The sequence below is a fragment of the Podarcis muralis genome, chromosome 2, assembly GCF_964188315.1.
Source record: "Podarcis muralis chromosome 2, rPodMur119.hap1.1, whole genome shotgun sequence".
In the NCBI taxonomy this organism is placed as follows: Eukaryota; Metazoa; Chordata; class Lepidosauria; order Squamata; family Lacertidae; genus Podarcis; species Podarcis muralis.
The window spans coordinates 34208559-34484859 of record NC_135656.1 but is presented as its reverse complement, the minus strand read 5'-3'; the positions used below and the strand labels follow the sequence as shown (position 1 = coordinate 34484859).

Sequence of the window (276301 nt, the reverse complement as noted above, 5' to 3'; positions counted from 1 at the left end):
CTATGTGGCCGCTACCCTGCGAGGTGATGCTGATACACTCAATTTCTGATCAGCCGTAGCAGCCCGAGCGCACTAACACTTTGGAGGCTCGGCCGGGGCGCGTCCGGCATCTATACCACTACGCGCGCATGCGCCCTGGGCGGATCATTGGCTCCTCCCAGCGTCTCCCGCCCCTCAGCCTCTTCCTGAGCCTCTGGTTCGCCCTGTTACGGAGGTTGGCGCTTGCGCTTTTTCTTTCGGCGGGGGTTACTTCTCGTTCCCTCGCGCGTAGTAGTAGTAGCCTCGCGAGAGCGGCTCGTGAGGGCAGTAGCGGAAGCTCTCCCGGACACTCCTACTGAGGAGGAAGAAGGCTTCGCAGGGGGGAAGAAGAGGGGGCCGCTCGGAGCGGAACCCTGGCGGGCTTGCGGTGAGTTGGAGCTCCGGGGCGAGGGCGGAGGGAGAGACAGGGAAGAGCCCCAACAAGACACCGGAGCCGCCCTGGAGCCTCTGCCTTGAGGCTGACAAGGCGGGCGGGCGGCCCCTTTCCCCTCTTGTTCCGCCCCTGCCTGTCAAGGGGGCCCTGGCGCGCATTCTTGCCAGCCTACCACTTGCAGGGGGGGGGGGAGGGAAGAGTTTGGTGCGCGCCCCTTAAGATTCTAAGAAAAATAACTCGAGCTGAGGGAGGCGGGCGAATGAATCCTTTCCCCCCCTTAGCCCAGTAATGATTCACTTGCCAAGGGGGCCAAGGTTCCCCTCCCCAGTCAATGACTCTATTTTGAGGAGTGGGCATCCGAAAGGGGGCATTTTGCTGAATTCATTGTTTCTTGTGTTGGTTTTTTGCTGCGGATGATGTTAATAACGTGCACCTTATACAAAAACGGAAGTTGCAATAAATGCTTAAGCTTATCTTTAGAGTGATAAGTGTAAGCATTGACTTAAATGGGATTCTGATTCCTGAAGCCCGACCTGTTTTCCCGAACAGGTGTGCATTAGGATTGCTGTGTTATGTTGGGAAACAGCTTTTGGGCAAAAAGAAATAAAATGGTGCCATGCATTTAAATCCACAGATATTACTAGCAAATACTGATTTGACATTATTGCCCATGCATATGTTTTGCAGATGTCTGATAGTGTGAAAGAGAACAGATAGTTATTCACTAACTATGACTAAATTATATATTCTGTTACTGGCACAAGGAGGAAATGAACCATAGTTTTTGCTGCTGAAGATTTCACAGAACTTCCCCAAATAGTAATGATGACAGGCTGGTTCCTTAGAAAAAGCTGATTGACTTTACCACGTCTTGAGACCAGTTCTCTCTGTAGCAGTTTCTAGGATATGGTAGATAGTATAAGCAGTATAAGTAATTTTTCAACTGTTCAGAGTGCTCCATGCATACAAATGCTGAAAATGAATACAGAGCCAGCTTCTTCCGTGAAACAAAACTGGCACTTATTTGATAAATCACGACAGCTGTCACTTTTAGCATCTGAAGCCTGTGTGGGACAAACATGTTATTAATATGAGGGTGCTCTACTAACCCCAGGACACGGGTGGCGCTGTGAACCACAGAGCCTAGGACTTGCCGATCAGAAGGTCTGCAGTTTGAATCCTCCCCCCCATGGGGTGAGCTCCCGTTACTCGGTCCCTGCTCCTGCCAACCTAGAAGTTCGAAAGCACGTCAAAGTGCAAGTAGATAAATAGGTACCGCTCCGGCGGGAAGGTAAACAGCGTTTCCGTGCGCTGCTCTGGTTTGCCAGAAGCAGCTTAGTCATGCTGGCCACATGACCCGGAAGCTGTACGCTGGCTCCTTCGGCCAATAAAGCGAGATGAGCGCCGCAACCCCAGAGTCGGTCACGACTGGACCTAATGGTCAGGGGTCCCTTTACCTTTACCTACTAACCCCATATTTAACCACTTGCCTGGTCACTGTAACCATTTAGGAATTTCATTTAGGCAACTGAGCAGACTACCAGAAGGTCTTTCCTCCTCCCTTTCAAACAAGCTGCCGATGAAGCCGTGAAGCACTTCATCCTTCCTCCAGCAACCCACTGTTTTGCAAGTAGGAGATGAAGTTACCTCCTACACTTGTAACATGGAAGCAAATAAGGTGGGTGGTGGAGGGAAGGAGCATCCTTTTCCTATGCTGCCAGCCTGCTGGGTTTCTGCAGTTGGCAATGGGCAGGTGAACCTCCTGTGCATCTAACATAATGGGTTGGTAGCAGAACAATTTGTCTTCCCAACCACCGCGTTTTGGACACACAGGCAGATGTTTTGCCTCCTGTGTCTCAAGTACAGAAATGAAGTGTGATGGTGGCAACCACCCAATTTGCTTATTCATTTATTTTTCTTTAACAAAATTTATATACCACTTACTCAAACTAAATACTTCTAAGCAGTTTACAAAAGACAATCTAAAATATTAATTAAAAATACCAATAAAGCCCAACATTAAGAACAAGTTACATAATGAAAAGAGAAAACAAATTCCATAATTTAAAAACTTGACTTCAAAGCTTGGCTTTAAGGTAGATGAACTGGATGGGACTTCACCTCCTGCACATCTAGTGCAGAAACACAGCAGGCTGGTGGAGAAGGGATGCCTGTCCTGTTCATTCAGCACAAAAATCAAGCAGACTGGCAACGGGGCCATCCCTTCACTGCTAGTTCACTATGCTTCTGGGCTGACCACAGAAGAGGCAAAGCATCTTCCAGCACACTTAAGCATAGAAACAAGGCCAGCCAGCAGAGGTGGCCTTTCTTCCTCTTTCAGCCTGCTACATTTCTACCCTGCAAACAATTTTTATTTGCCATATGAGGGGCTGGGAAAAGAATTACAGAGTGCTACGTCCATTCTGCACCATCCCCTTGTATGAGTTAAAAGTAGGGGAACAAAAAAAAAAAATCAGGCTAGTAACTTTGGGGGCTGTACTATTCTATGATCCCTGTGGGCATGTCCCTTTACCTTTTTAGGGATGGAGAAGGGGTTATGCTTGCCCCAGTACTACTGTAGCTCTACATTTCATCTAGCCCCTTCCACCTCTAAATAAATACATTTACTACCCATCTATATATGAAGTGATGCTGGCTTATGAATGGGAAGTTAGCTTTATAAAAAATTACTTGTTCCAAGTGAGTGGCTAATAACTAAGACCATTTTGGGGAGGAGGTATTTCAGGATAATGTCCTCTTCATTCCCCAATTTTAATATACAGAGTATAGTGGCTTTTCCAGCTTTGCATTAATGAAATACTTGAGCAAAATTTTATGAGGTGATCTGTTAATTTTTGTTACATATATTGTTCTTGTGGTGTCTTAATCAGTTATTGTTATTTTAAAATGTCATCATTTCAGTCCTAAGTGAATAAAACCAAAGAGTGACAGGTGTGAATACAAGTGTGACTTTACTTGCTGCAGCAACTTTGTGGATTTCTGTCATGTATTTAAAGTTGCCACAATAGCCACACTCATAGTTTGGTTTTTCTAGTATTGCTGCAATAGTTGTCCTGTTGGGTGCAGTGTTAATGTTAAATACTGTATGCAGTGTTAATTGTAAATGTCTATCTGAAATTAAGAGTGAGATCCCCCCCCCCGACTACTTTCTTCATTTTTTTCTTAGTTGCTGTAACATAGTTCTTGCAAGTCAACTCTTCCTCTAAGTATGCTGCTGTTCTTTCCTTATTGCTATGTATAGTAAGTATAAAACAGCTAGGATTAATTTGGATTGCTGTTTTGCAGGACAACCCCATTGAATTTAAGCATTTTGACTTAAGTGGCTTGGGCTGCTGTTGTGTTACTGCTTGTAGGACAGTCATCAACAATTTTGTTTTCAGTTTGGACTCTGATTGTCTTGTATAGATATTTTTCAAGCATTATGCTACGTGCATAATTAACCAATGCGTTCAACTTCCCTGAATGAAGCTGCTTGATGGCCAGTGGCAACCACATATTTCTGGCAATCTCCCTGGCTCAAGTGCCCGGAAAAACTCATTTTCTTCCCCAGGTTCTCTGTGTACCACAAAAGCACAAGAGTGGTCTTGCCATGTTGTGCAAGAAAGATCCTTCCCTCCTTCCAAGTTATTTGTCATGCATAGATTAACTGGTGGAGTGGAGGTGGAGGAAAGGAGTCAGAATTTCATTTCACAGTATGTTTTGGAGACATTCAGAGGGAATAAGTGTACAATAAGAAGTTGGAGAGGGAGATCAGTGACCACCACATATAATATATGGCTGCGCAGGCCAGACAAGATTTGTGGACAGGTGACTTTCAAGGGTCTTTGCTTTTTTTCATTTATGGGGGGCACAAATTTTGGCTTGGCTTTCTGCCCAGACATTTATTTGCATTTACCAGTGGTCTCATCCCTAGTATCCTCTGCCTTGCACTGAAGGACTGGGAAAGTGGTGGGGGTCTTCTTTCATTTATAGAGGATGCAGAGAAGGTAACAAGCAGTGAGAGTTTCTTCAGTTCATTTTAAGGTATTTCTGCTGTTTCTTGCTTGAAAACTGCATTGGAAATTAGTCCTCCAGAGTAGGAATCTGTGTGGACTGGTGTCAGATTTACTGCTCACCAGAGGGTTGAGGGCACCTTCCCCTGCAATCTGGTGCATGGATTTGTAGACAACTGGTAATATAGAAGAGTTGCAAATGATTTTCCTGTAAGAATGTGCTTGCATGGATTGTATAGGTTTTAAACTCCAATTCAGTGTTGGAGGTTTGCAAAACAAGGTGGTTCTTTTTCATATCCTTTTCCTATCTGGTGTGTGTATAAACAGTGCTGGTGATTCATGCATTCAGTTAAGATTTATTGAAATAAATGAGGCTTGGGTTATAATCCCAAGCATGCTTTTTCAAGAAAATTCATGGGGCTTGCTTACAAATAAATGTGACTGGGATTATAGTTTGATGTGGGTTAGATCCAGACTTAATCATCCATTGAAATCAAGTTAAATCAATCACTAAGTTCAATTTATTTCAGTGGGTATACACTAAATATTACTAAGTCTGGATCCAACCCAGCATGTGTGAGATGGCACTTAATATGTGTTTTAAGAAATACATGATTTTGAGAGTCTATATGTGTATTGTATTGGAATGTCATGATTCAGGGGATTATTGTTTCTTATGGTTGCCTTGTTTGGTTTTAGTTTAGTTGGGCAAGAGTCAAATGTTAATGCAGTTGGATTCATTGCTAAATATGAATGTGCAACTATTGGGGGGAAAACAATACTGCTTTAATTATTGGAAGAAGTAGTGTGGCTTCTTCATGGTGTTCTTTAGCAGGAGCACACTTAGTGATCACTTGGGGTTTTTTTCATTTAAGGACACTTGACATCAAGAAACTGGTGTTCATATTCAGCTGAAAGTAGTGTGCCTTTGTTCAGAGCAAACATGGAAAGAATTGGGCTGCACTGGCTTTAATCAGTCATTACTTTTATAGAATATGCGCCTGTTTAAAGAGTGTTTCCTACACAGCAGTTCTGTTTCTCCAAAGCTTAGTATATAAGTGTTAAGTCGTGGGTTGACATAGCAGCCGGCACAGCGATCTCTTCAAGTAGCTCTTTATTATGGTAAGCTGGAATAGAACTGACAGTGAACAGCTCAGCCGGCCTGTATTTATAGGCAGCCGGCTGTCACATTGTAACCACAACAGCCCAGAGTTCCCGCCTAAAATAACTGCCGCGGACCTGAGTGAAAACTATCTACAGACCTGAGTGAAAACTATATACAGTATCCCCCTGTTGGCCCAGGGTGAAACTACACTACATAACACCCCTCCCCACCGAGATAAGGCGTTAGTTACAATCGTAATGGTTTCCTTATATACAGCACTACGCGTAATGGTTCAATTAGGCACAAAAGCATATCGGTTACATTTCCCATACTTAGACCAACAGTGATACCTGTCCAACAACATAGTCCTTTAAATGAGTTGGGCGCTTGGAAACTCTGCCAGACCGCCGGGGACTGGTAGCCAAGTCCGGAGGGCCACACAGTTCTCGCTGAGGCTGTGGTGCGACCCTAGGTGGCGTTGGAACCAACTCCCCTGGATCCGCTGCTGTGAGTGGAGCCTCCGCAAGTGGAGTGGTCTGAGTCTGTTCTGAGACGGCTTGGTTCGGCTCCACGCTGGCAGTTTGCGAGGGAGGTGTAGGTGGAGCCTCGCCATCTGTACGTGTCTCTTCTGGAGCCGCAAACGCAGTTGGGGGCACCTCGGTAGTGTCCAAGTCCCCAACCCTGCGCCTAAGTTGGTCTATGTGCCGTCGCCACAAGCGCCCGTCTTCGAGTGCCACCTGGTACGAGCGAGGTCCAGTGACTCCCACTACTGTGGCTGGCACCCAAGGGATGTCCCCCACATAGTTCCGGGCAAAGACCTGGTTTCCTGGGACAAATGACCGTGGTGCGTTGGCACAGCCTGGGGGTTCAGCCACGGCAAAGTCTGGGTGTAGCCGGTCGAGCGGTGACCTGAGGCGGCGGCCCATAAGCAGTTCCGCAGGACTCCTCCCTGTGGCCGCATGAGGGGTGATGTGTTGCGCGAACAAGTATTCGGCGACCCGCTCATGCCAGTCTCCCCGGTCCAGGCGCGCCAGTGCCTCTTTTGTCGAGCGCACCATTCTTTCCGCTTGCCCGTTGCTGGATGGATGAAAGGGTGCCGTTAGGGCATGGCGGATGCCCAGTCCCAAAAGATACCGCTCAAACGTGCCTGATGTGAACTGCGGTCCGTTGTCAGAGACAAGGACATCAGGACACCCATGCGTTGCAAACAGGCCTCGCAGCACCCGGATGACAGCTTCGGTAGTGGTGGAGGGCATCAGGGCGACCTCCAGCCATTTGGAATAGGCGTCCACCACTACCATAAAGGTCCGGCCGTGAAAGGGGCCAGCCAGATCGATGTGCACCCTCGACCAGGGTGTCTTTGGCGTCTCCCACGTGTATCCCTTAGCTGCCGGTGGTGCAGGCCTCGACTCCTGGCACGCTTGACAGGCGGACACCCAGGCAGTGATGGCATCGTCCATATTAGGCCACCAGACGTAACACCGAGCCAACGCCTTCATTTTGACCATTCCCGGGTGGCCAACGTGCAGAGCCTCCAGGACGCGCTGACGGAGTCCCTGGGGAATCACGACGCGGTCTCCCCACAGCAGACAGCCGCGATGAGCTGAGAGTTCATGTTGTCTGGTTGCGAAGGGCTGGAACTCCGATGCAAAGGGCCCTTGTGGCCACCCCCTCCACACCCAGTTGAGCACCCGGCTGATGGTGCGATCCTGGGCAGATGCGGAGGCCACAGTGGCAGCCGACACAGGCGCTGCCGGAAGATCCTCAATCAGAAGGAGCGATGAAGCTGGAGCCGGGTCTTCCACAAATGCTGGAAGAGGGCAACGGCTGAGGGCGTCGGCATGGCCCATCGATTTCCCCGGGCGGTGGATGAGCCGGTAGTGGTAGGCAGCCAGGAAAACAGTCCATCGCAGCATGCGTGGTGAGAGGACCGGTGGAGTTGGACGATCACCGGCGAGGAGGCCCAGGAGTGGCTTGTGGTCAGTGATGAGGTCAAAAGTCCTGCCATAGAGGTATTCATGAAACCTCTTCACTCCAGCCACAAGTGCCAATGCCTCCTTGTCGAGCTGGCTGTAATTCCGTTCCGTCGGAGATAGTGTCCTGGAAAAGTAGGCGAGCGGTGCTTCTCTTCCATCTGGAAAACGGTGACTAAGGACAGCCCCGATGCCAAAAGGTGAGGCGTCGCAGGCAAGGACCAGCGGCCTGGATTCACTGTACTGTACCAGCACACTGTCCGAAGAAAGGAGAGCCTTGACCGCGTTGAAGGCCGCCGTCTCCCGATGACCCCAGGCCCAAGGCGTCTTAGTGCTAAGGAGTCGGTGAAGAGGCTCAGCCACTGTGGCTTTGTGGGGCAGGAACATGTTATAAAAGTTCAGCAGCCCCAGGAACGCCTGCAACTCCGTTTTGTTCTTTGGAGTGGGGGCCTGCTGGATAGCGCGGATCTTGGATGTGGTTGGATGAAGACCGGAGGCATCGATAAGATAGCCCAGGAACTCTACCTGTGGAACGGCGATCTGGCACTTCTCCCTTTTTACCTTGAGCCCGGCCTCCTGGAACCTGGTCAGCACGGCACGGAGGCGCTCGAACAGCTGCTGGTGTGAGTCTGCAGACACCAAGACGTCATCAAAATATGGTACCACGCCCGGAAGCCCTTGCAGGAGACGCTCCATAAGGCCTTGGAAGATGCCAGGAGCCACACTCACCCCGAACTGCAACCGGCGGCAACGGAATGCCCCCCGGTGGGTGACGATCGTCTGGGCTTCAGCAGTGGCATCATCGACTGGCAGTTGTTGATAGGCTTGGGCAAGGTCCAGCTTAGCGAAGACCTTACCCTCACCCAGGGAATGCAGCAGGTGTTGAACAACAGGAACCGGATAAGCGTGCTGCTGAAGTGCCTTGTTGATCGTGCACTTGTAGTCAGCGCAGATTCTCACCGACCCATCTGGCTTGACAGGCGTGACGATGGGGGTTTCCCACTTTGCGTGGTCAACCGGCTCCAAAACTCCTTGGGCGATCAGTTTGTCCAGTTGTTCGTCCACCTTAGCCTTGAGAGCAAAGGGAACCCGGCGTGGCTTTAGCTTGATGGGGGCGACTTGTGGATCCAGGCTAAAGGAGATGGGCGTACCTGTATATTGGCCCAAGGTGCCGTCAAAAACCTCGGCAAAGTCTTTGACCAGACCCTCAGTCTCTGCGTTAGAGATGCAGTTGATGCCGGTGACTTCCAGGCCGAGGGCATCAAACCAGTCTAGCCCTAGGAGGCTTGGCCGCTGACCTTCGACCACCACCAACCGGAGCAGGCCCGAAAAATCCTTGAAGGCGATCCGGAACCGGCCAACGCCTACCACGGGAACGTCGTTTCCCTGGTAGTCTCTCAGGTGTACGCGGTGAGAGTCGAGTTGCCTTTTGGACACTCTGGGTACCAGTCTTTTGATGGTGCTCCATGACACGATGGACAGGGCAGACCCGGTGTCGATCTCCATGTCACATGGAGCTCCTTCAATGAGCACCGTGACGTTCAGCTTGCGTCTCGTAGGCGAGTCGGTTTGGCCAATCGTGGTTCCAGACGGGCAGCGGCAGTTGGTGAGAGCGAAACAACTTTCCTTGGCAGACTGGAGTGAAGACTTGGACTTGCGAGTCGATGAAGGGGGGGTGTCAGACGGAGCCGATCGGCAGACCTTAGCGATGTGGCCCCTTCTGGAACACCTCCTACAGATGGCGTCTCTGAATCGACACTTGGCACGGGAATGGTTGCCTCCGCAGCCAGCACATTCCGGTTGGCCCTTGGACTTCTGTTGGAACTTCCTGCGCTCCCGCTTTGTCTGGTGCACATCATCGTCTTCACTGGAGGATGCCTCCTCACTGCTGGCCTCTTCATGATGCACCGGAACGGGCTCCCTAGCAAGACGCAGGCTGCTGGACTTGCGGATCTCCTGAGCGGAGCGTTCAGCAGCTTCTGAGGCCACAGCCTCCTCAATGGCTTTCTGTAGCGTGAGGTCTGGCTTGGCTAGGAGACGCCGTTGCAGATGGATGTCCCGGACCCCGCAGACGATTCGATCCATCAGGGCATCGTCTAAGTCTCGGAACTCACAGTGCATTGCAGCCTGTCGCAGGGCGGTGGTGTAGTTGTTGATTGACTCCCCCTCTGCCTGGTTCCTGTGGTAGAACGCATGGCGGGCAGCAATCTTGGACGGCTTTGGTGCGTAGTGGTTGCGGAGCTTCTCTTGGATCGTGTCCCATGGTGATGCCTGGACTGCTTCAGGCGCAACCAACGCTCGGGCCGTCTCAAACACCTCAGGCCCACAGAGGCTGAGGAATAGGCCCCGCTTCCGATCCTGTGATACTGCTGTCAGTTCGTTGGCTTGGAGGTAGCAGTCGAACCGAGCGAGGTAGGAGTCCCATGATTCAGAGGCTGGCGCAAACGGCGGTAGAGGCACAAGTGAAGCCATGATTCCGATGCCGGCGTGAAGGGCGATGGATGGAACACAGTGCTCTAGCCAGAACAGTCAGCTCTGAACTGGTTCTGCCCAGTGATTTCGCTCAGTGATTTCGCTCTGTGATTCAGCTCAGTGATTCAGCTCAGTTCAGAGGCTGGCCGCATCTGGCTGTGCTCTGATGTCCATCTATCCCACCTTCGTCGCCAGTGTTAAGTCGTGGGTTGACATAGCAGCCGGCACAGCGATCTCTTCAAGTAGCTCTTTATTATGGTAAGCTGGAATAGAACTGACAGTGAACAGCTCAGCCGGCCTGTATTTATAGGCAGCCGGCTGTCACATTGTAACCACAACAGCCCAGAGTTCCCGCCTAAAATAACTGCCGCGGACCTGAGTGAAAACTATCTACAGACCTGAGTGAAAACTATATACAGTATCCCCCTGTTGGCCCAGGGTGAAACTACACTACATAACAATAAGGATGAATGACTTGCGACTCTGCTGTGAAATCAGAAGCAAAAACTATTTTCTCTTTCAACAGCCAGCAGGGGCACGATATAGCTGATAGCGAGATAGGGACAGATTACCGTATCTTCCCCTCATTGTAGATGAAACTTTCCTGAACCCTTTCGACTCGTATTTTACTAGTTAATAAAAGTTTCAGCCCGACGCTAAGTTTACTCGGAAATAGGTTTTAAAATTCGGGTGGAGGGAGGGAACTTAAGTATTCATGGAACGCTACATTCCAAAAGAAATCGGGGGGAAACCAGCCATGAATAATACCATAGGAAGTGTCGTGTGTGAGAGTGTCGTTCGTGTGTGTGTGTGTGTGTTAACCCTCACTGCAAAACCAAGTGGATAGTTGACCAGTACTTGGGAGTTCCTCCCGAACAGGGGAAACCCACATTACTGGGTGACTTACACGTTTCTCCTCGTAAGTAATCGGATAGGGGAATCCTCCTGATCTTTGACTTCGGGGTGGGGTGGGGGTTGTCGGATTTTTTCGGGTAATAGGCGCTTGCTCCTTGCAAGGAGGAGCGCCGTCCTCCGTGCTGCCTGCGGTAAGGCATAGAAGCCAGGCTTTGTGTGATGCACGCCTCGCCTTCAAGGAACAGGACGAGCGCTCAGCAGCAAGCAGCAGGAGCCGCTCTAGGGCTCTGAGGAAGGCTGGCTTGGCTTGGCTAGGGGGCGTGAGGGGGCCGGTCTTTTTTTCTCTCTCTCTCTCCCTCCCCCACTTGTGCTTTTTTAATTATTTAATTTGCTTCGCCGGCTGGGAGTGCGGGGCGGGGAGTCCTTTTCCGGGCTCTGCTATTGGCCGCAGCGAATGCCACTCGGTCCTTCCTGGCAGCCCTCGGTGTGCCGAGCGAGCGAGGCTGCAGAAAGAGGAAGCGGCAAAGCGGAGTTGAGCTGAGAAGAGGAGGGAGAGGGAGGCTCAGGGCGCGGCCCCTGTCATTGATCCGGGCTACTTCCCTCAATGCTCCCGTCTCTTCCTCCCTTCCTAGGGCGGATTGGCCCTCGCTGACTCCCCCTGCCTATGCGAAAGACGGAGCCAGAAGTTGAGCAGGAAGGGCAGCGCGGACGAGAGGGAAAGCTGGACCGGGAGCCCCCGGAGAAGCTTCAGGGAGAACTCCGTTCCTATCCGCCTTCATCATCATTGCTGTCCACGAGCATGGAAGCCGTCGCCAAATACGATTTCAAAGCCACCGCAGACGATGAGCTCAGCTTCAAACGGGGGGATATCCTTAAGGTAAGTGATGCACAAAGGAGCAGAGATTGCCCTCTTGAGGCTTTCCCTGATATGAGTCTCTCCGCCCCCCCCCCCCGCCCCGAAGCTCTATCGCATAATGGACAGCACTCTTTTATCTCTTCCCACACCCTTCTAAATTTGTCTGCTCTGTTCTGCTCATAGAGAGGCATTTTTTTTTTTATGGCACAGCTGTTCTAACGTTGTAAATGGAGTGTAACTTGGTTTATGATTGTATATGTTCCTGCCTAGTCTTCAGTTATTCCCTTGCCATATTTAAACCCCCATTTCCCTCTTCTAGGTTTGCTGGTGGGTGTCAAATATCTAAAAAGATTGTTTTGTCATGAGTTAGTACTGTTTAAAAAGCTTGCTCTGATTCTACCTTGTATACCTCGAGTCTGCATAGATATATTTTACCTTACGCAGTTCACGGTACTCTAGTTTCATTATTTATTTATTTGGATGGGTGCACACATATGTACATACTACACCTGCCAGCTGAAGGTAAAGCAGGCTGCAATCTATGAGATCTTATACCACAGTAATCTGTTTTAAGGTACCACAGGATTCTTTTGCTACAACAGAGTAACTGAGCTATCCTGTAGAGTTCTGTATGTCACCGTTTGGTCTGAACTCTTGGTTTGGAATTACAGGGTCTGAGAAGACTTAGACGTCTTAAAAATCAATAGTAATGGTTCTCAGAACCAGTTCTTATGTTCATTTTATTTAAAAGTAAAGATTTTGTTACCTTGGCATTGGGTTACATTGGATTATATTGGCTTCGTCTGGGACGTTTCAGTTGAAAAACTAGGTGGATTTAGATTATGGTATGTTTGACCTTTGTATGGCATGTAGTCCACAGTTGTTGTTATTATTACTATTATTAGTTGCTGCCCTTCACCCTAAGGTCCCAGGATGGACAATCACATAAATAAAATGGTTCCAAAAATGCACATTTCAAGTGTCAAAAGCTAGGGTAAAGAGATATGTCTTCAGCATTTGTATAATGAAGATGCAGGCACACCTCTGTGGAAATGTTCCACAACTTCAGCAATGCCATAGAACATGCTGTCTCCTGGGCCACCATCCCCCTGAGTTTCTGAGCACTGTGGAGCAATGGAGCCTCCTCTGTTGATTTTAACACCCAAGGGGGTCTGTGGGGAAGGAGGGCATCAATGGGTGTATAGTGAAGGCAAGCAGGAGTGATTGTGTCAGTTACTCTACACATCTCACCATCCCGCAGTGAGCCAAGAGCCTTGACAGGAGCATCAGCCATGCCAGCTTGAAAATCCCCCAAAGCATTCAGAAATCAGATTCCATCAGTCTCCAAACGTGGACCAACTCAATGGGTCTCTTGCACTTTTCAGGGTAGAGTAGCTACATACAGCCCAAACCTCACCAGGGATTGGTCTGTCCATGACAACAGACTCACAGCAAGCCCTTCTATCAATCGAGTATTACCAGTCCTCTCTTGGGCAAAGACCAGGTGAAAGGTGTTCCCAGTTATATGCTGGACCATTGATGTTCTGAGACAGCCCCATGTTTGCCATGGAGGCAATGAAGTGCTGAGCTAGTCCATTCAGCCTCGGCATAAATATTGAAGCTCCCCAACACCACCATGAAGGAGTCCTCCAGCACCACATCTGAAATTACCTTGGTCAGGGAGGTTGTAGAGCAATGAGGTGGATGGTACAATAGCAACACACCCATTCTCTTTCCCTCCCTCCCTGGTCCTGCACCAGAAACATTTTCTTCAACCCAAACATGATGTGGATTGGTTTCCTGGTGAGCGAGATGGAATTTTATGACACAGCTGGACTAACATAGGGCCACCCAGCCCATCCATCCGGGTCTCAGTTGTACATATCAACTCTGCCCCTGCACCAACATCAAATGGATGATAGATGTTTTATTCTAGATAGACCTGGCATGTAGCAATGACAACACCAAACTGGGGTGGGGGATGACTGGCACCCCCCAATTCTGAAATACAGCAGGCAAATGTAATAACACAGGAAGACCCTAATCCTTCTGTAAAGGCTTATAGATAACAGAATAGCAGTACATAATTTTGTAGGAACCTGACAAAAGTCGTATTTATTTAAATAATTTAGAAATATTTACACCCGGCCTTTCTGTCTATCAGACCTCCACAGCAGCTGCTGAGAAGTAAAAATGAATGCACTGTAAGAATATATTTAGATGCAAGGGTGACTGAGGAAGGCATTGGGGGACAATGTAAAAAGCCCACTGTTCCAGCTTTTATTAAATTGCTCTACCAAATAAATTAACATTGGCTAAATATTAGGAATACAGTCATTTGATGCTGTGCTTGAAGGACAAGACATGAGGTTGGACACAGACAGAATAAGTCAAGCTGGCTTGTCACTTGCCTTCACTTACCTCTTGTTCACAGGCTTTTTGTCTTCTTGGCAGGGTGAATAATAAATATTGGTATTTTGAATATTTCAGCCATGAATTATGTTCATAATTTTCTTGCCTTTCTTACCAATGAAATACAAAAACTTTATTTAATTTAAACAAATTTTTAAGTGGGACGCGGGTGGTGCAGTGGTCTAAACCACTGAGCCTCTTGGGCTTGTTGATCAGAAGGTCGGCGGTTCAAATCCCTGCGACGGGGTGAGCTCCCGTTGCTGTGTCCCAGCTCCTACCAACCTAGCAGTTTGAAAACACGCCACAAAGTGCAAGTAGATAAATAGGTACCGCTCCGGCGGGAAGGTAAACAGCGTTTCCATGTGCTGCTCTGGTTTCGGTGTTCCGTTGCGACGGAAGCGGCTTAGTCATGCTGGCCAAATGACCCGGAAAAACTCTGCGGACAAATACCGGCTCCCTCGGCATGTAAAGCCATATGAGCGTCACAACCCCGGAGTCGTCTGCAACTGGACTTAACTGTCAGGGGTCCTTTACCTTTTTAATTTTTAAGTTAAAAGCTTTACAAATTCTAAATGTTACTAACCTGATTCATCATATTCCTTTGAAATGTGCGCTATGATGACTAATATACATTATTACGTTTTTGGAGGAAATGGAACAAAATGGTAGAAAAATAGGCATTGTGTTGAAGAGTAAGATTCTTTTCAGGTTTCACGTTAATGTGATTTTTGCTTCTGTATTGGGTACCATGGTAAAGTTGCTTAGCTGAAGACAATGCATTGAAGTCTCACAATTTCATTGCTTGACTGCATCTATTTCATTCTGCTGTGAATATGAATTTGGCCTCTGCTGCATGGAATGTGAAAATAAGCATTATGTGGATCCAAGAGCTGGTGTAGTGAGTAGTGGTAGACTTGGATTAAGATGACCTAAGTTAAAATCCTGACTCAGCCATGGCTTGGCCTCACAATAACCTAAGTAGGTTCGGCTCGGATATAACAACTTGGTTAAAAGCCAGGGCTTTATGACCAAGCAAGTACTGCAATCTCTCATTTTAAGCTAAACCCCACTGGCACACGAGAGAGAAATATTTTAAGCATTGCTTATTTGCTGTTTTTAACATACCAGGCCCAGAAAGTGTAATAAAACAGAGACTATTAGCAGTACTAAGAGAAAGTTTTCAGTATTTACTCCTGCATAATGAAAATCATTTTGATGCTATATTTACCGGTAAGTGAAAGCTACTAATGCTTTACAGCACATTTGCTAAGCTATGTAGCTGTGCTAAAAAAAATGGACATCAACCTGTGTAATGCAGCCAAAGAGTTTGCATCCTACATTCACTGCCTCTTGCAAGAAATGGCTGTTGAAGTAGAACAATTTAGCCTTATTGATTCGTGTGAAAACTGTGAAATAATACCTCAGTAAAGACTTTCCTGTTTCAGGTTGGTTGAAAATTCAGTCAAGAGTTCTGGATCCTGACAAGTAGTCATCTGTGTAGTGATCATAATTACACTCCCACCGCCCCAAAATCAATTCTCTTGTTCTTAAGCATGCCCTTGCAGTCTGCTGAGAACAGTAAGATGTTTTACAATTCCTTAGAGAGTACATCTGGAGGAAGGAGATTTTAGATTGTGAGGGTATGTGGTGTGAGTTATACTACACCTGGTCATTAACATATTCCTCCTTTGCAAATTTTGCTCTTTATGCCTTGCAACTTAAGTCTGAAGATGGAAATTGCAAAGAGGAATAAATAGAGACAGTATTAGAAACTGGGATATAAAAGCTAGGAGCCAAATAGCTTATGGGACCTGGGTTGTGGGTGCCAAAACAGAATGTCTAGTCGCCATGGGGGGGGGGCCCTCACCAACACTTTTTATTTATTATTTTGATAAGCATGAACTAATATGCTATTCACATAAGTGACACATTGTTAATATCACATTTTAAGCAGAAATTTTTAATGCATGTTTAATTTGGTGTTTACAATAAATATATTAGTACCGTACTTCAGTTTCGAAGACACTCTACTCTTTAATCTTAAACTCCTTAACATATTGTCTATCTTTAACATATACCTTAAGGCTTCAAAGCACATACATTTCTGTAATCCTTGAGTGTCAGCCAGGCACAAAAAATGGCACCCAGACTTTTTGAGGTGCTTGCAAATGGAGAATCTTTTGGCACAAAATGGGCCTGGTGCCTTGCTAATTTTGAACCCTGAATAGAGAATAGTATAAATGAATACATTATTTTATTTATTTTAAGAGTTATACTCTGCTTTTTGATGAAATTCATGAAGCTGTTTACAGTGTTTTGAAATACAAATTCTAGGTTTGCATTAAAAAATAAATAAATTCATTCTTCATTTGGCCACACAGGAAAAGTGAATACATGCTACTTCTGTGTATTTGACTGTCTTAGATAAATTATTATAATTACCAGTGAATTTATAATTGGTGTCTGATAAAACAGAACAATGGCATTCTTAAATTGCTACATTCAGAAATGGTGGTTCTCTATTTTACTAAAAACGAATTGTTCTTTCATGTTCTTGGAGGGAGAAGGAAGGTCTATGGTACTGCTGTGCTATGTTGTATGAGTCCAGTCTGATTTTCAGGAGATAACTTGTCTTATGATGTCATATTCCCATTACTGCAACATACTCTTGTATTCTGAACTTGATTGAATAGCATTTGAACTACATCCATTAGCTGCTTGTGCATTAGTAACCTTATGGCAGTGTTCCAAAAGTGAATGAAGATATTTAACCTTTGACTCAAAACTGTGTAAACCAGTTCAGTACTGGCTTGTAACGTGTGTGTGTGTGTGTGTGTGTGTGTGTGTGTTAGAATGTTTTGTTTCTCTCTTAGAAAGTAGGCAGGATTTGTACAGTTTCGTTGGGAAGGTCTGTTGTACTGTCCCATGTTGTCTGGCAAGGAAATCAGAATTTTCTTCTTTGCTTAACAGATGGCAGTGATACTTATTTATCGCTTGTTTAGGCAGCATGCTCTGTGTTTTCTCCAAACTGCATTAAGCTGTAAATGTCCTTGTTCATAACTTTAAAAAAAATTTCCTGCCTCTCCTACAGTCAGAATAGTTCACAGTAACTAAACCTCAAAAAAATCACTCTTATAAAAAAACAATCCAATCTGCAGCAGTTTCAAATACAGATTCCCCACACATCAGTTTCCAAATGCTTTCCTGAAGGGAAATCTCTCCTCAAAGCCATCAGCGATGTTCTTGGCTCTGCCAGCCTTCCTATAATACTGCAGCAGCCACTGACAAAGCTCTGTGTCATGCAGAGGTTTTTCTGACCTCTCACAAAGACAGTCTAGAAAGCAATATATTAACTGATGATGAGACATGTAAGAGGTGAGAAAGGGATGTGGATTGTGGGAGACACACAAAAATCTCAAATTCTAAACCAGCACCTTGCATTGAGCCCAACAGGTTAGTAATCAGCGCACTTCCCACATTATTGGTTGAATATGCTCCCATCTCCCTGCAATATAAGGAAGTGAGTCAAAGTTTTATAGAGCATTTGAAGCTTCTGAGTCATCTTTAAGGCACCTAAAGCAAAGTACATTCACTACTACTATCTGAGATGACACCATGATATCCTAAGACGGGACACAAACTCCTGCTAGAGGTACCAATTGAATTTGCCCTTCACTGTTGCTGCCACTAATGCCTCCTTGCCTAGTCCTGGAAAAATAGGAGCAAATCTATGCTGCAAGTGTGCTCCGATACACCAGTAACCATCCACTAGACCAGGGGTGGGGAACCTCTGACCTGCGGGCCAAACTTGGCCTGCAACACCATTTTGAGAAGGCTGTGCCCACCTGCCAAATACCTGATGCCATACATGACTTTAGATGTGGGCCAGCTTAGGGCAGGGCTTCAAAGGGACAACCGGGAGCTTAAAGTGGGCTTCCTTTGCTGTCACAAGGAGTTCTCTCAGCTAATGGGCAGTCGGAGCACACTTCACTCAAAGAGGGGGAAGTGGTTTCCATTCAATGGAAGCTATTCCCTCCCAGTGCTGCTCTTCTCAAGCCTCTCCGAGCTATTCTTTTAAACTTCAGAAATTGGGAGTTTAAAGGAGTAGCACAGGGAGACTGGAAAGTGATCCCATCTACCTGTCAAATTTGTGCAGGGGAGGGAAGGGGGTTAGTGGTTTGTGGAGGCTTTTTTTTTTTTTTGTTCTTGTTATGTATTTTGTGTTTATATCTTGCATTTTTATGTTGTGAACCACCCTGAGATCATTTGACGAATGGCCGCATACAAAATTAATTAATTAATTTGCCCTGCAGAAAGAGATTTCCCCACTCTGCACTAGATACAGATAAACATATCCCTTCCATAGCTTCCAGCTCATTTCCTGTGTAGATCTTAGAAGTTGCTATATTTCATAAAGAATATTTGTTGTACTTCCTCTTATAGGAGCCGAAATTCAAGTGCCTGTGGATTGCACCTTTATCAATGCTGTTACAGCTATTTTATAATTTGAATGAGGGGTATTTTTCATTATACATTTAGGGTTCTCTCCTTACCCTGGGGTTCCTGCCTGCTGTAATTGGGTTTGCTCTATATCTGTGTTCTCTATAAGGTTACAAGATGCTATTCCTGAGAAACTGTAATATATTTCTGGCAGATTTTTGTCCTTTTGGTCTCTGTGCCAGCTGGCAACTTTCCAAGTGGAAAGTGTGCTGATACTTTTGGTGTGGCATATGGTGTAGGAAGAGAGAATGAACATGCTGATTCCATCGGCTGATAAGGGCACGAGTCTATCCCCATCTCCCCTCTTTTAAATACGGTATGCCATCATGCAGTAATATGAGAGAACACTCGTAATATGAACAGGCATCTAAATAACGCACCACATTTTCACTACCCTACAAAATAACAATACTGTAGTGATAAAATTATGGAGAGTAATTAGAAAATTGCTGATGTGGAGGAGTTGAAGGTTTATGATCATCTACCATGACAGCTGATGAAAGCTGGACAATGATTGTCAAAAGATATTTAGGAATATGTGTTGTTGGAGACTTCTTGCAAGTGACACTGTTCAATTAACTGCTGGAGACTCCATTCCTTTGCACTGTGTTTTAGTGAGTATAAGTCAATTCCTTGTGGGCTGAAGAGAAACTAGATGCAATTGTGCCATATTGGCCCCTTGGTTGATTTAATTGAGTCCTTAAGGCTTCTTACTCTTCTGTACTGATGTGAGCTAATCTTTTAAACTTTACAGTCAAATGGTGTTCACGTGACAGTTTTTCCACTAAGTTTGTTCTCCTTCCCTTTAGATTAGACGTCAAATAGAACTGTCTTGTTTCCAAAGAGCTGATGCTGATGCTGCATTTTCAGTTCCTGCTTAAAAGCATTTCTGAAGCTTCTTTTAGGGTTACATATTTGTGTGATGTGAGATGGATGTGATGAGCAAAGGGCAGTAGGGCTTCCCATCTATCAAACTTCTCCCACCCCTTCCACAATATGACCTCCATTAGTTGCTGCAGATTCATGTTTAGATTAGCAGCCAATTACACCCATTCTAACAGATTACATTCATTAAGGCAAAACTAATGTGTTTTCCATGTTGCAGACTTACATCCTTCCATTGATGAGTGATGTTGGGTGAATCCTGCCCAGTGTTTTTAGGATTTATCAGTCTTCAATACCAGAATAGCAAAATATTTTACGATGGTCTTCATCTCAAAAATGTACTATAGATGTAAGAATGAAATTTGAGTTGGATTTTTTTTTAGCCGGACACGCACACTTGTGTATTGGTTTTTCCTTAAATATCTTCATGACAGTTAGAGAAAGCATTTTAAGTATCTTCCTTGGAATAGGACTCCTGCATCAGTAAAATATAGCTTCTTAAAATTTAATGAATACCAAAAAAAGCAAAGATAAATAATATTCAGTCCACAATTCAGCTAAACCCCTGAAAAGAACATTTGAACAAGGCAAAAAATCTGAAAAAGACTTCCTAAGTGGAGAGCAAGACTTGGATTTAGTGTTTTTGAGATTCAGGTATAAAGCAATCTTACAGGAGAAGGTTTCTGTTCATAGCGCCCTTGGAAAATAGTTTTTTTTGTGACTTTATTGGTCAACAACTATATTAGTCCTTAAGGTCTATAACTGAAAACAAAAAGATTATATTTGGCTTCAGCTGGACAAACTAGCACCTAATCTACTCTATACCTTAAAGACAGGAATGTTAGGTAGGAGTAATGTGAGGTGCATTCTTGGCTATGATCAAAGGTTAGCCTTAACAATTCAGGATGCACAGCAATGTGTATGCATAGTTCAAATGGCAATTGATATGAAATTCTTTGGCTTAAAGTGCCACAAATTCACTCTGTCCACTGACAGTCACCAGTAGGAACAGAGAAGATACAAAGGGCACGCTAACCTGCATTTCTCACCCTCCCCTCCAAACTTACTAGGCACCTTCGCTCTTTGTGTCAGAAGACTAGGTTATACAATCAGTAGAATTAAGTGGCAAAGTGCTCTCTTAAGTCCTACTTTAGACTTGACAGCAGAATCCCATGTTTGTAGACTCCCCTTTGTAAATTTCCTTCATCTAGGGAAGAAAGCAGGGTGGATTCAACCAGAGCTTCGTTGCTACTCACACTTGGGGTGGGGGAAGCTTGAAGAGCTATGTCTCCTCCTCTGTGTGGGAAAGTAGCTGAGTCCTTTGGATTGGAGACTACAAACAGGTGCCTGATTAAGTTTCCTGATCTGCCAGTTACATATCCCCATGTTAAGTTATCATTTGAATGATGGATTATGATAAATGGGAGTTTGAATGCCAAGTGGTTGGGGAGTATTTAAACAATAAGGGTGTTCTGTATAACAAGTAAAGGCGTGCTTTCAGATGCCTCTCTAGGATCTGCATCTCTATCTCCCAACCCACTGGGCTCCTCAGCAGGATGAAAGAGCCTGTGGGTGCCCAGCTACTGCTCCCTCAGACCACTGGGACCCTTCTCGTGATCATCCTTCTCCAGCTTTCCTGTCTCCTCTCATTCCTTCTCTACATTCAACCACCCTTTCCAGAATGTATTTGCCAGACTCCTGACAGACAGGATCAGGCAGGCCAAAGTAAAATCAGCACAAGGCTGCACTCATCTGGGATGAGCCTGGAAAACATTCATACCTGGTGTGGGGAAACTTGACTGCATCCCCTTCTGGGCAACTTTCCGGCAGCCCCATGCCATTGCTGAGCAGGGCCAGAGCCAAAAGCGGGCAGAACAGTTAATGTGAATTTTACCTTTTGTGCATTAAGCTGGTTTCTTCTCATTTGCACATTACTCTTGATCCTCCATCTAGGCAAGCAAGAAGCATTGTCACAATTCCAAGGACATGTTTCAGCCAGACTTGAGGAGGGTGCAAAGCAATATTGGTGTGGGATGTGGCTTAAAAAGATATGGAGAGCTGTGGCCAGGTAAAGAAGCCTGGAGGGCCACATTTGGCCCCCATCCCAGAAGTTCCGTATTCCTTCTTCATACAGAGACCATTTTATCCAAGTGCAAAATTATTGTGTGTGGTGTTTTGATGATGTAGGCAAAGCATTTGTATGTTGGAGCTCCTGTGGTGGTCTTGCAAGCCATAACTTTGTATTGGTAAATGCAAGTTACTGCTGAAGTTCACCAAGAAAGACACCATGACTTTGTATTCCTCTGAATTTAATGTTATAAGCGAGTAGAAGTTCCCCCTTCTGTGAACCTAATCGTTGCGTAGTCTCACTTTAGTTTTTCTTTTTCTTCATTACATTCCTTTTTTAGAATGGGAACTTCCAGAGACTGGGTGCTTTGCATGCTTGCTGTGTTGCTTCAGAGATCAAAGTAACTTGGTGCACATACTTTAACCTACATCTCCGTTCTGTAGGGGTCTTTGCTCTTTTATTTCCTTGGCTGCTCTGCAGCTAGCATTATCTGAAAAGAGAGTGAACAGTGGCATTTGTAAACATAAGGATAAAGTCAGTCATTTGCAGTTTCTCCACATACCTAGAAACATGAGCAGTTTAGCTCAGAGAACATTTTTGTGTGATTGAATAAATTATTTAAACAGGAACAATATGCTTCATGAGCAAAGCTTCATGAAATTGCACAGGGGCCTAAGAACTGAAACTACATTTCTGGCCTGCAGCTAAGTTTATTCATTTGCATGTATATAATAAAGTAAGCTGACTCATAAAATGTCTGTAAAATACTGGCGCTCATCTTCAGGGCGCTTGACCCTGACACTTGACTAGCAGTGACTGAACTACTTTGATATGCTCTGAAGTACTATAAAATAAAACAGGTGTTTCCAAACAATTGACAGTATATTTAAAATGCTATCATTGCATCAGTGCTTCCATCGGCCCTTAAAATGTACAGTATCTTCATGGACAAACTGCAGTATGTATTTATACTATGGCAACAACTAAAGCAATTTTAGAAAACTATTTCTTTCAATCCAATTATGCTACAGTTGTACTGTTAGTATTACACACTTCTTGATTAAAATTATGAATTCAGTTTCAGTGGGAGTCCAGCTTGATACTTTCATCATTTGCACTAGAATGTTACTAGTTTGAGTGTGATGTGTGTATAGAAACTTGCTCATCAGGTATTTTTCTTGGGGGCAGGGAAGGTTACTCTTGGGTTATATAGGAGCCAACAGATCTCAGTAATTATAGTGGATGATTTGGGTGTCTGATTGAGATCTGAACCAATCAGATCTCATTTGTCTTGATAGCAGGACCTAAATTCAGCAATGCCAATTTAATTTGATGTTATTATGTTCAGTTTTCAAAAGCAAAAAGTTCAGTTGCTGAACACTGGTTTCTTTTTTAAAGGGTGTTCTGTAAGAATTCCCAATTAACTTTCCCTCTGAGTAATAACACGACAGAGGAATTACTCAGTTCAGCGTGCTCAAAATAGATAACTATATCTGAACAGCTTGATTAGACTCTCAAATTAGTTTTAGTTTCAAAGCATATCAGGAATGAATCAAGTAGAACTGTCTTCATAGGAAACCTGTTCTCTTTAGTGATAACCATAGCTCAGAGTTAGATTTGACCTGTGTGCATGCAGAAAAGTAACTGCGGTCTATCAGTCCTCCAGGTGGTGATAATGAAATGGAGAAAATCAAACAAACCAGATTATATTTTTAAGGCCGGAGTAGGTATTTTAGCACAGATGTGGAGAACCTTTGGCCCTCCAGATGTTGCTGAGTTTACAGCTCCCCTCATCCCTGGCCATTCACCCAAAGGTAGGTTGCTATTATCACTCACCTTTATTGAGTTGGAACTGGAGTAGCGACATCTGAACTAGCTGTACCAGTTCATTGTGCTTCTTTGAACATGACCACCTTTAAGTGTAACAGTGTGTAGGAAAACTACAAATGGCATATCATGCCTGATGCTGCAAGCAAAAGTGGTCATTCCTTAGTTATTTCTTTGCCTTCTTTCTGCTCCCCTCCCCACTGGAATCACGGAGGAAGGAAGTCCGTATATGGATGAGCCATGTAATCTATCAATATTTTTTTTGCTTTTTTGCATCTTGTAGCATGACCATTAAAAACAGCTACACTACACCTAGTACTTCATTGTCCAGCACTACTTAAGATGGAATCGAGTCCAAATGCAAACACACAAGCCCTACTGTTCTGCTCCAGGCACAAACAGAATTTCTATACTATATCTTCTGTGTACTTCTCCGTGTTCCTCTCTAGCCTCTGGTGCCTCGTGGCTCATAGTGCTAAGTCACAAAACTTTGATCCATGTATTTGAAACACTGAATACTAACCAGTCTCTTGTTGCTCTTCATTAAAGCACAAATAGACTTCATGCAGTCTCCAAGAATGTATGTGTAGACTTGGGTTTTAAAAGATATTCTTAAACATTTATCTTCTTCAAAAAATACCACAGTGTAGATAGGTTAAGGCTTATGATGATATAGCAAAAAGCCACTGAATCCATTATGTATTCTCCCAATGGTAAGTTTATAAATTAAGATTTCTGCCCCCCCCCCCCATGTATTACAGTTTCCCATGAGAAGGTAAAGATTATAAGATAATTCTGTCTTTCCTCTTACACGTCAGACTCAATATGTGCAGGAAAATGTGTCCTGCTTGGTTCTGTAGTGCAGAACTAAACAGGCTTTGTTTCCTTTGGACTACTTTTAAAAGGCTGTTTTGCCAGCAAGATCTTGTCCTGTTAAAATGCATATGCTGTTGAAAAATCAGCACATTTGTGTACAAAATGGATCAGAAAGCCTCAGGCTTCTGCCACCCCTTCCCCCTCCCAGTCTCCACACATTAGGACTTACCTGCGTTATATAGATCATTCTTAAAACCTGAAAAATCTCTATAAATTTACTGCTGGAGGTGGAATACTAGTAGACTAGATAGACTAGTGGTCTGACATCACTAGCATATTTTAAATATGGGAAGCTGGTGTTAAATGCCTTGCTTACCTAAAGGTTTTGTTTTTTGCATAAAGCTAACTGTTACAGAAAAGAATTGGTGATTAAGCGCTTGAAATGAAGCTGTATTAGAGTAACTGGCTTCCAGACAGCTGTTTGACGCTCTGTTAATTGAATAGCTGTACTTCTAATGAGGCTTTATGGTTATATATTAGCAGTGTTGTGATAAACCAGCTGGGCCCAACTGGTGTCTTGTCATAATGCCAAATATAAATGCCTTTTTTAACACTTTCAGAGATGGTGATATCACTTCATTACAAAGCTACAGTGATATGAAACAAATGCTTGCTCTTAAAAACCTTGGGAGAGCTTTTTAGGTATATCTGCTCCTTTACACTAGGTTAGACAGAATGTTGGCTTCGTGGTAGTGGGATGGTTAAAAGCAAGCATCCAGTTGTTGCTTAAATTGGCAGTAGAAGCCATTGTTCATTAATTACTTTTCCATATTACACATGGTTAAGTTAATGCTGTTCTGTCCATATATTTTTTCATGGTTTCCTGATCAAGACCGAGGGATAGCTCAGTCAGTAGAGCATGAGACTCTTAATCTCAGGGTTGCGGGTTTGAGCCCCACATTGGGCAAAAGATTCCTGCATTGCAGGGGGTTGGTCTGGATGACCCTCATGGTCCCTTCCAATTCTATGATTCTAAAGTAGTGGGGACCATGAGATTTATACACCAGCAGGTGGGGAGAGTATGCGTATCAAGGAGCATTTAGGGCATGGGTAGGCAAACTAAGGCCCGGGGGCTGGATCTGGCCCAATCGCCTTCTAAATCCGGCCTGCGGATGGTCCGGGAATCAGCGTGTTTTTACATGAGTAGAATGTGCCCTTTTATTTAAAATGCATCTCTGAGTTATTTGTGGGGTATAGGAATTTGTTCATTCCCTCCCCCCCATATAGTCCGCCCCCCCCCCACAAAGTCTGAGGGACAGTGGACTGGCCCCCTGCTGAAAAAGTTTGCTGACCCTAATTTAGAGTCTTGGAATTGAGAAAATGCATCTCTTCGGCCATTCATGTGAGCTACAGTCTGTAGACAATAGATTTGCCACTAATTACCTAGAATATTTACCGGTACTTTGTTGGGCTGCTACTGTGAACCTACCTTGACCTTTGCATGAAAATATGAGTGAAGGAATTTTTTGGTCTCCTGATTTGAATGTTCCACCAAGGAGAGTGAAATATCCTATTGCTGCATAGATGTTGCATCTATGTCTCCAAGAACTTTCAAAACTTGGCTATTTGATGTTTTATACAGAAATAAAAAAGATAGCAGTAAAGAATGGCAATAAACGATCACTGTGTACTTGTGGGTATGGAGGAGACTGAAGGGGGTGGAGGAGGCAGGGTATAGGGTACAAGATTCAGTTGGTTCCCCAAAATAGTTAGGTATTCATTATTTACACAAACAAGTCTGTGTAGGGGGCCCATATAGCATTGACTTTTCCATCCTTTTTCTACTTACCAAAAAGGCACTTCCTTGTAGGTGGCGAGTTGCATCATGTCCCAATGTACAATTGGGGGAGATGATCTCTCCTTCCAGAACAGAAGTTTAAGCATTTGACCACCATCAGTGCCCACAGCAAGCAGTCACACCCCTCTGACAGGTTCCAGAGGGTTGGTACCTAATTCATCGAAATATCAGGGATGTGTCTAAGACTATATTCTGCAAGAATTTTCTTGATCCTATGTATGATTGAATAGTCTGTGCCTTGTCATTTTTATTATGTATTTAGAGCCTGTGTTACTATATCATTCATTTGAGAGCATTCTCCTATATTTTTGGAATTTGAAGGTTTAGCAAAATAGTAGGTTCTCTAAAGTTTTATGGGACATGACAGCATATATGACATGTATGCATGTATGACAGCTAATACCTTATGTATTAGCTCTTGTCTGCAATTAATTTCATTGTTGCCCTAACACTGAGAGAGTGCGGCTTTTTAATTTTAGATCTTTACCGCACCCTCTTACATTATGCTTCCTTGTGTTATTTACTCTTCTAGCTTGTGTCATGGAAACAGTATCTCTTGGAGGTTATTTTACTTAGCCTCACAAAGTCAGTGGTGATGATGATTGGTTCAGTAAATAGCTATGTGCTTTTAATGTAGGCTCAGTGTGTGGGTATGTTGCATATGAATATGAACTTCCTGATAGGCTATTTGTCTACCTTTTTATTCCATTGCTTGTTACAGTGAAAGAGGAACTCAATGTGCAGGAAACTTTGGGTCAGAAGCTTCTGCTGTATTTAGTATTCTTTTTTAAAAAAAACAGGCAAACATTAAAACATAAATAAAGCTGTAAAGTAAAGAAATAGTCACTCAGTAAGTAAACAGGCAAGTGAAGTGTACCTTAACAATAACATGCCAGTACAAATAAAAACCCAGAGAAAGGAAAACAAGACTAGAGTGGGCTTTATTAAAATAAATGCCATATTAATTGTTAATCATCTTAATGCTAAATCTTATAGAAAAGGGGTTGCTGTCTAACTCAATCAACCCATACTTGTTGTTCGAAAAAATCTGAAATTTCCCTTCTTGTTCAAATCTATTAATCTTTTGTATCCCTTCTCTTACCTATAGGGTCAAAGTAATCTTACTTAGTGTTGCAAGTTCCCATATTGTAATATGTCACTGTTTTAGATCCAGTGTTTTTTGTTTCTAGTATTTAGCGTACGACACTCTTGTACTTGAAAATTTACATTGCCAGTGGATTTACTGCTTCATCTCTGTCTGGGACAGTTTTGGTGACGTGAAAAATGAAGATGTTATGCAGGAAAGTAGCTTTTGACTAACTAGATCATGTGCTAATCTTTGCCTCTTTCAGTCATGTTTCTGATTAGACACAAGTCAGGGTACTATAGTAGATAAAGTGCTGTTTTTAGACAGGGAATATTTGCATTTTAATTCACATTCAGTCATGAATCTTGCTGACCTGCTTTGGGTGAGCCTCTTGTCATTCAGTTTCGCCTACTTCAAATGCGGGTGGTGCTGTGGTCTAAACCACTGAGCCTTTTGGGCTTGCCGATCGGAAGGTTGGCAGTGTGAATCCTGCGACGGGGTGAGCTCCCTTTGCTCTGTCCCAGCTCCTGCCAACCTAGCAGTTCGAAAACACCCCAGTGCAAGTAGAGAAATAGGTACCACTATGGTGGGAAGGAAAATAGCATTTCCATGCGCTCTGGTTTCCGTCATGTCCCATTGCTCCAGAAGTGGTTTAGTCATGCTGGCCACATGACCTGGAAAGCTGTCTGTGGACAAATGCCAGTTCCCTCGGCCTGAAAGCAAGATGAGCGCCTCAACCCCATAGTCACCATTGACTGGACTTAACCATCCAGGGGTCCTTTACCTTTACCTTTTACTTCAAATAGTGGTTGTAGGAGTCAAATAAGATAAAATAGGCACTTCCTGGAGATTCATTGAAGGAGGGTTGCAAAAGTGTCCCGATTATACAAAATAGTTACCCAGAAAATCTCTGACATTTCACCAGTGCTAAACCTTGACTTTTAAATCTATTTAAAAATCTTACCTGACAATGCATCTTAATATAAAGGTAAAGGGACCCCTGACCATTAGGTCCAGTCACGGACGACTCTGGGGTTGCGGCGCTCATCTGACTTTACTGGCCGAGGAAGCCGGCGTACAGCTTCTGGTTCATGTGGCCAGCATAACTAAGCCGCTTCTGGCGAACCAGAGCAGCGCACGGAAACACCGTTTACCTTCCCGCCGGAGCGGTCCCTATTTATCTACTTGCACTTTGATGTGCTTTCGAACTGTTAAGTTGGCAGGAGCAGGGACCAAGCAATGGAAGCTCACCCCGTCCCAGGGATTCGAACCACTGACCTTCTGATCGGCAAGCCCTAGGCTCTGTGGTTTAACCCACAGCGCCACCCACGTCCCCATCTTAATATAATGAATGCTAATTATATGCACACCATGCCCTGAACAAGGAAAGGATTCAAGCTGGACTTCTGGTTATGTAATGGGACATTACTTTCAACTCCTTGGAGCAGATTTTGGAGTGCTACATGGGAGAAGAAATAAAAATGGAAGTCCCATAGTGTGGGCAGAAGTGCATTGCAGCAGGTAGTAAAAGGAAGAGCAGCTACATTATTATTATTTTTTAATGACAAACAGAACAGTGGAGACTTACATTGAAAAGAAGCACTGCCACTTCGCTCTGGTAGTGGTTGCTTTATTTATTAATTTAAACATTTTATGCCCCCATTCAATCTAACAGAATTACCAGGACAGCTCACAACGGTCATAAAAAATCTACCAAGATTGAGAGAGAAGGTAAAACAGCAAAAAGTAAACTATAAGCAGAGTGGTGTGGGAGAGCAGTAGCAGTAGACTCAAACTAGCTGGAAAGCCTGGGTTGGGTAAAAGAGTGCTGAAAGGGCAACTAATTTGGTATCAGGCAATCTTCTGGCCATCATTTCACATGTACATGTTGTTAGCATCCATCTGTCTCAAGAGACAATAGGGTGAAGTCAAACTGCTGTGTTAGCTCCTGGGCATTGTTTATGGAGATCCTGGGCTGCAAAGATGACAAGGCACCCTTTCGGCCTCACTGATGTGGTCCAAGGGGAACCAGAGCAATGCCAACTTGGCTGCAGGATTTGTTGGAAGGAGGACACATGCAGGGTGCCATCCAACCATCTTAGGGACTCTGCTCCAGATTTGTGTAAGGTTTACTACTTAGCCTTTTCTTCTCCCAACGATATCCCACAAGGCAGTGACGGTTTAGGACCAGAGCTTTCCTTCTCCCAGATGGGCTACCCTCTTAGGTTGGCAAGACCCATTTGCCTCTCACTGCCCTCCTCAGCAGGTGCAGAAACCGCCTTCTTGACCATTGGACCCATTACTGGTCTTAGCCTGTCTTCACATGCCAGGGAAGTCTCAACAAAATGTATAACTATCATACCATGTAACTCAAATTATCAGTGCTAGAGTGCAGATGTAAACAGCACTTTGCACAGGACTGAGAAAGAAGTATATGGCCATTTATATGAGCATCTTGTGAATTAGCCTTATGAGTAACTTATTCAAAGTATAAAGGTCAACTTTCCTGTCAACATTGGAATACTAACTTAAAGTTTCCAGGCTTTTTCCCTCATGGAAAACAAAATATTTCACTGTGCCATCTTAGCAAGCTACATAAGCAATTTGGTTGTGTCTCTCCACTCCCAATTTCTTTCTTTATACCACCATAAATGTTCTAAAAGAAACACAAAACACGCTAGAGTGGTGCCTCGCAAGACGAAATTAATTCGTTCCGCGAGTTTTGCCGTCTTGCGATTTTTTTCGTCTTGCAAAGCACGGTGTCGGAAAAGTTTTGGAAAAGCTTCAAAAATCACCAAAGTCTTCAAAAACCTCAAAAAAGGCTACCACACCGCGTGCTATGAGTTGCTCCTCGAAGTCAAGTCGCAACTGTATTAACGGTGTTAAGAAAAAGGAAACAAACTTGCAAGACATTTCCGTCTTGTGAAGCAAGCCCATAGGGAAAATCATCTTGCAAAGCAGCTCAAAAAACAAAAAACCCTTTCGTCTTGCGAGTTTTCCATCTTGCGAGGTACCACTGTAGAGTGCTTGCAGGTGGGAAGCGGAGTGTGGTTTCTAATGATGGCCCTTTATCCTAATACCTGCAAATACCAGGAATGGCAGCAGAATCTTACATCTGACTGCTATTTGGGATAGAGGTATAGAAAACCCGGGCAAGCTGAAATCTTTTATAGAACCCTGTTTTTTATGGTCCAGAAACTTTTATTTCAGCTTCATTTAATGGAAAATGTCTCTTAATGACTATGTTAAGATAGACCACTGTAATAGCCTTGATGCATATTTTAAATTAATAATTTGTACTATGCATTTCAGTCACTTGAAAGACTTATTAATATACAGCTACATCTTCAAAGCTGTTGACAATATGAAGATATATTTTGGCTACTGGCTAGGCAAGTAGTAAGCTAGGGTAAGGACATTAGTTATGCTAAAATATCAACAGTATTTCCCCCTTTAGCTTTTGAGTTGGCAGCGTGAGATTAATTAAGCACTTCTCACTTGGGGCTGCCTTCCTCATGCTGTTTGTTGATAAATGTTCAGTTAATTTATGCTTAATTTAGATCCTCAGCTTTTCTTCACACTCATTAACTTGCAAGATTAATTTTTAAAAGCATAAAATCTGGAGATCAGCTTGGTGTTCAGAACTAGATACTGAGGATATGAATCACATCAGTATTTTTTACTATTCCCTGTATTATGGGGGTGTGGTAAAAGACAGGCGTCTTTCTGACTTTTAAGGCCTGCTACAGATAAACCGGTAAGTGGACTAGAAATTATGGCATACAGTGCTGAACATGGGTTTAAGTGGAAATTTACGAGTAAGCGGAGGAGCTTGGGAACAGCAGAATGTGCATTGTTACACTTTTTTCTATGATTTTCTTAGCTGCTTTGTATGTCTCAACTTGAAGAGGAAAATGTGGGTTATATGTTTTACTTTTTTTTAAAAAAGTGACATGATCTCATAGCCTGATTCTAGCTGCACACCAGTTGGTAGTACAGCTGCACTGAGTTTAAGAGTAAATCGATGTGTGTGATTTCAGAATGAGAGATTTTAAAAAATATGTTTAAAAGCTGCTATTGCCTATACATTTATTCTCTTATTAGGAGTGCTTACTGTTTTAGAGTCTTCGTGATAGTTTTCTAGAGCAAGCACCTCTGTAGTCCATAAGCAATAGCATAATGTTGCATATAGCTTTCCATACCCTGTGATTAAAAAAGAAAATAACCAACAGGCTCGTTCTGTTATACATAATCTAGGACATTCGTAACCCTCTCCCTGGTGCAAATAGTTATGGACAACACATTCACTTGCATTGATCTCTTACTACGTGTCTCTCCCTTCCTTTCTTCCTTTCCAAAATGAATTTTGATTATAGGCTTCTTAGGACACAGGCCTGCCTTTTGCTTAGATTAATTCTGTAGTGCAATGTTTATACTGATGGCACCTTATCAAAATAGTTCCATTTCTCAATAATGCTAATCTTGCTTGGTAAAGGCACATGCTTTATTTTTGCTCGTTCCCTTCAGGAAACATTCATTTATTTCAAACACTTGAAAATGCATAATTACTGCTCCCTTCATTAGCACACCAGAATTCTGTATGCTGAGTTGATACTTGACCTAGAACACAAAAATGTTTAGCTAGGGTTTCTGTTTTAAAATCATCCTTGGAGGCTTGTGAGTAGCAATATATAGGGCCATATTCAACTGCCCATTCTGCATACACAGAGAGGGGAGGGGAGATTTTTCCATTGGGCAAGCAGAAATCCTAGTGCTGACAGAACAATCTCCTTAGTGCTACATTGAACTGCACTACATTGAACCGCACTGTTGATCTGCAGGGTTAGTAACCTGCCAATTCATATTGTACTAGTTTGTTATTTGGCAGTTGTATCCATCTTTGAATACGAAAGTTGCTTTAATAATCCAGTTTCTCTGCCAAAGCAGCACTATAGAAGTAAAGGAAAAACATGGGCTACCTCACTTAGAGCATTACAGCATTTCCATAACTAAGGAGGGAAAAACACTAACCTTGGGAAATGATTGAGTTGAAAGAGCTGGAAAAAGTTTTGGAATAGCATAAGAAAAGCATGTTGGTGTTTCTTTGTGTTGGCCCTAATAAAATATGGGCAGCCGTTAAAGCCTACACAGGTTAGGCTTGACAGTGAGCGCCCGTTTTGTGCTTGTACACACAGGGCATTTTTATTTATTGCAGAAGTACTTTGCAGAGCAGATGTGTATATAACGGGTTGGCTGGAGATGGTCTTTTGATCAAATGTTGATAACAAATAGAGTGGAATGAGTGAAGATGTACCCAACCCAGTAAAGGTTACTGTGGCATATATTAATTCAACCCTGAAAACATAAGTTATTGCATAATTCGTGTAAAATTCATGATGGGCACTTTCAAGACCAATGTGAAGGACAGGTTTCTGGGCAGCGCCTTATGATTTAAGGGAAAGCTAGAGAGAGGAGGACACAACTAAGATCAGAAAATAACTCTTCCTTGAATCATTATAATCCTGCTCCTCACAAGGCCCGAAAGGTGTCTTTAAAAAAACTTCTCAGTAGTATTAGAAGCTTCTGCGCCATGTAGTAATACAAATCTGTTGGACAACTTTGGAATAAATTCCCATTATAGTGAAATTGGGAATGCACCTATAATATGGGCAAAATAGACAGTGAATCTTAACTATTATCGTGTCAAACTTGATTGCGCTAGTTGTTAAATTCTTTCTGTAGCTTGAGTTATTGCAGCCCAGACATAAGTCATCAGAGAGCTACTTTTGAGGCATTCGTGCTTCAGGCAGTTCCTGTGAGCTGCCATGCACCAGCTAGGAATGTCGTGTTAGTAAAAAATCTGGGTTGCTTTTTGGCATTAGCACATGTATAACAAGACTTCTCTTTGAAACATTCATAACATATGAATAAAAATTCATAACATTTGAAGAATGCTAAATTATTTCTTACCAACTTTGGAAGGAAAAGCACTGTGGTATACCAGAATGATAGAAGGTTCATAAATATATGCTTTTTTAAAAAGTAGGGTTAAAAAAAAAATCCTATACGAGGAAAGTTTCTTGGCTTGACACTGTTCCAAGAGTGTAAGAAATCACGCCAGCAACTTGGTCAACTTTCTATCTCTATAACTTCTCTTGCAATGTGTGAAAAGTTTCTATATGAGCTTTTATAAAGTTTGACTGGCTGTCATGCTTCTCACCTTATATAAAATCATAATAGAACGAAGGCAAGTTATAAAGTGGATTGCACAGCACAGATGCCCAACATAAAATTAAGATGGTTGCCCAGAAAATGGTCTGAACACACACAGGACTGCTGCAGGACTGACACTTTAAGCTTCCTGGTTGGGGAACCACATGGGAACCATATACAAGGTGCTCTCGGGTGCTTAGAGGAAGAGTTTGGTAAATTTGCTTAGAACTGTAAATCTAGATGTCTGCATTTGTTCTTAGGCAGTTCCTTTGCAGCCTGGCCATGTCTGGAGCTGTTAAAGCACCATTTCCTTTTCTCACTCCCACTCTCTTCTTCCCACACCTGTGTGCTTTTTATCCTGCAGCCTTTTGATGGATCATATCCCAAATAGCATTTCTAAATAAATGGAAACTGAGTCTTGCGTTTTCCTCTTGGTAAGGCCAGTTCTGCTTGTCAGATGGTTCTCATTGTAAAAGCGCTGCTGGCACTGAGAGGGGCTTATTCTGATTTTCCATAACCACCCCCCAAAACACTTTCCCAGTCCTGAATGCCTTTCATAATGCAGCCTCCCCATGGCAGCTATTTAAAACTACCTTCAAGTGTCAGCTGTTCCATGTCCCCTGTATTGGCCTGCAGCATGACAGAGCTTCACAGTGGGAGCCTCGCTGCATTTTATGTTAGTACATCAGAAGTAGTTTGCCGCATCAAGCAATTTCCACACAGGAGTCCTCAGTGACTCTGAATAGAAGGAGGTGGTCCTTAAAAGTAAGTAGAACTGTAAGTTCTAGGAAGCTGGATAGCATGGACATAAAGACGCAATGATAAAATTGTAATAAAGAAACTCCTGTGAGGGGGCATACAAAATCATATTACTTGTGACCATCCTTTTAATCAACTGATGTACCATAATGGTTGTAGAGATAATATGAACAAGGGCTTTGTGGGCAAAGAAGGAGTCTTGTGATAGAAATTGCTTGCTCTGGACATAGCTGTTTACTATAAATCTCTTTAAGTTGTATCCTTGTTTCTGTCATACTTTTGGAACAATTTATTCAGCTACCCATCATCCTTCCTTCCATTTCTTGAGAGAATTAAAAAAATCTTACTGTGTCCATCTTATTGTCCATTATAGATATAAAGCGCCTCTGCATGTTATGATGACCCACAAATCTCAAAACAGAATGCAGCCTGTCCTTGGCTGAAAATGGGCTAGTGCTGCTGTTGACCTACATTTCACATGCATTTTAATAGAGAAAGCTGTCGCTGGCTGCTTTGAAAGCCTCCTTTGCTGCTGTGTTGTGGATAGCCATCAGTCCTATTTGTTTAAGCCCTTGAGCAAGAAATGAACTTCTCCGATTTGTTTACATCCCCAGTTAATTGTTGGCTTGGTGTTGTCCATGTGGTGGAAGAGGTAGCTAGGGAAGGTCAGAGAAAAAGTGAAGAAGCTGAGATGCAGCAATGCAGTTAACAGGCTAAAGCATTGATGGGCTTTAGCAATAATTATTTCAAAATACAGTAATGAACTTTGATTAGAAGTGGATATGCAAATTCTACACTTTGGTAAAGTGGGTATATGTAATCTTCTCTTGTGGTCTGATTTGCTTCTATATGCATGGTCCTTTAATATGATTTTATAGCATCTAATATTAGGATTCATATTTAGATTGAGTGAACTACAGTTCTGAGTTTACTACTGGGTTGCAAAATGATGGCAATATAATTTTAATGTAGTTTAAGACAACTTTTCTTAGGAGTAACTTTGAAGAAAATAGAAACAATATTACACCACTTACTTTGCTATGGGGCAACAAAATCAACACACACAAAAACAGAGCAAAAAAATAATAATCAAATGTTTTCTCCAACCAAGTCCTACTAAGAGTAGGCCCATGTAAATAGATAGGCCCAAGTTAATCACTGATATTTGTGTGACAAGTCAATTAGTAAACAATTAATGTGGCTTTAAAATGAAAATTAATGTTCATCAGAACACAGATAGCATTGCTCTTTTAAACTAAGAAAAAGCTTAGTTTATATTTTGTCTCCAAAGAATAGAAGACTGAAAAGATTTCTTTTCTTAGTGCTGGAGCATAGGCAGGTAGTTAATTTTGTGTGCCACAGACTTTTATACCTGCAACATAAGTGAGATCCTACTTTATACGGCTATATGTAGAAATCTCATTGCAGCTGCTCTTCATGTAATAAAATGGGAAGAGACAAAACTTACACATGGTGAGTATCTTGGCCGTCTGTAGTGATCCAGTTGTGCAGGTGGATTTGCAATAAAATTGAGGCCTTCGTCTGTCCGTTTGGAAAAGTAACAGATTAATCACATTCATGAATTCTTCATTGTTTGGCTTTGCACCTGTACAGTTAACACTGTTTTTCAGCTGTTTGTTAAATAAACAATGCCAAACATAGTTCAGCCATCTTTTCACTACATATAAAAACTCCATGCCCCCTTTCCTCCCCCCCCCCCATTCTCTGTCCTCTTGTTCAGCTACAGTATAGCAAACCTCTGAAAAAAAAGGATTTACATAAAGCAGTGTTTAGACTCCTTTCCTTGAGCTGCAATTCCATGGCATACTTGATCTTTGTTGATGACCATATGGCATGATTTTGTGCTTGGATGCAAGCTTAGGGTTGGGTGTATCAGCCAGTCACTTGTAATGAATACCACTTCTGCTTGATTTCCGGAAGGAAAGTCTGCATTGAAATATATGATATGATATTCGGCCAAGAAGAAATGTAGATTTCTGTTGTATAAACATTGTAAGATTTATCAGTGTTAGTGGGTCCTCCTAGTTTAATGTCAGACAATGCACGCTGTTGCAGATTGCCTTTTTGACCAAGGAGCTGGCAAAACATGTTTACTTGCTTTTGCAGGTCGGGGGGGGGGGGGGCGGTAAACATTGAAAAGCTGCTTATTCTCGGAAATTGGCCTGTTATCCCTGTCAAGCTTCTCCGGTTGTCTTGGAATGGAGTGATTAGGCAAGACCCCAGCTGTATATGTGTGAGGTAGATTATGGTAATCGTATTATTCTCATCTCATTCCGTTAAGTGTTCTAGGTTTAGAGAGAACTCCCTGCTTTAACCCCTTCTGTGAAAATAGTGATAGCTGGAAACAGCAAAATTAGGGTACGCTTGCTTTTTCACAATACAGACTGGTAAGCCAGTCTCCCTTTTTCGGTAAGCTCATTTTTACTGAATATACGTCCTTTGTAAGTTGTGTTAGCTAAAAGAAATCTAACAGTTAATATGGACAAACCTCGTATTGAGCGATGTTAGATATCTGTTGGAATATTCTGTTAATGCAGTTCCAATGGAGCATTTTATATCGCTTTCCAAATCATAAGACTTCTAAATCATAAGCCAAAATGTTTGAGCTCAAGTATGTGTCCTGATTTTTGAAGAGTAGGGAGGAAGCTTGAGCATAGTCTTTTTATTACTGGTTTCGGCCCAGTATACCTGAAGGAGCGTCTCCACCTCCATCATTCAGCCCGGACACAGAGGTCCACTTCTAAGGGTCTTCTGGTTGGTTCCCTCACTGCAAGAAGTAAAGTGACAGGGAGCCAGGCAGAGGCCTTCGCAGCAGTGGCACCCTCTCTGTGGAATGTCCTCTCATCAGGGAAATAAAGAATTACACAACTTTTAGAAGACCTCTGAAGGCAGTCCTGTTCAGGGAAGTTTTAAATGGCTGACATTTTATTATTTTTTATATTTTGCCAGTAGCCGCCCAGAGTTGCTGGGCAAACCCAGCCAGATGGGCAGGGTATAAACAATAAAAATATTATCATTAGTATTATTAGTTTGTCAAATATACAAATTTTTAGATTGTCCTAAGTTTGTAAAACACAGTATTTTGACTGAGCCCTTATAAAGCAGGGTAGGTGAACTTTTTTTCAGCCTGAGGACCGCATTGAAAGTTGACCACTCCAATGAGGGCCTTATGCCCTCTGTCACAAAAAGAGCTCCCTGCTTCCCACCATTGCAGTGGTGTGATGAAGGACACTGTATTTTGCAGATCTTTTGGTGAAGAGTAAAAGGCAGCATTTCCACTCCTCTCCATTGCAGTGTTGCAGTAGGGAGGAAGATACTTCCTTCTTCCTTTCCTTGCAAATGTGTTCATTCCCTTTTTGTGCACTAGCACATCAGCACACAACAGGAAGAAGAGGAGCTTTTTGCAAGGTCAGGAAGAGATGCCTTTCAGAAGGTATCAGTCGGTTTGGTGGTCCGTTTAAAATGGCTTGGTGAGTTTGCTCGTGCTTGTGGGTTTGCCACCCTTGTCTTAAAAAAAAAATAGATCAAAGGAGAAAACAGTAGCATCAGTAGTTTTTTCCGCATGCATGTCTTTGAAGCGTTACATGTATGTCATTTTCATGACCAAAGAGTTGTTTACTTCACACAGTTTTGTTTCACAGTTAAAACTAGGTCAGCAATATAGTCCCATGCCTCTTGAGCAATGGCTCTTTAGAGCCATGTTTGAGGGTTTACAGAAGCTGCATTTAGTGGCAAAGCATGAATTGTCTTTGGTAGTTGCTTGGTGACATTAAGGGGAAATGGGTGGAAAGAGGCAGGGATATAGAAAGAACACATAAATTAGTCGATGGATAAACAAGCTCTTCACGTGGTTGTGCAAAGAAGATTATCATCAATGTCATCTGAAAGACTATTCAGATCAAAGTCGCTTATATTGGCATGACCAATTTCAAAAGTTGTGCCAAAGCATATGGAAAAGACAAATGCCTTAGAGCAGGGGTGGGGAACCTCTGGCCTGTGGGCCTAATTAGTCCTGGCCCGGGTCCCAGAATATGTGACACTAGGTGTGGGGCAGAACACAGCTCCAAAAGAGCCAAACAAGCACCTTTTGAAGCTTCGTTCTCAACTGATTAGCATTGACAGCACACCTTCTTCATAGAGGTTCACTGATCCGCAGTTACAGCTCGCCCCTTTGAAGGTGCCACATGATGTCAGTTAATGTATCTCTTTACTCTTTTCTACATGTGTCCACTAAATACAGCTTCTATAAATCCTCAACCATGGTGCTCCCCGCCCCAATTAAAGTTGACCCATACTGGTGGGGAAGGCAAGTATCAGCCGTTGGCCAGATCCAGTTTCCAACCCCACCTAAGAGTTCTGAAGGTGCCGAGAAGGTAGATAGAGATACATTAGTCCCATTATCACATTCTTAGATATTTGATCAGTGTCAGTTCCTGATTTGGTTACAGGAAGCTGAGTGTGGTAATGGTATCTTTGTTTTAAGTACACAGTGTTTTTGCTGAGAATTCTCAACCTCATTAATGTTGACCAGAAGTGGTAATCCCCCTAATGCAATACTATGATAGTAATTCTAGTAGGAAGCGAAGGAGGAGAAGGCATTCAGACTACCAAACTTGGAAATGGTGGGAATGACTTTTAAGAATTTGTGTACTGAGTTTAAAACAAACGTTTAAGAACTTTAAAGATAATAGAAACTGATGAGCTTCTTAATACCTGTATTTATCCTTAAGTTCTAGTGAGGTCCCTCAGTAATGCATGGCTAACACTTATACTGCGTAGAAAGCATAAGAGAAGCATGTTCAAATGACTGCAGGGCCGGGGGTCCACATCACCTTGGTTTATGAAGGGACTGAGCCATTCTACATTATAATGAATTTATGTGGTCTGTAACTCAGCTGCCTGGGGGGAAAGCACCAGCTTTGTACATCCCAGCTGCAGACTTCTTAAGTTTCTAGCAACCAAACAATTGACAATCACAGCAGCCTGGCATGTTCGTTTATTTTCCCAGCAGGAACTTAGGAAGAGCAGCAGGAAGAGATTGAGGTGAACAAGAAGATGTGCCAGGCCAGTCACCCAGGTGAAAAGGAAAGGGGCTAACACTTCTACTTTAAACCTCGCACTCTGACACTTGGAATGCTTTTAGCAGATACCAATGTAAGCACAAGTTAGGTTTCGATTAAATTTAGACCAGCTCTGGCCTAATTTCGTGTCATGAGAAAGTTCTTGAGGTTTTTACAAAATAGACTGGAAGCTTGTGCACACATTTGAGGTTGATGTAAACAAAAAGGGAGGCTGTTGGGTTTTTAATACAGTGGTACCTCGGGTTACAGACGCTTCAGGTTACAGGTGCTTCAGGTTATAGACTCTGCTAACCCAGAAATAGTACCTCGGGTTAAGAACTTTGCTTCAGGATGAGAACAGAAATCGTGCTCCGGCGGCGTGGCAGCAGCAGGAGGCCCCATTAGCTAAAGCGGTGCTTCAGGTTAAGAACAGTTTCAGGTTAAGAACAGACCTCCAGAACGAATTAAGTTCTTAACCCAAGGTACCACTGTATAAGTAGCGGCCGTTTGCTGCTAAATGGTGCTCAGAGGTGGGAGGAAACAGGAATATACCAGGATATAACACGTACAATTTGAAGAGTAAGGAAAAACTACCCATGGTAAATAACTCAAAAATATAGTATGTACTTACTAAGCTGTAACGTAGTTGCAAGTTTGGGCCCTGAGCAGACATTCAGAATTGGAAATGGGGAGCTGCTGTATATATATTACTAGGATGTACCTAAGTATGGACTGATATGTATGTTCCCTGAATAAATGCTCTATTCCTCAGTTTCACTGTTAAATGTAGATTGAGCTGCAAATAAGGAAGGATGTTCAGTCTTCTGTTTCCTTGATAACATCCTGAGTGCTGTAGCTAGTTAGAAGGGGCTGGTGCTCTCAGACTGCTCACTGCACTCGCAGTAAACGCAGCTCTTTGTCTCTTAGAATGTTCTGCTTCCTCTTTTTAAGAATTTTTTTTTCTTTTGGGGTGGAAGCTCATGGGGGTTAGCATGCATCTATGATGAGGGCTGAGCTGCTTAAAAGAACGACTGGCTACACTAAAAGATTAATAAAGTGGCACATGTGAGTGAAAGGAGCAGACAGAAATGAAACAGTGAATGGCTTTTTGGTTTGGTTTGTAATATCCAGGACAATGCATGACTCTAAAGAGAAGCAGTCAGAAGCTAAATGACTGGTTCTTATTTTCCCCAAGGGGTAATAGCTAAATATTTAATTGTAAATTTATTTTCTGTTACTATCCCCTAATACATTCTCAAGTTCTGTAGTGTAAGCAAGGATATTCTGTGCATTTCAGCTTTTTGTCTAGCTTAGTCCCAACAAACCATTTACTCTGAAGTAGAGAAACGACAGACAGAATATAGTGTACACCTGTCAGAGCTGCCTCAGGTCCCAGCTCACAGAGGACCAACGCCAGTCCGTTGTTATATAAAATAGTCTTTATTGAAGTTCAGTTTCTCTTTTACAGCCACGGCACGCAGCTCTACGTCTTAAACCCTAGACCGCCGAAGCTCCGTCTGAGTCTCCTCCCCCCAGACACCAGTTTAAGACCCTAGCCTTGCTCCACCTCTTCCTCTGCTCCCTCCTCCTCTGGGTCCGCTTGTCCGCCGAGGTCCTGCCCTTCCTAGACTCTTCTGACGCTGAGTCCCCTGAGTCTTCCCCCTCCCTCCGGCAAGCTTTAGGACCTGGTTCCCAATCCGGGCTTTCTGCTGTCCCGCACGCCTGTACATTTGAACTTGGCGCGCGCGCCCAGCCTGCCACCTTCCTTCTGACCGTTATACTGCTCCTGTCGCTGCTTCCCTCTTCGGGGATGCTAGCTGGGTCTGACTCCTCCCTGTTTGCCGGAAGAGACGCTGACTCTGACCTATGGGGCTCTTCCCCCCCACTACGCTCTGGTGGGGAAGCTGGTCCTGATTTCCAGCTACTGCTTTGGGAGTCTCCGCTGGCCCCCTGCTTCTGGTGTGTCCCCCCCTGGGACCCCCCTTGCCCTGGCCATCGGCGCCCCCTTCTGGGAATCTTCTGATTCACTGGAGAGGCTTATGGAATCTCTCGGGTCACTGTCATTCTGCCCTCCGCTGCCCTCAGATTCCTCCCCTTCGCTCTCCATTTCCTCTCGCCTCTGCTCCTGAGCCCCTGACAACACCATTTAACGTTATTGTGATGTTTCAGAGGCAGCTTTGAGATTCCCTAAATATTTTCAGCGTTGGTAATATTTCCGCGCAGGTTGTCTTCCATGTAGGAAAAATATTATATGTTCACACCCGTCTGTCTCAGGAGACAATAGAGGAGTGCTTCTTTGGAGGCGAAGTCAAACCATTTGTTGAAAGGTTATAGTGCCTGCTATGGCTGTAGAGACCAATAGGGGAGCAACATGTTTTGTTGCAGCTGGAGCAGATGAAGGCATTCAGTTGTGCTGCTGCAGATGCACCATGGCATTTCTTATCTCTGTGCTCCTCCCAGCAGTCAGTCCTCTTCTGGTTGTTGCTATGGATGCACAACCTGTCTGTCTCCAGGCGCTGTGGTGGTCTGCAAGGGGTTCCCACACGGCGGGGATTGGGGTTGATATTGCCAGCCTTCATGTTCACACATGAGCAACACTACATAATCAAAGCCTTTGGACCTAAAATTAACAGAATTAGTGTGTTTTTGATGCTGTCTGAATGATAACACATTTAATCAGATGATCTCACTGTGGTGAACCTGGGCAATGCAGAAAATCTATTATGCTTTGGAGGTTTTGGTGGTCTTTGCAGCAAAAAGGTTGATTTGAAGAACAAGCCACCACTTGGTTATGCAGGAACAGGGGAAGAGTGCCCCCAGAACCCTTTAGTAGGGTGCACCAGCACAGTGCTTGTTTACATGAAACCATAGTTAATTTAAAACTGTGATTTAATGTGGTGTGGAAATTGGGCCATTGTCTAGTTTGGCCTGAGAATCGCTTGTGATTTTTCAAGCTATTGCAGAAAAAGCTGTCTTTTCTGTTTCCATGGAGACAGCTGGGCGTGAATTGATAAGAGTTCTCTTATCAAACTAGGAATCTGACAGGCTGCAGTCCAGAACTCCCTTACTATTACAGTGGTACCCCGCAAGACGAATGCCTCGCAAGACGGAAAACCCGCAAGACGAAAGGGTTTTCTGTTTTGGAGGCGCTTCGCAAGACGAATTTCCCTATGGGCTTGCATCGCAAGACGAAAGCCCATAGGGAAATGCTGGCGGTCGGGAGCAAAGACTTTCGCCCACAGCCGGCCTTCAGAAGAGGACCTCTTCTGAAGGCCGGCGGGGGGCAAAAGTCTTTGCTCCCCCCCGCCTGCCTTCCCCCCGCCTGCCGGGGGCGATCTTAAAATGTTGGCGGGCGGGAGCGAAGCGTTCGCTGCCGACCCCCAGCATTTTAAAATCTCCAAGGGACAGCAGAGAAGTCTCTGTCCCGGGGAGGTTTTAAAATGCTGGGGGTCGGCAGCGCTTCGCTCCCGACCCCCAGCATTTTAAAACGCTGTTCCGAAGGGGGGGGGGGACACCTGCCCCAGCCGCCCCACTTCGGAAAGCTGTTCCGAAGCGGGGAGGGGGGGCGGGGACATCTGCCCCAGCCGCCCCACTTCGGAAAGCTGTTCCGAAGTGGGGAGGGGGGGCGGGGACACCTGCCCCAGCCGCCCCACTTCGGAAAGCTGTTCCGAAGTGGGGAGGGGGGGCGGGGACATCTGCCCCAGCCGCCCCACTTCGGAAAGCTGTTCCGAAGCGGGGCGGGGGCGGGAACACCTTCTGAAGGCGGGCGGGGGGCGAAAGTCTTTGTCCCCCCTGCCTGCCTTCCCAGGGGCTTTCAAATCGCCTCGGACAGCGGAGAAGTCCTCCGCTGTCCCGGGGTTTTTTAAAATGCTGGGGGTGGGAAGAAAAGCCCTTGTTCCCCCCCCCCCCCCCAGCCTTCAGAAGAGGTCCGGGGACAGACTGTCCCCGGACCTGGTCTGAAGGCGGTTTCCCTAGGAACGCATTAATTGATTTTCAATGCATTCCTATGGGAAACCGTGCATCGCAAGACGAAAAAACCGCAAGACGAAGAGACTTGCGGAACGAATTAATTTCGTCTTGCGAGGCACCACTGTACTGTAATAGGAGGCTAGATACAGACTTAAGGCCATTGCATAGCAGTCTTGGTTCATGTGTAGCTGCTAAAAATATCCTTCCTCTCAAGCACAAATGTTCTAGCATAAAAGAAACAGTTGCTTTACTTCCCATCAATTTGGTTAGATTAATTACTGACTTGGCTTTCAGCTCTGCAGGAATTTTCACTTCACGTCTAGTGTCTACAAAGAGAAGTTCTCTTCCTAGTTTGGCTTCCAGATTTCTGCTGATGGAGTGCATTTTTATATAGGGAAGCTTTATTGTGTTTTATATCTCTGTGTGAGAAATGGTATAGAGTGTGGCATGTGTGGACACAAGTGTTTGCTATACCATGTAAATATTAACAGGAGGTCTGAAATCATTAATAAATTACTGCAATCAGCTAAACTTACCAGATTTAAAATGAGCATATTAAGCGGACTTTAGAGTTGTGCCCTGTGAAGTTGTGTTTAGTGTTTATGTCTTAATTGTTTACTATCTGTGTTCATTGCTACTCTTATTATGTGACTGTTCAATTAAAAAGGCCCTCTTTAAATTTTCATAGAAATATACAGTATTGTGTTTCTTATTCCATAGAAGCAAATTAGTTAATAAACAAAGCATCTTAATTGGATGTCACTATCCCTTCAGTTGGAGTACATCAATTTGGGAAGAGCTTGTCACATGTCTAGAGACAAGGTTGGACTACTCTGGCTTCATGGGGGTGAGATGAGGGCCACAAATGTGTGTGGAGTTCTGCTTCATCTGCAGAAACATCCATGTTCCTTTTTGGATGATACAGACCCCCAATGAAAGGCAGAAGTGTGAGCTGCTTTAAGACTTGAAAGAGCTCTTAAGACAATCTTAATAGGAGAAGGGGATCAAATACAAAGCTGATTGAAGGGTAAATTTAAAAAGAAACCAGTTATAGGATTTCAGATTTGAAGTACACAGTACAATTCAACAATGACTGTAATAGGCTATAAAATAGCTTTATGTAGATCATGTGATGGATTTTTAAAGGTAATAGAGCTTAGCATTGCATGGAGCTGACATACCAGTGCCTGGTCCTCCTCGGAGACAAAATACATGCTCTCTATAACACAATTAATTCCATATTTCATAGTGAGTGTCAGAATATGCCTTGACTTTGAAATGTCTACAGAATGTAGTTTGACTTGGTCTAATTTACTTTTCAGCTACTGGAGTAGGGTAAGAGTGCTTTGAAACTATCTGGCTTTTCATAAAGTAGGCTTAAATCAGAGTATATCAACATCATGCTATCCTGAAATGTAAATTTGTGTTTCTTTAATCCCCTCTCCCCCAGGTTTTGAACGAAGAATGTGATCAAAATTGGTACAAGGCGGAACTCAATGGCAAAGATGGCTTCATTCCCAAAAATTATATTGAAATGAAACCACATCCGTAAGTAAAGTACCATGACTTCTGTGTGTGACATTATGCTTAGGGCCAAATTCTGGCCAAGCTCACTTGCAGTTCTGGTAGTTGTCAATGCAGGAAGGATATCTCTGGAAAACTTTTTCATTCCCATGAGAGCCATCAATCCTCTGACCATATTTTGGATGGCAGGGATGCCATCAATGCAGGGGTTGTAGTGCTGATTGTTGACATTGGCAGCAACAAAGTGGATCATGTGAACTGTGTTCCCACTCAGTACACTCACTGTGAGTCTTGCAAAATCAACAGTAAAGCCCAGGTTGTTGGCTTTTGTTGCAGTTTGAACTAGACAGGCTTCACCCAACATAACATTTGATTCTGCTGTAGTAATGGTCAGGCTTTAACTGTTCAAAAGGAAACCTTTGCAAATGGTACACACTTCATTAGTGTAAAATTATTTCCTGTCTGTTTTTCCCTTCACCAAAAAGACTCTTTTTCTTGGTGAACTTACTAAAAATCTTTGTATATTCTATACTAGATGTGTGGTCCTTACTAGTCAGTATTTCCTGTAAAATATTACCGCTGACAGCTTATTAAATGTTTAGTTCTTTCTTTCCATTGATAGCAGGCAATCGTTCACTATATTAAGTACTACATGGTCTCAATACTGAGGATATGTAATGAAGACAAGTTCCTGTTCACTAAGTTGTGTATACACATTCTGTTGCCAGCAGCACAAAGCCTGTGCTGAAAAACTTACACAGTATTCTTTGTAAAATCTCAGCCCTGAAACCCTTTCACTAAACAATAGTTCCAATTGAAATCTAATTTTGAAACCCACCTTTGCCATTCATTCTCGGGTTTTGCTGCTTATAGTTTTCCAGTTTTTCTCCATCTCAACAAATACTTCTAATTCTTCTAGTCATCCTTTCCATGCAGACCTTTCCATTCATTTCTACTTTCTCACTTACTGCCTTCTTGAAGAGAGATAACATAAGCAAAAACCTGTCCTAAAGAGCTTACAATCTAAACAGGGGCAAGGTTAATAGGAGAGGACTTTGTGCAAATCTAGTCATAGTTACTTAGGCTTAATTTCAATATAGGGTCATTCTAAGGCTGCCAGCCAATTAAAGAATTTTACTCTATTACTCATTACTGTTTCAAGCAGTTAATTGGTTGGATTTGAACTCTTTTATGTTTTCCAAAACTTCAGTACAGGTGTCTCTTTGAGACACTGAATGATATTTCACAAATGTAGGAAGCAAACAAGCAAGAATAAATCTTGGCTACAACTTGTGGTTGGTGAGCAGAGAGCTTAACCATGAGTCCCAGTTTGGACAACATGTTTCACCAAACCTTGGCTTAGCTCAGCATTGGGCATCAATAAAAAGAACTGGAAAAGAGTGAAGCGACTGCAAGCTCCTCTCTAGGAATTCACATGGTCACATAGTTTTGCTAACTAACAAGACTTTAGGGTCATATTCTAAGGCCCTTTTCACTGCTGGTGCTCCAGTTGTAGAATGCCTTTTCTGTAAAGGCTCACTGGGCACCTTTTTGGTATTCCTATTGGCACTAGGTGAAGACCTTATTTGCCCTCGCTTTTCATCTTAAAATATTTGAGTGTTTTATTTTTGGGTTGGTTTTTTTAAAAAAAAAACTTGTTTTAACGTCATTCATTTTATCTTGGGACTCAGCTACACAGCTACAAATAAAACGTTTTAAATATGTTGTAAAGTGCATTATACAAATGTGTCACTAGGTAGCGACAGTTTAAAAAAAACATTTTCACTGTGTTTTTTTATATGTGTGTAGATTCCACCTTGGTGTTAAGCTGTTGCTGGATTTATTCTGTTTTGGAAGTTGTGTTTCCCCCCCTTATGGTTATCTATAATAATTGCCTCTTGATATTTTTAAGGACTACAGATCCCCAACACCTTCCTTACCTCAGGATAGCTCTGGTTATCAGGAGGAATGGCCTTTAGGCATTACAAGTTGGCAAAGAGAGTTGCCCTGTTAAAAGAAGTTGAACACATTACACAATCAGTGCAGGTTACTTTGTCCATTAGTAAACAGCAATGTTTGGTTTTGAATTGGTTGACTGCTGTAATAAGGAAGCATGCTTCAATTACATTCTATTGATACGTTTCACATGTGAATGTGAAACATATTGAGCTCTCAATAACATGGCTCCATGGTGACTGGCTGCAAACGTTTTCAGAGGCCGAAATTGTGGTTGCTGAGTTTCTGAGGCAGAAACCCAGGGCAACGTGTACATGCAAAGGGAGAAATGAAACCTTGCGAAGACACTGGCCGTGAACTGCAGACCTGCAAGTGCACCTCGGCTTTGGTTTTCTTGTAGACGTTGCTAACAGTTTGGGATGTAGTTTTCTGACCAAACCCGACAATGCAGCCAGTCTAGAATGCATGCAGCGATCTGCAGATAATGTAAACTTACAGATCATGCTTCTTTTGTCTGAATCACTACTGTGCTTACAGAAAAGTTCTGTCTAGTTCTGGAATAATAAGCCATATAATGCAGCCCCAATATAAAACCAAGGTCGGTTTTGTGGCAATTCCAGTACTATATCTGACATATGAAAGTGGAATCAGAAGATGAACAGATGCAGCTCTCATGACATGAGGCCGGGAATCAATCCACCAGCCTTGTGTGTTTCCCATTGCTTCCAGAGCCAGATTTTTCTAACTACTAAGAAGTATCAGTGACAAGTATTTAAGTTATTGACAGATCTTGCAATGGAAAGCACAGAGAGGCATTAATGCAACATTTGTAAAGTGCTTTCTAGTGTTTGAGGCACTTAACGTGCACTATCTAGTAATCCTTACAATTCTGTAAAGTCAGTATTATCCCCCATATTGCATTTGGGGGTAGAGGACTGAGGCTGAGAAAGAGGCTTGCCTAAATCCAAGTCATGACTTCATGACATAGGCAAACATTTCTGATTTCAAACTTCCTTACTTGTAGCAGAGTCTCCTTTAGCCACTATACCATATTGTCTCTAAGTGTTTGAGATGGGTTTGTGTGATCTACCTTCCAAAATGGTTTGCAATGTGAATAGTCCTAAAGGCACTTGTAAACTTAAACTGTGTTCCCCCAAATGCCATTAATCATGGGGCTTATATTCAGTATATGCAAAACAAAGCTTTCCTAGGTAGCAACTATAGCTGGCACCCATAAAGCAGAGTTGCAAAATGATGCAAAATCCTATCTGCCCTAATAGTCACTATTCTAGCTTTGCTAAAAGTAGAATGTTTGTGGTTTATTTTAATGGGAATGCTTGCTGTCGGGAATCTGAAGTAAAGAAATTAAATCACTACAAATAATTTTAAAGGATGGAAGAAGTTCCCTAAGAATCTATAACTTGTTAATCCTGAATCTCATTGTTTCAGCCAAATTCTCTTGCCTCTCTTCCTATAGTGGTTAAAAGCCTTGGAAATGGCAAAACTTGCTAAATCAAGAGATGTTGAGGAAATTGACTTTTTTAAAAAATGAAGTGGTATCTATTACTTACTGGAACTTGATGTATTTATGTAATCTCCAGTTTTATATCACTCCAATCTTAAAAATTACTTTTTAAAAACATTATTTAAGCGTAGCCTCGTGGAACAGTTCAATTGATTATACCTGTCAGATTACTTCCCAGCTATGAACATATCCAAACTTGCCTTTTTGGAGTTTGAATTATGCTTAATTTTCATCTGTGTTTGCACAGGTGGTTTTTTGGGAAGATCCCCCGAGCAAAAGCTGAGGAGATGTTGGGCAAACAGAGACATGATGGTGCCTTCCTCATAAGAGAGAGTGAGAGTGCTCCTGGGGACTTTTCTCTCTCCGTCAAGTAAGTGTTGCATTATAGTTGGTTGATAAACACGTTCTGCACTTAAACTGCAGGTGAAATAAGCCTATTTGAATTATTCTTATTTCTGCCATAAAATATAGTCCTTGTTTCCCTGACTACAAAACTTGGAAATGTTGGTGCAGTAACTTGATATATGGGGACGCTTATTGGTTGTCCTGCTTTCTCTTCTCTTCTCTTTTCTCTTCTCTTCTCTTCTCTTCTCTTCTCTTCTCTTCTCTTCTCTCCCTCCACCCCTGACCATCTTGTTTTTTAGTGCTTTCCTTCTCGAACCTCAGGCATTTTGCAATTAGGGCTGGTAAAGTTGTAAAATGCTTTTCAAATATATAGAATCCTTCATAATACCCTAGGGAAATCACTGTTAACTCCAGGATTCTACACTTTTTAAGGGTCTTTGTGTTCATTGATTTATCACCCGAATCTCTCATCTCTGAAGGTATCCTTCAGCAACTTGCATGTTTCCAAATAAGGTGCTGTTTCCACCTTGGCTCTAATCGCCTTTTGTAAATAGGTTCTGTTGTTTCCTTTAAATCAAATAAAAATAATTATTAAACTCTAGCTACATGAATTGATACTGTACAAATAGAAAACCACATGTACCTTGCTGAGTCCTTCTGCATAGCTTTGCCCTTCCAAACGCTACCATGCAATCTACCAGATAGTCTCATATTGTAAGGGGAGAGGCATTCTTGACTATCCAAGTATGTAGAAGTTTGGTGCTTTTGTTCTAGACTCTGTGAATAGTCCTCAAGTGTTTCTTTCAGTCATCTTCTCCTGCATTGTAATAGATCAGCTTTGGTACAAATGAAAACCTGTTGGGAATATCAAACCAAGATATTAATAGAATGTTCATTCTAATAGTTTATTATACCTTTACTATAAAACCAGCATATGTATTTATTAGCAGTGGTAATCAGTGACACATGCTGACTTCTCATAGCACAGTACTGCCACCTATCGTTCAAGAATCACTGAAATCCATATTTGCCTAGAACCAACAAGAGGTCCTGTTAGCTTAGAGAGAGAGAGAAAATACTCAGTGCCTGCCTCGCTGGCATGGATTAACATTGTGCCTCACTTCATGTCAAAGGAAAGTGGCTAACTCACCTAATTATCTGAAGCCTCAGATGTCATTCCCATTGACTATTAGGGTGAAAGCAAGAAACGCCTTTAACCTGTAGTTAATATTGAGCAGAATTATTTGCAAGCATAGTGGCCACCTCTGAGGGCAATAAAGCCTGCCAAATTTCAGGCACAGCTGCAAGGCTTTCTATGTGAAATGCCTTTAAAGTGTGACATTTATGTTAAGGGTTTGATATGCTTGTGTTTGGATGAACATAATATGCAATGTAGAAATGCCCCCAGATACGTTCCCTGCAAAATTTCAGAAGGATAGATGCAGGGGTTAGGGAGTTACAAATGAAAAACAATATTTAACGTCTTTTTTAAAAAAAATCTGCTCAGTTTGCACCAAGGCCACAGAAAGTGCAAAGTTTATTATGTTCTTTTGGTATCCTATATCAAAAGGACATAGATTGGAAATAAGAGGAGAGTCCTGGTAAAGCCATTCCCTGCTTGAAGCTAGAACTGTCACTTACAGGCACCCTTCCTCTCCTGCCTCCTCTCCTATTCTCTGCCTGGAGTTTACCATTTATGGAAGTCTTAAGCGAGGTTATTAAGAACCCTCCTAAGATTCCAGAGCCTTGGAGCTAGCCTGCTTCACCTTGGGCCACCTCTGATCCAGTCTGTCTTGGGATTCTGAAGAAGTCCAAATATCTCCAAAGAACTGAGTCCTTTCCTTGGACTCATGCCTTGTCTGAGACTAATGCTCGACTGTTAGCCTGTGTACGTGCAAATGTTTGCTTTAGCAACAGCAGACAATAGTACCTGCCATGCATTGGCATACACATTAGAAGAATAAATAAAAGCCTGGACATGTTCTTCTCTTTCTATTTAGATTTGGAAATGATGTGCAGCACTTCAAGGTGCTTCGAGATGGGGCTGGCAAGTATTTCCTCTGGGTGGTAAAGTTCAATTCTCTGAATGAGTTGGTAGACTATCACAGATCGACCTCTGTCTCCAGGAATCAGCAGATATTTCTTCGAGACATTGAGCAGGTGCCTCAGGTAAAGGAGCATGAGTGGAGTTCTGCCTCATTTCCATCTTCAAATGTTCTATATTATTCAATAATAACCTTACGCCAATCTGTGTTTTAGGGGATTTTACAGTTTGGAGTATAAGCACAATTCTAATACCTGCTATATATTTTTGAGCATTCTTTGTCCACTGTGTATTTAGCCACCTCTTAAGATATTGTAAGCAAATTTTGCACGATGGTTCCTGAGATCAAGGAGCAAGTTTTCATCTCTTTTGGGATACAAATGGGCACCATTCTGAATCAAGATGGCAGACTCCACTTTTCAAAACTGCACTGATACTTTGGTTTCTTAGAATTCCTGAGCAAGGCCGGATATGAAGCTGCCGGTTTATAATATTTGTTACTACAGTGCCTTTCTTTCGTGGCTAAGGATACCACACTTAGAAAATGTACAAGCCTCCCTTTGTTATAAGGCTTCCAGGCTGTTGTGCATATTACACACACGCACACAGAAACTTGATTTTAAAAATAATTAGCAGCAACAACACAGTCAATACTGTCAAGCAGAAGACTGAAATAAAAAGATCCATGTGGTGGTGGGTTGCCCCATGTGGGTTGTCCCATCCCACACGATTGCCTATGGCCTCCTGCCACGGTAGAGGCTACAGTAGTGAGAACTGGGCAGAGAATTTCCTTATGTGAGGCTTCATTTTGCTCCCATTAAGCACTGGTTGCAATTCAGTTTGCTCAAATGTTTGGATGAATAAAAGAAAAAACAACCACCACCACCAATTATCAAAAGTTGACACAAGGTGAACTTCCTGGGGGAGGCTGTTCCAAATAGGCGGTTCTGCAGCCAATAAGGTGGTATCGCTACCCACCTAACTTTGAATGGTAGGAAGCAAAGTTGCATCTCTGAAGGTGAACACAGGATATGGGCAATCTCACGTGGAAGTAGAAGGTTGTCCTTCAGATAACCAGCTCTCAAGTCATTTAGGGCTTTAAACAGCCAGTGTTTGGAACTGTTTATAGTTTGCTCTGGATACTACTGAGATCTACTGTTTGCAGTCTCTGAAAAGTTCGCAAAGGCAGCCTCTCATACAGTGCTTTGCAGTAATCCAATAGGGTACCCTCCAAACATTGAACTGCAACTCTCACCAATCCATTGGTCAAATATAACGGGGGTTGTATTTCACATTGGCTACTCCTGCAGGAGTCTAATCTCAAGCTTGCCAGTACATGGGTAACACTACTAGCTAGAACCTCGGCCAGTGAAGGTTCACAGCTAGTCCATTAAGCTTAACTCGTGAAAGGCACTGCATGCCACAGACTTTTCTTGGTCCTCCAGTGATAATGCAGATTTAGCAACACCTGCCAAACTGTTTACCTGATTCTTTAGTGAGTAGTGTACCCTTTCAATGCAGGTTCATTGGTACGCAAAAAACTCAAGAAAAACAAAACAGTTTTTGCATTAACGTAAGTGTATATTAATTTTATGTGGTGTACTCTATTTTTAAAAATCAGTAGAAGCCAAATTGGTAGCTTTACCCAAGGGGTGAGCAACTGCTTCTAGGCAGGACCGGATCCAGAACTGGCTCACCATTAGCAGAGAATGAAAATTGGAGATGTGTGGAGCAATTAATAACTCACCCTTCTTTTCTTTGGTCTGCAGCAACCCACATATGTTCAGGCTCTCTTTGATTTTGACCCTCAAGAGGAAGGTGAGCTGGGCTTTCGCCGTGGAGACTTTATCCGGGTCCTTGACAATTCTGATCCCAACTGGTGGAAGGGAGCCTGCCACGACCAAACAGGCATGTTTCCACGCAACTACGTGACCCCAGTGAACCGGAACATCTAGAGCAAATTATTAAAGATTATTTAAGGAAACAGGAGAAGCAGTACACATTCAGAATCTAAGTGCAGCCAGTGATCTCCAGTCATCAGGCCATAAATCTGAGTCACCTCTCTGCCGGAGAGGGAACACTTTATTCCCCCCACTCAGTATGGAACTTTGTGGGGAGGGGACAGGAGAAGGGTCCAACTTGCGCGCCAAAACTTACCTTTTAAATTAAATAGATATTAACAGATTTCTTCGGTTACTTCCGGGTGGCCCCTTTCGTTCGCTTGTCCTTTCTCCCCCAACGCTGACACACCAGTTCATCAGTGCATGAAGTTTTAATGCTATATGAAGTCCATGCCATGCCACTCAAGGAAGATAAGAGGGAGAAGCTCTGCTGGTGTTTGCTACTTATGCAAACGGCCTTCATGAAGGGACCGAGAAAGGAACCAAATCCACTACCCAGTTTAAAAGCAAAACACACACATGCCATATGCCAACTTTACTTTTGCCTTCAGTATTTTGCCTGGGTAAGATAGGGTCTTAATTCCGCCTACATACCCTTCCATCTGAAAACCCAGCTGCTTCAGAGCAAAGGGAAGAAGGTGAGGCCTTTACCACCACAGGTTGCAGGCTGTCGTGACAAATTCTCTGCTACAGCTAGATCATGCTCTCATTAACCATGACAGCTTTTAAAATTTGTTTAAGTGTGTGGTTGAGCACATTCTTCTATTTTTCCATTAGTGCCTTTCCCTCATTTCCTTATTCTTTTTTAAGTTAAAAGGACAGTCCAGAGCTTTCAGATTCCCCCCCCCCGCTTTTATGTAAATATTTAAGGGGTTGAATGGGAGGGATGTAGCTTTATTATTAAATACGAAGCCTTCCATAAACCAGATGGAGCTTTAAAATGTGTATAAGCACCTGATATTCTTTATTACCAGGTGGGGAAAGACATAAAAGTGTTCTACAAGAGGCAGGGCTAGGACCTGCAGCCAGGGGCCCTTGAGAGAAAAGAGAGATTGCACCATTATGAAGAATGTGGCATGTTGTATGACACTGCCATGTGGTGGAGACTGAATATTCTGGGATGTCCTGTGAAACTGTCATTTCCCGCAAAAAAATATTACAGGGAGGCATCAAGAAATTGTGCTTAATTACACATTGGGTGCTTTCCAAGTACATAATTAAAGATGATGCTTAGTGATAAGCAGTTCAGTTCCCCTTTATAAACACACATGCTATATATATATATATGAGAGAGACTGGGTCTCGATTAGAGTCGTTGACTTGTTCTCGAAAAGAGGAATCTGGTATCTTCATGCTTCAGATTTTCCCTGTCTCCACATGCCAGTGTTACATAGTTGGAGGAGTTGTGTTTCTTCCAACTTACAGCAGGCTGTTGGGGGTTGTATTTCAATCTTGCGCCCCCAGATAAGATTCACTAAAGCCATTCATAGCTTTATGAATGGACTTGGACAGGGAAGAGCAACCTGCAGAGCTCTTTGTGCCAATACACACCTTATTTCCTTTTGCTGAGCCACATGGCTGAAACTTTCATCCCAACAACAGATCCCAAAGCTACCACAGATATCTTCTTTTCCGCCCAAATGGGGAAAATTCCTGTGTTGGCAGGTGCCTTTTTATACTAAGTGTTACAAGTGTGTTATTCCTGAGATGGACTCTGCCTTACACTTCCATTTCTCCCAGCAGATGAAAGAAAAAGCTACCCTGTAGCGTATTGATTTCTCACCCATTCCTTGCTAGCTGACTTTTTCTTTCCCTCTCCCCCATACTTTCTTCTTTCTGAAATGATTGGAAAAGGAATCTATGGCATTCTACACTTGGACCATTTGATTGTTTTCTTATTTTGGAATCGGTGTATATCATGCAGCCTTGCAGACATAATGTCTTGTGTGTATATATATATTAAAAAAAAATCAGTGTTTAAATAAAAAAGGCCTATGTACTTAAACCTTTAACTCAGCAGCAGCATTTGGTAGTTAGTAATTAACTGTGAATAATAAATATACAACAAATTCTTCACTTGAATATCAGTGTCTTTTCTGTTCATTTAATGAACCATCAGCTAGTTTAGGGCTGCAGTTCTCCTAACCTCCTCTACTCCTGCAGGTAAGTAGGGTTAGGATTGCACCCTGAAAAAGTGATCCACGGAAGGTTCTGCATCCAAAATCTCACCTGTTCAGCATAGATTTCTGTTACACTAGAGGTCAAAGGTTGGCGGCAGCTAAAAGCTCAATATCCGCCACAAACGAAACATATAAAATAACACAATACTTCCCTTCAACCATACAGTACGGACCTTAAATCTCACATCACTTACTGAAGAAACAGTCACATGTAACACTTTCAGACTGTATCCTGGGCTGATACAGTGGTGCCTCGCAAGACGAAAAGAATCCGTTCCGCGATTCTCTTCGTCTAGCAGTTTTTTCGTCTTGCGAAGCAACCCTATTAGCGGCTAAACGGATTAGCGGTTTAGCGGCTTAGCGGCTATTAAAGGATTAGCAGCTAAGCTGCTAAAAGGCTATTAGCGACTTAACGGCTTTGAAAAAGGGGGGGAAAGCGAGAGAAAAAACGCAAGACTAGCAAGACGTTTCGTCTTGCAAAGCAAGGCCATAGGGAAAATCGTCTTGCGAAGCAGCTCAGAAACGGAAAACCCTTTCGTCTAGCGGTTTTTCCGTCTTGCGAGGCATTCGTCTTGCGGGGCACCACTGTATGTCATAATGGATGGGAAGGTATTAAAGAGGTTGAGGTGAGATTCTTCAGACTATGATAGGGCACTGGGGAAGGGAGAAGGATGCTGTATCCTAGACATGCAGGTTGCAGAGCCTATGTGTATTCTGTTTATAATGGTTTCAGCTGGTGGCCACCACAAACCCTCCCACTCCAAATGTGCCCGCACACTTTCTGACTCACCATCTGGTGCAATTTTTTTAATGCTATATTCAGCCAAATATTTTAACATTAATGTTTAGTTCAATATTTACTGTAGAAAATCTGCCAGAGAAACCCTGACAGCCAAGACTGCCCCTGGACTGGGCCAAGCTGAAAGAACTCAGAATTTGACAATGCGCCATTTGAAACTTCCCATAGGCTAAAAGCAAACCAGATCATCTCCTACATATTCACGTGAACTTCTGACTCTAACATTGGTAACAAAATAATACGTAAAACACTTATCTTGTAAGGCCATGGTTTTTGGACTCGTGTTGGTCCTTAGGCACTTGGTACTGCAGTCTTCTAGCTCTCATTTGGAACAGCTACTCTGTCAAAGGCCGATTCTGGAATTCCCTTAGTGTTTGCATAACTTGGGTACATAAGCTGGGAGGGCTGCTTTTGGAAAGAGGGCACTTGGCAGCTCTGCTGTCTGCATGGAGTTGATCCATTTTATCAGAACCCAAGACCATCCCGCCTAAGGGCTGGTCCACACTTCTGCTTGTCTGAGCGGTTTTCTGCTTGTCCTGTACTTTCTAGGCATGGGGTTGAGCGTTTTTCTATTTCCCCTGGAGAAACCCGTTCTTGGTGCTGAATCGGAGCAAATGTCGATCCATGGAAAACCTTAAAAGATTGGGTTTTCCCAGGGAAACGCAGCCAGACAAGCAGAAGTCTGGATGTCCCACAAAGAGCCATGTTGGGGAGAAAGTGTACAATGTCGGTATTGCCTGCTTGTAGGTCTTCAAAGTACAACACAGTATTATGTTCTATCCCACTGCCTGGGGCTGGTTTTTCCCTGTAAATTTCATGACCATGGGTTAAAACTTCTTTGGCAGGATGTTATGGGTCTTAAATCATTTTTGCACTTTTTTGTTTGGAGACTTTTCACACATTTTGCTGACTGTAAAAAATCCTGATAGCAGTGTTCTGCCCCGGTGGCTTTTCTTTTCTTGTTTGTATGATACTTCCATTAGTTATTTCATTATAGTGTGGATCTGCATCGTCTCAAACTAGGCATAAAGTGTATGAGTTACAGCCTGGGCTACTTAAGCTGGTGTTGCAAAACTGAGTTTGGAATGTTTATTTTTAGAAGTATTCTGATTTAGGCTGCAATCTTAACCCCACTTACCTGAGCGTAGGTGCCATTGAATTCAACGAGACCTACTTCTGAGTAGATACAATTAGTATTGTACTTCAGTCTTTAAAAAACAAAAAAACTTCAGGAAATTTTGCAGGGGACATTTGACCCAAAGCCAGCAGAGCTATTGACCACCTAAGTTCACTAAGGTGGAAGAAGATCTCAGATGAAGAGAGAAAAATAGTCTGACCACATTTTTCCTGTCTCTTCCCCCCGCCCCCGCCTATTACTGATGTAATCTTTGCCTCTGTTCCGTTCGTAAATGGTGCTCAATTTTGCATTCAAAACTCCTTTTTGAGGCAAATGCAATTTCTCTAGATGTCACATTCTATCCAAGCTTTTATTTAAGAAAGAAAATCTGCATACTTGCCTGCTGTGCTGATTGCTGGCAAACCATCAGCCATCAGAAGACATATGGCTCAAATTTTAAATCTTGGCTGTTGGTTAGCCTCCGCTTCAAAAGCTCTAAATTTAGCCAACGAGTAACCACAGCAACAAACTTGCTATATATCCTTATCCAGTATTAAAACACACAGGTTCCTTCACAGAGTGCTAACCTTTCCTGCGTGGGCTATGCATTTAAAATGCAATTTGATGCCTGTTTAGATACTGTGTTTAAGAAATAATCTCTGGGAATAAGACCTTCCTCATTTCGCAGTTCAAAATTGCTGACACTCCATTTTAGTTCCTTTTTATACTTTTCCATATGCAGTCTCCCCACCCACATCATTTACTGTATCTAGGGACATGTCTATCTAGCGAGCTCTGGGAAAATATGACATTGGCATATAGAAAACTGATAAAACTAGGAGGTAAAAAATCCTGCTGCTGTTCAGCAGGGACCTCAACTAACTACTGCATCACGAATTTTTAAACACAAAGTTGATGTTTTTCACAATGCACAAGCCACTGAAAATGGGAGAGGATGTACATTAGAGCAGAGATAGGGGGATTTGTCCTCATGCCACTATCACCACTGGCCATGCTGGTTGGGGTTGAGGATTAGGGGAAAGGACTACAATACCACTCGGCATAACTACTGAACAAATTAAAACCTTTGCATTTTATCTTTTTGTCTCCATTTAGAGAAGGGATTGGTACTTTCAAATTGCTCTCCTTGATGGATATTTGCCTCTAAAGCAGCAACCACTGCATAAACAAAATTGTAAACCAACTTTATAAGTAGTATAAATACTTCACCAAATTACAGATTAATAGGGATGCTAAGTAATTTTTGTGTGGGTGGGTGCTGCAAGTGACGCTTATAAAACAGGCAAACATTTTCAGTTAAAATGCATGAAATCTGTTGGCTGCCTAAGGTCCAAAATTCATGTGACAATAAATTGATGGGTCACCGTACTGAGTAATTTTGGATTTGTTGATTGCCATACTAAAAGGATTAGGGACTCAGCTATATTTGTCACAATAATACGTTTTGAATGTGTTATAATACCAGAGAGCACCAGAGAGCAAAAATGAGTTTATATGGATTTTTACGTAGGCTTTTTTTTTCTTTTGTTGTAACAATTTAATTTCTGACTTATAGCGTTTTTAACTTGTGTCTAGATCCACCCTAAAAATCTTCCACAGGAACTTGCCTATTAAGGTCTTTGGAAGCCCTTCTCGAGGTGCTCCTGCCTTCTAAGGCTAGGTGGGTGGCTAAAAAAGATGCTGCAGTCTCAGCAGTGGCACCTGAGTTGTGGAACTTCTGAGGCATGGGACAGACCACACCTTACCTTTAAAGCACTCTTTCTGTGTGACACAAGGGTGGTCACACTAGAGAATGGATGATGCAGCATCTCATGGATGGATAACTTGCGGCCTTTCTAAAGTTGTTGGGACCTCAGCTGCCCTCATCTCTGATCACTGGCTCTGCTGGCTGGAGCTAAACATGCAGATGACCACAGGAGTCCTATTTCTGTATAAGGCTGTGTGTGTAGACACTGGCGGAGGAACGGGATGGGGTGGGGGAACGCACCGTCCCCAGCACCATTGGGGAGGGGGATACCATCACGGGCGCCCCCCGGACATGCGCAATGCACCCCCACTATGCTGGGCACCATGCCCCTGCAGGCGGCGTGCCATGCCCCAGGACGCACATCACACCCCCAGGACGACGTGCCACGCCCCCGGGACACACACCACACCCCCCCCAGCGGCATGCCAGCCACGCCCCCGCCTGCTCTCCACCCCAGGTGCTGGAGCATGCAGTTTCACCACTGTCTGTAGAGCAGCAGTTCCCAACTATGCTCTGGGGAGCACTTGGTGAGAGCCAGTGTGGTGTAGTGGTTAAGAGCGATAGACTCGTAATCTGGAGAACTGGGTTCGCGTCTCCGCTCCTCCACATGCAGCTGCTGGGTGACCTTGGGCTAGTCACACTTCTCTGAAGTCTCTCAGCCTCACTCACCTCACAGAGTGTTTGTTGTGGGGGAGGAGGGGAAAGGAGAATGTTAGCCGCTTTGAGCCTCCTTCGGGTAGTGTTAAAGCGGCATATCAAATCCAAACTCCTCCTCTTCTTCTTCTTGGTGCTCCACAAAGCATCTCCAAGTGCTCCACGGAGAGATAGCAAATAAAAAGAATTAAATATGTGCCTTTGGCATAAGGGCGACGATTGTGCTCCATGATGAATTTCTCTCCTGAAAAGTGCTCCATGACTCAAAATGTTTGGGAACTGCTAGCGTAGAAGATAATTTTCATTTGCATAATTCTTCATACAAAGCGGTAAGAATATAGAGCTCCACAAGAGAACAGGTAGTAGTACCGTTTGGCATAGTATAACTACCAAACCATCACTACTTATGTCATAACATTGGTGAGCAGGATGGATTTTGTTTCACCACATGTTTTGAGTGATTGCACACCCCCCCTTTTGTGGAAGCAATAACTTTTTAATGATGTCACTTTGGTCCACACAGAAGAGTACATGTAAAATGATACAGGTGAGATTTAGGAGTTGGTCTTGTGAAAGGTAATCTGCGGCCTGCCTTAATCTTACATAAATGTACGGTCTGCTTTAAGCTTTTTCTTTATCGTTAGTTCAAATGCTACTGCCTCTTTAAGGAGGTGGTAAGTTCAAGGGTAGGGACGCGGGTGGCGCTGTGGGTAAAACCTCAGCGCCTAGGACTTGCCGATCGCATGGTCGGCGGTTTGAATCCCCGCGGCGGGGTGCGCTCCTGTCGTTCGGTCCCAGCGCCTGCCAACCTAGCAGTTCGAAAGCACCCCCGGGTGCAAGTAGATAAATAGGGACCGCTTACCAGCGGGAAGGTAAACGGCGTTCCGTGTGCTGCGCTGGCTCGTCAGATACAGCTTTGTCACGCTGGCCACGTGACCCGGAAGTGTCTGCAGACAGCGCTGGCTCCCGGCCTCTAGAGTGAGATGGGCGCACAACCCTAGAGTCTGGCAAGACTGGCCCGTACGGGCAGGGGTACCTTTACCTTTAAGTTCAAGGGCAGGCTTTTTTGGGGTGCGGGATTGAGAATGAGTTATAGGAGTATTGGGTCATGTTTTAGGCCTCTGTTAAAGCACAGTAATAGTTCTGCAAGAAACTAGAAGTTGATTTTTCATATTTTGCTTGACGGGAGTGTAACAGTTCTCCCCAAGTGCAGGCTTGGAGTTAGGGATAGGCAACTTGAGATGTCAGGTTCAGCAGGTGCCTAGGTACCGTAAGCTACCCACTCATAGAATCATAGGCTCATAGACTTGTAGAGTTGGAAGGGACCCTGGCTGGGAGTCATCTAGTCCAATCCCCTGCAATGCAGGAATTTCAACAAACGGTCCCCCATGCAATTTGAAACCACACCAGACCGTGCTTAGCTTTGCAAATGTGCTAGCAGCAACAAATATTACCACTAATTAACACGCACCACGGCACAAAATAATGCAGTTTATTATGTGCCATTTATGTCACACCTACAAATTATGCCTCTGAATTTATGGAATGGTGTACGAATCCTGTATTTGGATGCCATCTTTAGAATTATTTAAAAAGTTGAAAAAAAAAAAATCGGTTTGGGGTGCCCCAGTATTAAACTGTTTAAAAATATGCAATGAACCGATTTGGAACAGGCTGTCAACCACATACTTTATTTATGTGAAAGGAACGTAAAAGCATTTCTTTTTTGTTTCCAAGGAAACTCCAGCCCGGTGCTCTGTGAATTCTAATAAATATACATGGCCAGAATAAATAACTTTGCACCTCCCCCCTCCCCTCCCCCCCATGCACGTATGTTTCCTTTACGTGCCTCTCCTTCCGCAGAGGGCTCCTATTCTAACACATCCTTGGCACATTTCAGATCCGTCTGCCTTTATAACAGGCCGATATATATATCTCCTTTCCTGAGCTTCCTCGCAGCTAAATTCCACCGCCCCGCCCCTTTCTTCTCTCTTTACAGTAAAAAGAAGCCGCTTCAGAGCATGCGGACTACATTTCCCAGAAGACCGAGCGGCTGCCACGTTCCTCGCGAGGGCAGCGTGAGGCCGGCTTTCCAACGCCGCCGGGCATGTGGGCGGAGCGAGCTTGTGCCGCCGCCCGGCCTTGTCACTTGGGCGGTAGTCGCCCTCCTTTGCTGCCGGGAGAAGCGCGTTGAGGAGGAGCTGCGGGCGCGAGCCTACGGGAGGGAGCCGCGACCCAAGGCAGGTGGCGGGGGGGGGGGTCCTACTGTGGGGCAGGGGAGGTGGGCGGCGCTAAAAGAATTAAGACACCGCCAATTGGTTCCCGCCACTCAAACTCCCCCCTTCAGGCCATGTCCTCTGGATGGCCCTTCAGCGGCGCTGCCTAGGTACTCTGCACATGCTCAGGCGGCGCTTCCTCCTGCACGATGGGATCTCTGCGCCGCCTTCCCATAGTCAAAGCCACGCCCGAGGCGGCTTACAACACGGAAAAGCACACAATTGTAGCAGAAGTAGTAGCGCACGATAAATGAAACGTCAAAAAGTACAAAGCCAAATTAAAACAACAGCGCCGCCCCTCGAATTTTGAGGGGGGTTTTTGTGTGGTGGTGGCAGTAGGGTCGCTTCAGGAATTGCAGATTTTCGGAGAGGCTCTCTTAAGGGAACCAGTGTGGTACAGTGGTTAAGAGTGTCGGATTTTTCGACTAAAAAATTAAAACACCTATACTGTTAATATACCAGTTGTAGCATGCCCAAAGCTTTGAGCATGGGATAGGCACCTGAGAAAAGCTAACTACAACTTTGAAACAGTCTGATTTGACTAGTATTGGAGCCATTGACTCTGTAACTAACCCATTTTATAAAGCAGTGTATGATTAGAAATGGAATATTTCTGTCCCCACTTCACAGTTTTTGAGGGATGTATATGAAAATACCTAAGGCCAGTTAGAGGAGACAATTCTGGAATAGGTTCTCTCAGTGTAAGGCAGCTTTGTATCTTCAAGAAAAGTTTCCTAAAAATGCACTGCCCTGCTGTCTGTTTGCTAGACTGTTCTGGATTGATCGTTTGTTTTTGCAGTGTAAATAATTATCTTCACATTCATTTTACAGTGTTGGAAAAATAAAATCCTATATTGGAACCAGAGTTTTCAATAGAAAAACATTAAGAAAGATGCATTGGGGTTATGACGGTCAATATTTTATTGTAGTAGCATTTTTGTATTTTCTCATCTGAAAAGCAGTAAACAAATATATATATTTAAATCACCAGTGTCCGCTAGCGTGAATGGATATTGAAGCTGCCTGTGGACCCTAGAGGGATGGTTGGCTATGACCCAGATTCCGAGTGTGCATCTCTTACAACCGTGGACATAGCAACAGCAGGATCTGCATCTGGGTTTGTCACTCGGGCAATGATCAGCCCCTTTGACGTCCTAAAGATTCGTTTTCAGGTACAGTTCACATAACAGTTACTGTGTTGCTACAATGAACAAACAAAAAGTTAAGCCATCAACCATGCCCATTGTATTCTCTATCAGTAAGCTGTATAGTTAGGAAGCTACAGTCATACCTCGGGTTAAATGTGCTTCAGGTGAGTGTTTTCAGGTTATGCTCCGCGTTACTTTTGGGTTTCGCCGCTCGCACATGCGCAGGCGCTCAAAATGACGTCATGTGCATGCACGGAAGCGGCGAATCACAACCCGCGCACAGGCAGACGTGGGTTGTGTTCGCTTCAGGATGCAAACAGGGCTCCGGAACGGATCCCGTTAACATCCAGAGGTACCACTGTATTCCTTTATGAGTCAACTTTCATGCAATTTTGCTCACACACTGTGAGGGACCAAGTCCCTCAGCCGTTGTAGCCAAAGATCTAGCGAACGCATTTATCTGTGCTGGCTGAAACCAGCTCTGGTACAGCTCTTTCTAGGCAGTCTCATAATAAGTGTTCTTAAATTGGACAGCCAGTTAAGTAAACTCATTCTCCAAGTCTCAATCCTTTATGTAGCTAAAAGCGCCATCAGTGCACAAGACAGAGGTATGAACAGACTTGAGAGGGACCCCAGCATTTGCATGAATACAAACATCTTTAAAAACCCCTAAAGAGGGCATGAAAAGAAAAGCAGACAGTGAGGACAGAGCACAATCATTGTGGCCACAGAACACTAGCTGGGACATTGAATAGCAGCATAGTGCAATCTTTTGTTATAGGCCCCACTTGTTTAACAGGCTTGTGTTACATGCAATTAGCATGCAAACACCTCAGAAGATGAAGTTAATTATCATGCCATTTGATTTTCGTAAGCCCTCTCTGCTTTAGAGATGTTGTGTGAAAACTGGTAATATACTCTTGACAGTTAGAATTATGAGAGCAGTACATGGCCTGGAAAGAGTTGAGAGAAGCACCCTAATTATTTAAACCAGGGATATGGAACCTGTAGTCCTCTGACTCTCAGCATATCTGACCATTCGCTAAGCTGGCTGGGACGATGTTCAACAACATGTGGAAAGCCACAGGTTTCATATCCCGAATTTAAACCATGAAGCAATTTACAGCGTATACATTAAAACTGAAAGCCAACTATGCCTGTCTTCTTTCAGCTTCAGATAGAGACATTTTCTGCCAGAAACCCCCAGGCTAAGTATCATGGCCTCTGGCAGGCTGTTTGCAAGATTTTCCAGGAAGAAAGGCTACCAGCTTTTTGGAAGGGCCATGTCCCTGCTCAGCTCCTCTCAGTTACCTATGGAGCTGTCCAGGTAAGAATTAGGAAATGTTTGGGATTAACTCTCTACCCTGAGTGTTTCATCTTTTCTAGAGACTTCCTCAGCAAATCTGTTTGTTATAGCTGCCTTTCCTTTATTTGCCCTCAATTACTAGTTTCACTTTTCTAAGGGCCAGTAATAGTAGTAGTAGTAACAACAACAACAACAACAACATCAACATTGTAATTTATAATAATAATAATATATTTATTGTCATTACCCCCTCTCAGGGACAACGAAATTATAAACTGCCCATCTGGGCATAACAAAGACTTCACGTTTTTGTCATCTGGACTCTTCCTGTGCTTTCTGACCATGTGCAAAGTACTTATGATGTTATTGTGTGGAAGGAATAATAAGGATCAGTTAATCCAAAACCCTTACACTCTCAGGGAGGCATCCATTCCAACTCCTTGCAGTTCCCTCCCCCCAAAGCCTCTCTTGCAGTTTGCGAAACCCTCTGTCTGATTTTTTTCATTGCAACTGCTAGTCTAATAAGTCCTCACTCCCTTCTTCTGTGTGGCGAGGTACAGAAGCCCCAGGCCTTTTATGAAGGTTTCCTGACAACCAGGAGAGGCTTTTCAGGAGGTAACAGTGAGGAGGAGGGATGGTGAAATATATATTGCATGAACTTTGCATTGGAAATGACCCTTTTCATCCAATGACTGCAAGTTGGTTTGTCATCCTGACCGTACTGTTGCTACGATCTTTCCATCCTTCTCTCTGATGACTGTAGTATAAATAGAGGACAAATAGATGGGTTTTAGTAACGTTTTGTTAGCATGCAGATCGACTTGCTGTAGGACACTAGTGTTCCTCAGTACTATACGATAGTAAAGGTGCGCAAACAGTGGTGCAGCTAGATGATTTAGCATCTGGACTGAATGGTCTTATAGTTCCTTCCCACCTTTAGGTGATAATGTATATTACGCTGAGCTTCTTTCATCCCTCCCCACTATCTCCCCAGAAAAACGTGTGGTGCAACCTGAGCCTTTGCATATTTGCTCAGAATTAAATCCTTTTGTGTTCAATAATCTTATTCCAAAGTAAGTGTGTGGATAAGCTTACACCCAATCTTTCACCCTGAGCTTTCACAGACATAAAGATAAGGGGGATGACAGTTTAGAGAGAAACAAAAAATGGGCAAAGCCAGGAAGGTGAAAGTTTGTCTCCCTACCCACCACTTACGATTCCATGCTTTACATAACTGCTGTATCTCCACTATGTTAGAGAGAGAGAGAGAGGAACCCAACTGTTTCCCAAATAAAAAATAGACAATGCTGCCAAATAAAATAAAAAAAGACTGAACATGTTCAGAGTTTCATGTTGTAAGCTCAATTATTCATAATGGCACCATCATAACTACAGAATTAGAACATGCTTTGCTTGTTTGGTCCTGATACTGAAAACCCCTGCAGTATGGAGAGTGCAGTCTGGACCACCTTCCAACTCTGCCTCAGCCCTGCTTAGGTCAGTTGTACAACTTCACTGAAAATTGCCAGACTAGAATTAATAGAGAATTCAGGGACACCGTAGGTGGTGGTCTTGGGAATTGAGAAAAGACAGACAACACAATTGCAGTGATACCATCCAGGAAACCTAACATCCAGCCATAGCAGTTGAGCTGAAACCTGATGGCAATGATACACAAGACATGATGGTCCAGTACTAGTAACTTCCCATTCAGCTGCTTATGCTGCTACTGCCACCTCCTCACAAGGGGTGCAGCTGAAGTGGTATGAGACAGAATGCCTCTTCTTATTTACTTGTATTAAAAATAGATAATTTCTTTTACAAATGTTACTGTGATGTGTGTGGCTGGGCTGCAGTGGAGATTTTAGGTGATAGGTTTCATTCTCACTGTGGGTGGCAACCATATTTCTTACCTAAACTGATGGTGTTCATCTCTTGTTTTTCTTTCTATGCAAGTTTGTAAGCTTTGAGTTTCTGACGAAGTTGGTGCACCAGGGCACATCTTATGATGCCAGAGGCTTCACTGTGCAGTTTTTCTGCGGCGGCCTGTCTGCTTCTGCTGCCACTGTGGCGGTTCAGCCCCTGGACACACTGCGTACCCGCTTGGCTGCCCAAGGTGAGCCAAAGGTAAGAAATGGGTGAGAAGCTTTCCCCCTGCCAAATCTGTCTCCTCTGTCTGCTGTGTGCATCCTTTCCTAGTTGGTTCTGCTCCCACCAATTTAGGTGATGGTCATTTGGTGATCTTGGAAGCACATGGCGGTTTCTTTATTTAATTACAGGATTGAGAATGAGCAGCCACAGGCCATAGGCCCTTGGGCTCCCTTCCACTCCTTTCCCCATGCACAAGAGGAGATGGGAAGCTTCTGCATTTGCTATTTTGTTTGAATGTAGCCAACTATGGTTTGCACAAACCATTAGGAAGAATATAGTGGTACCTTGGTTTACAACCATAATCTGTTCCGGAGGTCCGTTTGTAAACCAAAACAGGTTGTAACCCAAGGCGCACTTTCGCCAATGGGGCCTCCCCAAAAAATTTGTTCGTAATAAAAAAATAATAAGTTGTGATCCAAAAAAAGGTTGCAAGCCGGGACATGCACTTCTGGGTTTGACGTGTTTGTAATCCAAAACGTATGCAAACCAAGACACATGCAAACCAAGGTACCACTGTATAGCCAATTTACCAAGTGGTAAAGATTTTCTACCACACAGTTCCTTAGTCATAGATATTAATGAAAACATTGTGTGAATTATTATTTTTCTGCCCCACATGCTTGTATATAGTAAAGGTTGGGGGCTTTATCAAATGGTAAGATTTCCCCACATCTACCAATTGTGGAGTTAGTAATTGATGCTTCCCCTCCCCCAACACAAATCTAAATTTTGGGCCCAGGGTCTTCCCTTCTGTCTCCAGAAAAATGATGGTTTTGAATTCAGAACAATCGGTAATTTGCAGAAATATGCTCAATTAGCATGACACGCCTTCACGCAGCGCATAGTTAATAGAACTTGCCCCCACAGGAGGCTGTGTTGGCCACCAATTAGGTTAGCTTTGAAAGAATACCAGTTGCCAGAAACTGGAGAGGAGGAGATTGTCCTTGAGCTTGGACTCTCCCTGTGGGCTTCCCAAAGGTATGTGGTTGGTGAAAACAGGATTTTTTATCTAGGTGGGCCATAGGCCTGGTTGGGTAGGCTCGTCTTATGATAAATAATTCTGTCTTACCCTTTATAGAGTTTAGGTCTTAGAGGAGCAAGGTTTAGTATGCCGCTTGCAAGATCATGGCAAGTGGGTAAGGTAGGAAAATTTGACTGGACATTTTAAGGTGGAATTTGATTGGTATGAAAAGTATGTGCAGAAGCTCCACTCCATAAACTCTGGAGCTTTTTGTGAGCGTTACTGAAGCCTGACTTACACACTGATGCATGTAGAGCAATAAATATCATAGGCCTCTGTTAATGGGGCACACAAGGAAACATACTCACCCATCAATTGTTTTAGATTTACAGGAACTTCCGCCATGCTGTAGCATGTGTGTACCAGCAAGAAGGGCTGTTGAGTTTTTATAAGGGGCTCAGCCCTACTCTCATTGCCATTGTCCCTTATGCTGGCTTCCAGTTTTCCTTCTATAGTCTCCTGAAGAAACTGTATGACTGGATCGTTCCAAGTGAAGAAATGAAAACAGGTTAGTCCTGGGGGTTGGAAAAGTGTTGGGGGGGGAATTGTCTGTGCTCCTGTGTAACACCCCCACCCACCCTAGTTTTTTATTTTAAATAACTTTTTATTAGGCTTTATAAACAAGGATCATATAAATAATACATGATACAAATAAATAGACCAAGTCTTCTACTGTCATTTGAATATCAGAAAAATAGTGCGCTAAATTTGCAGTAATATCGACAACATCTGGTTCCTTCTTAGTGGTCAGTGCTTTTGGTTCATGAATCCCACCCACTTCAGTTGATGCAGTCTGTCACTAAGTTGTACATAGTTGTGCTTGGAAAGTTGCTCCAAGGGCTCCAGCTGTTAGTTTTTCTTGTAAATCACTGCTTAGTAAAAGTGCTCTATGGATAACTAATCGTAATAACACTGGAAGCCTTTAACTAATTCCTGTCTTAAGCTACCGATCAGTTCTGAAACACATCCCTCAACTCCAGACTTCTCTTTTTCAGGTAATATTAAAAACTTTGTCTGCGGCAGCTGTGCTGGCGTCCTCAGCAAAACCCTCACTTATCCTTTTGACCTGTTCAAGAAAAGACTGCAGGTAGCTGGCTTTGAGCAAGCCCGGGCAGCATTTGGGCAGGTGAGAGACGTTTCAAATTGCAGGGATCTTTCTGCCTCCCTTTTTTGTGTGTGTACCTAACGTAGCCCACAATTTATGTAAACCAGGTGGATAAATTGAAAGTAAAATCTGAAACAACCTAGTCTTAAACTATAAAAGGATAACTTTATAACAGCATTGTGTGACGTAAGGGCAGTGTGGCACTAAAATTAAGAATCCCACTGCTTATTTGGAGCTGTGTGATGGAGGAACAAAATGGGTTCATTGGAGATGCTACTGGAAAACTGGTCTTATCCTCATTGACCAGAGAACTATGTGACCAATTACACAATCAGTATATTTGTTACTTTTAAAATACTAATGTGCACACATTGAATTGATCCTGGAAACAAACTGGCAACCAGTTTTAAAACAGGGGTTGTATGTGATCTAAAGGGAATTTGATCTAAGTGCTGTATTTTGGACCAATTGTAGTTCCTGGGCCGTTTTCAAGGGCAGTCTTGAATCTTTTCAGGATTCAGCCTCAAATTTTTTGGCCCACATCCAGCCCATCTTCCTTCAAGCACAGGCTTAGCAGCTCATCAAGCCTCTCTTGATTCAGATGGAGCAGAGAGATGGAGCTGCGTGTCATTTTCATATCATGGATAACTTTACTCCAGATCTCTTTGCAACAGCTTCCAGAAATTTCACATATATATATTCCGTTCACAATCAGTTCGTGGTTTGACATCCTAATCCATTAGCTGATGGTTTCTGCAAACCACTGTTTCCAATAATAGTACAAAACGGGAAGTTGAGTTCTGCTACAAACTGCACAAGGTTTCTTAACGGGCTGGATTTGTGCCATCCCTCACTCCATTCTCTTTCCCCCCCAGGTGCGGACGTACAGTGGCTTAGTGGACTGTGCCCAACAAATTGCACGGGATGAAGGAGCCAGAGGATTCTTCAAGGGCCTCTCGCCAAGCTTGCTGAAGGCTGCGTTTGCAACGGGCTTCACCTTTTTCTGGTATGAGATCTTCTGCAGTTTCCTGCGTGCCGTGAAGTACCCCAATGGCCCCAAAAAGCAGGAAGGCTGATATAAGAGCTCCTGTCTGCGGAGCCTGAAACATTAATCTGTCGGCCACACTGTCATATGTGGGGAGCGAGGTGTGGAATGTGGATTGTGGGGGGTGTTTGCAGAGTGGCAACGTTTGTCTCTTTGCCAAAGCCCAGAAAGCACCTTACTACTATGTTTGGCCCAAATGAAAGGAGATTGCCTTCTGCAGCTTCTACCAAGGACATTGTGGGCCTCTCTTTTCTCTCTGGAGCACTTCCTGTCATGCCTCCCATGAGCACTTCTTGTCTTGCCTTCTATGGAACAGGCATTAACACTGGGAGGAAGCTTACAGATATTGCTATTGAGGCCCTCCCATCTTAGCTAAGTTCAATGGGGAATGTTCTTTACCCACCGGCAAATCTCCCTCTGCTTTCCCCCCATCTTCTCATGACTGGGGCTGCTCTAACTGCTTTGAATCAAACCCTGACTTGACCTGCTCACATCCACCTTAACTCTCCGGGGACACAGTTGCCAGCCCAGCTTCTCCAGCATTGACATTTTGTGGTGTTTACCTTAAACCGGAGCAGCTGCCTGTTAGACAGCGGGCTGCACTGGTGGTTCAGAATAGGCAGCAGAACTGCCGGGGGGCGGGGTGCTGCTCCATTAGGACCAATGAGACTCTGCCCCCACAAACTTCAGCTTAATCTCAGTGGCAGTGCCTGTCAGCTTCCTCCTCTTTGTAGGGAGGATAATAGGGAATTAACTAGAACTAGCTGGCTCTTCCTCTCATTGGTTCTGGCTCCACCTGCTGGTCTGTCAGTCCCAATGGGCACCAGCCAGCACTGGAAGCAGCTGCAGCTTATCATCAGTCCTTGTTTGTCCTTGCCTCTTGTGGGTGGTCTTAGAGGGCATCATGGTGTTTTATCAAGGACGGAGCAAATTCTATAATAAATAAAAAAGCAGTGGGGTCCAAACAAAGGGAGGCCTGCAGAAGAGTGGATAACCACCTGCTCCCTTCCTGCCTTCTGTGCCAGTTCTATTGATGCTTGTGTGTCCCATATAAGCACTTTTTTTTAAATCACCTGCCCAAAATTGCTAATGTGGCCAGTATAGTTTTGCAATAGGCCCACAAAAAAGGTGCCAACATTTTCCTTTTTATATAGTCTTGACTTCTGCACTCCTACCTTAACGCACACGTACTGAACTGAAAACTGGGGGAAGTTTCTTTCTGAACATAGCCCAAGTCTTTTAGTTTTGAATACTAATGAAGAAAATGCCTTGTGATACTGATACTTAATCAATATTTTGATAACTGCTCCAAAATAAGTTTATCCCCTGGCAGATCATCTCAGGCACAGGTTTCCAGCACAAGTGAAATAGCTACTTATCTGCAATAAACTGACTCCAGTATAATATTTAGCAAACAAAGAGCTAAACTAAACTACCATTTCTCCAACTGAATTTGCCCAGTCTTCTAAATGAAGAAACCTGCAAGGAAAACCAGTCTGCAAACATGTCTGTGCAATGCTATACATGCAGACTTGGAAGCAGGTCCCTCTAAGTTAAATTAGACTTAAATGTGTTTAGGATTGCAGCCTTCAAATATGTCCAGAGTATTGGGGTGCTGAAGACTGGATCTATGTTCTTAAAGGAAAGACTCCATTTGCTCATCCATCTGTAGTTTTATTGGTCTGCTGGCAGTTGTGCTGTGCTCTTCATTAAATATAGAGTAGCATTTTGGCATATAGAGTAGTTTTAAAGATCTGTTCCAATAAACTGGGTGCACTCATGCCAATTCTTTTTGCTTGCTGGAGAAGAAGGCAGTTTTCCTAATTTCAGTGTGGTAATAAGCTTTAAAAAAATAGGCACCTTTCTGTAACAAGACACTGTATCAGATGGCTAACCTGTACGTCACAACTCTCATCGCCCCTAATTATCAGCTCTGCTGACTGGTAATGAGGAACATGCACTACAGCATGTCTCAGCAGTTTGGGGAACAGAGAGAGAAATGTCTTTGCAGCCTTACAAATCAAGGAGCTGTCTGGGCTGGGATCCAATGAAAACCACCCAGCTCTTGCATCAGACAGAGTTCCCACCCTAGGTTCTCCTCCCACAGTGTGGGCGCCACTGTGTGGGCCACACCCGTTCAGCCACACCACTGACTTGGACAGGACAGTGGGTGGAGATGTACTCATGTTTCCATCTGTTGCTACACAAGACAGATGTGAGACCTCTCATATTAAGCAGATTCTTATACAATCTTCAGAGCTAAGGGGTCTTATTTCAGAGGCCATGGGATCATTTGTGCTGGATCAGTAAAGCCGTAGCCATATCACCCAGGAACAGAAAAATCAGAAATGTTCATTCTGGTCACTTTCTGCTTTTTTGCCTGTTAAGAAAGGATTCTTCCTCATACATGTTTTGGAACAGTCCATGCTCTGTTTACTGTGTATTGCTGGAAGAGAATTTGACTGTACAAACCCTTGAGTTACATACACCAAGAATGAAGCTTGTCTGTACTTCCTGAAATGTTTACACTGGGAAGGGGAACAGCTGCCCGCGCACCCTCCTTTCAAAGAACTGTTTAGCAAGTTGATTCAGGATCCTTTATAACATTCACTTTGGGCAGAATGGCATGTTTGTGGGTCCTGAACATACATTGCTAATGTGTGAAGGTGCATTTGCAGAGGAGCATCAGAGGCAGAAGGTAGGAGATGCCTAACTGGAAATCAGGCAGGCAGGAAGAGATATGGCCTCATGAGAATGAATTGGTCGTGGGAAGCTGATGCCACCACCAGCACTTACTCACTGGTTGTCACATGCAATTGCCCCCACAACCCTGTATGTTGGCTTATCAACATGAATTCAGCAATGTATAGTTTCACCCTCACTGTGACATTGGATGTAAGTGAAGAAGCCAGCCAAAATTGCAGTTGTTTTTGCCTTTAGAAGGTGGTATTTATTGTAATGTTAAGGGGAAGTTGCGCGTTCAGGTGCACAGACTCCTGAATATGGCAATAGTATGCACACCCCCACTTTCTGTGCTCAGGTTGTGCCTGTCACTCTGCATTAGAGGTTTTCACAACTGACCACAGAGTGCTTTTTCTGTAATATCCAAAGTTACTCTCATTTATAGTTCTGATGTGGCAAAAGCAGCCCAGTGTGTATCTCTAGGGTTTATGAATAAGATGGTTCTACCTTGAAGTAATCCTGCTGCTCGTTTTCCAAACCTCTTTTGACTATATAGGCTAATTTTAATCTTGTGCCTTATCCCACCACCATGTCAATATGCACTTTACAAAGCTAAGCCTTGAAGTCCAGTGGTTCACTGAACGTCATAGGTAGCATTAGGAGCTCAGCACTCCCTCCCCCTCGAATGGGGGGGGGTAGTTGAAAGTGGTGACATGAGCACCTGTACTGTTGAGAACTCTACTGAAGTATCTAATGCATTCAAGGCCCTATACTGATTTCTAGTAGAGGATATGATATTGAGCTGCAAGTCTAGGATTGTACATCTCAAGATGCTTGCAGAAAGCACTTTGTTTGTGTATACAGATGCACAAAAAACAAATGTTTCAGGATCAATTATTGAGGATTTTTAGAGTTTTTTTTCCAACTCATGTTGTTGCATCAAGGCTTAATTTATTACAGCATTTGTATTCTTCATATATAAGCATATATATTTTTCAATGTGGAGGGCTAAGGATTTGCATATGCCTCAGATTTTCACCCTGTGTGAAAGATGTACTGCTCTTGGAAGAAAGATAATAAATATATTTGACATAAATCTGTCCTACTTTTTGTGTGTGACACCTATCAATCATGTCTTGTCTTAAAAAATCTGGCGGAGAAGCGCCTTGCAAGCATTTTTTTCCTTCTTCTGCACACAAACAGTGACCTGGGAAGGACTGGGCCACAGGTGTTCTGAAGGTGAAACCAGACGTATACACATCCTAAAGTCTCTTGCAAGCAGCATAATCAATATGTGTTGTGCTTTGGGAATCTCTTGCTAAATACAGGGGGTGGGATTCAACTAACTAGCCCCACTATTGGAAGCCTGTGCAAGGACTTGCACTAGTGCTGCAGGGCTCCTCCACCCCTGCTCACACCCCTGAAATTGGCTCTGGCCTGTGGCTGAGACCCAAGAATAGCATGAGGGGCGAAGAGGACGGGGTGGGGTGGTTCATTCTGACTGGCAAAGCACTGCACCAAATTCATCCTAAAGTGTGTATGATATGAAGTATTTTGGCAGTTCAGAATTAGGATGTAGATTGGACGTTGACCAGAAAAACAGCCTGGCCTGCTTCTGGTCTTTTAATAGCAGCTTGATGCAGAAATCAGCAGATGAAACTCTTCACAGCATTGAGACAAATGTTCTCACTGACTAAGCTCTGTGCATCAGGCTGCTGTTAAAAGCACACACAGAAGCAGGGAATGGTTGGAAAGTTGGCACCTCCAGACGGAGATGAAAACAATAGCACTAGCTGGCTGTTAATTAGCTGGATTCCAGCGGAAATGGAACATAGCCTGTATATCATGTGCCAATATTTGATTCGCTTCAAAGTTCACAGCTGAATTCACAAGAGGGTGCTGTTGTCACACAAGAAGGAGCAACACTATGCTCATTTTGTCTTGCAAAGCTGTGGTATCTTAATTAGATCAGCATAAGCTGGGTCAGTCCAAGAGGCATGAAGGACTATTAAAACAACAGATGGCTGACCTAATTGGTGCAGACAATACTACTGGGTGATTTATCCCACGCATCAAAAAGTAGGCCTAAGTACTGTCCAGGAAGGCAGGATTAATGCTGTTTTCACGTCAAGTGTTTTGCTCCAGGGAAGGGTGTCAATGGAATTAAGCTGGAAGTGTTCTAAACAGAATGCTGTCTATTAGAGGTAAGGTGACTAATGCATTGTATGGATGTGGCTAAGGGATGGAGGACCCTGCCTTCTTTGGCCACGTATACCACAGGGATTCAAAGTAAGTACCTGCTGCTGAAGTTAAGGTTGGGGTAAAATGCTGCTGTTTCACAAAGGTAAGTGTGAGCATACCATCTTTCAACTGTTTTATCCATTTTGAGCAGGGATGGGGAATACTCCCAATGTTCTTGGGTTCTAACTCCTATAATCCCAGCCAGCATGACCGATAATTGGGGGGGTTGTTAGTCTAACAGCATGGGAAGACCGAGCACCACAGATTCTTCATCCCCAATTCTGAGCATAAGAAGCTTCCTTGTGTTGGGTCACAGTATTAGTTTATGTGGCCTAGGAGTGGCAGGGATCATTTTCATCCCCTAGCTGTAACCTGCTGCACATGCTGTTCCACTGTGCTACTGCTGTATCCATCCTACCCTTCTCCAGTGTTTCATCTTCAAAAGCAACATCATTGTCTCTGGATATAGGAATTTTGATGTCCAGTTGCTCCCTAGAGTTACCAGTGCCCTAGTCTTGTGTATGCATTACTGCTTACTCTTGTGTGCTCCCACCACAGGTGTTTGAAACTGAGTACACATTATGTTTGCGGGTGGCGCTGTGGGTAAAAGCCTCAGCGCCTAGGGCTTGCCGATCGAAAGGTCGGCGGTTCGAATCCCCGCAGCGGGGTGCGCTCCCGTTGCTCGGTCCCAGCGCCTGCCAACCTAGCAGTTCGAAAGCACCCCCAGGTGCAAGTAGATAAATAGGGACCACTTACTGGCGGGAAGGTAAACGGCGTTTCCGTGTGCTGCGCTGGCTCGCCAGATGCAGCTTTGTCACGCTGGCCACGTGACCCGGAAGTGTCTCCGGACAGCGCTGGCCCCTGGCCTCTTAAGTGAGATGGGCGCACAACCCCAGAGTCTGTCAAGACTGGCCCGTACGGGCAGGGGTACCTTTACCTTTACCTTTTTACACATTATGTTGCACACAATCCATAGGTATTCTGTGGTTTCCTGAGAAATACTCCTGTTTCAATCACTTTCCCTCAAAGCAGGTTCCGTCATATTTGAAAAGGCATGGAAGGCATGGTTAAGCTGAGGTGTGTACCTTTGGGAGAGCAGTTGCACATGCACAGATGACAGCTTTGTTGAATAGGAGTTTGGTGCAGGGGAACAAGCAGACCAGGACCTGGGAGACCATGGTTCAAATCTCTACTCATCCATAAAGTTCACTGGGTAACCGTGGGTCAGTCACTGCCTCTCAGCCTAACCTACCTCACAGGGTTGTTGTGGGGATTAAATGAAGGGGGGAGAACCATGTACACCACCTTATGCTCCTTGGAGAAAAGGTGGGATATAAATTCAATAAATGAATAAATAATGCTCACTGATAGCTTGACATACGTACATTAGCTCAGCTGTGGTTCCTGCATTGCAGTGGAGTGGATCAGATGACTCTTCAGGTCCCTTCCAACTCTACAATTCTGTGATTAACTATGTGATCAGCGGAATATGCCCATTAACACCACACTTTTGGTATTGATCTGTCAATATTGCTTTGTACCCTGAATGAAGAGGGATTAGGACTGCACTTGCCGGTTCTGTACCCCATGCTAATTGTATTTTAATATTCTGTTGGAAGCCGCCCAGAGTATGTATGTATGTATAAGTAAGTAAGTAAGTAAGTAAGTAAGTAAGTAAGTAAGTAAGTAAGTAAGTAAATAAATAATTCCCAGCGGTCATGCCTCTTTAGCAGCTGAACAAGCATATGAACAGGTCTTGTGCCTGCACTGCTGTAGATACACATCCATAGTGGGTCTTCTGAGCAATCCTATAACCCAGAGATTTTCAACCTTTTTGAGTCCACCGCTCCCTTGACCGACTATGTTCTTTTTGCGGCACCCCTGTGGGGCTCAGGAGCCCAGTTATGTCACCCCTAGCCGGCAGCCCCTCACCCCTTTTCAAACACTCTCCCTTGTGGAGTGTTTCCTCAGCCTCCTCTCCTCTCCCCTCTCCTTGGGAGTCTTCTGGGCAGCCGCCCCTGGTCTCTGAGCAACCCCACCCCAATGAGAGGTTCCTCCTTATACTGCCCCAGAGGGGTCTGGGAAGAGGATGCCCAATGGAGACTGGCCAAAGGTGAATGTAAGGCTACCATCTTACCCACCTTGGAAGGCAACGGGCACCGTTGGGCCTGCATGGCAGAAAGGCTCCTCTTTGGTGCCAGGCTCTCGGATCACAGTCAGGCCTTGCACACAGCAAGAACAAGAAAGGCCTGTCTGCCCAGCCTCCCACTTGTCTGTCCATTCCCAACAGCAAGGGCTGGCAAACTGGCTGGCTGGGTTCCTCGCCCGCCTCAGCTCCTGGCAACCAGCACCCCATGGCCAGCACCAGAGGCACCATTCGCCTGCAGAGCTTGTAGCCAGGGCTTCTGCAACAAACAGCTGTGCAAGCCTTTGGGAGGCAAAAACCTGAGAGGGCATCAGAGAACGGAAGGAAGGAAAGAGGGACAGAGGCCAGTGTTGCCCTGTGCCCCCCCCCCGACCATCATTCAAGGCACCCCAGGGTGCCATGGCACACTGGTTGAAAGCTACTGCTTTATCCTAATGCTTGACTATTGGGGGATGTGGCCATTAGGCCCACTTGCATTTTGGGGTGTGCCTAGCAGCTGCAGCCCTCCCCTTATTAGGATATTTTCTAATATCCAGACAAGATTCGCTTCCTTGCGTTCTGCTCATCCATTCAAGTCCTGGCAGAAAGCCTGTATAAAGCCTTGACTGGAACACCTACAATTAAGCAGAGCCAAACACCTCTGTGTAAAAGGAGCCCCCACCCAGGGGACATTGCTGCTGGAAATTGTTGCTTTGTTATCATTGTTATTTATTAAATTTGTATACCGCCCTTCATCCGTAGATCTCAGGGCGGTTCACAGCATAAAAATACAAGATAAAAACACAAAATGCATAACAAGCTCCTCGCTTCCAAAAGGCGGGAACAATAGAGAAGCGCCTGGGGAGGGCTTCAATATTCAGGCATATTCACAGGGGGGCTGCTTAAAACCAAATACGTTTGGCGCGCGCGCGCGTGTGCGCGCGTGTGTGTGCAGGGCCAGTGACACTGTCAGACCGATGTGTGGTTCGTGAGGTGCAATAGGCAAATGGCTCTGCCCTCTCTGAGCCACCATTTCATTTCTGTGTCTGGCTCCGTCCCTCACACCTGCTTTGCACCTGCTTGGCGGGCTTCTCAGGTTCCATGTGAAACGACAAATACAACACGGCATGTAAACGAACTGTGAAACTGAAAGTTGAAAGGACATGTCCTTTCCCCAGTTTATTTGTTAATGCAGGAAAATCTTTATTAAAAAAAAAACTAATTAAAAAAACAAAACGCCTCACCACCCAGGCAGGAAGATTCCCTCCAAGCCCTGCTCAGAACCTTCCAGCAGGTGGCGCTGCCTCCGCCGCCTCCCGATCACAAACTCTCCTCCCGCTTGGCTCAGCCTGCTAGGAAATGACCTAAGAGGAAACCCTCCGGGTTTGCAAGCAATGGAAAGAATTCGTCTTCCAGGAGTCTCCGCCTGACACCAAAAGCGGGTGAAAAGTAAGGGAGAGCAGCAGCAGCTGGGCGATTTTTTAAAAGAAAATTATTATTGTTTTTATTTTGCTGGTGGCGGGTCGATTTCGTGCAGGATGCCCATCCTGCATTTGCACTCCATGCTTGAGTTGCTGCCTTTCCTGCTCCTGCTGCTGTTCTTCATGGCTGTGGGCTTTTTCCTGATCTACCTCCACCGACCCGAACCAGAAACCAAAAAGAATTAGGGTGAGGGGGGGCTGACTAGCTGGCTGGGCTGGGCTGGGCGGGCTGCTGTTCCCTCGTAAAGATGCACCTCACTCCAGTCCTGAAAGTGGAGGCATAAAAAAACCCCAAACAAAGCAGGTTGGTGACATTTGAAAATCTCTCTTCCTTGTTAGTTTCAGAAAGAAACGCCTGCTTCTTAACGGGCGTGGAGCATTTTCTCTCCCATCTGCCTTCCTGACTTGGGCTTTCTGGACTTTACAAGCGATCCTTCTCTGTGCAAGTTCAGATGCTTATTCTTATTCTGTTTATATCCCACTTTTCCTCCAGGGAGCTCAAAGTGGCGTACATAGGTTTCCTCTCCCAATTTCCATTTTATTCTCACACAACCCCTATGAGATAGGTTAGGCTGAAAGGTAGTTGTGGCACATAGACAACTCTGTCTTCAGCAGCTTGTGCCCAAAATATGTCTCCTTCCCGTCTGGTTTACATCTTTGGCCCCTGTAAAACCTGTGCACACAGTTGGGCTGTGCATGTAACTCTTCCAGCAACGCAGAAGGGAATGTGACCTGGCATGCCCATGCTCGCCCGTCTAATCTTAGCAATCCTTTCAGCATATTGTCAGAACATCCCCATGACTCATAAAGGAGTTTTTGGCCAGCTGTAGTATGAACGAGCCCGTTCTGACTTATGTATGCCTTTGGAAGGGATCATGGTTTGAATCTCCTTGTCATTTTTTTTTTAATACATCCCATTGAAATTACCACAACTGACAAAAATGGCAAGGCCAAACAACAACAATCTAATCTGTAATCTCTGTAATCCAGGATAACTGCCTGCCAGACCTTTGCTGAGATAATGTCTACAAAGGTGCCTTATACTGAGTCAGATCATTATACTACCTCTCCCAGCATGGTCAGTTTCAATCTTCTCCAATGTGGTGCCTTCCAGGTGTTTTGGACTACAACTCAGCCCCAGTTAGCATTGCAGTTAGCATACAGGAAGCATGGGAGTTGTAGTTTAAATCATCTGGAGGGAATGACTTTGAGAAAGGCTGGTATGATAATATATCCTAGTCCTTGCTCGGTATGATCTCCCCCCCCCCTTTTTTTTTTTTTGCTGGAAATTTATTCCTGGGCTTTGTCACTGAACTAGGGGGCCTTGTGGCCAAATCAGCACCTATGCAAACTCAGCAGAGGATTGTGAGGTACTGATTTACTTATATTTTGACAGGAGTCCCCTTTGCACATGGTTGATGGCAAGTTGTCATGCACAGAAATCATTAACCTTGCAGCACTGATAATGTTTATCTTCTGCATGTCATAACTGCCATGAACTAAGCACAGATGTTTGTGTGGCAGATCTGGTATGTGCAGAAACACGAGTATTATGGGAGTAGTCTGGAACCCAAGCATGGTTTAACAACAGTATAGAAATAGAAATTTAGTAGTAGTAGTAGTAGTAGTAGTAGTAGTAGTAGTAGTAGTAGTTGCTATCCCCCACTTGGTCTCTCATACCGTGACTTTACATTTCAGGAGTACCCATATCTGTAGCCAGGTCACATCTAAAGTGCATTCTGACATTATACACTAGCAGCTGACTATCAGAAAAGAGAACAAAAACTATAGTTCACAAAAGCAACCTTTATATGTGAACATTGTCACAGCGAAGCTGTACTGATCCCCTTCTGTGAATTATAAAGTTGAAACATGTTCCCGGAGCCGAAGGGGTGAATTTGCAGGATTTAGTCCCACTGAAGTTATGTGAGTAAATGTACACAGGGATTTTGTTCAAGAAGTCACTTGCAGGCATATCAAAGGAACTGGCTCTGAATTACTGTATGTATGCCAAAGGTACGAATCCTTTCGTTGTCATTTAGTCGGAAAGGTGTGCCTGCACTATGCTGATAACATTACTATAGCTATTTCAAAGTCTGGGGCTGCCTTTGTCCCTGGTGGTCTCTGAGCCTGAGAATGCCTTTTGCCAGATTGGGTGACTGCGCCAGTTGTGACCCTACCTTGAGGGAGGAATCTGTGCTCTGTTAACCTTCAGATTAGACTGCTGCAGTGTGATATGCATTCTGATACTTACTGCTAGATGGCTAACTGGGACCAGGGCCAGTTTTAATCACATCATGCTGGTGCTTCATCGATTAGCACAAGCTCCCTGTCCATTTACAGCTCAATTCAGAGTGTTCATTTTGACATTTAAAGTCCTTCCCAGCTTGAAGGACCACCTGCCTCCACATGTGCCTACAGATAATGCAACAGAGGGCATTATTTGGATGCCCCCTGGCATTGGGGGTACAGCCAACGGCTATTGGGGAGAAGACATTAGTGATGGTGCCCAGGTTATGGAAAGCTCCCTCCCAATGGAGGCAGTTGGAGGATGGATGGCTAACAGATTGAGGTTGAATCCTGACAAGACAGAAGTACTGTTTTGGGGGGACAGGGGGCAGGCAAGTGTGGGGGACTTCCTGGTTCTGAATGGGGTAACTGTGCCCCTGAGGGAGCAGGTGTGCAGCCTGGGAGTCAATTGGACTCACAGCTGTCCATGGAGGCCCAGGTCAATTCTGTGTCCAGGGCAGCTGTCTACCAGCTCCATCTGGTACGCAGGCTGATGATAACAACAACAATTTATTTTTTATATCTGGCTGGGTTTCCTACCTGCCTGCGGACTGTCTCACCAGAGTGGTGCATGCTCTGGTTATCTCCCGCTTGGACTACTGCAACACACTCTACATAGGGCTACTACAATGAATCCAGAATGCGGCAGCTAGACTGGTGACTGGGAGCGGCCACTGAGACCATATTACACCGGTTCTGAAAGACCTACATTGGCTCCCAGTACGTTTCCGAGCACAATTCAAAGTGTTTAAAGTCCTAAATGGCCTTGGCCCAGTATACCTGAAGGAGCGTTTCCACCCCCATCGTTCATCCCGGACACTGAGGTCCAGCTCCGAGGGCCTTCTGGTAGTTCCCTCACTACGAGATGTGAGATGCCCTCCCATCAGATGTCAAGGAAATAAACAACTATCTGACTTGTAGAAGACATACGAAGGCAGTCCTGTTTAGGGAAGTTTTTAATGTCTGGTTTTATTGTATTTTTTATATTTTGTTGGAAGCCACCTAGAGTGGCTGGGGAAACCCAGCCAGATGGGCGGGGTAGAAATTAATTCTTCTTCTTCTTCTTCTTTCCTCATATCTGCTTTAATCTGCTTTATCTTTTTTTAGAGGCTTTTATTTCTTCTTTTTGTTTCTACTGTTTGTATCATGTGATGAGTGGTTTTTATTGCTTTATTATGTTGTTGCTGTTGTTTACTTTGTAAGCCACCCTGGGAATTTTTTTTTTGAAGAGCAGGATTAAATGCTACTATCACTACTACTACTAAAATAATATAGCAACACCAACCAGAAAGCCCTTGATCCTATCTGATATCAGCAGTTCAGGTTGGGTCTTGTTAGTATTGTATGGAAAACTGTATGAAAATAGGCTTGCGAGAGCCAGTGTGGGGAAGTGATTAGATCAGCCTTTCTCAACCTCTTGGGTCCCCAGACGTTGTTGGACTACAATGCCCATCATCCCTAGCTAGCGGAACCAGTGGTCAGGGATGATGGGAGCTGTAGTTAAACAACATCTGGGGACCCAAAGTTGAGAAAGACTGGGTAAAATGTCAGACTAGGACCTGGGAGGGCAGGATTCAAATCTCCACTTGATCACCAAAACTTTGGGCTGGTCGCTACCTCTCAGACCAACCTACCTCCCAGAGTTACTGTGGGATTAATTGAAGAGGGAGACAACCATGTATGCCTTGAGCTCCTGGAAGAAAATGTGGCAGACATATGGAATAAACAAATATCCATAAATGTACACAGCTGTTATTAAATTATAGAAAATATGCATAACAAATGCTTTTAAAAAATTCTGCTCATTTGTCATATCATCATGAATGTTTTGCAAGAGCAGGCCTTTGGGACATGCTTAATCTTGTCCCTAACACTTACTAACTAACCTGTATGTGTTCCTCTCTACTAAAATAGTTTCACTGATCCTGTTGTGCTTTGTGCATGGGCAATCCCCATCAGAAGGGGTGAGTGACAGATGAGCTTGAATACTGAGAACAAGGAGGAGTTATGAGATAAGAGTTGCAGAGGACTAGCCACTTGAAGTAAAGCCAAAGACCTTTGGAGTGACAGAAACTAACTGGGAACCCAGTGGGAAAGGAGCACAGTTGTCTCCTCTTCTGCATTCCCACCCCACATCCTTTTGCATAGATCCCAGAGTGCTATATGTTTTCGCTGGAAGCATCCCTTGTTTTGTCACCTCACTTTTCCCCGATTGCAGTGAAAACACATGTCACAGCTGCGGAATTCTGATGAGTGAGCAATGATGCGTTTGGCCTGTTGTCTATTCAGTATTCAGGGGGCGAGGTGGCAGTTAAATTTGGTTTGGCACTGAACAGGGTGGGCAGGTAAGCCTGGATTTTTTGGCCAAAAACAAAGGCGTTCCCTCCTTAAAACTTAAGTGGGTGAAATAGTAAAAAAATTCCCAACACCCTTGTAGATAGAACAGAGATAATGTGGGGGGTGAGGCAGGGAAGCAGAAGTACCATCCTTGTCTGAGGAGATTTTAACAACTTTTTCTTTGTTATGAGGAATGTAGTTTCATTTCAGGAACTCCAGTGTAACTGGCAGTTCCATTTTCCTGTTCAGCGGAGAATGAGAGCATCTGAAAAGCCATGGCTAATACCGTCTCCTTCCCTTTCCAGGATAATCAGTACCTGATCGCTTCTCTCCCCGCAGTTGCCACTAACTCAGCTGCTCCCCTGATCTGTCGCCACTGAAGGAGGGAAAGAGATGGGGGACTCAGGCAAAGAAGAATATAAAATACACACGTTTGATACAGAGATTCAGCAGCTACTCAAAACAGCCCTCAAAGGTCAGTATCTCTCCCTTTTCTCCCTCCCTGTTTTTCCCCCGTCCCCCCTCCCCATTGCCATGAATCAAGCATAATTCACTGCTAGATTTGGAGCTGTTTGGGCCTATCAACATTGTGAAGGGTTGTGTGTGCTCTGATATGAATTGCCCATTCCTTAAAATCTTCTTCAGGCTTAGAAAAGGTTTGGAAAGGGGAGCTAAAATGATCAAGGGGATGGTGCGACTCCCCCTATGAGACACGTTTGAAGCATCTGGGACTTTTTAAATGAATAAGGGGGGACAACAATGAAAGACAAGTGAGAGGAGACATGATAAAATTATGCACTATATTGAGAAAGTGTATAGAGAAGTTATTCTCCCCCTCTCATAGCACTAGAACTCTGTACAGTGGTACCTCAGGTTACATGTGCTTCAGGTTACATACGCTTCAGGTTACAGACTCTGCTAACCCAGAAATAGTACCTCAGGTTAAGAACTTTGCTTCAGGATGAGAACAGAAATCATGCAGAGGCGGCGCAGCAGCAGCAGCGGGAGGACCCATTAGATAAAGTGGTGCTTCAGGTTAAGAACAGTTTTGGGTTAAGAACGAACCTCTGGAATGAATTAAGTACTTAACCCGAGGTACCACTGCATGTCCATTTAATATCTAGTCTTCAAACAGATAGTGCTGATAATAATAGATTTAAACGTTTGGGTAGATAATGTTTCCTGCTGCACTCTTGACTACAGGTGAGTTCAGGTAGATTTTTAACGTAAGCTACGAAGTGCTATACTCTGATAAGGCATGTGCATGGCTGTCCCAATTCAGCCTGCAGCAGAGAAAGCAAAAGAAGCAGCTGAACTGATATATGTAAGATTCTACTATTGAGGCAGCCCATCGTCCTTAGATGGCTCCTGACTTGCAGTGCTATAGAGCAGCCTTCTCCAACTTCTGTTGCTTCTCACCACCATCCCTGACCTTTGGCTATGCAAGGTGGGACGAGTGGGAGCCATATTTCAACAACAGCTGGAGGACACCTTTTTGCCTACCTGTGAGGTCACGGTTTCTTCCAAAGTATCCTAGGAATGTAATATAATGAGAATGCTGAAAATACTTCATTAGAATGACTAAGCTCATTTATGGAACTACGGCTCCTGATGTTTGCTTTGTTGGGATCAGTGGCAGTTTAGGCAGTTTGAAACTGGATGAAATTTGTGGGGGCAGATATGACACAGCTCAGGCATATCACTCACCTCTTGGCCTTGGATTTCTCCTGCCTTTAAAACGGAATAGCAGATCACTCTTCCTTCCAGGAGATTTGTGATGCAGAAAGGTTTGGAAACACCACCATTCCTACAGAGACAGTTTTGATCCATAAATAAAATATCCAGCAAAAAAGAAGGAACCCAGTGGTTATTGTACAATTTTAAACATACAGAATGATGCAAAGGTATGCTTGTTTTGAGGCAGCACTGATAGCGTTACACTTCTTCTACAGACCCCAGCAGTGTAGATCTGGAGAAGGTTGCCAACGTAATTGTGGACCAGTCCCTCAAAGACTCTGTGTTCAGCAAAGAGGCCGGGCGCATCTGCTACACCATCATCCAGGTGGGAGAATGAGCATGCCATGTTTTGGAAACTGGTAGTTTTCACAGCACAGCTGTTCACCATATGCAACTATTCTGGAAATTTTATTTGCATATAAATAACATACTATTCATATACGCTGTTTTATTTAAAAGTATTTCTAAACAATATTTTTTTAAAAAAATATATCTAAGCCATGTATAAGAAACAAATAAAAATAACCAAAATAAAACAATGCGATAAAAACCGAAATCCAGATATAAGGATCCATTCTTACAGAGCAGTGAAAGCATGCATGAGAAGATACATCTTTACTAGACATCTGAAGCAAATAATTGATGATGCTTCATATATGGCAGAGGGAAGGTATTCAAAAACGTTGGAGCAGCAGTAGAAATTCACCCTTTTGGGATCACCCCCAGTGATACTTTGTAGGGTGTGGTGCCATTGGTAAAATTTCCATATGATCTAAGTGGTCTTGCAAGGGGAGGCCAACATTGCTGCAAGTGATTTAAAAAATGCATCTCACCATCTCTTAGTCAGTTTTTGTTTAGATGTCCCTGCCCTCTCTTTTGCTTTTCTTGTTTTGTTATCTCCAGCATGGTTGGTGCAAGGATGAGACGTAGGTGGGTGAGATCAGAGGGAAGCGACATTACTGCATCATTATTGATTTTTTGTTAAAGCAAGAACTCAACATGAAATAATATTTTTTACAAGTCCAGAGGGCTGGGGAGTTTTCCCAAGAAAACATAGTGAAGAGGCTGCGGGAAAACTTGTGCGTGTGTGTGCGTGCGTGCATGTGTGTATATACACACACATACATAAACATATATATGTGTGTATATATATATGTATATATATATATACAGTGGTGCCTCGCAAGATGAAATTAATCCGTTCCGCGAGTCTCTTCGTCTTGCGGTTTTTTCGTCTTGCGAAGCACGCCTATTAGCGGCTTAGCGACTATTAACGGCTTAGCGGCTTTAAGAAAAAGGAAACAAACTCGCAAGACGTTTCGTCTTGCGAAGCAAGCCCATAGGGAAATTCGTCTTGCGGAACGACTCAAAAAACGGAAAACCCTTTCGTCTAGCGAGTTTTTCGTCTTGCGAGGCATTCGTCTTGCGGGGCACCACTGTATGTATATATCTGTTAGGGATATACAAAAGGAGCCTGTAGGTTGCATAAAAGCCATTCTAGATGTGCATGCTGTTCACTTTGGCTCTACCACCAGCCATGCTTCCTTTCCTGCAGATGGAGCTTGGTTTGGCCTGCCCTGCTGAATATTTTGGGTGCCCAGCCCAGCCGTGAGAGGGCAAGAAGGTGAATCTATCCCTTCAACTCCAGACCAGACGTGGTGAGCAAAACTCCCATTAGTGACCTGACTCGGTTTTGCCTCCCCTCTGAACTTTTTTGCACCTATAGGCTCCTGCTTCATCGTGCCATAACTTTTTCTGCACGGTGGTGTGTTTTGAAGCATGAGAGGAAGAGAAAGAGAAAGAGAAAGAGAGAGATAAGCCCAGACAGCCTGCTGCCACAGCTGAGATTGCACACAGCATCCTTCTGGCGCTTCACCTCTTTGCCTTTGTCGCAGGCGGAGAGCAAACAGGTGGGCCAGAGTGTCTTTCGGCGGGGGCTCCTCAACCGACTTCAGCAGGAGTATAAAGACCGGGATGAACTGCGAGCCCGTTCCCTCCAGGCCTGGATCTGCTATGTCACTTTTATCTGTAACATCTTTGACTACCTGAGGGTAAGACCAAACTTCAGAACTGGTGTACAGTCATACCTCGGGTTACAGATGCTTCAGGTTGCGTTTTTTCAGGTTACAGGCGCACCGAAACCTGGAATACCGGAATGGGTTACTTCCAGGTTTCGACGGTCGCGCATGCGCAGAAGTGCTAAATTGCGCTTTACGCATGCACAGAAGCATCAAATAGCAACCGTGCATGCGCAGATGCGCCGCTGCGGTTTGCAAACGTGCATCCCACACGGATCACGTTCGCAACCCAAGCATCCACTGTATTATCCAGACCTGGGGCTAGTTCATGCGCTGCTCTCATAATGAGGGAATGTGGTTGTGTTTAGGGTTGTTTTTTGTTTTTGTTTTAATGCTGCCATTCAATCCAGCAAGATTGAAAAAAGCAGCATAAAACATTGAACGGAATTAAATGTGCATCTAAAATACTTGGGGGAAGTAAAAAGGCATTTGCCTGGCACCCAAAGGACGTTAAGGTGAGTGCCTGGCAACCTCTGTGGGAAAAGCATTCCACATCTGGGGCACTCACCTGAAATGGGGCTGCCACAGGAGGCCTTAATTCAAATGAGTGCAACTGGGTGTTCTTTGCATTTGTCACTTGTACAAAAATTCTTTTTGCAGTCCGAAAGGTTCATGGTCTAGATGTAGCAGCAGGACAGCTTTAAGAAGCAGCCTGCCATGGGGGTCCTTGCAGTTTGGTCCTTCTTGTTATAATAATTTTAATAATAATAATTTATTATTTCTACCCCACCCATCTGGCTGGGTTTCCCCAGCCACTCTGGGCGGTTTTCAACAGAACATAAAAAAAAACTGAATAAAACTTCAAACATTTAAAACTTCCCTAAACAGAGTTGCCTTCAGATGTCTTCTAAAAGTCGGATAGTTGTTTATTTCCTTGACATCTGATGGGATGTCAAGGAATCATGCACCTGATGCAAAAAGGCTCTAGGCTGTGTATTTGTGACAGTTTTTTTAAGGTGCCAGAGATGCTCTTGCTTGTTCTTGTTTCAAGAGACTTAGTACGCACAGCTACCTTCCTGGGATTTTTAAGACACACACACAGGGAGGGGCTCTCTAACAATTCCACAGTGATTCTGAGCGATAGTTGACAAGTGCACCCTGCCTATTTCACAGGTCAATAACATGCCCATGATGGCACTGGTGAACCCAGTTTACGACTGCCTGTTCCGACTGGCGCAGCCAGAGAGCCTGCGGAAAGAGGAAGAGGTGAGTACAGTCATACCTCGGGTTAAATATGCTTCGAGTTGAGCGCGTTCGAGTTGCGCTCCTCGGCAACCCGGAAGTAACGGAGTGCGTTACTTTCGGGTTTCACCGCTTGCACATGCGCAGACGTCATGCGCAGAAGCGATGAAAAGCGATGCACACTTGCGCGCGCAGATGTACCGTCGCTAGTTACATTTACCTCTAGATTCAAACGGGGCTCCGGAACGGATCCCGTTCGTATCTAGAGGTACCACTGTATTCTCAGGGCACAGTGGGGACAAAAGCAGGTTGCTGTCCTGTGAGAACGCACCTGGGAAAGAGGATTGGAAGGTGGACAACTTTTAGGCCAGGGGTGGGAATCTTTCTTAAGCCTGGAGCAATGAATGCAAATTTTCCCTTTGTATAGTAGGCTAGTTTCTACACACATCCACCCAGTGCTTTTTTCTGGGGGGACGCCTACCCCTAAACATTTTGTGAATCTTTGTACTTTTGTCCATTTACTGAATATATTTTCCCCGATTTGAACGATAAAATGGTGATTTCCTTGAGTCAAAGTGAGAGTACCCCTAAAGGTGTATTTTTTTTAAGGAAAAAAATACTGCATCCACCCAACCATCATTTTATTTGCATGCTGCCTCTCCATAATTAAAACCATGCTCAAGGCATCTTGCAGCACGAAAACAATAGTTAATTACAAATATAACAAAAGTAGTCATAAAAAGGTAAAGGTACCTCTGCCCGTACGGGCCAGTCTTGACAGACTCTAGGGTTGTGCGCCCATCTCACTCTATAGGCCGGGGGGCAGCGCTGTCCGCAGACACTTCCGGGTCACATGGCCAGCGTGACATGGCTGCTCTGGCAAGCCAGAGCCGCACACGGAAACGCTGTTTACCTTCCCGCTAGTAAGCGGTCCCTATTTATCTACTTGCACCTGGGGGTGCTTTCGAACTGCTAGGTTGGCAGGCGCTGGGACCAAGCAACAGGAGCGCACCCCGCCACGGGGATTCGAACCGCCGACCAAGTGATCGGCAAGTCCTAGGCGCTGAGGTTTTACCCACAGCGCCACCCGCGTCCCAAAGTAGTCATAGACAAGAAATAAAAGCACATCCAAAGAACACAACCAAAATGCAGTAAATCACAAAAAATGCAGCCCAAGGTTCGGTTTAGCAGACTACTTTATTTTTTCCCTTCTCTTCTGATTTAGTGCCAGGATGCCAACATGAGACATTTCTGTGCAGCACCCCCCACCCACCCAACCACCCCGATTCTTAACAGAAGCGTTTTCATTTCCTTCCATTAAGGTGGACTGTCTGGTGTTGCAGCTACACCGCATTGGTGAACAACTTGAGAAGATGAACACGCAGAGGATGGATGAGCTTTTTTCCCTCCTGCGAGACGGTTTCCTCCTGCAGGAGGGCCTTACCTCCCTTTCCCAGCTACTCTTGCTTGAGATCATTGAGTTCCGGGCTGCCGACTGGAAAATGACAGATGCAGCCCAGAAGTACTATTACAGTGAGGTCGCAGATTGAGCAGCCAGTTGCTCACCCTGGCTCATGCTGCCCAAAGCCAGAGTTTGAATTTCCACTCTGAACCTTTGCACCAGTAAACTTCACATAACAACAACAAAGCTGCAATTATTTTTAATACTTCCCTCCCCTCCACCCAAACCCTAGCACTTTTTGTATATAGAATGTATAACTTGCTCCCTCGATAGATCTTTTGCGCTGGCTGAAATTGGGGAGCTGGGAGAGGAGAAAAGGGTCGCATTCTGCCACCGCCGCTCCCATCGTGTTGCACTAAATAGGAACCTGTATTAATCACTGCCGCAAGCTGGACTGACATTTGACACAGGGTAGTTCTCTACGAGAAGCTTACTTGTATATGCTAATTTTAATGTATTCAGCCTTAAAACAAAAAAGGCTATGGTTTAAAACCAGCCTGGTGATAACATTATTTACTCCAAAAGCACAGTAAGCCTAAGAATCTGTCTCCCTCTGCAGCATGTGGCAGTTTGTTATTTTATGCTCTGTTCCATAGCTGTTCTGTTTGCCCTTTGGTTGAGAAGGTGATTCTGTAATCAAAGCCCAAGCGTGGCATTTCAATTTCCTGAGTTGTAAACCCATTTTGGATGCTTTCAGGAGCCTCGTTTGCTCTCTGTTTACATGCACTCACTATGAGGCACGAGGGGTATCAGAAACTTTACCACTGTTCTGAAATCAAAGAAAGGTGGCTCGTTCAGGTACTAGTTCTATTAACAACCTACAACAGAGAATTTCTCTTTTTTTGTCCTACTCCTTGGTTTTTTTTAAAAGGCAGATTTTTCACTTCTAGCATGCACGCAGGGGTGGAAATACTTTTGTGACAGATTAGTATTAAAAACAGTATGCATTGTTCTCACAAACAATGGTGCAATTTGAAAAATGGGGGCTGCTTTATTCCCTTTCCTTTGTCATAGGAAAATAATACACCTGGAAGCGACAATTCTAGGTGTATAACACCAATTTCATTGATAGGTGCTTCAGAACTGGACTGCTTTAAAATGCTCCCTGATGCAGTTAGACTACCCCTCCCTGAACACACAAAGTAGCATGGCAGGGCAAGCCTGGAACTCTTCTCTTTTGCCATGCTAGCATTGCAAAAGCAAGGTGTTTTTTGAAGAAGAGCATTCAGTCATGTCACCCCCAACCGGGAGTCTGAAATAAGACAACCCCAGGAGGCCTTTGCTGGGTTGATTGCGTCTCACTTAGCGTGGAAGTATATGCTATCAGAATCAAGGGGCCTTATTTCCAAGAAAATATATTTAGGATTGGGAGAGGGGCAGTCTTTCTCTCTGCTTACTGGCTGCATAATAACAGCCCTGTTAAATTTGCTTAGGGTTTTAGATTCTTAAAGAGGCTATGTAATACTACAACCCAGGGTTACCCAAAGAAGCTAAAGGGTAGGAGAGGCAGGACAGACAAAACGAAGGCTTCCTTCACACAGTACATAAATTATGGAGTTCCCTACGCAAAGATGTGCCAACCTGGATGTATTTAAGGAGGGATTAGACTCATTCATGATAAAGCTGTCAGTGGTTACTAGCCATGATGGCTATTTATTGCCTCTGAATACCAATTGCAGAGGAATACAAGAGGGGAGAGTGCTATCGTGATCCATTTCCTGCTTATGGGCTTTGCATAGGCAGCCAATTGGCCGCACATGGGAACAGAATTCTGGACTGGATAGGATTGTGATCTGATCCAACAGGGCTCTTATTATGTACACAATGTTCTCCTGAGGTCAGGAGACAAATTCATGACTTTGGTGTGGCTTATTCACAAGAGTATTGTAAAGATTGGTGCCCAGTTATTGGCTCCATGTGTGCTGCTTAATAATTTTGAAACAGCATGCCAGGGTCCAAACCCTGACACTTAACCAGCACTTTCTTTTCTAACCGGATGCTTTCATGAGTATATTGATTCTTCCGTAGCTGCAGGAGAAGGATGCTCAACTGCTTTCTTACCTGCAGCCCCCCAATATGCTCTTACTCCTTTCTTCCCAACTGCTGGCCAGCTCAGGTGTAGCTAACAGCTAAAGGCAGTGCCTTCTCCCTGCAGGAGGTGTGAAGCCAACACTGTTCGAAAGCCTCACTCCACAGCAGAATTATTCCCTTGGGAACATGTAGCTAGAAACTGATTTTGTAACTTTTATACAACAGCGACTTTGAACAACAGTATTGTACATTTGTTAAGATTGGTTCTCTTTGGAACTTTTAAAAATAAACATTTTACACTTCTGCATATAGTCTCTCATTGCCATTCATCAAACAGAAAGCTGTTTAATAGTAGAGTTATAAATAATCACTTGTCTAGTTGCTTATGGCAAACAAGAATTGTCTCTAGGTGACCTGGCAGAGGTTTTTATCAAAGTTGGTTCTTTCACTTTCTTTTTTCTAGGTCAGAATATGTATTATGGAGTCAGGGGAGCTAGTAAAAAAAAAGGGGGGGGAGATAACTTTTGTGAATTTATTTGCAAGGATGCTTTATGATGTATACAGAGGCTGTTCTTTGGAAATGGCTTCCTCCAAGGGCTGTTCTCTCATGTATGTTCCTTATTTGATGACTGCAACATCAAATGATGGCTCACATAATTCTATGGGCCATCTTAGGTAAGATACTGCAAATAAAACTTTTAAGCATGTGATGAATAGGCATGTGTGAATCAAGCCAAAGGAAAGCTATTCATACCACATATTGAAGTTAAGCACACTTTAAGTGAGATCAATTTTAAGCTAGTTGTTCATTCATTCTCACATGCCAGTGTCAACTAACCAATGGCCCAAAGGCACTGTAGAGAAAGACCATTCACGAGACATACAAGACCAGGATGTCGTTTCAATCTTTTACAACTTAATTTTCAGCCTGGTTCTACTTCAGCATGCTGCCAAAAGCCATTGCTGAGGAGTACAGAATTGTAACCTCTTTTACAATCCCCCTGAAGACTGCTTTGATGCTAACTAGGTCATTCTGTATTGTGAACAAAACCCTCTGTCTCAAAAGAGACTAGAGAAACCAAGATGCATATACACAGGACTCAGTACTGACAAAGTCACCTGAAAATGGAGTAAACAGGATTTTTAATTTATGCAAGTCAGAAAAATGAGGCATTTTATTTCGGCTAAGATTTTCTCCAGGTCGTTTCTTTTTTCAAAGGGCCAGTTGAGAAACCGGATTATCGCCCTTCCAGGCTGGTGCTATGCAAAGGAAGGCATATGGGATATATTTCCCTTCCTTGTCTTGTAGCAAAGTCTCAGACCTCACATGTTGCAGCTGCCATTCTCTACCACCACCGGTAGTGAGCAAAGGCTCGGTTAGACTCTGCTATCTTGTGCAACTCATGCTTTTTCTTTATGATAGGTCCTTCATTGCTGAAGGCAGCCAGAAGCTCTTCGGAAAGCTTTTGGTGCATAAATGTCCGCCTGTGTTTGTTTTCCCTGCATTCCCTGAGCAGCCACTTCATGGCTAAAAAGCGTCGGCGGTTGTCTGACAAAGGGGTTGGGACCTGCAAGAGGCAAAAACAAACAAACCCCATCAGAGATTAACATAACTTTATATTGAATTTACCGTATTTTTCGCTCTATAACACGCACCCGACCATAACACGCACGTAGTTTTTAGAGGAGGAAAATCCATAGGCATGCCACCCGTAGGCATTCCCTCCATAACACGCAAAGACATTTCCCCTTACTTTCTAGGAGGAAAAAAGTGAGTGTTATGGTGCAAAAAATACGGTATACTGTTTTTATCCTGTATTCTGTTCTGCGAGCCGCCCTGAGATCTTATGAAAATCTAAAATAAATAGAATTTATTTAGCACAGAATTAGGAGCACTTAAGTACCCTGAATATGTTTATTTGACTTGCAAAACTTTTGGATATTTTTAGATAACAATTTCAGCAGGAAAATCAAGGCTGCCAAGCTGGCGAGCAAAAGTTGCAAAACAAGAAATGGTTTGAAGGCACTCAGTGGGGCTGGCCTACCTAAGGCACTTTGCTGCCTGAGGCAGTGCAGCAAAAGGTTCCCTCCCCACAAAATCAAATTATATAGTACCCCAGGCCAACCAAGTTATTGTGGCACTTGAGGCAGAAAATCCTGCAAGCACCTTCCCTGCTCCTAGCGTTAATAAATAAAATAGCTAACAATTGTCCTTTCATAACACAGCAAGTGAGCTGCTAGAGGTGGCCACTCCACTCTGCTTCTTGGTTTCTGTCCCTATCTTGTACCCTCTGGTTGCAGAACCCATTTCCAATATTTTTTCAGCAACCTTTTAAGCTTTTCAAACTAAAACCTGATGTTCTCAAGAAGTTTCAAGTTCACGTATAGGCAGGATATTACAGGTCGCTGGAGATCACATAATACAAGTTTCAAAGCGATTCAAAAGAAAAATACCAAGGGGCTGATTATGCTATAGAATGTTCCTATCAAAATAAATGAAACCAGCACAAGTAATAAAGTTTATATTGTTTCACTGCCAACTGCAACAGAGCAAAGTCCGAAACTGAGGCTACATGGGTGGAAGTTGAAGTCCCTGGAACTGTGGACTGCTATGGATACTTAATGATAGCAATGGTTCTACTTTGGGGAAAAGATAAGCCAACAAGCCAGGGCTGCTTTAGATTAGGCATGAGGAACCTTTTTGCCCTCCAGATGTTGCTGAACTACAACTTCTGTCAACCCCAACAAGCATAGCCTATCATGAGGAATAGAACATCTGGAGGCCGAAGGGTCATCTCGCCTGCACTAGATCATTAGTTTCTTGCTTACCTGGTAGTTTTTGCCTCCTTTCTGGACAGTCATCAGCCCAATGACAGGCTGGCAGTTGCTCAGTGCCTGGTGGAAGATAGTGTATGGATTGCACTCAATGTTTTCTTTTTCCTTCTCTTCCGCTTTATGGTACTTCTCAAGTTGCTTCCTCTTGATTGCTTCTAAAGTCTTAATTGAGGAAAAAAACCACTTAAAAATAAAGCCCCCGTCCTCTCCTGTGAAAAACTCCATTAGCAATAATATTGACACAACCACAGCATGTTACCCTTGCATGTGGCACCCAAGCCCTTGAGGGCTTTTTCAGTCAAGAGTTCAATTTATAAATATATAAAATTCCTTCATGACTACTGGAAATCTGGCCCAGACACTCTCAAGCCTCAGAGCCACTAGCAGACATTTTCTGCAATTTAAAAAAAAAAATGTTATAACTAACCCAAGGGCCCTTAAAGAAAGCTGAAAGTTCCTGGTCTAGACTGAATTTAAGGCTGAAAGACAAATTTCACAATAATTACACACCTACAGCACTTCCCCTTTCCATAAGGAATGACAGATGTTACATATAATCTGCGATACTGCAAGATTTGTCATTCTGTTTGCAAGGCCTCTAACAGGAGGGAGATTCAAGAGCTGTGGAGATGCTGAAAACGAGAACAAGGATGAAAGGACTAAGGAATATGGCCTTTAAATAAATATATATGGCCTTTAAAATGGGAATACTCTTTGTCACATTGACATTAATGTGGGGGTGGAGTGGGGGGAAAGTAGCAGAAACCTGAGAAGTTAACTTACCTGATTTATGATGTTTCGGGCCAAAATTTTATTTCCTCCCTTCATCATCATGCTAGTGAATTTGCTGTAATGAGAAAACAAATGGCATTCCTGTTATCAGCACCACAGCATAAGATCCCTGCAATGAAACTCTGCCATTACACTGATCAAGCATTCCAACATTTATGGAGTTTTGGGGGGAAAGTATCAGTTTCTCATTACTGTATATGCCTTCGATCCACCTGGCACATTCCTAGAGAGGAAAGATCAAGAGATCGGTGGCAGTTTGCTGCTTCTGCCACTGAGTGCTGTTGCACAATATCCTTACTTTTGCATCACAACAGGGCATCGTGCAGGCATGTGGCTGCTGATGGGTGGCAGCAGCACCCAATTCAGAAACAGATAGTGACATTTGGAATGGGAGGTTCTTCAGCCCAGCACATCTATGTTTCTACTTCCCCACAGTGCCCTCTGGTAAAGGTGCCAAATCTTTCTTCCCCACATGGTGGTACTTGGTGATGAAAGCAAACCAGTACAAATAGCCTATAGCCCTAACTGGCAAAGAAAGTAAGAACCGTCAAAGTCAGAACACAGTTCAGATTTAGCATCCTGTGTCCAACAGCAGCCAGCAGGAGTATTCTAGACTGGTCTAATTTATAATAAATCACTACACATTAAGCCCCAGTACTTTAGGACATTTTGATGCTGTACTCCCTGGCTATTTCAACTATCCAATATACTTTGGCCAACTACATTATGAAATCAATGAGATTTCTTTGCTAAGAGATAGACATAGGCAAAAAGACGAGATTCAATCAAGTATGGCAGCATTCAGACCTGATCAGTGGATCATAGAATACAGAGCTGGTGACATTGGAAGCGGTGGCTTTTATAGGTCTGACTTTTTTGAGTTCCAGTTTGGCTTTTTCCTCATCTGATATTTGTTCTGGAAGTTTATGATACACTTCTTTGTTCACTTCTGGTTCAAGATAAACGGGACTGTATCGGCTCCATCTGACTTGAGTCAGCCTACAAAGGATGTGAAAAGCAGAAAAAGAATGTTACATGAATATTTTCAATCTGAAGAAGTGAAACTATTCTGGATGCAAATCCTATTCCCATATCCAATTCTGTAACCCAAATCCATTGGGCTTAGATACACCTGCTTCTACATAGGATCAGACAGTTCAGTTTCATATTCATTGTCAGGATAGCTAGAATGTAGTTACAAGCAGCTTTTTTCAACCCATTCTATGAACGTTTTTGACAGATTAAACTCCATGTCACAATGCTAGTATGGAGTAAGAGGATGATAGTTCTCATTGGACATTTCACACTGATCTGACATATCTTAAGTGAGTATTACACTAAGGAAATTATACAGTTTTTTGTTTTTGTTTTGTTCGTTGGTGGCATCCTGGGCTAAGCAGAATTCTAGGCCCTGACAAAATGAGAAATTTCCTTCCCACTCTACAGTTCTATGATTCAGGTTTGTGCTAGTCAATGTTGTTGGCTTGCATAATGTGCCCCAGATACTCCAGTCCAAAAGACCCTACAGTGCTCGCCCATATCCCAACATCTATCACGTTAGTATGCAGATGTGGATAACGTACAAAATTATTCCCTTTCTTTCCTAAAGAGGGACACGGCAGGTCCACCAAAAACAACTCTTCTGATAGCAAGTCACATAAACATGCCAATTGAAAATATAGAAGTCAACTTTGGGAGGGCTGTTTTCACAAAGAAAACTCAACAGTATCGTGAATTAACAGTTCTATATAAAACAGAGCTATATAGAAAACAAAACCTAAATAATAAATTATTACTATTATTATTATTTGAATTTATATACCACCCTATACCCAGAGGTCTCAGGCCAGTTCACAGAAAAGATCAACATAAAAAACACTATATATATATATACAACCCAATAACATCCCTCCAAAAAAGCCACATTTTAAAAGGACATAGAGTGTCAATACATGCACATATTCTCTTGGCTTCTATAAGCTTTTCTTTCAAATGAGATTTCTTGTTCTCTTAGGAGGCGTGGACCGTAAACACGGATGTACTTTTAACGGGCATGCTATCTACCGTTCTACTGTGCCGCTCCGTATTGCAGTTGATTCTCTCAACTAGAGATATTTGCTAGACAAATCTCTCCCCAATACTGCGACTCATTGGAGGCGCAGCAAGGATAACCCAGGATGCTCTAGTCTAGGGAGTGATATCAGGGTGCGAGCTCAGTTCTCAGATATGAGCATCTGCATCCCACAAGATCCAAATCCTCCCAGCCGCTCTGCCGGAACCTCTCCCACCCCGTCGGTCCCCCGTTTTCTTACCCGGGCAACCAGACCTTCCAGGAGCCGCACAGCCGCTGCCTCGCTGCCCCGAGCTTCTCCACCATGGACGCAGCCATTTTGCTTCTCTCCCCAGGACCCCACCTAGGGCTGTCCAAAGCTACTGCCTGAAAAAAAGGTCGCTTTGCTTTCTTGCAGTTGCACACCGGTCAGGCTTCTTGCAAAGCAGCTTTTTGCAAGAAAAAGACAGGCAGAAAGCCACGCTGTTGCTATTTCCTTAACGTTGCGCAAGCGTTATTCGGTTTCTCTTCAGGCGGCGTAAACAGGCTGCCCCTTGCCCGCGCAAAGGCTCGGAAACTGATCTCACTGTATAGTTCACTGTGCAAAACCAATGCCGACCCCGCTAAATTCAACGTATTGCTAGTCTAAAGAAACGAAGACTGTGCAGGCAGTGCGACAGGCGTGAGAAACAGGAATTTTGTGCTCCGGTGCCATTGATGGGCTGTCCTAAAAGGCTGCATCTTGTTGCAGAATATTGCAGCTCTGCAGAGCAATGGGAATTCTTTATACTGCATTTGAAATAAGAGAGTTCTGACATGGAGATTTTTTTGGGAGGGGGAATGTTCCCACCTATTTTTGAAAGCTCTTTTGAGGAGGTGACCCGAAAAGTCGGAACGGGGAGGAAACAACAACAAGGGTCACGATGACTGAACAATAGCAATGATTTATTAAGCTGATGGGTGTTTTTAAATCGAGCCGATCTCCTGCTCAGTAAAATAACAACGAGAGCCTGATCATTAGCCCTTGCAGGAGGAGGTGGAGGCGCTGATCCTCTCCTCTCCTTCCCCCGCAGGGGCCGGGCCCGGCCGGGCTGTGGCGTCGCCGGAGCGCGGGGCGGAGTCTCCAGGCCGGCCGGCAACATGGCGGAGGCGGAAGGGGAAAGCCTGGAGTCCTGGCTGAGTGAGTAACCCGCGTCCTCTCCCCTTCCGCCGAGCAAGGGGGGTGGGGGGGGGGACGGACGCCGGTAGCACGGCCCTCCCCTCCTCCCCCCGGGGCCGGGAAAGCAAGCCATGGGGCGCAGGAGAGAGCCCCACCCGGAGCCCCGGGGTGTGGGGAATGGTGGGGTGTGAGGGATGCTTGGATCTCCTTAGAGGCAATGACACCCCAAAGGGAAGGTCTGGAGGTAGATGGGGAGAAGGAAAGAGGGGGACGGTGGTGGGGCAGAGATGTAGGGTATTTTGGGGGGGGGGGAGAAACACCTGGGGCAGAGGATGTAGGGCTAAAGCCAGAAGGGCCAGACGCAAAGGGCGTCTTCTGTGCCCCTAACTATCTGAGAGGGGAAATAGGATGGTGCAGCTTTTCTTGACATATTGGTCCGGCCAACATTTCGTTTTCTACACAGTTATTAGAGGTCAAAGAAGCCCCTGATGGTCATGGCTGTGTTGGTCCGCCCTACCTGTGGCTGTCACCTGCCTCTGTCCAAATCTGTGCCTCTTACCTTTTTGCCCACCCACTCCGTCCTGGCTATAGATTTGTGCCCAGTGCTTCCAATTCCCATTGCCCGCTTTATGCCAGGAGTGGGAAACCTGTGGGCCTCCAGATGTTGTTGGGCACCCAGTTCCCATCAGCAGCCTCAAGCAGCATAGCTAATAGTGAAGGATGTTGGGGCCCATAAATTGACAATATCTGAATGGCCGTAGGTTGCCCTACCCCTCTCTTGTGCCCATAGAATAGCTTATGACGAGAGGTTCTCTTGACTTCATAATATTGGGCATTTAATGATTCAGGGACTGGAAATCCATATGTTGCTCTGCTTTCCTTACTCCTCCAGGTTCCATTTAAGGTGACTCTACTTCTCTGTTGTCTGTGTCTGTCTGTGCATCGCTTTATACAGTGTACATGTTGTTGATATTATTCGACAGCTTTGTGGTCTTTTGAGAAGACCATACAGATTCCTCATGCCTGTTCAACCTTGCCTCTGCCTTTGCAAGGCTTCTTTATCAAGTTAGTACTCCATTTTTAGGAAATCATAACCCAAGCAGTATACTGCTAGCTATGAACCTGGTAGGGCCTAGTTCAAATTTTACCTCAGCCATGAACTTAGCTAGGTGTCTTTAGGCTAGCCATTATCTCTCAGACTTAGTACTGTGTCTGTAATATGGGAATAACAGCGCTTGACTACCTTAAAGGGCTGTTGCAAGAATGACTCAGATGTTTGTGACACTCAATGAAAATTGGAAATGCGCTATATTCATTAGCAATGTTTGCTCCCTGATCATTTGTGGGAGTCCAGTCTATGGCTGTATCACTTCTATCTAATACTTCTTCTCCACCCTAACATTAAAATATTTCATAACTGGTAATTAGTTATACAGCAGTAGCCATTTCCTGTGTGTAAATGGGACACTTAATGTATTCCTTTTGTAGCATCCAGGGTGTCTTGTAATGTGCTCTGGTTACAAGCTATGTCAGCTAGGTGTCTTTTTATTCATTTACTGCTTTTATAGCCCACCTTCCTTTCAAGAAGCTCAGGGCTGCATACGTGATTCTCTCCTATCCTCTTTTTTCCCTACAGCAACCTGTGAGGTAGGTCAGGCTGAGAGACAATGACTGACCAAAGGATACTCAGTGAATTTCAGCAGCCCCTGCACCACACTAGCTTTGACTGCCTCATGTACCTGAAGACAATGCTATATATTTCTGTTTGTAAAGGTCCTTTATTGTATAGGGCTATCTCCCAGTTCCTAAAATAGTTCTTGCAGTACATTGCTGTTATTATCAATTTCCATTGTTTCTGAACATGCCCGGGTGATTCCCCCCCCCCCCCCGCGATTTAGGGTTTTTTTGAGGGGGGGAATTGCCATTTACTGAAAGAAATGTAGCCACCCCCTTTGTACGTGTTCTTTCCATCCACTCAGCTGATGCTTCTCCTTGCAGCTGTGCCTGTCTCTGCCTGAACTCTTCCATCTTACTCACTTCCTGGTCATTTCCTCCTTTCAAATTCTACAGCTCCTAAGCTCCCCCAGGGAAAAAAATGCACCAAAGAAAGTTATCCCCCCCCCCCCAGCTTGTTTCTGCATGGAGTTGGGTGCTAGGTCTTGCTTTTTGACCCCTGCAAATAAAAAAGCTCCGTCTCCAATATGGATCCAGAAAAACAACAACATGTGCACTTGAATGAGCAGTGCACTCAAACCGAGACATCTAAGCAGAAACCCAGAGCTGCAATTGCAGTGGACACAGACAGCCTGAAGTCTAGCCCTATTAACCAGTGATTCATTTCTTTTTCCTTTTTCTAAAAGAAAGGTTGTGAAATGGGTGCATTCTACTAAGTAACTGGTTCCCTTAGCTATAAAGAGCACTTCTCTATCCTTCTCTCATTTTCCTGCTTGTTTCCATTTCCTCTCTCTAAGTAAACTGTATTCTGACATATTCTTCAGTCTGTACCAAAATTACGGTATTCCTCAATTAATGTTTTATGTGGAAGGAAACAAATGTTTTTCAAGTTAAAAGACATAAGAACATTCCTGCAGGATCAGTCCTGCACAAGGACTTCCGCTAATGCACAGAGGCCCTTTCATACTTTACTTCAGGGTTGGCTGTTACAGGTGACCTCTTCAATGCTCCTTTGTTAAAGTGATGTTGCTATGCTGGACAGGGGGGCATAGAACAGGGATGACGAACATGCTTCCTTCCAGAAGTTATAGAATCATGGACTTGGAAGGGAACACTAGGGTCATCTAGTCCAACCCCCTGCAATGCAGGGATCTTTTGTCATTGGACTCTACTTCCCATTGGCCCCAACTTGCATGGCCAAAGGTCAGGGATGATGGAAGTTGGAGTCAAATAACATATGGAGGGCCACACATCCCCTCCCACCTCCGTCACAGGAGGTGCACGGCAGAAGTGCAGTGCCATTTGCTGGATCATTATCTGATAAATGAGAACCCAAGTCTCGAGTTTCAAAGAACCCCTCTTAAGAATTATTATTTGCAGGTCAAAAGTGGATATTCTGTTTTTTACCAACAGAAGTGGGATGATTTAAGATAAAAAATGAACTGTATTGCCATTTTCTTTTTACCTTTAAGATTACCAATCTCACTGGGTGACCTCAGTCTCGCTGTTTCTCAGCCTAACCTCCCTCGCAGGGTTGGTGTGAGGATAAAATAGAAAATGGGGAGCACTGAAACATGTGTGCCACCCTGAGCTCTTTGGAGGAACAGATACAAATGAGATATATTGTAAATATAATCATTGAATCACAGAGGTCGTTCTATGGAAGAGCCTGTGAAATCACCAATATCTTTTGAACTACTTCTTATAGACTGGGGGTGGAAAGCCATTTGTTCAGCACATTGGGGACCACACTGTGAGCTGGAGGTCTGTCAATGCTTTGCCTGATTTTATTTATATGGTATAGCATGAATATGTTAAGATACTGGGCTGTGCCCTAGTGAGCAGGTAGCTCTTCCTTTTTGAAGCTTATTTTGAAAGACCTAAAAGGTAAAGGTAAAGGTACCCCTGCCCGTACAGGCCAGTCTTGCCAGACTCAGGGGTTGTGCGCCCATCTCACTCAACAGGCCGGGGGCCAGCGCTGTCCGGAGACACTTCCGGGTCACGTGGCCAGCGTGACATCGCTGCTCTGGCGAGCCAGAGCCGCACACGGAAACGCCGTTTACCTTCCCGCTAGAAAGCGGTCCCTATTTATCTACTTGCACTTTGACGTGCTTTCGAACTGCTAGGTTGGCAGGCGCTGGGACCGAGCAACGGGAGCGCACCCCGCCGCGGGGATTCGAACCGCCGACCTTTCGATTGGCAAGTCCTAGATGCTGAGGCTTTTACCCACAAGTATTCCTAATTATTAGGATGGTGTTATAGATATTCTTGAGGCCGAGGATTTTATTTGTATTGTAAATACTTTCCTGCTACTGAATACATTTGTGGTACATTCAGTATTTACTGAATCACTTTCCTGCTACGAAAACAATTCTGCCCAATTTAATAAAATGATGTTTATGTATGTAGTAAGGATTTGCAGTGACACATCTCCTCTTCTTTTTATTAACCCCATGGGCAGTTAGTCACTGAATATATCCCCATATTTATGAAGGAAATGTTTAAGTGAAAGGACAGAGCAGAATTCCCGATTCCAGGCTGCTGAAAGTTTAGCTTATATTGCATTTGAAACTAAGCAATATAAATATACTCGGGGGAGTATATAAATATATTCTGGGGAGACGCTGTGAAGACGTAGGTCCTGAACAAAGACAGGAAATAATTACAAAAAAGTTGGGAAGCAGATCATGTTTTCCCAGTCACAGCAGAGAGGATTCATCCATGCCATGAATTATTATTATTATTATTATTATTATTATTATTATTATTATTATTTGCCTTCAAATGAGACTTCAAAGTGTCAACACAGTGAGAAGCCATGTCAGCAACCTGATACTTCTATCCCGATGTTGCAGTTGGACAGGTGATGACCCAGCAACAAATTATCCCCTCTTATTTGGGAGGTAACATAATAGGATGGTCTTTGCCTGAGCTCCCATTCCTGCCAAAAAGCAATGGTTGAACCTGGAATACAGTACTCAGTTGCTCCACACAACCATCTTCTTTTGCTTTTGTATTCTCTGCTGTTCCTGTAGCTGAGTCATCTCCACTAGGTAGTGTCTCTAAATGTGGCATGCAAACTGTGAGACAGGTTCCCCCAGAACTCCGAGTTGGGGCAGGGACATAAAGACCATGTGGGTGTAATGTAACAAATCTACAGAGGATAGAAATATATGAGGCTGCTTACTAGCAAAGATTCCCTGTTTCCTGAAGTTTGTGTTTGAATGGGTAGCCATCCTTGGTTTTATAGGGAATATACAATGTTTTGGTTTAGGGGAGTGGAAATAAGTTTTATGAGCAGTGCTGTGTTGATCTGCTACAAGATGTGATCCAGATATTTTGACACCAAATATCCTGGGGTTGCACTGTGGCAGAATTATTTATTTGTTAATTACGAAGTACCATCCTCTAGGTTGCTGGTGCTCTAGCCCTAGAATGGAACATGTCAAGTTCGGTCTCTTGAGATGAAGCCTGCTGTGTACTTATTATTTTGACTGTGGCAGGGTAAAACTTTTTCCATTTGGGGACTACTATAGTAAGAAAGTGAGGCTCTCTCTTTTCTCAAATGTTAAAACATTATATTCCTACAATATTTGCACATACAGCGGTACCTCGGGTTACATACGCTTCAGGTTACAGACTCCGCTAACCCAGAAATAGTACCTCGGGTTAAGAACTTCGCTTCAGGATGCGAACAGAAATCATGCTTTGGAGGCGCGGCAGCAGCAGGAGGCCCCATTAGCTAAAGTGGTGCTTCAGGTTAAGAACAGTTTCAGGTTAAGAACAGACCTCCGGAACGAATTAAGTACTTAACCCGAGGTACCACTGTATAGGCATCTAACAGCCATGAGGCCCAAATGTTTTTGGATGTACAGTACATGATTTTTGTATACACACAGAACCCCTGGAATTGAACCCCCGCATAAGATACAGTTGTACTATACAGAAAATTTCCCTCAGAGGTCTTGCTTTTTTGTGTACATGTGGGAGAGAAAGCCTAGGGTTTGTGGTCTGATCCCTCAAGGTGCTGCTTGTGTTCGTAAGACTGACTATTTATGAATCCTTTAGACAGATTAGAGCCTTGACTGTGAAGGGTTCCCAAATGTGCCCTCTTGCTTTGTAAATGTAAAAGATGTTAGTGGACCATGGGGATCCCAATAAAAGAAAACGGCATGTAAGAATGAAGTCAAGCGCTCCTCTGCGCTTGCATTTGCAGGCCTAGTGAAGATGTCCCAAACAATTTGGTTCATTGTACTCCTTGTTCTTTGTTCTTACTAGTTAATCATCTTCGGCTTGTGTATGCTGCCTTTGTGCCGACACATATGGCGCTGCCCTAGAATGAACAGTATTTCTTTCTCTCACATTTTGCCCTGGTCAGTTTTGCTATAGAAATTAGGTTAAACCGGGTATCTCTGTGGAAGGTAGCACAGTGCAAAGTCTCTGAGCGGAATGATCTGGAGCAGATGAAACATGAAATGCAAATCTGTCGTGATACCTTGCGTGTTCTGCAATCTGCTGCTTTCAGAGCTGGGGGAAAGGAGGGGAAAAACATCTGAGAAGCAGGGCTTAGTGTGATCAATGGTGGCTCTTGCTTCCAATGAGAAATGTGAAAGCCTTTGATGAATACAACACTATTTACTACAACGGTACCCACTACAAAGCAAGAGTGCAAACCGGTGGAGGCTGATCCATTAGGGAGAATGGGGCACTACCCCACCCATATCAAGATGCCCTTGGCCAACTCCCACCTGCCTGCCTTCTTATTTACAGATGTGGCCCAAGCTGTCAGCTTCCTCCTCCTTAGTAGTCTCAGTGTTGCCCTTGTAGAACTTAGCAGGGTGGAGAATGGGGGCAAGACCAGAATTATTTGGCTCTATCATTGGCTTTTGTGGGGAAAGGGGGGTTGACAAGGCACTTGGAAGGAGCGGAGAGTCAATATATGGGAAGGAAGGAAGTAGCCAGAAAGAGGGGAATAAACTAAGAGATGGCACATGTGCAGTGCATTACAATTCCTAAACAACAGGCAGAAAACCCACTGGGAAGAATTCAACAGTGTTTCAGCTTGCTGGATGGAACAATTACTCCTCTATTCCCCGCACACTGGTTTTTTTTTTGGGGGGGGGATTCTACCCACACTGACCCCCCGGATGTGAGAAGGGGAGAAAGTCCTGTGCAAACAAAAGTTATTGTGCAGGGTTTCTGCTGACAGGACTCATTTCCAGGTGATTTCGGGGGGAGTTGGGGACCCGCTATTCTGGGGCGCATTCTCAATTCAGGCAAGGCAACAGTGCCCCATGCAAACTGAGTGTGTGAAATGCTCTCCAAACCTCAGCAACATGAGCAACTGCCGTAGCAGATATACAGTACGGGTGTTTCTTGGCAGATGAGCTCATGTGGAAAGGGTTCTTTGAAGACAGAAAATGTGAGCACCACTGTGAATATTCAGGTCCCAGGTGTTGAATATGTCCCACACTGAAATGTCAGAGGTATGTTCATAGGTGAGATCTCTGCAAAATACTTTAAAGTAACTTGCTTCAAAAACCCTTCTAAGCAGAAAAAGACATGCAGAAGCTAACATTGCTTTAATTCTCTTCTCTCAGGTGTCAAGTGAAATCTTTTATTTCTTGTGGAAAGAACTTTCCATAGGCAATGGAAGGTGTGGATGTGCTCTAGTCGGAACTACCATGTACCCTTCTGAGTGTGAAGTGCAATGCTCTTGAAATTCCATTGGAATCAGTGGGAGAAAAGTATCTCACTTTGCTTAGATTGCACCCTTGATAAGTATACAGTTACAGACTATGCCTTTGATCCCTGGAATGTTACAGTTTGTGTCAGATGCTTTTAGGTTTTTAATGACTTCCTTGCTCAGTCTGTGTTTCAGCGGAGCAAAACTGAATGCGGATTTGCCAGCTCGTTATGTGATAAATTGGCAAAACTTGGAGCAAAATGGCAAATAGGGGAACGATGCGTGGCTGTTTACTTCGCTTTCTAGAACTGAGCTTTGTAATACGTTCTTCACACTATTTTTCTGCCGGTTTCATAACTTGTAGCATTTGATACTCAAATTTTGACTGATCGGACGTGTGCTGAAGTCAAGGAGTGTGCAGTTCCTCAGCAGGAGAGGTTTTAATTTCTCAGAGTGAATGAGAAGAAGGTGGCAGAGTGTACTAATTTTCAAGCGCTACCCTGTCCTGAGGAAACAAGACGCCTTTTGTGTGCATCTTGGATTAACAAGCTTGTGTTTCTATTCACCAGATAAAGCCACCAATCCTCTGAATAGGCAAGAAGACTGGGAGTACATCATTGGCTTCTGCGATCAGATCAACAAAGAACTTGAAGGGTGTGTGTCCAGAATTCAAACCGCATTGCAAGGTTTTGTAGAAGTAATTTTAAATAACCTTGGGTGCTTTGATGCTTAATGTAATGTGTTAATTTAATGTGAAAGTGTTATATAGGGACAGGCAGCTGAGATTTTATGTAGACAATTTTGTTCCACAGGAGGGCCCCTCCTAAAATCTGGAAGTTTTAAAGGTGTTTTTTTTTTCCAGGGTATGCTTGCAGATAAAATGTTGGAAAGTGTGAATGCAGCTTATGTATTTAAGCTGCAAAAGTGAAGCCTATGTCATTTGAATCACATAGTTTTTCACCTGTTTACCCCTGCCTCTGTTTCCTATCCCTGCCCTCGTTGTTTCCTTTGTGTCGATTTCTAGATTGTAATCTTCTTGAGGTATGAACCATTCTGTCCTCTCCTTCTTTGTAAAGCATCATCTACACAGACAGCACAACTAACTAACTAATTAAATAAGCAAGTAAATAAATAAATTAGTAAAAAAATGAATGATTTCAGTCCACAGATAGCCGTGAGATTGCTGGCTCATAAAATCCAGTCACCACAGGAATGGGAAGCAGTCCAGGCCTTGACTGTAAGTGTTCTTTAACTCTGTTTTTAAAATTCTGCCCACTGTCTGTGTGTTCAGACAGCATAATTTCAACCAGTGTGACATCCAGTTGTAAGGGCCAACTAGCACAATGACAATTCTAATTATCTTCCCTGTACAGTCGTACCTCGGAAGTCAAACAGCTTACGAGTTGAACATTTTGGCTCCCGAACGCCGCAAACCCAGAAGTGAGTGTTCCGGTTTGTGAATGATCTTTGGAACCCAAATGTCTGACACGGGTTCTGCAGCTTCTGATTAGCTGCAGGAACCTCCTGCAGCCAATCAGAAGCCGCGCCTTGGTTTCCGAATGTTTTGGAAGTCAAACGGACTTCTGGAACGGATTTTGTTCGACTGAGGTACGACTGTACAATGTTTCTGTAAAAAGCAGTCAGGTTCTGTTTAAGTGCACAGTCCAATATTTAAGTAACCAGAAGAAAATCACCAGGGGACTTGGGTTGGTTTCCTGGGGAGTCTTGCCTTATGCCAAGCACAGGTAATGTTTGAAGGTTTCGTAGGTAACCTGTGACTAATTTAGGGATCTCTATTCAGATAGGTCCATCTTGAAACCTAGATTTGTCTTGTGTGTATATGTGCATTTTACTTGATTGCAGGTGCTGGAAGCTTGCATGAAGAACTGTGGGCAAAGATTTCACAACGAAGTAGGGAAGTTTCGTTTTTTAAATGAGTTAATTAAAGTTGTGTCTCCCAAGGTTAGTATGGTTTGCTTTTTCTACACTTGTTTATATGTCTCATTTGCTTAAATCCATAAAACATGTTGTGCATCAGATTCTACTGGAATCAGCTGAGCTGTCAGTAAATAAATAACATTCGCACACTTCAGAATGTTCCTCACTTTCTCTAGACCATTTATTTCAGTAGCTGGGGGACAATGTCCAACATGTTTAAATAGACATGCGTGTTGTACAGAGAAGAATTAACCCCAAAATAGTTCAAATTAACAAAAAACGTTGGGTTACAAATCTGTGCTGTCTGATCTAGGAGTAATTCACGTTTAACTCTGTGATACTTCTGAGCAGACATGAATCAGCCACATTCAGATACTGATAAACACCTAAGTCTGTTTTGAATGGATGTAAATAAAATAAAAATGTATGCTTTTTCATCTCAAAGCCCTCACATTCCCTGAAGAGATTCTTGGAAAGCATTTTTGATGTACTTTTTATTATTACTTTATTTATGATTTTCAATTCTATACATTTCAATAATTTTACAATAATTTTAACATTTTGAAACTCAACTTCCTTCCCCCTCCTTCTGTGGTTCCTTAAATTTATTCTGCATATCCAAATTAACTTAATTTGCTCATTTATTCATCTTCTTTAAATATATACTCTTATAAAACGTCAGGTTATTACAATAATCCTGCCACTGTTCTTACCTGCTTACAGTTTATTTGTAAATATTCAATAAACCATTTCCATCCTTTTATAAAAAAATTTGTTATCTTGAGTTCTTATTTTTCTGGTAAGTTTTGCCATTTCTGCATATCCCATAAGTTTTTTGTAGCCATTCTTCTTTTGCTGGGACTGCATTTTTTGGTGTACTTAACAGCACCTTCAACTGACTGACAAACAAACCAACAATCATTTCTGACTGAGACTGTGGCTATGTACACACTAACCTGTTCGTAGCACAAGTAGTGCAGTTTTTCTCAGTCTGGAATCGTGCTTGTCCTCAACATCCCTGCCTTGCTGGGACAGCCTACATCCATTTTCATTTCTTTTTAAATGGACACAGTCAAACTTGCAAAATCAAGATGTACGGTATTTTCAGATCAAGACCCAATTTCTCAAGAAGAGGTTTTCAGGGGCAAAAAATATGCAGCAGTTCCAAATCATGTTTGGACTACATAGAAAAAACAAGTACTCAGTCTTCATGGACTCTAGAGTAAAATATTATATGTACACAGCCTGTATCTCTCAGACAAGACACAGAAACTGTTTTTGAAGTATTGTTTGCCCCACAACTCACATACCTAATGGTTCAAAGTATGTTCTTTTATGTGAGGACAAAGAAACCAACATCTTTCACCTTCTTGGCTATTCTTGCAGTACCTGGGAGACAGAGTGTCAGAGAAGGTCAAAAGCAAAATAATTGAGCTGCTGTACAGTTGGACGGTGGCTCTGCCAGACGAGTCCAAAATCAAAGACGCCTACTACATGTTGAAAAGACAAGGTGGGAAACAATTTTCTTCTTCAGCCTTTCATATACTCCTTAAGCTGCTGTTCAACAGCACTTTATAATTTTGTGACCTCAGAGGTAGTAGCTTCTGCACACCTAGACAGTGAACCAGTTTGATCAAGAGTCATGCTGTCTTATCCCTCCGGTTGCAGAATCTTAGCTGAGCTGTAGGGTTCAGTGCTGTGATGATTATGGCCCTGGCTGCCTATTTTATTACCATTGATTTCCAACCCATACACCAGCTGCTTATTTCTTTGTCCCTCACTCCTAATGCTTCGTTTGAGGTCCCATGATAATCAGGAAGTGTCAGGCAAGTAAGAGAACCCAGGGCAAGCTCACACGCTCAAGGGCACAAACATGGGCTTACAAGATCATGAGAGGGAGCAAGTCTTAAAGACATCCCAAAGTGAATTACAGGAGTTCAGCTGCAGACAGAAAAGCCCATCATAGCCTGTCTGCAGGTGAGCTGCATACTGGCAGTCAGTAGGAACGAGGCTCGGAACATCGTCTGGTTCTTGTCTGTTAATTGTATACGGCACTGTAGCCTTTTACTTTTATCTGAGATGGCAGTGCACTAAGAGCACCATTTGCAGGTAGCAGACCCTAGTTCAATGCATTAAGATGGCTTTAATAGGATAGAGCTTGCTGGTTTTTGTGCGTGCAGGCAACTGGCAGTGAACAAGCAAGCCCAGAGAGCTTTCCTGTAAAGAGTGACAATGTTTTTCTTCCTTTCTGCATCCAGGCATTGTGCTGTCTGACCCGGTAATTCCTGCAGAGAGTACCCTAATTCCCTCCCCTCCAGCTCGTCCCAAAAACCCTGTGTTTGATGATGAAGAGAAATCCAAGGTAAAGCTAACTGCAAAAATTAGCACTGTAATTCTTAGAACTTGGCAACAGCTGAGGCATCTTCTAGCGCTTGACAAAGGATAGCAAATATAAAGATCTAAACCACCACCGCCTCTCAATCTAGTTTGCTATAGTTTTTTTAAAAATGTCCAAGGTTCAAATGTTTTGAGTAGTTCCTATTTCTCACGAGTGTTGTAGCATGACAACTTAACTTTTTGGAAGTTTTCACAAATGCTTTTGTATCTTACAAAATGTGTTTAACTCCTTGTTGCCTCTTGTTGAGGGCGGAGGAGACTCGCCTCTTCTGCATGTAGAGTAGCAGTGAATCTCTCAGGAATACTCGCCTGACTTTAGCCAGCCATGAGCCTAGGGGTCGCTTCCAACTCTATGATTAGCTTCATTTAAATTTCTCTTTACTGTTTGCTGAAAGAGAGAGGGCAAGAACATGTTATGGTCTTTAAACTATGAAAAAAAATGAAGCAGAAATGAAGTCTGGGAAAGCCCTGCATGGCTTCACTGAAGAAAATGTAAGACATGTTGTGTATGTATGTGAACAGGAGAGGATGATGAAGTTTGCAAAATAATAATAATAATAATAATAATAATAATAATAATAATAATAATAAAGGTATTTGTACAGCACTTTCCCTAAGGACTTAAGAGCTCTACTTTCATTTTCCCTGTCATCCATACAACACTCCTATAAGTAAACCAGTCTTATTATCCCCATTTGCAGATGAGAGAGAGAGAGGAGTTAAACTAATTTAAGGCTGGGAATTTAAAAATCTTTTAACTAGTTTGGACTAGTTTTAGAAAGATGCAATTTAGGATTTAGTAATGTGCATGCTTAATTGGTGGCTGTTTGGTTAATATTCTTTTTCCATTTATATACTGCTCTTATATTCCATTGACACATTTTCAAACTCTAGTTATTGCTGAGTTTATATAGTTTTATCATTCCTATGCTTTGATTTAAATAGATCTTTCCAATTTATTTTATGTTTGGTCTGACTCCAGTCCCTTTCTGATTACCATTGCCACCTCACTGGAGCGAAACTTAAGAACTTATACTCTCAGTTAGTGACTCACCTAGAGCACTCAGTGAGTTTAGGCCTGAAGAGGGATTTCCAAGTCACGGCTCATGCTCTTGAACATGGTGCAGATTCCAGCACTTCTGTACATTGAGGGTCTTCTCCAGCGCTGTTGTTTGGCTATTGCAACAGACTTTCTGCTTGCACAGTGGAACTTTTCCCTCTTCTGCTCTCCCCTGCAGCTCCCCACAGACCCTCACCCTCCAGAGCAGACTTTGAGGATGTGTGGGGAGAGGAAGGGGAAGTCCCATTGCGTGAATAGAACTCTGCATGCACAGGATTGGACACAACCCAGAAGGACTATTGCTGTAGACTGCTGCTGTCTCGAGAGAGGATGGAGTAGAAGTGGGTGTCATCCCTAGCTGTAGTTGTCATAGAATGCCTCTGGACCAACCATGCTGAGGTTGGGGCAGACCAGTATAACCCAACATTGGCTCCCACCAACCCCGGTCCTGATTCTGAAGTAGCTGGTGATGAACTTCCCCTATTGGAGCACTGAAACCACTAGCCTGAGCAAATTCATATGATGTACGTTCCAGTAGCATCCACGTTTCCTACTTCTGTTGTAATGTGTTCATGATCAGAGTGCCAAAGGTTGGGTGCTTCAAAGACAAATCAAAACTTGGTTAACGCAAGCATAAGGTATCAGTTCCTCTACTGAGAATCTGCAAAACCAGGAAAAGTTCTGTCACTCCTAAAACACTTTTCCTAAAAGTTTTTTTTCCCTTTTTGCAGCTTTTAGCTAAACTGTTAAAAAGCAAAAATCCAGATGATTTGCAAGAGGCAAACAAGCTTATTAAATCTATGGTGAAAGAGGTGAGACTGAGCACTTAATCAACATATCTGTAGGGGTGATCATTGTTTGGGGCTTGTTTTGTCATTTTAAGTATTTTTAGAATATTTGAGCCATACCATTGGGCTGCTATAATGTCAGAAGACCTGAATATCTGTGCTGTCTGTAAACAATGCTCTGGTTTCCTTCCTGAGCGAAACCCAAGTTCTTACCCAGGTTTGATGCTGCAATTAGAGTTTGCATAGTAAACTAAGAAAAGCTGCTCAGTGATTTATAGCCCCACTTTGCCTGGTATTCCTTGGGGTTACTGATAGCTGCCGATGCCCTAGTCCTTTTCCTACTCATCCTCCCAGTCACAGCCCTACGCTGTGCAGAACTAAGTGTGCTTCCGTCCATTGAAATTGGTGGGCTTAGGCATGCCTAACTCAGCTGTGCTTAGGATGGGGTTTGGGGTACAAGTTGCAAGGACAGACGTTCCTTTTCCCTCTAGTGCCATAGGCTGTCCTTGTTGGGTATGACATTCCTGTCTCTGATTTCCTCTGATCTTACATTGGCCTTTTGCATTTCCCCCCCAAAGAAAAGCATGAAAGTTGCTTTGAAAATAGGCAAGCAGCATTTCTGAAAGGCTTAGGGAGCAGAAGGGGCGAGGAGTTGTCTGGTTGTTCAGGGTTAACAGGCCCTTCTTGCGGAGACCAGATGCAAAGAAGGACAAGAGCACCTGTGCCTTTAATGGCTGCCTGGAAGAGAGAATGTGGGCAAGTGTACCTTTTCTCAGTCTTGCAAAGTGAGTTGCACCTGCCAAAACTCCCCTCTTCTAGGCAACGATTCCGGTTACAAGAGCTTTGTTCTCCTGCTCGTTTGGTCATCCTCGCTTCATTTCCCATGGCTTCCTGTTTCTCCCCATGATCTATGTATCCCTTTCCCCCTCTAGTTCAATATATAATTTGCTCCTACCATTTTACCTATTTTTTTGCAAACATACCTAGGAGTAAATCCCACTGAATAAAGGAGTGGGGTGGGGTGGGGGTCTTGTTACTATGGATTGAGAGTTGCCTGTTTTGCAAATGTATCCCCAGAAGTCAAAACTTCAGGACTATTTTGATAGCAGAAGGTAGGGGCTCTGTAGACAGAATTCTGTAACCACTGGTGATAAGTAACCAGACTTCTGGATTCTTCAGGCCAATTTGTCCTGGACAGTAGCGGAAGAACAAAGGAAAGACTTATATTACCTCTTTTGCTTTAAAATTTGAAGGATGAGGCACGCATACAGAAAGTCACAAAGCGCATGCACACGTTGGAGGAGGTGAACAACAATGTAAAGCTGTTGAATGAGATGTTGGTTCACTACAGCAAAGAAGACTCTTCGGAGGCTGACAAAGAGCTGATGAAGGTGAGTGTGAGTTCTCTGCTGGTAAAACCTTGAGTGCTTGTTACCCTCTGCTTTTCTTTTGACTTCCATCTCCCAACATGAAGGAATTTTATAGCCCAGCTTCCCCTGCAAAAATAGGTGCAGGCATCTGTCGCCCCAGTTTCTTCTGGGGAGGAAAAAACTTAAACACAAAGCAGAGTTTCCAAACAATAGACCAGAAGCAATTGTACTTCATCCAGCAGAGATTCACTTCTACTGAAGGCAAATGAGCATAATGGTCACAAATCCAGTATATTCAGGGTTGGCACAGTCCATAAAAATCGAGTTGCAGCACTTACAATAAAATTTACAAAAATGTATCATAAGACTAAACCTTAACACTATAGCATACAGAAGAGGACACCAGAACAAAGGAGAGAGAAAGAGAAAGTAAAACCCAGGCTCCTTCTGGCTTATATTTATAGTCAACAAGATCTTAATTGGAAAAGATAAAAGAACCAGTTCAAGCCAGCTGTACTCAGCTTCTCTATAACCTGAACAATCCTGAAGCTTCTTTCATACAGAGAAGCTTCCAGAAACCTCTTGAATGAACTAGAATAAGAAAGATCTCTACACATCAGATCAATACTTTCTGCACTAAGAAATGCAAACTGACAGCATCACTCAGCTAAGGAGAAGGCAATCGAGGAAAACAAACAAAACTTTTAATGATTACTGGTTATTTTCAAGATATTTCCAGGTATACAACATTGGGGTACGTTAATTACATTAAAAACAACAACCCAAAATGCATAACTGTAACAATACAGTGCACATCTATCACCAGCATGAAAGAGGAATAGCCAGAGGCAGTCGTTTACACTCGGGTAACACCAACTGCTCCTCAGGCACCAGAAGCAATTCAGGAGAAAAGGTGTCTTAGTAATAATGCCAATTAGAAGTTCTTCTGAGTGAGCGGTGTCTGCACAGCACCTCTGACCCACTACATAAGTTTAAAAGTGTTGGCAAATATATCTCTCTTGCTTTCACCCTTTATGACTCAATGTCTCTGCATCAATTTTTCTGTTAGCACAAGTGTCCACATCTTGGACCACCAATGTTGTATCGAAATCTTGTGCCAAGCCTTTGCAGTGGTGATGCCTTGGGCTTTTGTGCATAAGTAAATGAGGTTACCGCTCCGGCGGGAAGGTAAACGGCATTTCCGTGCGCTGCTCTGGTTCGCCAGAAGCGGCTTAGTCATGCTGGCCACATGACCTGGAAGCTGTACGCAGGCTCCCTCGGCCAATAAAGCGAGATGAGCGCCGCAACCCCAGAGTCGGTCACGACTGGACCTGATGGTCAGGGGTACCTTTACCTTTCCCTTTAAATGAGGTTTCAGTACAAAGGCTTGCACATGTCCATTTTGACTCATTGGCTCCTATCTCTCACCTTATCCCCACCCTTCCCCAGGAGCTCTATGACAGATGTGAAACCAAGAGGCGGACGTTATTCAAACTGGCCAGCGAGACAGAGGATAATGACAGCACTCTGGGTAAAACAATAAGTTTTTCTTTGCAGGACCGGAGGTAAACTGGGACATGCTTTTGCCTTAATAGGTGGTTAAAAACCTGGATATTACCTATAATGTCAGCTGAAAAGAATATATAATCCATATAGGTAAGTCAGTAGTGTTGCTTAGAATATCAGATATATATCATAGGAAGCTGCCTTATACAGAGTAAGACCACTGGTCCATCTATATCAATATTGTCTACACTGGCTGGCAGCAGCTTCTCAAAGTTTCAGGCAGGAGTTTCTCTCTGACGTACCTGGAGATGCCGGGAATTGAACCGGATATCTGCTGCATGGAAAGCCAGGGCTGTGCCACAGAGCTATGGCCCTCCCCCAACCACCAAATCTTCCTTTGTGTACATAAATCCTAAATATTCATAGCAGAAATTGATGTGGCGAAAGCCAGAGAAGCATATAACTGCAGCACCTACAAAGGCAGTGCTGTTAGGGGTGGGTGGATTTCTTTGTCGTGGAAATGAATTAAATCAAATGAGCTGGTCCCGTTCCTAGCCTGAGAAAGCATTGCTGAAGATGAAGTTATTTACATTGGTAGTTTACTGTTTGTGTCTCTGTTACAGGCGACATCCTGCAGGCTAGTGACAACTTATCACGCGTAATAAATTCCTATAAAAGAATTATTGAGGGGCAAGTCGTCAATGGTGAAGTGGATATTCCTGGGCTGCCTCCAACAGATGGTGAGTCATATTTTTCAGGAGCAACACCGGCCCTTCTATGAAATATCATGTTTCCCAGCTTTTGTATATTCTTAAAATTATATGTCACTTACAATACATAAGTACTTCCTAATCCCTTGTTCTAAATTGTTAAGTCTTTTTACAAATAACAACTCTTCCTTTCTAGATTGCTGCTCACCGTAATCAAATCCCAAGGTGAAGAATTTAGCAGAGACTTTTAGCCCCAGTTCAATGGCAACACAATTGTCTTTAAGCCTCCAAAAAGGATGCTGGTGTCTTCTTACAACTATCTGATCATTCTATTTTAGACAAGACAGGGCTATCCTAGAGAAATGGCAATTCTAAGATGATTCAGTCTGCTTATATGATACATACAGTGTGCTTTGAAGCAGTGGGTGGGGGTGGAATCAGGATATCTCAGCATGGATATGTTTTGCTCCTTCAAGATCCATCTGTACAGGGCCAGCTGCAATGAAAGTGGTTTTTCATAGGGAAGCTCCACAGGTCTGCTTCTGAGATTAACACTGACACATATACATATACCCAGAAATGATTTATGGGTATAGATAAAATGTTTTCTATGTACCTATATATATATGCAGTGTCTGAAGAGGCCTCTATGCAAAAGAAAAAGTGTATGCAAAACTGGCACCAGAAAGGGCACATATTCAGAGGGGAGAGGGAGAACATTTCAGCTTCCGAGGACCTTCTGTTCATGATTGTTAAGTGGCCTTTCTTAAACAAAGGATTCCAGAGTAAAACCATTGACTTACAACAGGGGCAGGGAGCTGGATCCTGACTTCCACCCTCTGCAGGCCAACTTTGACAGGTGGGCACGGTTGCCCAGCTGTCAGTCACCTGACATCATTATGATGCCAGCTGATCAGCCGTTAACAGCAAGCCCCTTTGAAGTTCATTTGCAGGCTTGTTTGGATTCAAACTGCACCTGCAAACAGACAAAGCCACTTCAAAAACATTCTGTCCATGAAAGTGCACCTTCAAAGGGGCTCGCTGAAAGAGGGGCCCCCAGCTGCACTAAATCCCCATTGAAGATTCATGAAATGCTATCCTGAGTTATAGGTGCGTGTATAAACATATGGGGGTTTTGCAGGGGTCTGAAGGAACAGTGTTGTCAGAAGGAAATTAAATGCAGAAAGCTACAGGTGATGCTAAGTTGGTGTTTAGTTGTTGGTAACAGACATTGATTAGCTGAGAGGTTCTAAGAGGGAGCATCTTTGCATTCCTGATCAGGTTTCCAGGAAGACAAAGACTGAGAGTAAACGCTCACATGGGAATCTGAGCCAGGTAAAAGCTGCCTCCTTTCTAATGGGGATCATTGTTTGGCTCCAGCTGAAAAATAAGCCCCATCTCTGATGTCAGCAATCTCTTAACCAGAAAATTGCCAAGAGCCTCCCTAACTACTCTGAACTTACATTACAAAAGGCCTGGCCAGTTCAGACCAGTCAGGCCATTGTTTAGAAGGGCTTAAGTGGAGCATATATGTATTCAGAGACATTGCAGGAGAATAGCTCACCATTTAGGGTTAACTGCAGGGGGTAAGAATCCCAGGTGGCCCTGTTGATCTACATCAAAATATGGGGGTTTATGGCAGCATTGTTAATTATCAATCAATAATTTTCTTTAAGATTAGAGAGAGAAGAAATTGCCCAGGAAACGGCCAAGAGTTCTCAGTTCATACTATCAATGGAAAGAGCTGAATGCGGCCAAAAGTCTGTTTTCAACGTCTTAATGAAATTAGGGGAAGTCTATTTCTTTTTTTACACAGAGAGGCATACTTTAATAAAGTCTGAGAGTGTTTCTCCTACTTCCATGTCCCTCCCCTTCCTTTGTTGTCTCTTTAGTGTCCTTTTTATAAAAAAATAATAATATTGTAACCTGCTTTGGATAGAGTCCTGGACTAACCATCCAGGTGAACTTTACCTACATAAAGAACTCATAATACATTCTGCCCTAGTACAGCAGTTTCTCAGAAATGAAACCTGGCCCCTTGGGTGAGATGGCCACTCAACACAATGAGGCTTCTAGCTTCTCCTCCCTCTGCCTCAAATATCTACTCTGGAGAGCAGGAATCTGACATCCCATTGTACAAGTAGGTTTCTGTTAAGGAAGGAGTTGGACATCACTGGGTGTTGTCCGTTGTGTCTACTTGAACACTGTGTGAGGGTGCCAGTCAAGAAATTTGGGCAAAAGTGGTCGCTTTTTAGGACCTGGGTATCTTGAGGATAATGGTGTGCACACTCATGGAAGCTTGAGGGACCGTCAGTTCATGTTCGAAGGTTTACTACAGGAGGCATAGCCTGGAGAATTTGAAAACCGATGCTATTCTCAGCAGCATCTAGGCATTTGCACCACCACTGCCCTCCTTGATTTGGATATGTTATATTGTTATATTGTTTGTATGCATCCGTTGCCCTATTTTATGTTCTCTCCTCATCACTGTAGGAAGTGATTCTTCCGTTAACATCAGTACACTCATTGACTTGGCGGAACTGGACATTTCTAGTACGCCTCCGCCACCACCGATTCCCCCAACGACGTTGACACCAGCACCGACATTAACTCCAGCTCCAGCCTCGTCAGAAATCCCCATCCTACCACCTCCCCCTCAGACCATCGGTCACTCCCGGAGTCGTTCGTCGAGCCAGGCAGAAGCCACTTCTGCTCTCTTGACGAGCTCGGCCAATTCCATCTCTTTGCTTGATGAGGAACTGCTATGCTTAGGTAAGGCAGGTGAGGTTTGGGTGCACTGGCTGTGGAAGGTTTCTGGCTTCTCTTCAGATCATACAAATCTTTCGCCTTTTCCTAAGGGCTTCGGTGGGAGGCACTGCTAAGTAGCTGCTGCACACAGGTTTGCCGGTATTTTTGCTGAGTGTCTGTTGTTCAGAAAACGCCCCCCGCCACACCTCCCCAGAAAGAAATAAAAAAAGTCCCTCCACTTGAATTTACTGGACTGGGTTATCACTGAGAGCTACAGAGAGTGGCATGTCCATAATAAATTATAATAATTTTTTATTTATACCCCGCCCTTCCCGGTTCAAAAACCGGGCTCAGGGCAGCTAACAACAAATTTAAAATACTTAATTGTAAAAGCAGCATAAAATACAGTATAAAAACATGAATAACAATAAAAGTCAAAGTTCAGAAATCAATTTAAGGGAAATCCATCTAATAAACATTAGATAATCACCAGATTATCTAACCTTACCTGTTCTGGAGATACCACTGAACAGGAGGAAGAGCACCATCTGAGAAGTTGCAGAAGTTGGACACCCCTCCATCGTGCCTCACACCCCTCCTTACAGCAGCCAGCTGCTATTGGTGAAGCCGCCAGAAGGGAAAGCAAGAACATCCAGAGATTTAGCTCTAGTATGTTCAGGAAGGTCCGTATAGTTAAAGCCATGGTTTTCCCAGTAGTAATGTATGGAAGTGAGAGCTGGACCATAAAGAAGGCTGATCACTGAAGAATTGATGCTTTTGAATTATGGTGCTGGAGGAGACTCTTGAGAGTCCCATGGACTGCAAGAAGATCAAACCTATCCATTCTTAAGGAAATCAGCCCTGAGTGCTCACTGGAAGGACAGATCGTGAAGCTGAGGCTCCAGTACTTTGGCCACTTCATGAGAAGAGAAGACTCCCTGGAAAAGACCCTGATGCTGGGAAAGATGGAGGGCACAAGGAGAAGGGGGCGACAGAGGACGAGATGGTTGGATAGTGTTCTCGAAGCTACCAGCATGAGTTTGACCAAACTGCGGGAGGCAGTGGAAGACAGAAGTGCCTGGCGTGCTCTGGTCCATGGGGTCACGAAGAGTCGGTCACGACTAAACGACTAAACAACAACAACAACAACAACAAATGTTCAGGAAGCAGAGTATAAGCCTAATTATCTTTTGAATGCCGCCTTGGGAGGGCTTTGCCTTGAAAGGAGGCATGTTAAGTACCAAGCAGTGCTTTCCCCCCTAGAAAAAAATAGGTGCCGGTCCTCACCATGAAGTTGTTACAGTAAATGCCACAACAAAGAGGTGCTGGTACTGTGTACCCTTGAGTAACTCCTTTAAAAAACCGCTGGAACTATGAATGAATGAATGAATGAATGAATGAATGAATGAATATAGAATGCAGAGCTTGCTTACCGCTGGCTTGTTACATAATAAAATCAATCTGCCTTACAGTCAGAATGGAGCAAAGTTCAGAAGTGACTATCTGGAGGGTGGATTTGCACTCAGGTGGATCTTTCCCATCTCAATCCGTTGTATAGTTTAATGTTGGTTCAGCTGGGATTGTTCCCTTATTTACACATTTTGCTTGCCTATTCCTTTTGTTCCCTAAAATGTCGTTTTGTGCTTAGGCCTGAATGACCCGGCTCCCACTGCAGCAAAAGAAGCTCCCGAGAGCAGCCAATGGAACATGTTCCAGGTACTTTGCACTTTGTCAGTGTGAATAATTTTGCACTCCCAAGATGTTATCCTTTTTTGATGCTCTGTGAGCCAGAGGATTGGTAATGCATGTTAATCTGTCCCGGGCTGAACATTGCTTTCATTTTCTAGCTTGTAATATCATGAGGGGATGTACTGTACCAATAAAGACAAGCCTGCCTTTCCCAGTGGGAGAAATTAGCTTCCCTCTTTCTCCCAACACACACCTTCAACAGCTTTTCTTAGACTGAAATGAGGTGGTGCCTTTTGTGATCTGGCCTTAAGTTCTCACTCCCTTTTAGGGCATGCCACCCCCCACCCGCCAACTTTCATTATTATGCTTGCATTATACCAGTTATGCTAATACCTTATTGCCTTCACCAGCTATCATTTCCCAAAAGCCTTTCAATTTTTTACACGTCCACCACAGATGGAGGAACAACCCTTCTATCTGCTTACATTTCCAGCATTTACTTCACACATTTTTATATGTCTCGGCCACATTTTTGTTGACTTTCTGATTTTAAATTGTGTTTTTTTCTTCTTCCTGAATTAACAGTCATTGTGTGTCTGCTAAATAGTAAAATACAGCAAGTGAGAATAACAACAGGAGGAAAGTTAAACATTTATCAGTGTGTTGCAAAGCACTGTTTTTGACTTGTTTCCTCCGTTGCAGAATGAACCAGTCGATCTGGACTTCTTGAACCCAAAACCAGCTTCCGTTGCCTGTAACTCACCTCTTCTCCCTGCCCTGTCACAGCCCACGGGTAGAACGTCAGCCTCTCTTGCCTCCACATTCACAGCCCCGCAGCCTGCCCCTACCTCAGCCCCTTTCATATTCTCTGCTGCGGCACCATTGGGACCGTCCAGTGCAATGTCAGGTGCCCCTGGGTACCTGGGCTCTGCTATGGGAAGTGGTGATCTGCACAACATGGATCCCATAGGACATCTGGACGAGAGCAAAGGGTGAGGTTTTCTCCTCCTTTCTGCTTGGAAATAATTGCTGCTATGAATCAGATTTTCCTCCCTGGCTCTTAGGTGGGACTTCAGTTTCCATCGGCAAGTATGGCCAGTGGTCAGGGATGATGGGACCTGTAATCTTAACATGGGAAGAGTTGCAGATTCTCCGCCTTTGCCGTACATCAAGGGCAGATTGAATGAAGGGATGCTTCTGCCCCAGGGCAGAAGATTTGGACACCTCTTCTACCTCAGGAGCAGGGAACTGTATCTGGCCAATTGGCCAGATCACTATTTCCTCCCACACCCCAGGGCTGCCCACCTCTCGGTCACCTGAGATCACAATGACTTTGCCTTTCGCATGCCGTGTTTGAAATGCAGCCATGCCAGCAAAGGCACAGTCCACAAACCGCAACTGATGAGCTGATGGCTGGGTCTTGCAAGGCAAAGAAGTGAGAGGCCCGATAGCCATGTGGGTAACTTTGCACAGGGCTTTGCTATCGATTGACCGGTGGGGCCAGCAAACACTTTTTGACTGAGCCAAGTACCTGCCCCACATGGACATCCTTTGTGGCATCTCACTGCCATGCTGCTGGAGATTTTACTTAGAGGGGTTTTGGCAGGCAGGTACTCTGCCTCCCCATGTTAATGCAGAACGCATTCATTTCTTCATTCAGCCCCATCAATCTGCAGGCCACAGAACCAGGCAGTGGTGGGCAACACTGGCTTTTCAAAGGACAATTGCTATTTGTAGGAGGGAGCAGTTACACATGCTCACTCCAAGTGCTTTATACAGAGCAGACGGGGGGTGGGGGGTGGTAGGTGCAGACTAGGTACCAGAGACATTCAATATGTTTCTTTGCATTCATTTTCTTTTTTAACCTGCATTTGTTTTCCGCTCCATTCCAGACCTTCAGCTCAAGCAAACCTAGGCACCTCTGTGTTCCCTGGTGGAGTTGCATTGCCCGCTGCTGCTGCTGCTGCTGCACCTCTTACATCCGCTTCAGGGCTGCCCATTGCAGCTCCAGGAGTCCCTCCACTTCCATATCCAGGCAGCTGCCCTGTCGGGTCAGGAAGCCCCCTCTTCCAGCCAGCCTCCTTCCAGCAGCAAGGAAGTCCTCTGAAAGGACCCGAGATCTCCTTGGGCAACGTTCACGTCCCACTGGAGTCCATTAAACCAAGTAGGCATCACAAATATTTTTTATTGCTTACTTCTCATACTGGATTGCATGTTTCAGTTCATTTAGTTCATGCCCTTTTAAAATCTGGGGTTTTTTGGGGGGGGGTTATTGGGGTCTTGTTTTTATTTTGATTGTATAGTTAGTGGTTTTGTGTTTTGGTCTTGTTCTGTGAGCTGCCCTAAGGCCACCAGGTATAAGGCGGAATATAAATTCAATCAATCAATCAATCAATCAATCAATCAATCAATCAATCAAAGCCTCCTTATTTTCATAATTTGGAGAGTTAGGAATAATTTTTTTACAAACCCAAGCTATTGTCCTGAAGTCTTTTAGGAGTGTAGGGGGGGGGGGTTTGGGAACTCTGCACGGCTCCATTCCACTCCCTATTAGGCCCCCTCCCTCAAGCTTTTAGTGTGACAACGATCTTATGGTTGAAAGGAAAAGCTTTGAAAACTGCTAGCCAGTATTTGCTTCAAGCAGGGATGGGGAGCCTGTAAGCCTCCAGCTGTGTTGGTCTCACCTGCTACATCTTCTTCACATTTGCCTCAAATTGCTTCCTATCTTCTAGTGGTACTAGCAGGATGTGTGGGTTAGACTACAGTGCAATATCCCAGGTTTCCTGCCAGAATACAATCCAGGCTGGAACAAGGATCACATCTAAGGAAGGTGTATAATTAACATTTCAAGAACACTGGTGTATCTGGAGCGGACTTATTTCTCTCTGGGGCAAAATCTGCCCAAACAGAAATATATGAAAGTCAGGAGGTTTTTGCACCTACTTTTAGGGACCATCTCATAATCATCCACTTTAGAGATGACGCTTTTGTTCAGAATAGAGGCTTTGCAGATTATCTTAACGCAGCTCCCAGCATTCCAAGCATAGCCCAGTGCCCTCCCAGGATTTCACTTGTATTGTTGTGTCACGTAAGCACCTTCTCCCCCTTGCAGGCAGCGCTCTTCCAGTGACGGCTTATGACAAGAACGGTTTGCGCATCCTCCTGCATTTTGCCAAGGAGTGCCCCCCTGGGCGGCCCGATGTGCTGGTAGTGGTGGTTTCGATGTTAAACACAGCGCCCCTTCCCATCAAGAACATTGTGCTACAAGCAGCAGTGCCAAAGGTACCAAGATGGCCGTTCTCAAGCACCAATAGGGGAAGAGACCAGCATCCTCTTGTTGCTGGAGAAAAGAGCTTCTCATCCAGGCAAATCCTGCTCGGTCAGGCGGTTGGGACCAGACTTACTTTCCAGCTGATTCTATGGAGAAGCATATTTTATCTGCTGCAACATTACAGGGTAGTTGTTGCAAGCTACTGTCTTAGGCCTCGGCCCTAAGCATCTTTGGGTGGAATTAAATCCCACCAAATCCATGGGGCTTGCATTCATGTAGTGAGTTTAGAATTAAGGTGTCAGTTAGTGTCTCCATCCGGTTAAGTCCACTAGACAAATATTTGCTTTTATGGTTTAGTCAGTGCTTGGTAAACACGCCCGCTTCCCTTAATATATTTGTGTTCAGTGATGCAACGTGACTATTATTTCTGCACAAACCACCGCTCTCTTAAGATTTTCTCCTTTGCTTTTTAATCCGCAGTCCATGAAAGTGAAGTTGCAGCCACCTTCGGGGACAGAGCTAGCTCCATTCAATCCCATCCAGCCACCAGCTGCTATCACCCAGGTCATGTTGCTGGCAAATCCAAGGAAGGTGAGAAGACTTGCATTCACAATTTCTCCACCTTTTCTTACAGAAGGGATATTGCCATATTCTACACAATTAGACCATTTAGATCAAATGTTCTGTTTCTGCTCATGGTCGTCTTGAGCAGAGTTGAGAGTGATCTTGCAGTAGACGGACCCCTTTGCTCTGATATCCATGTTCCAAGGGAGTTAAAATTTGAGTCCCAAGTGACAACAGGGAATGGGGAAGCCTACATACCCTTTGTGCTCTTCTGGTGAGCTACCATAATCATCTGGCCAACTGCTGGTGGAAGATAAAAGTGCTGTTTTCTAGAATCTAGGATGTTACTGATCTGAAAGGAGGAATTCAACATCATACTAAGGTTTCTCAGGCAAAGCATTTCAGTCTGCCAGGCAGGCAGTTCTCCTCTTCCCCTTTCTGGGGGTTCCCCCCTTGCCAATTTTGGGGAATGTTGGGTGTGCAGGAGAAGGGGGGCATGGTCCCATTGCACAAGCAGAAGTCACTATTCATTTGTGACTCTCAAAGGGGGAAAGACTGGTGCACATCTTACATCTTCCTTGAAATAGCTGTGTTGCACAGTCCATATTCTGAGAATTAGAGCTACGGCTCTACTTGTAAGATGGAGAGTTACATACAGTGGTACCTCGTCTAGCGTCCGCCTCATCGAGTGCCCGTTCTGTCGAACGTCTGCGGCAAACCTGTAAGTACCGGAACGGGTTACTTCTGGGTTCTCCGCTCGCATATGCGCAAAAGTGCTAAATCGCACAATGCGCAGAAGCATAAACCACTCTGTGCGCAGACGTGGCACTTTGTCAAGCGTCCTTTTCGGCCAGCAACCGGGGCTCCGGAACGGATCCCGGTCGCAAAATGAGGTACTACTGTATCTCTCTCTACAATTCTGTATTATACTGTTGTATCAGCAGATTTCTTTTCTGCCTACTGCCACACTTAGGGAATATGAAAGGATGTTCAATGCTTGCTTTTCTTCTGCCTAATACGTTTTTCAGCTTTACAACTTTGGACAGAACTGGATATAGGAATTGTGGATTATTCTCTTTCCAGCAATTCGTTGCCCCGGTTCGTAAAGTATCAGACAAACTAATGCTCAGCCCTGCTAGTGCACAGATAACGTCGTGGCACGCGCCAACCTCGTTCCAGGCTCCTCCGTCTTTCTACTCTGTATTCTTGACTGCAGCTTTATGTTGTTTCCTTCTTCCTTGCAGGAGAAGGTGAGGCTGAGGTACCGACTGACTTTCGCGTTAGGAGACCAGCCCAGCACAGAAGTGGGGGAGGTGGATCAGTTCCCCCCGGTTGAGCAGTGGGGAAACCTATGACCCAGAGGCACCCCAAAGGGACTGGAACGAATGTGAAATGGAAAGGGCGCAAGTGGTATCCGGCAGCGATATTGAGCTTTGTTTAAAATGTCCTGTCCACTCCACTTGTAGCTTTAGCCCAGAATGTTTCCTGCACTCTGGGGTGAAGCAGTCGGGGGCATGAACACAGAGCATGAACTTGTGGAGGAAGCCACAAGTAGAGGCCTGGATGGTTTCTTTACTTTGGCCAATCCGGTTCTATCTTCCACTTTGCTAAACTTGAAATCTGATCATTCTGGTGAGCTTCGTAAGCAGAAACGGAGCACTCTTCCCTCAGTGTTGGCCAGATGTCTACAAAGGGCTATGATGCCTTCGTAAGTTTCTTTGGGGCAGAGCCCTAACGGATGTTCCTGTGCTCGGTTTTTTGTTTTGTTTTTTACCTCCTTGGTGCCAGAACTTAGGACCACCTGCAGGCTTGCTGGGTAATAAACACAAGCTCCACAAGGGCAGGTTTCTGCCATGACCTGACACTCCCGTCTTCTTTTGTAAGGCAACATCTACCCCAAAAGCCAGCACAGCTCATACAGGTGAACAACAAGCTGTATTATTTTATACATGCCACATGTGAGCGTAAAAACACATAGCTCTCAATCTGCTGCCTTTGATTTTATACTTCCAGCTGACTCTGCAATGTGCGCTTTCTAGGCAGCTGCTACATTTTGGACGCACATGGCTCTACAGTCAGTTTTCCCTCAGCATTCAACAACTGTATTCCATTGGGGAGGGGGTAAAAACTATGAGAGAGTCACAAAGGCACAGTTTGTCCATTGGTCAAGTGGGGAGCTTGGGGAGAAAGCGAGGGCATCCACTCTTGGTGCATCTGTCGATCAGGGTCAAAGGTAGGAAATGATGCAGCTAAGACCTTGATTCTTCTTTCAAAGGCAGTATTAGTAGTTAGGAATTATACAATGTACATAGAGCTATAGGGAAACACCAGACCTACAGATAAGGGGAAACAGAAGCCATGACAATGCATGTGCTGAGTTGATTATATTGTATTTTATTCATTCCAAATATTAAGTGGTTAAGTGCAATTGTCTCCAGGAGGAGATCCCTGTGTTGAGTCAGTCGGACTAATAGTCCAACATATGGCACGTAAGCCATAAAGTGAATATCACTGCTTTGGGTCTAGTAGTCACTTCCTCTGATCTACTACAATTATTTTTGATCTGAAATATCCTTTCAAAAAAACAGTTGTCCTGAACTAATCATTTTGCTTGGTTATGAAGAAAAAAGGCTGTTTAGAAAAAAATTTTAAACTCAAGTAGGCTAAGAATTGCTAGGTGTAATTTTAAGTACTTCTTGCCACTCTGATCTGAAGGTGGAAATCTGGCTTAAGCTGAATTAATTACATTTCTTAAAAGCTCAACCAGTCTTACAAACAGCCGTTCTAATTTTCTGGACACCTTGTACTTAACACGGAAGAGATTTAACGGCGACCTGGAACAATTGTCTCCTACAAAGGCTTGGGGTACTCACTGGGCTAAGGATTTATAGGCAGTGCAACCTAATCTGTTGCAGCATAAAGAGCTTCAGCAGTTATTGGGAGGGTTCAGACTTGTGTACAGACCTGGAACTGTCCAGAAAGGGAAAAGACATGGTCCATATGAACAAAAGGAGAGACTTGGGAGGAAAGCGTCCGCTATGTTTAGCGGCTGAGAACAGGGCGGCATTTCTTCTGCCTCTTGATCTGGTCCTCTCCCGTATTTCAGTCTCTCTGCTGTCACGTTTTTGCTTAGCAAGTTTGCCCAGCTGCCATAGCATATCTGTAGAGAGCAGGTTTCACTGCTATAGCTTGCCTATGAGCAAGTCTCTCTCTCACTGAGGAAACCAGGGGGGAGGGGGGAAGCACAAGTGCTTTCTCAATGTCAGCAGTGCTGCCATACCCATGCTGTCCAAGCCCAGTAGCAAGATCCCGTCGTCTCACTGTGTGGAAATGTACTGTTAGAAGCTTCAGAAGTTATTTATGAATGTTACTTGTTCATAGGCTGAAGTTGCAGCTTCCTACCAAACACGCAAAAGACTGTAAATATGTCTCGGAAGTACTTGTTTTTCTGCACGTTCAATAAAATTGCTTTCTCTACTCTGCTTCACCTGCCTTGCTGCCAGTTAATACTGTAGGGTGTTCCCCCCCACCTCCTAGGACTCAACCGCATAGTATTGTTTCTCTTAAGAACAATAGAATAAAACCAGATCCTTCAACAAAGCAGAAGCATCCTGTGATTAAATAGTGCTCAGAGTTCAGGTTGGCTGCTACTTAGGAGATGGGGGCTTGGATGAAAGTTGTGTGGTTTATTTTAAAAGCTGAGCTGCACAGCTTCATTCAGTGGAATGAGGGGAAAGCAAGGACGCCGAAAATTTTCTGTGCCTGCAAATTAGAATTACAAGCTGCTTCTTGGGTAAGAAAAGTTTTAAATAATTTTTGTTCCGCGATTCTGCATGAATGGAGAGTTGGGTTGGTTTTAGATTATCAAATGGACTAGATCTAGATGTTGATTATTAGGTCACTTTAGGAGGTTACTTACCTTAAGTAATCTTAAGTTGTTGAAGTCTAGGAGAGCAGAAAGCTCAATTTCCATTGAATTCACTGGAGAAAGGAATTTGCTCTTCCACTGCTTTATGTTACAAAAGGCAATTTTAAAAAGAAAAGTGCAAAAGATGACATTTATTCCTAGAAAAAACAGCCATGATATGTACAGTAAGTAATTGACGCAAAGTTTGTGAGCCGCTCCAATAAAGTGATCTCATGATTCTTCCAATGTGCCTTCTTTGACAATGGCTCGTGCAAGGTTTCGTGCTAGACCAATTCTCAGCATTTCCACCTTCATGGTCTCAGCATCATCCTCCTGCAAACACAAAGAATCTGAGGAGGTCACCAAATTGGACAGCATTTAATGAGGCCAAACCCTGCCTTTATCTGCCCCACACTTCATGTCAGGTGTAAGGCAGATTTGTGTGGTGGTCCGAAATAGGCCAGAGGTTCCCCATCCCTGAAATATGCTAATCTACTGTCATTTAAACTGATATTTTGTATGTGAGCTGCAATTTACACATTACTAAGCATTCTTTTGTCAGCTTATTTTATGGCTGTTGGGAAAGAAAGCGCTTCCTGTTAGTTTGCATTCAATACGTGGAAGCATCTTTCAAGGGGCTATGACTACAGTCACAGAAAATAGGATTGAATGGAACCAAGTGTCTCTCCGTTTCTTTCTCTTGTTCTAAAATGGCTAAGTTCCAACCTGCTAGAAACAGCCATACATCATGTAACATGCTATGAATTCTTCCATTTTACTGCCTTGAGACCAAAACTTCTTTTCATAAAACACTCTTGGGCTGCGGGGATCAGTAGATGTTTCCTCTGCTGTTTCAGCCTTTTCTCAAGCTACGCCACATGTGAGAGAAAACTCAGGTCATTTTTCTGAGCCCTCTGCACTTCTCCAAGGGCTCAAGGAAAAGGACGAGGCTGCATTCACACATCATGGTGAAACATAGCTAATAGTTTGTGAACATGCAGGTGACTCCTGCTTTATTTATTCTCCAAGGAGCAAAAAGCCAAGGTCCATGGCTTAGTGTTATCTTATGAATCAGAGACCAATTAGTTTCCCTCCAAGGTATGATATGAAGCCAAGGTCTGGGACAAGATTACCTGGAGCTTCTGGTTTTTCGATTCTGCTGCCATCACATCTTCCAAGCATTTCATCAGTTCGTATGTCTGTTCGGCAGAGAATATCACCTGGAGGAAAACAGTAGTTACCTTCATACACCTGCAATTTCTTCCAGCATTTATTTACTGGAGGTGGACTTTCGAGCCACTGATGTGTGGCAGGTCATGCATCTAAACGTGAAAGGTGTAATCTCAGTGACCAATGAGATTAAAAAGCTGAATATCTACACTTTGGTTTCCTCAGCCTGGTTGTGGCTTTTAGGGAAAGTGTTGCAAATTGATGGTTGGGTGCTGTAGACCAAGGCCAACTGATTTCTGTAGAGCACCATTTCCATTTTTGTCCAACTGAAAAGGATTCAGAGTTAACCAGCTTACTGAAATACAAGCCCTTGAGAAATTGGCAGAGAACCTCAGGGGAAACTTCATGACTTACAGCTTAGTATCAAGGTTAACTGAACCCATCTGCAGGAACGCTAAAGCTCTTTCAGTAATGAGTCTGTTTCTTTGAAGAAGCAGATGATCAAAGAGGAAGGTCACACATCCATCTCCCCTGCGAACACTAGACGGAGTTTTAGCAATTACACAGAGTGCAGCTGGCTGCCTATATGCTGCCATTGTGAATCTTCACAACCATACAGCTCTGGAGCTCTCTGGGCTTTTGTTGAAAGCTACTTGGGGTGGGAGCACAGGGTCACATGCTTCCCTGTCAAGTGATTGACAGTTTTCCCAGGAAAGTGGGGACATTCCTTAGACCATCACCACCACCGGCAGGTATTTCTACTGTTCGGAAATATCACACTTGCCTCTTTCTGCTCCAGGAGCGGAAGTGCATCAGTCAGTAAGGTCATCCAGAAGGAGCAAGGAGCAATACGAGCTGTCATCAATGTCAACAGCAGCTTAGCCGCTGCACAGAACCGCTTCTCGCCATACATCCGATGAAATTCCCGGTACTTCCCTGTATCCAAACATTAATTCAGCCCTGTCACATTTTCAGGGTAGCACACCGTCGGCTTGCAAAACCATTTCTTAAGACTGAGTCATTAAAACTGCATTATGGCCACCTAGCATCTTGGTCGTTTAGGGAAGCTGAGATTTCTTGCGGCGATCCAGTAAAGGAGGCAGTTGCAACCAACAACTACTAACATTAATTAAGCTCCATTCATGTCAATGGAACAAATCATGATCAATTGCTAGCGAACTGTTTCCATAATGCACAGCAGGCTTTGCCAACATCTGGTGCCCTCCAGATATTTTGGGCTACAACTCCCATCAACCCTGCCAGTCAAAACATCTGGAAGTCACCAAGATGGCAAAGGCTGAGAAAGAGAGAAAACAATCCCTACATCTCAGGGAGTCTTAAAAAAGTATTTGCAGGTATTGATGCAAACTGGACCAGCTTTCAAAGCCCTGAAAATCTCACCTTTCATTGAGTAAGCAAAAAAATCTTATTAAGACCTTAAAGTTTTAGAGAAGCTAAATAAGAACATGAAAACACAGGCAGAAACTCAGAAGTTAAAGACGGTTTCTGTTTTCAATTTCACCCTGATGCCAACTTCAGCATTATATGGCTGCACTTCTGTACCCAGGGCATTTGAAAGATTAATTTATCTAGTTTCAAAGTGCCTTCAGGCTGGGAAAATGATTAGGCTGTGTCACATTCCCTCTAACTATTTCTGTTAAAAAAAAGAAACCAGTAGTTACATATTGCCAGATTCAGACACATTGTCCTATTTTATTATTAGTTCCCTGGAATCCTTGAAACCTCCACTGGATTATCAATAAGAAAACCTCAATTCAATTTGCCATCACACTGATGCAAGGCCCACAGAGGAAGGATCCGTTCCTGTGGTTGTCTGAGCTACAAGCCAGCAACATTAGTGTTACCACACCTGGAAGCATTTGTTTCCTGTGGTTTTTTAAAAAAACAAATATGCCCTTTGTGACGTAAAGAGGAAACGTCTTAGAAAGTCTGTCTAGTTACTCATGATAAGACTACTGTTATGTCCTCCAGCTAAGCAAGGCTGTAACAACTGGTTTCATGGTTGGTTGTTCCGAGATGTGGAATTTGCACTGCTTCACGCATGCACTGCAAAATGAATTTCAGTCCCCTTTCCTCAAGTGGTGGTGTCATTGCCCAGCGCACCATGTCGTTCCTTTTCAAAAGAGGCTGTAAGAAATAGCTCTCACCAAGAAATGTCAGCCGATCACTAAGCAGCATGGATGGTCCCAAGTTGTCAATAAGATCCAAATCTGAAAAAGAGCCTCTTTCACAGTACTCCTTCAGAAATCTAGAGGGGGCGGAATAGGTGGGAAGATTATTATCGCTACGAACAATCAATGTGTACATATTGTTACTTCAACATGCCATCCTCTTACAAACAAGTATTCTATAGATTCAAAACCTGCTGTTGTGAATGGAATTGCCACCTGGAATTGAGAACAGTGCTTCCTAAACTTCTAATAATCAAGTCACATGTATTCCCCTGAATTGAACTGAGAGGCACACTTCATTCTTAACTCTTCAAATTAGCTTCATTTTTTAGAGTGTGTGGAAAGGCCTGCCTTCAAAGGAACCCTCCCTCCACCCCATGTTTCTTCAGGAGTCGTTGTTTTCAACACGCGGCCTCAATGGAGAAACTTTACAGACAGAGCATCCTCCAAGGGCAGCTAATTCTGCTGCCTCTCTGAGCGATTTTGGAATGAGCCAGTCATACCTGCTGTACAGCCAAGGCAGAATTATCCATCTCAACAGAGGCTGATTAGAAAGAGGCAGAGCCAGGGCAGGATGCTTCCTTTTTTCTTTTTCTCCTGGCGTACCAGCAGTTGTAGCAATTTGGAAATGACTGACCAAGAAAGCACCCTTCCCAAAATGGCCCTATGAGAGCTTCTTTGTTATGAAATTCCAGAAACCAACCCTCAGGTAAGGTATAAACCAGGGGTCGGCAAGGTTTACCTTGCCTGGGCCGGTTCACTTCAGTGGAGATCCCTCTGTGGGCCAGATTGCTGTGATTTCCGGCCTCGGCGCAGACACGATTTCCAGCGTCTGCGCAGATGCGATTTCTGGTGCTGCGGAAGCGAGTCCCCGCGCTGTGCTGGTTTAGTGCAGCGTGCGGAGACTCACCAAGTGGGCGGCTCGGTTCGGGGGCGGATTGTGGGCCAGTTAAACGACCCGGCCCATGGGCCTTAGGTTTCCTACCCCTGCTATAAACTATGAGATGACTATAGTTTTGTCTTTTTACCCGACCAAACCCCCTCAGGCAGGAGCAGCAAATGATCTTTAAAAGCTTTTCCGGTTTGCTTAACCAGGGGTCAGCAAACTTTTTCGGGGGGGGGGGGGCAGTCCACTGTCCCTCAGACTTTGTGGGGGGCCGGACTATATTTTGAGGGGGGGGGGGAGAATGAACAAATTCCTATGCACCACAAATAACCCCGAAATGTATTTTAAATAAAAGGACACATTCTACTCATGTAAAAACACCAGGCAAGCCCCACAAATAACCCAGAGGTGCATTTTAAATAAAAGGACACATTCTACTCATGTAAAAACACGCTGATTCCCGGACCATCTGTGGGCCGGATTGAGAAGGTGATTGGGCCGGATCTGGCCCACAGGCCTTAGTTTGCCTACCCATGTGCTTAACAAAAGCATTTCCCCTCAAAGTGAGGGCTTGCAAATGGGAACTTGGATTTGCCCTAACAGTGCAGTACTTTGTGTCTCTCAGTTTCAGAGGCATTCCAGCCTCAAACTACCTCCCTTTAAAAAAAAAAAAAAGAGCCAGTTTAACCCCCTGGGTGTAGTATTTGAATGCTGATTGCTGCTTGGTCATTAGCATATGCAGGTCACAGCTTGGAGATGGAGGTTTCTTGCCTTGCAGGTATGTCACAGCCTAGGAAGACTGGGACCCCTTTCTGTACGCAGTCACTCTCTCCAAAGCTACACACTGGAGCATATGACTTCCATTGGAAGGAGAAGCAACACAGAATTGACAATGTATCCTGTTCTGGGTTAACAGCAATATTCCAGAAATGCAGCTCAGAGTTCCTCACCCAGTTGCTTTTGTGTAAAAGAAGAAGAAGAAGAAAGGCAAAGGACCCCTGGACGGCTAAGTCCAGTCAAAGGCGACTATGGGGTTGCGGTGCTCATCTCGCTTTCAGGCCGAGGGAGCTGGCATTTGTCCACAGACAGCTTTCTGGGTCATGTGGCCAGCATGACTAAACTGTTTCTGGCGCAACGGAACACCGTGACGGAAACCAGAGCAAATGGAAATGCCATTTACCTTCCCGTCACAGCATTACCTGTTTATCTACTTGCACTGGGGTGCTTTCAAACTGCTAAGTTGGCAGCAGCTGGGACAGAGCAACGGGAGCTCACTCCATTGCAGGGATTTGAACCGCCGAACTTCTGATCGGCAAGCCCAAGAGGTTCAATGGTTTAGCGCCACCCCCGTCTCACTCTGCTCTTGTGTGCAATGGCTGCCGAAGGGCTATGTGCACATTAATGCTGCAATACCTTTTGTTATGCGCTCTGCAGCTTACCCCTCTTTTGTGTAAGGGACCCTGCCCAACCCACCTCTAACATGCAGGTGCAAAAGCCAATTCTGAACGAAAGCGTTGGTCTTCCAATAGCCAGGTTATCCCAAGAAGAACCTTTAGAGCTCTCTGCTGTTACTGCCGCTGCACAAAATGGCTCTCCCCTTAAGCAAGACTTACCTGTCTGATATGAGGGTAGCAAAAGCGGCATCCTTTGCTCTGATGCTCCAGGACAGGGCAGAGCCGAGGCGATTGTTCCGGACGGCTTTCATAGCCATGATCTTACAGATGCTACGGACTTGGGAGGGGAAAGAGATGCACTCAGTAAATGGTGTTTATATGAACGGATTAAAAATATACATACATTTATATATGAATAAAGGTACCTTGCTCGGTCATCATTCTCTGCTCACAGATCCTCAGTATTTTGAGGGCCTTATGCTCTGTGTCCAGAGGGATCCGTTCAATATGATGCTCCAAGTACGCTCTGCCAAATTCTGGACAATGGTCAAAATAGTCTACTGCAAGCTGCCACAAGCTACAAAGGAGAAATGTGAGTGACTGAATAGTTCTTTTCAAAAGGCAGTTCTCACAAATTAACTTACTAGAAGCCATTTCACAACAACAGCATGACACACAGACCACGAGCCAAAGGCCTGTCTTCACGCATTCTGCGCACAAACTCTTTCTAGCTTTTCCTTTTGAAGAAGCTGCCCTCATAGACCCTACCAAGCTCACAGGGCAAACTGAAGTGGGAGCTTTTCAAAACGAAAAGCTAAAATGGCGGCGTTCAATTCTGTGGGAGCAGCCTCTGAAAAGAAAAAAGTACGCTCGACACTTTTCATGTGCGCTTCCTCCCCTAGATTATCGTCCTTAGTCCATGCAGTGATACTTCTGATAAAAAGAATGAGAATTTTAACTTTAAAAATTCTGGCCTTTGTGGGTTATGCAAGTTGTGAACATGAAAAGCCTCACATTCCTTAAAATACTCGGTGAAATCTGAAGTCAATGAAAACTGTTTAAATCTTGAAATATAAAGTTAATATCCAGATATAGTTACTTGTACCATGTCCCACTAAAGAAATTACTATTTTATTACGTATTAGAAATCTTGCCCGGGCTTTACCACAAAGAGCAAGGACCAGTTACAACCATTTATAAATATATTTTTTTTTAAAAAAATGTAACCATTTAATATCAGTTAAAACAAATTACAGTTGATGTATGGAACTTAAATTAGTCAAGATTACTTTGCAGTGTTTATTTCAGTGGGACTTAAGGCTGCAATCCTAACCTCATTTACCTAGCTAGGTGTAAGTACCACTGAATTCAATAAGGAGACTTCTGAGTAGACATGGTTCGGATTGCACTGTTAGCCACAATTAACTTTAACTGAAGCAGATATATTATGTTTAGAAGCCTGACTCCCAAGTCTTTGACCAATTAGGCTTATCAATCAATCAATCAATCAATCACTCAAGCTGAAGAGCAACTGCAGTCAGGCTCCCATATGCTCAGCTTCAACAGATACAAATTAAGAAATGCCCTGAGCACAAACAAAAAGAATTCGGATTTTTGTCTGGATTGCTCCTCTACTATATACATTGGAATCCCTTATGCGAGGAACATCTGGAGTTCTCACCAGTCTGAAATGCAACAAGACCTGCAAGCTTCTGGAAAGTAAAAATTTGCAAGTGAAACATTTTGGTGCTCAAGCTAACATGAATGCGTGTATATTAAAAATTACAGGGCACCTGGTGATAATGCAGCAGGGGAACCTTGTGTTAAGTTAGCTTTGGGTTTAAATCAGCTTTTACTCTTTTCTAGAAGCCATTTGATGGTAACTGCTATTCTAAATACTACCCTGGCCTCTGTTCTTTAAGAGAGTGATGATCTAATGGGCCGTTTTCTGCCTCTGTAAAATAATATACTGGTAACAACATGCAGTACTGTATTTTAAATTTGTAAGAAGAGAGGTAGTGTTTAGAGTAGCACTTATCATCAAATGGCTTAAACGACTGTCATGAGTTTAATACAGCATAACCAACCCTTCCTCATGTTTCAGAGTCTTACTATTCTTTTTCTTCAGAACAGAATCTCTCCTCCTGCTTCACAATACTATAACATTAAAAAATAAATAAATAAACAAGATTGCTACCTGTGATGAGAGAAGAGTCCAGAAGCATATTCCAGCAGGAGGTATTCACGCATATTGGAACCAAAACTAAAAGAAGAACACATTATTTAAAAATTCCCATTTCCATGTAATCACTTCCACTGAATTTAGGGCTGCTCTGGCTAGTCCTTTTGTTGTCAAAGTTACTAAAATCCCAGTCTCCTTCTGTGTCAACATCACTTCTACACCGTTAAGAATAGTTCACATACATTTCATATTCTACAAATAGTGAAACAAGAATGAAACGGCAAACAGCATAATCACTAATTAGTGGCAAGCACTGAGCTAACCCTAACCATTATGAAGAAACAGCTTCGGTTGTGGCTTTCTCCCTCCTGGAGAACACCAAAATCACTCAGAATTAAAGTGGCAAAGGGTTCATCATAAAGGTTTCTGCCATTTTCTCCTTCCTCAGCTAAGTGATGTAAGTCAGTCATCATTGGGAAGGGGAGCAACAGAAGGTTGACTACATTTCAGTCTAAAGACCAAGTGACACTTCTCTCCATCACTGCTTTCAGGAAGGGGAAATGAACTAATTAAAAGTCTACATCTGTGACTTTTGTAACCTTCCAAGATGAATGCGTACGTAGAAGTATAGTCCACATTCAAAATCCTTCGCGCTTGCCTAATAACATGAACTGCTAGGCACTATGATCAAAGTAATTGGTTGTGAAAAGACCACAGCAGTTGTTGGACAGGATGTAACAACAACCTCCACGCCACAAAAAAAAATATTTTTATTCGAACAAGATTCTAGTGGGAGTTTAAGAGCTTAACCATCCCTTAGGGAGTATAACAAAAGCAGATGGATTTGCCCTGCGATATTCTGTCATATTATGTCACAGCACTGCTGACAGTTCCAAAAGAATAAGCACTTTAGATTCATTTTGTCAGTAAGGGCTAGTAGAGGGAAATGTCTGCATTAAACTGTCTTAGGCAGCCTTGTGTACTCTCAGTCTCAGTCCCAGATACGTAAAACGATTAATAAAATTGTAATTTAGATGAAGCACTTTTAAAATGCTAAATAAATGCCAAGCATTACCATAAAAAAGGAAACTTAAAACTAAGCAGTTTTTAAAAGTAAAGCAAAGACATTTAAGAATCATCTTAGTTATTATCTGACAGATAATAAACATGTTTGCCTTTGAACTGCCGGTGGCCACAAGATTGCCAAGGGATCTCTCAAACACCACACTCACAGGGAAGGCCTGACCACTGACAGATAAAACGCAAAAACACCAAGGAAGGGTAACTCACTAAAGGTTGTGCGACTGGAGGAGATTGCAGTGATCCAGCAGGTCTGTCAGATGGGCTACAAACCACCAGTTGCTCAGGGCAATGCTGTATATACAAGGAGCGAAAGGGAGGGAAGGCAAAATGATAATTGAACACACAAAACTATTTCTTTGCTCTCTGAAAATTGACACGTTTCCCCCAGCCCAATTTAGCAAACGTTATCACACCTAAGAGAAACTCATTTTCTCTGTGCATGCTTTTGCCACAAAGCTCTTAGCTTCGCCAGCTCTTCGTTTTCATTCCCATTTATGCACCCACCATGATGTTTGCAAGAATCCATTTGGGCCTTAGAATACTTGGGATATGGACTTCTAGGGAGGCCGCTAATGTCAACAGAGCAAGGGCCTTAACCTCCGGGAAAGGCTCAATAGTCAATAGGGTCCTGGGGAGAGCACAAGGGTGCTGTGCACCCCAAAAGAAGCCCCAAAGGGAATTCTGGGTGCAGAGCTTCGGCAGGCAGATTTGCAGGCTCTCCTGTCCTCCCCGCCTGAGCAAAAGGCAAGGGGCGGGAAGGACGGGATCGAGCAGCAGTGCAAGAAGCAGATTTTGAACCCCCAACAAGAAGCCTCAAGCTCCAGCCTGGATGCGGTAACCTACTCTACAAGAATTCATTTGGGCCCTACAATACTTGGGATACCGGACTGTGAAGCTGATGGAATTCTGGCCAAAGGCTCTCAGACAAGAATGGCAATACTCACCTGCATTCTTTAATCACTTGGTGGATATCTAATTCAAAGGCTGCCAGCAAGATGATGTCTAAAGGCTCAGGGCTGCTTTCTGCTCCCAGGAACAGGTCCATGCTCGACTGCAGAATACAGAAAGGGGTAGGGTTTACTCAACACCGAGGATGCTCACTTTCCCAGGTCAAGGCAAGCACAATTATGAAATGAAGGCCCTCTTTTGATCAGGTAGGATTTGGTACAAAGTGTGGTGGTTTTCAAAAATTTGCTACTTAAGCTTCTCATGAGTGTCGGTGGCAGGAAGGACAGATGGCTCCATCTGGGATATACCCAGTGTACTTGAGCATCGCGGACCTACAGTCCCAACACTTCCTCCTCCCACTGTCATGAGCTAGAAGGCATGGCAAACCGTGGGTGGAGCAAAAGGAAAGGACTGCCAGCTGCTTTTCCACTTGGGTGGCCCAAAGGTTGTGGCCGGCTCTACTCTAAAAGTGATTTTTCCCCCCGAGTTACCTGTGCGTAGAGATGGAGTTCCACATGCTTCACGGTAGGGTGGCAGTACAACAGCCGGGTTACCAAAAAATGGTACCAATTAGTCATGAGGTCTTTCTTCTCTAAAATGGTGCTCTCATCTCCCACCAAGATCTTGACGAAGAAAAAACAAACCACTTCAGTGCTCCCTCCCATCATCCACTGTCTGCATTTGATCAACTATGTCCTGTTACAGGTGAGTAGACTGAGAAACCCGTTTTTAAGTTCTTCGCGCAGCACGGTTAGATCTGACCCACAGAGCTCCTGTTTATTTTTAACCTGCTTTTGTCCATTTGCCACCTCCTCCTCCTCTTCTAAATAAAGCTTCATATAATTGGGCTGTTGGGGTCTGGAATGCGTATTTGCCAATCTTAGGGATTCTGGTAATAGCCCACAAGCCTAGGCTGCTAGGGCTCATGCTACAGAAGTATAAGATTGGGTGGGTTGAGGAAGAGCAAGTGATGTATCTGGCTGGAAAACACAGGTCATCTTGTCTCAAGAACCTGGGATCTAGTATTTCCTTGGGCACCCCAGTATTCCTTCCAGTCTGGGGGATTGTTAAAAGATGCAACTGAGCTAACTCTATAAGGCAGTTGTGCCAGAAAGGGCATGAGCAAGCTCTCCTAGCTTTCCCCCTCCTGTCACAGGTGTTTCTGATGTTCCGAAACTAGGTAGGTAGCCTGTTCTGGGTGCAGCAGCAGCAGTGTTAGCTGTACTAGCAATGCAAACTTTCAGCAGAGAGCGCCGCTTAATAAGCAGCCCCAAATTGTTACACCCGAGAACATACATGATGTTGAATCATCCTCAGTAAGGATGTTCAGCCTTAGTAAGAACTGTTATGGTTTTATAGACCACTTCTGAGAGTCTGTCATTCCTCCTGGCTTCAGAACAGGGACCCAATCAATGAAATATACCGTATTTTTCGCCCTATAGGACACACTTTTCCCCCTCCAAAAATGAAGGGGAAATGTGTGTGCGTCCTATGGGTGAATGCAGGCTTTCGCTGAAGCCTGGAGAGTGAGAGGCGTTGGTGCCCACCGACCCCTCTCGCTCTCCAGGCTTCAGGAAGCTATCCGCAAGCCTTGGGAGCCCGGCGGGAGTGGCCACCAGGCTCCCAAGGCTTGCGGGCAGCAGCCTGTTCTGGGGGCTGGGGGGGGAATATATATATTTTTTAATTTCCCCCCAAAAAAACTAGGTGCGCCCTATGGGCCAGTGCACCCTATAGGGCGAAAAATATGGTACCATCCATACACAAACACTTTGTCCTAGCCCATTTGTTGGGTTTATGACTCATACAAACGAGTGAAATCAAGATACTGTATTGATGTATTGGTGACTCGCCCAAGATCACCGTATGACAGAAAAGAATATAGCCAAACGATTCAAACTCTAAATGTCTTCAATGCAATTGCAATTGCTTTAAACTCAGTAATGGGGTCAACCATAATATTTCATTCTTCAATCTTACCCACCTTGCAGAGGGTTTCCATGTGCGGATTAGAAGCAAATGTCCCATCCTTTAGGAACCGTTCGCATGCCTCATGCCAATGCTGCCATTTTAGCTCCATCTCTGTCAAAGTCTGGGTGTTGCTAGGCTGGTAAGGAAGAAACAAACATGCAATTTGGTTTCCTCTTTTCCTAGTTTTAGATCTATCTTACACTATAATTTACAGTGCTTTCACACAACTCTGCATGAACAGGAAACTTTTTGAAATTTTGTTTTATCCAATGAAAAAGGGGCACACATGTTGGAACGCCAAAACAGGCACTGTACCATTAACCTTCCTTCTTGGGATGGAGAACAACAACAGGATAACGCTCCGCTGACAAGCACCTCTGTCAACTTTTGCATAATCAATTTCATTCATGTTAATAGAACTGCCTTTCAAATATGTACTGCACTCCCCACTCCCCTCGCCACTTCTGCATCCAATGTCTGGAAATACGTAAGCCCATATCTGAAACCCAGAAGCAACTCTCTTCTTGAAGGTGCACCAAAGATTACACAACTTTTTCACAGAGACAAAATAAACCTATTTCCTACAACAATGAAAGCAGTATGAAAAAGAATGACCTAATCCTTGTCAGTGGCAGAAACAACATGCTGCAGAAAGTCCCCATTTCAACCTTCAGCGTTGCCAAGGATCTCAGGTAAAGTGGCTGGAAAAACCCCGTTCGGAGACCTTCCTGCCAGAGCTCCCTCACAGTGCTGAGCTGTATGAACCAATGGTCTGACTCAGAAGAAAGCAGATTCATATAATCAAAAAACAGGCACACGCATGAACTGCTAACACCAGCAAAGCAGAACGTTGCCAGGTCTTCTCAATTCCATAAGCAAGAGGTGTGCTCCTAATAAGCAGTGCATGTATTTGTTTTAATTAATCTGTTACAATTATTTTTTTCAGCAGACAGCTGTTGCGTTGTATTTTGTTTGCATGTTTTGCACACGTCACCCCGGGCTCTTCTGAGGAAGAGTGGCAGGTAGGGCTGGGCAATATCTGGTTTTCAACATTGTGATATATCAGCAGCTAAATAGTGCAATATGCTGATATACTACGATGTCTGGAATGTATCTCGGCTGCTTCTTCCTCCCCACCTTGGGCGGTTGGCTTCCTCAAAGGCACAGGAAGATGGAGCCCAATAACCTTCTCAGGCTCCTTCTGCCTGCCTGCGCCTTTGCCATCTGCACGCAATCTGAGCTGGGAAGACATCATGGCTCCCTGACCATTGCAATGTATTGCCAACGCAAAATGTCTGAAACCGGTATCGCGATCTGAACGCCAAACCAGTTTCGGACAATTCACCAAGTGACGGGATAAACAAACCGCACTGCACATGAGAAGAACATCTTACATACACAGAGAACAGGCATCTTCTTCATCAACTCGTCCAAAATTTTGCACATGCCCACTGAAGTGGGATTGGTGTTCGCTTCCTTAGAAAGCAGTTGCCGAGCTTCGTCCATCCGACCTTGCAGCACCAAGATAGTTAACTGCAAAAACAAAAGGCAAGGTTTTTGCAGCTGAGTTGAACCCCAGAAAGCACCAACATGTTAATACTAACATACTAAATCGATCTGCATGCAGCTGCAGTGGCACACACAGCAGCTAATGAAAAGTAAGCATCCTAAAGAAGGGACTAGCCCAATCGACCAAGCCATGAAGTAGCACAAATGTAAAGGGCTATTCCTCTTCCTACCACAAAAAACATGCTGCCATTATGCAGAGCTGACCGTGCGTCTGTTGCTAGATAGAACATCGGCATCGATACCTCCAGCTTGACTCTGCACCCAGAGTGATCTATCGCAATCACAGAGCTACAAACTACTGCCTTGCACACAAATCCCTTGTGCATATCTTGCTGGGGAAAGGTCTTGAAACATCAGCTCAAAAAAATATTATTGGTACATAGCACTTCCAACTTACATTGACAGATTCTTAACATGTAATGCTCTTCCTTCCTCATGATGATTCTGTTTGATTTAAACTAAAAAGATCTCGCACATTTCATAGAAATCGTTCCTAGTAGCCCTTTATTTTTGGTTCAAACTAGGTTTCTTTCTGGGGGGGAGGAAAGTGAATCAAATGCTTTCTGGCTAAGAAAATTCCTCACTCACCGCATCCCAGAAGTTTTTGTGTTTTGCGGGGCTTTCACTCCTCAGTACATCGCAAAGCATGTTGTCCACATCACACACATGAAGACGAACCCAGTCAAGGAGGTGACGCAGGAGAGAACCAGCTGCAAAAAAGATATTTGTTTCTGCATGGTGTAGTGATTAAGAGCAGTGGACTCGTAATCTGGCGAACCAGGTTCGCTTCCCCGCTCCTCCACATGCAGCTGCTGGGTGACCTTGGGCCAGTCACACTTCCCTGAACTTTTGAACGTTTCAGAACTCAAACGGTCTTCCGGAACCGATTACGTTCGAAAACCGAGGTACCACTGTATCTCTTGTTTTTTTTTAAAAAGCGACCTGCAGATACTTCCAACACAAAAAGCATGCCATTTTGACTTCATTTCAGTCCAATTTTCACCTGGTGCTGCTTCGATGAACATGATTTCACAAAGATTCCAGATCAACTCCATCGCAGACAAAGTGGACACCTGAGGAAAACAGACGCTAATTTAAAAATGACACGTGTTGAGCTTGGAGTCAACTCCACATGAATAGGTTAGCTACAGCTTTTCTGGAGCAGAGGCAGCTTGGCTTCAGGGATCCACGTTCTGGTAACCTCAGGGCTAGGCTGCTGCAATGCACTCTACGTGGGGCTGCCCTTGGAGAGAGTTTGGACGCTGCAACCAGTGCTGAATGCAGCAGCCAGAGCACATACTACACCAGTTCTTAAAGTTCACCTTGCAGGCATGAATCTGAAGCATCCCTTCCTCCGTCTTTTTCCTGGAGGTGGGGAAGTGGTTCATCCTGAGGTTTGTGCTTGCTCCTCTGCTGTCCTGAGTACCTCTGAAACTCAGCTTTGTGTTGCACAAGACCCTACGCCTCTTAAGAGGAAGTCTCAGTGGTGAGAACAAGTTTGCATGGCTGGCCACCAAGAACAGCAAGTGTTCCATCGCACTTATCACTTCAGAAGATTTTGCCACGGTTTATTAGTATCTGGCTGCTTCCACAGGCACTAAATATCTCCTTTTTATTTTATTTTTTTAAATACAAAGATCAAACTACAGTGAGTAATATCCTGTGCACAACTAGATGAACTCCACTTTATAGAATATATTGCAATACTTTAAATATATTGCTAACCGCTCTGTGACCTTCAGATGAAAGGAGGGACAGAAATTTCATAAATAAGAATACAGTGGTGCCTTGCAAGACGAAATTAATTCGTTCCGCAAGTTTTTTCTTCTTGCGAGTTTTTCGTCTTGCGAAGCACGGTTTCCCATAGGAATGCATTGAAAATCAATTAATGCGTTCCTAGGGAAACCGACTTCAGACCAGGTCCGGGGACAGTCTGTCCCCCGACCTCTTCTGAAGGCTGGGGGGGGGGGCGAAGGGCTTTTCTTCCCACCCCCAGCATTTTAAAAAAACCCTGGGACAGCGGAGGACTTCTCCGCTGTCCCGGGGCGATTTAAAAGCCCCCGGGAAGGCAGGCAGGGGGGACAAAGACTTTTGCCCCCCGCCAGCCTTCAGAAGAGGTCCTGGACCTCTTCTGAAGGCGGGCGGGGGGCGAAAGTCTTTGCTCCCCCCGCCTGCCTTCAAAAGCCCTCCGGGACAGCGGAGAAACGCGCCACCCGGGGCGATTTTAAACCCGCTGTCCCGGGTTTTTTTAAATGCTGCCGGGCGTCAGCGCTGCCGCCCAGCAGCATTTTAAAATTCGCCCCGGACAGCGGAGAAGTCCCCCGCTGTCCCGGGGTTTTTAAAAAACCTCTCCGCCCCCCCGCCAGGCTTCGGAGCAGCCTTCCGAAGCCTGGCGGCGGGAGGAGGTCCGAGGACAGTGGGGAAGAGGCGCTGCGCTTCCCCGCTGTCCCGGAGATTTCCCTATGGGCTTTCGTCTTGCGAAGGAAGCCCATAGGGAAATTCGTTTTGCGAAGCGCCTCCGCGACAGAAAACCCTTTCGTCTAGCGGGTTTTCCGTCTTGCGAGGCGTTCGTCTTGCGGGGCACCACTGTACAGCTTAGAACTGAGTTTATGACAGGTTGGAATTGCTGACAGTGCTAGTGATAACAATAAGTTATCACAGCACTTGTTTTTTCTGGAAAAATTCTGTCAGTGCTTTATTGCGGTGGTCTGCAACCGAACCCGCAACACCTCCAAGGTAGGCCTGTATTTCCAAGACAATTAAGCAACAAGAGCAGTTGGGATTCTGACAGAATCCAAAACTAATTGAATAACTAATCCAATAACTAATTGAATAGAAATTAGCAGTGCTGCAAAGCTCTGTGGCAGATGCTAGCAAAAAAGTTATTCTCAAATGTCACCAAAAATATATATATTTAGGTTACCTCAGTGCTGTGTTGCATGTGGATTGCTGGGTCCTGTGTTGAAACTAACAAAAGAAAAATATACGAGTCAGGGTTTTCTCCTTTTTCTTAGCTCTCTGAGCCAAAGAAACATTTACACTCCAGATCTACTATTCTGTATGGAGAAACCAGTACAGTCGTACCTCAGTTTACAAACTTAATCCGTTCTGGAAGTCCCTTCTTAAACCAAGGCGTGCTTTCCCTAATGAGGCCTCCCGCTGCCGTTGTCCTTCTACCGTTCGGATTCCATTCTTAGACTGAGGTAAAGTTCTCAAACCGGGGCACTATTCCTGGTTTTGCAGAGTTTGCAAACCGAATCGTTCTTAAACCGGACTGTTCTTAAACCGAGGTACCACTGTACTTTCTTCTGTGTACTTAGTTAATTAGCACTTCATCAGCTACATTCAAAAGGCTGTAGTTCTTATTCCTGTGCCAAGGCCCCATCACCTGAACCTTCTGGGTCCCAGTGGAGCCTGGGATTCAAAAGATTGCCAAACTGACTTCTTGTAAGACCAGCTCAATTTCATGAGCCATTCAGACTACTTTCTTATTGTTATCATCTCACAAATTATATCGTACAGACCACTTAGTAGTGTAGCTCACTGAATGAAGAGCATAGATTACAAAATCTACACATAGACCACGATAAAAATCTCTAAGCAGTTTACACAAAAGTGTAAAATAGCGTTTCTCAAAATATAATCAACAAATCTCAAAAACAAGTAAGACATAATAAAACTGTTTAAAATCAACAGAATTTATAAACAAGTATACACAATAAATTCATATGTTTGGATCAGCTTGCCAAAACAAAAAAATACATATATTGTGGACTCAAGTCCACCACATTTCACATTAACACTGTAGGACAACTTACTAGCTAACTGATGAGAATCTTCCATGCTGGCTCTTATGACTGAGCGGTAGTTTTTGCTCACTCGAACCAACCTGACAAAAGTAGAAAAGTCTGATTAGAATGAGTTAAAAAGAAAAAAATTACGGACAGACCCTTTCCAAGCACCATACATGAGCTTGGAAAGCAGCATGAACTAAATGTACTCTCTGTTGCCACACTGGTATCCCTCAGCATTATTTAGGGTGTTACATCCCTCTGGTAGACAGCAAGTGAATGAACATTCATGAAAATAGCAGTGGCTACAGAAGAAACATTCAGATTAAATAAGATCAATGTGCTGAGGCTGCAATGCTATGCACACTCACACTCATAGGGTTTTGTTGCAAATCAACAAATGAATCACTATAGCACCCTGGCCCTATCTGGATGATCTCAGAACATGAAGATTTTTAGATCACTTACTGGGCAGTCCTTGACTTCCCAAGCTTTTCCTTCTCGTCCTTCTGAAGGCCAACAAAGATCCCATGTGATTCATTGAAAAGCTTTCTCAAAGTCTGAGAGTATATATCTAGATCTTTGCGAACAACGTAGACATAGGGGCAGTCAGGCCTTTTCTCTTTACCCTCTGAAACAAATCACATAGAAGTTTTAATACAGCCAAACACTGTTAGTTCACCATGGGAATAATGTGCGCATCAGCCCCACAACACAGTGGGACACGACAAAAAACGCTGAGGTTATCTGGGTGCTTATGTATTCCAAAGTAGTTCTACATTCCCTCTGTTCCATGCAAGCTCTGTAAAGGTAAGGGCGTGTTTTGTTTCGTTTATAAACTGACCTCATTCTTGGGATCTTTCTCGTCATTATTTATATGCTGGGGGGGGGGGGAATCTTATACCCTTGAAGCTTTGTGTAGGATGTTTTTGAGGGTGAACTCATATTTCATGTGGGGTGTTAAGCCAGGATTATTGGGCCATGCCACTGTCTCAGACAAAATATCATTTAGTGAAGTTTGTCTGCCATTTCTGATAATCTTGCAAGTTTCTTACAAGCACAGTCTGAAAACTGCTGTTGCAAATATCTGAATGAGGCTGCTGTTTAATTCATTACAATTTGTCCCAGTGATCTAACAAAGAATTCAGAACCACGTTCATGGGATTCCAAAAAGGGCTAGGTGCTGATAGGTTTGCCATTCCTATCTTAAAGCATATAGACCAGGGAGGGGAATCTCAGGCCCAGGGGCCAAATGTGGATCTCCAGGCTTTTCTATCTGGCCCTGTGGACCTTCCCCAGGCCACCTCTCTCAGTCCAGGTGACACCTCCTCTGCCCAATTTTGCCTCTAACCACAAGACACCTGTGCCTCAGGCTCTGTCTGCCACAAGGATGCCATCCTTGGCAACTTCCCCATGGGAAATGTGGTCCATGGACTGAAAAAGATTCCCTAGCCCTTGAACTAAATTAAGCCATGTTAAGTGTTGCGTACATGTACCCAGGCATTTTGAGTCTGAAATTCATTAATACAGCCTGTGCTGAAAGTTCAGTGGCCCAAGATATTTGATGTACATCAGTGGGCATCAGGAGGACCAGTTAGCAAGTCTACTTTGAGGGACAAAGAAGATGTGATTGTAGTTGAATGCCAAAGTAGTTATAAATAATTATTGAAAAATTAAACAATAATCAGACAATGATTTTTAACCAGTATTCCCTGTAAGATTGATAGCAGCAATGTCTAAAACTATAAATCTCTATTTCTGTGTCCTTCTGTTCTCTCTCTCACCTTTATTCTAATTAATCTCTCTTCCCTCGCTAATTCTAACCAACTTTTTCTGTCTTGGGATGCTCCTGCCCACCACTTGCAATTCCACATCAACACTCTGCTAGAATTAAGGCAGGGGTGGGGAAGGAACCTTTTTCAGTCAGAGGGCCACATTTCCTTCTGGGTGATCTTCCAAGGGCCACATACCAGTGATGTGCGGGGCTAAAACTAAAAGCAGCTGCAGCGACAAATGACAACCTCACCTTTGTACCGTCTGCTAGTGTCTACAACACTCAGACATCCCTCTCTAGTCTCCACCCAGGCAAGCAAGAGAAATAATTAACTGAGTTCAGGGATGCATTCCTGCCACGCAGAAATGCTTGGGGATGGTTCCAAGGGCCAGAGAGATAGGCCCAGAGGGCCACATTCAATCCCTAAGCCCGAGGTTTTCCATCCCTGGACTTGTGTGGGCCTATTCACTACTATTAATTCATCAAAAACATGCACATTAGTAACAGAGGTTACCAACCTGTTGATCCAAACAATGTTTCACACACAAGCATCTCCCCAGGTCCCCAATCGAAACATAACTGTTTCTTGTCAGAATTTATTTCTGGAATCAGCTGTTTGAAACAGAAGGAAGGAAGGGAATTAGACAGGCAAATAGGGTAACAATACTGAAATCAAAACACATCTGTTATGAGGTACACTTTTTTTTAAAAAAACTGCAACTTAAATTACAGTGGTACCTCGGGTTACATACGCTTCAGGTTACAGACGCTTCAGGTTACAGACTCCGCTAACCCAGACATAGTACCTTGGGTTAAGAACTTTACCTCAGATGAGAACAGAAATTGCGCAGCAGCAGCAGGAGGCCCTCACCTCACAGAGTGTTTGTTGTGGGGGAGGAAGGGAAAGGAAAATGTTAGCCGCTTTGAGACTCCTTCGGGTAGTGATAAAGTGGGATATCAAATCCAAACTCTTCTTCTTCTTCTTCTTCAGGTTAAGAACAGTTTCAGGTTAAGAACGGACCTCTGGAACGAATTAAATTCTTAACCTGAGGTACCACTGTACATACACTGACAGCAGCAAAAGCTGGAATGAAGAGAGTGACCCTCTTCTGAAGAACATCTCACAAGTTCTATCCATTAAAAAACACACACACCCTTACATCTTCAATCAACACCAAACCCAACTGCCTACTACGATCTTGGACATGCTTGCCTTGCCTTGCCATGTGATATCAGTCCCAGCTAACATGGCCAACGGTCAGGGATGATGGGAGCTGTTGCTCCTGCTGGGCTCTGGGCTCCGACCCCTGAGCTTGAGGAACCCAGTGGTTCTCAAGGGGTGTGGTGCGCCACACTAGTGTGGCAGGAGAAAATGAGATTTCATGGGATTCTTGTATTGGAATTTTTTCAGATGGAGCACCATGTATGACAGGGAATATGAGAGGCTTGGTAGCTGTGTTGAACCAAAGTGAAATGTTCTGGAAAGCCTGCAAATGCCATCTTGATAGTCAAGATAACAGCCGAAATAATGAGCAGCTGCTGCAAGAATGAGCTCATATATGTTTATGTTTCCTTGCTTTGATATATGTTAATTGACTTGCTTTGATGCTGTGCTTATCTGTAGTCCTTGAGATGCTGGGCTTTAGGCCCAGAGAGGGGAGAAGCCTTGGCCAGCTGCCACATATGGCCTCACTAGCCAGCTTTGATGGGAGGTTTGGGGCAAACGGAGTATGCTGCTTTGGGAATAAGGGTTGTATAAACATCTGCCTGAGTGCAGGCAAGTCACGGCAAGCTCTCACTGCTGCAGTGTCCATCCTGCATCTGTAATGGCAGTGAGGCCTGGCTGGGTGACTTACTGTAAACTTAACTCTTTCTTATAATAATGCCTGCACCAAACCACTCCCACGAGCCCATCTTTCGACTGGGGTATCAGGACAGTGGCACTCATCAAACAGAAAAATCCAGATGCAGTATCAAATCACTGAGGTTTTTTTTACACAGAGGCATTAATCACCAAGACCCTTGTAGCTGATTTGGTTCTAGATCAGGCTGTGCACATTGTGAATTTCATCAAAGCAGAACCACTAAAAACACAGTTATTTGCTTGACTCTGCAAAGACATGGAATCAAAACATTTCCTGCACTCAGAGATTTGCTGGCTGTCCCGCAGAATTGTTTTTAATTGGGTGTTGGAGCTGAAGAATGAATAAAGGGAGTTTTTGGAACAAGAGAACCCATTGTACCACCAATAAAAAATTTGGTGTGGTGCGAGCAAATTTTTATTTCGAAAGCATGGCTCAGAGAAAAAACTTAAGTGAACCACTGCTCTAACTACTCTGCCACTGGCACTCCCTGCCTCCCAGGTACACTGGCCTGATCCTATCCACTGGCCAAAGGAGTGCAGGTGGGGAGTTGGCTTCTCAGCACCCTGCCAGAAAAAGCAAACTGGCTCCAGCTGCCAGCTGCCCTTAAGACTGCACAGCTTAAGGAGGCAGAGTTTGGTCAGTGGCCAAGCCTTGAGGAACAGGGCTGCTGGTTAGGATTTTGTTTGTTCGTGCTTTTGTTCTGTTATATGCTTCTTTGCCAACAAGTGGATGGAGATGTGGGGTGTAAGGTAAATACAGTGGTACCTCGGGTTAAGTACTTAATTCGTTCTGGAGGTCCGTTCTTAACCTGAAACTGTTCTTAACCTGAAGCACCACTTTAGCTAATGGGGCCTCCTGCTGCTGCCAGAGCAAGATTTCTGTTCTCATCCTGAAGCAAATTTCTTAACCCAAGGTACTATTTCTGGGTTAGCGGAGTCTGTAACCTGAAGCGTATGTAACTTGAAGCGTATGTAACCCGAGGTACCACTGTAGCAAGCCTCTGAAGTGGAGTGGTTGGGGTCAGGCTAAGCACGTGAATGACATTCTCCACACACACTCCATGAAGCTCACTGAGCAACGCCCCTATTCCTCAGCCAGTAAAATTAAAATGGGGCTGGGGGAAGAGAGCCACAGCATGCTGCCTTGAGCTCCCTGTAAGAAAGGCCAGAGACAAGATAAAACTGGCCCTGTCACGACGTTACTGCCTCTGCTCACTTTGCAGAGGAGGTTGCTGGTGGAGGAGGAAACTTATTAAACCTGCCTATTCCGACACAAAGGCGAATGGAGACAGCTCAGTCGGTAGAGCAATCTCAGGGTCACGGGTTCGAGCCCCACGCTGGGCAAAAGGCTCCTGCATTGCAAGGGGGGGTCGGTCTAGATGACCCTCGGGGTTCCCTTCCAAATCTACAATTCTCAAGTTCCTTGCCCATGATCGAGAGGGGGGGGGGACCCAAATCAGAGCCTTGCGTTCCGACACCTGCAGCCCCACCTCCTTCCCCGGATCCCATTTCCCTCCACGGGACCCACAAACACCCCGAGCGAGGGAGGGAGGGACCCGCTTAAGCGACGCACAGTGACCGCAGGCTCCACGTCCAGCTCCTCCATGCCGCCCAGCCGAGGCACAAACTCCCGCTATCCGCTTCTGCCCTCGCTCCTTTCCCAGCCTCGAGCAGCCGCTTCCTCGTCTCCCTGGGACAGACCAGCCAATGGCCATGCCTCTCGCGCGCATGCGTACGGGAGGACCCCGGGGTTTGTGGGTTGCTGGTTTTTTTGCCGCCTCTTTTCCACCCCTAGAGATAGGAAACTTATAGAGGAGCTCGCCTCTCCGTTTACAACAGCGCTCCAGAGAGAACTTCCTTTGTAAAGCTCCCCCCCCCCCCCCCCGCTCTCTTGCTCCTCAGGACTGAAGAGAGAGCTGAAGCTAGAGAAACATCAGAGAGAAATCTGAGCTCTTTCTCCACCACTATCTCTCACGTCCATTCCGGGAGCAATGCAAAAGCTGACGCGGAAAGGAGTCTGCTGATGCAAAAAATTCGTAATTCTAGGTTCTTCCTCTCCCAAATTAGCGATGCCTCGTTCCCCGCCTCGGGGGCTGTCCTCCAAGCTGCCCGTAGGATTTCCATTTAAATTGTTTTTATTTGAAACCTAACTTCAAACCCTTCAAAATCCAATTCCTGCTGCTCCTTCGCATATCGTCTTCCGAAGGCTGAGGGAGCTGGAAAGGGTTCGGGTTTGAGGCGCCCGGCTGTGCTCGAGAGACAGGCACTCTCTAGGGCCTCAAAATTAAACGGCGCTGATTCAGAGAGCCAAGTCGACTCGGCGGGAAACTATATAAGTGGTTGAGGCAGCAGCGCCGCGAAGTTTTTGCGGTTGGGGTGGTGGAGGTGCAAAGAGCCCTGTTAGGATAGTCGTGGCAGCAGAGAGGAATGTTTTTTGGCAGTGCCCGCTAAATGTAGGGCTGCAAAGCTTTCGCTTGTCCTTGCAGTTCTTCCAATATATATTGGGACTGCAATATCTATCTGTCTAATCAGTCGTGGACTCCCTAAAACTCAGTGCCCAGAAACATCATCAACAACAACAATTTGTTATGTGCATCAGACTGGGCTGCCCCAGCCACTCTGGGCGGCTCCCAACAAAATAGATTAAAACACAATAAAACATCTACCATTAAAAACTTCCCTAAACAGGGCTGTCTTCTAAAAACTCAAGTAGTTGTTTTTCCCCTTGACATCTGACAGGAGGGCATTCCACAAGGTGGGCTCGAATACCAAGAAGGGTCCTCCTGGTGCCCTAGTAACCTCACTCAAGAGGCTTAGCTACGGGGTAGTTTGTTTTTTTGCTCCAGGTGAAGCCTCCAGAGGAGCACCATTGAGGCTCCCAGCCTGTGTATGTGCGCATGCAAATGGGGGGGGGGTATCAAACTGGGCCTTTGACCCAGGTGAAATAAAGCCTAGTTTTGCCCCTGCCTCTCGCAATGAGGTTCCCCAAGCTGCTGGGTTTTTTTCTGCCAGGCTCCCCTCTTCTGCTTAAGTCTCTGTCCCTTCTGGTAACAGAAGAGTTAGAAGTTTTAGCTGGCCCACAGTGGGGGTGTAAATTCACAACCAAATCACAAAATTGGTTTTCTCTGGTTCACTGTTTACCCTTGGATTGCCTGTTGGATTATTGTCTACAGCTAATGCGATCCAAACTCTTTTATATTCTCCCAACTGATTGCGTGAACATGTGTTGGCCTTGGACCTGAGATATTTGAGTTAACATATCTACTCGAATAGTGCTTTGGCTACAGTTCTGTAGACCACTTATCTGAGGAAATGTGACACTGAACAAGTTTGGACGTATTTCTTGGTGGGAGGAACCAGCTGGGGAACACCCAAGGGAAGCAAAGCAGGTTTAGCATCAGGGGAGTGGTGGTGGGATGACAATGAGTGGTCAGAGGGAGCAGGCTGGGAGGAGGAGATCCTGGAAGCTGAAGAGGTAACAAGAGTTTAGTGAGCAGGAAGAGGCTGTGGCAGAAAGCAGTCCAGACTCAGCCACAAAAGCTAAAGCAGGAGAGGAGGGAAGCCAAGAGGCAGAGATGAGTCTGGCTTGTGAAGAGGCACAGGTATCTCCCCCTCCTGCTGCAACAAGCTCCCCTCCCCTCTGGTCTCCCAGGCCCAGAAGAGGCATGAAGAGGGCAGAGCAGAAGTTAGCTTCACACAGGCACTGTCTCAAATTGCTTCGGGAAAACCCTGGAGAGGAAGGGACTTAGGCAGCTGTAGGGAGCCAGGACCTTCAGTCTCAGCAAATGCTTTATAGGGGCAAGACCTGCTGGAGATGAGTGCTGTGCTTATTAGACCTGACACCACTGTACAGATCCTGTTTGTGCTAATAAAGAGTTAACTCCAAGTAGCTTGGTGCAATTTACTGCTGGCTCCCTGTCGGAGTGGCACCTCATTTGCTGCCAGCCTCCTTGGCTTCTAGGGGCAGAGCAGAGAGAGACTGGTGGCAAAGCTCTGTGTAATGCCTCCCCTTCTGCTGAATTTTCTAGAGGGAGGACTTTTTGCTTTGTCACTAGGTGGGGGGGGGGAGAGATTTTCCCCCACCACCCAGCAGTGGTGGGGCTTTTCTCCTAAAGGGAGAACCCCGCTGCTGGGAAGGAGGAGGAACCCATAAATGATCTCCTCAGCTTTCCCTGTGTGGGAGACTCCACAAGGGCTTCTTCACAAGAGCTTCTTCATCACAGGGGCAGCAGTGGGGCATTTCGCCTCAGGTGCCGCAACACCTTGGGCCACCCCTGGCAACCTCCACTTAATAGGATCATGGCGTGGTTACATTAGCACTTGAAAATATGTGAATTATGTTTATCTCTTTTCCTATTTCTCCATAGTAGATAACAATTTTTTAAAAACATGCTTATGTGTATTCTGGTTAAAACACTCTAAAAAAATTTTCATTAACTCTGAATTACGTACATTTTATAAAGAGCATTAAACTATGAAATAAACACAGGATAAATATTTAACCTGAGAAAAATAATCTTGAACATGCAGTTTGCATTAACTAATATTATATTCTCCAGATCTCTTTCATTCATAGCTGACAACTGGGTGGATAAAGTGAATTTCAGTTCCCAAATACTTCTGCAGAACAACATAGCAGTAGTGCTTTTTAGCTTCTTTCACTTTATTTTCCTCTCCAAGTAGTGAGGAACAGCAGGTATAAAAGTGATTTAGTAATTATGTGATGTAGCCATATTTAGAATACTATGAGACAACCACTGAAGTTGATTAATGGTAGATCTAGACATGTCCAAAGTAATTACCTCTTTAGATAGTGCAGAATTATGTGGTAATACCCAATGGTTTACTTCAGATTGCTGTTTCACAGGATTAGACATATTTATGGAGGACACGTCTATCAAAGGCTGTAATAGACCATAGCAGTTAAATGGCACCTCCATGTTCAGAAGTAGTATAGCTCTGATTTCGATACGCTGGGAACAAGACAGCAGATTATCTCTGTCACAGAAAATGCTGTTGTTTGTGAGCTCTCAAAGGATCCTGGGAACTGTAGTTTGTTAAGCGTGCTGGGAATTGCACCTTTGTGAACCACAGTTCCTAGGATTCTCTGGGGAGAACAGTGTGTTCTAAATGTGTTTTGTGGGTTCTACCTAATTCTCTGGATGCAACCCATAATCTATTTTACTCTTTTGTGTTTGAAGGAGAGCAAGCAAATGGGAAAGATTCAGTTTATCCACTTAATTAATCTGCGGATGACTTTGAAACAGAATTGGACAAATTCACAGAGGATAAGGCTATCATGGCTTGTAACCTTGATGGCTATGTTCTATCTCCACTGTCAGAAACCATATGCTCTCTCTGAATACCAATTGCTGGAAACCACAGGAAGGGAGAGTGCTGTTGCGCTCAAGGTAATGCTTGTGAGCTTCCCATACACATCTGATCACCATTGTTGAGAACAGGATGCTGGACTAGATGGAGCAATGGCCTGATCCAACAGGCTCTTCATATATTCTTATGTTTATGTTCATCATTTAAAATAAAGTATGTTTTAATGTGCATGGACACTTTATTCTTCTCTCGCTCCTGACTGTGCTGTGCAGGAGAGGAAACAAACCCTAAACAAGCCAGACTCCAGTTTGTTGTGACATATGAACCTTGGCTCCTGTGGGCTTGTTTCCTTTCCTCTGAACAGCCCCTCCATGGTTACTCCTCCAGTTGCCTGGATACTCCAGCAGATGAGAGTCCTTGAAAGGATTTGGAGAACAGAAAGTCCAGATAATCTAATGAGCCATGCTTGAAAGGGAAGGCTACTCAGATTCCGAAATATTTTCATCATTAGTGCAAACACAAAGGGAGACATTGGACCATCAAAGGCAGCAGGTGGAGGAAGCTATAATGTGCCAGTACAACTTTGATTGATAAGACAAGGCAGCAGTAGGGACCATAGGTGGATGGACAGAAAGAAGCTTATGGGAAGACCTTGACTGAAAGCATTACATGTAGATTGTACTGTAAATTATTTGAAAGCACAATGTTCTTGCTATGTATTTAAAGGAAAATTATTGTGTTATATGGCAACCCAGTCAGATGGATGGCATATAAATAATAAACTTGTTGTTGTTGTTTGAAGCTAATTAACTTTTGTAAAACCACCTTTGGCAGGCTTTGCCCTGAGAGGCAGAATGTAAGAAGCAGGAAGACTTTCACTGTAGTCTCCTGAATAAATGTAGACTGTGGAATATGACCCTCCTATGGATCGGTAACTAGTTAAAGAGAACAGAAAACAGAGAACAAGGATAAATGTAGATTTCTAACAATGCAAGGATGTAATATGCGTCCCTACCCCACAAAGGGTTTATAGTGAGATTGGTGCTTTTTAACATGCTCATAAATGAAACTGAGTTAAGGATGACATGGCGATTTGGTGAAGCTCATGAATGACACATCATTCAGGGTGGTAAAACCAAAAAGGGATTGAGAAATGTTCCAAAACAATTCCTTCAACTAAAATTGGGGAAGATATGGCAGTAAGGCTGACTACCAAGTTGGGAAGCCAAGGAGGTAGCAGTTAAAGGGGCCATGGAAACAGGTGGTTGAAGATAAGCCCTGTCTCCCTGGGTGGTAGAGATGACTCCCCCTTACCTTGAGGTAAGGTAAAGGGACCACTGACCATTAGGTCCAGTCGTGACCGCCTCTGGGGTTGCGGCGCTCATCTCGCTTTATTGGCTGAGGGAGCCGGCATATAGCTTCTGGGTCATGTGGCCAGCATGACTGAGCTGCTTCTGGCGAACCAGAGCAGCACACGGAAACGCCATTTACCTTCCCGTCGTGCTTTCGAACTGCTAGGTTGGCAGGAGCTGGGACCGAGCAACGGGAGCTCACCCCGTCACGGGGATTCGAACCACCGACCTTCTGATCAGCAAGTCCTAGGCTCTGTGGTTTAACCCACAGCGCCACCCGCGTCCCTTACCTTGAGGTAGGCGGGTACTAAGCCTGGCATGCAGCAGGGGAAAAATTTAGTCTCACTGGCTGCTGGTGGTACTATAGTAACTCTGGGGCATTTCCCAAGAGTGTAGGATCATTTTAGCAATATTCCTTGGGGTTCCAGAGACAGCGTGAAGGATTTTAACTGGTGAGCACCAGTGGTTCCACTTGCTGGAGGACCTGCCTCTCCATCTACCCCTGTTGCTAGGCTACTGTCTCTCAAGCTAAACAATATGGTTAATCATTTGATGTGCCTTCTAGTAGGCATGGACCATTGGTAAGTACCTGCCAATGGCGACCTCTGTTGCTAGGCCTGACATTGGGTTTTTTTTTTAATAAAAGGACAGGGACATGAGAAAGACATGTGGAAAATGGGACAAAGGTTTTTCTTCCTCTTTGAAACGTTTAGAACCCAGAGCCATTCAGTGAAGGTGGAAGGTGGGATATAGAGGAGAGACAAAAATAAATAATTCTTCATGCACTGCTTCACTAATTCACCAATGAAGTTGTTGTCACAAGATGTGCCAATAAGCAACAATGTAGATGGCATTAAAAGAGGACAAGGCTGCCAGGTGCTACTGGTCATTATGGCTATATTAAACCATGATCAGAGGCATTATTCTTCTGAATAATATTTGCTGGAGAACAACTACAGTAGCGGGGTCTTGCTGTGGTCTGGTTGACCACTGTGAAAAATGCTGGACTAGATGGAATTTTGTTCTGAACCAGCAAGGCTTTTATCAAGTTCGCAACTCCCTACAGGGAAGAGGTAAGTATTTACTCAATCACTGTATTCCCCACTCCCCTACAGTGGGGGAAAGGTTGATACAAGTGGAGCAGCGCTGAAGTGGTGCCTCTCCCTCTATAAACTTCCTCACAAACACTTATTATGCATCGAGGCCTAGGGACTCTGTGCACCAACGTGATGGCAGTTGCTTGTTCTTCATTCTCCGCCTTCTCTCTCCACAGCAGCTCGGTGTGACTAGTAAGCAATCGTCAGAGGACTTCCAGCTGTACTTCTGAAGGGTTGCGTTGCCAAACCTTACTTGTTAAAGACAGGCTCCTATACCTTTGCCAGCTCCGTGCCACAGTTGTGTAAGGAAACAGAGCCATGAGTGACACTTGCTACTTTGCTGTATTTTATTCAGCTGTCAAAGGCAGAGGAGCTTTGCTGTGATGACTGGTTGGCAACTTCCTGCCCCTCTGTGCCCTTCTGACTTTCAGAACCCACTCCATCCCAGATACCATTCAATACAAGCTTTAATTAAGGTGTTGTGCTGTTTCTTTGTTGCTAGGATACCCTCCCCTCTCCTTATTTTAATCTCACTTCAGATGGGGGTTGTTGGAACCTTGTTGCTGCAAAGGCTCTGGTGAGTCACCCTGACACTCTGCTCACTCATATTCTGCAATGTAAGCCGGCTGGCCTCTCAGAGGACACAAGTAGGATGGCTGATGCTACTATGATGTATGTATGGGATAGCTGATAGAACAACGAGGCCTACTGAAATGATAACTAGCCTGACACACAGAACAGTATAGGTTGCCATTAACAGAGCTACATGGCTAAGGCACCCCATTTTCAGGGTGCCATATCAGTGGATTCGAATGCTGGATTTGAATCTGGGGTGTCCTAGCACTTGCCGATCGGAAGGTTGGCAGTTCGAATCTCCGCAACGGGGTGAGCTCCCATTGTTCGGTCTCAGCTCCTGCCCACCTAGCAGTTCAAAAGCACGTCAAGTGCAAGTAGATAAATAGGTACCGCTCTGGCGGGAAGGTAAACAGCGTTTCTGTGCGCTGCTCTGGTTCGCCAGAAGCGACTTAGTCATGCTGGCCACATGACCCAGAAGCTGTCTGCGGACAAATGCTGGCTCCCTCGGCTTATAGAGCGAGATGAGCGTGCAACCCCAGTAGTCCACGACTGGACCTAATGGTCAGGGGTACCTTTACCTTTACATGTGAAACCTGAGCTATCTCTCCATGCTGACAGCTGTGAGATGATAAATTGGCCATGTTGGATGTCTCCTGTTGTAGCCAAGTAGGTACAGACCTGCTCTGAAGAATATGCAGAGGTTTTGACTCTCAGGAGTTCTCTCCTTTTCTCACTCTGATACGACTGTTGCCAGCCTAGCATGCAGAGGGTGAAGAGGACCTTTTCACTCCAGATCCACTTAGTGGGACTTGAACTCGTGTTTCATTTCTCAACCCCATGCCCTTCTCAGTAAGCTAACAGAAGTTGCTCTTGTGTGTGATTGGGGCTTTCCTAGATACTTTCCATGCCTACAAAAAGGCTTCTATCCCCCACCCTGTTAGTCTTGAACTATAGTGCCATGGAAACCTGTGTAGAATTAAGATTCAAACCGGTATGTGAAGATCTCTTGGCACTCCCAGTTATTGATTTATTCCTACTTGTGCATATTAATTTATGCAGCTGCTGCTGCTGTGGTGTCATTATGCCAGGTGTGTTGTGTGCAGAGTGAAATGGGGATATGTCATGGAAATGTCAATTACCGTATTTTTCGCTCTATAACACGCACCAGACCATAACACGCACATAGTTTTTAGAGGAGGAAAACAAGAAAAAAAATATTCTAAATGAAACAGTGGATGTATGATTTTTGTGGTTCATGCTGTGGCCACAGACATGTGATCTGACAGTGAGTTTGGAGTAGCCCAATGCAAAAATCCTGAGGATCCATGTGGATCCATGCTTTGTAACCATGTTTTTGCACCACTGCGACCCTAGGCAACAGTGGGTGCGTGATTTTTTTGGTGCAGGCTGTAGCCATGGACATGCTATGTTATCTGATGGTGAATTTGGGGTGACCCAATGCAAAGATCCTGTGGATCCATGCTTATAAAAGTCCCTATTAAGGATAAAACAGACAGGATATACGAAGTATGATTTCTTTTTTATTTACGGTATTTCTTTTTTGGCCACCTCTGTCACTGCAACCTTTGCTCTGTGCTTGCACACTTTTGGGCAATAGGGCATGTAACACACTTTTTTTCATCTGCCAAGATGTAGAAAATCAATTTTAATGTCCCTATATAAAATGCCTAGTGAAGCAGAAGGGTATTACATCAGCCACTGTATTAAGGCTAAACGTTTGAAGAACAGCTCTCTATGGGGGGGGGGGGACTAAATTCCATTTTCAATCAATTGTTATTGTGGCAGCAATTATCAGTGTATAGCGCACAATGAGGAAATGAACTTTAAAAAAAATATATAAAAAACATTCTCACGTTATACTTCTTCAAAGAAGAGTATTAGGCTTTTAATGAAGGGGAGAGGAGAGATGAAGAAGAAGAAGAAGAAGAGTTTGGATTTGATATCCCGCCTTTCACTCCCTTTAAGGAATCTCAAAGCGGCTAACATTCTCCTTTCCCTTCCTCCCCCACATAATCCTCCTGGCTCAGGAGATTCTGATTTACCTGCCGCGTTAGAAAGTATAGATTAAGATATTTGATATACAGCATATAAATCCAGAGATTTCCATGTCTCACTCTGCAATCCAGCCTGCTGTTACTTACGAGCAGGGAAGCAGGGTTTCTCTTCCAAACAAGCATACTGTCTCCCTCCAGCAGTACATTGCTTGGAGAAGCTGTAATTTGGAGGGGGCCTGGGGGCAGGGCTCTCTGCTTTTGGAAAAGAAATGAGAAACCTACCATTGTAAAGCAAAAGTCCCCTCCACCCCACCCAAGCCAGCCCTCTCTCTCTCTCTCTCTCTCCCACTTGCGTGTTTTTCGGCTGCCTGCGAGTCCCTAGAGCACGGAGAGGAGGAGGTGGTGGGCTGGAGCCTGCACGGAAGGACTCGATCATTTCCTTAACCCTCTGCTTGCCAGGAGGGCAGGGGATTCCCTGCTCTTTGTTGAGTTTGAGCAAACGCAGCAACAGAAGCGGGTGGGCAGTAAGACCCTGAGGCAGAATGCAGGAAAGCAACAGCTTCCGCCTTCCCTCCGCCCGCCGCCCGATCTTATTTTTGCCTTATTTTTGCCTATTTTGCCCCTTAGCTCCGGAGAGTCAGCTCCAGGGACCACACATTCGCTCAATAACACGCACAGACATTTCACCTTACTTTTTAGGAGAAAAAATCTGCGTGTTATAGAGCGAAATTTACGGTAGTTGCTGTGAATGGATTGGCTTCTTCCATGGAGGCACTGTCATAGGGCTGGCACGTGATTGGTGGAAGTACTCAGTGCTACCATGGAGGCTGCAAGTATGGACATAATCAGTGGTCCATTCTGTGACTGGGAGGACTTGTGCTTTTCATGTTATGTGCTGAGCAAGAATTGTTCTTGTTGACATCTGTCCTGAGAGAAAATGAAGTGCGCCTGCAAGGGTGAAGTCAAACTGCTGCATTAGCAGCACTGAAGTGACCTCCTCAGGGCACAAGCTTGGACAGTGTGTATAGAGGTTGTAGACTGCCCTGATGACATGACCCTCCTCTTAGCCTCACTGCTGTGGTCTAAAGGAAAGCAGAGCAATACGTCTGGCACCAGCTTGGCTGCAGGAGTTGCCAGAAGGCATACAAGGCATTTTTCAACCATTCTAGGGACTCCACTCCAGATTTGTGTTTGGTTTACTCCTTAGCCTTTTCTTCTCCCAAAGATATCCCGGCAAGGCAGCAGAGATTTAGCATCAGAGTTTTCCTTCTCCTAGGTGGGCTACCTTCCCAGGTTGACAAGACTCATCGGCCCCTCATATCCCTCTACAGCACATGCAGAAATCACCTTTTTTACTGTTGGTCCCATTATTGGTCCGCTCAGTCCACTGGAGGCAGTCTTTGGATGCATAGGAAAGTCCCTAACAGAGGGCTGAGACCCACTGGCTACCCTCATCTGGTTTAGCTGGTCAGTGGAAGCTGTTTTTTAGGGTGTGGCCATCGTCATATGCTGACAGAGTGGGGACCAAATATGAACTGTTACACCAACATTAGTGGTATTCTGGTGTACCAAAGCTATAGCATTGCTCTGCCCAAAAATACAATAGTTGACCAGTTGTTTTTTGTGCATTTATGCCTATTCTCTATCACACGCATCAATTGTCTTCTAATTTCTATTTGCACACAGTGTGGAAAACCGGCAAGTCTGCTGGGCCCCAGGTGAACCAAGAACTCACTCAATACTTCCCAGTGACTGCACTATGCAGGGAAGATAAACAGTAGTGAGGTTTTTTTCAAGGAAACTTATGTGCCCTTCTCATCAAGGGACCCCTGATAAATGAACACAGTGGAAAGCACTGTTCCACTAGGATATTCAGGGGATTAAAGCAAGTTTATGAAAATAGCAACGCAATTTTCCTGTTATAATGGAGGATTATGTAAATATCCTTTCTTAAAACATCAGTGATGGGTTTATTCCAGAACCAGTGTGCTTTTCTTTCTGGACATTTGAGATCAAGGTGTTTTAATTTGGAAAGTGAAAAGAAATTATCAGTGAATATTAGTAAAGTGTACAGGTTAGATTTCCATGTAAGGTAATGAGGAAATCTGATATTTTGTAGTTTTTCATTAGTAGATAGGTACACTTCAGTGTAATAGCAGTTTAACATATGCATGAATTACAATTTATTTAGTGGGATACAAAGAGAAATTACGGAGTTGGTACAAGAAAACTTCAGCTAACACCCGGGAAAGTAGGGACCTACTTTGGTTGACATCTGGTGCAACAGAGATAGAATGGTTGTACACAGAAATCTAACAAGGATTAACGTGGCTAGCCCATTAAGCAAATGAAAAGGAACAATTGAAAAGGCAGAGAAATTTTCTGTTTAGCAGGCCCATGTAAATCATCTCAATGGTAACTTGACGGAAAGTGCAAATTGGCTAGCTGGAGATCTCTGCAGTCTCCCAGGCCCGGCGGCCATTTTGAAAAGACAATACCCTCTTCACGAGCAAGAGCAATGCTCGCTGCGCCCAGCGGGGCGCGCGCACGTTGGGCAGGGGCGCGAACGACGCCCCCTGGGTGCGCGCACGCACGCAGCCATTGCCTCCTCCCTCCGCCGTTCTCTTCCGAGTTATGTAACGGCGCTGCGCGCTCTCGCCCCGCCGAGGCCCAATGGCGAGCGGACTGGAGGGGGAGGGGGGAGGCCGTGCGTGCGCGCTCTCGCAGGCTCAGGCGCGGCCCCGCGACAGTGCGTGCGCGCTCACTCGCCCCCTCCCCCAGTCTTTCTGTCTCGGCCGTCGCGGTCGCCTTTTTTCATCCTTCCGTCCCCCCACTTGCTCGCGTGAGGTGCTCGCAGCGGACCGGCCCCCGCTGAACTCGCCATGGCTGACGAGAAGCCCAAGGTGAGCGAAGGCGGCGGGGAGCGGAGGCAACGGAGCCGGCACGGGCGGCGGGGACGGAGGCGGCGCAGCGTCGGCTCCGCCGCGCCGGTTCTTGCGCGCCATTTTCCACCCCCTCCACCTCTCCGCCTTAATCGGATTTCTTTCCAGGGGGAGGGGGAGGAAGGGAAGGGGGTGCCCCCTCGAGGAGCTCGCCTTTCCTTACAGCGGCGAGCCTCCCTTGCCCCTGCGGAACGGCCCCTTCCCTCTCGGGTTTCTGTTGTTGATGTTGTGGCCCCCTCCCTTGGCAAGAAAGAGGCGCTAGTCCCTCGTGTGCTGGGCGCCGGCCGCAGCTTTATTGACCGGCGAGGCGGGTGGCGATGGCGATGGGAAGGCCCCTCTTTGTGTCGCTTCCTTCCCGGGCGCCCTGCACGCTGCTTGCTGTCCTCCCTGAGTGGCCCCTGGGCGGCAGGTAACCCCTCTTTCTCTCCCCGCTTCCCGCGGAGGTAACTGGCCTCTGGCTGGCCTGGCTTTTCCTTTTCCTCCCTCCTTCCTTCCCTCCCTCCTTTTCCGACGTACGCCTCGTTTTAAATGTGACTTCGGAGGCGCCAAAACGTTGGCTGCGCGAAAAACCCCTTTCCTCTCGCGGACTCCGCGGGATCCCGCCCGCCGCTCAAGGCGGTTGAACAGAGGAACGTTACTATTATTATTTTTTTACAAAACGGGGGCGAAGGTGGTGTTCTGTGCGTGCGTGCATTTTGGATGGAGTTTGCTTTGTGTGCGGGAGTGTGCAAGGGCGAGATCGGAGGTGTGGGGCTTCGCTGCTGCGCCTTCCAGGAGCTCTCTGCAAAGCCTTGCAGCGTGAGGGCCGTGTGGCGCCTGTGGTTTTTGTATTTTTGTGCGTGTGTCTTAGGTGCATCGGAGGTAGGCCATAGGGAACGTCTGTTGTGCGGAGTCGGGCGTACTGTGAACTTAATGGGATGGTCATAGTCATGGGTTCTTCAAAGGTACGAGTTGCTCCATGAGGCTCTGAGCTCGTAGCGATCAGAAATAGGGAATGTTCCTAAGGTCAAACGATGCCCTTTTAAGTGGCACCCCAGCATACCTGCATAGCTTACAGTATAGTGTGGAGGAACCTTACCCAGACCCAGACTAGTAGGTGCTATGTACTTTTAAAAAATGGTGGGCATGCTTGCAAAGTAACTTTTTGTTTCTTAAGTTCCTTAAGATAAAAGCTAAAAATCTCTTAAGGTGTCTTCATGGTGGTGGTGGTGGTTGTTTTTTAACCCTGTTGAGTGAGAGAAGATAAGCACATTTTAAGATACATTATTTTTCTTTTCCTCTTATTTCTTTATTATATTTATATCCAGTGTTTCTGCCGAGTAATTTAAGGTGGATTGCATGCCCCCCCCCCAATTTGATCCCCATAACAACCCACTGAAATAGTTTAAGGCTGAGACAGTAACTAGCTCAATAACACCCTGTGAACTTTATGGCAGAGGAGATTTGAACCCTAAACCCAGATCCAAAACTTAGCTAAGGAAATGTCTTTTTTTCTTTCATTTTGCAGTGGTGGAGTTATTTTAAGAAAGAAAAAGAGAAGTAGTTCTGTTCTCATTATGCTAAAGGGACAGAATAAAACAATAATTGCATGCATTATAAGGCTGTGCTTCAGAGTTGTGTACATAAATACACTAGAACAATAACTTAATGCTTGCCTTTAGTTTAAATAAAGCAAGAGAGGTGTTGGTAATTGTCAGGTCTGTAGCTAAAGCTCCAAGAATAGCTGTAGCTTTCCTAAGAAGGATAAAATTAACTATTGTGCTCTTTACAGCTGCATGCTGCTGCCTTAACCTTTAAAACTCTTTCCCCATATAGTAAGTCAAGAGCACTTTGGCTCTTAAATTCATCATTATATGGTGCTGGTCAGTTTTATTGGGTGATTTAAAATGAAATGTCTGAGTAGGTAAGCCCCATTGAGCTCACTTGTGCTTACTTCCAGGTAAGTTTGTGTAGAATTGCAAACTTAATGAGGTTTGTTAGTTTTAGTATTGCCATGTATTGTTGTGAATCTTGTATAGTAGATAAATCAAGTGAAATCTATGTTTAGTTCAGAACACAAAGCATAGAAATAGTTGCAGTGATCTAATTGACCTGTCTACTATGGACCATTTGTTAGTTGGCAACAGCCCACTAAAACCACTTACTAATGAATGATATTTCTGAAACAGAGCTGTAGTGGCTAGTCTTTGATAACTCTGGTTGTGATGATGCGTATTGAACTTGAGGATTCATTACTAGATGGAATAACTTTAAAATCATTATGCTTTTTTCCCCCTTACAGGAAGGTGTGAAGACTGAAAATAACGACCACATTAATCTGAAGGTTGCAGGGCAAGATGGATCTGTGGTGCAGTTTAAGATTAAAAGGCATACACCACTTAGCAAACTAATGAAAGCCTATTGTGAAAGACAGGTGAGAAGACTGTATGAATACTCAAAGAAACATTTTGAGGCACCTTCATGCCTATTAACCCTGTAATAAACATGTACAATTGTACATGTAATGAAAGTGCATCCTTTCATGATCTTCAGTACAGAGGTACCTCGGATTAAGAACTTAATTCGTTCTGGAGGTCTGTTCTTAACCTGAAACTGTTCTTAACCTGAAGCACCACTTTAGCTAATGGAACCTCCTGCTGCCGCCGCACCACCACAGTACTATTTCTATTCTCATCCTGAAGCAAAGTTCTTAACCCGAGGTAATATTTCTGGGTTAGTGGAGTCTGTAACCTGAAGCGTATGTAACCCAAGGTACCACTGTACTCTCAAGGAAAAGGTTCATTCTCAGTTCAGCTTTCTCCATAGCTACCACCTATTTAGAAGATAAGTGCTACATTCCTTTTTGAGTTTTCCAGCTTGGTGAACGAAGCAAAAACAGAAAACAAAACAGAAGAAAGCAAGTCTAGGCATTTTGGTGCTGATAGTTAACTTTTATAGTATTTGCTTTTGTATTGTTTGGAATAATTTTATTATAGCAGGTTGAGGTAGTATTAAGTTATGACCCCTGTTTTTGCAGTTGAGTTTGGGGGAAGTTATGCAGTGTTTTCATCTTATGGTCTGTTTTCCCACTCTTCTGGCTTGGAAATAAATCTGCTTCAAAAGGTGCATACTTCCATATTGCAGCTTTAGAAAACTTAAGACTACCACAACCTAGTAAATAAAATGGGAACAATTTTCTTAGTAATAAGTCAATGTAAGAATATTAACACAAAGCATTTGAATATTTTGAGATTCTGTACATGCCACGGTGAAGTTGGTCTCTGAAGTTAGCTTGCTCTACCATTTGTTATTAACATGGTTAGGGCATAGCACTTATATTCACAAACTTTAAATATGATGCAAGTTGTGAACTATAGTTATCCTGTTAAGTTTTCACTGAAGGACTGTGAACAGATTTAACCCTAAGGTTTGTGCTAGACTGAGTGCTTACACTGCAGGTCCTTCTGACAGTCTTCTCATAAATTGTGTTGTGGCTTTACCATAGAGTGGATGAAGAGCCTTCTACTCCAAAGCTAACTCTATCTTTTGCAGAAGCTTGTGGCTTAAGCTGAGGATGAGGGATAATTTTTGGATGAAAGAAACTGTTGGTCATTCTGAGAATACTTCAGTGGAGCATTCAACCGCATTTTAGTAGACTTTCATGTAATGGTTGAGGAGCAAGAACATGGCAGTCTTCCAACATAATGTTTGCTAAAGATATTCTACAGTGGTACCTTGGGTTACATACGCTTCAGGTTACAGACTCCACTAATCCAGAAATATTACCTCGGGTTAAGAACTTTGCTTCAGGATGAGAACAGAAATTGTGCAGCTAAAGTGGTGCTTCAGGTTAAGAACAGTTTCAGGTTAAGAACAGACCTCCAGAACGAATTAAGTTCTTAACCCGAGGTACCACTGTATATCCAAGCATCACTAAACACTGAAAGTATTATACAAAATATGCAAATAAATGATGAGACTAAGGTGTAGCATTTCATGAGGACAAAGGAAAAACACTTAGGAAAATGGTAAGATGCATTGGATCAAGCAGGTACATAATTATGAATGGTACACAGCAGAGGTCCACAAGTTCTTGCTATGGGAAGCATAACTATCCCCAACATCTCTGATGCACAGTGAGACAATCTCTTTTCTGTCCCTATATCCAAGCTTGGAAGGAGAGATGGGACCACTTTGTGCTTTGCTGGGCTTTCCCAATGTTATGGAAGCACTGCACAACAAGGATGAATTCCAGAGCTGAAGACTGTTCCCAACCCATAGTGTATGTCAGACGCAAGATTCCTTCCCGTGTTGCAGGAGTCGGAGCTGGATGCTTGTTGACCCCGTGGGCTAGGTTTGACAGGGCTGACCACCTATCAATCACCTGATGTCACAGTGATGTCCTGTGACCTGTTTTTGCCCATGCATTTTGATATCAAACCATAAGAGCAAAGGCATGATGTCTTGCTAGCCCTGACCCTTTACCTGCACTGTGCCTGATGTCATGTATGATTTCAAGTGCAAGTAAACATTGCTTGATCACAAAGGCTACACAGTCCAAATGTGGAAGTCTTGTGGGCCTCACTGCTGCCATTTTGAAAGGTGGGCACACACCTGATTACTGCAAATTTGACTGGAGAAAATTGTGGATGTGAGAGGGTTTTGTGTTTGTTTGGTTAAAAAAAATCTGGCATAGTTTAGAGAAAACCTCTAAGCAGTTTAATTAAAACAGTAAAATAATAATAATAAAGCATGATTAGTTATAAAATGAGCACACAAGAAATGTAGCTTTGGCTTTTGGTGCTGAAAGTAACAATTGGGCTAAAGTACAGTATGTTACATGTGGTAGAATGTATCAGTTCATGTAGTTAAGTGGCAGCCCTAAAAGTATGCAGCAAAGCAATGGGTTAAATAGGGCAAAGCAGTTTGGATTTACAGTATATGGGCTTAGTCATGATAGTTTATTTTACTTCTGGACAAGCTGGAAGTAAGGACCAATGCACACTCATTTAAGGTAGCAACACTCGTACCTAAGGTTCTATCTCATCTTCACATTGTTTCAGAAACATACCCAAATAATAATTAGGCATATTTAGTATGCACAGCCTAATAGGATCAGTTCTATAACTTTTCAAGATGTCTAGCCCATGTAACATTATGGGAGCAAACATTGGCTTCTGTTTAGGTAATTGAAGCTTCCTAGTGGCCAAAATGATGGTATAACCAAAAAAATGAGAGAGGAACTGCACTTAAGTGGAAAAAAGAGAATTTTAAACTTAATATACAGCCTTGACATCTCTTACTCTGAAATGCTTTTGTTGTGTCTTGCAGAACTCATAAGTGCAGAAACAATGGTTTTGTTAGATGTTTGCAATGCAGTGCAATAAACCTAGAAAGATACTCTGCTTTGGCTGTGGGTGAAATTCAGTGTAGCATTATTATAAATATTCTGACTGCAGAAGCATTGCAGTTTGCCAGATGGAACTGTCGCTTCTCTCTCCCCGCCCCCCATTGCTGTTTGTGGGGTTCTACCACCAGCCACCAATTTTGAGGGGTGGGAAGGGAGAGACCTTTTGTACAAGAGGAAGTCCTTGCACAGAGCTTCCACTAATGGGGTACATTAAGTGAATCCTGCTACCCTTCTGAAATGTCAGTCCTTCTGAGACTTGCCACCCTAAAGTCTCATTCAAGTTTACTCCCAATTGTGATCTCAAATCACTGCTTTTGGACTTGAAAATTTATCTAGCATCTCCTACATGCTACCAGTAGGGGCACTGCTGATCACCTTTATTACACAAGAAACACTTAATTTACCGCTTGATAATGTGTATTTTGGTATACTTTTCGTAAATGCAAAGATTGGTAAAATAAGTATGATGGCTTGTGGTAGCTGTTTGGCGCAGCTGATAAGTAATTTAGACTCTCTTTAAAATTTGCATTTATGTAGGGTTTGTCAATGAGGCAAATCAGATTCCGGTTTGATGGGCAGCCAATCAATGAAACAGATACACCTGCACAGGTAAGAAAAAAGCTGCTAAAGTTTCTGCTAGAGTGAAAACAGAAAATAAGAATACAAATATCAGCTACAAAATAGTTTAATACTAAATCTTATCTGTGTTAATAGGTAGGTCATGCTGATTTGCAACTAATACTGCTGTATGTAGAACACTTATTCAGTTAATTGCCAAATGCAACAATTTTTTTTTTTAGATTTTATGTCCCTAGTTCTTGATAATTGGGTCCTGAATGCAGTTTGCGACAACGTAAAAGTACAATTTGAATTTTACCCAATTCTCCCTGTGCCATCCTATTACTTTAGCCTGCATTGCAGGTTTAGGGAGTTTTAATCTGATCCCTGTATAGTAATACATTATTGTTGTTATGGATTCACCATCCTGACAAGTCAGTAGTACAATTCTTCTGCCTTAATTACAGAAAATGCACTTAGGTTTACTATAATTAACTCTTGATTATTAATCTCTGTTGGCTTTGATTCAAAAGTGTCTTGCACAAGTGGAAAGAAGACACTTGCATGCAGACAAGATAGCCTTTCCTGAATTCTGTCAGTCTTCCCATCCTGCAGTAGCGCTCTCCCCTTCCCCCCGCATGCCCTTCTGCAGGGGCCTCTGCTCCTCATGGAGTGGCTTTTGAGAGACACCTGGGACTCCACTGGGAAAGATAAACCAGAAAACCCCCGTTGCACAAGCTCTGTGCCATTTGTACTTCTGTTGATCCAATCCATTGAGTCTGGCAGTACCAACAGAATTCAGTTCACTCGTTCTGTAATGCAACCTTGTTTTCTAGTTAGTGGACTTAGTGTTACAACCACAGTGCAATATTTAGGCTCTTGTATTTGCTTGTAGTTCTCTTTAGAGCATGAGAAATGCAAATAAAAATGTTTTAATTGCGTCATTTGTTGTATTTTGAATTGAATTTTAAATCTTTTCATTGCAGTTGGAAATGGAGGACGAAGATACAATTGATGTGTTCCAGCAGCAGACAGGAGGAGTCTACTAAAAGAGAACCAAACTCCCTTTCCCACAGACAACACATTCACAATTAGAAAAACGAGACTTGGTTCAGCCACATCTTGACTACTGCAGTATAGCTTTCTCTCTTTGATTTCTTTTCCTATTCCTTCTATTGTACATAACGTAACTGGTGTATGTGCACAGACATGCATATTTTTTTTAACTAAATGGCCAATGGTATGTTTTGATCAACATCATATGGAGATGGGGTGGTAAAAACAAACTGGTCTGTGAAAATGCCCCATTCCTCCATGGCATGCTCCTCTAACTTTTATCTTTATATTCCAGTAAGTTATTTTGCTCTCATTGTTGAAAAACAAAAACCTTGCATACCTTATTTGATTGGATAATTTCAATGTTTTTCTTTTATCGTTGTACAACCAAGGACGATTTTATAACTTTTTTGTACGTAGCTGTTACATGTAGAGCAATCTGTCTTTAAGTAGGGGTAAATTACTCTAAACAAAAATTTGATCTTGGATAGTTTTCCCTTCAAGTAAAGCGTCTTGTTGTTTAAATAAACTTCTTGTTTAAAATAAGCTTATTTTTCTGTGTTGTGATAACATTTAAGCTTGGGATGAGTCAGCTGATGTGGCAGACACTGAATCCACTAGTTACTTGCTGTTGTTTCATCAAATTGCTTGCCCAGTTATTATGCTGCCCCCTACTGTCTAGAGCAGAGTAAAATTGTCAGAGGCAGACAGACAGACTTTTATCCTTTTTTTTAAAAAAAAAATAGCTCTTTTACTGGAAACCTTGGGAAGAAATGCCAAGGTTTCTACAATAGATAGCCAGATAAAAATGTTTTGCTTGTGTTTCATAGAATCATAGAGTTGGAAAGGGACCACGAGGGTCATCTAGTCCCTTGCAATGCAGGAAACCTGTCCAACGTTGGGTCAGACCCATGACTCTGAGATTAAGAGTCTCATGCTCTACCAGCTGAGCTATCCCAAGTATATACAAAAGGAAACCAGCTGCCACACACCTTTATATTTGTGTATAATTGACAGGCTATTCTGAGACGTTCCTTCATGGCTTTTTAGTGATTATCCATCCTCACACAGCTACTTTGAAGTGCTGGTAAAATGTTTAACCTTTTTTCACATACAGTTTCCCTCACATTGCAACCCATCACCCTGTTATTAACATTGTGGGGAGAAACGCAAGATGGAGGCTTTATGGAGAGGTGGTTTCTGGGTCTGGAAGATAGACAAATTTCCGGTTCTGGATGGGGTTGCACTCCTCTGGAAGCAGGTATAAAGCTTGGAGGTGTAGCTAGTAGTGCCTTTTACCTGCTTTCTCTGGAACAACCGTTTTGGGCGCATCAGGATTGGGCTAGCTCGGCTAGTGGTAACCTTGAGACTGGATTCCTGCAGTGGGCTATATGTGGGGCTGCCCTTGGGCCTGGCCTAGAAGCTCCAGCTAGTGCAGAATGCAGGGGCTAGGCTGCTGATGGTGTCAGATGGCCAATGGCATGCAGCACTTCTGCTAAAACCTCTGCCCTGGCTCTGCCCATATGCTCCTGGACTAGGCCTGAACAACTTTGGGTTCAGGATGTCTTAAGGACTGCCTGAACCCGAGATTGGTGATCAATCAGTGAGATCATCCAGAAGAGCACTGTTAGTTGTCCCACATGTTAGAGAGGAGTGACTGGTCTCCGCTAGAAGATGGACATTCCACATCTGACCTGTGGAATAAATACTATTTCAGGAGAGATTTAGCAGGCACTCTTATTACTTTCATAAAGATCTTTTTATGCCGTTAGGACCTGCGCAGCTGTTAAAACTTTATTGATTAGCTAGTCATTTTCATAATCATTTTATATTGTTTTTATGGTGTTTTATGTTTTGTTGTATATATTATTGTACTCTGCCTTGAAATATGAGTTGGTGGTATATAAATAAATGAATAGCTAGAGAAGGCTGATTTAGATTGGGGGAAATAGCCTAAGATGAAATGGGATGAAACCTCATTTCCCCTATCTTTGGAGTAGTTGCTTGGGATCAGTTATTAAAAATAACTGGATAGTGGATCTCCTATGACACATTAGTTTTGCCTACTTAAGTTCATAACAAAGTAATCTGTAAAATATAAAGTACTGTTCCTTACAATAAACTGCTGTTAAGTTATAAAAAAGGATAAAGCTATTACATTAATAGAGGGCTCAGTATTTACATGTTTTTCATCTGCTAGGGAGTAAAATATGGTTAGGATATTATGAGATTATTTTACACATTTCGTGATTAAAACAGTGCTCTCATCAAAAACAACAGTATACCTTGTGGAATGGGAAAACAGACATTGTAGTTTGTTCCAGTCTTTTATGTGAATACAACATTGGGGTTCTAGCATTAGTGTGAAGGCCTAATTAGTGCTGAGAAGTTGTCAGTGCAGAAATTGCCATATATGCAGTTGCCTTCCTACTTTTTCCAGAACCCTGCTGCAGCCGGGCAGTTAAGTTACTCTTGTTGCCTTGTGGAGATTCAGGTAAGCCGCCATAGGAGCCATAGGAGCTGGTGTAAAACTGCCAGCCCACGGTCATAAGTTGTGATAGAGTTGAGGTATCTAGTTCAGAGCAGCCAGGTTTAAGATTGTAATTTTACTGTAAATATTACTGGTTCTGCTTCTGCTGTTAAAAATCCATGGTATGGGGCTTCTTGAGAGGAGATGGAAGGAGAGACAGGAGAAGCTTCAGCATCCATTGTCATAATTTGCGTTCTACGCATGATGAAATCCAAATTTTAAGAATGTCCTAAGAATACTGGGGTATATTTTTTAACGTATTTTTAAATTTAAGATTTTGTCTCCATCCGAAATTGTATAGATTCACCTGATAGTATGTACTTATAAGTATTTTAAAACAAGGCAATCTCAAGAAATTTATTACTCAAATGAAATTGTTACTGTCTTGTTGGAATGGAGTTAAGCAAGAGCATCTGTATTCTAGAAATGTTATGCTTATTTACTTTTGTACTGCCTTTCTGAAAACTACCAAGGCAGTGTATTAAAAATAAAAATATGATAAAAACATTGCAAGTACTACTAAAAGATACAGAAGTTCAAATTAGGAAGATGTGCCTTGACATATTTTCTAAAAACAGGGTGGTAGGGGGCAATTGTAGCTCTGAAATGGCATATACACTGTCCAGTGCTTCTGTACATGCCCTGTATTTACAGGGCTAGCTAATATTTGATAAAATGCATATCTACCGTTCTGCAAACGTGAAGAGGGGTATGTTCAAAAAATAACCCATCTGCTTCAAAGATTTAAATACATGGTCTGATGAGTTTAAGAAAGACAGAAATATATTTGTGTCAGCAGCAATGGGACATTTACCGTACTTGAGGAAAGTGCTGGATTCATGATGACCTATTTTTCCTACTTGATCATCTGGAATCAAACACCTACAATTATCATTTTCTAGATTGATTCCCATGGGCATAGCTTCCTCTCAGCCAAATGGAGTTGCTTTCAAAGGGATGTGGTATTCCAGTGCTTCTTCATGCATGTTTACATCACCCACTTAGCAAAAATACTAACTATCATGGTTTATACAGATAATTAGGGGAAGTAACTTGTCTTAGTCTGTAGTATAGATAAAAAAACTTCTGAGAGCCCCCAGAAATTCAGTAATTTATGAAAGCAGCTGCCTACTTAATTGGTGTGTGCCTCTATACAAAATGGGTGCCTGGTGCCAAGTAGGACCAACGGCAAATTCTGGTATGAAAGGATGGGATAGTGCAGATACTTTATGTGTTGCTCTTTTCACCCTCCCAAGAGTAAGAGACTGCAGTCATTCACAGATGAGGACACAGGAGTAAAGGATGCCAAAGAGGGTAATTACCTGAAGACAACTTCCATGAAATAACAAGCTTTCAGGGAGTGTGGAGAGTTAAGTGTTTTGACTGGGTGGTTTCAGTTCCATCCCCCTTAATTTACCTTTACTGAGACAGCCATGATCTCATCTTGTTACAGTGTCCCCCCCCCCCCTTAACTGAATGACTTTAAACAGGGAAACAGGTTTTCCCCCCTGATCTATGTCTCAATATGGAGAAATGATTAGAAATGCTTGTTTCAACAGCGGGACTGAGGAGACAGTACCCGTGAGTTGTGAGAAGCTAGTATTACTTGATAGCCCTGCTTAAAGTGATTTCACACTGATTACCTTTTGCTAGCATTGTGTCAGTACTACTACACTTGAGACCAGCACGTTGTAAAGTGTTCCCATTCCCCGAAAAGTAAATGATGTACTTCCTTTGTACTGAGTAGGATTATGTCATATCATAGAATAACAAAACCTTGAGATAGAACTATAGTGCCCTTTTGCCTTTTTTTTTTTTACTTGACTGTTGCGTCATGCTCTCAAACATGTATGTACATGCATACTTTCATAGCTTTGTAGAATAAAAAGTCTGCTGGCCGCTATGATCGCATGGTAAATTGCCACCCTATTTTTCCTAGAGCAAAACTGAAGGTGCGTTTGGAGAGGAGTCCTCATCTAAAACATCAAAGCATTAAAAAAATACTGGCATGTTTAAATACCAAGTGCTTTGCAAAGCAGCTGCCGGAACCTACATTTTAGTGAAAAGTCAAGCAACTATGCTTTATCTCCCCCCTGCCCCGAAAAATCCCCAATTTTTCTTCATGCGGAAACCTGCCTATTTCATGCCCAGTCATGCTGCCTGCATCAAGAGAGATGTCAGCTTTTTCCTTTCTGCCTTCTTACACATCGTGATTATACATCGCAAAGCAACAATGTGATACCATTGCACTGCATACTTCTATATTCAAGTATTTTTATGTTTTGGCCGCTCATGCGGTAGGAATGTTAGCATCACCCAGTTCAATCATATCCTGGAAGCAGCAAAACTACGGGGCATTGTACTGAAGTAGTGAGTTGCCAGTGTTTTGCTGTGTTGCGCGGTTTTGTGTACAGTAGTTTGAAAGGGCAGAGCGGCACTTTCTTTTCATACATTATGGGGGCCAAACCCTGGACGTGCAGGGTTTATTTCAGGTTCCGGGGCTCGACCAAACACCACTTCACGCATCCCTACTATGCCACTCCCTATGAAGGGATCCCCTTCAACTGCTCTCTCGTAAAGAAAGGCTAAGGAAGTTGTTATTGCCTCATGTGTAGCCCAGCCAATCAGCACCCAATTGATTTGAGTGGCAGCCACACCGTTAAATCGGAAACAAAGGGGGAGAGCGCTCTGGAACAACCAATAAGCGCTGAGCAAAAGTACCTCTCGTCCAGTCCAGCGGGGCGTGCTTGTGGATGGACCAGTCTCCGGCATCCGGAGGCGGGACGATCTCTGGAGTGGCACGAGGCCGGCGAGTGAGGCCGGGAGAACGGTTTTGAACTGTCCAATACGACGGCACGAGCCATGACGGGTATAAAAGGAGCTGCCAGCGCCAAGCGGCTACTGCAGTTGACGCCGGCAGTAGTACAGTGTCGGTTTGCGGGAATAAGACCTTCCGCTTACCTCTTCCTCGGGCGGCTCCTCACCCGGCTTCTTCCCCGCCATGACCACCACGACCACCTACAAGGGGATGGACCCCAGCGGGCGAAGCAGTTCCAGGTCGGTTTAGACCGTTTCCCGGGGACCGTTTCCTTGGTTTCATATCTATATATACGTCGCCGCTTCCTATCCTTCGCTTCCCCCCTTCCTTTCCCTGGACCGTGTGGGGAGCGGGCCAGAGCCCATGTCTCTTGGGTTGGCGGCGGCGGCGGTTCTTCCGTTCACACGTGGTTGCTGCCGGACACGTGAAGCCCCCTATCAACGCGGGTTAGAGAACAGGGTGTTGGGGAGGGGGCTCCTCTGGGGGTCCTGGGAGCCAGTTCCGCTTGGCAAACGGGGATCTCGGTTCGCGGCCGCCCGAGGCTTTTCCTGGGTGGCGAAGGGGTCGTCCGCACGAGGCCACTACACGGGTGTGGGCGCTTTCCTTCAGGCGCACAGAGACCGCGGGTGGCCTTTTGTCATGCCGCGGCTCCGGGACTTTCCTCCCGGCGGTCCACACCCACACACCGCCTGGATGCGTCTCTGGGGCGGGTGGGCAGGCAGGAGCCGCCTTCCCTTTTATGTCTGCCAGGATGCCCAGAAGACAGGCGTGGTGCCGTCCAGCTCTCCGCTGCTGGAAGTGGGGAGCCGGCCGTCCGCCTTTTCTCTCCTTCCAGGCCTCGCTCGCTTTTCCGGACCTGTGTCGTACTTGCCTTCCCCTTTGTACGCTGCGATCGTCGGGAAGAAGCCCCTGCTTCTCGGCTTTGGAACTGCAGATTGTTGGGAAACGGAGAAATGACGCACCATATTGCTTGGGGGGGGGGGGGCTGGAGCTTTTATAAGAGGATAGTTTTATGGGGGAGGGGAATGTTTTTGTGCATATTGAGAATAGGCCTCTTACACCCCACACCCCCCCAAAAAAGAGGATTAGCCACGAGGCTTTAGTTTAGTTTAATACAGTTCTGTCTGCTTTCCGCCACGACGGATAAGATTCTTTGGCTTGCGAGGGTGGGAGCCGCACCCAGCCCGGAATCTGCTCGGGGGCCGCGGAGCCTTTCGCTTGCCACAGCTCTTTCCCTTCTTCTCCCCAAAGAAACAGCTGCGGGGCGGGGGCGCGCTCTTGAGGCTTGGCTGTGTCAGACTCGCTCAGCAGATTGATCCGTGTGCTTCTGCTTCCCAGCCTAACAAAGGAGGCTGCTACCCCTCCCCGATCAACAGGATTAGGTGCTCCCAAAACCCTTTTGCGTCACCCCTGGCACCGTTTCTTGGCTTCCTTTTTGTCTGGCTTGTAGATCTCGGCAGCGAATATCTTAATCTGGCGTGGTTTCTGTAAGTGATTCCTCGCGCTGGGTGGGGCTTGAGCACACTTCTATTGTCTAGCATCTATGACCATCTCTACCTGTTAACTCGAGGCTTAGAAGCCGGGAGCAAGTCAGCAACTTCTGTAATCCTCTGAAAGGCTGTCTCTATCTTTGGTCCAACTTCTTCCTGTAGAGGAAGACTTGATCTTGAAAGGCATGAAGGTGTATTGAGCGTATTGCACACTGTTGCTTTAAATGGATTAGATCTTAAGCATGTTCTGGTGTTGCAACTTTGAATATCTTTTGTATTGGTCAGTACTCGGCTGTGCTGCATGGCTTGCTTTTGGGATTACAAAGTGGGGGCATTGGAAGTGGAGGAATAACTCTGGTTCTTCAGAACTGATTTTTGAAAAAATGCCTTTTTGGTGAACAAAGGAACTAAGTTGGGGGGTGAATTATTATCAGTTGCATTGCAAAATTGAGAGAGAGGCCAAGTAGTCATGTGGTTGGGAATCCAAAGACCCCAAACTCTAATGTGGCACTCAGAGTGCCCCTAGTTTATGTGTAGAGAGGTAGTATAAAAAGCTTGGCAGGAGAAGTAATTGTTTTCTGCCTTGTTAGCTCCCATGGGAGTCAGTGGGAGAAGAATTAACTGCACCAGGTTCTGTCATGGCATAGACCATGGGTGGGGGATCTTTTTCATTCCAAAGGTTGCATTTCCATCTAGGCTACCTCCCAGGACCTTATGCCATTGGCAGATGGAGCCAGCAACAGATGTGGCAGGCAAGAGGCATTATCACAGTACAAGGCCTTGTACTTTTGGAAGATGCCCAAGGGCCAGATAAAAGGGCTTGGAGGGCCACTGTAGGCTCCAGATCTGAGGATCCTCATTCCCAGAGTAGGCTTTTGGCATGTCCTTGGAGTGGGGCGTTGGATCTGGTGTGTGTTGAGTCCATACCTTGCCCATGACTACACCCCATTTTGGGGGTTTGCACAAATTGCACTTGAACTCTGGTAGTAGAGCAATTTAGCCAGTGGCATCTTTCTGCAGTACCTCGAGTTACAGACGCTTCAGGTTACAGACTCGGCTAACCCAGAAATAATACCTTGGGTTAAGAACTTTGCTTCAGGATGAGAACAGAAATTGGGCGGCAGCGGCGGGGTGGCAGCAGGAGGCCCCATTAGCTGTAGTGCACCATATTTGTATATCATTTATTTCCAGCTTATTAATTTCATTGCACACACACTCCACACCAGGAGTGGAGAACTTGTGTCCTCCAGATGTTGCAAACTACAGCTGCCAGTATTTAGCTTCCTGGCTGGGGATGATGGTTTTGGAGTCCAAGTACAGCTCTAGCGGAACAGATTGCACACATCTGCAGTAGAAACCAACTGAAGCAGTATTTTTTTTTTTTAAAAAAGCACTTGTACAGACACCTCTGGTGAATAAGAATAGCCTCCAGGCAACAAGACTGGAAAGGTTTATTACACTTGTTTCTCTGCACACACCCTTCTTTTGTGCCATAAATGACTGAGCACATATTCACAAACACACTGGTTTCTTTGTAAGACAGTAACTATTGTAAAAGGCAGAAGTCACATTTGATAAACGTAAGTTTGTTAATGCCTGAAAGTTTTTTCCTCCCCTGTGTCTGGTTGGTGGTTGTTAGTACTATCAAAATGGCCTACAATTAAATCTACTGAATGATGTAATTTGGAATAGGGGAGGTGTTTGTGGTAGCTTTTTCTAGTTACCAGCAGTTTGTTTTTTTCCATTTGTATCTCACCTTTTCTCCAAGGAGCTGGGAAACCCAGCCAAATGGGCGGGGTATAAATAATAAAATTTTATTTTATTTTAATTATTTGGTGGTGTATATTACTCCCCTCCTCATTTAATCCCCTCAACAACCCTGTGAGGTAGGTTATCCTGAAAGGCAAAGACTGGCCCAAGGTCACCCAGTGAGCTTCAGGCTGAGTGGGGATTTGAACCCAGGTCTCCCATGTCCTCGTCCAGCACCCTAACCACTATGCCATGCTGGAGGTAAGCATGAACTCAGGCATTAAGAGTTCAACACTCTAACCACTATACCACTCTGGCTCTATTCCAAATTCCAGGCTCTTGCCTCTAAGGGAAGGGTGGCATAAAGGATCTGTAGGTGCACTCTGAAGCTAGCTGATGGTAAAGGCATCAGTCCACCGAAGCAGCCCTTCCATTTCTTCTTTAGCTTTGTCTGTTTGACTGCTGAGCCCTTTCCACTTTAGCATGAAACATTCCTACATAAAAATGAGTTCCATATGTACTCTCCCTTTGTGGAGTATCTCCCATTGGGGAACATAAGAGCTTTAGGTAAGCTTATGACAGCTTCCTGTGTGTGAAGATATGAAATACATATTGCAAGAACAATGGTGATGATACATGGATTCCCTTGCAGAAACTACCGTACTTTTTAAAAGAATAATATATGTAGGATTCCTTCCAGTGCTTGCGTTGAGTGCTCTTTTTGCACTCGGAGTCAGGTTCCACCCACCTGTCGGTTGTTAAGGAAGATAAGTCTTACTTTTAAAGTTTGGTTTATCGCTCATTTTATTTAGGAACAACTCATATGATATAATGTGTGGGCGACTTCCAATTTGCCTTGGATTGGATTTATAATAGCACAGCTCATGTATGGGTCAAAAAACCTGACTTTGTCACAGTCACTTGTTATTTAATTCAAAAAGTTGCCTTAATGAAATTGACTGGTAATTGTTGGGAGGTACAACTTTCTTGTTCTAGTCTATAGAAGCATCTAAAATAGGCTTCTATAGAAGGTTTGTATGCTAAACTCCCACGAAATTGTGCAGTTATATGGAGGATGGAGCAAGCTTGTTTACTCCTGCTCTGGAGTCTAGACCCAAAACAGTGGATTCAAGTTACAAGAAAAGAGATTCCGACTAAACATCAGGAAGAACTTTCTGACAGTAAGAGCTGTTTGAGAGTGGAACAGACTCCCATGGGAGGTTGTGGACTCTCCTTCCTTGGAGACTTTTGAACAGAGGTTGGATGGCCATCTGTCATTGAGATTCCTGCATTGCAGGGGGTTGGACGACCCTAGAGTTCCTTCTAACTTACAGGTCTATGATTGCGTTTTCCTGATGTAACTAGTCAAGGGTGTGTGATTGGTGTGTCCTAGGTAACTCCAACATACAAGGGACACAGACCCTGGCAGTGTTGATGATGCTTTGCCAGGTGGTGTGTTGGCTTTCCAACATCCAGGTGGATGCCACAGCCAAAAAAGATACCCTAGTAGAATTCCTATTCTGCGGGGTAATAGGCAGGCATGTGAATTGCTTGCAGCATGACCTAGAGATGTTAGCTGTGCCATAAGAGTGACAAGATGTGCAAACCTTAACACCTGAAGTACACTATATTATATCTAACATCTAGTTCAAAGGACCTACAGTGATATGCTCTCTAATGCACACTCCACCCTCTAATGCACACTGCAAGGCTAGCAGTGTTTAATGCTGCTGAAGTCAGGTATGAAGTATGGCACAGTGAGTTGCTTGTTGATCCAGACTATAGCTAAGGCATGTTATCAGGACAGCATGGGGACTAGAAATTACTGATCTTAAATTTCAGATTCCTGAACTATCCTCCAGTCTGACCTTGTCCTTCTTTGCTTCTTTCTCATAGATACTAAGTGCCCCACTTTTGGAAAGTTTCAGCAACAGCTTTCAGTTTACTCTGAAAATAGTTGGGCTAACCTGCTACTTTAATGCCCTCTTTTTGCACTGGTAGGCTACACTGTAGATGACAATGCTGTAAACATAACTCTCGGGTCTCTATTTCTAGAGTTCTTCGTCCACCAGGTGGTGGTTCCACGTTCAACATGGGATTTGATCTGCCAAAAGAACACCAAAACACAAGAAGACACAAGATGGCATCCAATATCTTTGGGACTCCAGAAGATAATTCATCCTCCTGGGCTAGCTCAACAGGTGAAACAACTACTTCTCATTCTTTAAAGGGGTGCCCATGGTTGAATATCTGGACTCGGGTTTTCTGACTGTGCTTCCTGGCCTTGTTTTGGAGCTGTAAAATAGTCTTTGTAAAACAATTTTAAAAATAACTGGAGAGAGGATAACTTGCAGTGTAGGCTTGTCTGTACTTGAATAGTCGCTGATGGGTGGAAGCATGAACTACTTCCTCGGTTAGGAGGAGCTGCAGCATGTGGAAGTAGCGTTGAGCAATTTTTGGCTTCAGTTTATCCTGTTCACAATCTCTTGGCACTGGGGCAAGTCCTAGCCTGTTTACATGCTAACTCCTGTGACCCTGTTCTAAGCCGTGGTGTACTAGCACACCAGTGGCTATTTCACTTACAGAACTAGCTGCATGTACTCGGCAGGCATTGGGAAAACATTAATGGTGCTGTAGTGGCAGAGTAAATACTAGCATTCAATCTGTTTCTAATGTGCCTATGAGGGTGTCTCTATAAATGAAGAAAACTGCATGAAATTTTGATACAGAACAGGTCAAGAGGGTCATTGTTAGGTCAACTGGTTGAATGTGCAAAAGTACTTGTACTAAGCTTAAACTCATAGCAGATGTTCAAGATTCAGAAACATTTTGAATAGGGAGGTGTTGGGACTGTGCTAGATGAGGTATGTGTTAAGCAGGTAACAAAGAATTTTTGGGCCAGTTCATTGTCTCTGGTTGTTGCTTAGAAATATTGTACATGATTTTATTATTTGGGGTATCTGCTTTAAGTACATGTTACAGTGACAATTTATTCACAGCAGCCAAGCCCAGCGATGTCAGTGAAAATTCCGAAGCTCCTGGGTCACAAAGAAGAAATTCTTCTGATGCAATCTCTGGTGACTTCGTGGATCCAAAGGTAAGAGCTGCTCTTTCTGTAAATTGAGAATATTAAAATGGTGGCAGAGCTGCTCAACCTTCAGAGGGCTGGCTTTGCTCTTACTCTGTTACCTTCCTCCTCAAAGGAAGGTATACATGAAGATATCCCTAGTTCTTGATAATTAGATTTCAAGCACAGTGCTGCTCTGAAAACACTGCCTCTGCTTGCCATTTGAAGCAGAACTCCAAAGACATTAATAGTATAGCAGATTAACATAAAACTAAAACAAACCCATAGCACTTTGGATCAGGCCAGTGGCCCATATACACCAGCAGCATCCTGTTCTCATAGTGATCAGCCACAAGCATAAAATACCTGGTGTGAGTACTAGGAGTGTTTGCTTCCTGTTGATGGGCACCTTGTACACTAGTTAACATGTGAACTCATAGTTGTGACTTCAGTCAACATGTATGAGTCTAGAGTTTCCTCTAATTTTAGACAAGGTGGATCCTATGTATGCTAGTGCTTTTTTGAAGATAAGTTAACACATCTTAACTACCCTCAAATTTGGGATTATTTATCAGATTGCTAGGTAAGTAGTAATCATAGGTTAGCCTATGATGGGATGTACTGCTAGGTTAGCCTAGGTTAGCCTAGGGATGTACTGCTCCTAGCATATTTTCATCCTGATTCTCAACTAGAGGTAGGCTGGTATGTTTTGTTATGGGCCTGTAAGTTTCCTTTATTGCACATGTTGCTGAAGTCAGGAAGTGACCTTCAGGAAACCACCCCCTTGGGGATGTTTGGTGGCCTGTTATGGGAGTACCTTCACTGGTAGGTTATTCTACATGGGAAATGGCTGGATGAAAGAGCCAGTCATTCTTGATGCAGCAGAATTACCAGCCCTTTGTAGAGGCTGACTGGAAGTAGGCAGCAGGGAAAATCAGTGAAACATAGCCATGCAATGGTCAGTTTCTTCTCTTAAATGGGTATTCAAGTCTCACAGACACTTGGTTTCTTCTGGACATCATCAGTTTCCTCTAGGTATGTTAGTATGCCTCAATTCACAGTTTGGAAATTACCGTATATACTCAAGTATAAGCTGACTTTTTCAGCACATTTTTTATGCTGAAAAAGCCCTCCTCGGCTTATACTCGAGTGAGGGTCCTTTTGGGCTGCTCCTTCCTCCTCCTCCGCCTTTGCCACTGTTGAACTGGCTTATACTCGAGTCAATAAGTTTTCCCAGTTTTTTGTGGTAAAATTAGGTCCTCGGCTTATATTCAGGTATTTACGGTACCTGTCTTACAAACTGGAAAATGCATGCCCACCAGGATTGAGTTTTCCCCGTAAAACTACATTCATTGTTTCAGAAATCAGGTTTCTGCTATTGAGAAATAGCTTACTTTATATTGGCTCAGCTAAAGAAGTGATCTTTGTTGGTTGATGTCAGCAAAGGTAGAATTAACATTGGCCTTTTTTTATTATTATTGCAGGGCGAGGAAGGTGAGGCTCCTGGTAAGTACTTTCTCCTCATTGCCTGTAAATAAGTGAAAAGAAAATTCATTTCCGGCTTGGGTGGATGTGTACACTGATGTGTGTTGGAGTCTGAAAGGATAAATGTGGATCAATATGACTTTTGAGGAGAGGTGTCTTCATAATGAAGACCTATCTGTCAGCTCTGTGGCCTCTTGGTCTTGCATAAGATTTTACCTGGTTGCAGTTCAAACTTGAAAAAATGCAAAACATTTTAATTCTCAGGTGTACCTGGGGTGCACCTGCCACCACATACAATAAGTGAATAGAATGTGCACGTATACCTCAGCAGGCATGATTCATTGGAGTTCTGTAGGGATTTGTGAATATAGAATGGCATAAATATGTCCAGTTCGTGTATGTGTTGTGTATGGTGGCAGACATGCTGAAACTAAGTTTAAGAGGAAATTGCTGCCAAATTACACAGAAAGGAGCAGAATGGAAATGGGAGGGGTGGGGTTTTTTGTTTTCAAACATGAGGAACTATTAAGAGTGAAGCTAGAGAGAGGCTTCCATAGCACCTTTAAGGTTGAGTGTTCCTTTTACTCCCAACGTTGTGTGGCGAATAGTGTGTGTTTTCTGAGCTAAGCTTCCAGAGCTGTCATTTGTAGAGCCATAACTCTATGAGACCTACAACATAAACTGTACTTTGAGAAGGCTGCCTGTGAGTGTGTGATGTGACTAGTGGGTTTGGGTAACTTACAAGTTGTCCAACAACTTAGGCAAGAGGCTTCCAACTTGAAAACCTGCCTTAACGAATTGGGATCCTTCTCCTAATTCTGTAGAGTTCCTGTTGGTGGTGGTTAGTCTGCTAATGGCACAAAAAAATGCCCTGGCTACCATGTGAAGGCTCCTAGCTATACTAAAGCAATCCAGAATTACCACACTCATTTTGTTGGGGAAATGGAGTGAATAGAATGGAATTAGTCCATTTTTCTGTCAAGCAGAACAGGTACTCATGATGCTTAATGTATTGTGCACATGAGTAGCTTCTATCAGCTGTGAAATAGCACACCTCTTGTCTGGTAGCCAGTTGTCATTACTCACTTGATCTCTCTGCAGGATTCTTGTAGACCTTTGCCTTCTCTTAGCTGACTTTTTATATGCATGGGACAGCTTTCTAAGATGACTGATCTTCAGAATTTCAGCAGATAGCCTTAGCTGTCTAGTGCACACCAAACATAGTTAACCTCAATCAGTGTTCAGTGAAAATGTTTCTTATAAGAGCTGGATAGAGGGGGTTTTTCAACCTGTGTTTAATCATCCAGAAATCTGCCAGTTGAAGTAGATTTCAGAATCAAGGTCAGAGAGACAACCTGGCAACCTGAAAGTGAGCTAAACCCCAATTTGGCACTCCCATTTAAAACCTACACCTTATAGTCCAAGAATGGGATTGTAACATGCCACAGGAAGGGCAGGTGTAAGGCCACTGATAACTAGCAGATCTGAGCCTTGGGTAGCTTAATGTCTGAGACTAATAGCTATTGTAGAAATGAACAGCAAAAGTGGCTGGATGAATTTACAGTAGAAAGATTATAGAAAGAGCTTGAAGATAGCAAGCAGCTATAGTTCGGAAACCTATTCTACATTAATTTTGAAAAATCTAATTTATCTGATTTTTCTTCCTGGAAATGTGATGGTATTAGGACAGTGCATTATTTGTATGTTGGAAGGTAGGAGTTCCTGAGTAAAGACTAAACAATAATGGTTTTAATTACATGCATATGCAGGTATTCTATCTGTGCAGCTAGTCATTAGTGTGGTGTCTAGATTGTAATAACCAGGCTTGGCAGATTGTATGAAAGCTTTGGTTGAAACATCTTTGGAAAAGCTGCATACCAAGGAGTTTCTAAACTATCTGGCTAGGATGTATGATGTACTTAGTTCTGTGGCCAAATGGCACATTAAATCCTGTTCGACATGCTGCCTGCATTCAATTTCACAACACAACATTAATCCTTACTCTTCTGCATATAGTGTGTTCTGTTTTTGTTGGATCTGCTTACCATAAGCAGGTGCTTCAATTAAGCAAATAGTTAAATGTGATAATAAGGCTCCTTGTACAATGAATATTCCCCTAAAGTGCATATGCATAACATGGATTGACTGATGCTCTTTCCTTGCTAAATTCGCTGGTGTTAACTTCTGTTTTTCCTACTTTTAAAAATTGGGTTTTTATATTGTTGGAGACAAAAAGAAAACACAAGAAAAACAATAATGCCAAAATATAACAATTGGGACAATAATACAAATTCATAATGCTACTATAGGACATTGGGGCTGACTGGTGTTGACCCCTCAATAAATCTAATTTACTCTCGATACTTGGAAATACTTAAACAGAAAAGGAATTTGCTTGGGTCTGACTCCAAATAATTTGTGCTTTGCTATACATGCAGCTGAGGAATGGGGATCCTGTGGCCCTCCAGATGTTGCTAGAATCCTGCTTACTCTCATCAGCCCCAGCCAGCATGGCCAGTGATCAGGGATGATGGGAGCTGTAGTTCAGCAGCATCCAGAGGCAACCCTGGACCTTTCCCAGAGACAATCCTGTACAAGTGAAGCCCACAAAAGATGCAAGCCCAGAGCAGTGTATCTGCTAGATAGAGCTGTTGGGCAGCAGTCTTTTCTACTTCCGTTGTTTAAGATTTGCCACAGAGCCAGTGTTTGTCCAGCAATAACTTTGATACATTGGAGATTGAAGCATTCCTCTTTTTTTCCTGTTCCCCCTTTTCTAGAAAACACAGAGGTTGAAATAGAAGCTGCCTCTGGCCCGAGTGAAGAGAAGCCTGTGCCAGCTGCACCAGTTCCTAGCCCCGTAGCTGCAGCACCCGCACCATCTAGGAGAAATCCACCTGGCGGAAAGTCCAGCCTAGTCCTTGGTTAAACTTATTCCTCCTTTGCTCCTCCTCCTAGCTACTTGGAACTCATGTCTGTCATCTTTGTTTTCCTTCCATGCTTGTGAACTGCACAACTTGAGCCTGACTGTACTTCTTCTCAAACTGTCATTAAAGAAGCACTTTATGTACTTCATCTTTTTTAAAGGAAGGTTTTTTCAACTTCTGTCTTGTCTCCTTTGGGTCTACTGGAAGTGGAATGTGTGATTTCTTTTCCTAGTGGTAGACGTAGAGCAGTGGCATTCCTATGCAGCCCATGGCTGATGGAAAGATTTCTAAGGTATATATATATATAGTAGTGTATCATAACCTAGGCTGGTTGGTTCTGAGTGTGTTAGATGGCATTTTGTCCTGAAATTTGTAGAAACCCCTTAGTTAGCTTAGAAGAAGGGTTGAAAGTCCAGGGTTGCACAGATCAGAATACGGTTGACAAATGTACTCTCTCTTTCCTACCTATCCCTGCAACACATACTAGTTGGTTAGCCAAGGTATCATTCAGTAACTGGTAAATGCCTAAAGCCCTGTTGTGCATTTCTGAACAGTAAGAGTCATGGTGCTAGCGATTACCATGCTGCCTTCAAACAAGAAGAATCTTGGTTCAGGCATATCAAGTTGGGACCAGTGCCAAATGACAGGGCTAGTAATTTGAGATGCTGTTCTGTTGCCCCAGTATCGGGACCCACCTGAAGTCAAGGTGGAGTGGATCTTGCAGAAGTAAGTATTGGAGACAGGAACAATCTCTTTTAAGAGGCATTCTAGTTCAAACAATTCCTGTGCTACGCATGATCATGTTGGTGCTTGACCATGAGGTGAGAGTTTCATCCTTCTAAATGTGTGTTGTATCTTGATAAAGCTGGATTGTTGCTTAAATAAAATATATAGAAATTTTGAAGCAGTGTCAGAGCTTTGTTTTCAGGGTCTGCTATGCTGCCTACTCATCACTTGAATATCAAGTTGAAATCCACAAAAACGTGGAAGAGAAATTGGGTGGTTTCATAGAACATTTCCATATACACTTCCCAAACAAACAGCCATTGCTGTAGCAATGTTAACATGCTAGGTTGCTGCTAATTAGTGCCATTATACTAGAAGTGTAATCAAGTGTCATGTAGCCATCATGCTTTGCAGTAACTACGGAGGTATATCTGCTTTAAGAGATGGGAATACAGCGTTGATAGTTGTGAAACTAAATCACTTTCATTTGGCTTTTTACACACGTTAAGGGATGCTAAACAAGATCTCTTATTCCAGGGGTGTCAAACTCAAATTCATCGGGGGCCGCGTCAGCAGTTTAGTCACCCTCAAAGGGCCGGTTGTATCTGTAGGTCCTGAATGTAGGTTTCCTGAATGCATGTAAAGTGGAGGTTTCCTGTGTAGAACGGCTGGCGCCGCTAGAGGGCAGACGTTCTCTGGCTTATAGGCTGCCGCGCATGCGCTGAAGAGGCGGCTTTCTTGTGTAAAAAAAAAAAAAGCGAGAATAAAAGGTGAAGGCCGGCGGAGGCTACACGGGCCACATGACGAGGTCTGGCAGGCTGGATTTGGCCCACGGGCCTTGTGTTTGACACCCGTGTCTTATTCAAAGGCTGCTGTACATAAAATGGCTAGCAATTACAGATGGAACAGTTTGACCATAATATTTAAAACATGAAAATGGAACACATTTCAGAGGTTGAGTAGCAGTTGGGCATAACAAAGAAGTTTTACATCTTACATTGAACGGCACTTCCTATCTTGAATACAGAGAATATTTTGCAAATTTGTCAACTGGTCCGTAACTGGATAATATGCCATAGATCCAATATTGTTGACTTGCCTGTTCCTGGGTACTCTAGGAATCCTGTAATAAAGAACTCATGATCGGTTGCATCCATTTTTCCTACTGGTTGGTTTTTAAATGGAAAAGAGGTTCTAAGTCTAAAACAGCTAAGATCTGGAACAAACAGGTCTATATCCCTGTTTTCAGCTCCAATACTTGACCTATTTTTTAAAAAAGCATTTCTATTTGAATGTGTTTTTTTAGCCTGCCTAGTGTTTATTTAGCAAAACTATGTTGATGCATATTGTACAAATAAACAAAAACAAAACCTTACTACCTCAAACCTGATACACTTTGAATGGGCCAGGATGCTACTTGCTGTAAGAAATGCTCAAGGCTGCCTACAACCTAAATTAAAATAAAAGGTCTTCATAGGGTGCTCTGTTCTATAGAGTCAGATCATTGGTCCCAGTAGTTTCATGTAGAGCCATTAAACAATGAGTTACAGAAGTCCTCCACACTACAGTCTGGAAGCACCAGGCCAAGAAGCACCAGAATCAGGGGGAAACAGTGCCCTGTCTGCATAGCTCTTCTTGTGTGCTCTAGCTCCCAGATCTTGGTATTAGCCCATTGTTTGCTGGCTGTCCATTAAGAGCTTGGGAACTATTGCAACCTGATACAGATGAAAGAAAGTCTTTGCACTAATTGAAGGGAAGCAAATAGTTTCTTACACATCATTGTTGTGCAATATGGCCTGTGATGGTGTGCCATAAAATCTAATCTACATTCTTAGCGTTGCAGAGAGAAACACTCTATCAGTGTCTGCTTATCTCCATCATAATGAGGGGTTTCCACCAGGCTCTGCTGGGTGTCCCAATTCTGATTTCAGTGGGATGAACTTTACCACACATTGCAATTTTGTGTAATAATGAAATCCTGCAATGTGGTCAAAATGTTAGAAGCTATCCTGGATTGCGCTCTCACTTCAACATAGCTTAGGAATCATTTGGGTATGTTCTCTATCTGGTAGTAACTGACACCATTATAATGCCACAGTGGTGGTGTAGAACAGTGTTTCCCAACCGGTGTTCCGCGGCACACTACTGTGCCGCGAGACGTTGCCTGGTGTGCCGTGGGAGGGAGGCGGGCGAGTCGCACGGCGCCTCGGCGTCGGGCGGCAGCGAGCCCAGGAAGCGGCCCAGCCGGCCGGGGTCGCCCGCCTGCAGCAGCGCCTCGCACCCGCACGAGACCTGCTCCGCCGAGAAGCGGGCGAGCGCGGAGGATCGGGCGCGGCGGAGGCCAGCCCCGCGCTTGGAGAGGACGCAGCAGCCGTCGCCAAACCCGATCCTCCTCCTCCTGCTCCGCTGCCGTCCTCTGGCTCTCGGCCGGGCGGGCGCCGAAGTTGGCAGAAGTTGGCGCGCCTCCTCGACAGCGCCTTCGTCCTCCTCCTCCTGCCTCTGCTCTCCGGCGGCGGGGGCACGCCGCCCTCCCCGGCCGGGGGGCTCGGCGGGGCCCGCGGGGAAGGAGGCCATGTTCGCGGCGCGCGGGATCGCGGCCCGCCTCCGGCCCGCTCCCCTCCCCCTGCGCGCTACCCTAGCCGTGCGGGTCTCCTCCCCCTGCGCCGCCGTCCCCTTTCCACATCCTAGGAGCCGCGGTCCGCCTACCGCCCCCGGGCCGCGGCGCGGCTCCCAGCCCGGGCTGGCCTCCGCCTCCTGGGACGCGCGCCCACCCCCGCGGCCCCCCAAACTTCGGAGCAACTCTCCAGACGCTTCTCCCCCGCCTCGGTCTCCCTCCTTTCCACTTCTCTTCCCCCCTTCCTTCCCTCTTTCTTTCTCTTTCTCTCCCACCCGCCTTTCCTTCTATTAACTTTCCTTTCCCCTCCCTTCGTCCTTCCTACTTTTACTCCTGGGCTCCTCCCCCCTTTGCGCAGCCACAAATCAATCTCTCTCTCTTTTTTCCCCTCTCTCTTCTTTGCTCAGACGCAAAAAAGCGCCGCTTTTTGGAAATCCGGACTGCTGTCCCCGCTGAAACGATACTTTAAAAAAGGAAGAACCCACTGGCTTTTATTTCTGTTTAAAGCAGTAGATCCCGAACTCTTTTGGCCCACTGCCCCCTTGGTTCCACATCCCCCAGTGTCCCCTATGCTTACTCTATAGAAAGCATTACAGGGGTTAACGCGGCTCGCTAAGGAAGATATTAATAGAATTCTGCATTTGGGGGGAGACCCTAACAGTCATCTACCATTACCTTCTATGCTGTTACTATTTTTTTTTATTTTTTTTTACATAAGTAAAAAGTGACCTTTCCCCATCTGGCATGGTGGTGTGCCTCAAGATTTTTTTCATGACACAAGTGTGCCTTTGCCCAAAAAAGGTTGGGAAACACTGGTGTAGAATTCAAGTGTTTGATTGCTTTTTTGCAATAGAACAGAGTGAACTGAGCAACATACTGAGCAATTCTTGTGAAGGTAAAGGGCCATTAGGTCCAGTCGTGGCCGACTCTGGAGTTGTGGCGCTCAACTCGCTTTATTGGCCGAGGGAGCCGGTGTACAGCTTGCGGGTCATGTGGCCAGCAAGACTAAGCCGCTTCTGGCAAACCAGAGCAGCGCACAGAAATGCTGTTTACCTTCTTGCCAAAGTGGTACCTATTTATCTGCTTGCACTTTGATGTGCTTTCAAACTGCTAGGTTGGCAGGAGCAGGGACCGAGCAACGGGAGCTCACCCGGGGATTTGAACCGCCGACCTTCTGATCGGCAAGTCCTAGGCTCTGTGGTTTAAACCACAGCGCTACCCGTGTTCCAATTCTTCTTGTAGCTTCCCTAATTCTTGATAAAAGCTCATCTCTCACTCTTTCTTCCCTCTCCCCCTGCCCTGCCCAATACACCCACCCCTCATTGTATATTTGCTATTGACCAGGCTCAGTTACCATATAAAGAAAACTCAAAGCCATGCCTGTAACTCGCAACCCTTGCTTGAACAAATGTGTCCAGGTAGCTCAGTTGGTAGAGCACGAGACGCTTAATTTCAGCGTCGTGGGTTCGAGCCGCACGTTGGGCCAAAGATTCCTGCAGTGCAGGGGGTTGGACCAGATGACTGGGGGGGGGGCGTTTCCTTACAATTCTGACTTTAGAGCGACCTTGGATAGCTGAAAACATTGCTTCAAGTGCAGATCTCTTCGTTTAGACCTGTGGGTCCCCAGATGTTGCTGGACTACAACTCCCATCATTCTTAGCCAGCATGACCAGTGGTCAGGGAAGATGGGAGTTGTAGTCCAACAACATTTGGAGACCCACAGATTGAGAAACACAAGACGCTGATCAAATAACAGCAAAAAGTTAATGCAAAATGGGGACTCCTGTTTTGAGCACGAAGGGGAAAAGCCACCTCCTCCTCACCCTTCCAATCCGGAGAATGGGGAGAAATCTCTCCCCCACTTCTTCCCACAAAGCGCCGCGCTTCCCACGTGCGCCCTCTGCTCATGCGCCCCTGAGCGGGTTAGATCTCGCCCTTTGAGTATCCATTACGCCTCTCTCGTGGGTCGCCGGGGGCCGAAGTTCCCCCCAGGCTCCGCCTCTCTGACTCCCCAGCGCCTCCTCTGGCGTAGCCGGGCTCTGCAGCGGCCCACGTGCGCCCCCGGGGAAGAATGGACGGCGGCTCCGCGTCCCGCCCGCTGCGCGTCCTGGTGGACATGGACGGGGTCCTGGCGGACTTCGAAGGCGCGCTGCTGCGGGGCTTCTCCGCCGCCTTCCCCGGAGAGCCTCGCGTGGAACTGGAGCAGCGAAGGGGCTTCTTGGCGGTGGAGCAATACCGCTCCCTGCGGGAGGATCTGGGGGTGAGCATCGGGAGGGCGAGCGGGGGGGGGGGGGGGCGCCGCTGGACGGCTCCCATGACCCGAGCTGCTCCCGGAAGATGACGGGGGGGGGGGGGGAGAGGGAGAAGCCCGGCTCCTTTTTGGAGAGCTCGAGTGCTAAGGCTTGCCCGAGATCCAACGCAGCAGGAAACTTTAGAAAAACCGGCAGGGGCATTGCGGTCCCCTTCTGCCTTTAAAACAGTTGCGACATGGGCAAAAAGTCAACTTTCAGCTGGCAGCAAGGAGGGAAAGCTGGATCTAGTGGACTTTTACCCCTTAAAAGCTCGAGTCAGCAGCCTTGCCGCAAAGAGGAACGCGCGCTCCCCTGCCCGCCCCGTCGGTGGCATTTAGTGACGCAGAGCATCAAACTATCTTCAACGCTAGAAGTTGATAGCTAAAGTTTCAGAGCTGCCCTCTATTCCTCCACCACACTCCATCTCTCCTCTGCAGGTCTCATGTGTCTTTTAAAAGTTTTGCGGTAGGCATATTTCATTCCACTGGAAAAACCATACATGCAGTTCAATGGGAATGATTCATTTCTTCAAGTTGAAACATTAAGGCTACAATCTTGCTTTTAAACCCAATTGTGGAGATTCTCTGTATGGTGAAGAATCATGGTGTCACCAATTACAGCAGCAAACATAGCCCAAAAGAACAGATAAAGGAAAACGGAGACACAATCCTTTGGTAGCATCCAAAGTAGCTTTGAAATGCCGTTTTGTATTTTTTAGGTTTCTTTTAAAAAAAGGGCTCAGTGCAACTTGCATTAACAATTATATATTTTTCTTTACAGGATCAGCACACTCTCTTTCCACTGCTAAATAGGCTTGGAAAGTGAGAGGCTTTCCCAAAAAAGTTATCTGAAACCAGTCACTTTTCAGCCAAGTTTCTCAGTACAAGAAATATCATTTTAAATAATCGGTTTATATAAACAATTATTCCCCCAACCATGAAAAAATATTGAAATGCGAAATATACCTAGGAACAAGTCTTCACCATGCCAGAAACGTTATCCAATAAAAAGCCTGCAGGAATAAAGCAGTCTTAGGCTGCAATCCAAACCCCCTTTGTGCAGGGTTGGCGAGTTGGATTGGGCAGAGGTGTCTCAGAACACTCCCTTCAACCTGCTAAAAGAGGTGGGGGGCATGTACTGCCGACAGGACCCCCCCAGCAGCTCAGAGAGCTAACCCAGGCTCTGCTGGATCCTAAGCCAGCCCTGCTGCTGTGGCTTGATTTGCCAGCCCACCCCATCCCAGCTGGCATGCGTGCAATGGCTGTGGAAGCAGCGGTGGTCCTGCAGCTCAGTTCAACCCCTCTGCTGCTCAGCCAGGGTTTCTACGGCAGCCCCAGTGCCTTGCTCCAGAAGGGACTCCTTGACCACGTACATGGGATACCGTTTTGAAAATTAAAGCAGCTCTTGAGCCCTTCTCGGGGGGAAGGAGAGCCTTCTCCTATTTTCTTCATAGTAGATTGAATATTAAGCAACTAGGTGAGCTCTGTTTAGACTAGAAGTGTAATTCCATGCATCTGGTTTCAGGTGAAGGTAGCCAGTGTGTACGAGTCACCAGGCTTCTTTCTGGGTTTGGATCCCATTCCAGGAGCTATGGAAGCAATGCAGGAGATGATTCAAATGCCCAAGTAAGGCCCATTCGGAACACAGAATGGTTTGCAATTAGCCCCCATGGTTTATTTTCATATAGTGACTAATAAATGCCCATGTCTTTTCAGCACAGAAGTATTTATTTGCACAAGCCCTATCCGGAAATATGAATACTGCGTTCAAGAGAAGGTTGGCAATTGTTTGCTGTCCCCTACACTCTCTCTGTTCTGCTTGCTTACTCTGACTCCAACCTTGTGTTATGCAGAGCCTCCCATCAGATTCCTTATTTTTGCTTCTATGTTCCTCGTCTTCAATACTAGTGGCTTCTGTGCTTCATTGTCGAGGTGAGGCTCTATTCATGTCCCTTCCACACCATTGGGTTACCTGCTCTGATGTAGATCCCCCACCTATGGCAGTATTTCAGGGGCTTTTGAATGGTAACTTGCAGGCACAAGTCAGTTGAACAGTCTATTGCACATTGCACTGGAAAAGGAACAAATGTATTATAAAAGTAGGATATGTACCCCCATGAAACACAAGCATATAGTTTTTATAATACAGTGGTACCTTGGTTTACGAACTTAATCCGTTCTGGAAGCCCGTTCTTAAACTCTAGGAAGAAGACACAGTGGAGCTTATGTCTGAGTAAATGTGCACGTGATTGTGTTGTGAATCTTGTAGGTAACAGGAAACATCTTGCATTTTTCTTGCCCTTTGGCCCAATTTATTAAAATGTTTCCCCCTTTTCTGTGGAAAAAAACCCCATGAGAATCTCTGCATTTTGCTGGATGACCAAAATGTACAATGATTGGAATACCTATGTTAACAAGAATTTCTACCCCCTAAGCTATGGGTCTCCAGATGCTTCAGGAAGCCACCAGCTTCTGCTCTACAAGCCCGATTAAAACAGACATCTTCCGCATGTTTACTCAAAAGTACACCCCACTGCATTCATTCCTGAGTATGTGTGTTCAGGATTGCAGCCTAAGCAATTTGTGAAATGAGAAAATGTCTGTCAAAGTTGGTAGAAAACATTTCATACCAGCTTTATAATTTCACGTCTCCTCTGACTCTCCTGTCTAAATAACCGGTCGGATATAGTCGAGTGTTTTGGCTTCTTTGGTTTTTTGGTAAAAAGGCTGTAATTAAAATTCTTCTGATACTGATCTTTCTTCACCTGATAGTACAGCTGGGTTCAAAAGCACTTGGGTCCCAAATTTGTGGAGCGGATAATTCTGACCAGAGATAAAACAGTTGTGTCTGCTGATCTGCTCTTTGATGACAAGGATGCCGTTAAAGGTACGAGAATGTGCAGGGCAGTTTCCAGATCCAAACACTTTACCGTTGCTCCAGTGATGAAATGGTCGCTCTTGCAATTTCCCATTCTCATTCTTCTCAGGGGTTGAGCCTAATCCGAGCTGGGAGCACATCTTGTTCTTGTGCTGTCATAACAAGCATCTAAAGCTGCAGCCCCCACGAAGAAGACTCGAGTCTTGGACTGATGACTGGAGGGCAATACTGGAGAGCTCCAAGTGATGGCGGAAGAAAGGGGCGTGTACTTCAACAGGCAGTGAAAGTGACCCAAAACACCAGCTGGTCATTAAACCCCACTGGAACGAAGCAAGACACCCACCTAGTGAGCCGGCCTAGACGGAAATATATTTCCTATTTGCAAGAGAATAGTGTTTTGTCCTAATTAAACATCAACAATGGGAGTTATAAAGATGTTAAATCCCTGTGTGGAGTCTTTGTCATACATCTAGATAAATAAAAGTGCAAACGGTCAGTAGCTGTTAGGACACACCTGTTTGGATTCTTGCTCTGTGTTTGCAGTCATGAAGGAGCTAAGTCAGAATGCTCCGAGTGTATTATATGTAAATAAACGTAGATTAGCCAAGATGTTGAGCTTTTGAGTCTGTTACGCAAACTGCAAATACTCTGCAGGTTCCGTAAGTGTGCTGATGCTTCCTGGTATCAGTCGCTGTGATGTTCGGGCTGGAGAAAGTTTTTGAAGCGACCGACCGACCAGGAGGGAGAGAACATGCCAATCGGGCATGTGTCTCTACCAGGGTCCTACATGAGAGTAGGACGATCCTAACAACACCTACACAGTGCAGTTTGGAAAGCTCTGATCTAGTTCAGCTCCCTGCAATGCAAGAAATATGCAGCTGTCCCATAAGGGGATCAAATCTGAAAACTTGGCATTATGAGCACCACACTCTAACCAACTGAGCCATTTGCTATTGCTCACCTGTCTTCTGTTCATTCTGCTACTTAAAGAAAAAAAAGCCCAGCTAAAGCAGGATGTGCAACCCATGACTTTCCAAATGTTCCAACGCCCATCATTTCTGACCACACTGGCAGATGGGAATTGGAGTCCCAACTATATTTGGAGGGCAACAGGATTCCCACCTGTATTCTCCTGCTCCAAGGTATATCCACTATAATAGCTATTAGGGTCCTGTTGTTGTTGTTGTTGTTGTTTAGTCGTTTAGTCGTGTCTGACTCTTCGTGACCCCATGGACCAGAGCACGCCAGGCACTTCTGTCTTCCACTGCCTCCCTCAGTTTGGTCAGACTCATGCTGGTAGCTTCGAAGACACTATCCAACCATCTCGTCCTCTGTCGTCCCCTTCTCCTTGTGCCCTCCATCTTTCCCAACATCAGGGTCTTTTCCAGGGAGTCTTCTCTTCTCATGAGGTGGCCAAAGTATTGGAGTCTCAGCATCAGGATCTGTCCTTCCAGTGAGCACTTAGGGCTGATTTCCTTAAGAATGGATGCGTTTGTTCTTCTTGCAGTCCATGGGACTCTCAAGAGTCTCCTCCAGCACCATAATTCAAAAGCATCAATTCTTCGGCGATCAGCCTTCTTGTGGTCCAGCTCTCACTTCCATACATCACTACTGGGAAAACCATAGCTTTTACTATACTATACTATACTATACTATACTATACTATACTATACTATACTATACTAGGGTCCTGTAGCATGATTTAAATCTCCAGATAACAATATTTTATCTATCTGTTCTTTATTCAAATATTTATAAACCACGCTTTCACAGAAAATATAACAAGGCTGTACAAAATACCACCACAACAGTAAAGCCATCAATCAAATCTGGTTGGTTAAAAAATTTCACACTCCAAAAGCATGTCTGAACAATGCAGAGTTTGCAAAGGCAATTGAAAGAAAGCACTAATGGAACTCTGCCAAGCTTCCTTAAAAAAGAAAGGAAGTGTAAAAAATAAAAAAGAGGAAGAAAGTAAAAATGCATTGGGATTTTTTTAGATGTATAACAAAATGTAACAAGACAACTAAGCATAATCGTGGCACATCTCCTGATTCTTGCTGAACTTCTATTGGCAATGAATCCCACGCTCATTCCAATAGAATGACTGACTTTCATTCCAGTAGAATGAAAGACAAGCTTAAGGGGCAATCTAAACTCCCAACCCTGCTGGCAAGGCTTGGCCAAGCAGTAGACCCCCTACTGCATCAGTAGCATCGCAGCTCACTTTGGCAGCAAAGCGGTGGCAGTAGGGGAGAATAGTCAGGCTTGAACTGGGCCAGATCGCTGCACCATCTCCAGGTCAGTGTAGGAACTGGGCCCAAATTCACCCTGAATGCACTGCATCTTGGTACTAAGACCAGCTTAGGATCCAGCAGATCCTGGGCTGGCTCAACTTTGCCCCTCCTTGCCCTTGCAATGCCCTGGGGCTTCCTGCTGTCTTCTGCCAGTGAGAAGCCCACCCAGCAGATGGAAGGCTGGCTTACCCAGGAGAGCTAGGCAGCAGGACACCTCGGTGTAATCCAGCCTCCCACCAAAGCCCGGTGTAATGTGACTAGGTGCCAAAATATTTCAGTAGCCCCTAAAAATGACAGCATCAGATGCGTGCCTTGTGGTGCTTAACAGTTCCTGAAGAGTCTCTTTTTAAAGTGAGATTCCAGGGATGATTTTCCTCACCCGAGGGCTGGCTTTTTCCAACACAAGGGCTGCTGCTTCTTCCATGAAAAGCTTTCCGGCTGCCCTCCGTGCCACATCAGTCCTTTGGCAGGGGGATCCCTAGGGCGGTGTGTTCAGTCAGGGCCTTGGCCGCCTCTACCTGATGAGGGGTGCAGTAATCTTCAAGGAAGATGGTGGCCAAGTTTCGGAGCCTCCGGTTGGCCGAGAGGGAGAAGCGCAGCATGCATTCCACCACGGGAAGAGCTGTGATCTGTTGGCGAGACTGGGGGGTGGTCAAGTACATTAAAGTAGTGACTGCGGACATCACAGTCTCTTCATTGGTGCTGGAGAGGGAACCGACAACGGCTGCGACACCATCTGCCTCCAAGATATAGTCTTTGTTGATTTTGTCCAGGCAGAGGTTACAAAGGCCACCTAAAGTACGAGAGAATGAGATAGTAAAGACAGGGCCAGCCTTCTCATCTCCTTCACATTTACCACTGGCAGAGGTATTGAGGCAACCAGGTTCATCTGAGTCACCCAGACTCACCCTGAGCAGCTAAAAGAGGCTTCTGGGAGGCCAGAGGGACATTGCTGGAACAACTCTTGGGGGGCTGGGGCAACTGGCTAAATTTTTTTTAAACTGTTCTAATTTTAGTTCCTCAGTTTTTTGTTGGGTTGGTGTTGGTTAAATGTTTAGTTGAGGTTGGTGGTAATTTTAATTTGGGTATAACTGTAAACTGTTTATTATTGTTGTTATTGGTTTCTATTGATTTATTGGTTTGTTTGTTGCTTGTCAGCATATTTTGTTTTTTAATGTTTGGTCTGTTTTTATATATGTTGTAAGCCACCAAGAGTGGCTGGGGAAACCCAATCAGATGGGCAGGATATAAATTAATTTTATTATTAAGTCAAGGTTCCCCAAATTTGGGTCTCCAGCTGTTTTCAGACTACAACTCCCATCATCCCTAGCTAGCATGACCAGTGGTCAGGGATGATGGGAACTGTAGTCCAAAAAACAGCTGGAGACCCAAGTTTGGAAAACCATTATCTAAGTCTTTCACTACGTAGCTTGCGTGCTTGCCTCTGCACTGTCCTGACTTTCCCTTCCTCATTCCCCAACATCCACAACGAAGGCAACTGGTTACTAGCAGGAGGGGAGATCTCAGTGGGAGTTATAGCCAGGCAGACACAGGTTAAAACTTCTATTATCTATTCAGATTCTGTCATGAGAATTGTAAACAAACAAACAAACAAACAATCTTTATTACGGTCCAGAGACCAACAAAACATTACAAATCAATACAGAATTCATACAGCCTACCCCCAGGTTAATCAAGCACTTTGTTTGGAATATAGGGCTCATTTGTTCTTTCAACCACCGATAAAAACTTTGCCACTGCCAAAGTTCTAGCTTTTGTCCGGTCTTCCAGTAGGAACCTGACATAGTGAGCCTCTGACTTTCCCGGGAAAGGCACCAGCAAGGGTAGTATCAGTTCAGCCCTGGCCTGCTCATACTTCGCACAATGTAACAAAATATGATTTATGGACTCGATGTCTTGAGCACACGAGCAAAGTCTGTCCTGGTAGGGAACTCCTCTCAACCTACCATCCAGCACTGCAGAGGGGAAGACATTCAGTCTGGCCTTGGTGAAAAGGCTTCGATAGTTAGGTACTGTCAGGTTTTTGATGTAAGGTGTTAACTCAAAGACATACCCATATTGAACTCCTGCTGCCAGTGGACTACAGACTGCGTGTGACCGAGATCGCAAGTCACTGTGTGCATTGTCCCATAATCTTTGCTTTAAAGCCTTTTGGGCGCCTTCATAGCCCAGGTAATACAGTTGGGGGGGAGACAGACCAATAGAGGTGGCTTTTTTAGCCATGGTTTTCTGCCATTTGCTGACAAATTCCTCATTGGTGATATGTTGGTACAGACCCTTCCCTAGATTAAACACTGAAATCCTGAGCCAATGTCTTAGGGCAGCCCACCATGCTCTAGCTGAAATTGGGCATTCACCAGCTTCCAACAGAAGTACGGAGTTGGGGACGCAGTTAGGTACCTGCAGCAGAGATCGTATAAATTTTGCCTGAAAGCCATCTAGCTTTGGCAGGTCCCCATTATGCCAGACATTTGCTGCATACAGGAGTTGGGAAACGGGCTTTGCGTTGAAAACCCTTAAGGCTGCTGGAACATATTTGCCGCCCTTTGTGAAGAAGAATTTATGTATGGCTAGCTTTGTAATCTCCGCCTTTTGAAGGGAGGTTTGCCAATGGTGCTTCCAAGATCTTGTATGATGGAATGTGAGCCCTAAGTAGCTGAAGTCCATTTGTAGAATTGTAAACATTGCATACATTGGGGGGAAAGGGGGGGTCTGCCACTTACAAAATGTGATTAAGAAGAATTTGGAATCTGTTGGCAAAGGACAAGATGCTGAAGGGAAGAGCTAGCAAGAGGCACAGGGCATTATGGGCTGGGAACAATGTAATTTATGTCTTGCAAAGTTGACCGGTGGCAATACTAGTGTATGTTTAACTATTTTCACACTCTGCCACAGGTTCCTCATTAGCTTAACACACAGTTTTTTTATGAGAGGGAAAAGAAAGAAAACAAGTGGAACAAGAACCCAGCAGGGTTACACACTAAGCTATCTGCAATAAAAGAACACCACTGGGTTCTTGTTCAACTTAAAAACTTTTTTGTTTTCTTTCTTTCTGCCCATAACAACTCCCTCTGATTGCAATTATCTACCTTGTTTTCATTCTGAAAAAGCCTTCCTGTTTTCCCCCCAACCAAAGCATTCATACCAACTCCTCACACACAACACTAGAAGGCACTGTGCGCTCCTGTAAATGCTGCAGCCTCTGCATAAGAGAATGCTCCTTTGTTTTCAAAACTTTTCTGCTTCCTGCTCTTATTGGCTCAGCAGTGTCAAGAAGTGGGATATCCTGCATGTTAACAGGTCCTGGGATTCATGGGGACCAACTGTTTTGCTCATGGCTTCGAGAAATAAAACTGAATCATTTGCTGATAGATTTTGGATGCTGAATTATTAGCATGATGATAATAAAAGTAAACAATTATTCCCACACTGTGTGGCCGATACATTTAACCCATTGTGTTTTCTTAACAAGTGATACTGTTGTATGGGTATGGAGAACCTATGTCCCTTCAGATTTTGCTGGACAGCAACGCCCATGTTCCCTGACCATTGAGCATGCTGGCTGGGGGAGTTGGGAGACCAAAAACAACTGGAATGGCACAGTAACTGCTCTTTTCCTAAGTTTACAATGTTAGCTGGCTGCTCTGACTAAATTTCTTCTAATTGTGAAGATTTATCTTGCCCCCACAAAGGATACAGATCTTAATAATGATTAAATTCAATATTTATATAGTGCATTGAACACTAAAATGTTTCACACACATTTTCTTAGTAATCCTGCTTTCACACACATTCTAAGAGAGAGAGAAAGAGAGAAGTTTACTTAAGGCCACAGGCTGCAATCCAATGCTTGCTTACCCAGAAGGAAGCCCCACTGAACAGTGGGACATAGGTCTGAGCAGATGTATACAGGATTGAACAGTTAGAGATTTAATGGCTGAACCACGAGGCCTTCCCAGCTTACAATCATAACCACTGCCATAAAGGTAAAGGTAAAAAAAACACTGCCATGTACCAAGACTGACTAACGTGACTATCCCTAAAGTGATGCGGGAGTATAATTTCAAGTGTGGAGGTTGAGAGAAGCTTTTAAAAATTGCTTTAATTCATAGTAAGCATCAAGCTTAAACCCAAGCCTTACCAAGTGCAAATTCCACAAGGGTTTCATTGTCCTCACTGAGCATATCTAGGAACAGGTCCAATACTTTCAGCTGCCGGAGATATTCATAGTTCTTGGGATCATAAGCAAAATTAGCTAGATTGGCCAACACCTGCTCCTTGGCTTCTGAAATAATATAAAACAACTCTTGAGGTAATATTTTTGTTATATAAAATTTGACACAACTTTGTTAATATATTCCGAAACGTTTATTTGAGTTTTTGTGGTTGTTTGATTTTTATGTAATATTGCTCTAATGCAAACAAAAATATATACAATGCAACCATGTTAAACAGTTTAAAGATGAAAATGAATAAAAACTGTGTTACCAAAGCAGCAACTCTTGAGAGGAGAAAAGAAGCAACTAAGATGGGCAAGGCATACACATAGAACAGAAGCAGATAGTGGCCAATAAATTATACTCACCGGAGCTCTCAGTTACCTGGAATTCAGTGACTAGGGCCTGTAGGTATTCAAGGCGACCCAGACCTAGTAGGTCCTTGTGGTTTTGGGACATGGTGCTAGAAGAAAAGGCAGAGTTTCATTTGAAATAATATTCTGAAGGACGTACTATTACAGGAGTACTGAAAGGTTCTGTGAAAGATTTCTTCTCCATTTTCAATCCCAATTTCCTTGTCTTTAACGTTTAGCCTCTTTAGACTATGTATAATTTCAAGCTAATAATTTTATACGAGCAGTGAATAAACTACAGCTTTATTCTTCAAATGGGGCAGGCTTCCTAAATGCATTTTGCTTTTCGTTCAGGAAAAAGCATTTTCCATCACCCAAATGAGGAAAATCCCACTGCCTCAAAAAAGTACTTCCACATGTCTGTAGAATCAAATCTACTTTTGACCTGAAAACAAACCATGAAGCTAAACTTTCCAGGTTAGAACAAAAAAATTCCTTCCAGTAGCACCTTAAAGACCAACTAAGTTAGTTCTTGGTATGAGCTTTCGTGTGCATGCACACTTCTTCAGATACACAGTGTATCTGAAGAATACACTTCAGTGTATCTGAAGAAGTGTGCATGCACACGAAAGCTCATACCAAGAACTAACTTAGTTGGTCTTTAAGGTGCTACTGGAAGGAATTTTTTTTGTTTTGACTATGGCAGACCAACACGGCTACCTATCTGTAACTGTTTCCAGGTTAGATCTTTCCAGGTTAGATCTTTGCATATAACATTCTCCCTCCAAGCTTCCTACACTGCCGTATGACAAACTCTCTGTTCATATCCCTTAGTATTTTAAAACACGGATATGGTTGATACGTATGTGCTTGTTCAGGACAACTCTTAGGTTCTCAGTGAGGCAGGAAACCATTTGACATAAAACATTTTCTAATCATGACTAGACTCCTCACCTTTGTGTACTCAGAATTACAGCAAAAAATATTGCCAATTTCTCCAATGTCCTTTAAAAGAACACCCACTACTTCCTCTTTTAAATATTAACTAAACAGGGAACTAGAAGACCCGTGTATGATCTAAGGTAAAAGGTAAAGAACCCCTGGATGGTTAAGTCCAGTCCAAAGTGACTATGGGGTTGCGGTGCTCATCTCACTTTCAGGCCAAGGGAGTTGGTGTTTGTCCACATACAGCTTCCCAGGTTGTAGCCAGCATGACTAAACCACTTCTGGCACAATGGGACACAGTGATGGAAGCCAGAGCGCACGGAAATGTAGTTTACCTTTCTGCCACAGCAGTACCTATTCATTTACTTGCACTGGTGTGCTTTTGAACTGCTAGGTTGACAGGAGCTGGGACAGAGCAATGGGAGCTCATCCCGTTGCAGGGATTTGAACCACCAACCTTCTGATTGGCAAGTCTAAGCGGCTCAGTGGCTTAGAGCCTTAGACCACAGCGTCACCCGTGTGTATGATCTAATGGTCCCATGAAACAACTGCCACTCCCCTCTCCTTTGGGGTGTCCTGCCCACCATGGGAAAACATGTCATATGATGGATCAGGTTTCCCATATTTATTCTGGAAGACTTTCTGAAGTCCTTGGAAGGCTGCCCTGACCAGAACATGGCTGAAAAAGACCTAGGTTAACATATTATTGTTGTTGCTACTAGTAGTGGTGGTAGTAGTCGTCTATACAGTGGTACCTCGGGTTAAGTACTTAATTCGTTCCGGAGGTCTGTCTTTAACCTGAAACTGTTCTTAACCTGAGGTACCACTTTAGCTAATGGGGCCTCCCGCTGCCGCCGCACCGCCTGAGCACAATTTCTGTTCTCATCCTGAAGCAAAGTTCTTAACCCGAGGTACTATTTCTGGGTTAGTGGAGTCTGTAACCTGAAGCGTCTGTAACCCGAGGTACCACTGTATTTTCTTATACTGTACTCCGTCTTTCCCCCTGATAGGGACTCCAGGCGGCTTACAGGTAAACCGAGGTCTAGGATAGGATATTGCCATAGGAATCTAACCCTGGGTATTTCCGTCCGTTTCCCCGCCCACTTCGTTACCTGCTGCCCTTGGGTGGCTCCTTCCCTTGCCCGCACCGGCCTCGCTTTATCGCCCAGCCGGTTGGAGGCACAGCAAAACCTCGCACGGAACTTCCGGACGAGACACGCCGGCACGCACGGAAAAAAACTCCAGGAACGCGCAGGAAACTGGATGTTGCGTCGAAGAACGGGCGGAAGAGTTACACTAAGGGCAGCGCCCTAGCGGGGAACAAGTACCCTTTCGAGGTGGGAGGGTCCGCTCTACCGCTCCGCCGCCGAGCCCCTTCCAGCCATGGCGGGCTTCTCCGCGAAGAAACGTCTGTCCAAGCCCTTGTTGTTTGGGGGCATCTTCTGTGCCTTGGCGACCGCCTTCGTGTACAGGTGCCGTGAGAGGGCCTGGGCAGGAGTCCAAAGGGAGGAGGAGCTCAAGGAGCCTGGCAGGGGTTGGTGTTGAGGTCGGAAACAAAGTGCACAGTCCAGCAAGTTTCTCCAGCTTTCAGCTTAAGGCTTTGGCCCTCGGCTCACTTTCTTGGGAGTGATCCTCGCCGAACTTTTGCATCATAAGCACACAGAGGATTGCACCGTGAAAAAGTCCGGGGCAGTCCTCTTGCAAGATCCCATTTTTGTGGACTTCACAAAGGAGACCCAAAGTAGCTGTGGCGCCTTTAAAAGCAAGAGGATCTGCTGCGATACAAACTTTTGCTGGGTTGGGTTTTCCTTCGGTTAGGAAGGTTTGTGCCACATGCAATCTGTTTGGTCTATCGAGTCTTGCAAGTCGTTGTGTTTTTGCAGAAACAGGCTTGCAAACCCATTGCAGCCCTCCTGAGGAGTAAGCCCCATTGTTCTGTGGGGCTTTCTGCTGGGTAAACGTGCATAAGACTGTCTGGAGTTTTTCCCAAGGCTTCCACCCCACGCAGATTCATAGCTCTTTATTAACTGTCAATCAGTCTAGTGGCCGTAGGAAGTTTTATTACTCTCTTTTCCAAGAACTTTTCGGTGTGTGGTCCTTTGCTAGGTAGAACTCGTCCTATGTTTTAGAACCTCCCCAACCAGAAAAGGAATGGGCTGTGTGTACTAACATGAACGTTGGGTGGCAGGATAGAGCTTTGTTGAGGGACGCCTGATAAGCAAAGGTCTGGAGTTGGGCTGCATGGCTTGATTAACTCTTTTTGCCTCTGTTTACTGCAGACATCGTTTTTTCCCTGAGGTAGAGGAGATCCGTGCCCGGGAGTATGAGTACTATGAAAAGAAACGCCTGGAGGTGCTGCAGAGGCGTCAGCAGCAACTGGCTGAGCTGGCGCAGAAGAAAACAGCCCCGTAGCTGGCCTTTTACTGCTGAGGAAAGACAGAGACCTGACTAAATGGACTAGATGACTATGCTCCCATGCCATTGGTTCTTACAGGCGTGTTTGGGCTTGGACTACTCAGTGGGGTTTGAGCAAGTCATATCTTAATTAACTTGAGAGTTCTTGGGAGAGAGCATGTAATGTCCATAAGAATAAGGATTTGAGTCTGAGGGAACCTAAGATTACGTATTGGTTCTTGCATTGATTTTTTTACGCAACTTTTAGCATATGATTTAACACAAGTAGTCTTGCCACGACTCCAAAAGTTTGCCATGTTTTGGTGAGTCTTGGCTGCCCTAAACATTTCATATATGAGTTGTGTGGTTTTTGGTTTTTGGTTTTGCTGGTAATCATGTAAAAAGGTAAAGATAAAGGACCCCTGACAGTTAAGTCCAGTCGTGAAATATATCCCTGCTTTCAGACAATATTTCAGAGATGAACAATATTCTTGCTTCCTATGCAGAAACTCCTAGGCCACTGTTCAGACAAATGAATGTCTATTTCTGGCGTGTGTCTGCTTAATCACTGAATGAAGCACAATTGTTTATTTTGAAACATGAATGAATTCCTGCAGTTGGATCATAGCTGTAAAAGTGATTGTGAACTAAAATGATGCGCTGATGCAAATATATTACCCAAATTCTTTGTAATTGTTTAGTGTGAAGTTTTGAATCAATTCTACATATAGCTATACTCGGTTCTACTGACTTAAAGGTAGCTTACTTCTAGGTAACTGGGTATAAATTTGCAGCCTAAGCAGTCCACTGAGACAGCCAGTAATTTCTTAGTGCCCTGCAAGGTGGGTGGGATTTGAGAACTGCTGTCCTCAAATTTCCATTTCAAAAGCTTGGACAATAAATTGTAGGAACAATTGTGTCTCCCTGCAAGCACCTGTAATGATTGCAGCCACTGTCTTCCCAGTACAAGTTAACGGAGCAACAGTCCCTTACTTTGGTTGATTTGCTTGTGTGGAACAAGGAAGAGAATTTGAGCCAGTCAGCCCAGTCCAAAGAGTGTCACCCTTGATGTTCCTTTTAATTATCTAAGAATCTCACCTGTTTGCTTGTAGGCTGACAAAATTTAAGATTTGAAGTACTCAAGAGGCAGTGGGGGATATGATAATACGTTTTTCGGGGAATCTGTATAATAATGAAATGTTCTGCCATTATCAAAAGTATTAAAATAAAGTTCACAATCTTCCCCTCCACTCTAGGCACTGCATGTATATATTTTATATTTAGGGGAGATGGTTTACAGTGACACAGAATCAGTTTGAGAAATTGATCTTGGAGCTGCAAAAACAGTATGTGGTGGTGGTGGGGTATTTCTTAAGCCACAAGACCCAGGAATGGGATCTTAAGCCACAAGACCCAGGAATGGGATCCTTCCTGTGGGAAAGTGTGAAGGATGAGGTAAGGAATTAAGTCACATGAACCAGAGAGGGACCAGTGGTCCAGTTATGAAGAGGGTGAACAGCCATCTCTTTTCTGGAAGGTGAACAAAGAAGCAATGAGCAGGAGTGGGTAACCTTTGACTCTCCAGGTGTTGCTGAACTACAACTCCTTGTCAGCTCAAGCATGCATGGCCAAGGATCAGCAACATCTGAAGGGCCAAAAGTTCCCCACACCTGAGCAAGAGGCTATGGTCACTAGAATCTAAGCCAGCCTTTCTGAACCTTGAGTCCCCAAATATTTGACCACAACTATCATTCCTAGACAACATGACCAGTGTTCAGGGATGATGGAATTGTAGAACTGAAGGTACCACCAGTGTCTATAGTCCAGCCTCTTGCAGTGCAGGAATATTTTGCCCCATGTGGGACTCAAACCCACGACTCTGAGATTAAAAGATATAATAATATAATAATTTATTATTTCTACCCCGCCCCTCTGGCTGGGTTTCATGCTCTACCTACTGAGCTATCTAGTAGTGAAGTTGCAGTTCAAGAACACTTGGAGACCCGAGGCTGAGAAAGGCCTGCCTAAGCACTTAGCCCTGCTCGGCATAGTTCATAGCTTCTCTGAGTTCTTCAAGCCCCTTCGCCACGGCAAGGCAGTGATCCATGAAGGATCTTGCCAACAAAGGTCCGTATAGTTAAAGCCATGGTTTTCCCAGTAGTGATGTATGGAAGTGAATGCTGGACCATCAAGAAGGCTGATCGCCGAAGAATTGATGCTTTTGAATTATGGTGCTGGAGGAGACTCTTGAGAGTCCCATGGACTGCAAGAAGATCAAACGTATCCATTCTTAGGGAAATCAGCCCTGAGTGCTCACTGGAAGGACAGATCGTGAAGCTGAGGCTCCAATACTTTGGCCACCTCATGAGAAGAGAAGACTCCCTGGAAAAGACCCTGATGTTGGGAAAGATGGAGGGCACAAGGAGAAGGGGACGACAGAGGACGAGATGGTTGGACAGCATTCTCGAAGCTACAAACATGGGTCTGACCAAACTGCGGGAGGCAGTGGAAGACAGGAGTGTGTGGCGTGCTCTGGTCCATGGGGTCACGAAGAGTTGGACACGACTAAACAACAACAACAACAAAGCACGTAGCCAGGAGTAGGTTCCTGTTGAGTAGGTTCCTACTTGTGACCTACTAATTGGTAGCGTGGTGGGGTGGAACAGGAAATGGGCATATTTTGGAGAGCTGCTTAGAAGAGGCGGGAGGAGGGAGTAGTCTTTTGTACTGCTCTTAGAGCAAGTTGGGTGAGGAATAGGTGTTTGTGAATTCCGGTTTCTTGGGCAACTAGTTGTAGACGAGGAAGAAAGTCCTCCTATGGGTGTGTTTCAGAGCAACCCCACCTTTTCTGCACAGGGGTGACACATAAGATTCCTTTTTATTTTAACATCAGTGAAACTTTTAATATTTCTTAAGAAGTAATGGAACTTTAATTTAGAAACACAGGAAGCTGCCTTAGAGGCAACCCATTGATCCATTAGCACAGTATCATCTACACTGACATAATCCCTAGGTAGTTTAACAATTGATATTTTTCTGTCTCGGTTCTATGCTATTTGAGAAACACGTCTTCTCTAGAAAATAGTCTGCCTATAATGCTTTTTTGGGGGGTGGGGAGGGGAATAGTAAGCATGAAAGAAGGTCATGGAGAATGGGAGTGTCTTTTTATTGGCTGGTTTCTCCAGATTAGCTAGCTTTCAATGTTGCATAATAAAACTAGCTGTGTTTGTGTTCCCTGGCTTCTGAATTTAATTAAAACTTAATTCCTCTGACTTCCTACCCAGAAAGTCTTGAAGAAGCCAGTTCTGTTCCATGACTTAGTGACTTGCCTTTCACAATGCAACAGGGATAAATCTAAGGAAAGAAATCTTTGTGACTTATTACCTTTGCCAGACATTTTATTTAAAACCTCAGATGTCCAGCACTATACTTGTGCTCATGCAATAGAGAAATTGCACCACAGTTCAAGAAGGACTGGGCACCACAGTTCAAGAAGGACACTGACAAACTGGAACGTGTCCAGAGGAGGGCAACCAAAATGGTCAAAGGCCTGGAAACGATGCCTTATGAGGAACGGCTAAGGGAGCTGGGCATGTTTAGCCTGGAGAAGAGGAGGTTAAGGGGTGATATGATAGCCATGTTCAAATATATAAAAGGATGTCATATAGAAGAGGGAGAAAGGTTGTTTTCTGCTGCTCCAGAGAAGCGGACACGGAGCAATGGATCCAAACTACAAGAAAGAAGATTCCACCTAAACATTAGGAAGAACTTCCTGACAGTAAGAGCTGTTCGACAGTGGAATTTGCTGCCAAGGAGTGTGGTGGAGTCTCCTTCTTTGGAGGTCTTTAAACAGAGGCTTGACAACCATATGTCAGGAGTGCTCTGATGGTGTTTCCTGCTTGGCAGGGGGTTGGACTCGATGGCCCTTGTGGTCTATTCCAACTCTATGATTCTATGAATTACTGGTTTTAAACAATCTGTAGGAGCATAGCTGTTGTACTGTAATTTGTTACTTAGGGGAAAAAAATCAGTCACGTTGACATCACGTTGAGAGCTAAATATATGTGGTGGTAGTAGTGGTGCAGGGGGGAAGAATTTAATGTGAGGTGGAAGGGGCGCGTCGTAAGTGAATTTGAAACCACAATACCCCCCACCGTTAACGCAACCAGTATTTTAATGTTACTTTCGGTGCAATCCTAGGCATGCCTACCCAGAAGTAAATTCCATTGAACTCAATGTTTCTTACTTCCAGGTTAAGTGCATAAAGGGCTGCAGTCTCAAGTTATTAAATACTAAATACTAAGTTGCTGTGTTTCCACCAATTTTGTTATGAAGCCAGGAATGTTAATACCCCTCTTGCCAACTAGGAAACTCATGCAGCCATTGCCAACAGGAGCAAAATGACAGCTGTAATTGACAAGAAGGAAACGTATAGAGCTCCTCTAGAATCAACATTGAATTTAGTTCAAGAGGCTCCAGAAACAGTTCTACCCTTGTTCCTCCTCCACCAACATTACGGCTACCAACATCAGTTGCTATGTGAAACCTTATTAACAGTTTCCCCTTAATCCAGAGGGAAATGATATGGAGAAATTACAGGGAATCTAAAATAGTAAGTTTAAATTTTTTATTGAGAGTTCATGAACAAAAAAATGCCTTAAACAAAACAGGTCTTACTTCCTAGCTTCTTTATTCAGACATGGATAGAAAAAGCTAATATTTGGTCCCTTCTTAAATGGTGTATTCTGAAAGAAGAAAAAGCATTCCACAATTCCTGAAGGAAGCACAAAAGTCGGTGTGCATTACAATTCAAAGTCCTTAAGTCTGCCTATTTGCTGTAATGTTTTCAGCTTTACAAAAGTTACCAAGTGCATTTGGATCAATACATTATTATTTTTTAAAGAAGACTACACGTATATATCCAAGCAATAATGCAACAATCTTGTTCAAGAGCATATTGTAACAAACTGGCCACAGTCCTGAGATCAAGAAATTGCAAAGAAATCGCTTTACAACAGTGGCCTAAATTGATGCCAATCTTCTAGTCCAACTGTCAACTTCTTTAGGACTGGGATGGGGAAGCTGTAGTCCTCCAGAGATTGTTGGACAACTATTAACACCCATCTTCCCTGATCTTTGACTATCCCATTGGGACAGGTGGGACTTTGCATCCAACAGCACCTGAAAGGCCACAGATCTGCCTTCTCTGATTGAGGTCTTAATAAAAAGTGCTTCATTCAGTGTATGTTCCTTAAACACCACTGCAGCATCGGGGTTTGGGAGTGGAATTAAATGATACTGAGCAATTTGCACCCAATTGATGATATTTTTTTATTTGAGGAAACTCCCCCCATGTTGGATACTTTGGAGATCTAGCTGCCTATATTCTATTTCTGAACCTGTTTTCACCAGTGTAGAGAGGAGTAGGATTGAGAATATGCTGTCTGTCTGTCTGTCTGTCTCTCTCTCTCTCTCTCTCTGTGTGTGTGTGTGTGTTTTCTCCTTACAGTGCTTTTAGAGTCTATCTAGAGATGCTTAGTGAAAGCTGCTAACCCACAAGGTTAACCCACAATTGGGCTAAACGAAACACACACCTAGGGAAGCAACATAAGAAGAGACCAAGAGGATTATGCAAAGGTCCATCTAGTTTTACAACATCAGCCAGCCAGATGACTTTGAGACATTTAAAAGTAGAACATAAAGGCAGTAACTCTCCACTACTGGGATGTATCCTACCTGTAGACTAAGGGCACTTCCAAACAATCTATTTATTGAGCATTTATCCCAGCTTGTTTGCAGGAAGATTAGATGACACTGGCGACTTAATGAGCATACCTTCTGGTTTGTTTGCTCGGATTTCCCAATGCGTTTTATTTTCCTTATCATGAAATGACCCATCTTTGGAGGAAGCAGTTCTGTAGTGCAAGACTGCCCAGTCAGCTATAATTGTGCAACCTGAAATTGCAAGTATGTGGTTGAATCCCATCTGAAAACAGCAACAGTCTGGAAGTGTCCTAGGAAGCCCCACTTCAATCTTAGCAGTATCCTTTGTGAATTTGTCTCACACACCTTTAAAAAACCACCTAAGCTAGCAGCTGAAACTTGCACCAGATTGGCTTGTAAAACACATTTTTGCATGTCCCATGTCAGTCCTGAACATGGTATGGATATGCACACTCTATTTTTAAATACTTCTCTTCTACTTTATACCTGGTATATTTGGTCAGGAATATTTATTTAAAACTAGTGTGAAAGGCTGCCATGTACGATAATGCCCAAAATCCAATTAAAACATAGAGGTTTGGCTTTCTATAGAACAGGAGTATTCAGAACTATGTTTGTGTGCATGCCAGCTGAATTTATACTTTGGTCATATGCTTGTCAGACACGGCAAATCCTTTCACCCCACAAAAGACCAGAATCACAACCTAACCCCTAAGGTTGTGTTTTATATCTAGCCACCTGGAATCAGTGGGGCATTGTGGCTTCCTAGCTAGTTTGTGCGCAAGCACCATGCAGAGCCCATCTGCAAGGACTCAAATACACCTCCACCTTGCTCCTTTGCCCTAAATCAACAGAGGAAATTGAAGACTGTCAGCTTTTTAAACTCCTCTAGTGGCTTCTATGCATGTCTGCCTTCCGCATGATGCTTCTGGACTGCAACTCCCATCTGGCCTTGCCAGCGTGGTCAATGGTCAGAGATGGTGGGGGCTGTAGTCCAATAACATCTGGAGGTCCACAGATTCCCCACTCGTTGCAGATAGCATGGGAGTGGACTCAATTCAAAGCCCGTCTGAAGAGAAGCTCCTCTGTAAGGAGAACAGCTCTCACTCATGTTACTGAAGCTTGTGCAGGAGAAATGAATTGAACTCCATGTTACTTGGCTGGAGACAGAGAATACCCACTTGGATTCCCTCTTTCAGTGCACCATTGTAGTTCAGTCCTGCATGAACATTTCCTTGGTTTGTTCCTTGTCATTTGAATAGATTAATATAGACTTGTCAGGTCGGAACCCTACAACTGTACAACTTCTTGCATATTCTTAAAGCTTTCTGGTTTTGAAAGTGCTGGAGTTCATCGACGACAAATCCCTGCCATTCCAAGCCGTATCTGGCTCACATCCTCCACAAAGTTAGTGTTTAGAAAGAAATACCAGAATCGGAAGAACAATGTGAGCTGGGGAGCTGGAACTACGAAAAGCAAGCAAGTATATCAGAATTAAAACACAGTTGTGTTCCAGGTCAAACACGGCTGTTTTGACAAGCCTAGGCCCAACGGCTCAAACACAGAAGATTTGGCAAAGTTAGCTGCAATTTCCCCAGCCAACTCAGTAAGCATCCTGGGTCATTTTCAAGGCTTGTCTTAACACAAAGCAACATGAAGCTATTGTTTTAAGAAGAAGATTCCAGACTGGAGTGCCATTTTCCTAATTATATTTCTCTGCATATCCTTAAAAAAATGAGACCTTCAGTCCAAAGCAGAGATGGTCTTGATCTGACCTGCTGTTTTAGGCACGGGTAGCACTTGCCATTCTTCATGTTTCTTTACACCAACATACATCTGCATAGATGTCAGTTTGCCAACATGTAACATATTACCCTTATTATAGCTTATACACCCATTCTGAGTTGGCTCTATAAGACACTGGAAGCCTACAATGGTGAGGAATGCCCACTGGAGATAAAACTTAAAATGCCATTGTATTCGCATTTGTTGTTCCTTGTGGAGGTGGACAGAATAGCCACCTCTTTTAATTAGCATCACCTTTTCTTTACTGCAGCATATATTTCAAAGGAGAATGCAAAGGATTTCAATACACTATTGGCAAGAATATATAGGCACTTTGGAGCTCTCCAGCTTCAAGATATGAGCATCTGTTATCCCCCCCCCCCCAATAACCTCAAAATGCAGAAATGATTCACTTTGCTTAGTTGCACATACAACGCTACTCATCCGCAATCTGGCTGCTGTAAGGGAGATAAGTAATATGGTCAAACAGCAACTGCTCTGAGATTATGCAACAGGAAAGAAAGCCTTCATGTTAACATTCAAGGAATTCAGCAGTAAAATTCCCTAATTAATAACTTTTCTCTTGGATTAGGAGAGAATCAGCCAATTAGTAAATGGACATGTCCGGAAACAAGTCCCGCATAACTATTACTTGCCCTTCTCTACAGGTTCTATTGTCATTCATATAACCCAGTGGGTGAAGAAATCCTTCCAGCTTGAAAAACTGGAATGTATAAAGAAAACCTGGTGATAAAAATGATTAAGCTTCAAGTAATAATACAGATGTTGCCACAGGGCACTGTCCCTCTTTGGCCCCATGGCTTACACCATGTATGTTTTGTTTAAAGTGCTCTTTAGATTTCTGGATAGCTTTGAGTTCATATCCTCTGACCTAGATCCTTCATATGAGCCCAGCACAGCTGAGTAGGAGGTCACAGTAGGGAGGACGGGAGAACCAGAAAAATGAGGCACTCGTTTTTCCCCCTTCTGCTTCCAGATGTTTTTCATTTGTAAGAAATCCAATGTCCCTCCAGCTCATCTGGACTCAGATGCTTGTTATATAGATGACTGCAGGAGGATCGTTTCTGGTTGGCCCCTGTTCTGTTGGCACTTCCATGTATTTTCCCCTGGAGGGGACCTCTGGGGATAGCAGCTTATGGGTCTCTTTCAATTTGTTCTTTGCTTTCATAGTGCAGAAGCTAAGACCCATGAAGAGAGCAGACGTTACCATGAAGAAGGTGGAAGCATAAAAGACGTAACTATAGTGGCCCGTGATATCCACAAGAAGACCTGGAACAGAAAAAAGTTCAAATCTCAATGGCATACAAAAGTGCAACCTTCCACTTTTTAATAGGATTCCATTCTCCTCCAAAACGCTCACAACCACATACAGTGAGGGGGGGGGAGTATTTGATTCCCTGCTAAATTTGCCCTCTGGCGAAGAAATGACCAGCCCATAATTGTGATGGTGGGTTTATTGTAGCTGTGAGAGACAGAATAACAACAGGAAAAAACCCCAGAAACTCAGAAGACAAAAGTCAGAGATTGATGTGCATTATAGTGAGTGAAATAAGTATTTGATCCCCTATCAACCAGCCAGATGTCAGGCTACCTGGTATCTTCACTGTATGTAACAAGCTGAGATTAGAAGCACCTGCTGTAAGGGAGAGGTATTACCGTATTTTTCGCCCTATAGGACGCACTTTTTCCCCTCCAAAAATGAAGGGGAAATGTGTGTGCGTCCTATGGGGCGAATGCAGGCTTTTGCTGAAGCCTGGAGAGCAAGAGGGGTCGGTGCGCACCGACCCCTCTGCTCTCCAGGCTTCGCGGACCTCTCCGCAAGCAGCGGGAGCGCTCCCGCTGCTTGCGGAGAGTTGCCTGCATGCTGAAGCCTGCGCGCGCTGAGCTCAGCGCGTCCAGGCTTCGCACACCTCTCCGTAAGCAGCGGGAGCCAGCGCTGGGCTCCCACGGCTTGCAGAGAGCTGCCTGTTTGGGGGCTGGGGTCGGGGGAAGCTCAGGCTTCCCCCGCCCCAGCCCCGCGCCTGGGGGAAAAATAATTCCCCCCCCTTTATTTCCCCCCCCCAAAAAAACTAGGTGCGCCTTATGGGACGTGCGTCCTATAGGGCGAAAAATACGGTACCTGTAATCCCAGCTAGTTACAGTACCTGTACAAAAGACACCTGTCAACAGAAGCAATCAATCCAGCAGATTCCAAACTAGCCACCATGACCAAGACCAAAGAGCTGTCCAAGGATGTCAGGGACAAAAAAAATACTTTCTCCCCTCACTGTACAGATGACCTCATCCAGCAGCAAATGCAGCTGCCTCTGGTCTCCCCACCCGAAAGGTATTTCTACACTATAAACATGATCCCAATTTAACTGTCTTTGCTTCCCCACCCACTACAATATATATTTATGAATTGTGGTTTGGCGATTCTGCTGAGATCTGTTCCAAATCTTAATGCCCCATTCCCAGAAGAACTAGTTTCCAGGATGCCTAGGGCAAGGGAATATAAGTCGGTGGTGAAGATAGGACCAAACTGTTTATGGTCCTGGTATCTGTTTTTTGCCACCATGGTGTTGGTAGCAACCAACCACTGCCTCATCACTTTCTCATAGCCCAATAGGTGATTCTTTGTTTGCTTCTTTCCAAGAGACATTTGGAGGCTGGCAAGGAGAGAACATTCTGTAAGTGCCTCCCCACCCCCCCACCCCCATTGTGGAATTCTTTCTCCAGAGAGGCATGCCTAGCAAGGTCTTTATCATCATTTCAGTAAGACATTTGCATTCTCCTAGATATTTAGATGGCAGTAATGGTCAGGGTTAGGTTGTCTACAGTTGTTCTTCATTCTTGTGAGTGAGATGGTTATTTTATGTTGTTAGGTGCTGACCTTTAAAGCCCTAAACGGCCTCAGCCCAGTATACCTGAAGGAGCGTCTCCACCCCGATCGTTCTGCCCGGACACTGAGGTCCAGATCTGAGACCTTCTGGCAGTTCCCTCACTGCAAGAAGTGAGGTTACAGGGAACCAGGCAGAGGGCTTTCTCAGTAGTGGTGCCCGCCCTGTGGAATGCCCTCCCATCAGATGTCAATGAAATAAACAACTATCTGACTTTTAGAAGAAATCTGAAAGCAGCCCTGTTTAGGGAAGTTTTAAATGTTTGATCTTTTATTGTGTTGGGTATAAATAATAAATAATAAATTGTTGTTGTTCTGAATTCTACACCAGTAGCTCTTTTCAGGCATTTTGCTTAAACATAAGACCCAAGATGCTGAGTGGGGAGGCAAGTGTGTTAAGTTCTGCCTCCTTCCTACATCACCATCACATTCCACAAGTTGGAAGGTGAACTTCTGAAGCAGGGAGTCTCCTGTATTCATGGAGGCTCCTTGCATGTACCGTATTTTTCGCTCCATAGGATGCACCGGCCCATAGGACACACCTAGTTTTTTTGGGGGGGGGAAATAAAGGGGGGGGGAATTTATTTTTTCCCCAGGCGCGGGGCTGGGGCGGGGGATGCCCAAGCTTCCCCTGACCCCAGCCCCCAGAACAGGCTGCTATCCGCAAGCCTAGGGAGCCCGGTGGGAAGTCGCGCCGGTCTCCCCAGGCCTGCAGATATCTGTCCCCCGAGCTTGTGGGGCTGCCCGATATCTGCATGAAGCCCAGGGTGCGCTGTGCAGCGCGCCCCAGGCTTTGGGATGCAGGCTACTATCCACAAGCCTTGGGAGCCCGACGGGAACTCCCGCGGAGCTCCCAAGGCTTTTGGATAGCTTCCTGAAGCCTGCATTCGCCCCATAGGACGCACACACATTTCCCCTTCATTTTTGGAGGGGAAAAAGTGCGTCCTATAGGGCGAAAAATACGGTAATAGAAAACCCTGGGCAGTCAACCAATTTGATATTTACTTCCTGTGGCCTTTGGTCTATTTTTGTAAAGCCTGGTAAAACTGCTGCATCATAGTTTGCTCATCAAAGAATTATCTCTATTTGACGTCTTTTTAAAAATGCATTGAATTTCACATGTTTGCTTGCTCCATAGAGCCTTGAAACTCTGGCTCTGAAAGGTCACCAGATAATCGAAAACAGCCATCTGGCTTCTCAAACCGCATGGCAACAGGCAAGAATAGCCAGAGTGTCTGATGGCTGATTCATACTATGAGCCAATTGTGTTGGATGTGTGTACCCAAACATTTGTTGCAGTGAATAGCACACAAATTGTAAGAATAGGAGAAACACACTAAGCAACAACGGGGAGGGTGTGTGGAAATATCCACAGGGGTTCTTTTGTTTTAGGATGGAACTGGCCTGAACTTTTTCAGCTCTTCCTCAAGGACATTAAAATACAAAGGTAAACATGTAGGGTTGAATCCAAACTTCCCATGAGCTGAGTTCTGCTCACAGAATGAGCACTCCCAGCACCCACCTACAGAAAAGTGGGGGAAAGGTTATTTTTGCTGATTCTTTGAGCAACTCTTCACAATCTGGAGCAACCTTCCCAAACTTCCAGATATTTTGGATCACAACACCCATCAGCCCTTACAATTAGCCATGCTGGCTGGCAGGGCTGATGGGAGTTTTAGTGCAAAACAACTGGAGGATACCAGGTTAGGGAAAGGCTGATCAAAAGAAGGGATAGCCAACATGGAGTGTCGAAAGCAACCGCTGTGCCTCAGTGCTTGCCATTTCAAGGCTGTAGTAGTTTTACCTGCAGGGACGTCTATGACCCCTGCCAAATTCTGCTGAAGTTCTTGCACTTGCGGAATACCCAATGTCTCAGGCCCTGCCCACATCTTACCTGCAAGAGGGGGTCCAATGAGAATGGTGACACTCTCCAAGATTGTGAAGAGACCCAAGGCACTGGAGAACCTGTCCATCTCTACCACATCCATTAACACCTGGAAGAGAAGAGCACCGATGACACTCATGGAGACACTGTAGACCAAGCAGTAGAAGACAAGGACGGTGTAGTCAGCTGAGATTGCGCAGATGAGGTTGCTCAGGCCGTTGAGGAAGACAGCCAGGCTAAAGAGGTAGATCCTCCGGCCAGTGAAGACGTTGAGGCCTGAGAGCAGGCCCGCCATGGGGCGCATGAATATGTTGATGAACCCAATGATGGAGATGAGCAGGGCTGCTTTGCGCTCCGGCACTCCATTGAAGATGGCGTAAGGCACCAGGTAGATGAGGGGCAGCACGAAACCCATCACCATCCAAGACACGCCAATGGTGTAGATCTGGTAGCCTTTGTTCTTGCAGAAGACGTCAAAAGCCAGGTACTTCTGTAGGGTCTGGATGCAAGCGGCACACCTGGGCTGAGGCAGTTCCTTTTCATGATGCACAGTGTTTCCATTAGACAAATAGGCCCCTTCAGGTGGCTGTTCAGGGTAGGGCTTTGATGATGGGGCAGGCAGCTGGACTGGCACCACCGGCCTCATCACAGCCCCACAAACGCAGCAGTTCAGCAGCACCCCGCCAAAGATGAGGAAAGTGTTTCTCCAGCCCATCTCGTCAAGCATGTACTGGGAGAACAGTGGCCAGAGCGTGAGGCCAATGGAGACGCCTGTGGAGGCCAGAGCGTTGGCCAGGGCTCGACGGCGTATGAAGTAGTAGCCAAGCACAGTGACTCCAGCCTGGAAGCTGAAACATGACCCCAAGCCTTTAAAGAAAGAAGAGATTCAAGAATGTGAATTTGGAATGCTGGAGTTTTAGATATATTGTGTGTTTATCAAGCACTTTTAAGGTGTTCAGAACACATTACATGAATTAGTTCAGTGGCCCTCTAAGGCCAGGGCAACCAGTCTAAGGAGGATGGAGGCAAAACAGTCTCCCTGCCCCAGTTTTCAGACCACATGAGATCTTTATTCAAGAGCAGCTATATTTTACAGCACCTCAAGCGTTGTACACAATCAAAAGTATAACAACAATAGTAATGTATATGGTCAAGAACTCTCCTGTTTATGAATGTACTTAAAGGTTAGCAAAAAAAAAAAAAAAGTATTTGCACTTTTCTATGCTTGGACAAAAACAGAAAACGCAAGTCGCATTGCCCACTAGACAAAAATCTTATGAAATAGGAGGTCTTATATTTCCAAATATGATACCATTATTTTCAATCTACAGAGGAACCTTGGTTTTCAAGTGTCTCGAAAGCCAAATAATTGAGAACCCAAATGCCAAAAACCCAGAATAATTACTTCCGTTTTAACGGGGGTGTTAAAGCTCTTAAGTAATTACGTTCGAAAACCAAGGTTCCACATTATATTGAAAAGTACTATTAAATGGTATGATAAACTAAACCATCCTCAAGGACAGTTCATTGAGCAGAGCTGTGTTGAAATCCAATTATAATATGATGGGCTTATGAGAAAAATTATGTACAACAGACACTAACTGCTTTACCAGGAGGCGTCTGCATATGGAGGAGGAGGGGAGGAAATTTTTGACTATTCCCTATCTTTCAAGCAATGCCCACCTCCCCAAAATAAATCTGTTGTGGAGGGTCCCCCAAATGGCAAGAATCACCTCCTCTCCTCTTCCATGAATGTATACCTCCAGTGGCACACTGCGCTCCTTCCCCAATCCTGTTGTTATGGTGCTACCCAGGGCTAAGCCATGGTTTGGCCTCACATTATATATACCGTATTTTTCGCTCTATAGGACGCACTTTTCCCCCTCCAAAAATGAAGGGGGAAAGTGTGTGCGTCCTATGGAGCGAATGCAGGCTTCAGGCAGCTATCCGCAAGCCTTCAGAGCTCAGCGGGAGTTCCCACCGGGCTTCGAAGGCTTGCGGATAGCAGTCTGTTCTCCACAAGCCCTCTGAGTGCGGCAGCAGTTCCCGCTGGGCTCTGAAGGCTTGCGGATAGCAGCCTGTTCTGGGGGCTGGGGTCAGGGGAAGCTCAGGCTTCCCTTGTCCCCAGCCCTGCAAGCTCTGGGAGCGGCGGTGAGGTTGCGTGCAATCTCACCGTCTCTTCTGGACCTGTTTTGAGGGCTGGGGTCGGGGGAAGCTCGGGCTTCCCCCGCTCCATCCCTGTGGCTAAAAACAAAGCCGTGCACAACCTCTCCCGGCTGGAGAGGGTGCGCGTGGCTAAAGAGGAAGCCAAGACAGCCAGCGGGATGGATCCCGCTCGCTGTCTTGGCTTCTTTGCTCTTTGGGTCTTGGGGGAGGGGGAATAATTCCCCCCCTTATTTCCCCCCCTAAAAACTAGGTGCGCCCTATGGAGTGAAAAATACGGTAAATCTTTCGTTCCAGACAAAATATGAACTATAACCAAGCTTACAGTCTCTACTGAGAGAGGCAAACCACAAACCGAGGTTGGAACATAACACTAAGCCAAGCCATGGTTAAGCCCTTGGTAGCAGGAATGCAGCAGCCCCCATCTCCTGCCTAGGAACCCACACATTTTCTCATTCGTGCTAAGCCACAGCTTGGCTGAGTGCTGCATGTGAACTGGGGCACCATGTGTTACAAAACCCGGACGAAGCTTCTGCATACCAACCCACGTGGAGACTCTACTCACCTGTGATGAATCCTGCTGTTATGTAAAGGTGACTAATGGACTTGGAGAAAGCACTGGCAACCATGCCCACCCCGCTGAGAAGGCCTCCAAGCATCACAGTGGTCCTGCAGCCAAATCGTTCCACCAAAATGCTGCAAAGAGGCCCTGAAAAAGCAAACTTCAGCGTCAATCAGAGCAGGAGGAGCGCTGTCAAAATATGAGGCTGTGGGCCCCTCCCAGGTAATAGCAGTCGTCACCCGCATAACCCAAGGCTATGTTATGCAAAAACAGAATTGTAAAGGGCAAGAAGATACTCCTGCACCACTGTCTAAACTTTCTGCTCAGAGTATCAACACTAATGTTCCAAAGCAAATATTTATGCCTTCTTGCCGGTAAGTTCATGCAGTAGGCCTAGTCCAAAGTGGGAAAAGGTTGGAGGCGGGGGCAGAGAAGATAATGTGGACCGCAATTTGTGTACAAACCACTCAGAATAAAAGCAAATGCCAAGGGGAAGAGGTAGCAGCACTTACAGTGTGGGCAAGACAGGACATGTGAATGCAGCCTCCGTGTGGTGAACAATGCGCTGGGTTTCAGTGTGGGAGATGTAAGAAGGGATGAATCCATATTTCTGTAAACTAATATGGCCTTTCCGGAGGGAGCTGGGGAGCAATCTGAATAAGCGCGATTTGTTTGGCAAGATCTAAACAAACTCAAGCAAAATATGCTCCTCAGCAAAAGGGAGGAAGGCTGTGGTCTGTGAACTGCCTTACGTATACAGTACTGTATAATGATGACAACTGGGCTACCAACTACCTGGGTACATAATATATTCAGTAGCATATTTAAGATACCATAGCTTTTTTTGGTCCAACAGATGCCTCTCTGATAATAGGAATTCCCCCCCAGGACTTGATTTCCTCAGCAAGTTCTCAGGTAAGCAGGAGAAGAACAGGAAGTGGCGTTTGCCCTTTATGCGACTTTTTCAGTGGCTTAATTTACTGTTTAAACATGACCTTCCTCTGTGTTTGTGTTTGTGTGTGTGAAGATGTCTTTTCCAGAGGAAATAAATCCCAACCCCAATCAAATCCTGTCAATAACCCAACATATTCCCACCCATCCCCGACATTTATTGGAAAGCTTTCTCTCATTACTTTTATTTCTTGCCAAAAGCAATTTTCTGAAGCCAAAAGGCTTCATTTGCAGTTGGCTATGAATTTTTTTTTTGGGGGGAGGGGTTTCAAATGAGCCCCCCTTACAATATAGGTCCTCACAGACTAGTAGAGGTGTGGTCATTGCATACATAACCAGCAGGTGAGATGTTGCTGGTGGGACACAGTCCAGTTTCCCCCCTCAGCACGTGAGGGGGTGTTTGCCTGAATACACCTACGAAGACTCCTTGGGCAACCTCAGTTTCACAGATTGAGGCTCCTTGGTTGAACATACAGTGGTACCTCAGGTTAAGTACTTAATTCGTTCCGGAGGTCCGTACTTAACCTGAAACTGTTCTTAACCTGAAGCACCACTTTAGCTAATGGGGCCTCCTGCTGCTGCCGCGCCACCGGAGCACGATTTCTGTTCTCACCCTGAAGCAAAGTTCTTAACCTGAAGCACTATTTCTGGGTTAGCAGAATGTGTAACCTGAAGCATATGTAACCTGAAGCGTATGTAATCCGAGGTACCACTGTATAGCCTTTCATATATGAGGTTGTAGGTTTTATTTCTGCTTTAAGATCTCTAGGTTTTTAAGGGACACAAGGGCATGGGCTGGCCCTTTGCTCTCAGGCCACCAACTTCTGACTTGGAAAATTCTGGTGCCTGGGTGGGAACATAGCCTGAATGCTATGACCAAGTCTTAAGAGCGTGGAGTCAGTGACCTTTGAGACCCCTTTTTTCTTCCTCATGTGGAAGTAGGATGTAGAAGCATGGTCCTCAATTGACTAGCAAACTCAGAGGAAACTCAAAGCAAATATTTGCGGAAAAATGAGATGGTTAAAGATGATATGTTCAAAAATACAATAATAGTTTTGACTCCGTGCTAGCATTTGAGTGACAAAGGAAGTAAAAGGAGGTGGATAACAAGTAAGGATTTATTATGTTTTCTGAATGTATTGGAAAATTTATATAGAAAGGTTTATTGTTTTGTGTACATTCAATTGTAAGATAAAACATATGCGAAGGGACTTGACAGGAAGTCAAAAGTGAAGAAAAGATTTTGTAAGATAAAAGGGGGGAAATATTTATTTTCATTATTATCATTATTATTCTTTTTGTGTGTGTGTGTGTTTTGTATGGGATGTTTGGGAGGAAATAAGACGGTAAATAACAAAGAACAAACAAAATATTGATGTATGTAATTTTTTATTTCTCAATTGTATTTTGTGGTAGTATGGTTGTAATGTTTTTTGTAATATAAAATCATTCAATAATTATTATTTTTTTAAAAAAGAATGTAGAAGCACGGTCTGTGACTGGAAAAATTGTAGAGTCCCTCCAGAGTTTTTTTTAAAAATTGTTTTACAGATGTATTCTGCAACGTAGTGGAGCAGCAATAAAACTGCTTGCACATTTGCAAAGCTAAGCAGGGTCCGGTACCATTTCAAATTGGATGGGGGACCATGTGTTGAGATGCCTGCATTGCAGGAGGTTGGACTGGATGATTCCAACGCTATGATTCTATGAAACATGTCATTGACACAATAATTGTGTATTGGATGTGGACTTATACTGGGCCACGCACAAATAATTTCACTTTACTAGTTGCTCTGCAATGCTTCCTCAAAGATGCCACATTATTGCTGCCTGGAAGGGCAATTGGGTCTTGCACTACAGCGCAATGAGAGTGGGACAAAAACTAACAACAACACGGGAAAATTTATGGTATGAAAAGTTAGAAGATTTCAGCAGGAAGCTACAGGACACGCAATGGTTGGAAATGAAGCAGTATGCCCGACCCAAAAACTTTTGCAAGTGCAAACAGCATTGAATATGGGATCAGTTCGAAAGCACCCCCGGGTGCAAGTAGATAAATAGATAAGTAGATAAACTAGCGGGAAGGTAAACGGCGTTTCCGTGTGCTGCGCTGGCTTGCCAGATGCAGCTTTGTCACGCTGGTCACGTGACCTGGAAGTGTCTCCGGACAGCGCTGGCCCCCGGCCTCTTAAGTGAGATGGGCGTACAACCCTAGAGTCTGTCAAGACTGGCCCATACGGGCAGGGGTACCTTTACCTTTTTTATAACAACCCCATTACCATCAAATAAGCAAATAATCATTTAGGGTTGTTAAGAGCTTTAACACTCCTGGCAGGGCTCCTGTACCTTTAACAGCAGGTTTTTGTCCAACTATTAAAGGAGCATAAAATCCGCTAGGCCCAGAAAAGATCTCAGACTTGTTGCCGTTCATTTATAGTGCTAAATTAGATGGACCGTTACCCCAACTCCTCATAAAGAGGCTTTTAAAATTAATTCTTACCTAATACCCGGAAGAAGGCTGAGTCAAAAGCTGGCACGAAGCCTAACGTTTAAGGTTGCCCTCTAGCCTGGCTGCTCCTGAGCTCTTAATAGAGATCTGATCTGGAGAAATAACCAGGTGATGGGTGCCTCCAGGCTGCCAGTATTTTGCAGAAGGGATTCAGGCAATTACCGGAGCTTGAAATATGTGCAATTAAAGTGGACTGAAGCTATCAATGGCCACTCGCCATTGATCCAGTGTCTGGCTGGCAACCCAGCCGGATGGGCGGGGTATAAATAATACAATTATTATTATTATTATTATTAATTAGTCATGATGACTATGCTCTGCCTCCATGGCTGGAGGGAGAAATGCTTCTGACTACTAGGAGCAGGAAACTGCAGCAGGGGAAAGCACTGTTGCACTTGGGTCCTGCTTCCGGGCCACTGGTCTGATCCAGCACAGTCTTCTTATGTTCTTATGCTCTCTAGGGCAGCCTTTGCCAACCTGATGCCCTTTCAAATGCTTTGGACCACAAGTCCCATCAGCCCCAGCTAACAAAACAAAACAAAACAACAGGACTTTTTGCAGGTTGGAAAGCACAACCAGAAAAGTACGGGATGAACTAATGACTAACACAAATGAGAATAAATGCCCCGTTATCATGTAAGCACCCCACATCAAATCAGAACAAATGCTCAATAAAATAGCAGATATAATCAAACTTTTGTGTGGGCAACCCAGGGCAAATGCTCGATAAATAGGTTGCCTGGGAGAGCCCTTTGTTTTTCATGAAATTGCCTGCCAGATCCCTGTTAAAGGCACAGGAGCAGGTTCTGCTCAGACCCAGCAATGCTGCACGGACTTGAATTCTTACACCAGTGAGTAGTTTCTTCCTTGTGAGGCTGTCAGCTCATCTGCAGGGCCCTGGTTGGAACAGATCGAGAACCAGCCTGCTTCTTCCTGTGTGACCTTGGGATTTCCTAACTGCTCACGTTTCCCAGGACTGGTGAGCATGAAGGGGAAGGTTCAGCCCCAGGTGTCACCTGCCTCCTTTCCCCTAGTCCCACGCTGTTTACAGAGTGAGCACAGGGAAGAAACACCCACAGACAAAAATGAATAAAAATTAGTCAGCACAAAGGAAGGGTGGATGTCGTCCTGGAGATGGGTGGATTGGTTTCACCCTTGCACACAGATAGCTTGAACTGAAACTTTTTTTTTTTTTTAAGGGCAGATTTATAGAACAACAAAACTACTTGGTTTATTGCAATGTTAGGCTAAGAGACTAACACTGACCCCAAAGTCACCTAGAGAGTGTCATGGCTAAGTGCAGGATCTGAACCCGGCTCTTGCTGACCCTGAGGAGGGAAAGTACCTAAGGAGTTTAGGTATCTCTACATAGAGGCACAGGCTGGACTGGAAAGGCTTGGGGGTTGGTTTGTTTTCTTGCCAGGGTTTAAGAGTTTAAAACCTCAGGAAATTTCAGCACATGGAACAGCTTCTGGATGTTGGGAAACGACACCCTGCTTGTTAAATGTTCAGGAGGTAACAAAGATGTTGGCAACCCTAGACAGACCTCAGGGCATACATGGTCACCCGCTGATTTGTAAATAGCTCTTTTAAAGACACAGGACCAAGCCAGTCCCTTTTCCTGGCTCATTGCCAAACCCTAGATTAACACAGGAGCCAGGTATACATTTATTTTTCTTATGCAACGTTAAACTTTTACCCATTTTCTAGGTTAACTGAGTGGGGTATAGTGCTGCCAACTTTTTCTCTGGGCAGGGCTTTGTGCTTTCAACTGCCAGGTGTTAAAGGCACAGCAGCCTTGCCAGAAACAAGTTGGCAATCCTACTCATGCTGCTGTTTGAAGAAATCTGAGTGTTTTCCCTTTGCTCAGCTCAACATGATCCTATTACATGATTAATCACTGTGACTGCTTAAATCTCTCTTCCACCTTATCTCTAGTTTATGTAAACCTCCCAGTCATGTGGACTGTGAGGGTACATATATAGAACAAACTAAATTTACGCAGAGTGCTGCAGCAACAGAGCAATGTGGCAGGCAGTGCCAGGTCAGTGTGACTGGGTAGCCTAAGAGCTCAAATCCTTCGAGGGTTTTTTCTCCCTGGAAAAAGTTGCTCTGATTGCAGCAGGAATTATTGATGATGATGATGATGATTTAATTTGTACCCTGCCCATCTGACTGGGTTGCCCCAGCCACTCTGGGCAGCTTCCAACATATATAAAGCATAATAAAACATTAAACATTAAAAAAAATAACCCATTCCCTATACAGGGCTGCATTCAGAGGTCTTCTACAGGTTATATAGTTTCTTATCATCTTGACATCTGATGGGAGGGCATTCCACAGGGTGGGCACCACTACCGAGAAGGCCTTCTGCCTGGTTCCCTGTAACTTCACTTCTCACACTGAGGGAACTGCCAGAAGGCCCTCGGAGCTGGATCTCAATGTCCTGGCTGAACGACGGGGGTGGAGATGCTCCTTCAGGTATACACAGCTAAGGCCATCCAGGGCTTTAAAGGCCAGCACCAACACTTTGAATTGTGCTTGGAAATGTATTGGGAGCCAATGTAGGTCTTTCAAGACTGGAGTTTCTGCAGTTTCTGAGTCACCTTCAAAGATAGCCCCACATAGAGTGCATTGCAGTAGTCCAAGTGGGAGATATCCAGAACATGTACCACTCTATCATGACAGTGCTCAGGCAGATAGGATCTCAGCTGGCGCACCAGAGCAGGGGCGTAGGAAGGTGAGTGCGGGGTGTGTGGTCTGCCCCAGGTGTCATCCTTCATGGGGTGACAAAATGGCAGACCACAGGGGTCAGAACTTACTGTGGGGCCTGGCATGCAGCGTGCCCGAGCCACGTGTCTCTCCTGGGAGTGACACAGTGGCTTGGGGCCCCACGCTGCCCAAAACGGCAGCATGGGGCTTGCGTCCACCAGGTGGGCTCTGTGGGCAGCTCGCTGCAGTGCCCCCATGTGTGGATCACTGCGGCGCCCCCATGGGCAGATTCCTTGCCCCCACTGCTCCAGGTGCCGGAGCAGCTAGCTACGCCCCTGACCAGATGGAGCTGGTAGACAGCCGCCCTGGACACAGAATTAACCTTCATGGACAGCTTTGAGTCCAAAAGGACTCCCAGGCTGCGCACCTGGTCCTTCAGGGGCACAGTTACTCCATTCAGGACCAGGGAGTCCCTCATACCTACCTGCTCCCTGTCTCCCAGAAACAATACTTGTGTCTTGTCAGGGTTCAACCTCATCCCATTAGCTGCCATGCATCCTCCCACTGCCTCCAGACACTCCCACAGGCCGTTCACCACCTTAATCTTTAATTTCTCTGTGCTATAACTTCATTGCTTGTTTATGGCCTCCATCCTTTGCATGAGGTGCAAAATACATAGTAGCCAAAGGCACAGATTAATACCTAACCTGAGGAAACAGTAAGCTAATGGCATGTTCAAGACATGCTGTTGCATTTATCAGGAGTCTGTTGTATAGAGGTGTCATATATCAATAAAACCAGGTAAGCACAAGATGTACTGTAATTTCGTTTCCCTTTTTCCCATCTAGCACAGGCTTCCTCAACCTCGGCCCTCCAGATGTTTTTTGGCCTACAACTCCCATGATCCCTAGCTAGCAGGACCAGTGGTCAGGAATGATGGGAATTGTAGTCTCAAAACATCGGGAGGGCTGAGGAAGCCTGCTCTAGAACCTGAGGCCACTCAATAAAGCTGAATGTTGACCCGTCGTGTGGATTTGACCCGCTGACCTTCTGATGGGCAAGATCAAGAGGCTCAGTGGTTTAGACCACAGCGCCACCCGCTCCCCTACCAGTAGCTGGGAATCACAAGTGGGGAGAGTGCTGTTGCACTCAAGAACTATCTGTAGGCTTCCCAAAGGCATCTAGCTGGCCATTGTGTGAACAGGGTGCTGGACTAGATGGGACATTGGCCTGTTCCTGTGGGGCTCTTCTTATGTCTCCAGGTTGTATTTGGCTTCTGTGTAGTAATACTGAAGTGGGCTGAAACAGACAAGTCTGTACAAATCAGGAAGCTAAAGGCAGTCGAGCAACAGCTTTTAGATGGGTTTCATTGACTGAGGGCTTTCTGTGAGTTGTACTTTGGGGTGTGTCAGAAGCTGAGATATAAAAGCTAGGAGCTCCATGGCACCTTAAACCTAGCTTATGGGCACAACAACGGAATGGCTAGGCGCGCTTTTTTTATAATAAGAATAAAAAATAAGAATTTTTTATAATAAGAATACAAAGCTGAAAATGAATGAACTGCAGCTAAAATATTATGTTCCCTTTTTACATGGTCTACTCCTTCCCCTGCCCACCCCACTAATATTCTTAGGAGGGTCTCTTCTCCGGTCTTCAGAGTAGCTGGAAGTGGGGAGGCAGGAAAAGGTCCTCCTTTCCTCCCACTCTGCAGTTTTAATCGAAATCTTAGGTGCAGTACTGCGCCCAGAGCTCAGAAACTGCTCGTGCTAATGAAATTCCCTGTCGCAAAATATGCCTAGAACAATGGGAGTTTCCAACACTGACTTTGGGTGCCTTTTGCGAAGGATGTTCATATAAGTAAAAGCAAACACTCACCCCCTGCATGGAGCACAGCTGTCATGATGGAAGGAAACCACGATGTCTGGCTGTTGCTAGCCTGGAAATCACGCTGCAGGTCCTTGAAGAAGACCCCAGTGCACGAAGGGAAGCCCAGCGTTAGGCCTTGAACAATCACGGTGGCGACTAAGACCACCCACGCCCATCCTCGATCCTGGTCTTTGGAGATGCTAGCGGCTGCCTCTTCTTCTTTGGGCATTGTTGGTTTTTTCCTGAGCAAGCCTCGTTAGAGGAAAATGCACAAACGAAAGTGATGCAGCAGCTGCAAAGAAGACAGAAAAAAAGAGTTGCTGAAAAATAGAAGAATTTGTTGTGGTTCTCTAGAGAGCTTCTCAGTTCTGGTGTCGCCAGCCTGCCTGAGAAAGGTCTGTCATCTCCTTTTATTTCACAAGATTATGAATGCTTCTAGGTATAATGTTAGACACACCTCCAGTGAGGAAAGAGCTAGCTGCTATTACTCAGCACCAGCACCCTGCCAGTTTTCCCTTTCACCTGCTTTCGGTCAATGGAATCCCCTTGCTGCCTTTATCTAATGTCATAAAATTCTTGTGCCAAGACAAGAAGGCTCTGCCCGTAAATGCCAATCCCAGTGTAAAGTCTGTACAGTTCTGCTGAGAATTAAGTTGTAGTGACTTCTCTTGCACAGGTTCCTGTCCGAGTTGCCCTGTTTGTCCCAGGATAGAACAGAAAGTGCCTTTCACTTTCAAGCGGCGATAAAGGCCCCTAGGACATGTTCACATGTTACATCTGCATTGATTTTTATATTTCCTTTAACTCTAATGTAATATTTACAATGTCTGTAAGTTACACCTGCTCTACAAAATGCATTTATTCTCCCATCCAACCAACATGAAAAGCACAAGAGATCCCTTTCCCCAAAAAAGTTGTTTTAAGCATTGGGTGTGAAACCACTTAAGGAGAGCCCTTTCCCTGAACTGGGTTCCACAGCAAAGGGAAGACATGGGCAACTCAGGTACCTCCAGGGGTCCAGGGCGCTTCCAGATGATCTGTTTATTGAGCATTCGTCCCGATTTGTTTTCTGGGAGGTTAGATGATGTTACATCAAAGCAAGTGTTATTCCCACCCATCCCAGTGCATTTCCCCCCCATCACAAAAATGTCCAGTCTTTTTGAGAAGGGGATTTGTTGCTCAAGTTTGTAACCTGCATTTGCCGGTATGTGAGTGAATCGCCCCCCAAAATAGTGGCAACTTGGAAGTGCCCTCCAAAATAAATAAATAAAAGAGACCACTGGTTGTTTCCTTTGGAATGCCCCACTCAGTTATGCAGGAGTGGAGACGGGGAAACAGCTTATGCAATATTTGTTCCATCAGATAAAATATGTGGCGCCCTCACTACTCTGAGCTACTAATGGTCAGCAGAAGCAGGTACAAAGGAACAAGGGTGTTATCTAGGTGACCTCTAGCAGGGCCAAGACTGGCCTGGTCCAGTTGATAAATGCATGGTTGGTCCACTATTCTACTGCCAAACCAAACCGGGCATTTTGCTGGCAGAGAGTCGGAGGAAGAAGTTGGGATGCATGCCTCAAAGCTGTCAGGCCTTCTTCTGTATGTTCCTCTCCCCTGAGTTCCAGTGTAGTGGTCTCCTAGGTATTTAAGGGATCATGTGTTGCCAGCAGTCTGTTTTCCAACCCTCAAAATTTCACCAGAAGTAGCGGTAGTTAATTTTTAATGCCACATAAATGAATCAAAAGCAGGAAGGTGGTCACCCTCTATGGATTCTGCAGCCTGAGATGCCCATTTCGTGTTGCTTCATAGTAACGCTGGTGCTGAATGCAGAACATTGTGACCTCCTTGGTGCTTTGCTACAGCAAGTTCCCAAGGCAGGGGTTATGGAGGTTCTTTTGAGCCTGAACACCAAATCCCCTTATTTCTTAGCTATGGTGCTGAAAACTGATTGGACAAGAAGAAGAAGAGAGAAGAGTTTGGATTTGATATCCTGCTTTATCACTACCCTAAGGAGTCTCAAAGCGGCTAACAATCTCCTTTTCCCTTCCTTCCCCACAACAAACACTCTGTGAGGTGAGTGGGGCTGAGAGACGTCAGAGAAGTGTGACTGGCCCAAGGTCACCCAGCAGCTGCATGTGAAGGAGCGGAGACGCGAACCCGGTTCCCCAGATTACGAGTCTATCGCTCTTAACCACTACACCACACTGGCTCTTAACCACTCTTAACCACTATAGACACACACCTGTACCAAGAGATAATTTTGTGCCCACTGACTGGCTCCTCAGTTACACAAGCTAGAAGTTTCAGAGTGGAAGCAAGGCAATTCATTTCACCACCACAGCCACACTTACTGGATTACTGACCCTTTATGGGTGCTCCACTTTTTAAAATACCATACTCTATTTGCAAGTTACACTTTATTCATACTTAATTTTTAAATACTATGGGGTCAGGTATGTGTGCACACACACAAACACCTGTGTGAGATGTAGCTCAATACATGAAACTATTCATCCTGGCTGAAGTTGGTCAGATTAGGGTGATATTGGTATATATAGACTCTTCCTGCTTTATAGCTATATAGGTCTTGCCCTAGTACTCAACATTTGCTTGGAAATGTTCATAGTTGTACGGTTCTTACCACCAGTATTTAAATGTTTAGAGGAAAGTGCAAAGTGCTGGTACTTGTAAAACAGGTGTAGGCATCCGAAGGGCCAGGGGCTGGATGCGGCCCAATCGCCTTCTCAATCTGGCCCGCGGACGGTTTGGGAATCAGTGTGTTTTTACATGAGTAGAATGTATCCTTTTATTTAAAATGGGTTATTTGTGGGGAATAGGAATTTGTTCATTCCCCCCCCCCCCAAAAAAAAATATAGTCCGGCCCACCACATGGTCTGAGGGATTGTGGACCACGGCTGAAAAAGGTTGCTGATCCCCTAGTAAAAGTCTTGGTAATCTGTAAAGAGGGACGCCGGTGGTGCTGTGGGTTAAACCACAGAGCCTAGGGCTTGCCAGTCAGAAGGTCGGTGGTTCGAATCCCTGTGATGGGGTGAGCTCCCGTTGCTCGGTCCCTGCTCCTGCCAACCTAGCAGTTTGAAAGCATGTCAAAGTGCAAGTAGATAAATTAGCAGTTTGAAAGCACGTCAAACTGCAAGTAGATAAATAGGTACCACTCCGGACTCGGCCAATAAAAATGAGCGCTGCAACCCCAGAGTTGGTCACGACTGGACTAATGGCCAGGGGTCCCTTTATCTTTACCTTTAATCTGTAAAGAAAGCCCAGTGCTCTTATCTCAATATTGCAGACGAGAGAATTGAGACCTAATGAATTCGAGGCTGAGACAAAATTTGAGCCCAAGTTCACTGCTCTGGCTCTCCGCCGGTACACAACACAGCATCTCTGGAGTCATGAGCTGCAACAGCTGCCTCTTTAAAAACACCAACAGCGATACGAAACGGGAACTCCATAACTTGTTGCTCATACCAACCCATGTGGTTCTTTGGAGCCAGTTTCAGGGCTCCCTCCCTTCCTGTCTATACGGAATCAGAAAAATGGCCATCCAGACAAGCGTCCGATTATCAGTTTAGATTTTGTGCAAAGCGGTATTAGAAAGGGGTGGGTTTGCTTCGACCCCCGCACCGTTTTAAGCAGCGGCAATTTCGAAACGGAGTTTCCTTCCAAGGGCTCACCCGAGAGAGATCCCTGCACGCCTCGGGGATCCTGAGAAGGCTTATAGCAACTCTCAACTCTGGTGCCGACCGAGAAAAGGATTGATCCGGTTTCGGACCAGGTGTCAGCGGGGGCGGAGGGGAGGGGGCGTCGTCGTTCCTTTCCCTCCCGAAAACAGGAAACCAAGACCAGGCACCCTTCGATCCAGTGCCCTTCGATCACGAAGGGGATCCTTTCTGCGCTTTACCCCCATCCTTACTCCCCCCAGGGACCCCCCTCTGGCCTCAGCTAGGGTGATCGAAGAATCCCCATAAGGAAGTGCAGGGCAGAGGCTGGGATCTTAAGAACTCTCCCCCCCTCCACCCCCCCACCGCGGTCTCGTAGTGATCTTGATCGGGTTCCCCAGCCGATCGCCGCCTGCTCACCTGCTCACGCCCCCCAGGCGGGGCTGCTGCTTCTTCCCTTCCCAGGGGCGACCCCGTGGCCCCTTCCTCTCCGCTCTCCACCCCGCTCCACTTCCTCCAAGGGCCGGCCGAGCTCTCGACTCCGGTTCGCTTTCGGTTGCTTATGGAAGAGGAGGAGGAGGAGGAGACTTGGAAGCCGGAGATCCGAGAGCGTCGCGCGCTGCCAGAGGAGCCCGGGGCGGGCTGAGGTCAAAGGGGGCCGAGGTCAGGCGAGGAGCCCCGAGGGCGGCTCCTGTTCAATAGGGTGGCGAGGAGGAGAGAGGTGCCTATTGTCGCTTTTGCTTAATTTGATTGGGGTCGTGGGATCTGCCTTGGTTCGCGCCCCGCATGCCTTATAGATCTGTTTCCAAAAGTTGTTTTCAAGGTCCTAGATCTCACGGAGGTGGCAAGCCTGTGTCTGTGTGTCGCTTCAGGCTGCAGATGGGGGACTTGTACGTGCTTATCTCACCCTTCCTCCTCGCCAAAGGCGCTTCTCGTCTCCCTCGTTTTACGCTCGTTTCATCTATGCAGGTGAGGCCGAGAGGCGGCGGGGGGGGGGGGGGGGGAGAGGGACTGGCCGAAGGTCACCCACTGAACTGAGCAGGGAGAAGCCCAGTGCTGCCATAGCACCATAGGAGCCAAATCTTAGGGGTCCCTTCGGCACCCCTCTCCCCCAATAAAATATTTTAGGGGCCCCCCAAAGTTAAGGGGAATTCCCACTCAAATGGGGTGTGTGCCATGTCATGTGATCGATTATGCGGGGCGGGGCTTACCTTCCTCTCCTCCCCCCCCCTCAATATTTTATTCAAGTCCACACCCCTGTATAGCACACTGTCTGATGGAACTGGTACTCCGCACCAAACAAAATGTCCCTGCACATAGAAAACTAGCATGCCAAGATTCTGACCTTGCCTCCCACCCACCCCCAGCATCACACGTTTTCTATTATTGCAGGGAAACAACCCTTGCTTTGCAGCCCAGACACACATTTCCCAGCTCAGGAAGAAATAAGTAATTAATAGGTAAGTTAATGCAGGGGCGAAACTAGGCTTTATTTCACCCTGGTCAAAGAGCCAGTTTGGCAGAAAAAGAAAAACCCACATGCAGTTGTGTACACACAGAGAGAGACTGCGAATCTCAATGGCACCCCAGGGCAACCCCCCCAAAAAAAACCTGGCTAGCCCTCCCTTAGCTACCACACTGGTTAATGTATTTCTCCCCCAGGCTTGTAATAGACACACACACACACACACACACACACACACACAAAACTACCTCATATCATACATAAAAGAAGGTAATAAATTACGATCCAGAATTAAACCCAAGTTTGCTTAGGGCTGCTGGAAATGACAGCAAGGTGGGCACCAGTTTCTGGGGCACCTTTATAAAGCCAGCCTGCCCTGCCTATCAGTGGCTACTAGCCTTTGGCCCCCACAATAAAACATTTGAGGGTACTGGGCCCCCACAAAGTTGATGGGCATTGCCATTCAAATGGGGTGTGTGAGACTGTGTCATATGATACGAGGGGCAAGACTTACCCGGGACTTACCCACAATATTTTATTCAGTTTGGCACCTCTGCATGATGGCTATGTTCTGTCTCCACAGCTGGAGGCAATGTTTCTGAATACCAGTTGCTGGGATCCAGAAGAGGGGGAAGAGTGCTCTTGTGCTTAGATCTTACTTGTGGGTTTCCTTCAGACATCCAGTTTGCCACTATGAGAACAGGATGCTGGACTAGATGGGTCACTGGCTCTCCTGATGTTCTAATGCAGTCATCTGCCAATTATCAGAGCTAAGAGGTATGTCAGTATTAGGAAATTCACCCCCCCCCCCAAAAAAGGTAAAGGGACCCCTGACCATTAAGTCCAGTCGCGAATGACTCTGGGGTTGCGGCGCTCATCTCGCTTTACAGGCCGAGGGAGCCGGCGTTTGTCTGCAAACAGCTTTCAGGTCATGTGGCCAGCATGACTAAGCCATTTCTGGCAAACCAGAGCAGCACACGGAAACGCTGTTTACCTTCCTGCCAGAGTGGTACCTATTTATCTACTTGCACTTGGTGTGCTTTCGAACTGCTAGGTTGGCAGGAGCAGGGACCGAGCAACAGGAGCTCACCCCGTCACGGGGATTCAAACCGCCTACCTTCTGATCGGCAAGCCCTAGGCTCTGTGGTTTAGACCACAGCACCACCCACATCCCCATCCCCCCAATAATCAAGTATTTTGGAGTAAAGGAAAATATGACCTCTTCTTTGTGGGTATAAAGTATGTTGCCTGTCCTTGACTAATACTCAAATGTAAGCTGGTCCTCCTACAGGACTCGTTGGGGTATATTTTATTGTGACTCTTTTGAAAGCTCAAGGATGTTGGCTACTACACTTCAGAGTCACATACATTAAATAACATTCTAAACAAAGACCAACAAAACACAATGGTTTTTTTAAAAACAACCTCTATTCCATTCTAACAGACTAAAATAAATTGTAGACCTCTTCTTTCCAGCTCCTTGCTTTCCCAGAAAGGAACATCTGGAAAACTGGCAACTTTACAAGGGGAGGATGTTGTACCTTTATGTTTTCCTTACTAGTAAATATTTAGGTTCCCTTGCACAGGCCTCAAGGATAGAGAACTGAGTGGATAAATTGCAGAAATATTTACATGCACTGAAAATTTGAGTTTCTTGGGGCAAATGAAGCAACTGGAAATGACTCATCTGTGACTGTGTCTCAGCTGTCTAGATTTAAATGTTACCCTCTGAACCTTTGGAACCCTTAATAAAAGGCCTGAAGAGGCTGCTGCTCAAGTCAGTTTTATTCAGATCTGCCGTACTGAATCAGAGACTCATAGTAGAGTTGGAAGGGACACCCAGAGTCGTCTCAGGTGGATCAGAGGCAAATACACACACCAAAGCAAGTGAGGGATGGGCCATCGCTGCTGAGCATGCCCAAAGGATTGGAGTGAGCCGGCGACCATAGAAGACAGCGGTTTAATGTTGCTCATGGAAGGAGTGGGTGATCAACAGGAAATGCTGCTCTGTGATCAGACGTCAGCTGCAGGCTGCAGGGCAAAAATGGCAGGCACTCTTAGGAATAAGAGCCTCCAGTCCACTTGTAATCGGCATTCTTCTGGTCACCTTGCAAAGCCATTCCCAAAACCTGCAGGTCACTTACAGTCAGCACCCAAATGACGATGCCAGCGTTGGGAAAGGGCAGCATGCCTCTGAGCATGTGCAGAGTGCCCTCCCTCCCCGCCCTGTGCCCCCTGCTTGCAGCTGAGCAGTGCCAACAACTTTTTCTCTAGAAAATAAAAGCACTGGAAAAGACTATGTAACTGAGCCATTGAAACACTTGGGGGAGTGTCAACTTTTATTGCTGCAAAGCTACTCCTAACTTTCAATGATATGTACAAGTGTTTTGGATTCAGAAAAGGTGTGTGTTTTGGTTTAAAAAAAATCACCAAGGGATATGGTAATTTATGTTGACAGAGTAAGAGCAGTCTCAGTTCTATAGTACCAGTTAAGACTTTACATGGCCACAGGCCAAATATTTTGGAAAGTGTCTCTTGTTGAGCAGGAGAGCCCATGCTTTTCAGACAGAGTTAAGATGATTTCAGGAAAGTCAGCTGAAACAAAATTTCCCATATTGGTTAGCAAGGACATAAATTGCATGAAAAGCCTTACTTTTTAAAAAATAAAACAAAACTTTATTATGAGCATCAGCTTTTGCTTATCTGCTGGAGCTGTGTAGGATTCAAGTTTTCTTGAAGATGAAAATTGAGATTTCCACATCCCCAAACATGAATCTAGAAATAAGACGAAGAAGGCCTGTTTAGGTTATGTGCAGCCATTCTTATGTCTCATTGTGTGCATTGTGTGCTGCATAATGATCTCAGGGGTCTCTCACAGGCGTAAAATGCTAATAGTAGAGTTTTCTGCTGTGAAGCACTCAGGAGCCCAGGGTAAGAGGGAACTCCAAAACCTCATTCTGCAATGCTGCTTGGAAAACAGCCAAAGAAAGAGTGCTCACCCATCAAATGTGAACGCAGAACGAAGTGAACAAATGTTTTTTTTTTTCTGAGCACCAGAAGACTACACCCTTGAAAACAAGGCTGTGAACTTGAGGGTTGCTTTGTAGCACTGCGAGTGCCTTGGGAGTGAGTGTCTTTAGATGCAGCCATGGAGACACTGGGATGCAGCCAAGGCTGTCATCCGAGGCGAATTGCTGGCAACTGCTGCCAGCAAGGGATAATTAACAATCAAAAGATCTTAAACTGTAACTTGAAAGAGCCTGTCAGGTGGTTGTAATGACTTGTTAAGTTAATCCAGCTACTCAAGGGACCGGCTGGACACCCAGTCCCCAAGAGTTCGAAAGACACCTGTGCCTCTTCAGAACAATGCTTTGCAGAGGATTATTCTGCAGAGGCACAGACAGGCCTTTCAAGAGAGCCACTGACTTGGAGCGGGCGGCAGATTGGGTATCTGCAAATAATCATACTGCAGTTCATGAGAATGAGATCATGTGTGAGTGTAGCTGTAAAACAATTAACTCGGGGTTGTTTTTTTAAGCAGCAGTGGGTTGAGGGAAGCTGGAAAGGAAGCAAGCGATATTGTCTGGTGCAGTGATCATGAATGATCCTTTCCCAGTGATTTTTGACATGTTGGGTTGAACTTGTGAGCATTTCGATAGTGCCTCAGTTGTGACACTGCACCCTGATTTTATTTTATTTTTCAAAACGGAGGTTGAATCCAAGACATGGTGGGGATCAACTCTCAAGGCAAATTGTTTTGCTTTCGGCTCTGCCTATGATGGCTTACTCCTGAATGCACAGCATTCACACAGAGGATCCTGGAATGCCTGTGGCTCATGAAAGTGCAAACAGTGCTGCCTTTGAGTTGGGTCCAATGGACACGTTTCAGGTGCTAGCCCCTCCCCGTGAAATTTCCTATGCCGTTGCACATTAACTGGGATTTCCCCTCTGTAAACATGCTGAAAGGGAAAGATGCTTCTGGAGATGTGCAGAATTGCCCTTCCTTGGCTATGAAGCAACTCCACAGCAAGGGCCATGTAGAGAGGCTTTGGGGACAGCATATTTAGGGAAAGGAATAGTAGGAGAGGCATTCTGTTTCATTTCAGACTGAGGACGTGAGCAGGTATGCAAATAAACACAGCAAGCGCCAGCCATAGAAACACCATGGGTTAAAAATTTAAAAGAGGCAGAAAGAAGAGAACGAAAAAGTAGGAAGGAACCAGTAACATAACCGGCTTCCCTCCCTGCTCCAAATGATCCTTTTCTCTTACAGAAAAACACATTTATGTGTATCATTTGCTTTCTGTTTATAGCCACGTGACCGGAAAAAGAAAAATGAATCCCACCTTAGCAGTAATGAGATAGAAGTTTATTTTATCAGCTACAGCAAAGCCTTCCCTGGCCTTTAAAGAGGGATATTTTTTGTGGCCTCTCTAGTCTGGGTGCTGTTTCAAAGTAATAGAGGCCCCGCTGCTTACCATAGCAGCCGGGTAAAGAGGTTCGGTGAATATGGTGAGGAAACGGTAGATGAGGTTCATGGTGTTGGTGATGCCATAGAAAGTCAGGGAGCCAGCAGCATAGTTTAGTAAGACTCCAATTGTCTTATAGTAGCTGCCATGCACCACAGTCTGAATATTGTTGTGCCAGACAGAGTACTTCAGTGAGTCCCACTCCAAGCACCATGAATTGCTATTCCTGCCAAGCAGGTACAACATGCAAGCTTTCTCAGTTCTATGCTTGTAACTGTAGGTGACTCCCAAACATAGCCATGCGTTTGAAATCTCAGCCTCCCAGTAATGGCAGCCCTCGCATAGGCTGCGGGTGCACAAGAGCTGTGGCCAGTGGTTGAATCCTTGGCTGGGTTTTGAGTAGTTCTCCAACAAGATTCCCATGTTCAGCACCGAGTGGGTCTCCTTAAACAGGAAGAGTTCTTCGTTGGCAGTGCTAGCATCAAAATTCAGCAGGCAGTAATCTGTTTCGTGGGAGGCAAAACAAGGGGTGAAATGTCAAAAGAAGCCACTCCAGGAAGGTGGGCAAGGGTGGGCAGACCAAGACTGGACATCTTCCAAAATCATAGAGTCACTGATGCTAGAGGTGATCAGAATATAAACTTACTCCAGCCTCTTGCCCAAGGCAAGGACCTCCATGAATTCTCCCACATGTAGTCCCATCCATTAACCACCCTACGAAACAATCTGGAAATTTTTGTTTAACACATATGTTATGAGTCTTTCCCCAAGGAGCTCAGCGTAGTAGCAGTAGAGCTTTGCTCCAAATGGTAATAAACTCATTGAGAAACTTCCATGACAGTGAGGGAATTTGAAACCAGGTTTTCCCCTAGTTCATGTCTAATGCTCTGTTCACTACACCCCACCAGCTCTTTACAGTATTTATATGCACGACAAACAGAAAACAGCAGCAAGCAAAGTGATCCATGTGACAGGTACCTGTATCTGACTACTGATGGAAGATGTTAGTAAAGCTACCCAGGTGGAAATAAGAAAACAAGCCAGTCCACCAAAGTATGGAAAAGTGAAGCCTCACAGTTTCTGAATGGAAATTCCCTCCCATCCCCAAATTTCAGTATTAATTAAATCCTGAGGCTGAAGCAGCCTTGGCTTCAGGACATACTTGTATTGCCAACATCCCATGTCCAGCCACAACAATTTTTGAAGAAAGGAGAAAGGAAACAATATGGTAGGAAGAAATTGTTTGACTCTGATGGACCACATTAATGTCCAATTTATTCTGCAGCTATATATATATATATATACACACACACACACACACACACACGGACGCGGGTGGTGCTGTGGGTAAAAGCCTCAGCGCCTAGGGCTTGCCGATCGAAAGGTCGGCGGTTCGAATCCCCGCGGCGGGGTGCGCTCCCGCTGCTCGGTCCCAGCGCCTGCCAACCTAGCAGTTCGAAAGCACCCCCGGGTGCAAGTAGATAAATAGGGACCGCTTACTAGCGGGAAGGTAAACAGCGTTTCCGTGTGCGGCTCTGGCTCGCCAGAGCAGCAATGTCACGCTGGCCACGTGACCCGGAAATGTCTGCGGACAGCACTGGCCCCCGGCCTCTTGAGTGAGATGGGCGCACAACCCTAGAGTCTGTCAAGACTGGCCCGTACGGGCAGGGGTACCTTTACCTTACACACACACACACACACACACACACACACACACACTTAAAGCATTTCTGAACCAGTTAATATTTTGAAACTCTTAAGCCATTTAAAAAAATACACAATAAAAACAATAAAACAGTACTGTATCATAAAAACAGAGATAAAACATAAAAATCAGTAAAACGGTATTTAAAAAAAGATGCAATAACAGGGTCCCATCTAATAGGTCAGGAATAGCCTGGGCAAAAAGATAATGCCCCTAAATGACACCTGACACAACCAATGGATGGTCCTTCACATTTGGCAGAGAGGAGGACATTCCTTAGCATGTAGGGACAATGGTGGAAAATACCTGTTTCCAGGTAACCGTTCTGTGGTATTCTATAAGGTGTGGTTTTGAGAGTAAAATTCCCTCAGATTATCTAACTGTTCTTATAGGTCTTTCAGATAACCTGATCCCAAGTTGTTCAGGGCTTTATATGTTAGTAACAAGACCTTGAACAGGGTCTGAGAACTGCTTGGCAGCCAGCCCTTCCACAGCTATTTTGTGTGGAAGAACAAACAGTGTTTGCTGGCAGCCTTCAGGAATTCTTTCGTTTGAAATTTGCTTGGGGGACAGTTTAAAGTTGCTGCTTCTTATATCCCTAGCCTTTTCAAAAAGACTAAATCATTCTTACGGGGTTGGCAGAACTGTCAGATTTCACCTGGGATAGTGCTCCTCTTTACCAGAGGGAGAAATTTGGCTGTGCAGCTTCTCCCCTCATAGTACTGCTATGCTGGAATCAGGATAGTGTGTTTGGATCCCCCCTGGCAAAGCACAAGCCGCTAGAGCTTCACCTTCAGTCAGAGCAGGCCTTAGCATTAGCCAGAGCGGGACATCCCCTTCAGGCAGTGAGGGCTTGGATGGGTGTGGGAGCAGTGGCAGGAACACCCCGGCTGATTCTCCTGAACCCATGTCATGTTGCTCTGCTTTGCTCAGGTGCAGTGAAGGGTGCTGTAAGATTAACTTGCCCATCTGGTCAGCTTATGTGTGTGGAATGCGGGGAGGAGAAACATCTTGTCCTTTACCTCAGTTAAGAAAATGTCCTGGGCCTTGGAAGCTGTTGGGATGGGTGGGTCCAGCACCAGTGGCCGGCCAAGCTGAGCCCTGGCTGAGGGTCCCAGGAGCTTGGAAGGGCCCACACTGGCTCAACCCAGGCACATTGCCATTTGCACCACTATATACAGTGGTACCTCAGGTTAAGTACTTAATTCGTTCCGGACGTCCGTACTTAACCTGAAACTGTTCTTAACCTGAAGCACCACTTTCGCTAATGGGGCCTCCTGCTGCCGCTGCGCTGCTGGAGCACCATTTCTGTTCTCATCCTGAAGCAAAGTTCTTAACCTGAAGCACTATTTCTGGGTTAACGGAGTCTGTAATCTGAAGCGTATGTACCCTGAGGTACTGTACCACTGTATTACTGTTTTAAGTTACCCAAACTGTAATATTCTGCCCATAGATATATGAAATGTATTTATTTCATAGATCTGTAGTCTGGATATGTCTAGGGGTAGGAACTTTCAGCTGGGACATTGCAGTTTGGGTAGCTTAAGATGGCGGTGACCGTCATGGATGGGAGACAAGCTCAGTTCCTGTTAAAAAGTGCCACCACTCATCCACCACTAAAACATGTCTTGAGCCCGCCCCCGCCCCGGCAGAGGGTGACAAGTGGTGCCGTCACCAATGTGGCGGCAGCAGCAGAGAAAGCATACGGCAGGCACCGTTGCCACAACCAGATCTGGGTCCTGCCCTGGTTGTGGTAGGTGTTGGGTGGGTGGGCACATTGTCAAGGCTGAATCAAGGCCCTGGGCACAAAGTTTGGCACCAAGCATGGGTGCACTGTTAGCATACCAACAGGAAGACGCTATGGTTAGACTCCCATATACTGCCTGCAACATTACTAGGGTTCAGTAAAGAAGAAGAAGAGGAGGAGTTTGGATTTGATATCCCACCTTTCACTCCCCTTCAGGAGTCTCAAAGCGGCTAACATTCTCCTTTCCCTTCCTCCCCCACAACAAACACTCTGTGAGGTGAGTGGGGCTGAGAGACTTCAAAGAAGTGTGACCAGCCCAAGGTCACCCAGCAGCTGCATGTGGAGGAGCGGGGAAGCGAACCTGGTTCCCCAGATTATGAGACTACCGCTCTTAACCACTACACCACACTGGCTCTCAGTGAAGATTACAAAAGGCTGAGGTTTGCTATTCATACTCAGTGGCTGGAAGCCACAAGCACCTCCAGCCTCAGCAAAGGACACTGTGCCTTTCACCTGCTTGCGGCAGTCACCTGATGCTGTCACTTTCTTGCTAGCTCTCAGTTAAAGGATGATAACTGCGGTTCTGCTCCCCTTGCTAACTAGGGCAACCAAAACACACAAAACTTTATGACGGGTGATTATTTTTACTGGCGAGTGTCCAGCTAGCAAGCACAGACTGGTATTTGGTTTAATGCAAGTCTTAACAGATTGGTGCTGACATTGACCTTTCCTATTCAGCTAGGACTGGACTTTTTCAGAGACGGTGCTGGGAGATTCTGGGTCCAGCATTTTCTGCATGGCTCCTCAAAGCAGTGTTCTAATATTTTATGTAAGAAGTGGGAATTTGTATGGAGGATTTCTGCCTCCCATCTACCATATGGGAATAATAATAATAATAATAATAATAATAATAATAATAATAATAATGGCCTAACTGAGATAAAAAGCAGAGACATCACCTTATCAACAAAGGTCCGTATAGTTAAAGCCATGGTTTTCCCAGTAGTGATGTATGGAAGTGAGAGCTGGACCATAAAGAAGGCTGATCGCCAAAGAATTGATGCTTTTGAATTATGGTGCTGGAGGAGACTCTTGAGAGTCCCATGGACTGCAAGAAGATCAAACGTATCCATTCTTAAGGAAATCAGCCCTGAGTACTCACTGGAAAGACAGATCGTGAAGCTGAGGCTCCAATACTTTGGCCACCTCATGAGAAGAGAAGACTCCCTGGAAAAGACCCTGATGTTGGGAAAGATTGAGGGCACAAAGAGAAGGAGACGACAGAGGACGAGATGGTTGGACAGCATTCTCGAAGCTACAAACATGAGTCTGACCAAACTGCGGGAGGCAGTGGAAGACAGGAGTATGTGGCGTGCTCTGGTCCATGGGGTCACGAAGAGTCGGTCACGACTAAACAACTAAACAACAACTGAGATAATCTATTATATGAAATGCTTAGAGAACGTAGCATCACTTGGGGGTTGGACTACTGTGGTACCTCAGGTTAAGAACTAAATTCATTCCGGAGGTCCGTTCTTAACCTGAAACTGTTCTTAACCTGAAGCACCACTTTAGCTAATGGGGCCTCCCGCTGCTGCCACACCACTGGAGCACGATTTCTGTTCTCATCCTGAAGCAAAGTTCTGAACCCGAGGTACTATTTCTGGGTTAGCGGAGTCTGTAACCTGAAGCGTATGTAACCTGAAGCGTATGTAACCCAAGGTACCACTGTACTAGATGACCCTCAGGGTTCCTTGCAACTCTACAACTCTATGATTTTAGGAAAAGTGCTGAATTCTAAGGATCTCTCATCTTGTTTCCAGATTTGGTCAGTCCTAGTGCAGATGACCAGAGACAGAAACAGGATGGGAGGTCAGTTAGGGCAGGTAGGGGTCTCCTCTGAGACTTTCTAACCTTGCAGAAAACACACTGGGAACCAAACTAACTCCTCAAACTCTCCTCCAGACTTTTCCTGGAATCCAAGTGACCACAGCATACAACACACGGTCAGTATTTTGTAAAAGATGCCTAGGCAATGATACCTGTGTCTCTCTGTGTGTGAGTGAAGGTGGAGGGCAAAAAAGGAAGAGTTCTCTCCATGCATCCATTCCTCTCTCTCTCCGCCCCCCCCCCCCCAATTCTGTGTTTGTGCCTGTATATGGGAGGCAGGCATGAGACAAGCGGATGAGTCCTGACATTAATGGGCTTTTGCTACAGGTCTGCTGTAAGTATGGCTAGCATGGACTATTACCCAATGGGAGAGTGTTTGAGGGAGAGTTTGTGTTGTGTTAGTTGAGTTGAGGAAATGCAGCCCTAGCATTAAGTAGCAAGAAAGAAGGGGTTAATGGAGAAAGCTGGTCACTTCAGGAATTGGTATTTAACCTTGCCGTATTCTGCTAAATTATTCCTTCTAGAATGCTGAACATCAATAAATGTCAGGGTTATAAATCGGTATTCAATAGACTGGGGCATCGGATAAGATGTGGATTAACTCCTTGGACAAAATAGGAAGATTATGATAAAGCAAACAGTGAGTAAGCATCTGGGCACACCCATAAGCAACCACTTACTCCAAGTTTTCTTCCTCTGGAAGGACAAGAAATCCAAGATTTCTGCAACTTCCCAGAATAGAGATGAAGTGATAGGAAAAGTCAAACCTCTTATGCTTTGGCTGTTAAAGACATGAAACAGAAAATCTTGCAGCAGCCCTGTGAAATAGTGTTCTTTGGATATCTTCTACAATTGCTTTGAAAAAATTTCAGTTCTTGAAGTGAAATGGCTGAATTTTTTTTTTAAGTTCCCCAACTTGAAGTGTTTTGCAAATCCAAGAGCCAGGATTATGCCAGTGACGAATCTCCACAAAGGAGGTCCTTCTGTTCAGATGCGTGACTCCAGCCACGATGTGGTGTTTTATTTGTTCACCGACTTTCACCTCTGTATTGTTGTATGGTATGGTTTTGAGCTTGCATACCGCTTTGCGAAATAATATGTGGTTTATAAATAAATGAACTGAATAAATAAGAAGACTTTGGCCTCTATCTTATATTGCTAATGTGGCTATTATATTTACCTTACAAATATGCAAAATCCAATTTAAGCTACTGCTGCTAGTACCAGGTCAGTCACAATGAACAAGTTAGGCCAATTGACTGAACTCATGATGAACACCTCCATCGTTCTCTTAAAATGGCAATGGTGCCCACCTGAGAGGTGCTGGAACTGAGTTCTGGCAAGTTTTGACTGATAAAAAAAAGCCCTGGCAGTGGCTGTCCCAGATGTATACACCTCTGGGCTTAATCACGGCTTGTTTTCTCAAATGTGATGGAAGCTGGCTTGAGGGAAAACAACTCAAGTAACAGTATTTCTCAAGAAACCTCAGGATACAGATGGTTTGTGGCAAACGTCACAAGGACTCTGCTTCACATACCAGTGATAGGAGTACATTGGCACCAGATAAAATGGTACTGTGTGCACAGGCTAAATTTTAAAGCACTCCAAAGGAAAGCAATGAGAAGTCAAATGGAATTGCAACACCTACACTTTCTGAGACTTTTCCGATCCGTGGGAGCTGGTATCACTTCATAAGGCACCATTGTGATCCCTGAAAGACAAAAGGTCCTGGAGTTATTTGTGTGTGTGTGTGTGTGTGCATAGCCTGTGCAGGGTGCCATGTAAACAGAAATTTGAGATCTTGCCCTCAGGGCTGTGGACTACACAGATTTTTGAGCTTATTTTTAACCCTCATGTAAGAGACTTATTTGATCTGCATTATCTTGCAAAATTCCCTGTTTTCGTCCTTCCAGAAACACAACCTTTTTAATCTACTTTAGCAAAGCAACAACAGTTCTTTGGCACACCAGACACTAACAAAAATATTGTTCCAACAAGCGGTTGCTGATCCTTATTAATCCAGCAGCATTTACGGGAATCATCCTAGACACAAGTATAATTGGCTGGGAAATTAAAGACCTGAATAACTTGATCCATACCAAAGGGATAGAGTCTTATAGGAGCTTCCTACATTTGAAGTTAGTGTGGTGTTTTGTTGCAAAACTCACAGGGCATCAAGGAGAAGCGGCTTGCTGGGTGGGGCAGAGCCTCTGTGCTAACTTCCCGGCAGGCGGATCATTGTTAGCACTATGCTAGCCCCACTCCCAGCCACCTTCTATGTTGGCAGCAGTGACCCACCTGCTGTGAAGCTAGCTGAATGGCTGCGCCTCACCCAATGAGCTGCTTCTGGCCGCAAACTATACCCCCAAAAGGCAGAACTAATAATTCCCCCACGTCTGCCATGTGGAAGACCAGGAGATCATCATGGGCTTGTGAGAACTGGGGGTGCTGCACCACAGCAAAATAAAATGAGTCCTCTTTGGGGTCTCTCTCCTCATTCTTCTACAGTCACCACATCTTGTCCATTAAAAGGTAACCAGAACACTGGGTTCTGCTCACCCAGTGTACAACTTCGACACTCTCAAATAGCCCAAAGCCTGGTCGGTCCCCTCCCCCCCAAATACCCCATGATGTGACAGAAGAAGAGCCTTGCTAAGCTATCTATTCTAGCATTCTGTTTCTACAGTGACTAACCAGATGCTAATGGAAAGCCCACAAGCATGACATGAGTGAAGCAACTCTCTCTTGCTGCTGGTAACTTGCCCTCAGTGACTAACAGCCACTCAAAGCCTTATCTTCCATGAATTTGTCTAATCCTAATTTTTGCCACAGCACATGCAGAAGACACTGTTTAATTTGTGTTTGGTTCTATCCAGGTAAATATGCTTCTTAGTTTTGTTAGATTTAACAGAAGAATGCAATTTGTTTATTTTTAAAGGTCTATAAATAGGGACCGCTTACCAGCGGGAAGGTAAACGGCGTTTCTGTGTGCGGCTCTGGCTCGCCAGATGCAGCTTTGTCATGCTGGCCACGTGACCCGGAAGTGTCTCCGGACAGCGCTGGCCCCCAGCCTCTTGAGTGAGATGGGCGCACAACCCTAGAGTCTGTCAAGACTGGCCCGTACGGGCAGGGGTACCTTTACCTTATAATAATCTATTTTTAAGGGCTCTTTAAGCTATATAGTTTATTTTACAACTATATGCATCTGGATCTACACGGAGAGGAAGAGATTTCAGTCCATTTCATTGCAATCCCTAGTTTAGAATTTGCTTTTTGCATAACTTCAGCACATTGGATCAACATTTTCAGAAAGCTATCCATCGTGACCCTAAGCCCTCTCCTGGTCACACCACAACGCAAACTCATTTTATTTGTAGGTATGTTAAAGGAGCAATGCATTTGATTTCAAGTGTTTTATATGTGGCTGCATCATTCTGAAGGGTTTCTGAGTCTTAATGTGAAACAAAGGGACTGAGAGGCTATGCATACATCAGATTGTTAATGTGCACGTTAATGTGTACATAGATCCAGCTTTTTCCAAGGATTGTGAGTGAAAAGACCCAAATTTGTATTTTTTGTGTGAGCATATGATTAATTTTAATTTTCATTCAGTTGTATTGTCTTTCTATATTACTGCATGCCATTGAAGCATATGTTCTTTCTTAAATGAAACAAAAATATTGTAAAATTAAAAAAATCTACAGCACCATGTGTTGAAGAGTTATTTGAGCCCATGAATGCATCTTTCTAGCTGTAGCATCTATGTGGAGCTAACTCACCTTTTTGAAGGGCTTTGTTGATGAAACAGAGTCCGAACATGGACACTTGGGATTTCAAGTCACTCAAGGTCTGTTTAAGTGCTACGAAACTGGTGGGCTCCTCACACTTCAGTCCAATCAAAGCTTCTGTGCAACCCGACATTACTCTTATTTTTGGGAAGTCCTGTGGGAACAAATAGATTTTAACAAAAGATTGAAACTCACTGAAACATTTTTGGGAGAATTTTGATGTCCTCATCACAGAAATGGAACCATCTTGGTTTGCATGCAGGCTTTCTGACTACGTGTATAGAATCCAGGGCCGGCCCACCCATGAGGCAAGATGAAGAGACTGCCTCAGGCGGCAGGATCCACAGGGGTAGCAGATCCCAGTGTAGATCTTCATTCACCCCTCTTGTTCCTGGTGTAGATCTTCACTCACCCTTTCTTCCCTGGCAGGGTGTTTGTGCCATTTTATGGTTTACCTCAGGCGCCAATATTTTTCAGGCTGGCCATGCAATCTATTCTAGCATTCTGTTTCTACAGTGACTAGTTGGAAGGGACCTCAGAATTCATCCTTTGCTCAAGGCTGGATATGTACAGTGCAAAACACAAATCTGTTAAAGTGCCTCCAGTGAAGAAGAATCTACAACTTTCCCCCTCTGCCCAGAAGTGGCATCATCACAGCAAGCCATGGCAGGAGACTATTTAATGCTTTGAATGTATCAGGTTTTTGAATTTCGTGGTGAAAATACCAGAGATATTTGAGAAAGTGTTCTTTAAAAAACAACAACCCGTTAACAACCTTTCCCCTTTTTAATTATCCAAGGGAACATGGATAATTGGTTATAACTATCAGGGCATGATGGCCTGAAGGCACATGGTACTGTAACTATGTTCAAACGAAGCAGCTGCAAGTCTGAGCAGTGCATGCCTGGGAGACCAAACTGATTCTGCCTTCACAACAGAAGAAAGGAAAGTTAGAAATGTTATAAGAGCTAGTGTGGCTTCATGTTTAGAGTGCTGGACGAAGACCTAAGAGACTCAGTCTCAAAGCCCCACTCAGTCATGAAGCTCCCTGAGTGACTTTGGGCCAAGTTACTGTCCCTCAAGACCTAACCTACCTCATAAGGTTGTTGAGAGGATAAAATGGGAAGGGAGGGTAGTGCCAAGATCTTTACCTTCAGTTCAAAGGATCGCACAAACACTCACACATGACGAGGATATAATAATGCTACTGGAATATCACTGAACGCTTTATTGCTCTTTTGCTATGGGCCAAATACGGCCTTATAGGCTAAATGCCACCTCTATGCAAACAGGCCCATTCCTCCCGCTACATTCCATTTGTGTGGCTTAAATGGTACAGAGGTCATTTGCTCACATAACATGGTGTTCAGTTTACGACTCTGTTTTATTATTTGCATTTCTCTAGCGGCTTAGAGAAACACTTGATCAAACGAAAAATAAAGTCGCACTCTTTGGGCATGTTTTTAGCAAAAAGAGGAGTTTTTGTTGCTGTTCCGCACTGGAGATTTTAGAATCAAGGCAGGTGATCCTGTGAAAACGTTTATGAGCGGCAGTGTATAAGAAGTTGGGAGTCTCTTGCCTCAGATGGGCAGCTGCTGCCCAATCCACTGGGGCTACATGACCTGCTGCTGGCATCAGGGAAGAATTTTGTAAACACATAACAAGCACAATCTAATAATAAGCAGGTGATGGAAGCTGGCACCAGGTCTAGCCTTGTGAAAATAAATGTCCTTTGCTTACTCTCTTGCGCTTGGTACTGGCACACTTCCCAGCGGAGTAAAGAGGAATATGTGGTAGAGGAATTTCACCCAGCACAGTACACTCCTTAACCGAGTCACCCTCTTTCTTTCATGCTAATAATGGGTGGGGCAGTAGCAACAACGGTAGGAAGCACAGACCATTCAAAGGACAAAAGAGGTCAGAAAGGGTTAAGAGATGCCTGAGAAGAATCAGGTTGCTCAGCATGTTGTCTGGGGCTGATGGGAGTTGTAGTCTAAAATATCTGGTGGACACATGGCTGGGGAAGATTGCCTACTCTATTCTGCCTTGGTCAGACCATACCTGGGATACTGTGTCAAATTCTGGGCACCACAATTTAAAAAGGATATTGACAAAGCTAGAATACATGCAGAGGAGAGTGACCAAGATGATCAAGGGTCTGAAAACCAAACCTTATGAGGAACAGTTGAGGGAGCTGGGTATGTTTAGCCTGGAAATGAGAAGACGGAGAGGAGATATGAAAGCTATCCTCAAATATCTAAAGGGCTGTCACATGGAAGACAGAGCAAGCTTTTTTATCCTGCTCCAGAAGGTAGAAGAAGAGAAGAGTTTGGATTTGATATCCCGCCTTTCACTCCCTTCAAAGCGGCTAACATTCTCCTTTCCCTTCCTCTCCCACAACAAACACTCTGTGAGGTGAGTGGGGCTGAGAGACTTCAAAGAAGTGTGACTAGCCCAAGGTCACCCAGCAGCTGCATGTGGAGGAGCGGAGACGCGAACCCGGTTCCCCAGATTACGAGACTACCGCTCTTAACCACTACACCACACTGGCTGTGGACTCAAACCAATGGATTCAAGTCCACTAAACATCAGGAAGAACTTTCTGACAGTAAGAGCTGTTAAACTGCTTTGGGAGGTGGTAGACACTCCTTCACTGAAGGCTGAATGGCCATCTGTCATTGATGCTTTAGATGAGATTCCTGCATTACTGGAGGTTGGACTAGACGGCCCTCAGGGTCCCAACTCTACAGTTCTATGATTCCCTGGTCTTGACTCTGCTCCAATTACAGTGTGGACTCTACCTGCAGAAACTGATGGTCACTTGGGTCTTCCATGAGACCTCTCAGCCAGTAATTCTGCTTCTGGAGATCAATCAGCTGCTCTTGACTGTGCTGAATGGAATTCCCCATTCCAACTAAGGCCGATCTTTCTTCTTCATCTATAAAGTCCATCACCTTGTTCTGCAGTCGCTTGAGCTCTTTCATCGCCTCGGCAAAGGCCCTATTCACTTCGTCTCGGGCCGTCTTCACTACTTTCTGAAAGGGAAAGACAATGCCAAGCACATCACATTTTCACCTACCATTGTTTAAAGTATGGAAGTTGCTACCACACGACGTAGCGTTGACTTGGGCAGCTTTAAAAGTGGATTAGAGAAATCCATGGAAGATAAGGCTACTGATGGCTGCTAGTCATGATGGCTATGTATTGCCGTGATGCCTGTGAATCCTAGTGTTATGTACTGAGTTGAATAGGATCCAAAAGGCAGCAGTCTGATTGGTCCTAGAGCAATAGGATTCAGAATGCAGCAGTCTGATTGATCCACAGGAGCCACCCAATCCAGCTCCAGGTGAAAGTGAATCCGCAACCTGATTGGCTTACAGGTGAATCCTGGAATTAGCCAATCACGTGGGGCCCATTGTGTAAATAATGTATATAAAGCATACATTCTGGGGGAACTTCCATTCCTCCTCACCACTATGAGCTGAATAAAGAGCATGAAATGCACTCTCGACTCGGAGGATATTTCACCTAGTGACTGGGGATTGCATGTGGGAGAGTCCTATTGCCATCATGTCCTGCTTGTGGATTCCCCTTAGCGTTTGTTTGGCCACTGTTGAATGTTGGATTAGGTGGACCTTGGACCTGATTCACTAGGGCTCTCCTTCTTATGTGTTCATTTAATACTCCTTTGTGAAATTCTCAGGGTAGGTGCAGACACGCATTTTTAAAGTGGCAAAGCTGCTATGGAACCATAAATATATAAGGAGCAATTGGTTCTGCTGGTTTCTAGCAAAAGTACTGTGCGCATACTGCTAATTGGCTTCATGCTCCCAGCTTTGTCTTCCTCCTCAGAGCACCCTTTCAAGTTAAGAGAGAGTCCTGCTTTCGATAAAAGAAAATAAGGCACCAAAGAAGCAGGCTAACTTGCTTGTTGTGCTTTCTTTTCTTTTCATTTTCTCCTTTGAAAGAGGATTGTCCACCTGAAATGTGGTGGTGAAGAGGGAGAGGAAGCAAAGGGAATCAGCTTTCAGTCTGGAGGGCCTACGTGTGTAATTTGAGGAGAGGTAGTGAGAAGAAAGCAGAGCTCACCAACCACAGGAAACCCTATTCCTGTTTGTGCTGGGATGTCTGTATGTATTGCATTGTGGTCCCTTTCAGCGCTGTTTAGCGGCTTTATTTATCAAATAGTCCTTCACAATAAAAGCTGGACATATTTTCTAAAAAAGAAAAGAAACAGCAACATGTCGCTTGTGGGACCATCAGCCTCAACCGCACAGCAGTTCCTTGAAGCAACAATGTTGTTAGGTCTTCAAACCATGCAGTTTGTGATCTAAAGCAGGTGTCCCCCAAAACACATTGTTTTGTACATCTGCAAGCCCTGAGCCTGCTGATAGCTCATTCCTATGCATGAATGTTACCACTTTGGCTACATAAGAGTTCATACTCAGATGATGAGTTTGCTATTAGTATACAGTGGTACCTCGGGTTAAGTACTTAATTCGTTCCGGAGGTCCGTACTTAACCTGAAACTGTTCTTAACCTGAAACACCACTTTAGCTAATCGGGCCTCCTGCTGCTGCCGCGCTGCCGGACCACGATTTCTGTTCTCATCCTGAAGCAAAGTTCTTAACCCGAGGTAATATTTCTGGGTTAGCGGAGTCTGTAACCTGAAGCGTATGTAACCCGAGGTACCACTGTATAGTGTATATGACTCTCAGTCAGCCAGAAGAACAGAATGGGAGCCAAACATGACCTGGGATGTTCCATGGAATAGCAGAGAAATCTGGCATTTGCAAGGGGTCTTTCAGGGTGGCTAGGCAAAACCTTGACCTCCAGATCTAAAGAAGTGTCAACCACTTGACTTCAGTACAGTGGTACCTCGGGTTAAGAACTTAATTCGTTCTGGAGGTCTGTTGTTAAGCTGAAACTGTTCTTAACCTGAGATACCACTTTAGCTAATAGGGCTTCCCGCTGCCGCCGCACGATTTCTGTTCTCATCCTGAAGCAAAGTTCTTAACCTGAGGTACTATTTCTAGGTTAGCGGAGTCTGTAACCTGAAGTGTCTGTAACCTGAGGTACCACTGTACATGCAAATACATGCCCACATGAGGAATGGTACAATACTGAGTGGCAGTAAGTGCCCCTGGATCTGTGTGATGTGCCATGGATTCGGTCCCTTCCCTCAGAAGCTTTTCTCACCGCAAGGTAGTTCACTCTGCCCCTGTGTTGCTGACTGTCCACTGCCACCATCAAGACTTGGTTTTCCACGTTGGCTTGTACTCTCCTGACTTCGACCTGGGAAAGAAAGAATTAGAACATGGAAGCAGCAGCCTGGGGATGACGACTTCACATACACCTCTTTTAAAAGTGGAGCATAAATAATCAATGCTCAATTTAAAAAAAATAATCAGATGAGTGGGATGTGTTTTCCAGTTTTATAGAAGAGATCCTGTTTGGACTCACATTACAAAGGACTGGACTAGATTAACAGCCACTGGAATTATTCAGGAAGACTATTTTTTATTCACAAACTGCTTTTTGACGCAAAATGTCTTCAATGCAGCTTACAATAATAAAAAAAAATTAAAATTCTGATATTAATACCTTATACAAAACCTAACAATATTCATTCATAAACTTTATTACGCTAGCCAAAGGCCATGGCATCGTTCACAGGGAGAACAAAAGGAAAAACAGCAATAACCATAAAAACATATTTTTTTAAAAAAAACATTTAGCGCTACCGGTGCAATAAACCACGGTCAAGTCTCCTAGAGATTATTTGTTGCATGAGCTGGAATAGCAGGGAAATCTCAGGTAAAATATGCCAGCTTAAATGTCTGAATCCCCTTTGCAGTTGACACCTAACAATATGGAACAGCAGAACAATACACCATTAAGCAGTGCCAAGAAGCCTTGACAATTCCATGCTAGTTGTCTGGTAAAATAAAAAAAAGCAACCCTCGAACAAAACACCTGAAGCATGGGAAATAATGAAGCCTCCAAGGTGAGGGAGTTTCCATTGCAAACTACCTCCAATGATTTTGGGACAACAGGGCTGGTTTGAGACTTAGGACTACCTGAGGCAAAGGATAAGATGATGTCCTCCAGAGAAGCTGACTGGATGGCAGTCGAATTTTACTTCAATAGTACTGATGGGATAGCATGACCCCCCCACACCTGAGGGCAGCAGGGGTCCGGGACAAACTACATGGCACACAGAACTGTGCCCTTCGACAGAAGGGAATGACTAGGAGACTCAGGAGAAGGATCCACAGCCTCTAGTATCTGCTAGTCACCTCACTCTGCCCAATAATGGGGATTAATCATGTGGGGCATGTAGAAAAGCCTCACCTGATTATCTTAATAGGCAGGGAGGTTATTATCTCAGTTTTCTTTTTATGAAACTGGGTGTAACTGGATAGGGTGCTGTCCTCAGCTGAACCCTTTTGTTCAGCTTCTAACCAACTTTGTCCAAATTGCACAATCTCAAGGGCAAGCAAACTCAAAATAAAACAAGGCATAACAATCTTGGTGTCAGTATGAACTGGTTCACTGCTTTTGTTGCAATGGCAGGTTGATGGGCTCACTCATCTTCTGCTGATAGCGTGCTTGAAAAAAAATCACCCCTAATGTGACTATTTCTCCTTTTAGAAGAAATAAAGGCTGTGAAAGAAAAGTACATACAAGTACAAGCCATATATCACAAATACAGACAGCATTTTAACCTCATAGCTAATATGTCTAATGTATAGTTCACCAGGTTCTACATATATATATATACACATATATACATATATATACACACACACACACACACACTTGGGCTCATCATTTTATTATTTATTTATATTTAAAAGTTATATCCCACCCTATGTCATAGGGCACATTGTAGCAAGCAACACATTAACATGTCAGTAACATTAAAGCACATCATCTCTTTCGTTTTCCAAGTTATGAATAGGCAAAAAACAATAAAAACAGGATAAACCATCATTGTTATAGAAAAAAATATATGCATTCTGAAAATTATTATATCTCCTCTAGTCCTCAACAGTGTCAAACAGATATACAGTGATACCTCAGGTTAAGAACTTAATTCATTCTGGAGGTCCGTTCTTAACCTGAAACGGTTCTTAACCTGAGGTACCACTTTAGCTAATGGGGCCTTCCGCTGCTGCCGTGCGATTTCTGTTCTCATCCTGAAGCAAAGTTCTGAACCCGAGGTACTATTTCTGGGTTAGCGGAGTCTGTAACCTGAAGCGTCTGTAACTCAAGGTACCACTAAAAAAAATTCCTTCCAGTAGCACCTTAAAGACCAACTAAGTTAGTTCTTGGTATGAGCTTTCGTGTGCATGCACACTTCTTCAGATACACAGATCAAGGTACCACTGTAAATCTCTCATTTTCCACCCCCCCAAAAAAAACCCACACACAAACAAAAAACCCAACAGAGAGAGAAAGAGAGATAGGTGGGAACTACGACTAAATTGATACTATATACATTTTTATCAGTCTCATTTTTTAGCTAATACTATCAGTTTCTGCTTCTCTATATTTGTCCTATTTATCCTGGAGTTCTAAAAACTGAGGATTTACCCAAGTTTAAACAAGCTTCTGTACCTTTTCACATGTCATATTCCAATTTTTGTCCTTGGGGGGGGGGGGGAAACAAAAGGCTTTGGGAGGAAAGCAAGTTCTCCCTCTGAATTGTTAAGAATTTTCTTTTCCTGGGCCGTCCCATCTCTAGTGCCTACCAATGGAAAGAACAGTGGTGAAGAATAGAAATAAGAGAAATAGGGTAAAATGGGAGATGGTCTGTGCTATTGAAATCCCAATCTGACCCAGTGGGAAGTGACGCTGCCTCCCCTCCCCCAGTTGCCAACCAAGAGGGGTGAAGGAAGCCACACGCACAATCTCCAAAAGATGTTGATAGGAATCGTTTAGGAGAAGGGGCTATAGTACTGACCTAGCACCAGTTGTCCTCTTCTGAAGGTTGCATGCCAGGAAAACTAACTGATGACCTTAAAGGATGGCGTGATACTCACTTCTTTCTTGCTCCTGTCGTCCTTCAGAGTGATGGCGTCATGATTCTTGTGCTCTTCCCGAACACAGATGTGGCAGATGAATTTCCCTTCGATTCTGCAGAACAGCTCCAGCAGTCTGTGATGTTTCAAGCACATATTAGCCTTCAGGTCATTGAGAGGTTTTATCAGCTGATGGTTCCTGAAGGCATTGTCTTCATAGTGGGAACGGATGTGGTTTTCGCACAAGGAAGCCATGCATTGCAGGCAGGACTTGACAGCCTTCATCTTCCTGGGGGAGCAGAAGTCACACAAAACCTCCCTCTGGCCTGCCAGCTTCCTTGACCCTTGGGCTTCTTCCCGTGCGAACCTCGTGGCGATTTCTCCCAGGGTTGTGTTTTTGCGCAGTTGAGGCCTCGAACTGAAAGGCTCGCGACACTGAGGGCAGTAGGGGCAATCCCCGACCAGGGCTTGGTGGTCCCAGTAATCCTGCAAACAGTCCATGCAGAAGTTGTGTCCGCAGGCTGTGGTGACGGGGTCTCTGAAGACCTCGAGGCATATCGGACACACAATGTTGTCCTCGAGGAAAAGCAAGCTAGCTTTCTTCATAATAACACTTTCTTTTTTGGCTGAGACTCAGCCAGTGCTTGTAGTTGTTGCACAAAACCCTAGGAAAAGCTGGGCTGCCACCTGTTTTTTTTTTATTATTAAAAAAAACACACAGTAGTTGAAACAAATGGTTTTTAATTGACTGGTTAAACATGCACATTTGCATAGAGCTAAGAAAATAACATTTTAGAAGAAAAAAGTGTGTCTTTGAAGATATCGCAGAGGGCACTAAAAGTAAACAAAATGTTTAAATGTCTTGCCAAATTGACTGTGGGCAAGGTTTTAGTTGCTCAAACTTTTCTTTACTTAGTTACTACAACCAATTACCGGTAATTGGCGGTTGTAATCCCTGTTAAAAGACAATGGCTTCCTCATGTTGAGATGCAATAGGTAGTGTTCTTTGCAGATGGTTAAACCTGTTACCACTTCAATGGGTGAGACTGCATCATTCAGTCATACTCAGGAGAGAGCTAGTCTAAGGAGGAGGCAAGACTGGCACAGTGAATCCTGCAGGAACAGTAGACACAACTTTTGGATTTTGTGTTGTAGCACAAACCCCCCCCCCCCAGAAGTGTTGAATGTAAAATGTGAAGGTTCTTTATTGTTTTACAAGTTGTGTATGTCTTTAAGGGCCAGGGCAAATAACGAGACCCAGTCTTACAGCTGTGAAACATAGCAGGTGCTGCTAGGTTGTGTTAATAAAGCTGTGTCAGCATTTGGGCATAGTATAAAAGGAGCAGCACCTAGCTCCCTCATTACCCTGGGGGGATGGGTTGGTGGTTGGGTCATGTTTGTTGTTGTTATCTTTAGTGTAAAAGGAGTTTTTGTTTTGTTATTAAAACCTTGTTAAAGTTATTTTTTAGTTCCTTGTTATGCATGGTCTCCCCAGCAAGCTCTCTGCAGCACTACTAAACTGCAAATCTGGGATAATCTGGGTTAAAACTATGTGGAAAGAGCACACTCCATACAGGAGTCTTGGCTAGATTATTTCTGTTCCTTCCATCCCTACCTTTGTGACCCTATAAATCTACAAACAGATGGATTTTTATCAGTGAAACTCATTTCCCACACTCACCTGTTCAGCTGTGATACAAAGTCAATTGTGGCACTCTCTAACATTAAGTACCATCTGGCAAAAATTAGCAACCCGTAGGTGCTAATAGCAACTGTTCTACCTACTAACAGATCCCTCATCTAGCTCCAGTGGCTAAAGGTTTTACGTTGTTCTTTTCTTGGTCCAAAACAGCAACTCATATTGATTTCCTGTCAGTTTACAGTCTTTCATGGGGTCTGAATTTGCTATGTGACATCACAGTTCAAACTACAAGGGAGGGGGGAGCTGAGCACTCTGGTTATGATGTCATTGCACAATCAGGTCCAAGTCAAACATTAAAAAGACCACTCTTGAAAGCTCTTGCAAGGGGAGGTAGGCTATAGGCACCTCAGAGAACTGACACGAAGAGGGAAGACCACATTGAATGGAAACCAGGCACTTTGAGGCAATTCTTCCCTCTGTCCTCTTAATTTAGTCTAAATACTGGTCAGATATTTCCCAGAAACAGAAAAATGTATTTTTTTTAAAAAATGAAAGAAAACAGTCTCTATTTTTGATGAGATACACTTGGCTCTCTCTCAGGAAGACTGCATAACAATTTCAACATTTTGCATTGCGTCACCAGAACAATTTCGTTCAGCATCTTGTCCTCAAGTATATTATCTGTTTAATTAAAAAATGGTAAAGGACCCCTGGATGGTTAAGTCCAGTCAAAGGCAACTATGGGGTTGCGGTGCTCAACTTGCTTTCAGGCCAAGGAGGCCGGCATTTGTTCACAGATAGCTCTCCGGGTCATGTGGCCAGCATGACTAAACCACTTCTGGTGCAATGGAACACTGTGACGGAAACCAGAGCTCACGGAAACACCGTTTACCTTCCTGCCACAGCAGTACCTATTTATCTATTTGCACTGGTGTACTTTTGAACTGCTGGGTTGGCAGGAACTGGGACAGAGCAACAGGAGCTCACCCCATCATGGGGGATTTGATTTGGGATGTGGGTGGTGCTGTGGTCTAAACCACTGAGCCTTATGGCCTTGCTGTTAAGATGTTTAATTATTGTACGGTTGGGAACATTGTCTCCACAGGTGGCCAACTTTCCTGTGAGAACAACTACTCAGGTGTAAGTACCCCACAGGCCTACATTCTTAGCATCATGTGTTTGTTATACTACTAAAGAAGTAAAATATGATCTGTATGAAAACACAGAAGCTTGTCCCAGGGAACCATGGAGCCAGGTAGCAGGCACATATATCTGCATCCCATAGAGCACAGACATGCTACTTTTTAGGCTTCAGAGAACTACAGATTACACTGAAACATAGACTACACGGTATAGGTAAATATTAACTGCATGGCTTTATCCTCCAAATGTACAGAAAAGGGCAACCAGTGTTATCAAGGGAATGGATAAATTCCTGTGATAAAAAGTTACAGCATTTGGGGCTTTTCAGAGAAAAGGAAAAGAAGCAGCGACATGGAAGTATCGTAGAATTGTAGTGTTAGAAATTATGCATGACATGGAAGAAGTGTGTGTGTGTGTGTGTGTGTGTGTGTGTGTGTGTGTACTCCTGTCATAATACTAGAACACATGGACATCTAATGAAGTTGAATGTTGGAAGATTTAGAAGAAAAATAAGAGAACAGTGGACTCGTAACTTTCAAACTCCTTATTTTTGAATGATCAGAGAAGTCACCTCACCTCATTCTTAGTATTTTAGCACCCTTAATTCTCAATGGCCTGAGATGCAAGTCTCCTTTGGACAACAATGAAAACATAAAAATGATACAAAATTGCACCTACCGGTATTAAAAATGAGGACCCCAACTTTTTTTTTATCTACAAGGTAGTATCTTAAACCCATGACAATGGATCTGCTTTCACCCTTACATTTCTGTCTTGTTTAAGTAGGCAGTGTGTGAATAGACATTAGGCGTCTTCTCTTTGATGACAGCATTTTCTGTTCTGGTGCAAGAGTTTGGGTAAAGTGTAAGAGCTTGTAAGCTTTCAGCAACAGAACCTTGACCAGCAAAAGCTATTGCTTCCAGGTTAGAAGTTGCTGCAGTCTTTGTGACACAGAAAACACACGTGAAAGACACTCCCAAGCTCTCTTTACTACAGGTAGAGTTGTAGGGCGTAAGAAAATAGCTCAGATGCTCAAGTCATGTCAGAATCTTTATTGGAAAAAAAAAATCACAGCATCTCCATTATTATTCAAACACATTTAATAAACAAAGAGAAACAGTAGCAAAGGGCACTGACATGTGACGAACTGTACAAAACCTCAAGGTTTGCAGGCAAAACCTGAGGGTGAAGAGCCCACGGCCCAGCTGCAGAGGTCCGAGGAGCCAACCCCCACCCCCTTGTGGAAAACCCCCCTCCCCTCGGACCACTCAGTCACCCCTGAGAAAAATTGATTAAAAATGTGCAGAAACAAAGACACTTTTAAGAGGTTAGCTCCAACCTTGCTGTAACGGAACAATTGGCCACTGGGAAACTGGACCTGCTACTGGTCACCAGGGGCTAGCTAATGTTTTAAAGGAAACCTCCTCAAGAGATGCAAATCACCCAGATAAATACCCATCCAATCATTTGCTCCTCTCTTTTCATTTACTGCCTTCTGCAGGGGAAACAGGGTTCTTACTTATTTTCCAGCTTTTGGTTTAGGAGATAATGTTTGGACAGAGATAAAGGCAAATGGAAGGAAAAGCCCTGTTGCTAATAAAGGCAGAGATAAAACTGGTGCAGAAAATGGAAGCCAGTTCTTGAGATTAACAGGGCCTGGAGGTGACCTGTCTTTGTGGGGAAAGAACATCACAAATGGATGAGCTAGAATGGTGTCTTGCCGTAGCTGGATTTCAAGCCCTTATACTAGGAAAGCCAATAGCTTTTCCAATCCCTAATACTGTTTCTATCTCCAGCTAAACAGCTCACCACTCCAGGGAGGGTCCCAACGAATTTGATTACTTTAGTTGAGAATACTTAACAAGGAAAGGTAGGGAGAAGGCAATTGTGTTCCAGTGAAGAACTTAAAATCCACTGAAAAACGCTCACTAGTTGTCAGCAGCAAGTGGAGTATATAGGATAGGACCACCCCATTTATTAGGCAGAAACACTGCTTCTCAGAGAAGTTTAACTGCAATCCCGCTGTAATGCATTGCATCAAGCCAGTTACGGCTCATCTCACAATCTGGTTTTCCTTCAGATTCCAATGGAGCCATTCCCAATGGCACAATATGGGCAACAGAATGAGTCTATTTATCCAGTCATCCTGACATCAGGCACTCCTCTAATGGGGCTTCCCCATGCATGGTGTTTTTTGGCGACTATAAAATAAAGCAATGAGGTATTCATTTTGATTAACTAAAGCTACACAGTAAGGTCTCCTTCCAAGCAAACCTAACACTGCTACGTGCCCAGCAAGGTGGGGAATGAGTTGGGTTAGGCCATGTTGGAAATGGCAGCTACTCTTGGCATTGTCAGCCTGTTTTTCTTTCAACTAGTTCATAGCACCACTGCCCACTCTCGCCTCCTCCCTGAGAACGAGAGATTATGAGGGTATATGTGAATGCTATATATATAAATATATATCTGCAGTTCTTATACTTCCTCGCAGCACATACACACCCGATTATTTATCAGTTGTGGACATACACTGACAACAGCTGAAGGTACAAGATAGGGGTTTATGTACACATCACAGTGTTAGTTAGATCCAGCCAAGACGTACAGTCTAATCATGCCAATACCAACACATTATAAACAGGAAGGGCAGGGCAGGACTGGAATGTTGGTTTACTTCAACACAATATGGAGCCAGTCGAGTCTCAGCAGCCACCGACTGACCTCAAGACCTTTGGTACAGTCTTCTTGTAATAGAGACTGAACTAGGACATGTTATTCTAACCCTTAACCTACCAAAACTTCTCTGGAGGTGCATTGTGGGAAGCTCAGTGATATATGCACATACAAACTGAAGAACAATGGAGGATGTGGGGCAGCGGGGAATTAAGTGCCAAACTTGATTTAAACTCCATGCATTTTATCCACGATGAGGCCTTTAACGTCCCCATCCAAACTTCACGCACTGTCCTTCTACCCCACCCTTTTCACTTTTAAGGAAGAAATAGAACGAGAAGCCTCATCAACTCACACTATAAAACATAAAGAAGACACAGTGAATGCAATTCCTTGGTGGAAAATTCCAAACACATCAATTTGTATATAAGGGGTCTTCGGATTGTAAGCGGAGAGCTTTGATTATTGCCAAGGGACACCAAAGCATTTCAATTTTTCTGAAACTTTGGTTCGGTATGTTTTGGGGCTTATCTCAAAGGCCCAGAAGTCAAGATGACTCACAAGGAACAAAGCCAGGATACGGAGGGGAGGTACCATGCAGCAAATGCTTAAGGGATTCCCATTTACCAACAACTAGGAGGGGACATTTCACTGATTAGGGATGGCACAAGTTCACCGACAAGATCAGTGAGTCCCATTTGGCTAAGATCAGAAGAGAGGCACGACATTTTCACGTCCATTCAAGGCATTCCAAAGGAAAAAAAAACATTACAGAAGTTCACACACCACTTTGGACAAGAAAAAAAAAATCACAACAGTTTGGCAACTTTCATCACCACCCCCCCCCCCCGCAATACCACTTAGTTATTTTGGGTAAGATAATACAATAAAAGGAGGTGGAGGATTGAAAGTGCAGAATCACCATGTGTAAATAAGGGACCCTCCGTCCCTGAATGTATTGGATAAAGAGTTGTTAAAGTCTACCAAAGTAACTAAGAGTACAAAGAAAACCTGCTTTTAATGCAGGACGAACAAGGGGGTCTTTTCATGCTGCTGAATACAAGACAAGGCAAAGCTGAACTTGGCAGGGACAAATCCTCCAGATCAAAGAGCAACTTTAAAGTTAGTCAAGGGACTATACTCCAGGCTCTGGCAGGAAAAAAACGGGACATAAGCCCCGTTGCCACGCTCCTCTGACATTTAAGAGATAGTAGAAATGGATTTGAAATTTGCAGAAATAGCATATTTTTAAAGATGTGTGAATGGCGATGACCAAACCACACTGCGAGAAATGCTCAGAGCTTATATTTTAGTGTTATCTGAAGAAAAACCCTTCAGCCAAGGCCCCATGGTAAACATAACCCCACCCACTCCCAAATTAAAAATTGCCCATCTAACAGGTATCTGAGTCAGTAACAAATCCAAAACAAAAATTTAAAAGTTTTTTTTTTTGCCGGGGGGGGGGGCAGGAATGTTCTTGGTTTAGACATTTACTTTCAAATGCATTTTCATTGGATCTGGGAAAGCGTGTTACAAATTTCTTTAAAAATGACACCATTAAACCAAACTCCTCAGTCATCAGTCCAGACCACTGATGCCTGGGATATCTTAAAAGAGCCCAGGAATCTGGGCAGCCCTCACTTTTAGCCCTCTCTAAAGAGAGCCAAAAACACAATTAAATAAAAATAAAAATAAATCACATCAGTGCCAAGACAGAAATAAAAAGAAACAGAGTTAGTGGAGTAAAGGGGGCTATCTGGCTGGAAGATTCTCTTCTTTCTTCATCTTCTGTAACTGGAGTGGGATGAGCCTTTGGTTTTCACCAGGATTAATTTTCTACTGGCAGGACAGGCTCAGCTTTGCTTTGTGTTAGTTTGATTACTGTACAAAAGCAAGGTTGGACTGCAGGAAAAATGCTCTGCCCAGCTAGATTGCCCTTTTGACATCTGGGAGTTTTAAAGTATTAGATGTTTAGATTACATCCGTGATCCTCGTTCCTGAAGAATCTGTGGGGAGAGCAGCACCAAGACAACAGCAACATGATTAGAACTTATTGCAATAGAGGGGGAAAGAAACAGAAGGAAAAATCTGAACTTTGTACCATAGTACTTAGCACCTGGCTTCTCACCCAGGGTATTATAGGAAAAAGTTATTAACTACAGGAAGCTAAATACTCTACAAAACAAACCCTTAGCTGGTTAGGTTCTTTGTTATTGCTAAACTGAATTATTTAGCTCCATGCTAAAATATTTGACTTTTGAGGCATACTTGGGCTGTGCTTTGGCAGCTGGTTCTGTCTAATAATACATGTATAGTTTTGTAGGCACCTTTGCCTACATATTGGCCCTTCCAGCTCACTACTTGTGCTACACTTTAAGTAGATTTCATCATCAGTTTTAAGCTTCTGTTTCATGGATTAAACTGCTGGGAATAGTTGGACTATATCAGCTTTTAAGTTGTTCTAACACTACAGCATTGTGTGGCTTGTGAATATTTGTGGATGCAGTCACATAGAAAGCTGCCGTATAACAACAGCTGGTCCATGAGCTCTGTGCTGCCTACACTGACTGGCAGCAACTCGCCAGTTTCAGGCACGATTCTCTCCCAGCCCTACCTGGAAGGGCTGGGGATTGAACCTGGGACAGAGCTATAACCCATCCCTTATCTTAACCCACAGTTTCTCTCAATCTCCCTTCATTTCTCAGATCAATGTAAGATTTAGTGACAGAGGCTACAGGTTGAATCCAATGGTGTCTGTCAGCTGATAGCAAAGGTTCTATCAATGGAATGGGGAGGGAAGCCATTTTCAGTAATACCTCTGCAGTCTCCTTATTGCCCCCCACCAAAAAAACCCCACAATATTCTAGAGGGTCCTCCAACCCTCTTGAGCAGATGTAGTATATGTGCTTAGAGGGCTGTGGGTGGAAGGAGGAACTACTGAAAATTACTCCCCTCCCTGTTCCATGGACGGAAGCCTTATTGTCAAATAGGCACCATTAGATACAACCCTATAGCACAAATATATTCAGAAATGTTAACATGGTCCTTGCCAACTCCTTTATGCAGCACCACATTACACATGTTCTGTGCAAATTTGCAGTGGTGACAGTGCTAAAGAGAAGACCAGACTCTCTGAACCTGCAATCCTATACATACTTATCTGGAGTAACCCCACTGATACCAACAAGATTTACTTCTTAGCAGACATTGAACTGAAAGATTAAAAGCTCCCAGAGACTCTTTCAGAAACTTTACGGAAGATGAAAGCAGGGAGAGGAACTGTTTCTAAAGATTACCATTAGGAGAACATACTGAAAGCTCGACAGCTTCTTTACCAGATATTTTCAGAATTAACTGACCAATACACTAGGAAATATCTACCACCACCCTTGTACATTTTTGCCTCCCTCATTTCAGTGGCTTATTGTTATACTTCCACAATTTCTAATTGTAGGGTATTGCATTTATCTTAGACTTTTATGTTGTGAACCACCCTGAGATCTACAGGTACAGGGCAGTATACAAATTATTATTATTATTATTATTATTATTATTGACAAAACTCTGACTAACAGGAACTATACACCTTGCAACATCAAAAGCAAGCTGCCTTCTGTATTTATTCCATTCTGTATTCAGAAACATTAATGTGATCCTCAAGGAATTCAATCGCAAGCAGGTTCCTTACCTTTGCTTTCTCACTAGGCTCTATCACTATGCCATTGGTAGAGTTATTGAGCTCTCTGGACACAACACATAGAAATTCTGCTTGGTCTTCATTTCCATAGTTATAAGAAGATCCAATACTGATTAGCTAATGAAATAAAAACAAGAGAATGTAAAAGTTAGAAGCAGCAATAAACAAGGAATAGTATAGAATTAGCCTTAAAATACTAGGCTAAAATGGGTTGGGGTTCTCCAGATGTTGTTGCACTCCTGTTCCTATCATTCACAGATAGTATAACAAATGGCCAATTGTGATGAAAAATGTAATTCAGCAACATGTGGAAAGATACAGGATTCCCATCACTGAACTAAAATATGATCTTGGTCTGTATCTAGTCTCTCACAGTGATCAAATACAGATCTGCAGGAGAAAGCATTAAAGACAGAGCACTCTGCACCTTTATATTCCTTCTTAACTTTTAGAAGGTTTAAGGACACATCCATACTCTAGTCTGAGCCCCTGAAATGCTGTGATTCACAAAACCAGCAAGCAATCCATGTGTATTTTCTGTCAAGCTATTGCGCTCCTTCTTGTTATTACTTAAAATTCCACCAGTGCGATTTTAAAATATACACACTAATATTTTCCCCCCAAAAATGAAAAATTTAAGACTGAGTTGTATCCAACTAAGCATTTCTAGGCAGCTTAATATTTTTTAAAACCTTTAGCATTATGGAAAAGTAGCAAAAAACAGTATTATAAAAACAGATAGAGAAGACAGGGACTAATGCTGGTTGTTTAGCCTATAAGGATTACTTGAGTTGAACAAACAAGCTTCCAAGATGGGAAAAAATGATAGTCACCAGCTCATCAGTACGATGACTTTCATACTTCCAAGTGAAGCTCTACAGTACCCCAAATCAGGATTGTGGGAAGCTGCCATCCATCCATACCCCAAACAATGCATTTTCTTAGGCAAAAAACCTGAAGTCCGACAGAGCCCCCTAATGATGGTTCAATATAATAAAAAAGAATTCCTCCTCATTAAGAGGAAATTCAACTGACCAGAATGCATAAAACCAGAAGTAAATAAAAAACCAATAACCTAACAAGACTGGAAGCATTAGTAAAAGCACATTCTGCCACAGTCTCTCATAGCAAAAGACTGGGCCCAGCAAGTTGTGCACTTATTTATTGAGTGCAAGATTAGCATCAGTCAACAGTTTCAAGGCTGACAGCATTTATCAACTAAAGTGAAGAGTGAGGAAGGGTAATGGGCAGAGGCTTGTAATCGGACTACCCTAGAAGATAATCAGCAATTATCTGTTAGAGACTCAGTGATCAGACTTCTCTCCAGGGACCAGCAACTAGGCACAATTTACGTTCCGTGAGAATTCCCATATTCTCTAGATTCTGAAAAGGTGAAAGGAAAACCCACTAAAGCATTCATTATTCACTAAGCTGTTGACAGCCCCTTCCAATCAATAACAAATAATAGAGGTGGAAGATTAGCCATTATATAAGCCTTGTGAATTCGGCCCCTTCTTCCGGATAGGAAAGTATTCTTTAGCACTGGATACCTGTTCAAATTTCCATCCATCAGACATAGTGGACACCATCTGGGTGAGCTCTTCCTCTTGGCACTGCAGGACTCTGTAAACATGCTTGACAGGTCCCTGGGACACAAAGGGGAACCAAACAATAAGTTAGAAATTAACATTGTGGCTTTGCCAAGTAGTGGTAGCTTGTTTAAAGAGGCTTAGTTTCAAGGAAATTAGTGTCATAGGTCCTTGCTGATTCCTGAGAACACACACCACTAGAGATGTTTCAAAAGGACATTTCATGCTTTCCCCAAACATCAAAAAAGACATATGGCAAGTTTTGCTGAAAATCTAGGAGCCAGAAATAACCCCGGGGAGGTAGGTGTATAGAAGTGTAGGTATGGAGATAGCCAGGATACATTGCATCAAACACTGGTGCATATTGGGACGGGATAAAGGTATCATGGCAACAGACTGCTACAAATGACTCAAATGAAAGTACAGTAATATAGTGTCTCTGGGAATGATAGGAAAGTGACCCAGACTGCCCTTCTCTTCAGCATTTTTAACCTGGCAGAACCTGTAATAGTCAGCATGTATCCCACTCAGCATGTAAAAACACTCCCCTACAAATTTTCAAACAGGTTTTGAATTCACATCTGTTCTCTGCTGCTTTTATGAAGTGATTTGTATGCAGGCAATTAATGTTCATAATGTGTTTTACAGCTGTGCTGACTGGATTTTTTGAGTTGCTGTAAAATAAAAAGCTTTAAACTGTGCTTGTATTGTTCCACATGATGCTTGCTACTTTGTGAGGAGGTTCTCCCAAAAAGCAGGATACAGATCCTTTAAATATAAATAAATGAATAAATATTGTGACAGACAAGGGAGCATTCTTTGCTGTCCCTTCCCCCTCATTTCCCAGCAGTTCATGGAGGATTTGGGTGAGCGAAGAGCTGCTTTGTCTCCCTTTCTGTCATCTCCTGCAAAGGTCCAGCAGGAGCAGTGAGGTCCTTGTTGGCACCTCTGGCAAAAGCCCAGCGCAAGGAAGAGAACACACCTCTCCTTTCCTCCATCAAGAACTTGGGACAAGAAAGGATGTGTGGCTTCTTTTCCTTGCTGGGCTTTTGCAGACTGAAACAGCACTGAAGCGCTGCTTGGATTTTCTGCAATAGCCCATCATAGCAGCAAAGAAACCCAGCCCCCTTCTCCAAAGTGTATGTCACAGGGAGAGACTAGCAGTTGACCAGAACCACAACTAAGGGAAGGCTAAGCACAGATTTGCCCTTGATTCCAGTTACAAAAATTCCCCCTTCTATTTTCTTTAACATGCATTACTTGAGAAGTTCTGCTTTCATTGTCCCGTATTCGCTCCTTCACCAGCCGCACTAGAGATGCAATGTTGTAAAACTCAGCTTCTTCCAGCACACCTAGGAATAAGAAGGGGGGTGCAGTTATAGGAAGATTGTTAGCCTTAAAAAGGGAAGAATGCTAGAAGCAATATTGTGCTAACCCCAAAGTCTTCTGCGCAGATTACTGAAGCCTATGACACTGCAGAATTATTTTTTTGCATACTGTGTATATTTTAACCTAAATAATTAATCTGCAGATCAACAAACGTTATACTACCAGAATCTCAATTTGCAAGAGCAAAAACAAAGGCAAAGATTAGGAAAAAAATGTGACCACAAACAGCTGCAAAAACTTCTATTTCATGAAGAGCAGAAAACTAGAACTTGGGGATTCATGAAGATGTGTTCCCTCCATTTGAAGCTCTTCACAAAAAGGAGTTTGCTTTTGCAGACCATACTTCAATGAAAAACAACAAGTTAATACAAAATGCCACTGATGTTTATTAACAGAATGCCTTGTATGAGATAGTTGCATCAGAATAATGTGCCTCCATGAATAAAGCTGGTTTTGTACACCTCCTCCTTAGGTCAATCTAAAATAAACCACAATCTTATGACACAGAAAGATGCTGACCAAGGCCTCGCTCAGTCACCGGAGTCAATGCACTCAAGACCATGGATTTCAATGGGCTTAAGTGCACTAGCTCTGGGCTGAAATGTGGCCAACATCCATTAAGCTTCCCTATGGTTTTCAAGGATATAGATTGATTTTTACCTTGCCCAAGTCAGACAAAGCACAGCAATCTCCATTTCTTACCTTCTTCTGCCAATTCCTTGTTTATTATGAGTTTTCCATGCCGGAGGTAGTTCAGGATTGGACCAAAATATGTGGGATCCCTATCAATGAGATATGCCCCCGTTTCATCCTGTTAGAGATACACCAGTGTCAGATTCTGATGCTAAAAAGGACAATTCAATGGAATGAAGACATTTGGCTTGGGGGGTAGGGGGAGACTAGTCTTACAAAGGTTGAGAATTTGGTCCTCTGCAAAGAATTACCGTTCTCAGGAAAACCAGTGGGCTCTTCTAAACTAGTTGAATCATCCACAAAAGATAGAAGTTAGATTTAACATGTTGTCATGGTTATGGTGGAGACTATGGGTATCTTCTACTGAAGTAGTGGAGGTGGATGGGAAAACAGTACTGGCAGGTTTCTAAACTCTGGCGTCAAAAGCTTTTTATGCCTACCTTTACTGTAAGATGACACCATGATATAATTTAAAAAGGTAGGGTACCACCTACATAAGGCGATTCCACCTAATCACTTAATCATATGCTTATTTACTTGAAATAAACTGTTCTTGCATCTATCAGCGGCATTCTCCTAAAAATCAGTGAGATCGGCTCCTGAATTGTCATGATATGACAATGACAAGCAGCAAAAACAAAAATGAGCACAACCCTAACTTTTGCAACTGAATTCTTAAGAAATACTTTTGCCAATCTAAACTGTCAGTCTAATCCAAACTGACCTCTATTATGTGTCAAGCAAACATCAACTCAGATCACTCTTTAGTAATGGTAAAAAAGAAAAGAAAAAAAGATTCTGCTGAACACAAGTGGTGCAGTGCAATCAATTCCTTTGACTACGTGCTCAGATGTTTTGTTTGTTTGTTTAAGATCACCAAGGAAGCTATAAATAAGAAACAGAGCTTACCCATTCTCACTATGATTTAATTATTCTGGGAAATGGCTTTTGTTCTATTCTAAAATAATGTCTTTTACAGAGCACTCAGAATCTTCCACAGTATTTAAACACTCTCCGCAATTATCTGCTGAAAGAAACCACCCTATTCACAAGTATTTTCACTTTGCACACAAGATTAAAGCTTTTCAGTTTTCTTATTTCCCTAAAACATAAGCAGAGGCCACACTATTGATGAATAAGAGTACAGCACCTGTGTAATGACTGCATAGTTAATATATTGAAATTACTACTTACAGGGAAGTGTTGGGTCAACACAGAAACCACTAGAGGGGCTATAAACTGTCACTGAAGTGGGCAGGCACCCAACTGCCACATGCAACGGGAGCAATGCCCCTTTTGTGTGGATCCCTTTCTTTTTTTGCTGAGGAGTTCCCATCAAGGCTTTGGTTAGCTTTGATGTCTGCAAAAACACACCCTGCCAAGTATCCTGGGAACTGTGGCTTGCTAAGGGTGCTGAGAACCGTAGCTCTGTGAGGGGTAACCTCTAGTTCCCAGGATTGGGGTGGGGTGGGGGGAATGCTTTAAATGCATTGGGTGAAAGAGGCTTAAATGCGTGGAAACAAGCCTATTATTCCAGTGATCGCAGCGGGAAAGAGACGAGACGGAGGGTATGAGGGCTACCGGGGTGCGGAGAACATGCCGTCGTTCTAGGAAAGCGTCCCAGGAGGGGCCGGGCGGTTAAGGAAGGAAGAGGTCAGCGCTGCCACTCCACATGGACCCACCGGACTCACCTTGTCGGAGCCCAGTTCGGGCCCCTCCTGGCAGCAGAGGCGGCAGAGGAAGGACTTGGGCTCTCGGCAGAGAGTCTGGCGGGTGCTCACGAAGTAAGTGCCGCCCACGTTGAGCCGGACCCACTTGGAGCCCCCGCTGCTGCTGCTCCCGCCGCCCCCCGACCCGGCTCTCTCAGGCGCCGGCGGCTCCGGACTGCGCGGCGGGCAAGCGGGCGCCGCGGCTGGACGGGGGCTGGGCGGCCCCGGGAGCGGGCTGGGAGTGCGGCCCCGCGGCGGCCCTTCTCCGGCCACCAGCTCCGCCATTCTGGGCTACGGTTTCTTCCCCTGGGCCTACGGCAGGCAGACGGGCAACGGTCGCCCCGGCTCAACGGCCAGGTCGGAGAAACTGGAGCTGCGCTCGGCGGGGCTCCGAAGCCATCACCCCAGTCCCTGCTGACAGGGAGAGCCGGACTTCCGGGAGGAAATGTCACTTCCGGGTCACCAACCGTTCTCTGGGTGCAATAGCCGCCGAGGCCACTTTGAGCGCCGCCGAGGTCTTGCATGCTCCTCGTTTACCATTACATAGTAATGCTGGAGGTAGCCAGCAGAAGCGGAGAATAATAATAACTATTATTTAAATTGATTTAAATTGATTTTAATTTAATGAATTTAAATGAATTTAAATTAAATTTAAATTATATAAAATTATTTAAAGGGAAAAGTCTCCAATAGAACAAGGCATAGAGGAAACAGGATTCCAGGAAGGAACCAGAAATTTCGTTCCTAGATTACCTATACCATAGATACATAAAAGCGGCAGAACGGCACTTTGTTTGCAGAGGAGACTTCCTACTTGTTTTCGAATCCCCTTTCCCCGCTCTGTCAACGTGATGAAAGTGACAGCTGATGAGAGGAGAAGATACAGGATTTAATTGAAACTGTGATTGGGCAGCAGCGGGTGCTTCTCCCACTTCCTTACTCGCCCAAAGAAGCAATTAATCCTCTCTGTGGAATAAATAATGTGAATGTTAATTTAGGGGGGGGGCACCAGTCAGTGGTTCCCGTCAAAATGACTTCCCCTATACAGTACATATATTTGCAAGTTGCCCGACTGAAAAAACCGAGCCTGTTATGACCCTTAGATTGTGAGTGGCAAGGCAATTGGTGATCGCGCCTTGCCCTCCATTGCTTTGCACGCTGTGCTTTTGCCTCCCTTAACTGCCCAAAAATGGAGGCGTGTGCTACTAGTCTATACTTTTCCGCTATCTATGGTGCTGAGGGTGCCGCAGACTATTTCCCGGGTTGCTGGTCCTGATTGGTCACGGCGATGACGGTCAGGCTCTCCTTCCGGGAGGACGTTTCCGGCGACTTCTGTATCGTGGGGGTGAAGGGTTGCTGAAGGTGAGTGGAGTACGGCCGTCTTTTGGGGGACCCTGTTGGCTGTTTCTTAATATTGTGGTGTTAACGGGCCTTTTCTGTTCTTTATTCCCCCACCTTCTGTCCGCGGCGCTGGGATTCCTTGGTGTCCTAGCAGAGGTCCTTTTAGTGTTCCTTCAAGTTGGTTTGCCTTTGGCTGCGCCTTTAACATGCAAGCAGAAGCCTATATAATTGTAGAAGCTACATCGCTGCCATCTTTAATAAAGGAGAATCCGCATTAATTTTATTTCTCCTCCCCCCTTATTGAATGAAAAGAATGGCGTGAGTTCAAAAGACTAACTCTATTTTGCTTACTTGAAAATAAAGTAGTGAATTCATAGGGTTTACTCCCAGGTAAGTGTGTGCTGGTGTGAACTCCTCATTAAATTATTGTTTTGATGAAACTGAACCATTCTTCTGTTTGTCTCTCATCTGACCCTTCCCTAGCCATATAGCTTTTGCTGCTCAATTAGTGTTCTGATTATTTTCTCCCTATTAAGCTTTCTTCCTGCTTTATTATTTTCTAGAAAGTAACAATGGCTGCCCGCAGATTTGCTCTGAAAGCAGTAGACTGGATGGCATTTGCTGAGCGAGTGCCTCCCAACCAGAAGCCCATGTTTAATGCCCTGAAAACACGCAGTGATTCTCTGGCAGCCAAGTGAGTATGTCCCAGTGTGCAAAGGGCACTGTGGAGCTATGTTTGCTAATTTCACTTTTTCTTGTGTCAAATGCCTTGGTATTTGTGCAAGGTTGATGCGTTCAGGCTATGTGCTAGCAGTAATAAATTAATAGAATGCCTTGTTTGGTTATATCTTTACAAATTACTTTGAACCAGTCACTGGTTTGTTAAGCTATATACCAGGTGTGGGAAACTTCCAGCCTGCAGTCCACATTTGATCTGTGATGCTATTTTGGGCAGGCCACACTTACCTGCAATATCATGTGTGCAGCACTTCTCAAGCACCTGGCACCCAGCTGATTGTCAAGTGTCTGGGAAGCAGTGCGCAAAGCGCTTTGTAGACCTTTGGCCCGGCACTTTCTAAGTGCCAAGAACAGGGCTTGTGAAGCTTGCTTAGGCCTGGACACAGTACTTCTCAATCACTTGTCAACCACCTGTTTGTTGGGCATTTGGGAAGTGCAGTGTTTAGGGCTGAGCAGGCTCTTTGATAGGTGCCAATTCCCTGCTGTCATGATAATCCGGCCCACCAGGCCAAAAGGGTTCTTCAGCCCCTGCCATATACGCCACAGCTCTCTGCTCCATTCATTGTTGCTGAGATCAGCCTATTAAAGTGATACAAATTTCATTTTGTTCTTTTTGGCAACCTTATGGCAGTCCTTTCTGCTGCAGGTTATATTCTGTATATTTCTGTGATAAGCAAAATGTTAAAGGAAGATGTGTCTATCCCTCCCCTCCGGAGGGCTGCAATATATTAGGCATCATCTCCCGGGGGCTTCATTCCAGTGGTGGGTGGTGTAAGATGCAAAAGTAAGTGGAATATTGGGTGTATTTCTAATCTTTTTACAATAGGCTTCATTCCAGGCATGCAAAAAGCCAGAGGTTTCTATACATATGTCTCACTATCTTTCATCCAGGTAAGTAAGAGACATACAGTATTGTTGTTCAAGGATGCATTCCAGCCAGGCAAAAGGACTCAGATGCAGAGCTGGACTAATGAGGGGTGTATGGTCTGCTGAAGGGCACAGACTGGAAAAAGTCCCAAGGCCTCTGGTCCCCTGTCCCCCACTGTAACTGATACGGTTAAAATCTATCTGATTGACATTAGTAAGATTTGAGATGTCACATGCTGTTTCTGTGTCTCGACTGAAGTTTAGTTCTTTGCCTTAAGATTTGACAAAACCCTTTTATCAGCTTCTGGCAAAAGTGTATCAGTCTACTATTTTGGACTTAACTCACCAGTCTTTGTTAGTGTGTATGATGAATCTTGCAAGGTTCATTATTGCTGTTGAATAGCTGAGAACATTGGCAGCTATGGTTAGCTATCCTTAAGGAGGGTGACAATAATGGGAGATGGCTACAGAACTAAGAATTGTATGAAAACTTGTTGAAGTTGCGCTAAATGTACTTTTCCTTCATCTAAACAGGCTTGCTTCTTTGCCAGAGAATCCCCCAGCTATAGATTGGGCTTTTTACAAGACTGCAGTTGCTGATAAGGCCATGGTAGATGAATTTGAGAAAAAGGTGAGGTTGTGTTATGCTACTTCAAGTGTTTCTGAATCTAAATGAGGCACTGCATGTCACACAGTCTAGTGTGTATTTTTAGGACCCACCTTACTTTTGTAATTGTAAGTTCCTTTAAATTGCTTTTAATACTGTGTTTTCGTGTTGTAACCTGCCCTGGGACCTTAGTGTGAAGGGCAGGTAAATAATAATAATAATAATAATAATAATAATAATAATAATAATAATAGAAATCACCCTGGGTATAGTAATTATTTCCTTCTGGGTGACTTGGCACCAATGTTGCAGCTGCATGGTGCTGTGCTCATAAAAAAACAGCAACAGCATTTTCTTGTCTTTAGCCAATTAGTACATTTCCCACCAACTTCTGCCTTGTGGATAGGCTAGAAAACCTAAACTTGAAGCAATAATCATGCTGATTTTTATTTATTGTTGGACATGAACCGGGAAAGTATGTGTACCAATATAGATGGCTCCAGAGATCTTTGGTATATAAATCCAATAAAATAAATGAATGAATGAATGAATGAATGAATGTCTGGCTTTCTTCATGTGGGACAGCGATAAATGTATGAAAATGCAATCCAGAGAAGTTAGAGGACATTGAAACATGTTAACTCTTTAAGAATGAATCTGGATGGTGTGCATTTGCAGTAGCTGTATGAGAACTGTCATTCACTGTGAAATGACCTGGGCGCTGGCAAGCAAACTCTGTAAAATCAGCTAATTTCTGTTAGTAATCTGCTAGGCTTTCAGCTGGCTTGTTCCCAGTGTACTTTAGACCGGACATTTGGTCTTGATCCACACTCTGATGGAGAGGATTGAACTGGGAGGCTAGAAAGTGCAAATCATACACTGCCACTGAGTTAAGGACCACTTACAACTAAAGGGAAACAGACAGGACTTGGAAAAGTTATCTCTGACTGTATATATGTCACTGACAGAATTGGATGAAACACATTTAAAATACTTTCCCCTCAAATTTCACAGTTTAAAGCACTCAAGATTCCTGAGCCTGTGGATACCCAGACAGCTAAGATAGATGCCCAAGAAAAAGAGGCTGTAAGTGTGGTTTTTTTGTGCCTTTGTTCAGTTATATTTTGTGTATCCCACTTCGGTAAATTGTGTTAGACATTATTCCTGCTCACCACTTACTATATTAAGCTTGTGATCGGCAATACTTCTGATTTTCCTCTGCTGGTATTTATTTATACAGTCTTTATATTGCTTAATGCAATAATAATCTCTAAGCAATCCTTGTCCGCAAACTATTGTAGTTGATGCACCAACCAAAGTTGTTAATGGTTACTCTGAGCCAACGAGGTCACTTGGGCTACCACTGCTAGCAGCGGATCTAGAACACTCCCGTGCTATATACCTCCTTCAGAGAGAGGGCAACCACATCCAGAGTCTGTACGCAACCCAATTCCCAGACTTGGGAACTGCCTACTCATAGGGTCTCTGTCTTGCTAAGAGTCATTTGCAGTTTATTAGCCTATGACTGCATCCTGGTAGTGGTCTAGGGCTTGTTCAGATATTACTGAGAGATAAACTTGGATATCATCAAGATACCTTGCCCCAAATCTCCTAATAAGCATCCACAGTGGCTTCCTGAAGATAGCACTAGGGACAAAATTGTGATTTGGGGCATCCCACAGATTAACTGGCAGGGTGTCAAGACATAGTCACCCAATACTTTTCTCTGGAACTGACCCTGTAAGTAGGAGTGAAATCTCCATAAAGCAATACCCCCCTACTCACAGATGGTCCAGGAGGATACTGTAGCCAAAGATATCAGAAGCAGCTGAGAAACCCAGAAGAATTAATAGGGTTGTGCTCCCCCCCCTGTCTCTGCCCTGAAGGAGGTCATCTATTGGAGCACCCAAGACTAAATTCTGTCCCAAAGTCAGGCCTGAACCCAAACTGGAAAGGGGTAAGATAACTGGAATGTAGGGGCATGTCTAATGCAAAGACTGCAAAGCCTCAAGGTGATAGTTTGCATTATTATAGGCAAGAGAAAATGCAGTTTGTGGTGCAGATGGGCGGGGTATAAATAATAAATAATAATAATATTATTATTATAACATCACTAATATGCGAAGTGAATAATTTGCTGTGTTGCAGGACAAGAGTGCTGCTGCTTTCATACAAGCCTCTAAGCAACGTGTTGTTGAGCATGAGAAAGAGGTAAGTTGGTGATTTTCGTGGTGTAAGTAGTCTGCTCCACCACGTTGCGTTCTCCTAATAAAGATCTGTTCTTTTTATTTTAAGTAGTCTTCTTCATAATGTACTAATGTTGGGCTATTGTCTTTTCTTTTCAAGCTTCAGAAGGTTAGAAGCATGATTCCTTTTGATCAGATGACAGTGGAAGATTTCCAAGAGGCATTTCCAGGAAGTAGGCTGGACAAAGAAAAATACCCATTTTGGCCACACAGGCCTATTGCTGAATTGTAAGAGCTGTCTATCCAAAAGAACTTTGCCGTATCCATCAACTCTAGAATCCCTGGGAGTATGTTAAATAAAGTAATTCTACAGGAATCTTAGTAGTCCTGTTTAGTCTTGTCTCTTGTTATTGATTTGTGCATATTTGCTTGGAAATAAGATCCATAGAGTTCAGTAGGGATCCCAAATAAGGCTGTGTAGGATTGTTGCCTTAAACTTCTTTTTTTGAGGATTGAAAGCCTGAGTGGTTCAGCTAAAATTGCTAATCTTGGCCCCAGATTCCAACTTTAACTTGATTTTTTGGGGACCCCCATTTGGTCCCCAGTCCTGGGCCTCCCCACCCCGGAGTGGGCAATTGTTTAGGTGCTCTGATCACTGACCATGGATGGCTTTAAAGGTCAACACCAACATTTTTGAAGCCAGTGAAGTTCTTCAAGCACCATTGTAGCACATTCTTGTAGCCAGTCCAGATTAATAATGCGGCTTTTATGTTCTGCAGTTTCTGAATGTGTTTGAAAGGCTCTGCATTGTCGCCTGCAGTACATTGGCACGAGCATCCTTCCCCACAAGAGGGTGCAGCTAGCACACAGCTAATACTAAAAAAAGGCGCTGCCTAAGCATTCAGGAACAGAACTGGAACTAATACATTGATCCTTAAAAGTGAGCATAACCCCACCCAGAAGAGACTGAACACAAACACCAGGATGTGCTGGATCATTGGCCTTGGACAACTTTTGTTGTGACTGAATTTCATTTTCACCAGCCTGCATCCAGTACTTTGCATCATGGTGCGTTCCAAACTTTGTACATTAAAAGAACACAAAGGAGAGGAGGTTCTACCCCACCCCTCCTTGAGCCAGGCACAAAGTGAGCTATTGAATATATATATATATATATATATATGCAGGTTTTGGTGTCCTCGGGTGTCTTCCCGTGTAAAAGTTGGGGTGTCTAGGCGACGTTTCGACGAGGTCTCACTCGTCATCTTCAGGCTGGTGCTTTCGGCTTCTTGTTACTGGAACAGAGCAGGATCTCAGTGTTTGAGTTCCTATAAATACTGTTGAGGAGGTGTGGCCTCCAAACGTCGCCTAGACACCCCAACTTTTACACGGGAAGACACCCGAGGACACCAAAACCTGCATTCCTGTACCCGTGAAAATCTACGAAAGCATATATATATATATATATATATATATATATATATATATATATATATATACTGTACTCTCAATAAACTTTCTGAATGGTTCTTCAAAATGTTTATCCGGGGTGCTTTTTAAAAAAATTAACGTAGCAAAGACTAATATATCTGAGCCTGTCTTTGAGTGGATTTTTGACCGTAGTGCTAAAACACAGAAGTATCAAGAGTTTTCCAGGAGTGGCATTCTGGATATACTGTTCACCTGGCAAGCCACCAATGCAGTAGCTTTGAGAGATTCGTGGCCTTTGCCAATAAGAACTGTTTGAAAACTTTTTGCTATAAAAGTATAAATCTTTAAATTGGCCTATAAGCGAAATTACCACTATAAAAGTCTTGTAAGCCTTAACAATGCCATAGAGCAATATTGTGGCTTTGATCAGTGCAACTGCGATCAGACCAGTACTACGCAACTCATGAGTCACAGAGCCAAATGCTAGTCAGATCGATTCACATGATAATCCTGCTTTTGCTGCCTATGAAAAACAGGTTGGGTGGCCATGTTTCTGGTCATCAAGAGCACTTAGCAGGGCATAGTCCATAGATGGTGGGCGGGGTTCAGCTTGATGGATTACAAATTGTGGAGAACAGGGTTTACCTGATGAAAGACAGGAAATATAAGCCATCTTCTCAGTGGAAGTTCTGAAATGACTTGGCAACCCCTGCCCCCCTTCCAGTTCTGTGTTTATGCACTAGTGGTAGCAATGCCAGGTTTTCCCCCAGCATGGAGAGGTAGTGATGAGGAGGATAGCAATTGTTGAATTACTGATGCCCATGAATCTATGAAAGGCATAGAAACTTTATCAGCGATAAAAGAAGATACTAACCTAAAATACCAGATATTTGGTTTTATAATTTAATACTCCATTTTTATTTTTTGTTGTTAATACCACATATAAATGACATTCTTTTCAGTCATGGTCTGGCCTGAGGCACAAAGAGATCATTTTCAGAACAAATTCTAAATATAGGGGGAATGGAAGCATTGCCTTGTAATGACTGACATCATGTTTAAAAATATTAAACAAGCTGAATGCCACAAATAAGGCACAGAGGAAAAGATTCAACACCATATTCCTTACCCTACTCGGTGGAATATACACCGGCAAGCAATTTGGAAAAATCCCACTGACAGTACCATCACATGCATGGAAGTAATCTACCTGTAATCTACTGTCTGTGGACAAACGTCAGCTCCCTCGGCCAGTAAAGAGAGATGAGCGCCACAACTCCAGAGTCATTTGCGACTGGACTTAACTGTCAGGGGTCTTTTACATTTTACCTTAATCTACCTGGAAGTAATTACCACCAAGTGCAATTGAGCTTAGTCCCAGGTAAGTGTACAGAGGATTGCACCCTAATCTGCATATTCTAATATAATAACCAGAAATGGCCTGAGCCAATGATTTTGGGGGGGAAACCTAAAGGGAAAGAGTGTGGGTATGCCTGTGAATGGATGTGTGTATGAGTGAGGGTGAAGAGAGAATGGATAAATTAAGGGAAGAAAGAAAGGTGGGCCCACCCAGTTTCTGCCTTGGCCGCGCCCACCGCCACGTGCTGCCCTCCCCCTGCTGTGTTTGGCCAGGAGAGAAGTTTTTGTCCATCCCTGGCTTAACACTTCACGATCCGCATAATGTGGATGAACAAGCGTGATGATCCGGACCAGGGAGACGTCCGTTTGCTGTTGCCGGGATAAAAATCGCACACGTGCTTTCATTCAGCCGAGTCCAGGCTGCCTGGTCGTGTGCATGCGTGCTCCTGATGCTGCTGCGCGTCTAAATTCTGGGAGGCAAGGGGAGATGCTGGCAGGATGTAACGGAGACGCGGAAAAGCTTTGCAGCGTAAAGGCGCGCACTGAGCACCCCAGGGGAGTGTCGAATGGGCACGATCCAAGAGGGGAGCTCAATCAGAGCATCATGCAAACATGCCCACTCACTTCGGTTGGTTTTCTTGCTTGTTTGCCAGGCTCTCGTCACCCTGC

At 44.3% G+C, this 276301-nt stretch overlaps 14 protein-coding genes and 1 long non-coding RNA gene across 28 annotated transcripts; 9 read left to right on the top strand and 6 right to left on the bottom strand.

Annotated features, from left to right (window-relative positions):
• The first annotated feature begins 251 nt into the window (after nt 1-251).
• On the top strand, nt 252-54538 carry GRB2 (growth factor receptor bound protein 2). The gene is made up of 6 exons (XM_028716865.2): nt 252-406; nt 11463-11707; nt 44612-44709; nt 48414-48536; nt 50512-50680; nt 52325-54538. The coding sequence occupies exons 2-6, from the start codon at nt 11495-11497 to the stop codon at nt 52508-52510; spliced, it is 789 nt and encodes a 262-aa protein (XP_028572698.2). The 5' UTR covers nt 252-406; nt 11463-11494; the 3' UTR covers nt 52511-54538.
• A 6529-nt stretch (nt 54539-61067) lies between these two features.
• On the top strand, nt 61068-69596 carry SLC25A19 (solute carrier family 25 member 19). The gene is made up of 7 exons (XM_028716864.2): nt 61068-61214; nt 62242-62422; nt 63570-63725; nt 65661-65831; nt 67201-67384; nt 67872-68002; nt 68857-69596. The coding sequence occupies exons 2-7, from the start codon at nt 62291-62293 to the stop codon at nt 69055-69057; spliced, it is 975 nt and encodes a 324-aa protein (XP_028572697.2). The 5' UTR covers nt 61068-61214; nt 62242-62290; the 3' UTR covers nt 69058-69596.
• A 7787-nt stretch (nt 69597-77383) lies between these two features.
• On the top strand, nt 77384-90978 carry MIF4GD (MIF4G domain containing). Of its 4 annotated transcripts, none has more exons than XM_028716859.2 (6): nt 77384-77523; nt 82521-82656; nt 84134-84243; nt 85814-85969; nt 87110-87202; nt 88501-90978. In XM_028716859.2, the coding sequence occupies exons 2-6, from the start codon at nt 82575-82577 to the stop codon at nt 88726-88728; spliced, it is 669 nt and encodes a 222-aa protein (XP_028572692.2). In that variant the 5' UTR covers nt 77384-77523; nt 82521-82574; the 3' UTR covers nt 88729-90978. The 4 variants fall into 4 exon arrangements, with proteins under 4 accessions (XP_028572692.2, XP_028572694.2, XP_028572693.2 ...); XM_028716861.2 differs by having other exon boundaries at nt 77413-77742; XM_028716860.2 differs by lacking the exon at nt 77384-77523 and adding an exon at nt 77730-77859.
• An 819-nt stretch (nt 90979-91797) lies between these two features.
• MRPS7 (mitochondrial ribosomal protein S7) lies at nt 91798-96836 on the bottom strand. The gene is made up of 5 exons (XM_028716858.2): nt 96611-96836; nt 95106-95297; nt 94290-94353; nt 93501-93668; nt 91798-92239 (listed from the first exon to the last, which is right to left on the bottom strand). The coding sequence occupies exons 1-5, from the start codon at nt 96685-96687 to the stop codon at nt 92018-92020; spliced, it is 723 nt and encodes a 240-aa protein (XP_028572691.1). The 5' UTR covers nt 96688-96836; the 3' UTR covers nt 91798-92017.
• A 522-nt stretch (nt 96837-97358) lies between these two features.
• Nucleotides 97359-126390, top strand: GGA3 (golgi associated, gamma adaptin ear containing, ARF binding protein 3). Of its 7 annotated transcripts, none has more exons than XM_028716851.2 (17): nt 97359-97528; nt 105437-105521; nt 106029-106104; nt 106731-106829; nt 108192-108315; nt 109064-109167; nt 110994-111074; nt 112304-112441; nt 113870-113951; nt 114550-114666; nt 117130-117408; nt 119033-119100; nt 119776-120065; nt 120966-121237; nt 122186-122355; nt 122825-122935; nt 124153-126390. In XM_028716851.2, exons 1-17 carry the CDS (start codon nt 97489-97491, stop codon nt 124261-124263), a joined length of 2247 nt encoding a protein of 748 aa, XP_028572684.2. In that variant the 5' UTR covers nt 97359-97488; the 3' UTR covers nt 124264-126390. The 7 variants fall into 7 exon arrangements, with proteins under 7 accessions (XP_028572684.2, XP_077780313.1, XP_028572683.2 ...); XM_077924187.1 differs by having other exon boundaries at nt 97513-97528; nt 106036-106104; XM_028716850.2 differs by lacking the exon at nt 97359-97528 and adding an exon at nt 97580-97751.
• Nucleotides 126391-126952: 562 nt separating this feature from the next.
• NUP85 (nucleoporin 85) lies at nt 126953-149381 on the bottom strand. The gene is made up of 19 exons (XM_028716857.2): nt 149210-149381; nt 146291-146384; nt 144467-144629; nt 144026-144096; nt 143131-143174; nt 141211-141280; nt 140796-140917; nt 140037-140171; nt 138652-138774; nt 137162-137293; nt 136667-136773; nt 135930-136013; nt 134655-134720; nt 132883-133034; nt 132677-132794; nt 130154-130254; nt 128770-128921; nt 127949-128035; nt 126953-127148 (listed from the first exon to the last, which is right to left on the bottom strand). The coding sequence occupies exons 1-19, from the start codon at nt 149240-149242 to the stop codon at nt 127047-127049; spliced, it is 1956 nt and encodes a 651-aa protein (XP_028572690.2). The 5' UTR covers nt 149243-149381; the 3' UTR covers nt 126953-127046.
• An 11322-nt stretch (nt 149382-160703) lies between these two features.
• SUMO2 (small ubiquitin like modifier 2) lies at nt 160704-168498 on the top strand. The gene is made up of 4 exons (XM_028716849.2): nt 160704-160910; nt 163231-163362; nt 166876-166947; nt 167883-168498. The coding sequence occupies exons 1-4, from the start codon at nt 160890-160892 to the stop codon at nt 167943-167945; spliced, it is 288 nt and encodes a 95-aa protein (XP_028572682.1). The 5' UTR covers nt 160704-160889; the 3' UTR covers nt 167946-168498.
• A 4876-nt stretch (nt 168499-173374) lies between these two features.
• JPT1 (Jupiter microtubule associated homolog 1) lies at nt 173375-184919 on the top strand. Of its 2 annotated transcripts, none has more exons than XM_028716848.2 (5): nt 173375-173539; nt 178595-178740; nt 179542-179636; nt 181091-181112; nt 183869-184919. In XM_028716848.2, exons 1-5 carry the CDS (start codon nt 173484-173486, stop codon nt 184015-184017), a joined length of 468 nt encoding a protein of 155 aa, XP_028572681.1. In that variant the 5' UTR covers nt 173375-173483; the 3' UTR covers nt 184018-184919. The 2 variants fall into 2 exon arrangements, with proteins under 2 accessions (XP_028572681.1, XP_028572680.1); XM_028716847.2 differs by having other exon boundaries at nt 179539-179636.
• A 4360-nt stretch (nt 184920-189279) lies between these two features.
• NT5C (5', 3'-nucleotidase, cytosolic) lies at nt 189280-192965 on the top strand. The gene is made up of 5 exons (XM_028716844.2): nt 189280-189615; nt 191171-191271; nt 191362-191422; nt 192418-192532; nt 192633-192965. Exons 1-5 carry the CDS (start codon nt 189427-189429, stop codon nt 192767-192769), a joined length of 603 nt encoding a protein of 200 aa, XP_028572677.2. The 5' UTR covers nt 189280-189426; the 3' UTR covers nt 192770-192965.
• A 1281-nt stretch (nt 192966-194246) lies between these two features.
• ARMC7 (armadillo repeat containing 7) lies at nt 194247-201609 on the bottom strand. Of its 2 annotated transcripts, none has more exons than XM_028716846.2 (4): nt 201469-201609; nt 199427-199521; nt 198983-199123; nt 194247-195613 (listed from the first exon to the last, which is right to left on the bottom strand). In XM_028716846.2, exons 2-4 carry the CDS (start codon nt 199515-199517, stop codon nt 195276-195278), a joined length of 570 nt encoding a protein of 189 aa, XP_028572679.2. In that variant the 5' UTR covers nt 199518-199521; nt 201469-201609; the 3' UTR covers nt 194247-195275. The 2 variants fall into 2 exon arrangements, with proteins under 2 accessions (XP_028572679.2, XP_028572678.2); XM_028716845.2 differs by having other exon boundaries at nt 198983-199126; nt 201469-201606.
• A 62-nt stretch (nt 201610-201671) lies between these two features.
• LOC114590597 (uncharacterized) lies at nt 201672-203443 on the top strand. Its single transcript, XR_003705131.2, has 2 exons — nt 201672-201828; nt 202636-203443. It is a non-coding gene; the product is annotated as an uncharacterized LOC114590597 (long non-coding RNA).
• A 3920-nt stretch (nt 203444-207363) lies between these two features.
• On the bottom strand, nt 207364-230330 carry SLC16A5 (solute carrier family 16 member 5). Of its 2 annotated transcripts, XM_028716842.2 has the most exons (5): nt 229898-230330; nt 225816-226098; nt 217772-217915; nt 215053-215910; nt 207364-211549 (listed from the first exon to the last, which is right to left on the bottom strand). In XM_028716842.2, exons 2-5 carry the CDS (start codon nt 226033-226035, stop codon nt 211305-211307), a joined length of 1467 nt encoding a protein of 488 aa, XP_028572675.2. In that variant the 5' UTR covers nt 226036-226098; nt 229898-230330; the 3' UTR covers nt 207364-211304. The 2 variants fall into 2 exon arrangements, with proteins under 2 accessions (XP_028572675.2, XP_028572676.2); XM_028716843.2 differs by lacking the exon at nt 229898-230330 and having other exon boundaries at nt 225816-226204.
• A 4959-nt stretch (nt 230331-235289) lies between these two features.
• On the bottom strand, nt 235290-253174 carry LOC114590592 (E3 ubiquitin/ISG15 ligase TRIM25-like). Its single transcript, XM_028716840.2, has 6 exons — nt 252590-253174; nt 249741-249836; nt 247343-247576; nt 244533-244695; nt 242402-242464; nt 235290-235914 (listed from the first exon to the last, which is right to left on the bottom strand). The coding sequence occupies exons 1-6, from the start codon at nt 253172-253174 to the stop codon at nt 235376-235378; spliced, it is 1680 nt and encodes a 559-aa protein (XP_028572673.2). The 3' UTR covers nt 235290-235375.
• Nucleotides 253175-256390: 3216 nt separating this feature from the next.
• KCTD2 (potassium channel tetramerization domain containing 2) lies at nt 256391-267560 on the bottom strand. Its single transcript, XM_028716837.2, has 6 exons — nt 267086-267560; nt 265404-265512; nt 264573-264664; nt 263274-263369; nt 261715-261840; nt 256391-260032 (listed from the first exon to the last, which is right to left on the bottom strand). The coding sequence occupies exons 1-6, from the start codon at nt 267386-267388 to the stop codon at nt 260003-260005; spliced, it is 756 nt and encodes a 251-aa protein (XP_028572670.2). The 5' UTR covers nt 267389-267560; the 3' UTR covers nt 256391-260002.
• Nucleotides 267561-268312: 752 nt separating this feature from the next.
• On the top strand, nt 268313-273218 carry ATP5PD (ATP synthase peripheral stalk subunit d). Of its 2 annotated transcripts, none has more exons than XM_028716838.2 (6): nt 268313-268465; nt 269008-269138; nt 270584-270680; nt 271671-271742; nt 272805-272867; nt 273003-273218. In XM_028716838.2, exons 2-6 carry the CDS (start codon nt 269017-269019, stop codon nt 273132-273134), a joined length of 486 nt encoding a protein of 161 aa, XP_028572671.2. In that variant the 5' UTR covers nt 268313-268465; nt 269008-269016; the 3' UTR covers nt 273135-273218. The 2 variants fall into 2 exon arrangements, with proteins under 2 accessions (XP_028572671.2, XP_028572672.2); XM_028716839.2 differs by lacking the exon at nt 268313-268465 and adding an exon at nt 268563-268834.
• The last annotated feature ends 3083 nt before the right edge of the window (nt 273219-276301 follow it).

Bases quoted from the DNA above. Each gene is read 5' to 3' on its own strand.
- MIF4GD (XM_028716859.2), top strand. From the start codon at position 82,575: ATGGGGGACTCAGGCAAAGAAGAATATAAAATACACACGTTTGATACA. The intron at 84,244-85,813 runs GTGGGAGAATGA...CCTTTGTCGCAG, and splicing joins TCTGCTACACCATCATCCAG to GCGGAGAGCAAACAGGTGGG. The intron at 85,970-87,109 runs GTAAGACCAAAC...CCTATTTCACAG, and splicing joins ACATCTTTGACTACCTGAGG to GTCAATAACATGCCCATGAT.
- GGA3 (XM_028716853.2), top strand. From the start codon at position 101,966: ATGAGACTTCAAAGTGTCAACACAGTGAGAAGCCATGTCAGCAACCTG. The intron at 106,830-108,191 runs GTTAGTATGGTT...CTATTCTTGCAG, and splicing joins TTAAAGTTGTGTCTCCCAAG to TACCTGGGAGACAGAGTGTC. The intron at 120,066-120,965 runs GTGAGGTTTTCT...GCTCCATTCCAG, and splicing joins CATCTGGACGAGAGCAAAGG to ACCTTCAGCTCAAGCAAACC.
- MRPS7 (XM_028716858.2), bottom strand. From the start codon at position 96,687: ATGGCTGCGTCCATGGTGGAGAAGCTCGGGGCAGCGAGGCAGCGGCTG. The intron at 95,298-96,610 runs GTAAGAAAACGG...CATCCTTTGTAG, and splicing joins TGGAAGGTCTGGTTGCCCGG to GCTGACTCAAGTCAGATGGA. The intron at 92,240-93,500 runs GTAAGCAAGAAA...TGCCTCTTGCAG, and splicing joins AAGGAGGCAAAAACTACCAG to GTCCCAACCCCTTTGTCAGA.
- ATP5PD (XM_028716838.2), top strand. From the start codon at position 269,017: ATGGCTGCCCGCAGATTTGCTCTGAAAGCAGTAGACTGGATGGCATTT. The intron at 269,139-270,583 runs GTGAGTATGTCC...TCATCTAAACAG, and splicing joins AGTGATTCTCTGGCAGCCAA to GCTTGCTTCTTTGCCAGAGA. The intron at 272,868-273,002 runs GTAAGTTGGTGA...TTTCTTTTCAAG, and splicing joins TTGTTGAGCATGAGAAAGAG to CTTCAGAAGGTTAGAAGCAT.
- SUMO2 (XM_028716849.2), top strand. From the start codon at position 160,890: ATGGCTGACGAGAAGCCCAAG. The intron at 163,363-166,875 runs GTGAGAAGACTG...GCATTTATGTAG, and splicing joins AAGCCTATTGTGAAAGACAG to GGTTTGTCAATGAGGCAAAT. The intron at 166,948-167,882 runs GTAAGAAAAAAG...TTTTCATTGCAG, and splicing joins AAACAGATACACCTGCACAG to TTGGAAATGGAGGACGAAGA.
- SLC25A19 (XM_028716864.2), top strand. From the start codon at position 62,291: ATGGTTGGCTATGACCCAGATTCCGAGTGTGCATCTCTTACAACCGTG. The intron at 62,423-63,569 runs GTACAGTTCACA...GTCTTCTTTCAG, and splicing joins TCCTAAAGATTCGTTTTCAG to CTTCAGATAGAGACATTTTC. The intron at 65,832-67,200 runs GTAAGAAATGGG...CAATTGTTTTAG, and splicing joins CTGCCCAAGGTGAGCCAAAG to ATTTACAGGAACTTCCGCCA.
- JPT1 (XM_028716847.2), top strand. From the start codon at position 173,484: ATGACCACCACGACCACCTACAAGGGGATGGACCCCAGCGGGCGAAGC. The intron at 173,540-178,594 runs GTCGGTTTAGAC...CTCTATTTCTAG, and splicing joins AGCGGGCGAAGCAGTTCCAG to AGTTCTTCGTCCACCAGGTG. The intron at 179,637-181,090 runs GTAAGAGCTGCT...TTATTATTGCAG, and splicing joins GTGACTTCGTGGATCCAAAG to GGCGAGGAAGGTGAGGCTCC.
- NT5C (XM_028716844.2), top strand. From the start codon at position 189,427: ATGGACGGCGGCTCCGCGTCCCGCCCGCTGCGCGTCCTGGTGGACATG. The intron at 189,616-191,170 runs GTGAGCATCGGG...ATCTGGTTTCAG, and splicing joins CCCTGCGGGAGGATCTGGGG to GTGAAGGTAGCCAGTGTGTA. The intron at 191,272-191,361 runs GTAAGGCCCATT...ATGTCTTTTCAG, and splicing joins GAGATGATTCAAATGCCCAA to CACAGAAGTATTTATTTGCA.
- KCTD2 (XM_028716837.2), bottom strand. From the start codon at position 267,388: ATGGCGGAGCTGGTGGCCGGAGAAGGGCCGCCGCGGGGCCGCACTCCC. The intron at 264,665-265,403 runs GTAAGAAATGGA...TCTTATTCCTAG, and splicing joins CAAGGAATTGGCAGAAGAAG to GTGTGCTGGAAGAAGCTGAG. The intron at 261,841-263,273 runs GTATCCAGTGCT...TTATTTCATTAG, and splicing joins ATGGATGGAAATTTGAACAG to CTAATCAGTATTGGATCTTC.
- NUP85 (XM_028716857.2), bottom strand. From the start codon at position 149,242: ATGGAGGAGCTGGACGTGGAGCCTGCGGTCACT. The intron at 144,630-146,290 runs GTTGGTAACCTC...GATTTGTTTCAG, and splicing joins AACATTGTTTGGATCAACAG to AGGGTAAAGAGAAAAGGCCT. The intron at 143,175-144,025 runs GTAAGTTGTCCT...TTCTTTTGTTAG, and splicing joins AGATTCTCATCAGTTAGCTA to TTTCAACACAGGACCCAGCA.
- SLC16A5 (XM_028716842.2), bottom strand. From the start codon at position 226,035: ATGCCCAAAGAAGAAGAGGCAGCCGCTAGCATCTCCAAAGACCAGGAT. The intron at 217,916-225,815 runs GTGAGTGTTTGC...TTGCTTTTTCAG, and splicing joins AGCTGTGCTCCATGCAGGGG to GGCCTCTTTGCAGCATTTTG. The intron at 211,550-215,052 runs GTAAGATGTGGG...TTTCTGTTCCAG, and splicing joins CATTGGACCCCCTCTTGCAG to GTCTTCTTGTGGATATCACG.
- ARMC7 (XM_028716845.2), bottom strand. From the start codon at position 199,517: ATGTCCCAAAACCACAAGGACCTACTAGGTCTGGGTCGCCTTGAATAC. The intron at 199,127-199,426 runs GTGAGTATAATT...ATATTATTTCAG, and splicing joins CCAGGTAACTGAGAGCTCCG to AAGCCAAGGAGCAGGTGTTG. The intron at 195,614-198,982 runs GTAAGGCTTGGG...CTCGTACTTTAG, and splicing joins CCTTGTGGAATTTGCACTTG to GTGGCCTTTGTAACCTCTGC.
- LOC114590592 (XM_028716840.2), bottom strand. From the start codon at position 253,174: ATGAAGAAAGCTAGCTTGCTTTTCCTCGAGGACAACATTGTGTGTCCG. The intron at 249,837-252,589 runs GTGAGTATCACG...TTTCTTTCCCAG, and splicing joins ACGACAGGAGCAAGAAAGAA to GTCGAAGTCAGGAGAGTACA. The intron at 244,696-247,342 runs GTAGAGTCCACA...TTGTTCCCACAG, and splicing joins GTGACCATCAGTTTCTGCAG to GACTTCCCAAAAATAAGAGT.
- GRB2 (XM_028716865.2), top strand. From the start codon at position 11,495: ATGCGAAAGACGGAGCCAGAAGTTGAGCAGGAAGGGCAGCGCGGACGA. The intron at 11,708-44,611 runs GTAAGTGATGCA...CCTCTCCCCCAG, and splicing joins AACGGGGGGATATCCTTAAG to GTTTTGAACGAAGAATGTGA. The intron at 50,681-52,324 runs GTAAAGGAGCAT...TTTGGTCTGCAG, and splicing joins ACATTGAGCAGGTGCCTCAG to CAACCCACATATGTTCAGGC.